This window comes from Stegodyphus dumicola, chromosome 12 (assembly GCF_044657685.1).
Source record: "Stegodyphus dumicola isolate Sdum_Otavi_A_Nest chromosome 12, ASM4465768v1".
Classification (NCBI taxonomy): domain Eukaryota; kingdom Metazoa; phylum Arthropoda; class Arachnida; order Araneae; family Eresidae; genus Stegodyphus; species Stegodyphus dumicola.
In genome coordinates, this window is record NC_140779.1 from 65,639,229 (window position 1) to 65,927,586 (window position 288,358).

Below are 288,358 nucleotides of genomic sequence, written 5' to 3' on the forward strand. Positions count from 1 at the left end.
CAATGCGCAAAATTCTTGACCAAATAGGTCTCTCTTTTTCGTTTACTGCTTTCTGCTTTTGTACTTACAAAAATATACATAGAGTATTAATCGATATTGCATTAAAAATTATTTTTAATCGAATATTTATGAGCTCTGTAAATACAATAGTTCTAGTGCTGAGGTATAAACAAGTTTGGCAGCTAGTTTATTATGACTCTTTGTACTTTTATGTAACTCAGTGTTATTTGTAGGACTAATGGTACGTAAATTTTGTTACAAGAATGGCATTTTCTTATGCGCGATAAAATTTTGGTAAACCGTAACTCATAATTTAAGTGACCGCTAAATCTTACAACTGATTCCCAACTGAACTCCGGATATCTATCTATCTACTCAAATATCCCCGCGACTATCGTGCATAGCTCGACGTGTCCGCCTCAGTAATATATATAATGGTAGCGGAGCACTCCATGTAAGTAACTCTGTAAATAAGTTCCTAGTATGGGAAATAAGTAACTTTTCGACCCGAATTTACATTCTGTAGCAATTGCTGTTGAAACTTCTGGAAGAAATAAACGCAGAGCTTCAGAAGTGACCATGTTGGGAAAAAATCACCAAATGTCGCCAATTTGGCCATAAAAAATACCTCCGAGGCCAGTCAGGAACGAAATTGCCTATATCTCGCGTTCTAAATGTTGCTGCATCCGGAATTAAACGATCTGTATTTCTATGCAACAAATAAATAAATATTAATAAAATAAATAATAATATAATAAAATAAATAAATATTAATAATTAAATACAAGCCATATGACCGCAAATTACATTAATCACAAAATAAACCCCAAAATTATTAACCTAAAAACAATAAATAAATAAAATAATACAAAACACCATAATAATATAGAAATTCAGAAAGGATTCAAATATATACAGATATTTACATATATGTAATATGATGAATTACAATATATATACATATAATATGATGACTTGGAGTAAGTTGCAACGGATTAACAATGGTTCCCTTGAGCTATAATCCTAGAGGGGCTTTACAATGGTATTTAGAAATATGAAACTCGAAGGAGAGACTTGTAGACAGGCGTGGCTGAATTTAATATAATTTTCTAAGTCCGCAAGTTATTACTTAGCCATAACAAGTGTTGCTTTCAAAACGGTAACAAATGGGCTTATGTTTGGACTAAATTTGTGTTTTTGCAGTTTTAAGGTCTTCAAAAAATATTCATTCTTTTATTTTAGTTGGAACATAAAAGGATTGCTTTGTATTGGTAGAAATATCATTCCTTAATTTCGTTGAGGAAAGTGTGTTTTACTTGTTATGATCCGGAAATAATGTTTTCTAATTTTTTGTCTTAGTTGAAATAGAATATGAAGCAAGAAAAAAATTAAATTACTCCCTTTATATGTGACAGTTCTAATGTTATAATGTTTATATGACAGAATTCAGTTAACCAAATCTTTCCAACCAAACCATAGACCGTGATCACATTTAGGGTAGATAGTTATAATTATACTATATTTCATATTTCACTCACTTTTATTATTATTTAGCTCATGAAAAAATTCTGATGGGGTGATATCTTATAAGTAATAAAATAATGCAAGCTTTATTCATATGATTGCTAGTTATATGGATTATGAGCTGTTGGGGATGTGTTGTACGATGTTCCAATTTTTTAAATATTAAATGCTAAAATTTATTCCCCGAATACTTGAATTTGTAGCTTTCTGCTTCTTATAAGTAAACAGTTTTCATCTGCTGATAAAAAGCAATCTACAAACAATTTGGTATGCTTACAATATTTCTTTTTAAGGGTAAAAGTCCAAATTTCGTCGTCGACAACGTGATCCGAGAGCCGTTTGCAAGACGTTTTCAACTAACTGTGCAGTACAATCAGGTGCGCCATTTGCAACACTACTACTTTACGTTGTATTATATTTTCCGTTACTTTTATCGCAGTTGCTCATAAATGATGTTATGGAGGTCAATCTGGCCATTATTTTGCTTTGGTAGTTTCTTCATGGATGAGGTAGCTGTGACCCTATATTATTTTCAGTTCTGCGACATAACAGCTATAAGGTTGGTGGGTTGGTCGACGAACAGTAGTCATATTTCACTTGCAGGTCGTAGTAAACTTCAAAACGAAGAAGTGGAAACTTTTTCATGCTTTACTGAAGCGAAAGGGCATAAAAATATATCTTTCAGAATGAATAACGTTTTCCGGTTGCGCCACCTTGGAACAGGTTGAACACTATAATATCTACTGCATGTTTGATTGAGATCATATTTAAATTCGTAAATATTCAAAATCTGTGATTGTATCTGCACGAGAAAACTATGGAGTTCGAGGATTGCAAATTTTTCAATATCCATCATAGATACTTTTTGGTAAAGTATAGATGGCTCTCGACTTATGATAGTTTAGTTTATGACTTTTTTGACTTTTCAGTGCAGCATATCCAACTTGAGTAATACTGTTCACAGTAAATTTTCATCTGTTTGCCTTCCACCGCACTTCAACGCAGTAGTCATTCTACTAAACAGAAGTTAGCTTCATTTTACTTCTTCGTTTTCAGTGCGCTTTTAAGTGTGCTATTCCAGATCGGCTTTTGAAGAAGAGCTAAATTATTTAAAAGCACTTGCTATTGACAGAGGCTTCCACCTAACATTATAGACCAAGCGATTAAATAATTATCATCTCAGCACATCAAGAAGCACCCTTTCGTTTTAGGAAATTATATGAATTATGTTTCCATTCCTTTCTTTCTATCGACTAGCTATTAAACTGCACTTATTTTACATAAATTCAACTTTCGAGTCGTTTTCTTTTTTGTCAAAAAATTCGAATTTCCCTATTTAAGAACTCCATTACGGATATGAACTCCTGGGATCCCTTGTCAATGAGGTTTAATTTACATTGGTCAAACAAAGACAGCCTTAAATTTTCACATTAAGGAACATGAGGCATACATAAAAACACACATAAATCCTCCGTTTCCCAATACTGTTAGTCAGGAAATCATATTTTCTACTTTTCTGCAAAAATTATACGAAAACATATCTTCCGTTGGCGGATTGGATTTTTCTAGAGGCGTTTCACATTCATGTAAATCTTTCAGTTCTAATTAACGATCTTAATTCCAGTCCAGCTTTACTATCAGCTTTTAAGGAAATCATTTCATAGTTGTTATCATTTTTCATGAATAGATGGCGCCAGATGAATTATTTACTTTGAGTAAGAAAATCTATGAGTATACAATTTGAACAAAAAATTTTCTTCCACGATTTAGCAACGCAGTATAGTTTCCCTTAGAAAGTCCTCCCCGAAGGTATTCCTCCCCTTAGGCAGATAGCCCTCGAGGCTTTGCCGTAATTAAATAAGCTAACCTAACCTTAGCAACGCAGTAGTCAAACTGGTTTACGTTACATCTATGGAAGCTTTGCCTTTTTACACACATGTTCTTTGGATTTATCTTATCTTATGTTTCGCTATTTGCATATCTGTAGCTGAAGAAGAAGGTTCTATATTTAAACCTTCGAAATTAGTCCTGCAAACTTATGAATATTACGCTGCTTCTTATTGCTTTAACTCCTCCAACAAACGCTTAAATATTCAGCTGATTAGTCAAACATTACAGTCCTGTATCTTTGTAAAGATCATAGAAAATATTATGAATTTTGTTCTCCTTTTTGGGTGTAAACCTGTTGTTTATTCCACGGAAAGATGAAAGTGGATATTACAATTTATTAGTCTTAAATTCTCAAAGCAATACCGCAGACAAACTAGTAGTTGTAGTGATATGCAGTTATTGCAGGTAATATGATCTTTCAACTTAATGCAGTATTACAAGTTATGCATGCTTAGGGGCAAGAATCAGGATTCTTTGTTATAATTAGAAATACACGGGAAGACTGCCTGTGTATTTCCGAATTTCACAAAAGTTTACTCAGACAAAATTAGCTAAACATATATAACAGTAGAGTTCTTGACGTTAAGGGGGAGTCTCTGGCAGCGACCGCTGATCTCTGTACTATTTACACCCAGCTGCTAAATTATCTGGATAGGTTTTAGCCTTTTGCTAGCCGTCTTTGGTGAATCAAAGCTTACAGTAGGAATTTGTCGCATGAATTGCGTACTTAAACTGTTTAAGTTTTACATTATCTTTTTGTGTACTGTGAAATCCCGCAAACTGGGGAGACGTATTTTATAATATACGAGGTGTGTAATTTGTTAAACTGAAGTTCTAATAAAATGGTTTATTTTAAATCTTTTCCTGAGTTCTTAGTTGCTTTCACTGAAAATTTAAAAATGGGGTATAAGTCGCTTGACTCTTTTCACATAGATAGAATTTAATTTTGAAGTACACCGGCTCCGTATAAGTAGAAATTACATTTCGGACTGTGTTTTTTTTTTTTTTTTTTTTTTTCAAGCTTTAGTATTGCGTGGTACAAAACCATATGAGAAATTACGGAAATTACATCACATTTTAGTTTCGGCGCAACTGCACAATTTTTTCCTAGACGGAACCCCTATAACGTCATTGCTTCTCAAAAATAGCCAACCATCTTCATAGAATCGTAAAAATTATTTGAAACTGTGGTTGGTCGTCTTAGATAGGTTTCATTGTGTAACGATATTGAAAGCAGTGAGTGTCCGCACTATGACAGGTATTATTGTACTCATTTTGCTACATTATTTCTAAGTTCATAACGAGGTGGACATTTCTTTCAATTTTTGCTGAAAATATCAAAATTACTGATGTCGTATTATTTCATTATATAGATTAAGTCAAGGTAGACGCCAGGTACTTCCGTCCTCCGTCACCTGTCACATGCATTATGTGTATGTCGTTGTATAATTTCCGAAATATCTTATACATTTTCCACTTCATCGAATAACCTGCTAAAATACTGGATTAAAAATAAATTATTGGCAAGAAATGTTAGAAAAATAAATATAAAATATGAAAGCAAAATACTCTTGAATTTTCCCAGATCTAACATCCTTATTCAAATTTTATCGCAACTGTCAAAACAAGAAATGTTTTACTGTTCGTAAACATGCAACTCATGCATACATTTTCGTGGAATGGCGGACATGCGCAGTAGCATTCCTTAGGTGTTAACGGGTTAAGCTATTAAGCGGAATAAGAAACCTGCAAACGAGGAAAACTTCTCTCATTCATCACAGGCCACCGCAACTGTCACCTGGGCGACCAGCTTCTGATGTTTTAGCGGGATCCACCCTTTTCGCACACCGTTGCTTCGCTTTTGCGCCCAACCAGGAACATATTTTTTTATTTCCATTTCCTTTTTGAGTAATATATTCCGCAATACTGCAAGACAATATTTGCTTATATAAATGTCACTGACAATCTATGATATTAAACATAATGCCTAGGAAATCAAAATTGCGGAGATTATGACCTCAAAATGTGATATACTAATTATATTTCATAATTTTCCTAGGCATTCTACAGAATATTAATTAAAATAACACACCGAAGAGCAAATGTTGGAGATACTAAAGCAAAAATAATCAGCGAACTTTGTATTAATTTGAAGGACTAGCTTCGAAGGTTTAAACAGAGTGCTTCTTCAGCTGCAGTGGAGAAAATGAAGACTCAAGAGCATGTGCTGATGTGAATATAATAGACCGAAAAAATTGAAAAATTTCTAGCTAAGGAAAGAAACAAAGATACTGTTGCCACTTAACAAGTAAACATAAATATGACATAATTTCTTTAAAAGCTGAAGATGGATTAGAATTGGAATCATTAACCGGAAATGAAAGATTTTTATGAGTGTGAAACGCCTCTAGGAAATCTAGTTCGGCAAAGGAAGCTAATTTTTTGAATAATTTTGACTGCATATTTATATATTTGTACGGATTATTGTTGCTTTAGCATCTAGAACATTTTACAGAATGCTAAAATGCTGGTTCGCAAAGTGTAAAATACTCCTGCCGGTAATTTTTCTAGGGTCATATGATGAGGCACGTGACTTTTGATATTCGCTTCAAAAACAGAATGAGAATTTGCACCATTTGAACAAGACTATGTTCGGCAATGATAAATATGCGAATTTAGATTTACGTAATAGATAGCAGGCCTAATTGTGCTGAATCAGAATGATGAGCTTAGCAGTAGTTTTGGGGCAGAAATCGACATGTAGTGACAGTTCTGCAAAGAACCTTTTACATTTTCATATGCGTCATTTCAATAAAGAACTTTTTGTGACTATCTTTTCATACTTTACATAGACAGCAATTGTCATTTTGTGCAAAGCCATCAAAGTATATATTCCATTTAACTCATACAAACTCATTCCATACATTGCCTAAATGTGCCGGGCATTCTGTACAACACTTGATTTTTCTCCCTTGGCCGATAACCGAGACAATGATGACACAGTACTAATTTCGTGCCAAAAATTAACGACTGTAAACAAGCAATGCGTCACGCTGCTTATTATAACATAGTGTTGTGTTCTACAGGTTTGTGCAGTTGAAGCAATTGATGATAACATTTGAAGAATAATAAACACAATTTATTCGTCAGTACTAGACAGGAGAATTCCAAAGACACGTTTACAGCCGTCGAAAAACTACGATAAACACACTAAAACAATCAGCAACACAGCCTTCAGGCTATCAGATTATAACGGTGAAGACAGCTTCACGGCAAAGTACTAAAGTACAGCTCCCGACTCGGTTCGGTCGATCTCAAGCTAATCTTTGAACTCTACTACTCTGCTGCTGAACTCAGGATACTCTCACAATACACTGCTACTCCGTGCATAAGCAAGGTATTTATAGTTTTTGACCTGCTTTCGAGAATATTCAGGAGAAAAATCGGTAAAAATGCTTTCTAAAATGTTCTCGCTTCATCTATGGCATATCGCCAATTTTGTCGCCATAAATCGCCAAATGGGCAATTTGAATCAAATCTGGCATCCCTGAATTTGCGTGCCATTTTCTGGCAAACCTAATCTCGCTTCGTGGGGAAGCTATCTTACCTCAGCTGGGCGTTTCGTAACAATATCTTACAGATTTCGTGATTGCAAAGAGCTAAACTATTTTGGTTAAATTAACAACACTTTTATCGCCGCCTAACCGGGATAATGGTTAGTGATTGACTGTCGTGCCGAAAGGCTCGGGTTCGAATTTCGGAGAAGGCCTGGCTATTTGTAAATGTATAGTGTCTGTGTGACATAGAAGCACCTAAAATACTGGCTAGCTAAAAGTCCTCTCGAGTAGATTGGTACTAGGAAAAAAGGGGGGGAGATCCTCGATCCCGTACTTACGGGGTCACTCCTTCAAAATTGGGGGGGGGAATTGAGCAAAGTTGTACTGTCACCTGTATCGTGCCCAAGGCAAAGGATATGTATTGTTAAGAAGGAAAGTTTCGCAGCAGGAGGAGTGGCTCCCTCCGAACAAAAAGGGACACAACTGCGCATATGTGAAATATCTGTCGCCAAAAAGCGCCAAAGCTCGAAGCTGATGTCGAAGTTCGAACAGGTTCGATGGTCACGTTTATCAAGACTTTAAAGCTGTGTGACTCCATTTTTTTTCCTACATATTGACAGATAAAAAATCAGACATCAAACTGCGATATGGATAATACAAGTTGAACTAGTAAAGCAAAAAAGCATGAAAATTAGAGTTTAAATTATCGCGAAAAGAAAGAACAATTCATCTTAACCCGTGTTTTTCAATTTCCTGTACACATGGGAGGTGGAAAGTCTCGGCCAAAGAATATGTATTGTTAAGAAGGAAAGCTTCGCAGAAGCAGAAGTGGCTCCCTCCGAACGAAAAGGGACACAACTGCGCATATGTGAAATATCTGTCGCCAAAAAAGCGCCAAAGCTCAAAGCTATGTCGAAGTTCGAACAGGTTCGACGGTCACGTTTATCAAGAGTTTAAAGCTGTGTAACTACATTTTTTTCCCTACATATTGACAGATATAAAATCAGACATCAAACTGCGATATGGATAATACAAATTCAACTATTAAAGCAAAAAAACACGAAAATTCCGAGTATAATTATCGCGAAACGTCAAAGAACGATTCATCTTAACCTGTATTCCTCAATTTCCTGTACACGTGGCGGAGGTGGAAAATCTCGGCCAAGTACATCACAAAGGGGGAAAATTCTCGCCAACCGGTTCCGTCGCCAAATCCCTTGGCGAATTGTCCCTCTTCTTTCTAGCGGCGTAGAAGACAAACTGGTTTACATTACGTCTATGGACCCTTTCCTTCTTTACATAGACTTTCTTTGTCTCGGCCAGGTACATCACAAAGGGGGAAATTCTCGCCAAGAGGTTCCGTCGCCAAATCCCTTGGCAAATTGTCCCTCTTCTTTCTAGCAGCGTAGAAGACAAACTGGTTTACATTACGTCTATGGAGTTTTCCCTTCTTTACATAGACTTTCTTTGCCCAAACATACCTTTTTACATAGACTTTTTTTTTTGGCCAATGACAAGCGCAAACATACCTCCTTGTACGATGGATTTCGTGGGCTTATTCTGATATCAGAGAAGTGAGATTAGTCACAACAACACTTTTATGGCATAAGAAATAACGAATTCCGTAAAAGACAAAAAGCACCCGGCTTTCTTTCTACAAAATTCATATGAAGTTGTAGAGACATTAGGTATTTTTTGGAAACAGGCAAGATGAAAAATTAGCAACCGCCTTCGCCGGGAATCGAACCACGGACCTCTGGATACCGTCCCAGCATGCAGAACCACTACACCACGAAGGCAAGCTAGGAAAGTGGGAGAAATGCTTTATATACTCCCTTTTTTAAAGGGCTACTGGGGTTTTTAGGAAACCCAATCGCCAAATCCTGGGTGTGGAGAATCCTCATCAAACACCCTTTTAGTTCGGGCACCTCTGTAGAGACATTAGGTTAATTGGAAAAGCTGGAGAGGTGAAAAATTCGCAACCACCTTCGCAGGGAATCGAACCACGGACCTCTGGATACCGGCCCAGAGTGCAGAACCATTACACCACGAAGGCACACTAGGAAAGTGGGAGAAATACCTTATAAAGTTCTTCGAAAGGGAGGAGGAAGGAAAAGTAAAAAAGAATAGCCGAAATAAACTCCCGTTTCTCGGGACAAAAAATGGGCAATTTGGGTTTTTACATTCCAAAAGTTAATTATCATTACCTAAACTGATATTGTAATTGTATGAAATGTGCAATGTGCACCAAAAGACTAAACCGAATTCCTATTATAGTGAAAATACTTACTCATGTTTATATTGCTATGTCAACCTAAGAATCATAAAGATTCCGATTTCTTTGAGTTGCACATTGCTGAAATACTCACTAGCTGTTTGTGATAGATTTATTTTAAAATTCATAAAAATTTTAAACATTTGATTATTAATTTACATAAATCTTGTTAAGATTCTATTAAATGCAGTATTTGTTGCTAGTTATTTATATTAGTAACCAAAAGGTTCCCGTCAGCTGCGGGTGAAATTGTAAGTAATGGGTACCGATATGCACGCTGTCCAGAAAAGTCCTTACTCAGCCTTTATTTTCGCAACCGTTGGTCGTAGAATTCAATCACAAAAATGTTTCAAATGAAGCGAGCAGTAATTTTTTATAACGAGTGCAAAACTTCCTTAAATATAAGTATAGGGACCGGGTAAGAATATCTAACGAATTATTTCGTAATTTTTACAAAATTAATATTTTGGTATTTTTTAATTTGAAACATCAGTTTTATAAAAGTTGAGAAATATAACATTATATGCCTTCGTAAGGTCCCTACCCTTATATTTAAGGAAATTTTGCACTCGTTACAAAAATAGGGGAAAAAAGTGCAGATATATGACAAAAATTGACCGGGATATTTGATTTTAAAATTTCAGGACCTAATTAGTGGTTGCGCACAAAACAAACTAAATGTTTGCATTTATACGTAATTCAAAATAAAATATCAGTTTGAAAAACGTTTCGCATATTAATAGATTAAATGAAAAACTTTTCTATGCAGATCTATTTTGAAAAGTATTTAAAAATGCATTTTTTTTTTTCCCAACAAAAGGATCTTTTTCTCAGAACCATAGACTTTGTGTTGTAGAAAAACGCCAGATTTTAGTATTTTCACACAGCCAACTCATACCATGGAGGTAGGAAAGGGAGGAGGGGCCATTCCGCGCTAGAAGTGAAGCACTGCTTTGAAGCTTGGGTCACCAAACGGGGTGTTATTTGTTTACATTCAGAAGCTCGCTTGACAAGATTCTGATAGTATTTTGACACACGACAATTCCATAGAAATCGAAAAAGGGACACTCTCGCATGAAAGAAACATTCATAGTGCGATGGATAATAGCAATTTGTATAGTTTACTGACATTTACGCAAAAATCACATCTTGGTTATTTTTCGATAACTAACAACAGCGATTTTGATTATGAATTTGTTTTATAAAATTCTAAGCTGTTGCACTACAAAAATATAGATTTTAAGAAAATTGCTAAAAGAGATCTGCCAAAATTTATTTTCTAGAAGATTTGAAAAGATTGAAACTTGATGGCTAAATGTAAATTTAAATTATGTATGTTAAAATATTTGTAATTAGGCACATAGGTCAGATTAAGTTTTTATTAAATAGAGTAATGCATGCAAGGGCTATCTGCCTAAAGAGAGAGATGCCATCGTGGAGGAATTTTGAAGAAAAGCTGACCTTTGAGTGGGTATTAAAAATAATACTTATAATTTTCATTCAAATTATATTCATATATATTTTTTATGTAAAACTTTCGGGTGTATGCTAAATTAGTGTAAATTACTTTACACGAAAAATATAGTGAATGCACAGAAATTAAAGATTTGCACATGCCGGAAATGATAAATAGGAAATATGTATGGGTATTTATGCATGTGCTTGCAAAAAGCATGTATCTGCCTTTGACAAAATACTTAAATATTCATTAAATTATTTATAAATGTATTTGAAATGAAGAATTTATTCACTTATAAAAAACTGTGAAAGTACTGTGAAGAAATCTAATGATTAAATGTATCTAATTTATAATGATTATAAATGTTATCTAAATATATAATAACCTTAATATTGAATTGTAAACATAAATTGAAATCCTGTTGACAAATACGTTATAAAACTATTTAAGCAAGAATTGTTCGTATTGGAAAGCAATCTGTTAAAAGGTATTGTAAAGCAAATGCTATGAGATGCGCACTTAAGAACGTAATAAAGAGTTTTGGAATATGTATTGTTGAAATGAAGGGTAAAAAAAAAAAATCTGATAAGTATAATTAAAAGAATTATTCCCTTTACATTTTATAATAACTCAGTTACAAGTTTTAAATAATACTTAAAAAAAAACTTATTTTATTCCCTTTCAGAAATGTTCAGAGAAAGTCAAATACTATTTAATACCTATTTAATTATTAGGAATTAGCCAAATACTTATTTAAAGTATTTCGCTAATTCCTAATAATTCTCTAATTTAAAATGAACCGAATAGAGCATTAATTATAAATTGACTTACATTTTTCGATTTAAAAGAAGCCAAAAAATCATGTCATATTTAAGAAAGTATTTTAGGAAGAAGCTCTATAAATAGAAAAGAAATAATGCATAATTTTAATATTAATAATACAATAAACTTTGATCTTAATTTTTGTACCTTAACCGAATAAAATCGAATTATCTTAATTTTTTTTCTAATGTAATTAACGAAAACTTGTGAAAATATTTCATTCAAATTAAACCATTCTGAGAAAACTGTCCTGTGAAAAGTATAGCATTTAATTCCGTTCAGAATGAAATGTTGTTTAAAAATATGTTGTTTTCACATACTTAGGACTCTGAAGTGTTGTAGAAAAAGAAAATATATACATTTATATGTATATTTGCGACGTAATTACAAAATATTTACACCCGAACGCGTCAAATCCCATAGAACTCAATGGTAAATGACCCAATGTTTTGGTCACCAAGAAGGGATCGCCGGTGCTTCAGAGCAGGGTACGGAGAAACTTGTTTAGGGCGACTCCTTCTTACTTCCTACCTCCATGACTCATACCATTAGTTGCATGAATTAAAAATTCAAACTAGTTCTAGTTTAATGAATTTTTGGTATGGTTATCAGATAATAATTTTAAAGAAATAAAAAAGTCTACATTCATGAACGGAGCTTATCATTAAACATATGTTTTAGTGTTTAGTTATTGCATTGGATTTTTTATTTATTTATTTATTTATTTATTTATTTTTTTTTTCATTTACAGACACATACACGTTTCAAGAGCACTTGGGCTAACGCCACTTTGGGTTAAAAATATTTTAAAATAGTATACAAAATTTCGTTAAAATTTTACAAAATATGGAATGGACAATAAAACAAAGTTGAAATTCCAAAGTCGGGCTTCCAGGTGTCCATATTCGGGTGGAAGACTACGTTATTCAAAATTTGATGACTCTAGGAACCGCTGTTTTTTCACAGCGCTAGAAACATACACATATTCATGCAAATTCTTCATTATGTAATTTCTTTAAATGTAATACAGGGCGATAATATTTTGTGACAACAATTTAAAACGTGTTGCATCGCATTTAAGTGATTCAATGCAAAATGCCGTTTTGAGACTAATAGCCGTTCTGAGCTAACTCCCATTTGGACTCAAAACTTCCTTAGAATATTAATAACACATTTTATTAATAACACATTAATAACACATTAGATAATAACACATTAATAACACATTAGAATATTAATAACACAATTTAGCGTTTGAAAACTTATATTTATTTTTGTGAAAATTCTTTCGACACGCCAAATGTAACAAAATTATAAATAAAAAGGCATTAGTTAAACACTAAAGAATATCGAACAATGCCATTTAACAGAAAAAAAATGAATCTCGAATTATTTCAATTTATTTATGAGTTGACTCCTTAAGAAAATAGAAAATGACGTTAAAAATTGCACGTTCTGAAATTCTTATATCTCGGTCAATTTTGGCCGTATGTGAGCCAAACTTTTTGTGTTTTATTTTTTTATACAGTATAATATTATTCGAAATCTACGGATAGGGAAGCGTATTAGTCAAATTTTTTTAATTTTATAATTCTTTCTTTAAAATTTGTGAATGCCAAAACATGGTTGTTCGTTTCATTTAAAATTGTTTTATAACTGCAAGTATATATCTATGTCTAACGGTTGCGAAATTAAAGGCCTGGTAGTTTTGGGGGCATAATGTATTGTTGCGTTTTTCTCTTCTGACACCAGTTGTTACGTTATTTTCTTCCTTCACGTTCGTACAGGGTTCGTGAGGATTTGGAGTGAATAATGACAGTACTACTTGATGAAGTATCGAAATGCACTTTATTGGCCAATATTGTCAGGACAGCTCCAAAACACGTTTTTACAGTCGTCGATGAACTACTATAAACACGCTGACACGATCCTCGACACAGCTTCCAGGTTATCAGGGTTATCAGGCTATCACGGTGGAGACAGCTTCACGGCAAAGCACTAGAGTACAGCTTTCAACTCTGCGTGGTCTTTCTCGGAACTCCACATACTCTGGAGACTCTCCACTCTACAACTCGCGATGCACTCGACGACACACAGAGCACGGCTCCCGATTCTTCGGTTCAGTCGTTCCCGGAGCTCAACACGCTCTTTCGACGATGCACTTAACTGTGATAGACTAAGAGACTCTTTCGGTGCACTCGACGACCCACTCGGCCCTCGTTGCCCGGCTGTCAACTCGATCCACTCTGCAAGGATTGACTCGCTAGACGAGCCACCAACTCGATACTCACTAACTCGCACTCTACGAGGCACTCTCTACTCGTGCTCTCGACAAGGCACACTCACTACTTGATACTGACTAACTCTCCGCATATCAGCAGGGTTTATATAGCTTTTGACTGGTGTTCGAGAACATTCTGTGCTAAACCGGTAAGAATTCGTTCCAGAAGGTTCTCGATCTGTCCATGGCATATCGCCAATTTTGTCGCCAAATGGGCAATTTCTCGCGGCAACCCGGCCTTCCCTTGGTATTTTATGGCAACCCTAAAACTGCTTTGCTGGGAAGCTATATCACCGCGGCTGTACATTTCGTAACAGTATATTAACTGCGTTGTCTTGATGCAGTTTTATTGTGTGTGAACACAGGTGAATATATTCGTATGATTGATTGTATGAAAAATAATTATGTTAATTCTGTTTGCAATTATGTTTGCTTATTAGTTCAAGTAAAATTAATTTTACTAAATTTTGCTGTGTTTAGCGCTAACAAAAACTTAAAATTAATTTTAATATTGATCAAGTTCTTGAGATGAGGTGAGAGGTTACAATTAGGATGTAGATGAGAATTCCGAAACAGATTAAACACCGAAACATAATAAAGTATTGCAACAGCAGAAAAAAAAATTGCGTAAGGTCCTATTTTTATTCACATACTTCACAGTTTGATTACTGTTGTAAAATGTTGAAGTATGTGTCATGTTTTTTTGACGAGAAAAATCCACTTCGGTTTTCAAAAATGTTAGAAATGTAACTGAAGCTCACGTACTCATACATTATCCTTTTAAAAATATTTTAAAATGAAGATTAGAGACATCACAAATTTCAACTTATCTTACTCTGACTAAGTGAGAAAGTAAATGACATTGAAATCTTGTGACGAACGTGTTTTATCAAAATTCAGATAAGTTTGATAAATCTGAGATTAGTAAGAAGAATAAATTTCATTCTACTGCTGAAAGAGATTCTTGACCTGTGAGACATAAATGAAATTTTTAGTTTAATCTCTCCATAAACAATTAAAATGCTCAGGATACTCATTTACTTTTTTAAAAATATGTTCAAGAGCACATTTAAATTTTAAAAATATGTACAGCACATTTAAAATGAACCTATCAGTGATAAAATATTTACTCAGAATTACTAAACTGTAATGGAAATTATTTGTGACAAACAAGAAAACACGCATTTTTTGAAAGATTTTAAATGCCTATTAGTATTAATAACATTCAGAGAAGCTTGAACCATTGTTGAGAGCTTAAAAATAATAATAAATGCACTTATTATGTATTAATAGTATTGTTTGTACACTTGAACCGACAGGCAGGCTCCAGAGCCAGAGCAACCGATGCGGCGGCACACAGACGCAGAATTTAGTGGTAGTAAAAATTTTAGAATTTATGGAGAAGTACCGAATTGAAATAACTTAGAGATTACAAAAATTCTTTGGAATTTAGATGAAGCAATGGGTAACAGAATTTAGGAGGAAAAAATCTGATGTGTACATTACATGACTTCCTTGCACGGAATTTTAAATTATGCGCATTTTTTCCTGCATTTTATTTAAACTTCATTTCTTCGAATTTCATTACATTATTCATCATATTTCTCATCCAATTAATACAGTTTTCACTTCCCGGCAAGGCAAAAAAAAATAGATAAAATTCAAAATATCTTCATTGAGAATTGGAAGATATAGAAAAACATAAAATACCAAATATGGTTATAATAATTAAAAAGACAATTTTTACAATTAAAATTACAGTTTCTATCCAAAAACAAGCAATTCGGCCAGCAGGCAAGAAGGCAAATTTTTCGGTGCACAAAACTAAAAGTTTCCTTTCGGTCACATTCCGCAAAAAAGACACTGAAGGGGTAGAAAGACTCTGCTAAGTTTCAGATGTAAACAAACATGGCTACTATGGTAAAAAAAAAAATTAGGCTTAGCCGCATTTAAACAACTTTTAAATTTTTCATAATTCTACAATTATTGCATGCAGATTAACTAAAGGAATAAAATTCTTAACAATGCATAATTTACCAACATATAAGAATTAAAAAAAAAACTGAGCTCAGTGAGCCGAGTAGCAGAGTGAGTATATCTATATGTATATATATTATATATCAAATGTTGTATGATCTTAAATTCATTTAGTGCGAAATTAAGTTATTCTACTACTTGCGCAATTGCTGCAAAGTAATTTAATAATAATTTATTTACTAAATAAAATTGATTATATTATCTCCTAAGATTAATTATATATATTTAATCAATGGCGGGCCCTCATCCGACTTCAGCTTGGTCACTACTAGGGCCAGAAATGATTATCACTTTATTATGGAGACTCCTAATAGGTGGGCCACCTTTGCCTCCTATGAGTAACTAAAATAGGAGATGCACAATTACATGCTATAGCAGTCCTATATTCAAAATTTCAATGTTATGAGGCTACTCGTTTTTGAGTTATGCGAGATACGCACATACGTGCGAACAGACGCCACGAAAAATTCTTTTCTGAATCCATTTTAAATCAGTTTTATAATTCGTTCGTGGAAAAAGCGTCCTTCTGTCCTTACGTACAGATGTTAAGCAAAATCATCGTTAAATTGCATTCGATGGTGGTCAAACCGTATATTTTCGTTGAAATATAACACCCGGAATTTTTCGTGATTACAATGCTTTCTTTCCTTCGTACAAGGAAGTAAAAATGTTTAGCATTTACAGAGATTGCACCGGACGGCAAAATGCCTAGCGCCGGCCCTGGGTCTCCCCCTCATTATTGTCTTCTCATTGCCTAAAATGTGTACCTAGCGCACTTTGTGACGAATCTTTCAACGGCTTTCAGCAAAAGACATGGAGCAAACTAATATTAATTTCAATCAGAATGAGCTTAGTGATAGATAAACATTGGTTTTTCAAAATAAATTTGTAGTTAAGGAAAACTAAACTCTTTTTAAATTCTTACTGTTACATTCTTAAAAAGAATTGCATGTAGCAATGATTTATAAAACGATTAGTAAGCCTTTCGAACTCTGACATTCATTCAAATCATTTATATTGGTAATTTCATGGTAACTTCATTTTTACATTCTTGAATAAAATTCGCTGTTTACATTTACTCTGCCCGTAAAATCAACTCTCTCTAAGAATTACAACTACAGCAGTTTCAGATGATTTGGGTGTCCAGTGTAAGTGGTCGTCTTAGAAAAATGATGTTCAGTGCTTTTTATTTGTGTTTTTAAAAATAACGAGTATTTTCAGAGGTGGTCATCAAAAGGTTTATATTGGAATGATTTTTATATGTAAACTGATTTTACATTGCAAATACTGATATTAAAACCATGAAAAAGATATAAAACTACTGTCGTCGTGTAGAGACATTAGGTATTTTTGAAGCAGGACTACATGAAAAATGAGAAATGCCCTCGCCGGGACTCGAACCTGGACCTCTCGACTACCCGCCGAGTGTGCTACCGTACACTACGAAGGCATGCAGAAAGGAGGAAGAAAATATCTTATACACTCCCCGTTTTTAAGGACGACTGGGGATTAAGGAACTCAGTCGCCAAATCCTGGTGGTGAAAAATCATCATCCACCACATTATAGATCGGTCGTCATTGTCTGGTCATTAGGATTTTTTTAAGTAGGAGTACATGAAAAATGAGCAATGCCTTCGTTGGAACTTGAACCTGGTCCTCTCGAGTACGCGACGAGTGTGCTACCGTTACACCACGAAGGCATGCCGAAAGGAGGAAGAAAATACCTTATAGTTGTTTCTTCATTATTGCACATCACACGTTTATGAAACCATTTGCCTCTAGCTTCCTGATTAAAATTACTCGAATCGTAAGAAGTGAAGAATCGAAGTGACTCGAATCGTACCGACGGTGCCAAATGCCTATAGGCAACTAGGCGCACCTCATAATCTATCTTGAATATTCAGGGGGCCATCAAGCCCTCCAGGATGAGACTAGTAAGCAGTGACCCTGCTTGAGCTCCTGGTGATTGAACAGTCCAGCTGAATAGCCTTTCGTTTCATGAAGGAGATGGATACAAATCAGTTTTTCTTTTCAACTCGTCTACGAAATCAACTCTCTTAAAAGTAGTAATTTGGAATGCTTGGTCGCAGTAAATAAATAATCCAGCCTATCATTTTGACGCAATGGTCTGGACATGTGATTAGCAACAAAAACAAGACAGATACCCAGTTCATATACATTCTATAAATTTATTAATAAATATGCTGCAAAATTTTATAAAACGAATAGCTTTTATTTAGTTTAATGGTTAATACTACTTAATAATCACAATTACGTCTTAATTATCTTGCGTATGTATAATACCCTCAGCAAGCACTCAAATTAGTGAATATTGGGTTTCCGCAATCCCCGGGCAAAGCTCAGCTATGAATAATCGTTGGATAAAGGTTACCTTCCCGACCAGCTTTTAAGTGGCTTCATTTTTCTTAAATACGTTATAGTAACAAAATCTCTTGCTAGACTTTGTTATTCTTCTCATGAGATAATAATCATCAAGTCTAATGATTACAAGGTGCCTTTTTCGATACACTATCTTATCCCTGAAACAGCAAAGAGGAAGCCATTTTAATTGACATACAATACTTGTTTTTCATTATTCCTGAAAAATCATTAAAGGTTTCAAAATAAACCATATTTCGATGACGCAGATCGGATTCAACACCTTATCGTGATGCCACAATAACCGTGCATTCGGATTCTGCAGTTGCTGGGTGGAAATGATAAAAAAGAACAATGATTTTAGTTTCCCTGAATCTAGAGCTTTGTAGGTCCCTTTTGCATGCAAAAGAAATATGCTTCTGTTAAAAGACTCTTGGGAAAAAGTGGCTGAAATGTTTTCTAAAGTCCAATGAAACTAAATTTGTTCATCGTAGAGTTGAAATTCACAAAACTCGTTGCAGCTAGGTTCCCTTAATAAGCTGCAAATATACTACAACAAAGAAACTGCAGGTATTAAATTTTATCAGAAGCCTCTTTTTCTGCAACATTCTTTTAAAAAATTATTATTTGAGGTGATTTATACTGCTTGTATACTATAAGCAACCTTCAAGATTTTCATAGTTGTGAACGAAAGTTTGTGTTTTTCCGTGAAAAAGTAATCTTTATATAATCTTCTCGCAAAAATTGCAGTGATCTAAATTTTGCCAGTTTGAGCAAAGTTTATCATATTCGTAAAAGAGATTGATAAAAAATGTTTGCTTCAGTCATAAAAAATCCTTATTATATTCATGAAAAATATTTACATAACTTACACTATATGACTGATAAAATTTACTTACTTGCATTGTTATGACTCCTATCGCAATTAAAGCTTTGAAAATCAAACATTCTTCTACAGAGCGTCTTAACACAGCTAAGGGTGTAAAGCATGACAAAATAAAAACTTTTGTCTCTTGCGGCTTGTTAGTCTTGTATATATGCGATCTAGTGAAAAAAATGCATAATTAGCTCTTGAATAATTAGGCCTTTTTACTTCCTTGTACTAAGTAAATGAAGTATTGCAATCACGAAAAATTCCGGGCATCAAATTTCAACTAAAATATCCAATATTTTTAATACCCAACATTTTTTACCTCTACGGAATGCAAATTAGCGATGCTTTGGCGTGACGTCTGTACGTAAGGATAAAAGGGATACATAATAAAGAACTCTTTTTCCCGAAATGGATTTAAAATGGATTCAGAACAGATTTTTTTTGTGACGTCTGTATGTACGTATTATCTCGCATAACTCAAAAACGAGTAGCCTCAGAACGTTGAAATTTTGTATATGAGACTGCTATAACATGTAGTTGTGCAGCTCTCTTTTTGGTTGCAATCGGCCTCACCAAAAGTATGTAAATATACCTACACACACATATACCCAGTCGGTTACTCGGCTTGGTGAGCAGTTTTTTATTATTATATGTTGGCAAATTATGCATTTTTTTACTTTAAAAGTGATTGAATTACGTTGTTTTTTATGTTCCGGTTAAGGTTTTTATGCCTTTAGTTAAGCTGCATGCAATAGTTGTACAATTTAAACGTTGTATAAGCGCGGATAAGCCTTAATTGTTTACCAAAGCAGTCATATTTGTTTACATTTGAAACTTAGCGGAATAGTGATTTACGTCTTTCTGCACCTTCAGTGTCGTTTTGCAGAGTGGGGTCTAAAGGAAACTTTTAGTTTTGTGCACCGAAAATTATGCGTTCTTGCCTACTGGCTGAATTGCTTATTTCTGCATAGAAACTCTAATTTTAATTATACAAATTGTTTTTTTAAACTGTTTTAACTGTATTTGGGGTTTTATGTTTATGTTTTTCAATTTTTAACGAAGATGTTTTGAGATTTTATGTATTTTTGTCTTGCTGCAAAGTAAGAACTGAATTAATTGAATGAGAAATATATGTCTAATGAAATTCAAGAATAGCATATTAAATGAAATACAGCAAAAATGTGTTTAATTTAATAGGAAGTCACGTGGTGTCCACATCAGATTTTTTAATAAAATAAATGCACTAATCTCTACGCTGCGTTAATTTACAATGAAATAATATTATATTAATATAATCAATAATATGCTATTTTCTTTCCTACCACCTAATTTTATAAGATTATATATTGTGTAATTTTAATTTTTAAGGGACTAACTCTTAAATCATCAGGGCATTTATAAATTCAGCAGGGCTTAAAATTGTTTCATGTGTAAACATGAAATCTGCATGTTTAATCTTATGATTTTTATATTTTTAAATGTTTTTTAAATTTCCGAAATTTTAGTGGCAAATTCTTCGAGATGTTAGGCTGTAATCTGAAGTTTTCAAATTGTAATTTATCATTGTTATTATTATTACTGAGCTTTGGTAACTTATGAAAAATCATATACGTTCACAAATATTCTTACCCGACCTTTAATTACGCAGCCGTTGGTTGTAGGTATAGCATTTTCAATTACAAAAGTGTTTTTTTAAATGACGCAAAGTTTCCCGTTTTCGCATTTTTAAATTTACAAAAATCAATTTTATAAAAATTACGAAATTTAACTTTTTATAAGGTCGTACAGTTCGTAAACTTATATTTAGAAAAATTTTATACTCTTTATAAAAAAGAAAACAAATTGTTTTACTCCTTTACACCTATGCTACGAAAACTGACCTATATACATCATTTCAAATTCCAGTTAGATTTTTTCCTCCTAAAATGCATTCTTTCTTGATTTACTAGTATGAATCGTTCTTTAATTCATAATTTTGTTAGGTTTGGTATTTCGAAATAATTGTCTCACGAGTAATTTATAATTTATCAAACACTATAAATATATTAATGCTATAAATTATAAAATATTGTTGCGTTTTTTTCTAACACCAGTTGTTACGTTATTTTCTTTTGCTTTATGTTCGTACTTTACGGGGTTCGTGCGGATTTGGATATTTTAACGACGACACATGATGAAGTATCGAAACATCAGGTCAGCTCCAAAATCACGTTTTACAGTCGTAGAACTACTATAAACACGCTGACACAATCAGCGACACAGCCTTCACACTATCAGGCTATAACGGTCGAGACAGCTTCACTGCAAATCACGAGAGTACAGCTCCCGACTCTGCTCGGTCGTTCTTGGAACTCCACGTAATCGCCACAACTCGCGATGCACTCAACGACACGCAGAGCACAGTTCCCGACTCTTCAGTTCAGTTGTTCCCGGAGCTCAACACACTCTCTCGACGATGCACTAACTGCGATACACTAAGAGACTCTTTCGCTGCACTCGACGACTCACCCGGCACTCGCTGTCCAGCCGTCAACTCGATCGACTCCGCACGGACTGACTAAGTCGAGACTAATTATCTCGCACTCTAGACGAGACACTAACTATTGCGGACCAGCAGGGTTTATATAGCTTTCGGCTTGTGTTCGAGAACATTCTGGGCTAAACCGATAAGAATTCGTTTCAGAAGGTTCTCCATCCGTCCATGGAATATCGCCAATTTTGTCGTCAAATGGGCGGTTTCTCGCCAAATATGGCAACCCTGCCTTCCCTTGCTATTTTATGGTAACCCTAAATTTGCTTTGCGGGGAAGCCATCTTACCGCGCCCTGAGATTTCGTAACAATATTATATTATACATTACACAATATTTTATAATTTATAGCTTTAATATGCTCAAACTCTATAAAATGTAAGCTAAAACTCTATAAATTATTAAAAGTTTTATAATTTTAGATTTATTATCTAAAAATCTTCCCTAAAATTCATTGATCTAGAAATAATTTAAATCTTTAATTTATGAAAGTAATATTAGATGTTGACTATGTGCCAATACTGAAATTTGCTGGTATTTTTTCTGGGAGACGAATTCTATGGTTAAGGGAGTAACGTATCTTTTTTTTTTTTTTAATTGTATTTCTGATTTGTTTTCAGAATAATCTCCTTGTAAATGCTCGTCATTTAATCTATTAACCACAGAAAACTCTTCTCTAAACTGATAACACATTTTGCTCTTCAGTTTCTGTACGACCCTTGAATATGATCTACAACTTTAAAAGGGAATCAATCTTTTTATGTTTTATTTTTATAATAAAATTTTTCTAAATATAAATATAGAGACTGAGGGAACATATAAAAGGTTAAATTTCGTAATTTTTAGATAAGTGACCTTTCCTAATTAAAAAATACCAAAATATGAATATTTGCATCATTTCGAACAGTTTTGTGATTGGAAGTAGGGATCTATGACCACAGTTACGAAAATAAAAATCGAATAAACACTTACGTTGATACGATGTATAAGTATCAGACTGTTTTTGCAAAAGGAACCACAGTGATTTTGTGTATTGTACGTGCGTACTGATTCGTAAAGCGTTATTAAAAATGATGACAGCTTGATAAAATGCATTTAAAAAAATAAAACACTTTACAGTTTTGGATCTTTTCATACAAAAAGTAAACGTAGCTCTTCTTAATATCAGAGAGCTTAATCAGTAGTTACCACTTCAAAATACTAAGAACGTTGAACACAATACAATGCAAAGAGCATCTAAAAGCGAAATTCCGCGAGCCATTTCTCAATACTCTGAACTTAACTTTAAACTGATACTCACTTCAGTCTCACAGTTTTCCTCCGTCCTCCGAGAAATTTCCAGTACCTTTAATTCCTCAAAGTTCTTGGAAGGCATATACAGTTACAGTTATATAAGGCAGGATAGAATTACAGTTAGATAGGGATCGGAACGCACAGTGTCGCCACATGGTCACTAAGTATGGCTACTTTTGACGATTTCTCGCAAAATTTGGCAACAAAAGTAAAATTTGGCAGCAAAGTCAAAACCAGTATCAGTTTGGAGCTATCTCTCCAAAAGGGCGTAATAGCCATATACATAAATATTAAATAGACTTACCTCTATAACCCTGGTTTCGTGTTGAGGCTACGCCTTCTTGAAGCCTTACATGTTAAATTATACAAGAGATAACACAATGTGCGTATAATTTCCCTAAAATCATTTAAATATATGCAAAATTCGTAATATTGTCCCCTTCCCAAAGACTGCATTTCCCGGACAGGAAGCCATCTTTACAACTACGGAAAATCAATGCAATACTAAAATAATAATTTCATTAAATAACATGTAACAAATCAGATACTAAATCAATAAATAAATGTATGAATTTACGAATTTATATACACATAGGACCACACTCTTATTATATTATTTATATTACATACACTATGTGTTCATTACGACAGGCTAGCCTCTTACTACGGCCGTAGTAAGAGGCTAGCCTGTCGTAATGAACGTCTTTAGGCTTCGAATTTTATGACTTAAAAATCCGAACTAGAAGGTCGTTAAACTGTTTGGGACTGTGTAAGGACCGTTCCAGTGTGAGTGTAGCTGAGGAGAAAGTTTTTTTTAGCAGAATTGAGTTTTATAACCACACCTTCTCATCTTCGTTCAATCTACATTTTGCAGCCCTTGTGTCGTAACGGGTGGCGGGTGGCGTTCTTACCCGAGGACAAATACCCAGAACCGACCGCTTGTGAGAGGAGACCTGATATTTGATCTTAGTAGCGGACGCCGGCACCTGACCCTGAGGATGAATATCCGGAAACGACCACTTGCGGGAGGAGACCCGGTGTTCGTCTGAGAGGCAGATGTTGAGAGAATGGAGATAAGGAAACTTGCTCTCGTCGCCCTCAGTTCAACATCAACCTCCTCATGGCGCCCGCTGTAAACTATGTTGCCTAAGGCTTCGGCTGCAGCTGACATAGACTAACAATGCTGGACAACCCATCCCTGGGGATCGGCTTGTAGGAATTTTCGGAAACGACCATTTAATGGGAGGAGACCCGGAGTTTTTCCAGACCGCTAGTTGGACTTGTCTCTAGACAGTTTCGGTTCTTTGGGTATATAATCAGTATTCACAGTGACTAGAACCATCGATTATTCGGTGGTAGGTTCAGCCTTGGCAGGGATTGTACAGATACTGTCGTGTCTGTGACCTTGGATGTGGGGACGTTGCAAATAGGTATTAAGGGCTGTCCGGGGGGCTTTGTCCCCCCCGGTCAAGGCTCAGCAATGAATGATGGCGACATGTAAAGTCCCTGTGAATTTATCAGAGCGAGTGGCGCCCCTCCGGACAGTCTCTGAAGGCTGTATATTATAACTATGTAAGGCAGCTCAATGAAGCAGCCAGGTAATGGATCCACTTTTGGTAAACTGTGTCGTAACGGATCTTCATCTTCTTCGTCACCAAGCTCACTTGCTCTTGGACACAATTGTGCATCATTTCAAACCGTGCCTGGACACCGTAATGTACTTACCAAGCGACGAAGGCTCATAAAGATGGCGATAAGTAACAGATCATAAGGCAGACTAAGTCACGACCGAAGAGCATCTGGGATGGGGAATAGCCAGTAGTCTAATGCGAAGCACTGCGATAGGCCAGTAAGAACATAATTTCTGGTCCCACACCTGCTTGATTCTGGAAACCATCAGCAAGAGTTTATTAGCGATGGTTTGATTAACCTCTCTACCATGCCATCTGGCTGCAGTCATTAGGCTGGTCATAAGTGTCATCAGGGTTTTATCTAGGCCGAGCAGTTTACAGAGCTCTTTAATTAAAGACGAAATAATATTCTTTTCTTGATAAGAATGTAACTGAAGAGGCACTGCAAGCTTTAAAGCCCAATTCCTGATCATTACCTCTGCTACCTTTACAGTCCCAGTACGTTGAAGGCAATGCGTTTAAAAGGAGCTCCTACGTTGTAACGTTGCAGCCTCTCTCAGCTGCGTTTTTCCCGGCTCAGAAAGGCGTCACAAGTATTGCGCCACTTTTGCAAGTCAGCCCTTACTTTACTCCAGAAGAAGAGCTCTCGAGTTCTACGAAAAGTCGGAAGTAGCCTTCTATCGGATTGCTATGTAATTCTTTGAGAAAATCAGAGATCTTGAAGATATGAGTTGTCATCGGAACGCCTTTCCATCACCTGATTTAAATTTCTGGTATAAGATGACGTTTCAATTATGAAGTGAATTCCAGAGAGCCAAGTATTGTTCTGTCGTCGAACTTCAGATCGAAATATCCTACCAGGTAGGTTTCTTATTTGAGGACTCCATTAAGTTAATTATAGGTTTCATGTCAACGTCTTCGAATTGGTCTTTCCCGACTTCTTTCTCCCTACATCTGTCTGGATGAGACGATGAAGTTGTAACTTAACGTACAACTGAATTAAGTAGCTTGCACTTCGCTGCGACCTAAAAAAATATAGGCACATTTCTGGGCAGAGACTCCTAGAGAGAAGTTCCCATATGATGATCCTTTCCGATGACGGATAATGATGTCCTATTCCTGGAGTCTCTCTGTGTCCATCTGGCTATTTCGCCTTCGGGATTCCTGAAGTGTAAGAGTCAGGTCGACGATGAATGATCTGAGAGTAGCAGAAATTTTCTTCAGTAGAGATAATGATGGAAATGTTCTACGGCTTTAACTATGGCTAGCAACTCTTTCCTGGTAACACAGTAATTCTTCTCCGGTTTAGATAGGCACTTGCTCCAGTAGGCCATGACACGTCTTGGCAGTTTATTTCTTGAAACAAGACAGCACCGACACTTCCATTGCTCTCATCCATGTCAAATGGTTTGTCGGTCTCAGGTTATGTCAGGATTGTCTCAGATGTTAAAGCTTCTTTCAGTTTGTTAACTGCATGCTCACGTTCGTTTGTCCACAAGAACTTTTGCTTTCTCTCTGTCAGATTGCGAAGAGGTCTTGAGATGGAAGAAAAGTCTTTCATAAATCTTCTGTTGTAGGTGAAAAGCACCAGGAAACTTCTCAGCTGATGGATATTTTCAGACTGTCTCCAACCTTTAACTGCAGACACGTTTTCTGGATCCCTACACACATCTTTGGCGGAGATTACATGTCTGACGCAAGTCACTTTCTGTCTGAACAGTTTACATTTGGCAGAACTTAACTTTCGATTGGCTTCCTTCAGTTTCTGAAGTATCTTCCTAATACTATTTCCTAAATGCTCTTTGAAACTTTTCCAGACGATGATGATGTCATCCAAGTATATCGGACAGACTTTGTAGGAAAGAGCTCCCAGTAGGGTCTCCATGAGGCGTTCAAATTTTGAAGGCACATTATAGAATCCAAACGGCATCATCTTGACCTGTCAAAGTGCTTGTCTAGTCATAAATACCCTATTTTCTCGGTCATCAGGATATATCTCTACCTGCCAATAGCTTAAAATCAAATGTCGAAAATCCGTTGCTTTAAGAAAGAAAGTCCAGAATGTCGTCACTTCTAAGAAGAAGGTAGCTGTCTTTCTTCGTGGCGTCGTTTAGCCGTCAAAAGTCAATGCAAAATATAGTTGAGCCACTTTTTTTCTGACCAAGAAAAGAGCGAAGCGGGCCAAAATAAGATGGAAGGGGCCTTAAAGTACGTTAAAGACCAGATGAAAGCGATCCAAAAAAAGGCAAAAGGGGCAGTCCAGCCTATTAAAAAATAGGTGAAAACGGACCGAGAAAAGACTGAAACTAATCAAGAGGAAATGCCATAACAAAAAAAAAAAAAAAAAAAAAAAAATCGAAGCTATGGAAGGCAGAATAGACATGGTGGAAAATAAAGTTGAAGAAATCAAAGAAAGAATTTCTGCTGCGAAAAACACATCAATGACGAAGTTTCTTCTGCCAAGGAAGTTGATGAATGGCAAGTTGATGATGAGGCCAAGGAAGTTTAGAATGAATTTCTTAAGAATTAATAGTGATAGGTGGAAACAATTCTGACGTCTTTGTATTCCTACATATGTCTTTCTGACACTGTCTGATGCTATCCAGGTGTAATGGAAAGACCTCTTGGCAAGTGTACAAAACTCAGTTCTCTATCGAGATGGGATTTGGGTCATTTCGCCGCTTCTTTGAGAGCAGACGCAGCAGATATCTGTTGTTGTTACTTGTCTGACAGCAACATCAGCGCAAGCCTACGAAATCTCTCGTGGCAATAAGCGTTCAAGATACGCCTGTCATTGGCCACCTTATAGATGACAGTGCAATTTTGCTCAGTTCCGCCCCCAATTTTCATGTAGAGCACCCCAGGGGGAACGGGTCCGAGGGTTTCCCACCACTTTCCCCTTAAACTTAACCACACGAGAAAACTTTCGGCCCGACGCATATTTAGAACGCCGCCATGTCGCACCGACACTACACATTTACAAACATCCATGCCTTCTCCGGAATTCGAACCTGGGCCCTTGGGCATGGCCGTCAGCGACGCTAACCACTATACCGGTTGGGCAGCAGCAGATATCTTTCAAACCCTACCCGTAAACTAGATGCTAGACTTTGAAGCTGCGCTTTGGCAACAAGTGGTTAAAAGACTTATAGCAGGTTTCAGTTAAAATCTCGCCACGATATCGAAAGTGTGTCTGATCTCACCTTTTCGGACTGAGTAACGGAAACAAGGGAAATCCTGTACTTGCAGTAGTTATCGATAGCGTCCGGAATCCTGAAATATAGAAAGCCCTGTGAATGGCGGATGTCATGGATCTAAACGTTTTAATGTACAGCATGATTTTCGAGATAGCCCAGCAAGTAACCCCTATATACGACCACCCAATAAGAGCTGCTCTTATCCAGGAGCCAGTGGATTAAGTAATTGCTTGTCTAGCTGTTTTAACCAGGCAAGTCAATGCCATGAGGTAGAATATGAGTGGGAAATAATATCCATCTTAAAGTGGTCTAACACGACCCTTCGATTACAGTAATGAAGGCCACGTATGAAAGACACGGTCATCCATGATAAGTCTGCATAAGAAATGCAGAACACCTCAAGGCATGAGAGCTAAGGCCAGCGAAAAGGAGAAAAAATAATTAGCGGCCATCTCGCGTATAGAAGGTTGCGAGATATTTGAGAAACCCCATTTTTAAAGCGCTTTAGAGTCTGCAGTGAATGACGGCAGTAATGGTCCTTTCATTATGGGGCATATAAATGGAATTCTGTACAATATGACTATTGATACAGGAGATATTATGGAGACATACATACAAAATTCTCAACAATATTTTGTAAAATTAAACTTAATGGACTCTTAAAACTGCTCCTTGTTTATTCTTTCTGTGTTCAGATGACTTTGCACTACTTAAGTCTACAACTCTAAAAACAACAGCGAGAAGTAAAAAACTGAAAAACTTATTTACAATAACAATCTTGCATAACTAAAATTTAACAAAAATCTATCTACCGTTTATGAGATCTTAGAAATTTAAAACTTACTTAAATGGGTACAAAAAAAAAAAAAAAAAAAAAAAAAAAAAAAAAAAAAAAAAACGAATAGACTTAATGCATACACAGCTGAGCTCCAATTACTTATGATAACGCTAGCAAATACTAGACACCATTCACCAAAATTAGCTCAATCAACAGGTGCAGGTGGCTTAGGAGCGAAAATGCTTCCTGGGAAATTGCCAAAATTCTCTGTTGAAATTACACATTCGCTCACTATTTAAACTCAGGCTAATTTACATTTTGGTGAGGCTGATGTTAGGTTAAATAGAGGAGTTAATGGGAAAAATATAAGGTAAACATAGCGTATTATTTAAAATAAAATTTAGAAGTTTTGTTAGAAAAGGAATATTATTTGATGTGAACCTCAACAATTTGACTACTTTACTGCAGTCATTTTTCCTACTAACAACGCTTCCATAAGGTTCGTTTATTTTTCATAAATAGAGAAAATCCAGCATTTAATATTAAGCAGAGAACTATTATGTTAATACACAAAGAATATTTAAGAATAAAATTTTGTTTTTCACTTGAACACTCCTTCAGTAAATTTAAAAGAATTCCATTGATAAATTTAAAAATATATCAAATTCTCAACAATTTAGCTTTTAAAATTTTTAAAAAATCTGTCTCTGTATTAAATTCAGTAATCATTTGAACATGTTAGTTGACACATGCATGCGCCTTCATTGTCTGAGATTGTAGAAAAGATGTAATTTTAAAGGTCTAAGAGAAGCTTTGTTTGCCATTTTCTGTGTATTAAAAATACGTCGTTTCACGATTAACTTGTAAATAGATATACTTCAAATGACATTGGTAATTTCTGTAATAGCAATAATATAATAATAATAAATCTGAAAGCTTTTAGATTTTACATTCGGTCCAAAGCGGCGTTTTTTTCATTTACATACTCACACGCATTTCGAGAGCATTTAGACTAATGTCCCTTTGGGCTAAAAATATTTAAAAATAGTATAGCTTTAGAATTTCCGAAAGACAGCCTCACGCGCTGGAGATAAAAATGTTTTATTCTCTACACTGTTGCCACCGCTAGCTTTGAATTCGTTGAGCTTTTCAATCAAAAATTCGTTTTAAAGTTTAACTAAATATGAAATAGACAATATAAGGAATTCCATATTCGGGCTATGTGAGCTACGTTATTCAAAATTTGATGGCTCTAGGTACCATTGTTTTTTCACAATGCGAGAAACATACATATGTTCATTTAGATTCTTTATTATTTAATTTCTTCAAATATAATACTGGCAATAATCTGACGTAATACGAAATTAGCTTCTAAGTAAGTAACCGAATTAATTTTTGTTATACATTTGCGAGGTGCCAGAGATTTTCTTAATAGTTACAGGAATTTCAAGTCATTATCGGTTCACCAAATAATAAAAAAGGGTTCTTATGTATTATTCATCAATAGGGCAAGTAGCGATAATTATGGATGACCGTGTCTTTTAGGATTCCGAAATAACTACTGGCGACCGTTTCCGAAATATCCACGAGCAGCCGACGGGATGACGTAAGTACCATAAAAAGTATAAGTAAGTAAAAAATTACTGCTTGGCAAAATAATGTTATGTTTCTGGGTATTAATGAGGTGTGTTAAGGGAGTTTGATTTAGAGACTTGCATTTAGTCTAAAGCATATAATTCCAATATTATTAAAAATAGCGCTCTAAATTCCCTAACCAGCACGACTACCGACTATTCCCCATCGTCTGAATTATGATCTGTTGTATAGTCGCCCTCCGGATGCGCCTTCTTCGCCTGAAGAGTCCATTCAAAATCTCTAGACGTGGTTTGAAGTGATGCACAATTTTGTACGAGAGCCACTTTGATGACAGAGAAAATGAAGACCTGTTACAAGACAAGAGCTGCAGGACATAAAGAAGATAACAATCAATTTGTTATTATCGGATCCGATTCGAAGGAACGGACTTTCTCCTGAACTATAACTACCCTGGGATGGTCCTTACGCAGTCATCACCAGGCTGAACAATGTCATAGTTTGGATCCGTTAAGTTGCAAATTATAAGCCTAAAACCTTTGGTTACGACAGACTAGCTCCTTACTAAGGCCATAATAGGTAGACCTCATAGTGCATAGTAGAATATAAATAGTATGCTTAGACCATTGTCCTGTGTGTATATATATTTGTAAGTCCACGCATTTATTTATTGATTCAGTCTTTGATTTGCTCTATGTTATTTATTCAAATTACTATTTTAATATTGCATTAATGTTCCTTAGTTTTAAGTATGGCTTCCTGTCTAGAGATCGTACTGCGCGGGACGTAGAGTCCTTAGAAAGGGGGCAATGTAACAAATTTTGTATATATGGGAATGATTTTAATGAAATTTTACGTAAATTGCAGTGAAATTTTATGTAAATTTTGTGTAATGAGACATGAAAGTTCTCAAGAAATTGTGGCTCCACCAGAAAACTTAGGTTACAGGGGCAGGTGCATTTAATACTGAGGTAAATAGCTCCAAGCTAGCGATGGTTTTAAGGACAAAATTTTATCACCAGATTTAGCAAAAATTTGCCAAAAGCAGCCAAACTTGACGACCACTTCACTAAATTTTGATCCGATCCCTGTATAATAGTTACTGATTCGATTCCTATATAACTGTCACTGCATCCGGCCCTGTACGTATGCCTATAACTGTGTATGCCTTGCAGAAGTTTTGAGAAATTGAAGATAGTGTAAATTTCTGGGCTGTTGGGGGAAAATTACATCCTTTCTCAGAAAATTACAGAGAGCATCTGTTCTCAGTTCAGTTCACAGTTGATTTAAAAGTTTAGCTCAAAGTATTGAGAGATCATTGTGGGATCTTACACATTAAGGCTTTTTGTATTGTTTTGTGTTTAACGTTCTTAGTCGCTTGAAATGGTAACTACTGATTGTGCTCTGTCATACTGAGAAAAACTAGAAGAGTATTTTTATGAAAAGATCCAATACTGTAAAGTGTTTCTTTTGGGAAAATAAATTTTATCAAGCTATCATCGGTTCCGTGTGCATTCAATCCAATACGAACTCATATGTAAGTAACAGTAATAATAATAATAAATAATGCTATTAATTTCTTTCGTTCAAACAGTTTTGAAAGTGCGTTGTTCTTCGAACAAGTAGATTTCTCCATCCAGAGTAATTTTTATATCATTATGTCATACCATAACGTTTTGATCATATCAACTGTGACAGATGTCATACTCTCCTCTTTTCTATGCTTCAAAATCACAACTTTCTTACTCTCACGCTACAAACCCCATCATGGCAGCCTCCATCCAGCTAGAAAATTTTATTTGTCTTCTATGTTTCTAATTGGCAGAAGCTACAATTCAAGCACGGCAGTAAAGATAATTGTTTGTTGAAACTGTATGATTGACAGAGATCTTATAGTTTGTGAAGGTTCTCAAGCGCAGCTCTCTTTGCTCTGTTTGTTTTTTGAAGTTCATTATGGGAAATATTCATCTGTAGAAAGAACGAAGAACACCGCATAAAATTGAGGAAGGGACAGTATGAAGAAGAAGAAAAATCAATTAACAAACTTAAAAGTCGATGAGCTGATGATAGGAATACAAGTTAAGTAGGTACTGGAAATGAATGAATTCGAATACAAAAATGTAAAATGGAAACGTTTTCTTTCAGAAGAAGAAGGAGCTAGTCACATGGTCGTATGTGATTTCCGGGAAAGGCATTGAAATGTCTACCCAACATTGGGCCACAATATCTCTTGAAAATAAGTCCTATCTTTAGGGTCCTCTAAAAAATCAACAGAGATTTTTATAAATCCTAAGACATTTCAAGGCTAATTTTTTCCTAATTTTGTTTTTGATACTGCACTTGTCTCTTAGGACGATGCATATCGCTCTCGTGTCAGAAACTGTTTCCGAACTTTGATGAAAGGAAACAATATGCTGCCTGTGAAGCCGCGATACATCTTAAGCTACCCATTTGTGTACGAAATTTGGTAACTTGAAGTCTAACAGAAAGGTATTCATCTAACTAAAGCTACAATTAGCTTACTAGTGGTCATTAATTACTGATAACTTCTAATTTCACTTATTTCCAAGAAAATTTTCAAGCAATATCTTACAGCCAATGGAGAGGCGCATTTATATTTTTAGAATATTATTTCTCTTTAGCCAAGTCAGCGATGACCCCCGCGATGCTCCTGAGCATGAGGGGGGACATCAATCCCTTTCAAAGCAGCTTAATCAGTTTTGCCGACATGTATCGGTTATTTTATGTTTTTGTAACACCTTGGAGAAATTTGTCGTTTCTTAAATATCACTTGGCACATAAGCAACCAGTAAAAATAATAAATAAATAAATAAAAATTTTTAAAAATCTGAAAAGTTTCATATTTTTACGGTAGCCCAAAAGGATTTGTTAAGTTTTTTTATGCTCTCGTTGAGATCGCAGTCCACCAGTCTGCTCTTACACTTACTCCTACTAACTCAATTTTTTTTTCTTTCCTCTCTCTTTTTATTTTCCTTTTTAGCTTTATTATTAAGCATCGTTTTACTATCGCATTTACGCCACAGTTCAACAATAAAAATCGCAAAATTTTTAAAAGCTAAATAGCTGTATATATTTAGAATTACCGATGCAGTGTTAAATGTTGGCGCATAAATTGAATTTTTTTCTTTTTCAGTCTTCCTTTGGTTCATCATATAAATATTCAATTTTCTTAGTAAGATGGATAACAAAAGAATTTTTTTGTCATTTTATTATAAACATTTTGTGTGTTAACTTTATTTATTATGTTCTTTGTATTTACGACACAGAAAATTCAATTCAATATCAAAAGCATAAAATATTTAAAAACAGGATATTTTCTAAATTCTTGGTAAAGTGTTAGAGGTTGACATACATACTTTTATATTCTGTATATTATTTCTTTAAAACCCAGTCGCACGCACGGCCATCCGCCTAACATAGCTATCATAAAAAAGAAAAAATACATAATGATTTTTAATGAGTACAATTAGCTAGTGTAATTTTATAAAAATATTGAATCTTTCAAATTAGACATCTCATAGTTTTACTGCGTAAATAAACACAGTTCTTCAGAATACTTTTTCTATTTTTCAATGTGATTGATTTAAATCAATGTTATATGTTTGTTTTTCACGACGGCGAATGAATACAATCTTGATGGCCAATCAGATTCTTCCTAATAATATCCTTTCTATAACCACGAATGAGCATATTTATTTCTTGGAACGGACTAGGATTTCTTTTGGCTTTCTAAATCACTCTGTTTTGATGTTTTAAATGTAAGATTTTCCCACAGTTTATTTTTTTTATTAGTAGGATATTTTTTATTGCTTTCTTTTTTCTTCTCATTCATACTTAAGTTTATTTATTAATTTTTCATTTAATATGTTTTCCTTTTCCAAACATAAATTTTATTTTTAATTTTCGCAAATTGACGTTTATTTCTACAAAAGGGAACTTACATTTTCTTTTTACTTTTTATTTTACAAAAGTTTTTTTCAGATTAACATTCTTTTTTGGTTTTACAAAATTAATATTTATTTTTACGAATTTAATTTTTCCTTTTCACTTTTTTATTTTGCAAAAGTTTTTTTCCAAATTTATTCCGTTTCGAATTTTTACTTTATTTTATTTTCTTTAAACTTTTTATTATTTTTTTTACAAAAGTAATATTTATTTTTACAAATTTAATTTTCATTTTCGCTTTTTATTTTAAAAAAGTTGTTACTACAATTTTAACTTTATTTTTTTTTTACAAAAGTAATATTTATTTTCATAATTTTTTTCAGTTTTTTGTTTACACAAATACAGTTTTTTGTTTTTATTTTTTCCCTTATGTATTTTACTTCCAAAAGTAAATTTTCTTTTCTTTCCTTTAATTTTTTTTTTACATTTTTATTTTACCCTTAACTTTTTCTTCCTTTGTTTTAAATACAACATGATGTTACATCTTCATTTCTCCAAAAGTAAACTTACCTACATTTCTTTATGTACGAAATTTTAAGCTGGAATTTACATGCATATAACTTCACTCTGGACTGATAATATTTTCTGAAACTTTAAACCAATACTCACAATGTTCATTCTATATAGTGTTACGAATTGTTCAGGCGCGGTGAGATAGCTTTCACCGCAAAGCAGTAAAAGGGCAAGATAAGGCAGGGTTGCTACGAGAAATCGCCCATTTGGAGACAAAATTGGCGATATGTCATGGACGGATGGAAAACCTTCTGAAACGAATTCTTACCGGTTTAGCCCAGAATGTTCTCGAACACCACCCGAAAGCTATATAAACCCTGCTGGTACGCGGAGAGTTAGTTAGTATCGAGTTGGTGTCTCGTCTAGCGAGTCAATCCCCGCGGAGTCGATCGAGTTGACAGCCGGGGAGCGAGTGCCGAGTGGGTCGTGGAGTGCACCGAAAGAGTATATAGTGGTTAGTGTATACTCATAGTATATCGTGGTTAGTGTATCCTCGAGAGAGCGTGTTGAGCTCCGGGAACGACTAAACCGATGAGTCGGAAGCTGTGCTCTGTGTGTCGTTGAGTGCATGGCGAGTTGTAGTGCGGAAAGTCTCGAGAGTACGTGGAGTTCCGAGAACGACCGTGCGTGAGTCGGGAGCTGTACTCTGGTACTCTGATGCTTTGCATCAAGCTATAACGGAAGCTGTCTCCACAGTTATAGCCTGATAGTGTGAAGGCTGTGTCGCTGATTGTGTCAACGTGTTTATAGTAGTTCTTCGACGACTGTAACGTGATTTTGGAGCTGTCCTGATTAATATTGGCTAAATAAAGGGTTTTTCGATATTTCATCAAGTAGTGTCGTCATTATTCACTCCAAATACATACGAACCCCGTACGAACGTGAAGGAAGAAAATAACGTAACAACTGGTGTCAGAAGAAATACTATAAACACGCTGACACAATCAGCGACACAGTCTTCACACTATCAGGCTATAACGGTGGAGACAGCTTCTCTGCAAAGCACCAGAAAACAGCTCCCGACTCTGCATGGTCGTTCTCGGAACCCACTTTAAACCATGGTGAACGACAAGAACAGTCTTTCTTCTTGGCCATAACGAATTCTCATGGTCATGATCAGGAGATCATGATCTAGTTCTCTCTTTCCCCTCCTTCGAGAAAGATTTTTTTTAAATGCCTAATAATATGTTGTTTGTAATAAAGCAGTTTCGTGAATTTTCAAGACAATAACGTTACTACATTATCCTATGAATGAGTGCCCGATGACTGTTGTCCCAAAGCGAAACCGGCTCTACTGTTCCAACCGAGATTGTTCTTCCAGTGCAGAGCAGTGAGAGAGAGCGCATTAGTTTCACCTGCCCGACACCTGTTGCGCGCACACCCTCCGTAGGGGACTGGTACCACCAGCCGCGTTGGAATCCAGTCGCTGGAGAGAAAAAGTTCACGGTCGCCGCTCGGTTAACCGGGCGAAACACTGACCCAGTTCTCTTCCGAAGGAATTGAAATTCTCTTTACTGCCACTGTGCGCACACACCATAAGTACAGAAAATTCACTATAATGCATTAATTATCTCCGCATCAAAGAGTGCTCAAAATGTAATGTAGTAATTGGCTTCTTTTCCAGAAACCGGAAGACATTTGAAATTCTAAGCCTTTTAAAGCACTTGATGACAACGTAGGTATGAAGCGGCACACGAAAAATTTACATATTTTTTGAAAATTAAACCAAAACTGCAGTTTTCAACCAAATTCAACGAAATCTGTTAAAGCAGCATATTCCCTCAATTACAAGTTAAACAACCTTTTAAAGAAAAGGGATTGCTGTGACTATGGCGTAAAAAAGTCATTGTTGATGTTTTAATGTTGACTTGAACTATCTCGTAATTGTTTCAAACTTGTTATGCTTAGGTGCATTTTTTTTTTTTTTTTTTTTGGTCATAACTAATTTGGTTTCAGTGTCATCCAATAAAATTTAAAGATGTATTCTACCATTTGTAGAATTACACAAACTAAAATTTTGCAAAACATATCTGCCGCTACTTGCGGAGAGCTAACTCAAACCAAATATAAATCTGAGCATAAACACAAAAATTAAATGTGCAAAAAATTTTTAGCTCCGAGCATCTGTTTCCCGTTTTCCTATTCATAGATTTTAACAAGGTACTATTATAAAATTATTACTTTAAACAATATTGTTGAAAGCTACGGGTTCGTTGATGTCTCTTTAAATAATCCCTCCAGAAAGAAATTGACAATTTATTGTACAACTTAATGACACCCAGCTCTATAAATAGCTGTAAACAGCTTAAGCAGAACGCGGATGTTAAGTAATTCCTTCTTCGCGCATAAAAAAATAACGTAAATTTCCAATTCTCTCGCAGCGTAAACTTTAAATCGCAGGTCAGACAAATTCTCTCAGAGCTGATTAACAACTAGTTCGTCCTAGTATTCGAATCGGTAATTATGCATTGTAGCATAAGTTTCGGAAAGCTTCGGGAAAAGTCGGTTGTAATGCTTCGAAAATGTGTTTTCCCGAATCTTCTAGAAAGTTATCAAACTGGCGTGAAATCGCCAAATGTTGCTACCTTCTCACTAAGATCCGTCAGCAGCGAATTTGCATATATTGCGTGTTCTAGTTAATTTATTTTTACGATTTAAAAGTTATTGGACTCAGAATTGAAAGATCTATAATTCTATATAAGAAATAAACATATACGTGTATAATCAAATGAATGAAAGGGGAACACTCCTATAAAAAATCCAATAAAGTAAAAATTAAGAATGCCAATAAAGAAAACTAAGAATTACAACTTGAAGACTACATAAATTCAAATCTACGAAGTCGTAATAGGAGAGTGAAGAAAGAAAAATAAAATCAAAGGGAAAAAAAATTGATTTTATAAAAACCAAAAGGGGAAAAATTATTTTGAAAAGAATTTGAAATATTGTAAAGTAAAAATTGACAGATGGAAAAAATTGCTTTGCAAGCACTAGCTAATAATTGTAGGAAAGCCTATAAATCGAGATACAAATAAAAATTATAACAATATCATGGAAAATTATCAAAAAATGAACAAATGAAAAGAGCGCGAAATAATATTGATTCTTCAGGAGGATTTAGCTTATTTCACACTCTTCCCAACTGCTCAAACGTCGTGTTTCGTCCTTACCATGCATATGTAAATTAAAAATTATTATACTTAAATATTTAGTTCCCCAAATTTAGCTAACTCATATGCATGCCAAGAATTACCTTGTACAATGTAAATCAATTTAAAAACTATTTGGAACATTCATAAAATGAAAAATACCGTTAGAACAATATACAAGTATGATATCAATAATGCGATCAAAATATGTAAAAATGTGTAAATAAAGCATGAAAATGCAATTGTAAACAAAAGAAGTATACCTTATATTACAAAAATACTACAAAAATATTCAATTAAATGAAACTGTCATATTTAAAATACTATGCCAGAAATTAGGCCAGAATAATTTTAAAAGCTATAATAAACTTACTCAGTATCGTACTTCGTTACTAACAACGAATGTTTTTTTTTTTTTTTCTTCTTAATTCCAAGGGCAGTCGTGTTTGTTTGCAGTTGCCAGATCTAAGAGAAGAATATATATTAGGTAAGTGAAAAATGGAAGTTATGGCATGACTAAACAGTACACCTAACTATTAAATAAGCAAGTAAATTCATTTCTAAAATTTTGCAATCGAATGAATTTATGAGCAACAGTAATATAGGAATGTGATTTCCTAATTTTTTAATATAATGTCGTATAGATAAGTTGGAACAAGATGGGAGGTCTTAACTTATATAATTTTATCCTTGTTTATGTTCACTTTTTTTTTTTTTAATCCTAGTAAAAATATTAAGAAAAATTATTGTCCTCGATTCCTGCTCTCAAAATTCGAGATATACACTGGTGTGCAAAAATTAAGGACGAAGTCGAAAAATTAGCATATCAGCTGAACGAAGAGGCAGAGCGGACAGAAAGACCAATCAGGAGATTAAGTAAGGTGATGTACGGTAGCACATGCGCAGATATGCAGGTAGACGTAATGGGGGAGTGTCTGAGTAGTATAAAGCATGTTGTCGGTGTAAGATCAGTATTTCTGGCAAAGAGATTGCACGCCGTATAGCAGTTAAAATCACACCGACTTGTTGCCTCAGCGAGAAATGGCGAATAATCAATCTGTTAGACGACATCTGGATGCTTTTACCCGAGGTCAAATCATTGGGAAGTTGGAGGAAGGCCGCAGTGTGACAAGTGTGGCTGCAGAGTTCGGAATTGCTCACAGCATCGTTTCACGTCTTTGGAGACAATTTCAAACTACAGGAACAGCTATCCGGGGGTTTAGTAGTGGTCGTCCACGAGGAACCACACCCGCAGATGACCGGTATATTGCCTTACAGGCCAGAAGAAACAGGCGGCAGACAGCGGGAGAAATCGCTAGACACACGACACAGGCGACTGGACTACCTATATCGCGTTTTACCGTGGCCAGAAGACTGCACGGTGGTGGTCTGTTTGCACGACGCCCTGTACGGTGTGTACCTCTAACGCCTGCCCATCGGAGAAGGCGTTCTCTGTGGTGCCGGGAACACCGGAATTGGAGAGACAATGAATGGGGACGAGTACTCTTTACAGATGAGAGCAGATTCAGTCTGAGTACCGATTCTCATCGTATACTCATCTGGAGAGAGCGGGGAAGCCGCAATCATCCCTCGAACATCATTGAAAGGGACAGGTATGGAGGTGGCGGTGTTCTCGTTTGGGGAGGCATCATGCTTGGTAGTCGTACAGACCGTCACATCTTCGACGCAGGTTCAGTCAACGGGACCCGTTATTGTAACGAGATTCTTCTTCCATATGTGCGTCTTTTTAGAGGCGCTATGTGTCCGCAGTTCCTTTTCATGGACGACAATGCACCATGTCATCGCACAGTAGCTGCCGAACAGCTCTTAGAGAGTGAGGATATTGAACGTATGGATTGGCCGGCCCGATCTCCGGATCTCAATCCCATCGAGCATGTATGGGATTTTTTCAAAAAAGCTACTTTTTCAATAAAGCTTCTTTTTATCCCTCTGATTTCTCTTTTAGTAAGTGTTGCTTGCATTACTCATGTCCTTACATATTGGGGATCTTACGGTATTAAATGTGTTGATTTGGAAAGCTTTTGTACAAAGTTATATTGAAAAAACCGTCTCGTCCTTAATTTTTGCACACCAGTGTATTTCTGACCTTACATCTTATATACTCACATATAAAATAAAACAAACCTTTCTACGGTATGAGATAGGCCTTTTTATGGTAATTTACCTTTTTCAAATATATTTTAAAAATTAAGTATAAAAATTATACCGAAAGCAGCTATTCAAAAAGAAATTGTGAAAAAAAATCAGTCCCTATATAATGTAGGAGAAAATATAGATTTTATGGCAGGCAGTGCTAATAATCAAAGTCAAATAAAAAAAAGTCATGATGCCTATCTGGCATGATGCCTATCTAGCTATGATGCCTATCTGGCACTATTCATGTGACGGGAAAGTTTGTTTTACTTTCCCGTCACGTGAACAGTGCCAGATAGGCATCATAGCTTCGTCTCATCGAAACAAGTGGAATTTGCAGCATAAATCTTGTCAAGTGTAGTCTTTTATTATTTTTATAGACACAATGCCTTGCAGCAGTTGTATGAGAGCAATAACTCTATTCTGTTTCTTACAATACCAACAAGAAGATTGATTCGCCTTGCCTTTCATTTCTTGATTTTTTTTTTCTTTTCTTTGAGCTCAGGATACAAGAAAGAATATTTATAAATCGGGTATTAAACAAGAATAGTATTCAAGATTAAAAGCATCGTTAAAACGTTGTTTGAAAAACTATGATTCATTTTAACTCTCTGAACTAAAAACAAACACAGAAAAAAATAAGTTTATTTAAAAAAAATTGCGATGTTTGCCGTGTTGCGTATGCAACACTACGCTCCTCAAGCACGCGATATTGAACAATTTGAAATTTAATAGTCATGTAGTTGCGTAGGATCTGGGATGGGATCATCAAATTATCGTCAGAAATGGAATGACATCTAAATTTTCTCACATCCGAATCCATATCCTAAAATGTTTCAAATCGCAGATTTCCCGAAACCTTATAATAATAATAATAATAATAATGGGTATGTTTTTTTGAATAAAGCAAAATTTAAAGTCAGCTTTCCATAAAACAAATTAAAAAGTAAATTTAAATTAGTTTAGACTGTACAAATGAAATTTAATAAATAAAGGGCATATTTAGTAAGTACTATGATTCATTTCTTCAAGGTAATTTGTGTGTATATGTATATAATATAAAAAATACGCAAACCAAAATACTAACTTTAATTCGCAGTTGTTCCTTGACTTTCTGATTTAATTTCGATAATTCATCTTTCTGATCTACAAATAGTAATTGCTTACAATAAACCTCTCTGAACTGCGTCATTTCTTAACAGCCGTCTTATAATTTTTACACAACGCTGGTAATATAGATGGCTTGGCGAACTGCAGCTCAAACAGCAAATAATAATTTTAGAGGGTTCTTACTCAGCCAATCAAATAATATCGAAATCCCTTCATTCTGGACTGAAATTTAGCATCGACTACATCACACTTGTTTTCGGCTTCATGGCCAAGCTAACACTCTGCTTTGTTGTGCTTCAAAATTATAATCGATACCGACGTCATTCTTTTAGAACAGGCAGGCATTTGACGTCTAATTATTTATGCTGGCTTAAAACTACAAATGTGTTTTAAAATAAAAAGGATATTTAAGTCTGCACTGTTTAAATTTTTTTTCCTAGGTATGATATATTTTCAACGTATCATCTATCTTCAACAGTATCCAAAATATTACAAATACACTCCTTAGCAAAATTAAGAGAATTTAAAAACTGTGTCTATTTTTACGAAAAGTATTGAACCAATCGTACTAATTATGCCGATGGAAAGTTATGCAAATATTCAGAGTTGAATTTGTAAGCGTTCCCGTGTCTGTGTGCGGAATTGTGAATTTGGAGGGGGCATAAACGCACGAAGGGTTTTCGGCCATTTGTTTGCAAAGAAATGACTTTGCCCCAGACAAAGTGGGGATAGGACTTTGTTGTATTTTACTTCAATCCATATTATTACTCTCAACGCATTTTTATTATTCTAGTGTTAGCGCATTAAACTTGGCAAATAACTTTCAACTCCTCATCAAAAGAATACAATTTCTTGATATACTATAATCTACTTCATCTATGTTTATTAAGTTTCAACTTTATTTTGCATTTCCCATATAGCAAACAATATTTTCATGTTTGTTTAACTTAGATATTAATCTAAAATGTTCAGAAGAGCTTATTCTTCTATTTCCAGCCAAAGGCCTCAAAGCCCAACGCCAGGTTAGAGGTCAAATCTCCTAGCGGTTGATGCCTCAAGAATCACCAGCGATGTTCGATGTCGGCAATTTGTGTCTTCATACTCCTTACTTACTTCCTACTCCATACTTCACACTGCATTTTATTCATATTTTAATTTTGTGATATAAGTGTTTTGGGTTTTGTACAAAATAGATCTGCGTGGGGGGAGGGAATGAAGCATTGTTCATTTTCTGGGACTCAACTTTTATGGTTTTCGTCTTACTCCTTTATTTTTGTTTTTTACCATACATATATACATTATATATATATAAAGGTAGCAAGACAACATGAATTAGAGAGATCTTAATGGTCAAGAATTTTGCGCATTAAACTGCAAAATTTTTTTAAAAATTTTTTGAAGTAAGAGAAACATTTAAAAGCTTATGCTAAAAAAATCATTTGACTCTATAAATCTTAGCAAAAACGTAAAATCATTCAACATCTAGAAACAATAATAAAGTAGTAAAAGCAAACTCGTGAAAACTAAATGTTAAAATTACAATCGAGTAGTTTTTATGAGTTTGCTTTCACTGTTTTATTATTGTTTCTTGATGTTGAATGATCTTACTTTTTTGCTAAGGAACTATACAGTCAATGAATTTTTTAGCATAAGCTTTTAAATGTTCCTCTTACTTCCAAAAAATTTATATATATATATATATAAAGAATATATGAACCAAAAACCTAACTGTAATTTGTAATACCCCTTTTAAATCTCCTATTTAATTTATTTATTTTCGCTTCCAATCCTAAAATTAGTAACGTCTTTATAATTTCTTTGGATTGCGTCATTTCAAAATTAACCCCTATTATAGGATTCTTAACGCTTATGACAGATATACTTAGATCACAGCAAAAAGTCTTTTAGCCGATAAAAATATACAATTTTAGAAACCAAATCTTATTTTACCAATAAAGACAAAGTGGAACTTTAACTTCACCAACGTCCATGCCATACTGTAACGCATTCATTCTCAGCTGTCTGTCCTGCTTGCATGCCGCCCTTGGCTTCTCTTTGTTTCTTCAAATGTATTGCAAAAATGTTAAACCCACAAATGTTATCACTTAAAACTGGCTCGCAAGACTGTGTTTGCCAAGAATGCTTTGCCAAAATAAGGAAGTGTTGAACCAGCTATGCAGGGCACTCAGGTATATGTTTATGCACTAGCTACATCACATTCAATATAATCAACATTCAAAATTTTCAAATTTTCGTTACACACTCGCACACAAACATACTCACATAATATATATCGATTAAAGACAGATGATGAAGAAATGATCTCTGACAGATCTGAAAGACAGATGACGAAGATGTCTTTAATAAAATATATCAGGGGTGGCCAAAGTGAGGCTCGCGAGCCTGATACGGCTCTCGCTTGTGCGGCTCATGCATATAAAATATATGTATAAAATATAGTAAACTAAAACTATTCAGTGTCCGAAAGGAAGTAATTAATTAGTTTATACTCTTTTTACCAAGTTATCAGGGATTTCTTTCTGTTTAAAACCTCCTGCACTACTTCTATAATGATGTAAATATGAACTTGTGGCTTTTAAGAAAATCCAGATGCGACTCTCGAACATTCCTGAGTTCAAACGTGCGGGTCTTACTGACATGAAGTTTGGCCAACCCTGAAATATATGTATCCATAAAAGACGTATCATATGTAATGATGAAGAAACTTACAGACAAGGCCAAAATTAAATATTTCTCTTTGTTGTTGACAATAACTTGGTACAATAAGCATGCTTCTTCCAGAACGTTTACTATTTACATTCAAGAACTTTCGTTGTAGTTGGGGTAAGAAGAGAAGTACCGCAGAGCGCACAGGCGTAGCTAGAGGGTTTTCAGCGCCTGGGGACAACTGAAGATTTTGCGCCCCTTTCTCTGTGCCAAAAACGGAAAGCATTTCATTCTAAAATTTCATAACATCAATTTGGCGCCCCCTGAATGCTGCGCCAGGGGACAGATGTTCCCCCTTGCCCCACCCTAGCTACGCATGGAGGTAGGAAGTAAGGCTTCCTACATGGAGGCTCCTCCATTTCCTCCATGGAGGCTTTCCTACCTCCATGTAGCTACGTCACTGGCAGAGCGTCTAACTATTTCAAGAAAAGCAGTAAGTGCAATGTGCTTTAACTAAAATTTAGTTCAGAGTGATGTAGTTTCGATTTCGATATCTTTTGATTGATTAATAACTTCCTAAAATTATTATTGGGTATCTGAATTCCGATGGCTATTAATTTTCAAGTGACGCAGTTAAAAGTGGTTTAGTTTCAGCAATTAATATTTTAGAAGCGAAAGGGGAAATACCCTATCTGTTATGAAATTAAATAAAGAATTAAATTCAAATTAAATTTGGAATTTTATTTTGCATATTATTAGTGTCACCTCGGTTTCCGTCATTACTCCGCTCCAGATTTTGGGCGTATACCAAACAAAGTTTTCCAGTAACAAATAACGAAAAATAAAAATTCATTCTTACGAAAGAAAAAAATATTATTATTATTATAACACTAGTTAATGCTAAAATTCAAATGTAGTGTACACATAAAAGAACCACTGCACAAAATACTGTACCCATAAACGAGTGAGTTTCTTTTTTTTGGGGGGGGGGAGGGCTATCCAGATTAAAAGCAGTTTTCTCAGTGTGCTGTAATATTTTCTGATCTTTATTTGGTAATCGAATTACCCCGTTTGCAATGTTAGCTGATTTAATAGCGTCTTTGTTTTTCACATTCGTAAACACCATCGACTAAGCATACGCATGCAACAGCCAAGTTACGGTCCCTCAGGCCATCTTCATATTTTTCAACAATTACTTAATTTCACTTCCATGGTAATCCTAGCAATTTTCTTCGTAGCTCTTCTCATTAACTTTCTTAAAACTCATTGTTAATGAATTCACAAAACATTTATCAGAAAAAATACAAAAATCACTTGAAAATTCAGTGTTATAGCGCAGGATTGTTTCCTGAATAGAAGCGAAAGGTGTACTGACGCTCATGAAATGTCGTAGCATTGTCTTGAAAGAAGTAAGCAAGTGTAGTGCCCGCAATCGTGAAATTTTAAAAATAATGTCCTGATAAGCAGTGATTTATTTTCTTAATTTATTTTATGTATATAAATATATCTGTAAAATATAAAATAAGAAAATAAATCTCTAATAAATTACTAAATTAGAAATAGTTCTCTAAATTTTTTCTTTACATTTTTATATGTGTTCCTCCTACCACCTGTTATGCATTAAAATTTCTGTCGACTGCTTTGTTTCTGGATCAATCCGTACATATGACTTAATAAACCTAATGATGTAACTAATTCGGAACCTAAACCAAAATTTTGACATGAGTATTTCGGAACTGCAACTCATTTTGAGAACTGAAACCTTTCTCTTGGTAAGCGGCCATGTTGGATAACTCCTCCATTTCCTCCATGGAGGAAATGGAGGAGGAGGAACACTTTGCTTCTACCTCTGTTCATCCGTTAAGACGTTGTCTTGCTGCTCTTTTCTAAATCAACAGCATCAAAAATGTAAATATTCTTGAATAGGCACGATTAGAGTGCCTAGTAAATTGTGGCTGCAAATGACAATTGAGATAAAGATGAATGTTTAATACGTCTCGACTGCCAAATTTGCTGTCCGTTGCGAATTCAGCATTCTTAAGTTCTACGCTATCAATACTGCAAAGTCGTTTTATTATACACACACAAATACACACGTACATATATATGCCATGATTTTAAAATGAGTAGATGAAGGCAATGGAGCTTTTGACAGCTTTCGGTATTGCGTCATGGCTGAGAAGATCGTAGTGGTGAGTGGAAAAGCATGATGGCGCATTTAGCAGAACTGGGCTTGAAGAATCACAATCTTTATTTTCTACTCATATCAAATCATTCTTTTGAAGTCATACTTCTTAATTGTAGTTAAATACAGTAAGTTCCATTTTAAAGTAGGATGTCATCTTAAGCAAATAAGCAGCAGTGTGAAAAACTAGCATATTGTCAGAAGGAAAGCGTAAGCGAAAGAGAACGCAGCAGTTCCAAGGAAGAAAGAAGGGAGTCGATAGTTTCAGTTCGAGTTAGAGAAAGTTTTGGTTTACAATTAATTTGATTGGACAAGAAGTATCTGCATTAACATTACGTAACATAGAAAAACCTAAAATTTGGGAGAACAGATGAATTTAAGAGGACAGCACCAAATCTAGGATCGTTAATTTTGAGGTCGTCAATTACTTTTAAAGCAGCTATCGTATTTTTTTACATCTTACATATATATATATTAAAATCGAAATGTAATATAAGCAAATTCTAAAATCATATTTAATTTGGAATAATAAATTGGCACAAAAGTATCGAAATTGGTAATACAAATAACCTTTGTAAAAAATAAACAATAAATGAGAGGTGTTCCAAATTACCAGATAAACCAATACAGTGAAAAAAAAATCGTATGCAAATGATCTTTCACGTAAATAAATAAAAGCAAATGGATTTTACATCTCTCAGCACAACTTTGTCGGGAGGCTGATGTCCCGGGAAATGTTAAAGAAAGCGCCTGTTTCTAAACTGACAAATACACAAAACCTTAATTTTAAAATCAGGAAAATATAGAGTAAAGTAATATAAATTAAATCTATATCTATATTTTATATCTATATCAGTCCACTCCCTCTGCAGGCTGGATCCTGTGATAAGGCTAGCAAGCGTCGCTAGAAAGATTAACCTTTAAGGCTGAATCTTTAAACTTTTTGTTTTAATTACCGAATAAATCGTGATATCTGGAATAAAATAAATACTGACCGAGTGAAACGTGAACAAAACACAAAATTGCGAACATGGACCTAAGTTCGTATTTTTCGCAACATTGCACTTAATATTTGTAGTTAGTTCACGATATTTCTTGTACAGTTTCGTCACAAAGCAACAACAAATATTATGCTAGGCACGCACACTTACAACACGTACATACATATACAGACAGTGACACACAACGCTCAGCCTGTATATATGCGTCATCGACGCAAGAACGTTGAAAACATGAGCATTCGGGAAGCGTAGAAGAAAGTTCAAGGGAACAGAGGAAAGCTTCTCATGCTATTACGACCTGTAAAAGGCTGTGTAGAAATTCTCGTTTATGTTTGGCTGAGTATTTGAAGAACTAGATTTTCAGTTTCGATTTCCTTTGCTGCAAATATACCATTCTTTATTACCTCATTTATGACATTATTTTGCGAATGATGACGTCATTATGTCAAATCATCAAATGATGCAGTAATTATATGAATGCTTTATAATTTTAAGGAGAATTTAAAACAGCTTCGTGACGATTATATATATATTAAGCTTATTAATTATTTCATTTATCATTAAAAAGTGAAACCTTAAAAAAACCTTTTTAAGTTGTCAGAGACATGAAAATGGCGAATGAAAGAATCAAGCACTGTGATATTCTGAATCATAATATTATTCTTTAACAGTCATGATTCATTAAAGTGTAATATCAGACAAGCGGGAGACTAATTTATTCAATTCTTCAATCGACGTAGTTAATATGTAAGATACGTTTTTAAATGTAAGCGAAAGGAGGAAAGTAACTGCGAGGACTGAAAAGTTAAAAAAAATCTCTAATATACAGGGTAGTCACAGAAAAACTTCCCTGACAGATGAACCCCTAGCGGCCTATCCACTCAACCAATCGAAATGAAAGATATTGTAATTTGAAGGTATGAGCTCAAAACAATAGCGCTCTCGCGGTGACCGTTACGGTTACTGAAAAAATTTAGAAATTTTCAAACCCACGTTTTTCTTGCGCAGATTGATCAGGACATTGAAGAACAATAAATGGCGTTGCAACGATACGCTCAGGATGATGACTGGCGGCGTAAAGTCAGTACTTTGCATTTGCCTCTTGGAATATATTTTTTTCACACTGGATAATTTTATTAGTAATAAGTTTGGTGGTTGAGTCAACTCCAACTTTCCAAGTCAATTTGAAGGGATCAAGCACAAGGTTCGATAGCTCTTTGAAACTGTTCTAGTTGGCTTTTTTGAAATTCCAAGACGCTTTTGAAGTTCTTATGCCTCTGATTGGGGCAGCAAATGTAACGACAACTCTAACCTGACGATGCCCAGAGTCATCTAAAACTTGTCTCTTAGTATTAGGAAATGTAGCTAATGATATAAGTAAAAGATCTGGATTAAATGATTTTCCTTTATAGTGCAAGAAAATCGTAAAGCTTTGGGGTCGTAAATTAACTCAAGCATAGAGGAATTCAAAAGTTCCTCGACTTCTCTCCCAGGATCATTTACATCCTGATTACCCTATAATGGAGAATCAGCATTAAAATCTCTTATCAGTATTGTTTTTGGAGAATTATTGAGGTAGGTAAAACTTTATTTGTTGTTCGGAAGATTGCATTGCAAGTTTCGGATTGCATTGCGAAATGTATTGCAAATTCCAAGATGTTGAGGTATCCAAGTGATGGAGGATTGTATTGCAAGTTCGGAGGATTGACTTGCAAGTATCAGGTTGCAAGTTTTTTAGCATTAATGAAAAAGTATTAAAGACAAATATCTAAAAAGCCAAAAGTATAAACCACACATCCAAAAGAATAACCTCACTTTTGGCCGAACCATGACTCATATCTTTGGTTATTTTAAAGTTGGCCAATAGTCCCTTTTTTACTCCAGTTAAAATGCCACTGACAACTTATTGATTTTGGCAAAATAGATAGATCGTAACCATTAAAAGAAAAATACTGTAGTTTTTCCGGAGTAAGGTTTGCTTCGATAAATGTAAAGACGTCAATATCGTGGTCCCATAAGGACTTCATTAATTCAGCTATGAGAGATCGCGCCTGAATTCCACTGAAGAACCCTGAGGGAAAATTTTTTTTGAGAGCAGCCCATAATGCCAAAAGTTGTAAATCATTTAGCGTTTACCCAGGATGCACCACGAGGAGGTAGATCTACGTGACACGGAAATAGTGTGCGTCATTTCTGTTTAAAAAAGATAAATAATTTATCTGATACCATGTTTCATGATTCCTGTTGTAGAGTCCACTTGATTAACTCCTGTGTGAGAACTATAAGAGTAGTAAGTGCACAGAAGAATGGTTAAAAGTATCCTTTAATTATACTTTTTAAAATTTACAATGCATCAACTCAACGCTAACATGCTACGCCTCCTCTTGGGCGGTAATTGAAATTACAGAACTAAACTAAAAATTAGTAGATATGCACAAGTCGTAGAACTAAACTACAGGGCTCAGCTAATTCCCTTTTCTTAAACCCGATCGGAACTAGATGCAGCAAGTAAATTGCAGTTATGGCACGAATATCCGCAATAATTCCGAGAGCAGAAGCTTACGTAACAGAGCAATAGCCTAACTCTCTCTCTCTCTTTCCTACTAAACCTCGGTTTTTATACTCTTTTTTCAAGGTAGAATAAAATTGGCTATTTAAAATAGATATAAATCCCTACAATGTTCAAATGATTTGTGCTTAGAAGTCTGTTATTTTACTTATATTCATATTCAAGCAGATATATGCACGTTCGAGTGGACAATTTTCATTAAAAATAAAATGAAGAAAGATAAATAAATCTTTTAAAAAATATTATAATATTCGTAGAATATAGATTTTTTGACTGGCACGTTTCACACTACGTAATCATTATATAACTTTAGTTCAGTTATTACGTTTTAAGGTAGAAGATCAGGTTGCAAGGTTTTTAGTGTTAACGTTAATGAAAATGTATTAAAAGCAAATATCTAGATGAAAGCTAAATTCTATTAATACCATGGACAGATCTTACAGTTTTCAGATTTTTCTTTTATACAAAACCTGAGCTGCTTATAACAGAACGAAAATTAATCAATTAAAAGTTTCATTTATTAACTTCGTTTCATCTGGACTTCTTAACAACATTTTGTGACAAATGTTATTGTCATACCTAAAATAGGGCTTCTAACATCTTACAGTGGATAAATCATAAAATTTCCTTTCTGTAATTTTGCTCAAAGATGAACATTCTTGTCAAATACTTTGATATTTTTCTGTTTATACAAACAATTTTACGTTAAAAAAAAGTTAGAAAGAAATACTACAGTTTTTTAAAACTGAAATTCGCTTCATGTTATGCAACAGCAAAAAATTTAGTTTATAAGTTGGCAGCAGTAGATATTATTTCAGAAGAAAAAGAAAATAACTGCACTTTTATTTTTATACATTTAAAAAAATTCTCAAGGGTCTTTAGCGAGAGGTTAGCTTTAATTTGAAGTTTTGAGATAGCAGGTTTTCCTTCTTTATTTCTGTTTCGCTCTCTCTCTCTCTCTCTCTTTTTTTTTTTTTTTTTTTCGTTTTACAATTATTTTACAAAATTTATTGATTCATGTTTTGTAAAGTATCATATAAACAAATGACAGCAATAGATAAGCGATATATTCAACATAATGCAGGGTTTTTATCTTTATTGCTCGAAAACTTCAAGGGCTCCCGAATGATAGCTGAGACGCCACGAAATTGACAAAAATTCAAAGGCAACTCATTTTTTTTAAATTCACGATAACCGTGCAACACGCGTTTGTCATGAAAATAAGCATCTGTATTGTTTGTGTCCGCTCTTAAAAAGGGCTGGTATTCAAGAGATGGACTCTTTTATGAAAATGGAATCACTCACGTGATGTCGCGTGTGTCGTTCCGAAACAGGTAGTCATGTGAGCAAAAATAGTCACGCGAGATGCACGATCGGCGAGAGCAAAGTTGGATGATTCTGTCCACATTCGAAGGACCGCAGAAAATGCTTTCGCAATAGCACTTTGCCATCGCGTTCATTCCCTGCGGCCGTTGCTCGCGCTTCTAATCATTTTTTCTTTCCGTTCCGTTTCCAAGTTCTAGCCATAAGGCATATGTGTGACGCCATCTGGTGTAGCATTTAGCAAGTAAAACTTTTTTGAGATCTTCAAAATCGCATCGACAATTTTATTTTAATGCTAAACACGATTTAAAAAAAGTTTCTGTTTTTGCACTTACCATTAAACTTTGCTAAGACGGTTTCAAAATAAAGGAAAAATAGGAGGAAAAGATGTCTTCGTTAGTTTAAAATTGGAAAAAATGCCTTCGTTTTGCTGGATTAGACCAAGTGTTCTCAACCCAGTCGGGGAATTTCATATTTTAGGGGGGGGGGTATGCGGTCAGCCTATTAGTTACTGGTAAGTATTTAGTTTTAGTATATGAGTATTAATAATACTTTAAGTTTCGGTATTTATGAACATTTTCTGCATTTCATTGTTCAAGTTATAAAACATGTTAAAAATAGTCTATATTTAAATAAATATATATCTGTTTCTTCGAGATTGGGATAGGAGGGGGGATGATCGTCTAGCAACGGTGAAAGTAGTGCATGGGACAAGAAAAGCTGAGAACCACTGGCTTATAATCTTAATTTTCCGGCTTTTTTTAATAAATTTTTGGCATGCAACAATTCGATTTCAGTTAAAAAAGGGAAAAATGTATTTTCAACAATGCTGTTTAGCTGGTGCCATTGCAATAAATGAGCGTACGGTAAACAAAACAAATAATGAAAAAGGAAACAGCATCAAAAAGCGTCATAAAAACAAGAAGAAATAGAATCTGAAGAATCAGATTCAAGCAGCAGAAAAAATAATATTGTTACAAATTTTGTATTTAGTTAGATATTTTTAGCAAAGTTAGAATTAAGATTGTTTTATTTTCCCTTGCAATGCAGCATGTAACAACTTTTAAGAGAAAGCTCTGCCAGAAAATTAAAAAATACAGGAGCACGTGCATTTAACATTGAATAAAACTTTATCTCAGTAATTTATATTTAATTTGAATAAATGTAATTGACTACTATGTGAGCTGTGACCGTAATTCCTCTTGTTGGTTTCCAGAAATCTCGAGAAGCAAAGAAATTACTAGAAATTTCCATCGACAGATTAAAATGCTATAAAAAGCCAAAGAGAAAACATCTCAGCTCAGTTGCTTAGTTACTGTTATTACGATTTGTTTTAGTTCCGCGCGAACTGAAATAGCTTTTTCTTTCTCTTTCAACTGCGTTATATTTTAACTTCTTTTTTAATGGTTTAAAGTATAGTTACTGATAGTATTGCGTTCTGTTTAACGTTTTTGCGTTCTATTGATTATTAATGCCTGATATTGTGAACACTTGTAAGAATATCTCTGAGCAAAATTCCACCGTTTTGTTATATTTCTTGTGATAAGAATAAATTTTATTAACTTTTTATCGGGATTTTGCATTCAGTCTATTACGAACCCGTACGCACACAACATTATTAAAGAAAGCAAGAATTAGAACAAATGAATGCAAGCTAATAAAATGAAACCGAAATAATAGTTTCTGCATAAAATATTAAACAAAACACACATTCATTTGTTAAATAAAGCCCACCAGCGGCCGAGCGGTAAAGTCGCTGAACACTGGTAGTTCGGTCCGAGGTTCGAATCCCGCGAACGGGCTGGCTGCATGGGCGTTTTCGTGGTTTTCCCCATGTGTAACGTGTATACGAGCCAGTTTCCCTTAGAAAGTCCTCCACGAAAGGCATCCCTCCCCTTAGGCAGATAGCCCTAGTGTGCTTTGCCATGATTAAATACACACACACACACACACACACACATTTATTAAATAACTAAACAAAATATGTACCGTAGACTTGATCATGCAGTTCCTGCATGCTACTTTAGATCTTTAATTTTGTATTAAGGCACGCGACTCTTAGTCAGAAAAAAAAAGGAATATTTATTGTTGGTCAGTTAAACATTCTTTCTAGTTTTCTTTCGGTAAAAACTACCCAAAATAATTCTTGAAATGAGAAACTAGATTTCCTCGAAGCTGTTCACATTCAACAAAATCTATCTTTTTTTTTGATTATTTATTTATTTTTTTTAAGAGCGGTGGGTTTTTTTTTTTTTTTTTTTTTCTTACATTTGGGGTAGGAGGGGCAACCAAGAAAGTGATCCTGATCTATCTCTCCTAAAATATATGCAGTTCTTTAAAGTTAACTTCGTTCTAAAGTCAAATTTTCACTTCATTTAAATACTGATTCAGCTCTTAATTACAATCAAGTAACAGAATTACTCACCTTACTTCCATACTTTTTTAAATTCTTTTCTTTGTTCGAGCTTTACCGCGTTAGGAGAGTTTTAATTTGTTATAACCCTTCAAAATTACTATTAGAAGTTCAACAAATAATTATCTACTGAAATTGCTCAAGTTTGGTTTGCAGTCTACGCCAGAATAACGTTGAATTTTCCCAATTTAAACCCTCTTAACATTATTATAAAGATGAGTAGGTGTAAATAATATTGCTTAGTGTACATTGTAGATAACGGTCTGTTGAAAAGAAAAACCCAATCACACTTTATACTAAATAATGCTTTTCATATAACATGAATAATTTATAGTCCTATTTTACTTTCCTTTATTCTAATAAACGTTGAACTAAATTTCGCATGCACTCACTAATTCTGGGATACGGAATTTGAAAAATATATTACAAATGCAATAAAAAGTCTGTTTGAAATAAAAATAATCAGAGTAGATTATTATGCTCTAGAAAGAATTATTATGTCTTTTTTGCGTGTGAAAATTTATATTTTCTCTTACACTCTAAGAATAGCTGCGATAGTGGTCTACGAAAGTCTTTGAATTCCAGACGAGTATTTCAGTTCAACAGCGGCCGAGTAAAGTCGCGGAACATTGGTATCTCCATCCGGGGATCGAATTCCGGCGAAGGGGCTGGCTGTATGGGCGTTTCGTGGCTTTCCCCATGTGTAACGTGTATGCGAACCAGTTTCTCATAGAAAATCCTCCACCAAGGTAGTATTTTCCTATAATTAAATAAACCATACCAAACTTTATTGCTTTTTCTGTGTTGTACTTCAACTTTTGTTCTTTTGGTGTTCTGTCCAAAGAATCTCTAAGGATCCTCCTTAAAGATTCTTTGGTTCTGTCTTGCCCCTCCCTTATTTCATTTTGGCTCCACCAGGGGCCGAGTGGATAAAACTGTTGAACACTGATAGTTTTGACCCGGTTTTGAATTCCGAGTAACAGATTGGCTGCATGGGTTTTTATTTATTTATTTATTTTGTTAACTGTAATTCCAACTCTTCATGTTCTACAAAGTTTACACTGATTGCGCAAGTAAGTTATAGCAGTAATAAAATAAATAAGCAAATGTACAATAGCGAAAGAGAAACTAAAATTTAAAAAAAAAATCAGCAGACGGGAAAAAATTCTTTTTAATGTTTTGCCCCATGTGAAACGTGAGTTCGAGCTAGTTTTCCTATGTTCTCCCCACCTGAAGCAGTTAGGTCTCAAGTGCTCTGCCGTAATCGATTAAAACATTTTTCAGTTTGGATTAGGTATTCACCTATATTCTTGCGGCTGAGCAGAGAAATCCACTGAATACTAATGGTTCGACTTCATATCCCGGTGAACAAGCTGGCTGCTTCAGTTTTCTCAGGATTTTCTTCATGTGTGATATGTACACAAGCCAGTCTACCATAGAAAAACCCTATATGAAAGTATACATCTCTTTAGGCAGATAACCCTATTGTGCTTTACCATAATATATTGACCCCAATCTGATAACTTAGCTATGCTTTGCCACAATCTTCAAATATTCTTTTCTACTTCTGGAGATCGTATGAGTAGTGAAATTCAAAAAACGTTAGTCTGGTTATTTGAATATGGCAAAGTACATGAGGGTTATCTGTCTGAAAGGAGGTCTTCGTAGAGGACTTCTTAAGGCAGATTGATCCCTTATTCATATTACACACAGAAAAAACCATGCAAGTTTCCATGACCCAGTCAGCTTTTTGGCCGCATCCGAGCCTGGATCGAAATGCCAATGATCTATTGATTAACCTGAAAAAAGAAGGTTCAAGCTTCATCTACCTGGTAATTTGTAAATAAAGTTTTACAATTTTTACAGTGGTAATGCGGTTGGTTGCATTGTTTCCTTAGATGACAGGCAACCAAAGTTTCTATGTTACTGCACTCATCATCTTCAAACAACATGTCTAAAATTTTTAAAAATACCTTTGCATATTATTTACAGCCATGCAGAGGTCTCTTGAAAGCCTTATTAGTTTTTTTTTATCAATTAAATTATAACACTATTGACTCTATTTTATTGAGACTGCAAAGTCATGCGTTCAAGTCGCAAGACTAAAACTAGAAAATAAACATCCACGGGAAAAAAAAATCAAATAACCTATCGTTCCTGGAATTGTTTGTTACAACTTATCGTGCAAAATTATTGAAACAAGGTAGATGGTTTGTTATTTAAGATGGTGTATATAGGTCTAGAATGCACAGTTCTGTGAATTTTAAGTACAAATGACTTTTTGCAGACGATAAAAATAAAGATTGCGAAATCATGAATAAAAGCAGTTATGCTTTACCAGAATGGCAACTTCACAATAATATTATAAAAAATTCTGTTTGAAAAAAATAACTATTTGAATGTTAAGATAGAACATCTTGTATTTTCTGCTTTTTAAACGGTCAAACTAGTAAATTGTCAACATTCTTAAAACGGTTTTATTTATTTTTGAAGAAGGTTTTCGAGGTTAAGAACTGTTATTAACTGAAATTTAATTAAAGTGTTGAAGATACACATCCTTCCTATAGAATACGGAATGGAAGAGGAAAATATTACTTAAATGAAAGGTAAGAAATCGCGTGACATGTAAGGCCAAAAACGTGTTAAGTCTTCCTATAAGTCATTAATTGAATTTTCTATATTCAAGTGTTTGTACATGACATAAGTACCATGAAGTGTAAGTTATGCACTTCTTAAAAGCTTAACTCGAACTTCGGAGGACTTTTTTTGGTTTATTCCTAAGTAGTAATGGTTTTCCTATTAAAATAGCAAGATACATGCATTTGATCGTTAAGCCATGTACCTCGTGAGTGGTTATTCTCAAGATGCCGTGCCTATGTCATTAAGCCGTGCCTGTTTGATTATTCTCTTTAGTAAGTCAAAGTACGATAAATGGGTATTCTGATAGAAGCTTGTGGGTTTTATAAGCTTGAGAAATGTTAATCTAATAAATAATAATTTGCATAAAATGTAGATTATTTGCAGCTAATATGCTGAAGTTGCGCTTAATAAATATTACTTAACTTATCATTCCCTCCTCATTTAGAGGATTATTAAAGTAAGAATATTGATGACAAATTTCTACTTGCATTTCATCTTCTAATGTATTCAGGTGTTGAATAATGTAACATTTGTTCGGGTGTTTTAGAGGTGTAGTTTCATTTGAGTCATTAAAAACCAGAATTTACCTGGTAGATAATATACGGAAGGGCTATGCCAGCCACTACACAAATATTTTTAAAATAATGAAATTACTGTGAACGTTTCGAAGTTGACCACCTGAAAACATTGCTGTGCCTGATTGGCAGAAACTATACATGTTTTTATTTTTCACTTGCATGTTTTTAACAGGTATTTCTGTTCAAGAGTGTTTTTCGCTGGTAGGCAAGGAAGTGTTTTTCAGCATTGCAGACTTTGTATTTTATTACTGAATGCTTCTTGGGACTACAGGATAATATGCAAAACCTTACCAAAAACAGTTGGTGTTGGTGTATTTAATTATGGCAAAGCACACTAGGGCTATCTGCCTAAGGGGAGGGATGCCTTCGTGGAGGAATTTCTAAGGCAAACTGGCTTGTATAACCTACCAAAAACAGAATACTACTTACGAAGACAGATCTTCGATTCAATTAAAAAGGTCAAAGATCTTTGCATTATACATTAAAATAGGCATTTCAAGATATGTACGACCTTCCCTCATTTATGATCGTAACGCGTGTTGTCATCAACGTACAGCAGGTATTTTTTCCACCTCATATGGGACTACAGCTGAAGTATCTTTTATTCGTGCACTTTTGACGAAGCAAAACACGGTTAATAGAAATGAAGTGTGTGTGGGGGGGAAGATTAGGAGATTGGATAATTTTTCGCAGCTGTCACTACCATGGTTACAAGGTGAGACGGGAGGAGAGGAATGACCTTGAAGTGTCTATTCTAAAATACCAGGCTATGGTTCTGGAAGATGTAGCACTATATGTCAAAAAATTTTCAAAAATTTTTTACATTAATCAGAAAACTGAAGTCGCCTATATACTTGTTACCTAATTTTATTTAAGATGTAAAGACCTGGTTTTATTAGATGGCAGCATAGGAAAACGCTCATGGATTATTCGAGACACGGCTGATTTTACTTAATTATTTCAGAACATAATAAAATTAAAATAAAATATTTGTTTCATTTCCTGTTGGAACAAATTATCGTAGTTGTCATCTGTAACAAGGAAAAGAATTTGAAATAAAATTTAATGAAGACAACGAAGTTTGGTTATTCAACAAAATTGAATTCTCAGAACTTGGAGTATTTCCCTTTCCTGATTAATTTACATATCGGTATTTGAGTGAATATTTATCAATATGAAAAATATTCAGTTTGGCGCTTTTGATGGAATAGGATGATTCTCATTGCAAAGTCTTCAATTTATAACACCTTTTAGCTACGTATTTAACCGTAAAATTTAACCTGTTCCTAATTCCCATAAACATAAAATGTTTATAAAAAATTTTAAAACAGAAAATTCAAAATTCCATTTTTGCTATGAGAAATAAACTGATGAATGAGCGATGTAAGCGATTTAGAAATAATGGACATATTAATAATGTTACATATTATGATATTTTAAAATTTTGTATTTGTTTATTAAACGATTTTATCTGATACTAGAAAATTATTTTCAGCAAACGTAAAGCCTGTATTGATAACGTTTAAAACAGATGAATCTTGCCATACACAATACCTGCTAAGCTACCGACTGCAAAGAAATTTGGGTGCCGTAGGCTATTGGCGAATATGAACCAAGTTTTGTTTCGGGCAAAAGTGGTTAAAGTAATTGCCCTTATGATGGATTCAAACATACCCTTATCATTTGAGGTTGTTTGTAAACACATAAACTCCGCAAGGTAAGATTAAAGATGAAGGCGAGATATTCCTCGAAATGTTTTGCCACTTTGCACTTTTCCATAAACGTTTCATAATTTGTATGTGCGTGCCAGTTTCAAGACCAATGAAATTGTATTTATGGTTCACTTGACAATGAGTATAACCAGATTTTCCCACTTTTTCCTTCCAAAAGCCAAAAACATGGTCGATCCGACTTTAATGCGAATTTAGACCATTCATTAACATGGTAGCGCTACGATGGAGGACCTTGACAAGAAATGTTTGTTTTGTTTCTTGATGAATGTCCCCAAAATTATTTGGTTTTACTAGATTACTATTATTATTTATTATTTGGTTTTATTATCCATTGCAAAAGCAATATTCTTTCAACATTATTGTTAAGTCATGTGAACATGCTTTCGTCGATCCATACAATGCAGAGAATGAAGAAATCGACACCGTCAATTTCTTCATTCTCTGCTTCCACCATTTCAAGAACGCATATCTCCCCGTGAATAATTATTTCAGTCAACAACGGTCTGCCATTTTTAGTTTTTTTAGGCAGAATTTAACTGATGTTAATTCTTCATATCAGCAATGAGAATCGTAAAGTTATTGTGGATGCTACGCGGCTTCCTTTCAACCATTTTTTTGCACACATTCTAACACTTTTTCGACACTGATGTAAAGACAGGGAATTATAACGCTCAACATGCATGTGGGAAGTTAAGTTTAGAGTTTCCTCATGGTTCCAGAAAAACGCACGGTGAACGTTCAGAAATGTTCTGTCGAGCCCAAGCGTTAATTATTACAGTCTATTAGACACAAGAACAGCGAACATAGAGGGACTCTTCTCAAAATAGGAAAAAATCTAATGCAACTATACACTGAACACTGAACTGTGGTTCTAGAAAAAGTTTTGAAAACCAATTAAAGGTCATTGTTCACTTCACAACGATTAACTGCTATATGCAGTTGATACGAGAGTTCCTAAATTTGTAGTCCACATCAAAACATTATTGACTTAAAATCAATTGTGCCATGGATATTTAACAGTGAGTACTAATTAAAGATAACTAGAATATAATACAGTTAAACATGTGTTTATGGTTTTTACATATACGTGAATGTACTAGTAAAGCATATGTCTTATGAAAAGCAACGTAATAAGCAGCGGCTCTCAAACAATCTTTTCTAGAATCAATTCCTTTAGAGGAGACTACTTAGGCCTATCTTGCGTTTCACAAGTTAATGATGTTTAAAAGAAACAATGCAGAGGCAGGAAAAAAGTATAGGTAAAATTGATGGAGCGTTCACACGAAGACTTTGGCACCAATAATGGACATAAGGCCGAACTTCGCAACTAGGCATCCAGTTCATGCTAGATCACAGAAATTGGTGCAAGGATTTTGTCTAAATCAGCGGTTCTCAACCTTTTGACTAACGCGAACCATCTAAGCAAAAATTGAAAAACTTAAGTACTACCACAACATCTTACAATGATTACTTTTTATTTTCTCAATAGAAATGTTTTTAAAAATATATATTGCCATTTGCACAATCTGTCGGCTATTTGTATTAAATATGCACACATAAAAAATATTAGATTAAAAATTGGTTGCCATTTTAATTATCAAAATTTAAGTTATAATACTTTAATTCTAAAATTTATTGTGAAATTTGGGCCTGTTTAAGAAAGATCAATTTCTTAATGTCTGCTCATATTTCACTTAGCTTTAACAGTAAATTAGGATTCATTTTTTAATTTTGTTTTCAAATATAGCAAAGTTCTTGTTCGCACAAATAGGTTGTGAGAAAAGGAAATAAAAATTTAACAGATTTATTTGAAATGCCTTTAATTATTTTTTTTTTCAATTCATCCACAAAGTCACATGTGTGTTATTTTGGAAATCTTCAGTTAAGAGTTCAGTCACAGAAAATTTCAATCAATTGTTCATTTTTTTCACGATATTTTTTTTATTTAATTGTTAAAAATACTTTTTTTCTCTTGCGTACCACCGGTTGAGGATTGCTGGTCTAAATGTTATAACTGTTCAACTTTTTGCCAACCTGGTGAAAGAAACGATTAATCGCAGCGAAGAAACACGATATGACATTCAGTCGATTTTTGCTGAATCACATTCATTGCATGCAGAAATTTATCTTCCCAGCTTAGCTACAGCTTCAAATTTGTTCTATAAGTGCGAACGGAATTAATGACTTTTACACCTTTGATAATATTAAGAACTAAGCCATCATGTAAAATCTCCTTAAGGGACTTGAAGTAAAGAGTTATCTAAACAGCTGTGCAATGTCCATGAAATTAAATTGCGCTTAAAATTTTTAATAGTATCTCCATTTATTCTCAACATTGATATGACCGAAAGTAAGGCATAGACGGTTTTTTCTAAGCTCAAACTTATTAAATCAAATAGTATTAAAACAGATTTTTTACATAACTGATGAAAGCATCATGTAGATAAATACATGTAGATGTAGTTACAATTAATTCGGCTCCTGCAAGTTAATTTTTATATAAAATTCAAACACATATTCGCTCATTAACTTTTATTTGAAATTCTTTTTGCTTTCTATAGACGACAATTACAATTTAATTTTACTGTTATTCAAATATAGTGTTCTGTTCTGTATGCCTGAATTAAGTCATATCATAAAAACATAAAAAGAAGTTTAATAAGACACCTGTGGTTGCATTTTTGTGCAAAAATTTCTAATTTTGATTTAGTGTTGATAACTGCAGACGATTGTCTTGTTCTGCATTGACGCGGATTCTATGTATTTTGATATTTGTATAGGAGGAGAATCCTGACTAATTTTTCTTTCTTAGACAAGACTTCGAATTCATTTTCTGTATAGCCAAAACTCCGGTATACTTTAGTTTTGAAATGAGATTTTTAGTTCACTGTGAGATGCCAAATATATAAGGATCTCGTATTCCGTTGAGTTTAAGGTGGATAATTGTTTGTTCACTATGAACACGTTTGAAATCATTCAGTCACCTTCTCTTAAGCAGTCAGAAAATAAAATTCAAATGAATCTTACAAAGGGAGATTCGGAACATTTATGTATATTTTTCTTTGCATCGTAATGTTATTTTCTTCCACTAAGATTTTTGTAAGAAGGGATGCAAACGTTATCTTTCTTTTCAAACACTTCAGTCAATGCAAAAATTTTCTCCTAAAAGAAGACACTTTAATGTTTTTATCGAAACTATGGTATTTTCTCCTAGGAATAATCGATCATTTTGCTACAAATTTCGAATAATTTACCAATTTGACGCTTCCAGGCTTCAACACTTTAAATCGCCGCCAATAGCAAAAAAAAATTATATTCCGTTAAAAGTGCTCTTACTTCTGCATGCAATTTTATCAAATATGCCACCGTTTTTCCTCAAGATTATTACTTTAATTTTAATGCAGCATGATGACATCTTGTGTTTGCTTTCAAGAAGTGGCAATTTTATACAGTTTGTAAGGATTATGTTAATTTTATTAACAGTTAAGTTTTAAGTTCCTTTCCTGTCAAATTCTTAACTTCAACTTACTACTTCCGGCCAGAACGTAGTTTTGGAATTTGCTGAATATTTGATGAGAAGGAGCGGTATTTAAACAACGAAGTTACTTACTGAGACAGAGAGAGAAACAGAGTTTCTGAACTACGCGCGTCTGCCTTTTTGGCCGCTCTCTCTCTCTCTCTCTCAAAGCTGTTATACGCTCGGCCGTACTCAGGCCCTTGCTAAGCTTCGTACAGTGACTCACAAAAGTGATGGGACACTTGTGCTTTACAAAAGGAAACTGTAGTAAAATAAATTTAAAAAACATGTAAAAATTTTTTAGGGTGTGTTTCATACTTAAATTTAGTAACAATTATTACATAACATACATTTTCTCAAAATATTAAAATATTAAGTTAATAAAAATACAATTGTTTAGAACGGAGCAAAAAATGGCTCACATAAGTGATGGGACACTTACTTGTCCATCAAATATTTATCCAAAAATTTTACTTTTTAAAAGGTTTTAATATTTTGTTGGATTTCCTTTTACTTTTAAAACATGATTTAATCTTCTTGGGATGGATTCGACTAATTTTTTTTTGTGATTTCTGGAGTGATTTTACCCCATTCTTCTTGAAGCACCGATTTTAATTGTTGTTTTGAAGAAATGGTGTGTTTGAAAATTCTTGATTCCAATTCTTTCCAAATATTCTCAATGGGATTTAAGTCTGGAGATTGAGGTAGTGTTTTTATTATTTCAGGACAGTTATACAGCAGCCAGAGCCTAACGTTCAAAGCAGTTTGCTTGGGGTCATTGTCTTGGTGGAATTCAAAATCGTTATGAAGGTTCAATTTTCGTGCTGAAGATTTCAAATTTTGATTTAAAATGTCAATATACTTGTACTGATCCATTATACTATCAATAAAAACAAGATTACCAACTCCAGCCGGCGACATACACCCCCATACCATAACTCCTCCTCCACCATGTTTTACTGTTGGCACCAAGTTCTGTTTGTGAAATTCTTCCCTAGGTTTTCTCCACACCAAGATTCTACCGTCAGAACCAAATATATTAAATTTACTCTCATCAGCAAATATAACTTCATTCCAGTAATCATAATTCTGATTTATGTTGGATTTTGCGAAAGGCAGTCTGAGTTTTCTATTCTTTTCACTTACGAAGAATTTTTTTCTGGCTGCTCTACCGTGATATCCAGCAGATCGAATTACTCTTCTAATAGTCTCAGGATTAACAATTACTCTATATAATGCTTGTAAATCAGCAGCAACTCATTCTTGAATTTTTTTTTAATATTTCGAACGATAATTCGCTTTATTCCATTGGATAGCTTTGATAGTCAGCCAGGTCTTCTTTTATCCTGAATCATATGATTCTTTATATATCGTTTAATGATATTGAAAACTATTGAATGACTCAAGTTAACTGTTTCAGCAGTTTCTCTAATACATTTTCCACGTTCAATATGCAAATTAATAACTAATTTTCGAATTTCAGGCAAATTTTCTTTTCTTTTAACATTCATGGCTGCACAGAGATAAAAAACACAAAAATTCCAAAACAAACTGGAGAGAAATACTGCAGATTTTATAAATTATTGCCAATTGCTCTTGAGTAAAAATAAAAAACCCCACAAATATTTTTATTGTAGTATGTAGTAGTATCTAATGGTGTCCCATCACTTATGTGAGCCATTTTTTGCTCCGTTCTACACAATTGTATTTTTTTAAAATTAATATTTTAATATTTTGAGAAAATGTATGTTATGTAATAATTGTTACTAAATTTAAGTATGAAACACACCCACAAAATTTTTTTTAATGTTTTTTAATTAATTATGTTCCTTTTGTAATTATGTTCCTTTAATTAATTTATGTTCCTTTTGTAAAGCACAAATGTCCCATCACTTTTGTGAGACACTGTAGTAAAATAAGTTAAGGGGCCAACTCTCATTGAACCTTGATAGCTTTGGCTATACTTAGTTAGTTAATCTTAGTTCTAGTTTAATTCTTAGTCTTTTAAGTTCAAGTCCAAAGTGCGGACTTTATTTGTTCACTCCCAGGCGGAGTTTTGTTAAATCTTATAGAAATAATAAAGGGTTATTTACCCTTCTCTCTTGTTGTTTCCTGTCTTCGAACTCTAGCGATTATTCGCTTATCAGTTCCTAGGTTCCTCACTTCCAACAGTAACTTAGAATTTCAAGTGAGGGAAGATAGAAGAGTAACTTAGATTCATTTGGCGCCCGAAAAGAATTCTAAACGGATCATGTCGTTAGAGTCCGGGAAGTTTACGTTGACCCCTCCGACCTTTCAGATCCCTACAGCATCCACGAATCCAGTAGAAGGGTTTGGATTCCTCGTGGAAACGCTGCAGGCAGCCACGAAACCAACAGCCACTTTCGATGTCAAGGGCTCAGTCCTGACATTTTTGGATCAACTAGACCTATTTTTCACCTTACACCCTGTGAATCAGCTACAAAAAGTGATCATCGCTACGACAGCCTTAAAAGGTCAAGCCCTTAGCTGGCAGAAGAGTATACGAAAGTTCTTGTTGGGGGACCCAGGATCTGAATCATATAACTGGGAAAATTTTAAATCTGCATTAATAAAAGCATTTCCAGTTGTCAAAGATCGTGCGAAGCTTGAATCAGAATTGTATAGTAAATACCAAGGCGGTTTCGAGGATTTGACAGAGTTCATTTTAAGAAAAGTTCATATTTTTAATCTATTATACGGGAAAAGGCCCGATAAAGAAATTATCGAACTAATTCTACCGCGTCTTCTACCGTCAGCACAAGATTTTCTCGAAGTGCGTAATCCGCAAACGTTGGAAATTCTGTTCCAGCTTGCAATGAAATTTCAAAGTAGAAGAAACGCAGAGAAAGCGCGTGCAAGTCCGTTTGGCCAGTACTCAAGATTTACTCCCCAAAAGAAACCACAAGTTCAGTACAAGGCATATCGGCAGACGGGAAAAAGTGAAAAGTTTAATAGCAAGAGGGCAGATAAATCTAAAGGCGGTGGATATAAAAATCAGCGAAAAGAGGCGGCAGGAAACCAGACTTTAAACGCAAACCGGTGATCGAGAAGGGGCAACGGACACCGAGTGGGACAGAAGACCCCTCAGAAATTTGTCTAAATATAGTCGTAGTACAAAATCTTGCTATGCCGGAGGTACAGATTTTGGTAAATAATGTACCAACCACTGCACTCCTGGACACAGGGGCACAATGTTCATTCCAATCGGAAAATTTTTTCAAAAAACATTTTCGTCGTTACAGACTGTTTAAAGCCACGGGACAAAAAGTAATTGCCGCCCAAGGCAAACAGTGCATATGTTTGGGGAAAACCGCACTGCATGTTCAGATTAAAAACGAGGTCCTAAAAATTAATTTTTTAGTCGTGAAAAATTTACTCACATCGGTGATATTGGGGATCGATTTTTTACGCGCATCCGGCGCAAATCTTAATTTTCAGAATTCTACGTTTCAGGTGCACATGGACCCGGTACAAGAAGGTGAAGCTTCCATGCCGGAATTGAATCTAGAACATTTGAAGTTAGAAGAGAAAAAGAAGATCGAAGAATTGGGAAGAAAATTTAATTCTTTGTTTAACGAAAAACCTGGGTTTTGTCAGGTAGTTAGTCATTCCATAGACACTGGGAATGTTCCTCCAGTCCGGTCAAAACCTTACCGGTACGATAAAGTAAAAGAAGAAATTTTGGAAACTCATATCAAAACGATGTTAAAGAATAAAATAATTGTACCGAGCACGAGCCCTTACGCAAGTCCGGTGGTCCTTTGTAGAAAAAAAAACGGGCTACCGCCTGAACACCCGGACGCGTATAGGTTTGCAGTTGATTATCGTAAGTTAAACAGTATAACAAAATATCCCACATATCCCCTACCAATAATTGATGAAATCATCAGAAACATTCGCTCGACTAAATTCATGACAACCCTAGACCTCACGTCCAGTTACTTTCAAATAGCCGTGAAGCCGGAGGATGTCCAGAAGACCGCGTTTATAACAAAGTCAAGGGTCTATGCCTTTTTAAGAATGCCCTTTGGTTTGAGCGGAGCGCCAGCTACGTTCCAAAAAGCTATGGACATAGTCTTAAAGCCAGTTTTAGGTAAAAGTACAATAATTTATCTCGACGATATCATAATTACCAGCGAAACATTAGAGGAACATTTGAAACATCTGGAAGAAGTTTTTTCGTTACTTAACGAGGCCGGTTTCAAAATAGATGCAAGAAAATGAAAGTTTGCGGCGAAGGAATTACGATACCTCGGGTACAAAATCTCGAATAAGGGAATAGAGACTGGTGATTCAAAAATTAAGTCAATTAAAAGTTATCCTCCCCCAAATACGGCTAAGAAATTGTCTTCATTTTTGGGCTTATGTTCCTATTATAGAATGTTTATAAAAGACTTTGCGAAAATAGTTGAGCCTCTTCTAGTGCTAAAAAGAAAGAAAAGTAGATTTTCTTGGACAGCCGAAGCGAACACCGCGTTTGAACACTTAAAGAATGCCCTAATCAATGCCCCAGTCCTTAAATTCCGAGAAGGCGAGCAAGGTCTAGAAATTTCAGCGGATGCATCCGATTATGCAGTTGGAGCGGTGCTCTCCCAAAAGGGGCAACCTATAGCTTTCTTTTCGAAAACCTTGAATGCTACGCAAAGGAACTATTCCGCTACTGAGCGAGAAACGCTCGCTGTGTTATTAGCAGTCCAGAAGTTTCGTGTCTACTTCGGAAGTTCATCGATAACGGTCTACTCAGATCATGCGGCAGTGGGTCGCTTGTATTCAGGAAAAAATTTATCGCCTCGCTTGATACGTTGGACTTTAAAATTACAAGAATTCAACTTAATTATAAAACACACTCCGGGAAAGGAAAACTTGGTCGCCGATGCCCTTTCGCGAATAAAAATTGATTAAGAGGGAAACACAATCAAGTGTGCAATGCTCACCTCAAGAGTTATTGAGTTCCGTGAAACGATAATCGAAGAATTAAAAAAGGACTCAGAGTTTAAAGACATTTACGCATACTTGGAAGACCCTGAAAAATTTGAACATATAGATTTAACGGCTATTCGCAATAGGGCACAGCATTATGAAATAATCGACAAATTGTTATTTTACACAAAAGTAACTAATGAAAATCAGGAATACCGACCAGTAATCCCAGCGAGTCTACGTTTAAGTATCTTAGAGGAGTTGCACGATCTACCTTCTGCAGCACATTTCGGAATACGAAAAACACTAAAGAGGCTACGCGAAGCGGTTTATTTTCCGCAGTTACAGAAAGTTGTTACGGCGTATGTTAAGTCGTGTCATATGTGCCAATTAATAAACGATGTTAATTGCAGCCCGGCCGAGTATTTAAAAAACATAAAGACCACTTTTCCAAACGAAATAGTTGGAATAGATTTGCTAGGACCCTACCCTAGGACAAAAATAAATAAAAACAGATATCTTTTAACAATCGTTGACCATTTTTCAAAATGGGCAGAAATAGTCTCTCTTAAACGAGCTTCAGCTAAAATAGTCGGAGATTCGTTCTTAAATAAATATATATTAAAATACGGGGCCCCACTAAAAGTAATATCAGATAACGGAAAACAGTTTGTTAGTAGTATATTTAAAGATTTGTGCACAGGACTTGGCATACGCCATCTAAAAATGGTACCATATAGACCGCAGTCGAATATAGTGGAACGCGTAAATAAGAATATTGTAAAAATTATCAGGGGATATGTGAAAAACTTTCATGACCGCTGGGACAGCTGTGTCAATGAGTTAGGTTTTGCCTTGAGAACTGCAAAGCACGATACTACGCAGAAAACCCCCGCGGAGTTATTTTTAGGAAGAAAAATCATAACGCCGTTGGATAAGCTATTCTTTGTACAACAGCGACAAGAAGAATTTAAGTTAAAAGACGTTCAAAAAATTATTGACGAAGCAATTAAAAATTCTGATATAGCAAGACAAAAACAAAAGATTTATTACGATAGAAATAGAAGGGAATTGGAATATAAAGTGGGACAAAAAGTGCTTAAGTTGAAATATTCGTTATCGTCGGCACCAGAAAACAGAGTAGCGAAGTTTGAGCCCAGGTTTGAAGGGCCGTACATAGTGGAAAGAATAAGAGAAGCCACGTTTTATTTAAAGGCCGAAAATGGCCAACAACTGGTGGCAAATGTCGATCAGTTAAAACCTTATTACAGCCGCACTGACTTTAAAATATTGCAGGATTTATTACAGGATCCTGGAAGTAAGGAGAGAAGCCCGCCAGCTCAGGAGTACAGCTCGAGTCCCCCAACGCAAAAAAGAAAGCAGAGCCAGCAAATGTCGACCAAGGAAACCCATACCAGTAAGGCTACAAGCGCACAGAAAAGGAGAAAGTTAGCGCCGACAGATCAACGAGTCACAATCGATGAGGCTGCAAAAACTCAAGTGCCATCGACCACACGAGGGAGGCCTGCTGACAAGTTTCCAGGAAAGGAGAAAATTCAACGACGAATTAAAACTAAAAGTACAGCACAGTCTCCAGCATCAACAACTACAAGGCAGACCCAAGGAGGACCAGCGTGGAGACCGAAAAGCCAGAAAAGACCTGTAGACACAACCGTGCCGGAGCAACATGTTAGAAGGGCCAAGAGAAGATTCAAACACCCTGAAGGACGGAGAGCCCCACCGGAGTCAAAAAGGAAATTCGCATTCCAGAATCCACAACCTGCCCGGAAGAGTCCCAGATTCCTACATAAAGGAAAGAAAAGGAAAGCACTGGAACTGAATGGAACGGAACATCGAACATCGAGAAGAAGAGTGGAGGTTATCAGGTTTTCTACATTTGATCAGTTCTGTAAAGACAGGATGCAGGAGTACAGAAAAAGATAAGTGAAAATTTCTTTACTAATTTTTCTTTGAAGTTCAAATTATATCATATTGTTATAAGTTGCTAAATCTGTTTAGAAAACTTAAATCGCAGATAGCGATATTTTGTAAATGTTCGTAAGCATAGATTTTTATGTTAGTAATTTGGCGAGAAGCTACTAGCGTTAAATACTTTTTGTTAAGAACTCGCAATTTGCGAGAAGTAAATTCTGAATAAGTTTAGTCGGAAGACTATTGGAATACTATAATATGTTAACGTAAAGTTAAGATTTCGTGTAAATTTTGGTAAAGTGTAATTAAGCAACTATGATTGTTGATGTAAAATGAATTCAAAAGTGATTTGTAAATATTTAAATGTTCATGTAGAAATGTTTGATCTTTGTGTTGAAATATCGTAAAGATTAAAAGGACATAGAAAATAAATGAAGAATGGAATATTGATATATGTGTTTAATGTTAGGCTCTCCAGTTAACACGTTTAAAAGTAAAATATAAGCTTTTGCTTACTACAGTAGGAAACAGTTTTCGTGTAGGGAGTCTTGGCAGGTCTAGTGTGTCAAATTTTAACAAAGTTAGGTGTTGTGTAGCGGTAGTTTGTTCGCGGTAACACAACATAGAAGACCCTAAGTACATTTCCAGTACATTTGCTGGAGAGCATGGGTGAAATAAATCTGTAGTATGAATGAAAGTGCATAAGGGCCAAATAATGAATTAAAAGCGTAAAGCTAGGATTTAAAGTAAAGTTTTGTAAAAATGCATTACTATTGACATTTCCTTCCAGATATGGAAGGATCAAGACCTGAAATAAGTATAGCTGAATAAAGAATCTATATAGGAAGAAGATGTATGTCAAGATATAATGTTCAGAAAGAACACATTGTAAGTTTTTATTTTTCCTAGCTTTAGTCTAGCTTTTAGAATTGTTGTAAAGTTGGCCCTAAAAACGAAACTTTAAAAGTCATTTAGTTAATGCAAAAGTTGGAAGAGTGTAGTTAATGTAAGTTTTCAGACTTTAAAGTCTTAAACAAGGTCGTTTTGAGACCTTATTTTTCGAGTATTTAAAGTCTGGTCGGAAGCTATGTAAAAATTATGTTAATTTTATTAACAGGTAAGTTTTAAGTAAAAGTTCCTTTCCTGTCAAATTCTTAACTTCAACTTACTACTTCCGGCCAGAACGTAGTTTTGGAATTTGCTGAATATTTAATGAGAAGGAGCGGTATTTAAACCACGAAGTTACTGAGACAGAGAGAGAAACAGAGTTTCTGAACTACGCGCGTCTGCCTTTTTGGCCGCTCCCTCTCTCAAAGCTGTTATACGCTCGGCCGTACTCAGGCCCTTGCTAAGCTTCGTAGTAAAATAAGTTAAGGGGCCAACTCTCATTGAACCTTGATAGCTTTGGCTATACTTAGTTAGTTAATCTTAGTTCTAGTTTAATTCTTAATCTTTTAAGTTCAAGTCCAAAGTGCGGACTTTATTTGTTCACTCCCAGGAGGAGTTTTGTTAAATCTTATAGAAATAATAAAGGGTTATTTACCCTTCTCTCTTGTTGTTTCCTGTCTTCGAACTCTAGCGATTATTCGCTTATCAGTTCCTAGGTTCCTCACTTCCAACATTAACTTAGAATTTCAAGTGAGGGACCTTACAAGTTTACTATTTTATTATTATTTTTTATTAATGAACACTTGCTGTACAACCGCACCTTAAAAAAGTATTCAAACGTACGGAAAATTCATGGAAAAATCGCTAAGAAATCACGATATTTTTCGCTATAAACAAACTGTTTCCAAATTCCACTAAACGAGCTGTTTCCAAATCGATTGGTCATTTGTATTTAATATAACGTTTCGGGGCTACGTTTCGAGAAGCTTTCAGCAAATTCCAGGAATTCTCGAGAGATCGAGAAAGAGAATCTTTTCGAATGTGCAGTTCTGAAGAATGGGTGAAGTATCATTATTTCTTAGAAGAGACGTGGAATTCAACTTGGCGAATTTTCGCGTTTAGAGTGTGATTTGTAAATTTCTAAAAATAGATTTTACTTTTTGTTTCTTATTCTTTAATTTCATTCAGTTTTCATTTATTCCATTTTCCTAAAGCGGCCGATGAACTGCACTCAGAGCCCTTCGGGGCTCAGCGGAACACAGTTTGGGAGTCGCTGGGGAAAGGAATGTAATTTTTTAATCAAGCTGTAGAGAACAATATTTCTTTTGACAAATCATCGCCTTACTCGTCGTCACATGCGCCATTTTCTTCTGGTCTTTTAGATAAGTTTCAGAATTTATTTGTTTCTGAAGAAGAGCGACTTGTGTCGATTTGTTTTCGAAATCAATAGTCTCGATCAAAATCTACACCAAAACAAGGTTATTGTTTTACCTAATTTTAAGTCACTGAATGCTTGTTAAGATGAAATTGGTCCATCACAACTTCTACCTAATGATAAAAATCACGGAACAAAAGCAGCCATACCATAAACAACAATGAAGACATCGAAATCATTTTAAATTAAATTGCACATTTACATAACTAAATGTGTAATTAATGAAAGAAGGAAGTTATTGTTTTCAGTATGTTATAATTTCAAAGTAATTTTGAAACAAAAGCTTTGTTGGAAAAGAGAACACTAATTGTCATTTTGAAATTTTACTCAGTCAAATCTTTTTGTTCAGTTAACCTTGAAAAGCATAAGAGTTATACATGTAATAGTTTTAAACATTAGTATTTACGAAATTCTATTTACCATAATGGTAAAAATGTATTCTGCGAATACTAATTCCGCACAGGTTCATCTTAAAACATAGATATAGAATTATGTTTTTGCATTTCTGTTTTCGAATATTAGGCAAAAGTTCTCTTGATTTTTGCCACAGCAAACCGCAGTTTTTTGGTAGTTTTAAAAAATACGTTATAAAGAATTACGCTTCACATTTTTCTGTATTTCAAATTTGTTATTTAAAAATTATTGTGAATTTAGAAACCACCTTAAAATTAGAACATGTTTAAATACGTTAATTATTTTGTTTTAATTCATATCGAACCAAAAAATATGCATGATTTCACAATTTATTTAAGTAATTAAGAGCTTTAGCAGCCTAAAAACAATATAACAGGTACTGAAAAAATTATTAACTCTACATTTCTTTGTAGTAAGTTTCTTTTTTGCATTACAACGCTTTTATAATAATTTTTCCCCTCCTCAGCACATATGTTAGAAAATGATGACTATTACCGAAAAAATATGCTCATTGTAGTTATGTGAAATAAAATTACCTATCACTTTCCAGAGTTATTTTAGATTCGAGTTTAACAAAGATATTTCAGCTGTTCGAGTAATTAAAAACAATTCCAATTCTAAGAAATAGCAAACATCCGGTATCAGAAAGAAGCAAGAGTAACGCTCTGAACAAAAACCTGATGCAATACAAGAAACATTCCAGCTATTTCTCAAGCTCATCGGCAGGCATATTTGGGATGTGTTGATCCCTCGCTATAAATTTATCAAATAATTAGAAAAACTTTAAATTTTATTGCGCATTCGCTGAGAAAAATGCCGGAACTTAAACGCGACGATGAATAAATTCCGTAGTCAAGCATGCGTCATATGCTCTATATCTTGAATAAACTGGGTGAAAATAATATTGGATAATCATTTCTTGGATCTTTATAACAGTGAGACCATGTTCCATAGAGAAGGGTTCGCAAGCATAACTACTGCATTTGAAGTAGAGAAAATATTGTTTTATCCCAGAATATGAAAAATGCAATCCTAAGATCAGTTTGTGGTGCTCATTAATCTCTCTGTGTGCGTTACTAAGCCCGTTTTCTTCGTTGAATCAATGACCGAATCATGTACCTAATTAGCTACACTTCAAATAGTTTGTGTTTTAAAATAACAAGACACGCAGTCGAACATTTATGTTAAAACAAGCGAAGATTCCTTCCATAGGTGCTAATTTCTTTGAAGATTTATGAATTATTTGATTTATCAAAGTGAATCAATTGCATTAGTTGGTTCTCAACGTCTCCTGGTGCAGCTCCCTTTGATTTTTTTCTGTTCCATTAGAAAGAAACTGAGCAAAAGACAATCAAAGAGTGAATGAAATGTAACTTGGACAAATTGCGGATAAAATTGTTCTGGTTCTCAACATAATATTAGAAGAGATATTAAATGCAGTCTTTAAAAGTGCAGATTGATATTCTGAGAGCAAGAAGAGGAGAAGTTGTCTAATAAATCGCTGTAATACAAAAGGTTTGTAAAAACTTCTTGAATTAAAAAAATTATGCAAATAAATATTTTCCAATATATTTATGATGTGTTTATAAAACTTGTCTTAAGTGTTTTTCGATACATTTTTGTAATTCAATGAAAATTAATGAGTCACAAAATCCTCTTTCCAGGAATTAAAAAAAAGGTATCTTTTGTAGTTTCCCCCATGCTGAAAATCTTAATCAGGTGAGAAAGTTATGTATTTTGTATTCAAACTTTCATCAGCACATACTTTCTGTTGCAGAATGATGCAGTATTTAAAAGTTAAAAAAAAGGAAAGGTTTCAAGATTTTAAATTACGTCCAAAGGGGCGTTTTTTTAAATATCTTGTGTGTTACCATATTTATTAAATATCATGTTCTTCACACTTAAACCATAAAATTCAGTTCAACAGCAATATTGCAAAATAATTTTAAAATAAGCATATCCTTAAAATTTCCGATACGCTTGCTGGAGATAAAAAAGTTTTTTTTTTTTTTTTTTTTTTTTTCTCGTACAGTGTTGCCATTGCTCGCTTTGAAATCGTTTAGTTTTTCAATCAAAAATTCGTTGAAGTATTACAAAATATGAAATCGATAATAAAACAAATTTCCAAATTCAAATCAGGCCTTCCACATGCCCATATTCAATGGAAGATTACGTTATTCAAATTTTGATGGCTCTAGGTACCGTCGTTTTATCACAATGCGAGAAACATACATACATTCATGCAGATTCTTCATTATTTAATATCTTTAAATATAATACAGAGAGATAATATTTGGTGGCAACAAACTGAAAAGTGAAACAACGCTTATCGTGAATCGACTCAAAAGGCCAAAATGAAATCAATAGTCCTTCTGAGCAAATTGCCCCTTTGGATTAAAAATTCAGCGGCTTTTCTTTTTTTAGGAGTTTGATGCTAGCTTATACTACCAAAAAAAGTCAAACTTTATACGATTTGTTATTGTAATATAAAAGAATCATGTGATGTTCGCTTTTACTCATCTAGCAATTCCAGTTAATAATGTTTTTTCCTAACAGCATATTATCTGTTTAGTTTTCAGTTCAAACAAAAGCAACGGAATGAATCTGAAACATCTTGATGTTCTAATGAACTATATATAAAGATTATATAATGTAAAGATTTTTATATCTAATACGATCTAAAATCATATAGAGATTTCTTCGTGTCTTCAGCTATTTATTAAAAAATTCTTATATCTAATAGGATTTATCACCCTACGAAATGGCAATAACTATCCATACCTGCAGCCTTTCAATGAGATGGCAGGATGCAAAATTTATATAGCACAGCATCTTTCTGCACGATTGTCTGACTTTAAACCAAAATTTTAACCGAGCAATATTAAACATATGCTTAAGATTTAAATCTCATGAAGATTCACACAAATATTACGACCTTAACATGAGTTTTTTTTTTTTTTTTTAATTTTTATTTAATATGTCCCAATCTGGCTGCAGCTTTCTAGGTTTTTAAACTCAGTCCATTCTTTCAACCGATTAGAAATTTATTCCGGTTTTAATAATGCATCGCCATTTCAGTTATCCGCTTTCTTTTAAATTTTCTCCTGTTTGGATTAAAGCTCTTCGCTGACATTTGAAATGCGTCTCCAATCTTTACGAATTCTCATAGTCAAGTTTAATAGCGTAGCTTTATGATTACGCCCAAAATTAAAGATCAGACGCTTTCTGGTTTCTTTAGCATCAATTGCGATAGTATATGACTCTCTGAATAAAATTGTTTTTAGCTACATCTAAAGGTAAATCTAAATGAAATGTTAAAAAAGTACGTTTTTCTAAATGAAGCAACTAATGATTTTCTTGCATGTCTACAGCGTAAAACAGAGCTCTCAGTTTGGCAGCTTAGATGTTGTGATGCAAATAATTAATTAGCAATAGAAAAACAAAAATCAATATAGAAAGTAGTTACCAGTCATTTTGCAGTTATGTTTTAATGATTAGGATGTGAGTGTCACAGACGTTTGTGTTGATGTCATGTAAACAATGTTTAAATGTTTTTTGAAAGATTTTGATGTGAAACAGGCTAAATCGACACAAAAGAATTATCTGTCTGAATTTAAATTATCGTCTAATGTATTTAAATTATAATCTATTGCCTGCTTTGAAGTAGATTTTAATAAATTTTATATCAACGGTTACCATTTTTCTCATTTCAAAGACATATATTCTTATTATGAGCATCATGAACAAATAGCAAATGGAAGACACATATTTTCCTTATGAACTTTTCTAAAAGCAAATTAATTAATATTTTTCAGAAAATATATCAGAAATAATATTTTTACAACTGAAAGAGTAACACCATAATGTACTGTTTAAAACTGGGCAAATCAACAACCTTAGTTTGGCATAGACTTGAATGATACTTTATCAATTTCGGAGGCGATCTGACACAGTCCTCTTCTTCTTCGGGGGGGGGGGGTAAAAATTGCAAACATACATTTACGTTTCTATTAAATGCTGTGCAAACCTTTAGCCCAACTAGCTGGCACTTTACAGTAGGACTTAGGCCATAAAATAGCGTTTACGTTTGTCAAACATTTTAAGTGGATGCCACTTTTACGAATTAGTAGAATATTCTGCGGGCCACCTTAATTTTGTCTCCTTCGAAAGAAATTTTTTTAGCGTATGTTACTACTAGTATACTTCTATTTTTTACATATAATTATATTATATTATATATTACATACAATTTAATTCAATTAATAAAAAATAATTTATTTTGCACTGATATTAAATAATTAAGATAATAGGAAAAATTGCATTTATTTTTAATAATTCATGGCTATTAGAGAGTTTGTAAAATCGTTATTTTATTAAATAAAATTAATAAATCTTGGTATGAGACGAATGAGTGTACTAATTCTTTCATAGCTGTTCTACGTTTGGGTGGATGCTGGTAAGAAGCACTACAGTTAAAGAGCTGTAAATACCTCTTTTGGTGATAAGACTAAAGGTAGGTAACCGATAAAAAATTTCATAAAATGTCAGTCTTGGGAGAAAAAAAATTATAAACGACTGCAAGTTGTAATTTCTAATGTCTGAGATTTTCAACTATAGTTAGATATAAGCAGTTAATTTGAATTTTATTTGAATTATGCATATGGATTTATTTTTTTGTTCGTTTTTTAAAAATCTAAGAGGACCACAAGGGTAGGCTTCGAATACCGCTTGTGGTCCGCCAAACACAAATTCCACTCCGCAATAAAGGTTATATGACAATAATGTACTTCTAGATAAGCATCCACCATCAAGAAGAAATAGTAAAGCCTGAGGCATTCGCTTTCAACTGGGGGTAAAATTTTTAATATTAGGAATTCGAAGTTCACGTATCGCACTTTGCTTCTGCTACTAGGCTTAACTGGATTGCTGCTGCGCTGCTCTCCTCTTATCGCAACGATATGAAAAATGTGAATATTTTAGAACGGGCGCGATTAAGATGTCAAATTTGTGCCATGTGATGTCTGCGACATTCCCAAATCATCATCATCACACACACACCTACATATATATATATATATAATACAAATTTAGAAGTATTAGTGTAAGAACACTGAGACGTAGAAACGCAGGATACTGATGGCGAAGCACATAGATAGCACACTGAAGAGGAAGAATTCTGATTTTGTCGTATGCTAAAATGTTGAATCCTTAATGAGCAGGACACTTGGCAGCCGAGTAATACTAAATATTCATTTTTATTTGAATTGACATTTGCGGCTACAATTTACTTGGCACTCTAATCTTACCCATTGAAGAACATTTACATTTTTGATACTGCGATAGGAAGAGAGCACAGCGAAATAGCTTCCAAATGGCAACAAATGCAAAAGCTAAAGGGCGCAGTAATCCAATATGGCAGTCTATTAAGAGAAAGGTTTTGATTTAGGTTAGAAAGGTTTCAGTTCTCAGAGTTTAGGTTCCGAATTAGTTACGTTATCAGCGTTACGCAAGCCATGAAAGATATATTGATCTAGTAATGACGCAGTCCAGAAAGGTTATTGCATTTTTAGAACATAGAGGGGGAATTACAGGGTTACCACTAGCTTAAATTATAATTTTGATTTACCTATTTTTTATCTTGCGTATTTATAGAAATTTAGCTCTACAGGAATAGTTTTGCTTGGTGCTTGATTCAAAAATATTTTCTTTCTTCAATTTTAGCAAAGTAAAACAAAATGTTAACATATTTTATTCACATTTTTCTATTTCTGCGGAACAGAAGACATTTTTTTTAGATTTAGTTTAAATAAATATTAATTGTTATTTTTTATTGAATTTTTTATTTTTAATAATAATTTAATTATTTTTTATTTTACGCCCTTAAAAATTGTCACAAAATTCTGTTTCAACTGAAATTAAACATTAACATAATCTTTTATACATGTACTGGTTTTAAAGTTAAATATAGGGATATTTTGTTGCATTTCACTCTGTTAAAATTAAAAAAAAAAAAAAAAAAAAAAAAAAAAAAAAAAAAAAAATTACGTTCACGTGAAATTACAAACAAACCACATAGAAATGTTTGCAATTAAAATCAAACTGCAACAGTTTTTTCATACATACATTTATTTACATTAGTTTAATAGATTTTCAAACAAGATATCCATAATATTTAGTGTATTATTTTTTATATTGCTTATGTCAACCAAAAAATTCAACAAGATTAATTTTGTTTAGCTTAGAAAGAAGAGCAAGCTATCCCGGTTGCTGGAATTCTGGGCGTAACGTAATGTAATATTCGAGTGTGCTGCAATCCTCCTGGCCGATAATAATCGACTCCATGATTAACGCAACACGCCCAACTCAGATAAACAAAAATACAGTTAAAAGATTAAAACACAGAGATTAAAACAGAAATACAGTTAAAAAATATCAAACCAAAATTCTCAGTATTCTTCGATTGCCATTTAAAAAAGTTCATAATTCCTTTGCAAATCCTTTGGAATTCTGGATACCCAGAATTCGAATAATCATAATTCTGTTGCAAAGTTACAAATAAAATAAAAATTCTCAGAACAGCCACCCTGACAATAAATTTTCCGGAAAAAAAATGCCTCTTTTAATCTAATTTATCGGAAGCTAAATTATTTCTTTGATGGTAAAGGGAAATTAATTTAGACACCTTCATTGAAGAAGCTGCTTTTCTTACGGGAGATATGTGTCTGAAGATAGTCTGAAAAGAAAAGTAAAACTTGAAACTCAAGAAAATGGAAAGAATATGAAAGAAAACATCAAGAAGATGTAGTACACGAAACGCAATTTTTTGTTGACTGCAATAAAATAAAAGCTAGAATTATTTTCTAGCTTTTAGACAATATAGGAAAGCGAATTCTTTTAACTTTTTAAGAAATTTCTGTTAAAAGAATATATAAAGTTTTTTAAATATCTCATCCAGCATTCCAAAAAATACTGAAATCATTCTTGGTATATGTTCCGGTGCACCGGAACAGAACAACTCAACTTGACTCTGTTTCGCTTTTGGCACTATACCAAAAAACATTAATTTGGGGGGAAAAAAAAATTGAAAACGATGACATATGTAGTGCAGCTAGAATGCTGTCTATTTTTCATTACTTTTGTTTTGGTCTCGCCTCTACAAGTTTTATATGTCATTTTCTTGTTTATACTGTTACATTTTTTTTCCTGACACCAGTTGTTTCGTTATTTTCTTCCTTCACTTTCGTACGGGGTTCGTGTGGATTTAGAGTGAATAATGACGACACTACTTGATGAAGTATCGAAACACACTTTATTAGTCATTATTGTCAGGACAGCTCCAAAACACGTTTTACAGTCGTCGATGAACTACTATAAACACGCTGACACGATCAGCGACACAGCCTCCAGGTTGTCAGGTTATCACGGTGGAGACAGCTTCACGGCAAAGCACTAGAGTACAGCTCTCGACTCTGCTTGGTCGTTCTCGGAACTCCACGTACTCTCGAGACTCTCCACGCTACAGCTCGCGATGCACTCGACGACGTACAGAGCACAGCTCCCGACTCTTCGGTTCAGTCGTTCCCGGACCTCACAACGCTCTCTCGACAATGCACTAACCGCGATACTCTAGGAGACTCCTTCGGTGCACTCGACGATCCACTCGGCACTCGCTCATTGACTGACTATCAGCTCGCTAGACGAGGCAATCACTTGTCCTCTGGACGAGGGACACTCACTAACTGACTGCAGACCAGCAGGGTTTATACAGCTTTCGGCTTGTGTTCGAGAACATTCTGGGCTAAACCGGTAAGAATTTGTTCCAGAAGGTTCTCCATCCGACCATGGCATATCGCCAATTTTGTTGCCAAATGTCGCTAAATGGGCGATTTCTCGCCAAATGTGGCAACCCTAAAACTGCTTTGCGATGAAATCCATCTTACCGCGCCTTTCAAAAAAGAGGATGTGTATCCAATTCCTTCACATTACATCGCAACATTATATATAAACATCAGTTTCTACAGAGGAAGTCTCCTCAAAAGTCCAGTCAAAGAATATTGCCCTATATTTATGAAGTATATTTTGATTATTTTTTGCAAAGTTCATACTGAAAAATAATTCTGGATTCTGAAAAATAAATTGGAAAGAATACTAGGGCTGTTCCCACGTTTTTTAGACGAGAAAATTTTCATTGTATTTATAAAAATATTTTACCTAAACATTTTGTGTTTTAAATGGTACATTTGATAACTCTTAGTCTTCACTATCTTTCTACACCGTAATTTCCAAGACAATAAAGTCTATTTTATTAACGAAAGAGGTATTTTATGCCATTCTTCTTGAACAGCTTTGCAAGGTCTAAGGAGGGTTATAGACCGACGTCTGAACAATCCGCTTTTAAAAAGTCCAAAAGCGCAAAAAATCCATGGATTGTACATTAGGAGATTTAGTAAGGCTATGAGTGAAAGGAATGTACATTGATACACGTTTTTTGTTCCATTTTTCCAGGAAATTAACAGCGGATTTTGACGTGCTGCTACTTGCTTTGTCTTGAAGCAGTTCTACTGTGTTTGCTACAAATTATTAGCACTACATTTTATCTACTATTATGAAGTTGACTTTTTTAAATCCTGTTGTGTTATCTGCATATTTTCCAGAAGTGCCCTAATACCTAGCGACTTGAGAAATTTATCAATATGTAGACTTAAGAGGATATGTTCAAGGACATTAAATGTAATTAGTCGACTTTCCTTTGTCCGTACTCTTATTCGCGTAATATTTTGAAATTTATATGGCATTTATATTTTTTTGTACATGATTTATATTTTAAAGTTGGCAGCAATTCACAATCTACGTATGTGTGGGGAGAAAAAAGATAAACACGGATGAATCATGGCCGGTAGGACCGTATGGCAAATGGCATTTACGCTTATTTTAATATTTATGGTAATGTATTTTTTATCTATCAAAAATGAATATAAATATATATTAATTATAAATTTACACACTACTAAAAGAAGAGTGATCCACTGTTATTCTGAAAGAAACATTTTTTTGAGAACCGGTTTGACAACCGGCTTGCTAACAATACCGGCTTTTTGTATTATTTTAAAGGGCTATCAACCAATTGAGACATTCTGTTGTATAAATTTCTAAAAGGAAAAAAAAAAAAATAAATTCTATGATTACGCCTAAATATAGAAATTCACTGTTTAGAAATTTAGAATTCAGATATTCAGCTGTGTTTTTACCTTTGATGCCGATCTTAAGCTGTGTTTTTGCCTTTAATTCAGCTATGTTTTTACCTTAAATTCAGCTGTATTTTTACGTGCCTAAAAGTCTTATGTTTTAAGTATTGAATTCATTCTATTCATCTGTTAGGAATTGATATTTTTTGTTCGCTGTTGTTATTGATAACCTTCCTCATATTGTATATTATCTTACTTTAATCGATTTGCAGATTTTGAAAGAATATTCAGTTTTATGCCAGGTTCACTGAATCATGTCTGAAGTTTGCATTGGTGGGATTGGGATGGACATTCTTAATTGCCTGGCCTATTAAAAATCCTAATGTTAATACAACAAAATTCCTTTTCTTAAGATATATCTTGAAATATGTTAAAAAGACTGGGTAAAAGTATAGTTTAGGGTACCCCTTGGCGATTTTTGGCGGTACATAGATACCGATTTTGTGCAATTCTTTGACTTGTTATTTTGGCTACACAAAGCCAAAATAACAAGACAAACAATTGCACAAACTCAGTATCCATGTACACATCGACTTATTTTCACTTAAAAAAAATCTCCGAATTGCACAAAAATGGCATTGCGCACTTTTAAATTTATCCATGTACACGTCAACCTATTTTCACTTAAAAAAAAAATCCCAGAATTGCACAAACTTGCATTGCGCACTCCCTTTACTTTGTCCATGTACAGATCGATATATTTTCACTTACAAAGTCAAAGCAGCACCAAATTCTACAATATAGGCAAACAAAAATACATAATCTCAATAAAATACATTTTAAACCAAACAATAAAATAACATAAAAAAGGAAAAACATGTTATACATTTAAGCACTACCAAAAGCAAATATTCACTTACCATGATTTTCGAATTCCCTTCGTACACCCAGATCCACGTAAAAATCAAAATATCAATCATACTCAAATGACTTTTTTCAAACCAGGTACTCTTTCTGATCGAATGCTTCACATAGTTACCATCTGAACCTTTCTTCCTACAAACCCATTCAAATCCATCTAAACAGTTTTTATGTTCAACTAGACGCATATCCTTCCTATATACAGGACACTTATAATGGCTATTAGTAAACCTTCATTTACACACCAGTCAATCAAAGCTATTTTCCCCCAAATCGTACAGAAACTTCAAATTAATCTTGCTACACCCGGCCATTCTACAGTCTAAAGAATCAAACCAACACACACCACAAAAACGCTTACAACACATCCCATGATTCAAAATTTCCCAGAATCATACATCCGATTACATCACAATAGGGTTTCCATAACATTGAACTACTCAGGCTACCGTAAATGAAACAACAACTTGGCGATAAATCAAACAACTTTGCCAGAATACAAGGGGTACCTTAAAGTTTACTCTGCCCAAAGACTGGATTGCAAGAGCCGTTGCTAAAGTAATTTTTGACTTGATCTGGTGGATAAGATGGAAGGTTAATTATTATATTAGGGTAAGTTATATGAAAAATGGAGTTTATTGATATGGAACACTGATATTACTAAACATATTAATAATTTCAATATATTTAACAATGGTTTCGTTATCTTTACACTGTTCATTGATGGCTTTATAATTTATTAATTCATTTTCAAGGTATCTGTTTACATTAGCTTGCAAGTGAAATGAATTACTTTTTATATTGTCTAAACATGCACGTTTAATTTCTACCTGGGTTGCAGTTTTGTAACATAAGAAACACATTTGTTCTTTGGTTAATTATAATTTGATCATGTATATTCCTCTTATATCATTTGTTAATCTTTGGATTATGGTAACTTGGTGATTTTTTGGTGACCAACCCTGCTACGGCAACCTGCTAGTTTTTGTTTGGATGCCATTTTATTTTCACGAAGTAAAGGCATGATTTTTGTTTACTCAACATTTTTTTCTAACAATCTGCTAGCCGAATTACGCTTATGCTAGAACTTTTATGGAACAAAAGTACTTAATCATGACGAAGATTAGGTGCGAAATTGGGAGAAAGTGCAGAATCGCAAACTGCTTGCCGTGTTTTTAAGAATTGCACATACACGGTATCCATGTACACGTTGACCTATTTTCACTTAAAAAATCATCCCAGAATTGCACAAAAATGGCATTGCGCACACTCTTGACTTTATCTATGTACACTGCTAAAGTCCTAGCTGGTAACCTTTATCGCCTTACAAAAATGTCTCCAAACTACCTGTTACTATATTCCAAAGATTAGCCATATCATTTTATAATTTATCATTGTTATATATAGTTAAATAAATACAGAATTACCTTTTTTTTTAATAATAAGTGTCAAACTAAAATTTTTCATTGAACATTCTGTGTATAGATTCCTGTTAAGTTGCACAGTATGAAGTTTATCATATTTAAATTTTTATCAAAGCATTTATATAAGTAAATAAGTTTTTCAGTTTTCTGCAATACTGGGCAAGCATAAATTATGATGATTATTTGACATAAATATACATTCTGTAAATTTTTAACTATTGAACTGTTATTATTATTTTTTATTGTTTTGTCTTTAGTTTAATGTTTCGTGTCAGCAATTGATTTTTTTTATTTTGAAGTTCTTATGTTAATTATAGTATATTAATCAGTTTTCATACCTTTTTTTATTCAATTTTTTCCCTTTTTATAGCTAATTACTGCTAAATATCTTAGATTTTGTGATTTTATGTTTAGTAACCCATGCTTTTTATTTTTTCATTCTGACATAATTTTTATTTCAGCTTCAGCTTTTTATACAGCTTAGGACAGTAGAATGTAAAAAAACTTCATCTCGGAGCTTAATAGAAGATATCATTGATGCCAAAGAACTTAAAAAATTGTGCCGCACAAAAAACAATGTTTTGGTACTCTTTACTAGAAGTAGTGAGTGAAATATTTATTCCTTTCTCATGTTTGATTTTGTTACTTACATAATGCTTCAGATTATTTTGATAAATATTTTTTGGAACTTGTTTAGAATAATCCTTTCCATTATTATGCTAGTATCTTTCTTCACCCATTTCCTCCAACATCACAAATACTAGTTAGAATTTATTTGTTATATTTGAATAAGTACCTGTAATGTGCTGACTGCAACTTCCAGCATATACTAATTCAGAAGTCAAACAACAAAAATCAGCGTTATACCTACAAAATTTTCACAGGACTAGTTTCGATGGTTTTACCGAACCATCATCTTCAGCTGCAAAACCGCAAATGAACAAGATAGGAAATAATGATTAGATAAGATAAGAAAGCCTGGACAAGAATAAGCAAGTGGCGCCATCTGTTGGCGAAACCAGAACTAAAACATAATTTCTCTAAAAGCCGAAGGCAAATTTGGATTGGAATTAGGATCGTTAACTAGAACAGAAAGATTTTTATGAATGTGAAATGCCTCTAGAAAATCCAGTTCTCCAATGGAAGATGTTTTTTGAATAATTTTGGCAGCAGAAAAATTGAAAGTGTGATTTTCGGACCAACAATGTTGAGCAACAGAAGACTTCTGTGTTTCCTTTTTTCTAACATATGCCTCATGTTCTTTGACGCGAAATTTTAAGGCTCTCTTAGTTTGGCCAATGTAAATTAAACCACACTGGCAAGGAATCCTATAAATACCCCAGGAATTCATATCCGGAATGGGGTCCTTGAGTATAGAAGTTGGAATTTTATTGATGGGAGAATAAACAACCCGAAAGTTAAATTTCTGCAAAATATGTGCAACTTTATAGCTAATTGATGGAAAGAAGGGAATGACAACAGAATTTTTATAATCTCCTAAAATAAGAGTGTGGCTTTTAGTGTGTTGAGATGAGAATTTTTTAACTGCTTGATTAATAATGTTGGGTGAAAAGCCCCTGTCAATAGCTATTGCTTTTAAATAATTTAGTTCTTCATCAAGGGCGAATTTGGAGGAGCAAACTTGAAGAGCACGGAAAACATAGGAATAAAATGAAGCTAACTTTTGTTTAGTCGGATGACATGATTTAAAGTGTTTATTCTATTTAAAGTGTTTATTTATCGGGTTGTTTATTCTCCCATCAATAAAATTCCAACTTCTATACTCAAGGACCCCATTCCGGATATGAATTCCTGGGGTATTTATAGGATTCCTTGCCAGTGTGGTTTAATTTACATTGGCCAAACTAAGAGAGCCTTAAAATTTCGCGTCAAAGAACATGAGGCATATGTTAGAAAAAAGGAAACACAGAAGTCTTCTGTTGCTCAACATTGTTGGTCCGAAAATCACACTTTCAATTTTTCTGCTGCCAAAATTATTCAAAAAACATCTTCCATTGGAGAACTGGATTTTCTAGAGGCATTTCACATTCATAAAAATCTTTCTGTTCTAGTTAACGATCCTAATTCCAATCCAAATTTGCCTTCGGCTTTTAGAGAAATTATGTTTTAGTTCTGGTTTCGCCAACAGATGGCGCCACTTGCTTATTCTTGTCCAGGCTTTCTTATCTTATCTAATCATTATTTCCTATCTTGTTCATTTGCGGTTTTGCAGCTGAAGATGATGGTTCGGTAAAACCATCGAAACTAGTCCTGTGAAAATTTTGTAGGTATAACGCTGATTTTTGTTGTTTGACTTCTGAATTAGTATTTATTCGGCGTGTTATTGTGTCTTAATTCCAGCATATGTAATGGTAATCGTAACCAACAGAAATATTAAATAAGGAAATTAAACGTTGTAATATATTGTAGCTACATGAACTAATCATCAATCTGAATTTAATATGCATTAAAGAAAACTTATATGAAGTTGTATACAGAGTCCGAAAAGTCAAGCATATATTGAATTTAAAAATAAGAATACATAGCTATAAAGCTTCTGAAACTGCTGTCATATACGGACTGGGTTGGTGAAAAATTTCTTGCCAACTCCACGACTTTACTTATCTAAATTTTTTTCTTTTACATTTTAAACTTAAAACCCCAAATATCTGAAAAAAACACAGTTTTCGCATGAGCAAAAACCACCTTTTTGCACACGATTTACACTAAAAGTCCAAAATAAAAACCAAAATTTAGGTAAGTTTCTCGTCAAAAATGTTTGACGACAAATTTAAACTAAAATAACAACGATAAATTCCAAATAATTTCAGCACAAATAAATTAAAAAATTAAAAAAAATAACGTCAACAGTTTACAATTGGGTGCCTTTTGTGTTTTTTGAGATTCTTTTTTGATGCCCTGATCGGCCCCAGGAAGGCACAATTTCAAGATGGCCGCTACACAAAATCAAAATAAGAAGTCAAAGAATTGCACAAACTTGGTGTCCATGTAAATATTGATCTATTTTCACTTAAAAAAACATCAGAGAATTGCATAAACTCAGCATTGTGCACTGCCTTGGATTTCTCCATGTACACATTGATCTATTTTCACTTAAAAATAATCAGGAGAATGATGACTTCACATACAGTTTAAATAAAGTTGCTTATCACCAATTGATCAAAAGTTATCGCCAATCGAAGGAGCACTGAATTCTATACTAGAACCAAAATTACAGCACAAATTTAAAGCAGTGCAAGAATTAAAATAACTCTCTACAAAATTAAAACTGTACAAAAGTAAATTCACTTACCATTCAAAATAGTTCCCAAAAAAGCAAAGTATTAATTTCAAACAAACAACTGCTGGAAAACCAGAATCCAAACCACAAACTTCATTCAAAATCACATTCTTTACCTTCAACAATTTTTCTGCAAATCCACACAAATCCATCAGAAACACAATTTTTCTTCAAATCATCATAACAGAGCCGCACTTCTCACATCAAGTTCGCCTTCAAAATCCTGTATTCCATAAAAACTGCAAAAATACACTTCTGTCAACATGAAGACAACTATGAATAAATGCTTCATTAATAACTCCAACAACACATTTTCTCGAACTAAATCTAGCTTAAATACATTCTAAAACACATGGCTTATATCTCTCCACAATGGCCTTCATGGAACTATATGCCATTACTCAACACATAACCAAAAAACCACCAGAATGAAATAAAACCACATTCCCCACAAAAGTTTCCTTGTAAAAAGCGTTGCCATGCAGACACAATCTCAACTAAACCATCACATATTTGATGACACAATGTGGCAAGATATCACTACATTTGGTGACCACATGTATCCCGGGCTGTATATGATATCTTGGTGTGTCTTGCAAAAGTTATACCTCTCACTTTTTATCCTGTATTTTTAACCCGGGAAGACGCTAAAAAAAATCGCCGGTTATCTCCGTCCATAATTCGAAATGGTTAGGTCCATCAGTAACTGCCTCCAACATCATAGTCTAGATGTCTCGAGTAGAAACGGTAAATTCCGAGCATTTATTGTGGTTTAAAGAGCAGTCTGGGGTGTGCCGACACCCCATGTGTGTTTTCGTGTTGCTATTTTTCAGCATGAGGCATGGCGTATTGTTCGGTCTCTTCCTCATTTGACATATGATCAAGGAGGAGGTTTTGTCCGATGAAGATTCTGTAGAAGAATAATTAGGAGATTCAGATAATGAAGATATATTTAGTGATCATCAGTCTGTATCAGAAGAAGAGTGCAACTCTTCAGAAGACATTCCTTATGATAAAACTGACTATTTAATAGGAAGAGATAAAACAATATAGTGGCAGAAAGAACCCTTTCGAGGTCAAAGGTGCGTGGCGTTCCATAATATCATAAAAAAGTTTCCTAATAATACACATACATCTATAGATCTGTCTTCACCCATCGGTGCATGGAATGTAATATTTGATGACACAATGATTGTGAAATGCTGTAATATTCATGTAAAAAATATTTCGGGAAATTTTAAAAGAGAAAGAGATGCAAAACTTTGCTTTTTTTAGGACTCTTATACATAGCTGAATTGCACAAATCTTCCCATGCATATGTTAGAGATTTATGGACGAGTGATGGCACAGGATATTTTTCACAAAACTATGAACTGTAAGCATTTTCTTTTCATTCTTCGTGCCTTATAATTTGATGATGTCGGACTATGGGATAACAGAAGATAGAGTGAAAAATTAGCTCCAATAAGAGATTTATTTGAAAATTTTGTCAAAACTGGACAGAAGTTATATCATGTAGGGGAATTCGTGACTCAGAACAAAAAGCTAGAACTTTTTCGAGAACGATGCTCCTTTCTGCCTAAGAAACCTGCAAGATATGTTATAAAGATGTTTGCTGTGGTTGATTCTATAATCTTCTATACTTTCAAAATGGAAATTTACGTGGATCAGCAGCCAGGCGAGTCATACAAAAAAGTCAACAGTTCTAGTGAAATAGCAAAGTGCATCTTAGCTCCATTATACAAATCGGGAAGAAACTTTACCACAGACAATTGGTATACCAGTTATGAATTGGCCAGTTTCTTACGGAAAATGATTTGATGAACCACAAACAAAGCTAAAAAAGTATAATACTGGAGATGTTACATATGCTCAAAGCAAAAAGACAAAATCAAAAACTATATGTGTGAAGTGTAAAAAACATTTCAAGAGCACTGTGAAATAGATGCTTCATGTATAAACTACAAACTATCTAATGCTTCTTAAGCCTAATTGATTTGAAAATTAATTATATAACTCCTCGTTCATGTAATAATTCTGCATAATTTGAATTATAATTGCATTCACAAATAAAAAACAAAAAGTTCTCATAGATATCAATGATTCCTAGTCATTTGAAAAAAAAAAAAAAAAAAAAAAAAAAAAAAAAAAAAAAAAGATTGATTTGTTTTCAATTTTAAAGTTAACATTATTTTAAGCTATTTTATGTAATAAATGTTGCTATTAATATAGAATGCATTCTTTTACTGAACACTGGTAGTTCGGTCTGAGTTTCGAATCCCGCGAACGGGCTGGCTACATGGGCGTTTTCGTGGTTTTCCCCATGTGTAACGTGTATACGAGCCAGTTTCCCTTAGAAAGTCCTCCACGAAGGCATCCCTCCCCTTAGGCAGATAGCCCTCGAAGCTTTGCCATAATCACACACACACACACACATATTTTTAATTGTATAATTTCTGCATGCCATCTTACCAGATTTAAATTGATGATCTATAATCAGAAAAACTTATTCTGGAATCGCCGAAGTCCTGACGAGTCCGGATTACAGACTTTGTACTGTATTAACTTGTTTGTTTTATACTATAAGATGGTACTACACTTTCATCTTTGGCAGAAGTCAGCTTGGCAGTGTCATGCATTTTATATAGTATAAGGGCGAGTCAAATGAAAGTGAGCCAACCCCTCCTCAGCAAGAATGGTTTCGGTCCATCATCTGCGGCACATGCGCGTAGCACAGAGACAGCCTTCATTTACGAAAGTGGCGCGAAAGTGTGAGGTTAAAGTTCTTTAAGGCGCTCTTACACTGGGTTGAAGACGGTAGCGTGACATAATGGACGCTCCAAAAGAGGAACAGAGTGGTGTGGTCAGGTTTTTGACAGCTGAAGGTGTTTCCCAACATGAAATTAGTCGCCGTATGACTGCTGTGTACGGTGAACATTGCATCGCATTGGCCACTGTGAAGCATTGGAGCAAGCGGTTCAGAGAAGGGCGTGAAAGTTGCAAAGACGATCCAAGACCGGGCCAAAGCCACCTTGCAATCACCCCCGACACAATTGCACAGGTTGATGAGCTGATTAGACAAGAACGGAGGATAAGCATTGATGAACTGGCAGAACGTGTGAACATCAGTCACGGTTCGGTTCACACCATAATTCATGATCATCTCAGTTATCGGCTTTTGTGTGCTCAATGGATGCCCAAGATTTTGAACGACCGCCAGAAGACGGAGAGTTTCGGCGCTGCTTTGACTCATCTCATCCGGTATCACAATGAGGGTGACGACTTCTTGTCTGCAGTTGTGACTGGGGACAAATCAGGTGCCACCACTACGAACCTGAAACACGCCGGCAAAGCTTACAGTGGAAACATTTGAATTCCCCCCCCCCGAAGAAAGCAAAGGCTGTCATTTCCTCGGGAAAGGTGCTATTGACTTTTTTTTCGATTGTCAGGGGCCATTACTGATTGAATTTGATAAACGTGGAGAGACTATCAATAGTTCGCGATATTGTGCAACGCTGGATCGTCTGCGTGTCGCAATCAAGAACAAACGACCTGGAAGATTGACGAATGGTGTGATCTTGCTACACGACAATGCTCGTCCCCACGTCGCTGATGTGGTTAAGACACAACTGGCAAAGTTCAAGTGGGACACACTGCAACATCCTCCATACAGCCCAGATTTGTTGCCATGCGACTTTCACATTTTCGGGAAACTAAAAAAACATCTCAAGGGTACGAGATTCGTGTTGGACGCCGCCATGAAGGAGTCGGTTACAGACTTTTTGAATCGACAGCCCAAGGAGTTTTATGAGACGGGGATCACGCGGCTCATTTGTCAATGGGATAAATGTCTCAATGTTCATGGAGACTACCTTTAAATAAAGTACTCTGTTTGTCATAAATTCGCATTGGCTCACTTTCATTTGACTCGCCCTTATATATTGGTGAAAGTTATTTATTTGGTACTAGTTGCCAACTTTAGTGACTTTTTGAAAACATTGTCAAATTATTGATATTTGTTATAAGTTGGCAAACTTTACAAACATCAAAAGAAAACACACTAGCAATGTAAAATATAAATTTGAATTATTAAGCAAAGATTATAATATACATTAAAAAAATAAAACACTTTTTTCATGAAATCCCTCTAATTTTTTTTTGCTCTGTTCTTCTCTTTATGCACACAGCTATCTGTTTTTGCTTAAAAAAAAGAAAACTGAGAATTGCATGAACTCAGCATCAACATTGCATGTTAGTTATCGGTTAGAGTAGATTGAAGATTGCCCCTTGCGTTATCGCAAAGTTGTTTAATTTATTGCCAAGTTGTTTCATTTATGGTAACCTGAATAGTTGAATGCTATGGAAACTCTATTATGATGTAATTGGCTGCGGGATTGCCGTAAATTTTGAATGACAGGAAAACGAATTTGTAAGGATTTGTGGTCTCTGTGTTGCTTAGGAAGTTCATTGGTTGTTTTGTGGATCAGACAGTAGAATGGCTGAATGTGGTAAGATTAATTTGAAGTTTCTCTATGATTTGGAACGAAAGGGAAAAAGTGCAGATTAAATTAAAACGTTTCCATGCCCACTACCAAACGCTTGCGCGCGATCGAGAGGTTTTCCCTGCTGCTAAGGTCTTTTGTTTTAGTAGCTTAGTTGTGTAATAAGTTAATATGTAAACACTACGATAGAGCGTGTATGCCTGTGCTTGTATTTAATCACGCTCAACCCCAAGTCAATCTTTAGTTTAAAAACTGGAAGTTAAATTTATTATAAGTAAGGTAAGTAAAGGAAAGACTGAGCAGCCATTATAAATGTCTTGTTTGTAGGAAGGAAATGCATATGGTTGAATATCGAAGGATATTTTTGACTCTTATTTTTGTGAATTTATGTGGTGATGTTGATATATGGATTCTAGTTCAGATAATTTTAGGAAGTTTTTGTATGCTGTTAAGGAATTTTGTGTGCCACAGACTGAAGGACTAAGAAATTTCTAAATAAGGTAAGTGGATATTTGCTTTACGTAATGCTTAGATGCATAATAATTTCCTCTTTTATGTTATTTTATTTTTTGATTTAAAATGTAGTTTATTGAGATTAGGCATTTTTTGATTGGCTGTACTGTAGAACTTGGTGCTGCTTTGACTTTTTAAGTGAAAATAGGTTGATGTGTACATGGATATTGAGTTTGTGCAATTGTTTGTCTTGTTATTTTGACTTTGCAAAAATTGCTGCTTCGCAAGCCAAAATAATGAGTCAAAGAATTGCACAAACTCGGTATCCATGTACGGCCAATTTTTGCCAAGGAGCACCCATAAGTATATTTTTACCCAGTTATCTTCTAAACACATCTCATCACCTATTTCACGGAGCATTCAACCTTATTTGCAATCAGACCCATTCCTATGCACCACTGTAACACAGACATTTCTCCCTTTCAGTCTAAATTGTAAAAGGTGAGGAAAATAGCAGCCCTAAATTCTATCTCTTTACCATGATCATAATCGCTCAAGGTTAGTTGAAACAACTGAACACACCAGTGTGAAATAGGTATTTTGTTTTGATCATTACAAATATTGTTTTAAAAATAATGACTATCATTCATAAACGAACAACACCTGACCAAGAGAGAAATGTCGTAGAATCCCATTGATTCGAGTAATCAAAAAATAAGGTTGCCAAAATAAACTCCTTACCTAACAGTGAAGAAAGTAAGGATACCATCATTATTTCATGAAGAAATTGCCAAATTTGGTGTGCACCCGATATTTTACTTTTTCCAGTAAGTTTTATTGTATTTGTATAATTTTACGACATTGTAAAAATACCTATGTGATATGTGTGGGATATAATAATTATAATTAATTTTTTAATGTGTGTTTCAGTGAAAGAGAGTCATGAACTTATGAATGTATTTTCAAAAGTAGCTGAAGAAATCAAAGGCCAAGCTACTCTTGCTGTTGTAGATTGTTCAGGGTAGGTGTTCATTACTTTTTGTATGCAATTTTAAACTGAACGTGATTGCATTAACAATTTACTACAGTAGAAAAGTCACCTTTCTGCTGCTGTTGTAAAATAACTGGTTCTAAATCATTATAAACATAAGAGCAATAAGACATAATAAAAGCCTGACTATCTACCATTCAGTTAACCAGAAGCCTTGAGCAAGAATATGTTAGAATTTTAGGATTTTTCCCTACCTAAAACATATATCTAATAAAAGACTTGTAAAGCTGTTATAATGCACATATTGGTCACTGTTGCTAAACAGCATTATTTAGTGCAGTACAGAATAAACATGATTTTGCAACACAATCTTCACCCTAATTTTTAGGTAAGTCTGATTAATTCTCGATAAGCCAGTTTAGTTTTTATATGAAAGGATGTAAGTTAACTGCTGTTTATAAGTTTTTCATACATATTTTGAAAAAATGATTAAAATTTGGGCCCTGTATTTCAAGGAACAGCACGTAGTAGAGTATTTTCAATGTTATAGGATTCTGGCATCAAGAAAAGTGTACATTAATGGGCATAATTTGCAACTTTGAAAATGTATAAACAATGGCAATACAACAAAAAATTATAGATAAGGATTTGAGTTTTTTTATATGTAATATCCATAAATTATATCTGTTGATCATCTAGCTAAAGAAAGAAAGATCTGTTTCTGTAAAATTTACTGAAATGATTGGCCAGTTTTGGCAACATCTTTGTCAACTATCAGGGTCGACAAGATTTCGTAATCAGATATGACAGTTAACTGTCATATGCTTAACGTCTATAAAAAAAAAAATTCACTTTTATGTCTGAAATGCATTTATTTTAAGTATTGTATCATCTTAAATGTAGGCTTTAGATATTCAACTTGATAACAAATAAAATGATTGTTTTCATAATTTTAGACTGGGAATTTCTTCTATTCATTTGGCTTTTCTACTCTTAATTGTGCTTTTCATATGTTCTATTAACTGGGATTTTCACATATCCCAGATTCATCATTTCATAAGCTTTCCAGATAGTCAAGCTTTTACTGTCTATCCAGATACAAAAGAGGGCAATTAGATTAAATTTTATATAGAACGTATTTCAATATTTAAATATGGCTAAGCACAGAAGGGTTACCTGCTTAAAAGAATGTATGATATCATGGAAGATTTGATAAGGTCTGTTTTTATTTTACATGTGAAGAAAATAACAAAAACCTTAAGCAGTTAGTCCTTTTAACAACCAGGAATAGAACTAGGAGGAGTACTAGCATTTTGTGGATATCCTGTATGTACATATTGTATTCCAAAGAAAATCATTTTGGAATATTTTGAAGAAAATTATCATGTCTGTTAATGTTACCATGTTATTTGAAGTTGGAAAAATATTACCAATGAAAAATTCACTTATTTTTGGTACATTGGTTGTTAAGTATTTTATGAATATATCAATAGCACATATGCTAATTTTATTTTGTGGAGTATTTGTGGTGAAATTCAAGATTTAAACCTGTTCCACACTTCTGAGTTTTTATTTGACATATTTAGCAAACATAAAACATATTTATTTTGAATTGTCAGAGGTTGTTAGCTTCAAATTCAGCCTTACAGAGAAATCAAAATTTAATTGCATTTCCTTAATTCACTGAATCATGTTTTTAGTTAACCATGTAATAAATAAATTGGTTGCTCTTTCATGCTTTATAGTATACTAAATAACATCAGTTAATCCTTCATACTTACTGGTGCGAGTTGTATGTAGATTTTTTTAATTTTTTTTATTCCAAAGATTTAAAGTATTCTGGATTAAATCTTTAGTTAAGAGTTGGAAGAAAATTTTTATGACATAATCTTAAATAATATGAAAAAATAGTACAATTTTCATGATATGTGCTCTCAAATTACTTTTTTTGACACCTTTTTTTTTTTTTTAAAAAAAATTGTTTTCTTTTGACAGTGAAGCAAGGAAATTATGCCGGAAGTTAAAAGTTAATCCAGAGCCTCACATACTTAAGCATTATAGGTGAGTTATCCTAGTGTTTCTGAGTTGCTTTTCTTATATTTTTCAAAATATCAAACGAATAATCTATTTTAAAATGTGTTTAATTTCAGAGACGGCGATTTCCATAAGGATTATGATAGGAAACATGCTGTACAGGTTAGAACACATTTTTAGCTATTTTAAAATTTAAAGAGTTTGTAATATCTGCAAATAGTGATATTTTTCAATAGATGAAAGGATTTAAAATATATTTATTGTATTTCCTTGCATGTTTCCCCTCCTGGCTCTTTACCACTAGGTTGTGAAAATTTATAAAATATTTGCATAACTTTGCCCTTTCTTAATGCATTCAGAGAATGAGCTCCCTAAATTTTAAAATAATTTCATCCACCTAACAATAGGTTTCATCATACTAACAAAGATTAACTCTTGCAAACTACTTGTGAAGGTTGAGCCAAACCTTTCCCTTCTAAATGAACTTGTCAGTGTAATCCAGGAACTGACCGATCACAGTGAAGCAGAAACCAACTGACACTCAGTCTACAATTTCATTGAATCAGCTGGTTATTCACCTTATCTAATTAATTATGGAGGATTTGAGATTTAAGCAGTGACAGGGACAATTATAAGAGTGAATGCAATTGAAATTACATTTGAGTAGAAATGAAGATATATCATTAGATATGTAATGTTAATATTATTATGTATTCTTATTGGAATGTACGCTTCCTTTCAAGAAATAATATTGTGATAATTACTTGTAATTTATCTATGACTGTGTTTCATTTGTTATGTTAATACCATGAGTGCGTTCTTCAAAAATTAAATTATTCGCAGAATTTTCCCTTCTCAATTTTTTTGATGATAAAATTAGCAAGAGAAGGTGAAAGTATAGAAAGAAATATGGTATTGCAAGATAAAAATATCTGGAAAGAGATTTATGCATTTTATATTTTTTAACTTTTAATTTATATGCTTTTTATTTTAAATGTGATTTACAACCATGTAAAGTATATTAAAAAAACAACCATATATTTATACTGGATAACAAGATTTTATTTAAAAAGTTTTTTTTTTTGCTTTATTTTCAGTCCATGGTTAATTTTTTGAAGGACCCTTCTGGAGACTTGCCATGGGAAGAAGATGATCGAGGAAAAGATATATTTCATATTTCAGATGCAAATGTAATTAAATTGCTTTTTAATTATATATACATTTGTACTCCTAGTAGCTTCATTACACAACAGATTTGTGACTTTGCATCTATTTATAAGTCTAACTAATAAACTTATTTTAATTTGAAGAATAAATTAGCAGCAGTATATTTATAACACTTTCTGACTTTGTAAGTATATGTAAATATAATAGCACTATATTAATGACAGTTTTTGTGAATTAAATCAGATTTATAGGCATTCAAATTCTCATTTTGGAAATTTATTAAGAAAGCAATCTTTCCGAGTAAAGATTCTGGTTGTTTTGCTCTGTAAAATTTTCACTATCCCAAGATGTTGCTATTTTAAAGAAGTCTGTTAATTTTGTATATCTGTCCCCCCTTCTTTACTTTGAGTAGTCAGAAATAAATACACATGAAATAATGTTTTATAATTTAATGTTTAAATCTGAAAACATTCCTTATATTGATCTAAAGTTTACAAATACACTTTTTAATTTATTACTTTTTTGGCAGATTTTGGGAAAAGTATTGAATAGAGAGAAGCTGCCAATCATGGTTATGTTTTATGCTCCATGTAAGTTCTTTATTTTTTTTTGTAGTGATTATTTTATGTTTTTAGAATTGATAATATCAAAGAATGAACTTCATCTATGGAATTCCAGTAAACATATGTGCCATATATATATTCTTGTAAAATAGACAAAATTTCATAACATGTTCAGCAATTGAACTGTATCACTGTAAAGGAATTTTAAGAATCTCATGAGCACTGATATCTAAGTATGGAGAAAATACATATGAGCAATGCATATCTTTTCTGGAGATGTCATACTTCATTTAAAATAGATTTAAGAATGAGATAGGATATATGGTATTCAATTTCTTTAATAGATTGTTTTCAAGATATTATTAGGTAAATACATAAGTATCTATCAAATTTGTATAAAAGCAAAATTCTATTTAAAATTTTCTGATTATTTAGACTAATCAGTTGGAGAAAATGTTTGTTCAAATGTCAATCAGTTTTTAACATTTCACATATGTGTTGCCAGTTTGAAATTGATTAAAGAGCATATATTTTTACTATGAAGAAATTTTTCTTATCACATAAGTTCAAATATATTAGAAAAATTATTTTGTATCAGATAAATTTAACTTTAAATGCCCTTCTGGGAACCAGCCATTTGGTTCATTTGCGGTTTTGCAGCTGAAGATGGTGGTTCGGTAAAACCATCGAAACTAGTCCTGTGAAAATTTTGTAAATAAAACGCTGATTTTTGTTGTTTGACTTCTGAATTCCTATTGAAAATGTTTAGAATGCTCTGGTGAGGCGATTTATTTATTGAAACTATCCTCCAGTGAACAAGAACACCATCAACCTTGCACTGACAGATGAGCTGGATCAGTTACCTCAACAGCTGCTATATAATATTGTGCAAAACATGATATGATATATGGAAAGTTGCATCGCACTTCACGGTGGACATATCCCATACTGATGCTGACTTCTTTCTCAAAGTCTGCAGTTATTCATATGCATTTTCCTGTTTCTCCATACAGAACGTCAGGAAAAAAACTGTTTTACTTTTGAATGTTTCAAAACCTTCTGTATTTTCCTAAACAATTAATGCCTGTAATTCTAATATCTGAATGGTGTGGAAATAATATACCTTACTTAGCCTCCATCTCCCTTAATGTTATGTTACACTGCATTTTGAGATCCACCGTTGGCAGTTATCCAGCAATGCATATTAAAGGAAATATTACTGTAGAGGATTCTGAAATTGTGCTTTCTGGAGTTTGGATAGTACTGTCTAACCACACTAGTGAGAGCAGTTTGGCTAAGAGCCAAGATGGGTCAGTTTAATTGAAGAGGTGTGGGTATTTTCCCCTCTCGGAGGTCGTAGTGGTTGTGACAGCTTTAATATCATTATTAATCTTTCGTGCATTTGAAATAGATGAATAATCAATAATGTACAGGTTACTGGCAATATTGAAACGCAGGCTCGAGAGCCGCATGTATTTTCTCGCATGAAGCATGTAATTATTTTTTTAAAATACATTTTTATACCTTTTCTTCTCTTGTTTGTATGTCGCCATTTTTTTTAGTGTAAAATAAAAGTTATTGCTGTGTTCCATCATTGGAGTTCACTTCAAATTGTTTAAGAATTATTACAGGATGTGGGTGAAAAGCGCGGGTATTTTTTCCTCTCAGAGGTCGGGGGTCATTTAGTGCTTTTTCTTACAATCGCTGAGCATCGCTGTTACTGACCTTCTTTTAGTTTCAAATCTTCATTTTTACGATGAGTTCTAGTGTTCCAGAAAGCTCTAGAAATAAACCTTTCTGCAGCAATTTTAAGAAATTAGTGTATAACGTCATTAAAGTTTGTGATGAAGAATCACAATTATGAAGACTGACCATCCCAGTTACGCAGCCAACACGCAGAGCGAGTAAGATGATGGGTGTTTCTATTGCCAGCATAAACAGAATTCATAGAGAATCTGAAAATAAAGAAAATGTTGAATTCTCTTTCCCTAAAAAAAGAAAAAAGAGGGAAACTATTGTAAGTACAGGCTTAGATAATTTTGATTATGATATTTTAAGACAAGCAGCTCAAGACTTTTATGTCAAGGAAAAGAAAGTGCTAACTATAACCAAACTGCTTCCTGTATTAAAAGACATCATCAATTTTCCTTAGCAAAGAGAAACACTAAGAAAGATTCTCTGAGAAGTTGGTTTCATCTGGAAAAACTCCCGGAATAAAAGAAGCATTTTACTAGAAAGACCTGACATTGTTTTATCAAAAACAATGTATTTGAGGAATATTAAAAGGTACAGAGAAGAATCTCGTTCCCTAATTTACATAGATGAAACATGGGTGGACAGCAATTTAATGTTTGGAAAATGCTGGCAATCAAATGAAGTCAATAGGATTTTAGAAACAGGGAATGCCTCTCGACGCATAATAATTTTAGTGCTGTGTTGAGATGGGTTTCATTTCCAATACTAGTTTAATTTATAAAGCGAATTCTACAACTGGCGATTATCATGGGCAAATGAACTCTTCAATATTTGAAAAATGGGCAAATGAGAAGTTAATTTCAAACCTAACACCAAATTCCATTATAATTATTGATAATGCGCCTTATCATTCAGTGTAGCTAAATAAAACTCCCAATGCCTCCCCCCAAAAAAGGAAGATATAATGCAGTGGCTCACAAAAAAACATTTCTTTTTGTCCGAATTTGCGAAAAGTGGAGCTGCTGGATTTAGTGAAACAAAATGCTCCCAAAGTCAAAACTTTCAAATTTGATTGTATAATGCAAGAACAAGGCCATACAGTTCTGCGACTCCCACCATATCACTGTGATATAAACATCATAGAATACAAAGAATCTCTAAGGAGAAGAATGAAAGCTTTCATAGATGCAATGTAAACCTTTTTCGCCTCTGCGCCGCTGTACCGAAGAGCCACGGCTATGCAGTGAAACACCAGCGCAGGGTGAAATTTAAACAGTGCAGTTCGAGGAGATAGTAAATTTTTTCCTTTGAAATAACTCAAGTTTTATTTTCATACATTTCTGGTGTTTTATGAGCAAAAGGATGTTAGTTGGAATTTTGGGCGAATTATAGAAATCCTGTCCAATTTTTACTTTCAATTTAAACAGCGAGCCGTACGAAGACAAAATTTAAATGAAATAAATTTCTTAATTCTTTTCTTCTGTAAACCTAAAAAGGGGGCAAAACACATGCCATACAAAATGTAATAAATTTTTATGAATCCATAGTTAAAATTTTACAGTGAAATTTTAAAAGCAAAATTTGCAATAACTAACTGAAACAGAAAAAATAATTAAAGACAATTAAAGGCACCCCTAAATAAATTGAAAACACTGAAATACATTATAATTATATGACAACAACTTTAAAAACAAATTACCACGAAAGCTTTTAGACAATTATTTGGAATGACCATTGTGAAAACCAAGAGCAAAGTTTTCACCCAACAGCCAAAACCATTTCACTTACAGCATTACATTTAAAAAGTCTTTAAAAGAATTTCACATAACTAAAACCAAGTATCTCTGACTACAACAACAAAGAACCTTCTCGAACAACGTGGTAAAAGATTGCTTATATGGCCGACGGCATGCTGCTTTGTTGCCTCCTGATGTTATTTCGCGCATGCGCAGTGAGGTACGGAGGGTGGATAGCTTTGGGATGGTTTGCCCCTTTAAAGTAAGCTTCAGGAATATACATAATGTGTCTCTTCGGTTTGACGGAGCCACATTTGCCTCAGGGAACCTTTACTTCTTCTCCTTAGAGATTCTATGTAGAATATGTATTAGCTGAAGTAAAAAATTATGTTCGAAGTCAGAACACGACTGCAGATATAAGCATGTTGAATTTATTACATTTCGTAAATGAGGCTATTGAAGATGATTCGGTGAACAATTGGAAGAAGAACTGTGATCATGTACAAAATTTAGAAACTGAATATTGGAGAAAAGATGGTATTATAGAGGAATTGTGTGAACCATTGAATTTTACTGTCAGTGACAATTCGGATTCTGAATTCTCTACAAGTTTTGAGGATCCTTAATGCTGTGTCACCAAAATAAATGTAAAGGGGGAAAAAAGGTATGGCATGTCTTTAAAACTAAAATAATTTTTATGCAACCTCTTCTCATTAAATTGCTTTATTTTATTTATAGATCATTTGATTATATTAATAAATGTAATTTATTAAAGAATATTTAACAGATAAATGTTTTTCATTCAATGTCTGAAAATATTAAAAATTAACTAAGATCCATTATCTAAATTATTATTGATTTAATTGTTATCTATTAAATTATTATTAAATTAATATTATCTATTAAAATATGTATAAACTGATGATGAATTGTATTAAGACAAATAGTTAGTATTACAGTTCTTTTAATAGTTTTTCTTTGAAATGTCACGATCTGATGTTTCTATGCATTTTAATTTAATTCTGTAATTTTAAAATTTCACGGTACATCAGCTTAAAATGTATAAAGCGCAGACAAAGATTTTCTGTTGCGCAGCACTCGAAAGATAGAGCATGAAATGGAAGAACCATTTAAATCTAACCGGGCTACTGCACTCACCCCTACATCACTGATGGATATGCCCACTTCCGTCCCAAATCGGGTGTTTACATAAATCTGGAATACATGGTTGGACAGTAAGTGATTTAAAACAGTGTAATTCCAAAATCTGAATAATGTCTGTATTTGATTGTTTACTGATATTGGCAACACTGCATATGAAATTTCAAAGTTTTTCCATTCAAAATATATCATTTCCAGAGATATGCTATTTTGCCAAAACGTTACGAATATTCTAGTTCTCGTGCCATGATATTGTACATGATAGAAGATATATGATGGAAATACAATGTTAAAGTAGCTGCTGACAAAGCATTAGAATAATTATTGAGAATTAATTAAAGAGAAGTTACTTGCTTTCTTTATCACATGTTGTTGGTTCATTTATGTCTCTTTAAAATAATCATTCCAGATGAGCAGGAAGAAATTGACAATAATGTGTTGTAATCAGTAATAATACACAGCAAAATAAATGCTGTAAATAACTCAAGGAGAATGCAGAAATTAGGCAAATCCTCATTAATACCTCAGAAAGAGCATAAATTTGCAATATCATTCACAAAGTAAACTCTAAAATGCAAATCGGATAAATCTTTTTGAATCAAAGGCTGTCTGAAGTCACTGAGAACTGACCAGTAGCTGATTGTTGGAACTGCATTTATATTATGTTGCTCAGCCTTCAGAAAGATTAGATAAAATCACTCCTTGGGCTTGGATTTAAAAATGTGCTTTCTTGAAACTTCCAGAAATTTGCCAAGTTGTGAGAAATCACCAGATGTTGTGAAGGCCCTCCAGGAAAGTTTCTGCCCTTATCTAAGGTTCTGCTTAAGCTATTTTAAAAATTTAAACATTGTTTGAATTAGAATCATGAAAACTTTTTTTTACACCAAAAATAAGTGCCCATATACAAAATACTGGTCCATAGACTTAGTTATGCAAAAATACACCCTAAAATTACTCCTAAAATGCAAACAGTTAAATATATAAAACATTACATATTACAAGGATACATAAAAACAATAATATGATCAAATAAACTGAAATATTTAGGAAAATCTGCAATACTATTCAGCAGAATTTATATGAAAATGGAGACAAGCTGAGGAGAATGAATAACAATTTGATGTATTTTGAATCGAACAGCCAAATAGTGAATGACAAAAATTCAAAAATGTGTGTTTAATTGATCTGCTGTTGCTGAAAATATATTCTTTCCCAAAAGGGGCATTAGGTTGTTAGTAGTGTATTGCTTACCAAGTACCTATGAATTTATTTGCTGTACCCAAGTGCCCATTAATAATATAACCTAGCACTCATAAATTTATGTGCTGTGGTTTTGTGTTTTGTAACTGTAAAATATAGAAAAATGCTTATCGTTTTTTATATCTTACAGGGTGTGGATTTTGTAAAAGACTGAAACCAGAATATGAAGCTGCCGCCACAGAGTTAAAAGGGCATTCTGTGAGTAATTAATTATATAATACTGTGAATTAAATTAAAAAATTAATGCTTGTATTAGATAGTAAATGCTTCTGAATTTATTTATTTTGCTATTTAATTTCTTAAATTTTGAACTGATACTTATTCAGTAATTTATTTTCTGTGCAGATTTTGGCAGCAATGGATGTAAATAAGCCTGAAAATGCTGTAGTACGTCAGCATTTCAATATTACAGGATTTCCAACACTTTTATATTTTGAGTAAGTTTAATACCTGTTTGAATAAGGTTTAGAACTCCTCTTAACGACTTAATATAATGTACGTCTGACAACTCACAGTTATCTAATTAATTAACCTTTGGTTAAGACTTGACTTAATATAGTATTACCAACAGATAATTCTGTATTTTTATTTAATTTGAGTTTCTTTCTTTATATATATATTCTTTTTCCTAAGAAACATTGGAACTGCATAACACCTGAATTTATAATTATTTTTGTCAGAATTTATGTGAGTAATAGCATTTATTCTAATAAGCAATTATTCACTACTATTTACTTATTTATTTATTTTTGTTAACTTCATGTACTAGTAATTTTCTGCTCTGCTTATGAATAATTTCTGATTTTTGTCATTTTTGTTTTATGTGAGCTATGAAATTGTAAACTATTATCGATGGCTTCTAAAGATAGGTCCTCCTCACCATCATTATTAAACATCTCCCATTCTTTAACTAGCAATTCTGAAAATGCTGACTCCTCCAGATTGAATGATATTCTACGAATTACTGATAAAATTAAAGATATTCTAAACATCGGAAAAAATAGAAAACTTAATACCCAAGAACATAAAGATATTTCTGTCCATTTAACAGCTCTTCGTCAAATAGTGGCAGACCAAGAACTTACTCTAGCGAAGCACGAAGGTACAATTTCGGAACTGAGAGAGCAACTGTCTCTTCAGCGTTCAAATACTACAGTTATCTCTGAAGTGAAGGAACATTTGCAGCAACAACAACACGAAGTTAAAAAATTATTCGAAACAAAGTTTCTAGAACAAACCCCAAATTCCTACGCCGTTGCTGCCGCCAAAAACATTTCTTTGAAACAGACTCCAAAAAATCAATCCAGAGATCATATTCTACTCCTGAAACCTAAAGATTCAGAGAGAACACCTGAAGATATCAGACACCAACTAAGTTCGACACTTAATCCACAAAAACTGGGTATTCATATCAATAATATTCGTACTACTAAGTCTAATGAGCTTTTAATCGGTGTCAAAAAGAAAGCAGACTTAGAACACTTACACCGCTCAATCGTTGAAAATTCACAACTACAAGCCTCCGTAACTGTTCGTACTTCAAAACCCAAAAGTACCAAACTGATAGTGTTTAATGTACCATCTTCAGTGGCTGCTGAAGATATTAAATCGGCTTTTCTGAAAATTGCATCAAATAAGAATCTTGATATTTCGTGTTCTCCAGTTCACCGATCTGAAAATACAAATAATTGGATTGTAGAAATTTCTTCAGATTCTAGTGACTGTTTTACTTCGTCAAGAGTCTTCATTGGATTCAACTCGTGTTCCTTCCGTCCCTACATTTCACTTCCCCGTTGCGTTCATTGCCAGGGTCTTGGACATAATAGTCGAAGCTGTCAAAATCCTCCCTGCTGTTCCATCTGCGCAAAACAACATTCCCATAGAGAGTGTACCTCAAACGTAAAACTCTGTGTAAATTGTGTGCGAAGTAACCAAGAAACTGGTTCTTCGTTACCAACTGATCACGGTGCTCATGAAAGAACATGCCAGACGTACAGGAGTCAGCTCAACAAATTATTGTACCCAGACAAAGCCACAACCTCACATGTTGCCATCATCCATAACTAATAATTCTTCAGTTGATATTAACATGCAAGAGCGCAATTTAAAGAATAACGCTTCAACTCAAAATTATAACGTGGACAGTGATGTACAAAATAATCTACCCCCAACCTTGCTAAAAAACTCGATTCCATTTTCTTCAATTCATTTTCTCCAAATCAACTTACAAAGAGCAAAAACGGCTTCTGATCATCTAGCAGAATTCTTAACTCATAACCATAAAGACTTCCAAGAACCCTATTGTATCGAAATCCAAGAACCCTATTGTATCGAAGGGAAAGTAAGTAGCATTCCAACGTCTTGGAATGTCTTTCAATATTCTCCTCAGTTGCCCAATCAACATCCCAGAGCAGCTATCATCAGTTTTAATCATAGCTGGCACCCAATTCTAATTACAGCCAAAAGAGACCTAGTTACAATCAGTCTTAATAGTTCCAACTCTCAACTTCTTATTTCAAGTATTTGTGCATCTCCCTCCGAGGATATTTCTCCTTTGCTTCATGATTTAGAATCCATCTTGTTTTCCTTCCGAAGTCCACACATAATTTGTGGAGATTTCAACTCACACAATCAGCTTTGGGGCTACAATTCCACAAGTCCAAGAGGAAGGTCCCTTGAGGAATTCTTCAATTCGCATAATCTTGTCATTCATAACCAAGCCTCGGATTTACCTTCTTTCGAAACAATGTATGGGAGAGGGTGGCCAGATCTCGTAGTTACTTCCCATCACCTAATTAATTCGATTTCAAATCGCAAAATTGAAGAAGACAACTCTCACTCAGATCATAAATATATTACTTTTGAAATCAAAGAGAACTCAGAATCAGTTTTAATGAAACATTTTAAAATTACTAAAAAGAAAGAAAAGAACTTTATTAAAATTCAACAATCCGCATTTCCAATGACTTCTTCCTTCCAACTAAGTGCAACAAAAGAAGATCTAAATAAAGCTACAGAAGATTTTATAAAAAAAATCCAAGAAATATGTGAAAATACCTTTCCAATACGATCTGCAAAACCTTACTTGCATATAAATTGGTGGACTAAAGAGTTACGCACTCAAAAGCATAAGGCGAGAGCACTGAAACGGAAAATGAAATCGATTACTGACGATGAATTAAGACACCAAGCCTGGCTCAAATTCAAAAAAGAAAATGCAAACTACAAAAAGATGATTCTCGAATCTAAATTAAAATGCTGGCACAAATATTGTTCAAACAATAAAGAAATTTATGGCACCTTATACAAGATCGCCAGTAGTAAAATATTTAAACCGTCACAAATCCAACTTCCCTCAAATTTGCTTTCAAGTTCTGCTGAAATTCAGGATGCCACTCTCTCAACCCTAAATGAGATTCTTGACTCTGTCTTTCTAAAAGATGATCCAGCTGAAGATTCGCCTACTCAAACCAGAATCCATAACTGCGATGACATTCCACAAACAGACAACGATATTCCGTTCTCAAAACAAGAAATAAAGCAAATAATTAAAAACCTAACTTTAAAAAAGGCACCAGGCTCAGATGGCATCGATAATCACATTATAAAATTAATCCATCAAGCCCATCCTGACATAATCTGTAGTTTTTGCAATCGATGTATAGAACTCTCTACCTTTCCTGATTGCCTGAAAATTGGTAATATAATACTCTTCAATAAGAAGAATAAAAGCTCCGATGAACCTAAATCTTATCGTCCGATAAGTCTTCTCCCAGCCCTGGGAAAAGTTTTGGAAAGATGTCTTATTGGTCGTCTAAAATTTCATGTTTACAGCAAAAACTTAATAAGCAATAACCAGTTTGGATTTCGAAGCCTACTTTCAACAAGTCATGCAATTAATGCAGCTCTTGAACAAGTCAAACAATAAAATCAACCAACTTCATTCTGCAGTAATATGTCTCGACTTAAAATCAGCTTTTGATTCTTTATGGTGGCCAGCAGTTTTACAAGCGCTGCGTTCCTTTAAGTGCCCTCAAAATTTATTTCTAATTATTCAAGATTACTTCAGAAACAGAAAAAGTATGATTCTTTACAACAACACTGAAATTGTGCGTAATCAAGTCCGAGGATGTCCTCAGGGGTCTTGCATGAGTGCAGATCTCTGGAATATCAGCTTCAACAACATCATTGCCTATCCATGGCCAGATCACTCAAAAATTGTAGCTTTTGCAGATGATGTAGCTTTTATTACAAGTGGCCGCACCAGACATTTTACAGAATAATTGCAACGAAACACTCCAGTTATTTAACCAACTTTGCAAAATTCAAAAACTACAAATTTCACATAGTAAGTCCCAAGTCTTAGTGATCCATAAACCAGGACAAAATATAACTAAAGCTTTAGCTCTAAAAATTGACAATCAAAAGATCAAATCTGTGAACACAATCAAGTACCTCGGTTTAACAATCGACAAGAAATTCTCCTGGATTCCTCATCTACAAAATATTAAACTTCGTACAACATCAATAGCTAACTGCCTACGACGTATGCATGGATATAACTGGGGCTTAAATCCGCATATAACACGTATTCTTCTAAAAACAGTCATCTCAAAAATGGTAAATTACGGAGCCGGAATTTGGGCACAACCAATGACAGTAAGAAAGATTAAATATTTAAATTCAATTCAAAGGCCTTTTACTCTTTGCATTACTCGGGCGTATCACACAACTTCAAATATAGCACTTGATACTCTAGCTGGTACTCTTCCGTTATCAATCATTGCAGAAATGGAATGCACCTATACGAAAGTTCTCCAACTTAACCAAGCCGCAGAATTCAACAACCAAACCTTTTGGCCATCCAACTATGAAAAGAAAATTAACCCCAATCTTATCCATCCAGCGCTTCGCTTCAGCAAAATAATATTCACCACGTCTGAAGAAAATTCAAGTTCATCTCCAATTGCTTATACTGATGGATCAAAAATTGAAGGAAAAGTTGGTTCCGCAGTCTTTTTTCAAATTACCCCCTCAAACATCATCAAATGGAAAGGCCATCTCCATAATAATAATAGTGTTTTCCAAGCGGAATTGTCAGCTATAAAAGCAGCGATTGAAATAGCCATTCTCAAAAATCTCAATGAATTTAGCATAAAATCTGACTCCCAAGCAGCTATTCTAGCTATTAAAAATCCCTTATCTTCCTCTCCATTGATATCCGACATAAATTCTCTTCTTGGAAAAATCCCAAACTACAAAATTCAAATCTCATGGATCAAAGGACATAGTGGCCATTTTGGTAATGATCAGGCAGATGAATTAGCCAAAGAAGCAGCTATTAATCAAGATGGTACTGAAATCATCATTCCGTGGCCTCGCTCGAATTTCAAGTACCAACTAAAACAACTTGCTTCAAAATCTTGGCAAGATTTGTGGAACAATGCTCCACAGGGAAGACGCACATATAACTTGATGCCCAATGTAAGCTTAGCATCTCTGAACTCGAATCCTTCCCTAAATTACTTTATAACAGGACATGGACCCTTCCCCACATATTTCTACGCAAGAAATTTGGCAAACTCTGACATCTGCATATGTGGGGAACAGGGAACTCCTGATCACTACGTTTTCTCATGCCCCTTAACTGAGGATATTCACATAAAATTCCCAAGAACTAACCTCCTGGCATTCCAAAGATTTTTAATTAAAGATAAACATCAATATCCAAAGTTTCAGAAAATTATGCAACGACTCTCTTCCTACGGCGTAGATCTCTGTCAAGTGTAAATCCACATACAGTTTAAACTTAGTGAACTTTTACTTGCTGTAATTATGGACAAAATGGATCCGCTCGTGAACTGAACTTTATAAACTGCAATAAACCAATATATCTGAAATAACCCATGGACACCTACCTCTTTAGCATTATTATAACAATTCATTTAACATTGTGTTGCCAGTACTAATTATAATTATCTCATTATGTTTATTTGTTTATTAATTATGTTTATCTCCTATTTTTGTTGCACCAAATCAGATGTTCAATTTATCTTGTGAATCTCAAATTGTATTCCTACTATTTTGTAATCTACTTATGCCCTACACCATTATTTTTAATAAATACTGGATGCGGGGCGTACTGTGGAATTGCACGATGTACCATAATAGGCAAACTTAGACCTTTTGAAAAGCTTCAGTTTAAGCAAATTCTTATAAAACTTGCAATTACCCCCCCTTTTTTTTTTCTCAAAGAGTTAGTATGGGAAGGCATTACCAGTTGACCTATGGTACATCGCTGGTGTCCCCCATACTTTTACCTTTACCTTTACCTTTACCTTATGTACTTATATATGTTATGCATATTTAAGTACTATTAAGTAAGTATATTTATTACTAAGTAAGTATATTTATTACTAGGTAAGTATATTTATTACTAAGTAAGTTATTTAAGTAAGTATATTTAAGTAAGTATATTAAGCTATTTGGGATATGGGGCCCCGTATAAGTTTGTTATAGTATATTTTAACATTATTTATACCGTGTTTTAATGGTTTGGGGGGGGCTCTAAGCTATAGCTTGTGTAGCTTATACATAAATTTGACCCTATTCACAACAAGTAAAATTTAACTTTTGTTCTGTTATTGAAAGAGGAGGAGGATGTACATTGGTGTGCAAAATTAAAATTGCAAACATAAAACATGATATCTTGAAAAGTGTTTGGTAATGAAATATTTGCAGAGATGCCCAATGCTATGAGACTATCAATAGTAATCTAACAAAATAAACAGAGGTAAATATTTATTATGATTAACTCGTGATACTTCATATTTCTAGAATGGTCCAGCTGATAAGGAGTGTGGCCACCAACTTAGATGCTTCACAAGAGGCCCATATATTGCAAATGAAGTTGCTGATCATAGCTAATGGCTACATATCACATTCTTATAAATACAATAATTTTAGCAATTGGAAAGTTCTGGATTTCTTGCCAGCATTGGACATTGGCTCTTCCTAGAGTATCCTATTTATGTTTTAAAGAATTGAGGTTCAGTGACTTTGTTGACCATGCTATATGGCATGCGACGGAGGATGTGGGCTCCGCCCCTCTACCAATACGGTTAATCGCCACGTCCACCTTTATCTAGATAATCATACATGGTAATTGTGCTAATACACTAATACATAAACATACATACAAATTTGGTACTTAATACAGTGACGTTAAAGCTAATTAATGGTAGACACTAGATAATACATTGCCATGTTACAAGGTGTATGCAAAAGCATGGATACGGTAGCATATATACATAACATGTGTACTCATATGTTGAGTACACTATGATTCTTTGAAGCATTATCATTAGATACACAAGAAATGTACATACTGAAATTTTAGGTGTGCAATGTCATGCTGGAATAAGTAATTAGTACAGTGAATTAAAAGTTAGACCCTAGATTAGTACTGTGTGGTACAGTGTCTTGCTACTGGATTATTTGTGCTGTTTCCTAAGTATATTAACCAATGTACAAAGATATTAAAACATGTGTATTAGGTACACAGTAATCAGTGGGTACCCAAGCATTAGGTAAGTGCTACTTTAACATGCATTAACAATAGGTACTTAATACAATGCTGAACAGATAATTGGTGCAATTAATTTTAGAGTGGGACCCTAGTTTGATTTTTCGATACAGTGCCGTGTTAGAGAATAAAACGTGCAGATGCATAGTTACATTATCATATATACAGAATATAAATTCATATACATATATACAGAATATAAATTCATATACATATATACAGACATTTTAGTACAGACACATTAAGTACATGATTATTCAGTGCGTTATAGTAATAATATATTAACTATACAGTGCCAAGATATGTGATAATACTAGTAGATACATGGGTACAATTACGTATAAACAAGGACATACAGACACAATTACATATGGACAAAAGCGTATATACGCTTATATTTGGTACATGATATTCATTGGTGATATAAACATTTGGTACTTACTTCATATACTTACGTAAACTCTAGATCCATAAAATAATGTTATAACTAGTAATAGGTGCTTATTAATTTCATAATAGGACACTAGGTTGATATTTTGCCTTATTGTGTCACATTACATAGAAATATATGCGGGTGCATGGGTACAGCTTCCTATTTACAATGCTATACTGTACCTACCTATTTGCAATACTTATATCATTCGATTTCATAATCAATAGGTACATGACACGTTTATGTACATGAGCAAATGGTACATTGTAGAGTGCCATTGAGGATACAAAATTGATGCAATTATAGTATTTTAAAAATAATGCATTTATACGCAATTATAAGGTGATAATTGTCATTGGGTACATATACATTAAGCGCATAATACATATACATATTCATATATTAGTTTCTTAATACAGTGCTAGGGCAAGTAATTGGTGCTGTAATTTTTACGTGTTACATGATGCTGTATGCGATTGGATGGATAAACTAATATATATGCTACTATACATATACACAATTATTAGGCACATAATAATCACTAGATTCTCAGACATTAGGTACATTGTATACATATATATATATAAACAGATGGTTCATAATGCAGTGCTATAGAAAGTAATAAATGCAGTTAATTTTATAGCAAGATTCTAGTTTAACACGATGCGAAACAGCTTCATGTTACACAATGTGAAATACTGGTGCATGAATAGTAATGTTTGTACTTGTTAATATATATATATATATATATATATATATAACTATACAAATATTAGGTGTATAATTAACATAAGATACATAATTATTAGGCGCATTATGCATATACGTACATAATACATAAGATACGTAGTACAATGCTAGAACAATTCATTGGTGCTGTTAGTTTTAGTGCAAGATCCTAGTTTAACGCTGTGCGGTACAGTGCCATGCTACAGGATATGCGCGGAGCCATGGATTAAGTTATATACATACTAAAACTTGTATACACAATTATTAGGTATGGAGTAATCATTGGATTTATAAGCATTATATGCCTGGTACATATACAGATGATACATAATACGATGCTATAGAAGTTAGCTGATGCAATGGATTTTTTAGAATTAAGACTCTAGATTAACACTATGCGATAAAGTGTCATGTTTGCGTGATGTTATATTCGGATGCATGGTTACATTATCATATATATGAGGATATATATACATAATATAAGGCACATAGTAATCATTGGGCTCACAATCTTAATGCACATAGTACCTTAGTCTCGTAAGCATTATACATAAATATACTTAGACTTGAAAGTACGTAATGAGGTGCAATTGGTGCTATTAATTTGATGATGCTAAATAATATTAATACAATAATACAGATAATGATCAATACAGTAACATTTATATTAGAACATATATATACAAATACAAGGTGCATAATTAACATTGAGTATAAAATCATTGGGTACATTATACATTTACATACATAAAACATAACTACATGGTAATGGTACTTAAGAAGATATATTTATAAACAGGTACAGATGGTCCTTATTTACATATTGCGGTACAGGTAATAGACATAATTTGGTTGGTTGGCATAATGCAAATTGATTAAATAGTAGATTCTTACTATATTACTAGGAGTGTTGGATACACCTTACGATAATTCACAGCTATTCTGTGGTGTTGGTAGTTGGTGCTAAACACTGAATTACTATTCGTCTATATGGCTGACTAAGTATGGCACAGGTCTGTGTCAAGGTCGGCCAGTTTATCCATTAAAAGCCTTATTTTTCTAACCAAGTGCCTCTGTTTTATCAAAAACTTACAGAAGGCTTGTCGATTGGTCGACGGAAGGTTGATGTGTAGCCCTTCTGTAAGGGGACAGGAGGTCACATACTGCTCCGGAGAGCCACTCTGTCCACAGGCGCACTGGCTAGTGTGACTTATTCTGCGTTTGTTAAAGTACTTATTTGCAAAATTTTTGGTTGTGTCCACATAGCTGACATGGTAAGAAGTCCGTCGGCCGGTATCGCTGTTATCCCATGTCTGCTGCCATTTCTCGATTGCCTTTAAGCACAGTGTTCTTTTTAGGTAAGATACTGGCCATGGGATGTTGATTTGTTGAGTTGTTGGTACTGTGGCAGCTTCTTTGGCCAGATGGTCAGCCAACTCATTGCCATAGTGGCCAGCATGCACTTTGATCCATTCAAGTCTTGTATGGAGTTAGGAATTTTTTCGCAGATCTTCCTGTATTCCCTGAATAATACTGGATGGGTGGTCAGGGTTTCCTATTGCATATAGTGAAGAAAGACTGTCTGTCTTTATTGTAGCGTTACGGGAGTGGTGAGATTGCAGGTAGCGGATTGCTTGTGCAATTGCCACTGCTTCTTCCTGAAAAATGCTATTAAATTGCCTTAGTTGACCCTTCCATTGATCTATGACTGTTTCTTGCAGCATGACCACATAGGCACTTTTTTCATCTATGTTCGACCCGTTCATGAAGATGGTAATCTGTGCTGGACAGTGGGCCATAGTGGGATTGGTAATTAGGCTTATTCCGGTGCCTTTGGCTGCTGGATGGATTTTCAGAGGGCAGCATTTAACTTCATAGTCCTCTGGATTAAAATATTCTTTGTCAAAGGTGACAGGTCTTTTAAGCTGCAGGACGATTTGTCTTGCTGCCACCTCTTCGACACGGATGTGTAGGGAAAGGAGGCTAGCCAGTACGTTGATCCCGTCTGAAGAGGTTGTGCGATAGGATCTGGTGATACCCAATGCAAATTGTCTTTGAATGGTAGAAAGGTGTTTAATTTTCCTGCTTTGCATTGGGTGAGCCCATACTGCTGCTGCATAGGTGACTATCTTTTCCACCACTGTGGTGAAGAGGACCTTCTGAATATGGGGATTGAGGTCCCATTTGTGGCCATGAAATAATCACATTTGCTTTGCTATTGTCACTGTTCTAATTTTGGTATCCTGGATGTGTGGTATCCAGGTCATCTTGTGGTCGAATGTAAGGCCCAGATATTTTAGTTGATTGATTATTTGTATCCTCTGATTGTTGTTCTTAATGGTTGGTCTTCTTGCGAGAGAACCTCCCTTTTTAGGTATTAATAACACTTTGGATTTGTGCTCTGCAATTTTCAGTTTAAGGTTGTCACATAGGGCGTAGAATTGTTGGCACACTTCGTTACAGTGAGTCTAATTCTCTTCATGTTCGACCTTTCACTATTAGTGCTGCGTCGTCTGCGTACACATCTTTGTGTGCGCTGGCCATGTAGCTGTTAGAACTTCATTGAAAGTTAGATTCCACAGGTGTGGACCAGCACACGACCCTTGCGGATAGCCTGTTGTCTGTTCCTGTTCTGTTATGCCTGCATTGTGAACTGCTGGTAGTCTTCTATCCTGTAGATAGTTGCTTAGCATCTTGTACAGGTTGCTCGGACATTTTGCCTTCCGCAGAGCCTGTTTGATAGCCGGCCACCATAACCTTGAGATCGATGCTTATTATGGCAGTGTGGTGGCCGCTATATCGGTTCTCTAAAATTGCTTCTCTAATGTCGAAGAGTGCGTGGACTGTAGAAGTGCCCGTCCTAAACCCGTATTGTCTCGAGCTTAAGAATCCGTGCGTGTGCAAATGGTTCCATAGCCTGTTCATGATAATCCTTTCTAGTACCTTGTACATTGCCGATAAGAGACAGATAGGATGAAAAGATGTGGCCTCGGCTAACAGTTTCTTTTTCAGAAATAAAATAGCCTGCCCTATCTTCTAGCGTTTTCGGAATATACCTGCTGCCAGGAGCTTGTTGAAATAGTCAACGAAGAATTTAGGATGCGTTTTGATCGTTGCTTTGGTGAATGCATAGTCCATCCCATCGGGCCCAGGGGCTTTCTTGCGCGGCAGAGTTGCAAAAACTTTTTGAAGTTCATTAATTGTAATAGCTGGGTTTGTTGGGGTGTCCAGTGTGGTTGTTATTGTTCTGAGAAGAGCTTGTTCTGCTATGTCCTGCAGTGCATCGTCTTTGCAGAAAACTGCGTTTAGGACCATCTGTAGGGTGTCTGCTGTGTACTCCTGACTGTTGGTGATTGAAAGAGGGGATCTGTAGCTGCGAAGGTTTAAAAATTTTACCGGTAGCTATTTTGGGGTGAATACCATACGTTTTTTTTGCTTGGGTGCAGAATTCCCTCCAGAAGGTAATCTTAGCCTGAATAATCATCTTTTTGTATCGCGCCCGCTCCCGTTGAAATATGGTAAGGGTGTTGGACTCTATCTCCAACCGTCTTTCGCTTTTGTGTTTTCTTCGCAGGGCTCTGCACTTTTGTTGCTGTGTTCTGAGCGCACTCGACCACCAGTTAATGCCTTGGAGTCTCTTAGGTTTTCTAAGAGGGAGATTTTTGTTACATATGGGGATGCAAAACCAGAGTTTAAAGTTATAAAAACATATAGCAGAAATAGCAAGCAATAGAAGCTCCTTAAGATTATGTACTGTGCAAACATAGAAGACAAAAGTTTTAAACTTAACCAATTTATTAACAATATATATCAAAAAATAAAAATACAATAAATAAATTTGATCAATATCAGAAACTTAAAGAGTGTAACATAATCATTGTTAAAAATTATGCTTAGTTTATTCATTAACCCCAAGGGTTTTTCCTTTAAAGAATATTACACTATTAATGATACAGTAAATATATTACCTGATCTATGACTACTGACATTCAATACGTGAAAAACATATCACAGAACAAAACTACGTGATTAATTTGAATTTCACTTCACTATAAAGGTCTATGCTTTTGGCCAAGAAGGCACCTGAAAAATTATAACTTGAATGCAGTTGAACTAGTAAAAGCCGCTCACTGTAATTGCTCACCGGAAATCACAACTTAAGATTTGACGCTGCTTAATCATGAAACAGGATGCCGCCCATGGCAGTTGCTCACCGGAAATCACAGCTTGGAAAAACACTTGTATTAAAGATGCCGCCTTCAGCAGTTGCTCACTGGAAACCACAACCTGAAATTTGACGTCGCTTAACTTTGGAAACTGGACGCCGCCCACGGCAGTTGATCACAGGGAACCACAACTTGAAATTTATTGCTGCCGAACCATGGAAACAGGATACCGCCCATGGCAGTTGCTCACATCGTTGTCGCTTTGCAGAATCAGGAAAAACCATCATGGCTCGGAACCACGGTACTTATCGCTGGACGACACGCATAGTCTATAACTATAATTCCAATGAGCACATCAGGAGCAATGGAAACAGGAACAAGAAGGACTAAGCCAGAGCGATGTGAGATACTTATACATGAAGTAGACATGTCGTCATCTCACGGCAGTCAATCAGCTTTCGGCACGACTCAGCTTTCCAGATGACGTAACATCGAGTTTCGTTTTTGCATCTTAATTAGGCTATAACAGTCCGTTCTTAATACAAATAGTGGCAGTGGAAAAGAAGTAGAAGTAATTGCTATATCCTTTTAAAATAAGAAATAAACCTTATGTAAAAATTAGAATTATTTCAAGGAGATGATGCAGGAAAAGGGTTACAATAGGTCATATTTTCAACATATGGCTTGCATTGTTTCTTGTAATGTTACGGAAAAGTCTTCTAATTCTGCTGCCGTGTTAGCTAGTTGGAGTGAAGGTTCGAGGCGCATTAGCTGCACTTTAATTTTCTTCGTAAAAGTTATTAATTTCCGGCCAGGAAGGTTATAGTGTTTGATCTTGGACATGGAGGTGGTTTGCGATATAGAGAAGGTAATGAACTTGTGATCACTGAGGCTCTCTTCTTCTTCGACTTTCCAGGCCTGCAAAAGAGGTGCTATGTGCAGAGTGGTCAGAGTGATGTCTGGCCATCCCTGTGCAAAGACCCTGTCAAAGGATGGCAGTGCATCTGCTGTATTCTGGACTATTACATTCTGCTGTATTACATGAGGATATGAAGTCCTCTCTTTCCCTTTCGGGTCTGTAGTTCGATATCCCCAGGCCGTATTATGTGAATTGAAATCGCCTGCAATGATCATATTTGGGATTTAAAATCGATGCACGATACTTTGGATGAATCTTATTGTCGGGCCAAAATCCGCTGTTGGAGGAGAATAGATTGACGCTAAGGTAACAGAGAAGGAATGTACTTCTAAGAGCACTGCTACATGATCTTGATTGAGTGAGATAGATGTTGGAGACTAGTGCAGATTACAGCTTATTATTATAGCTCTTGGTGGATGGTCGTGATTGGAACTTACAATGGAAAGCCTGCTGCTGTGGATATATGGTGCTTGACCTATGATAAAGTCTATTTTATTATCAATTGCAAATTGAACTATCTGAGCGACCACAGCCCTGGCTCACTGCATATTGATGTGTAGAAATCTGATGGGTTCTTCGTTTGAGTTAAACACTGTGTTTATCTGAATGTTTTGTGCCTGTTGACTTTCGCAATTACATGGTGTGTTGTTGCTATTAATATTGGGTGATGCTGCGGATGTAGGCAGCTGCTCGCTGGTATTCTGCGCATTCAGTTTTGTAGTTTGGGTGCCTACAGTCGTGCATGGTTCCATGTCTATTGTTTACATCACGGCAGTTAATACATTCTGACTTTTTTGCAGTTTTTGTCATTGTGTGGTCCGGCAAAGTAGGCACAGAAGTTCTTCTTGCATGTGCATTTATTCTGCGTATATCTGAGCTGCTGGCACTTGTAACAGCGACGGATGCCCAAAGACTCTGTGATTGCATGTGCGTGCCAGCCTGTGAAAATTCGTCTTGCCCTAAGGACTGCCGGGAGGATGGACGGTTCGCACTCCAGGACCCATTTGACTCGCTTTGGGTTCCATTCTCGGAGTCTGAAGAGCACTTTGATGCCTTTGGATGGGATATCTGCTGTTGCAGCGATTTCCCCGTTGAGTTCCTTGGGCATGAATTTGTCTGGGATGTTATGAACTGTGAAGCGTGGTTTTCTTCTTTGCCATCTTTGCAGCTCAATCTCTAGGCTGGCATTTTGTAATTTCTCTTCTAATTGATTTATGTCTTTAGTTGATTTGCAAAAGACATCTAATTCTCCTTTCGATGTTGAGGAGATATGCTCCACCGCAATTTGTAGGCTGCTAATCAGGGCTTTTTCTTGGAGCTCTTTCCTGAGTTGTACTTCTGTCTTCTTACCAGTAGGCTTTATTATTAAAATAGGCCTCTGTGTTAGTTTTACTACTTCTGCAAAAGAGCGGGGGGGGGGGGTGGCTCCTGTATAATTGCTGATGTTGCTGTGTCAGAAACTGATGCACTCAGTGTAGGAAGATCACTTGAGGCTGTAGAGTACTGTGCGCATGCTGCTTCGCAACAGACGAAGGTGGATGTGTTGACACCAATTTCAATTGTCTCAGGCTTCAGTGTGTATTCCGGGCCTTCTAGAGCTAGCCTCTGTAGAACTTCTAACAACTTTTGTATGCGTACCCTTACGTCGTTTGGCAAGATGTACTTGTTTGTTCCTTCTGGATGTTCCCGAGGCCTGTCTGATGTCTTCTGCTAGTGCTACGATTTTCTCTGCGTGTGTCCGATCTGAAGAAAGTAAGGCAAAAGGGTCTAGTATGCCATTGACAGGGGTATGGTCTTCTTCAGTTGGTACAGTAGATTTTTGTTGCATGGCAAGGGGCACTATTCAATATTGCAACACTATTCAAAATTGATGTCACACAACACTTTTTCTTAACACACTAATTCACGAATATGATAAAGAGGTATGCAATTGTGTTTGAAAATGCAGTTACTTGCACAGTTCAGTAATACAGGGAATATTATCAAGATAACAGTACTGAAAACAATAGGTCAATAGTTCAAAGTTCATTACAGGGTATTACTGTATTAAAGTTCAGTCAGTGTCACAGATAGGAGTAACTCAGTTCAGTGAGAAATATTTTACACTATGGACTATTAAAAACTTAGTGTAAAAGCTGTCACAGTAAATAACGAACTTGTTGCTTTGATGCAGATTCTAATGTGTGTGACATACACTATATTAAAATAGCAGTACAGATAACAGTGCAGAAACTGGATACTGGTGTATTTCTGTACTGTGAGTAAGTAATTAAATTATATATATGCATATAAGTAATGATGCCCGTAAGAGTTAACACAGAGCAGGCAAATGTGTGTTTGACGCAAAAATGAATTGATACTAATTAACGAGGTCTAATGCTAATTAAATGAACCTTATCCTAGTAGAGACATATTTAAACAGTAAAATAACCTATAAAATCATAAGCAAATAGTAACATAAGCAAGTAGTATCATATGCAAGTAGTATTGTTGTAATTATGTACGAGTCCAAAGTTCCTTGGAAAACCTTCTGTTGATTATTAATTAGCGTTATTAGGTAATTAAAAGTGAGAATAATGAACTATTGAAGAAGTTATACGAACTATAACTTCATCTGTGCAAAACATCATGGTAATCCAATAGGCACAATAGCTGAAGAATAACACACTAATCACAGAGCTGCACTAATTACACTGTACGGAGAAACACTTGGAGAACTGAATAATATAAACACTGGTAGTTGAGGCACGATTCTCTTAGGCACTTAATGTAGCTTACACCATTGAAGTAATCGGACAAACGTAAATTGATGTATGGAAATATGCAAATTTATTCACTATGCTATACATAGCTGTCACTTATCACGGAATTTACTAAGTCTGAAAAATTGCAGATAAAAAATAATATCTTCTGAACTAATTGTCCAAATTTCACCAAATTTTGAAATGTCACTCTCTTAGTGACTGGAACAATGATGCTGGAACTGAAGTAGTTGCTTAATTATTTCCCGTGCATTCCCTGAAGAAACAATGCTCCACTTGCCAATATTCACCCTTTGTTAGTAGAATGGGAATCGGAAGCTACATACGCTATATGGCAGAAAATCCTCAACCATTTGGAGATCTGTGTGGCCTCAAATTATCATCCATAAAAATAGTCATTTTCAAGAGCTCCTCAGAAAAGCCTTACGCAAGGATCAAGAACCTCATCGCTATAATGCTTTGCCCGCATCAAAGTCATGCTGTGGTATATGGCCATTCACTATGATCCTACCCCACTCATTCTCACCAAAGTGGTCAATTTCAATATATTGTAGTGACAATAGTGGGTCTCATGTTACCATTAGAAGATGCATTTATCGAAAATCATTCTGAGCTTTGAATTGACTCTTCATTGAGGAGAACATGGTTTCAATTTTGTTGTACCTAAGAATGGTGAACTTAGCCCCACAAAAGAAAGTGCCGTTCTGTAGTCTATTAAGGAAGGCCCATAATCGCTGGTTGCCAGGGGTTCTGCAAGGTATCTGCATATAGTTTATCTGGAAAACTAATCCAGCAGTAAGGTCCTGGAAGAGCTACCCGTTGTCTAAGATGTTAATAAGTCTGGTTTCATTGACTTCAAGAAATCACAGTTTAGATATGGGGTGTACCATTTTCCAGTTTGGTGCAAATTCCTCTTTTCAATGTCAGTGCTCTTTTTGAAAGAAGAAAATAATATGAATGTATCCAACTGTATGAATATTTTCTTTGAGAAATTCCACTTTTACTAAAGACATAAATTAGTACCTTTTTAGGGTTAGTGAATGAAATCTAAAGATCATTTTCATTATTATGAAAAGAGAAGAAAAGGAAAATATGTATTAATGTTTTTTTCTGCTATGGTTGCTGTAAATAATACAGGTTACATATGGCATGCTGGTAAATTATGACTAATACTGGCATACGATTTTAAGGCAGTTTTTATAACAGGATGTTTTGTTTAAGGAGGTTTTGATTGACCACAAAGAAATAGATGTATGGAAAAAAAAGTGTTTCACTCTCATTAGCCAAGAATGCTGTAGTGAACTCAATCTTAAGGTGACCACCTGTTTCATGATTTTGCATGGGTTTCATCTTTTGAGGGAATGATTGTTTTAAAGAAGTGATATTCAGTACTAGTATTTATTTATATTCTCAGAAATGCTGATCACTCAGAGAGATGGCTTCTATGAAAGGTATTGTATCTTACAACAGAAGGAATACAATAAATTCCAGCCTTAAAAATTTATTCACATAGACATCAAAACTGCAAACATAAGGGTTTTATGGATAGGAATGACAATATAATATTAATATTCTGTCATTGCCCATACTTTTTACTTTCTTGTATGAAGTAAAAAGGAAGTATTGTAATCGTGAAAAGTTTCAGGCAGCATATTTCAACGAAAATATCCATTTTGACTGCTATCAAATGCAATTTAATGATGTTTTTGTGTGACATCTGTATGTAAGAACAGAATAAAAGACTCTTTTCCTCCAAAAATATTATAAAACTGCTTTAAAATGAATTCTGAAGAGAATTTTTTGTGGTGTCGCATGTATTTCGCATAACTGAAATACGAGTAGCCTCAGAACGTTGAAATTTTGTATATAAAACTGCTATGACATGTAGATGTGCACCTGATATTTTGGTTGCAAACGACCACACCAAACGTATATAGTCAAAAGTCGTTAAATCGGACACCCATAATCTGGAATGATCTGTAATCTGGACCTCAAAGCCACAAACTTTCTGCGCATGTGTCGCGTTGACACATGTGCATAGGCGTTTATGCATGCACGTAAGATTTTTATGGCTGCGAATATGCGTGTGCACATGCGCATAATACATTTACGTACACGTTTAATGTATAACAGACAGTATAAGCTAAGCTAAAATTATCTAATTCAGTTAATGTTGCAGATTGCGTTGTTCCTTAATCTTCGAATTGGATCCGGCTTATTATTTCTTGCAAACTGTTAGAGCAATTTTATAAAAGTAAGCTTGAACTTTTGATTATGTCAAATAGAACTTCCGATATATATTTACTAATATGTAAAGGATCTACAAAGCAAAAGTATGTTTCAAAGTCCATTAAACAAAAAGTGGAATTGCTGCAAAAAATGGATAAAGGCATATCCTTTGTTTCTCTAACCATTCCGAAATCTGTTTATCAATTTCACGCTGCTCTGCGGCCGGGGGGGGGGACTTTTCAGTTGTGGTGATTAAAACTGCATTGAATATATATTATTTCTGTTTATATGGACTTGTGCATTTACTGTATAATTTATTTCAAGGTCATTTAATATTTTAAAAATGTTTGGTATATTATATAATATTTTCTCAACTTTTGTTATTTAAATTAATGGTAATTGATATTCTACTATATGCCAGAAGGTTTCACAGAAATGTTATATTTTCAATATATATATATACATAAATTCTAAACAGATTTTTCTATACAGATTTTATAGTTTTTACTTCTATAGAAGTCTAAAAAGTACTAATTTAAAATATAATTAAAATACTGCCTAAAATTTTTTCTTATAATAATTTGTAGTTTTAATTGAATTTCTGTTCCTTGGAGATGGTATATGAATAAGTTTTTAAAATTTTATATATACACAGGTGTGCAAAAATTAAGGACGAGATGGTTTTTTCAATATAACTTTGTACAAAAGCTTTCCAAATCAACACATTTAATACCGTAAGATCCCCAATACGTAAGGACATGAGTAATGTAAGCAACACTTACTAAAAGAGAAATCAAAGGCATAAAAAGAAGCTTTATTGAAAAAGTAGCATGGAGTGCAATGCGACTGAAGGCCGAAACATCCCTGTGATGGGTGTCCAGCAAGAAACATCCGGTCTTTAATAGGGGATATGATCTCCCCTGACTGCCTAGGCAGGTTTCACAGCGTCTGCCCATGCTGAGAATGAGGGTGTCAATGAGTTGTTGAGGCATTGCTGCCCATTCGTCTTGCAGCGCCAATCGAAGCTTCGGAATCGTTACTGGTGGTAAGGTATGAGCTGCCAAGCGTCTGCCTAGAAAATCCCATACATGCTCGATGGGATTGAGATATGGAGATCGTGCCAGCCAATCCATACATTCAATATCCTCACATTCTAAGAGCTGTTCGGCAGCTACTGTGCGATGACATGGTGCATTGTCGTCCATGAAAAGGAACTGCGGACCCATAGCGCCTCTAAAAAGACGCACATATGGAAGAAGAATCTTGTTACAATAACGGGTCCCGTTGACTGAACCTGCATCGAAGATGTGAAGGTCTGTACGACTACCAAGCATGATGCCTCCCCAAACGAGAACACCGCCACCTCCATACCTGTCCCTTTCAATGATGTTCGAGGGATGATTGTGGCTTCCCCGCTCTCTCCAGATGAGTATGCGATGAGAATCGCTACTCAGACTGAATCTGCTCTCATCTGTAATGAGTACTCGTCCCCATTCATTGTCTCTCCAATTCTGGTGTTCCCGGCACTACAGAGAACGCCTTCTCCAATGGGCAGGCGTTAGAGGTACACACCGTACAGAGCATTGTGCAAACAGACCACCACCGTGCAGTCTTCTGGCCATGTTAAAACGCGATATCGGTCGTCCAGTCGCCTGTGTTGTGTGTCTAGCGATTTCTCCCGCTGTCTGCCGCCTGTTTCTTCTGGCCTGTAAGGCAATATACCGGTCATCTGCGGGTGTGGTTCCTTGTGGACGACCACCACTAAACCCCCGGATAGCTGTTCCTGTAGTTTGAAATTGTCTCCAAAGTCGTGAAACGATGCTGTGAGCAATTCCGAACTCTGCAGCCACACTTGTCACACTGCGGCCTTCCTCCAACTTCCCAATGATTCGACCTCGAGTAAAAGCATCCAGATGTCGTCTAACAGATTGATTATTCGCCATTTCTCGCTGAGGCAACAACTCAGTGTGATTTTAACTGCTATACGATGTGCAATCTCTTTGCCAGAAATATTGATCTTACACCGACAACATGCTTTATACTACTCATACACTCCCCCATTACGTCTACCTGCATATCTGCGCATGTGCTACCATACATCACCTTACTTAATCTCCTGATTGCTCTTTCTGTCCGCTCTGCCTCTTCGTTCAGCTGATATGCTAATTTTTCGACTTCGTCCATAATTTTTGCACACCAGTGTATACAGACACCTGCATTTTTATTTTAACTGACTTATATGTGATTCTGCATTGCCTGTCTTCAATATTGTTTCAAAATGTAATAGTGAGCTTTGCCACTCTGAACAGAATATAGATACACTTTATAATTACTTACATATTGTATATTGAGAAAAATTTTAAATTGTTCAGAACATATATTTTTTAAGCTTAATAAAATCATGACTGCTTCTATTAATTTAAATCAGGCTATCTTATAAGAACCACTAACTAAACTTATAAACTCACTAGCTGTACATTCAGAAAATATTTATGCGCTTTTCACGCTTCATTTTTCAGTTCATGAAATATTGCAAAATAGGTGTAGAAGTATGATGCAGCTTTTATTTGCTCTGCTTTGATTAGTAATATCTAATCTCATGATAATCATTACAAAGGTATTCTTTATGGAAACTGTTTCTTATTTTTTTTCCCAGAGGGGGTCATTTGAAACATAAATATGATGGAGAAAACAACAAAGAAAGCATTATTAATTTCATGAAAAAGTAAGTATTTATGTGTCATTTTGAACCTTTACTTAATCATAGTTATGTATTTAACATAACATTTTGAAGTATACTATTTAAATAATTAATGTTTTGGTATATCAAGAAGTTAACGAGTTGCTTGTTTTGCAACAGTTTATTAAACTTTACAGTTTAAATAAATTTAAGTTTGCTTTTTTTTTTTAATCTTTTATTGATATTATTACGTGTTTTTAAAATTTGAAGTCCAGAAAATCAGCCTGAAAAACCAAAAGATGCTGAATGGTCAGATACACCGAGTGATGTAGTCCATTTAACAGATGAAACATTTAATTCATTTCTTGAATCTGAACCATCTCTTTTAGTCATGTTTTATGCTCCATGTAAGTATGAGTTATTTATATTAAAATATTTTAAAAGATAAGTGTATGGATAAACTGATAAAGTGTAATAACTGTATGGATGTTTTCAAGTTTTTTTTTTTCCTCCATAGATATGAGTTGAATTCCTTTAGAAAGTTCTCCATGAAAGTATCTGTTCCTATTAATAAATAGCGCTCATGGGTCAGGTTAAATGTCAAGTTTTTAGCTTTTGAGAGTTGGTTAGTTAAATAAACTTTTTCTGCTATTAGATTTTTTGCCATTTTAACTGTACCCTCACCGAAAAACTACAAAAAAGTATTGATGAAGCAGCACATCATTTCAGCAAAAAATATTTATATGACAACCTATTATGTCACCAAAAATATTTATGTGGCAACCTAGATATGTGTGTAGCACAAACATGTACAAGTATGTGTGTAACATGTACAATGTGGATGATTGGAACATGTACAAGTATTTTACATTTTTCAAATTCAGCAGTCATTTTTTCTGTTTAATGTTTATTTTTGTACTGAGCATTGGTTTTTGTCATAATAAATCATAACAGGACTGTGGAGTTTGCCAGCTGATGTAAAACAAAGCATTGCGTTTCTTAAATATGTAATTTTGCTTAAAAATAGAAAATGCAAAAATTTGCATTCTATGAAGTAATACTTCTTAAATGACTGAATTTTATGGAAATGCAATGTGAAAAATTGCAAGCAAACAGACACAGCTATCAACTGGTGTAGTTATTTCCAAGAAGTAATCATGTCTTCTACAAGAAAGAAAAAAATGAAAAGAGCACTGGAAGCATCATTGAAATAGCTGAAAAGATACCCAAACAAATGTTTCTCTCCAAAACTGTCCGTGAGTTCGTGAATTTTTTCCAACTTTGACAATAAGTTCTTGACTTTTCAGCTAGGGTGCAGATAACCAGAAAGTACCAAACTGAGTAATATTTAAAAATGCCAATTTGAGCTGTCATAGATTTCTTATTTTTATAAATTTCTGCTTTTCATCAGTAAAATATCCAGGAATCAAGCAACCAGGAAGCAGCAAATTCAAAATTCTGTATTATTCTATATGATGCCCATAAATGTAATGTACCTATGGAATATTATTCCAAGAAATATGTTGTTTATACTAATAATTCCTTCCTCTTCCTCAATACATGTGATTGCATTTAAAGCTATAAAAGTTTAGCCCATTTTTAAAGGGTAAGATGAAGGATGCTTTCTAGGGGGACTTTCAAAGGGAAACTACTTTGCATTCAAGAACAAAAATTCTTCTCAGCCAGCTTGTTTAATCACTGGGAATTGAATCCAAGATGTTTCATATTTTTTGTTCTCTCTATCACAACTTTTTTCTGCAGTTATTCATGAAATGAAAAAGTGTAATTTTATGAAATTTCATTAAACTTGATTCTATAATATTATTTACATTCTCATTTTTTTTTTTTTTTTTTTTTCCCCAGGGTGTGGACATTGTAAGAAAATGAAACCAGAATATGTTTCAGCTGCTGCAACTATGAAAGAAGAAAATGTAACTATTTTTCATTTTAATATGTAGAACATTTCTAGAAATATCTCTGTTTAGTGACACAAGCCCTGTTCATAAGAGCAGATTTGACCGATAGCGAAAACTGGTTCTTCCAATGTGTCCCATTCACACGGCAAACAAGCATTAACTGCTTCTCCGAATTGGAGGTAGAATTTGATAGAATGTTCCTACCTCTCTGGAGCAGGGCAAATGGGAAGATTTCCCATATTACGTTGTGTGATTGCACGGTTCACTTAATTTTAACAAACAACAATGCTGACGTGCAACTGACTGCTCGCTGGACTGTCAGCAAAACAAATGCGTTGGTAAATATCTGGGGATGTGATATCATCCAAAAAAATTACATAGAACCGTACGAAATGCAGAAATTTGTAAACAAGTACAGACAAGGTTATTTGATGCTGAGTATTCCAGAAATACCATTCAAATTAAAACTAAAGACATGTATATCGGCTTCAGCGCGACTAGGTAACTTTTGAATTATTTTTTTATTTAAGAACTTTTATTTTACGTGCATTGTAACATCTCACATTTTCCTAAGTTGAAAGTACATGTAGTATGGAAATTTTGATTATTTCTATACAAATATTTTTTAGACAATTTCTGATTAGTAGCATATAAAAGAGGGGCAAATATTCTTTTTATGTTATCTATTTTGATTTAACACAATTCTAATAGAATCTTTTTTTTTAAATCTTATGAAAAGAAATACTTATGAGATATCCAAAATTGTCGCATTACCTAAACGATTGCTTTTAATTCCGAATACAACAATTAAAAATATCTGACTAATAAAAAATCTTTTTTTTTTTTTCATCACTTTTGTATTTTTATTAAATGGTTTTGTAAGGCAAAATGATTTTAAGCTGAAAAAAATTTTTTTTGCCAGTAACGTTTTTTAATTAAAAATTTTGTAAGAAAAGTTTAACAATTAAAATAGCTTTCTTCTCCTACAGTTTTCAATGTTTTACCCCAAATTTTCTGACTGTATTTATTAACGTGTTCTTAATAACTTTAAGGATCAAGTTTACAATTAATGAATTACTAGTTTCTGAGAAAAAATAAAAACACATTCTTATGTAAAAACTTGGAAACAAATATGATCTCAATCACATTTTCACTTCAAATAATTTTTCTTTTCAATATTTTGAAAAACCCATCGTTGTTCGTATAAATTATATAATTTAAAATAATTGGCAAAAATATCAAATAATTTAGTCCATATCAGTATAAGTTTTATGAGTTTAAGTAAAAGGATTTATCAAAAAAATGTAAACTGAGAAAACACAGTTTAAAGAATGTAAACTACCTAAACCGTCATCAAATCATTTCAAATTTCTTAAAAATTTTATTGCTGAATTTCAATATCTGTATGTATAATAAAAACCTAGTGCTATTCAATTGGTTAATGTAAACATAAATGACAAGCTTTTATTTAAAGTCTTAGTAAAACACGTTCAAAACAATTTTAATACATGAATTAATTATAATATATTTTCTAAAATATTTATAATAAATTTTCAAACATTTCTAATTAATATTAATAATATTAATTTTCCATTTTATTCATTTTTTTCAAAAAGCAAAGTTTGAAATTTTAATAGCCTTAAAATATTTTATTAAAGTCATTCAGTAGCATACATGATTTCTTTTCTTCTTTTAACCATCTGGTCTTGTATATAAATTGCATTTAAAATTAATTTAGGTGTATTTTAATTAATTAAAGAGTTAAACTTCGATAGCGTTCTATTATAGCAAAAGTAAACAATGCCAAAAAAGATTAACGTAACTGAAGATTAACCCCATACTGTGTTAATCAGGAAAGATAACACTATTTGCAATTTTTTAACTTCTATTATGATGTGGTGGATATGAGAAATGAGGGACTCAAATTACCTGAACTTTTTTGGGGTGAAAAGCTGTTCATCTTAAAATGCAAGATATGCCAATTATTTTTTAAAAATTAGCTGGACCTGTGGTAGTAATTTGTGTGGAAATTCTTCAGTATCCCTAATGTTTAGCCTATCCAGTATATCCTATATCTTATGATAGTATCGTTAAGCTCCTTTCTGAAACTGTTTCACCAGTAATTGAGAAAGGTTTCCAGCTGAGTTATAAGGAGAAAAAAGGGATTTTACTACAGAACTAATATTGGGTGGCCCAGAATAAACCGGACCAGACATGGGAGACTTCACTTGCTTTGGTTTTGGTTTATCTTGCACTACCTGATATATATGATGATTTCTATGAAACAACTATTGTGTCCTCTATCATTTGATTCTTCAATAAAATAATGATAATATTAATAAATAAATAAATAAAAACCTGAAAGGATTTAGGTTAGTGAAACATTTTATAGAATACTAGATGAATATACATTTAGACTAACATGCAAATGTTATATATCTTCTGTATATTTAAAAGGTGAAAAAATATATAATGTGATTCTATAAAAATATTTGATGTTTTTAATTAGGTATACCATGAATTAAATGCATTGTATTTAAATCAATCAGATTAAAAAGCAAAAAAAATAATATTCTTAAGAGCTGCATTTATTGCTTTAAAATAGTTCTGTCTGTTAATAACTGAATTTGAAAGATAATTATCTTATATTTGCCAAATGGAAACAGATTTGAATGAAAAGTGAAACAACACAATAAAGTGGATGATGCAAAATCATGTTTTGAGACTAGTAGCCTTTTTGGCTAATAAATAAATACATAAAAAATTTAAAAAATGATATTTAAGCTAACATCAGTTCTGTTAATAAATACTGAAAAGTAGAATATTATATCAGAAATAATATAAATACAATTGACAAGAGCTGAAGGAAAGAATAAACCAATCCATATTTCATTTTCTGTTCTTAATTATTGAGTATAAGATGCTTTTATGAACTAAAAATAAAATATCTAAAATAGTGTTACTAAGTTGTTGCAAATACATAAAAAGTATTTATACAGAAAGCTTAGCTTCTTTTTAGCTTAGTAAAAACCTAATAACAAACTTCTTAAATTTTTTAAAAATACATTAGACTTTTTTTATGAAATTCAAATCTTAATCTCTTGTATTTGAAGTCATAAAAGATGTCTTCATCATTATTAAAATGTGCATGTGGAAATAATATATGCACTGATTTTATGAATCATTTTAAACATAAAATAATTATATAAAATTCAAAATTAAAGCTTCAAGGTGCACATGTTCGGACTACGTCTTCAAATTTTGGAGGCTTTAAATGTTACTGTCCTTTCACAGTGTGATACGCTCACTCTCAGATTCTTTGTTTTTTGAGTAATAGAGATTAATTAATGATTTGGAGGTCCCTTGGAATATGGGATCCTTTGTGATTGTGACTTACATGATCCAATAAATCCATCTCTGATTAAAACAAGAATAAAAAATGCATTCTCTCTTTTTTTTTTGTGTAAAAGAATGTTAAATTCTAAATAGGGTTTGTACGGTCCTTAAGAGTCCCTAAATTTTTTAAAATTGATTTTTGGTCCTTAAAAGTCCTTAATTTTGGCCAAAATGGATAGAAGGTCCTTAATTTTAATCATCATTCTGTCTGTTTTTATGACTTTCATTTTTAGTGTGAATTAGCATTTTGGAGGAATATTTTTGGCGATTGACTGACAAATATGGCTATCTTTTAAATGGGTTCAGGGGTTATAATATATTTTTATTTCTAATATACACGACAGGACACTTGAGTTTCTGAGCAAGACATGAAACATAATCATTTTGAAATTATTTAATTTTTTCTAATGAAGAGCTCTTAAGCAACTTTTCGCTTTTGGGGATGTGAATTCTTTTATTAAACAATTCTGCATTTGTCGATTTATCAACATTTTGGCGATTTTGAGATCAGTTTCTATAGAAAATTTTTAATTCTGAGATTTGGGAATTTTTCGACGATTTTGTTTAAAACATTGTAACATTGATAAATTTTATTAAAATAATGGTAACATATTGTAATTATGTTTAAAAAGTAACATTAAAATAAAGCATTTTTATTTTTTGCTGTCATATTATATAGTTCCATTTTTGCCGCTTATACAATATTTTAAATTTCAAAAATGAACAAGATGTAATGGCACAATTTATGAGACAGTTATTAGCAAAAGCAAAATAGCTATGTAGTTAATAAAAATATTTTCTTTTTAATTTTTTTTTTTATGGTAAGAGTGTTTTCCATGTTATTGTCTCAGAATATTCAGAATTCTTAAAATATGCATCAGTTTTCTCTATAAAATTAATTTTACACCTTTCCCCTCTGATTTTTTCCCCCAAGATATTTCTGGCTGTTTGCTGTTATAGAATTCGTAGGAGTAATTTTTCTTTAGGATTTTATACACTGCAGCTTGGAAAGTTAGGAGCATTTGAAGGCAAGATTTATAGACCCACGATTCTAGAAGATCCCAGAAAATGTGACAAAATGAAAAATGCCACCATGGTATTCACATGTAATGGATGTATTTTACAGAAAGTTTGCGATGAATTTCTTACTTTTTGGAGAACATCTGGAAGAACATTGAAAACATAATATTTGAATGTTTTACTGCTAATGCTATAATCTTTTTTTTTTTTTATTTTTTTTTTAACATGTTTATCTTCCCCTTATTTTACCTATTTTCTACTAGACACAAGCATGGAAAGTATCAAAAATGCTTGTAGTCTTATGACATGGACAGGCATTATGGAAAGGAATTTTTTCATTAATAAGGAAATTGAAAACTGACAATTTAGCAGATTCATCTAATATGTCTTAATGCATCATACACAGGGCTGGCACTAGACATTTTTCCACCTGATTCAATCTCTGTGGATCCTAAATTCTGCTGCCCAGTGCCTTTTTAAATTATGCTTCCAGTGTCTGCTCTAAATTCTTAAAAGTTTTGCCATTTCAATATTTTGTTGCTTGATGTGTCACTAAATTCTAAAAATTCTGCCACACCAGCTCTGTAACTGGTCCTTACCATATATATTTCATATTTTTTCTGAATGTTCATATGACTAATGAAATAAAATTACCAACTTTTTCTATACATTCTAAATGCATTTAGTTTTTTTAGAATATTAGAAATCTTTAAATCCAAAAATTCTGAAATGAAAAGGAAATGTATTGAAGAAAGGAACTGAATGCATAAAGAGAAAGAAAAATTTTCTTCAAAGATATGTACAGTTACTATTATGTAAATTACCCAAATGTTTATAATTTCAGCCTTTACTATAATTTCTCATTTGCTTTCCTGACCGGAATGCAATCACTTAGACAGTTTTTAAACTGAGGTTTTTGGAGTGTAAGACAAAATGTGTTTCTGACCTCCACTTATTTGCTGCATTAGTTCCTGGCAGCTCTGATCATTTGTAACAGCTTTGGAATATCACTGTTGATATTTCAATTTGTTATGATGATAAAGTTACTGAGCTAGCACAAATTAAAATTATATTGTATAGTGTTTGACCAGGAGTCCACATTAGTTTGAATTTGACTCTTCTTGTTTAGTTACATCACCACAAGCTGTAATTGACTTTGTTAGCATAAGAACATGCGTTTAAGGTCTAAGTTCTTTTTTAAATAAGAGGCTTATTTAAACCTTTGTCTGACTTAATAGTTACTTTCAGACATAGCAATAATTTGCTTCATGTCTGGGTGGAGATTTTGGACTATTTAACTTTTACCAGATCAAATAAACCCTCATAGATACATTGTGAAGAGGTTTACAAGTTAGGAGATAGAGCACACAGAAACTATTGAGAACATTGGTTTGTGTATTGAGGCTCTGATTGTTAGAAAAGATGCTTAAAGAGAAGGAAATCAATATAAATTAGCCAGAATGTCTGGGAAGGCTTCAAATTAAAAGGAAGCATAAATATTTTGTTGAGTGTTGTTGCTGCAAAACATAAATGTTTTGTAGGTTTTAATGTGTAATTATCCTAATGTTTTTTAAGAATCAATGTCATAAATTACGTATATTTTAAACTGTGAAATTTGATTAGATTGTGATTTTAAAAGGGCTTTTTTAACAAAGAATATCTAATAGTGGTCATGTAAATCCATAAGGACTAAGGTTATCTTATTAGCTAATTTAATTAAATTATTTATAACTAACTGCTTACCCTTAAAAATTATCTCTGCATATTAAAGGGAGTTATTACGTTTCATTTATCCTTACTATGGTCACAAGATAAGATTAAAAAATGTAAAATTCATGTAAAACTTATTCTTCGCATTTAGTGAGACTTGAAATAATACAAAACAAATTATCATTCTGGTGCTTTGGCTTATTGTAACCTTAACGTACATTACCTAGGTTACAATTCCTGGAACTCTACAGAAGCTACAACACTAATTGCATCAGACAGAGCCCAACTAATTTTTAAAACTTGCCAACCGAGCCTAGATCAGACCCTTCAGGTTTGCCAACTGTTAGTAAAATGCAAATAAAATGTCACTTATCTTCTTTTGAATATGTCCAACTATTATAAGTGTAAAATATTTAATGCTACTTGATAAATTTCATAATGTTTATTTTATTCTTAAGTTTATTAATAATTATGTTTAAAAGTAATGCATCCTACTTACGGATCTATTTTATTTTTAGGATTATATTACAAAAGTGAAGTTCAGGCATAGATAATATCGTTAATTGAATTTATTCAGCTCCCATTTGCTGATATATCCTTAATTGTTTTCATTAATGGACCTTAAAAATCCTTAATTTCTGTGTGTAGAAACGTGTATGAACCCTGCTAAATTAACTCATGTATTATTTTCTGCGTAATAATGAAGAAATGAATTTTGAACAATAAAATTGTGTGTTTGATTAAGAAGTAGTAGTTGTATACAGTTATAAGGGAAGGGAATTCAAATATCCTAAAATTATAAAACAAACTTCTCTAAACAAATATATGAAAATTGTAAAAAAAATATTTTTTTTACAGTTTTTATCCTTTTTTTATTTTTAGTCCAAAGTGGCTTTGTTCCTGAAGGACTATTGTTTTCGTTTTGCGGTTTTGCGTTGAAAACTTTAAAAGGCAGTATCACTTTTCAAACCGTTGCTACCAAATAATGCCCTGTATTATGTTTGAAGAAATTAAATAATGAAGAAATGCATAAATGTATGTATGTTTCTCGCATTGGGATAAAAACAATGGTATCTAGAGCCATCCAATTTTGAATGACGTAATCATACTGCGAATATGAACATCTGAAAGCCCAAATTTGAAATTTGGAATTTGTTTTATTATTGATTTCATATTTTGTAAAACTTTAACGAATTTTTGTTTAACAGACACAACGATTTAAAAGTGAGGAATGGCAACACTATTGGTGGGGGGAACCTTTTTATCTCCAACATGCGGAACTTTGTATTGGAAATTCTAAAGATATGCTCATTTTAAAATTATTTTGTGACATTGCTGTTGAACTCAATTTTATGGTTAAGTGCAAAGAACATGATATTTAATAAATAAAAGGTAACACACAAAATGTTAAAAAAACACCCCTTTGGACGTAATTTAAAATCTGAAATCTTTCAGATTTTTACTTTTTATAACACGCCTATATTTATATAAAATAATGTAAAGTAATTTTCTCTTATTTGGTGTGTATTTCTTTAAAAAAATTTTAAGAAAAATTATTGCCTTTCATCGTTGTCTTTTCTGTGCTTGATAGTTTTTATATAATTTTTTAATGATTTTTCAGTGATAACATGAAATCTGCAGAATTCTAAGATTCCTCCAACCTTATATATCAAATTGCGCAGATTTTTAATCTTCTAGTGTGTAATCCCTTTCATTTATGAATAGCATGTCACTGTCAATTGGGGATAAAATAGGTCTTTAAATTCTATGCATAAATTCAAAATGAACTTAAAATTATTTGCTTATGTTTTCCATAGATTCCTGGAGTCCTTGCTGCAGTTGATGCCACAAAAGAAAAGGCACTAGCTGAGCGATTTAAAATAAATGGCTATCCTACTGTTAAATATTTTAAGTAAGTGTCCTTCAGTTTTATGGAAGTCTTTGTAAATCATAGTTTAGTCTTTAATCTGCACATGGTTTTGTTTCTGGGTTTGTGTAAAGTGTTTTCGTGGTTTTCCCCATGTGTAACATGTATACGAGCCAGTTTCCCTTAGAAAGTCCTCCACGAAGGCATCTCTCCCCTTAGGCAGATAGCCCTAGTGTGCTTTACCGTAACTAAATACACCACCACCACCACCTGTGTCTTTGTTTAAATCAAGAAATCTTTAACATTCCAGATTTCATAAATGTCGTAATCCTCCTTTTTTTTTTTTTTTGCTTATCTACAAATATACTTGTATTTGTAATATTGTATGCAAATGTACTATAAAATAATAACTTATTAATGGAAAAATGTAAAAAAAAATCTGATGTGTACACCACATGATTTCCTTGTGTAGAGTATTAAGTTATATGCATTTTTTCCAGCATTTCATTTAAACTTATTTCCTCGAATTTCATTAAACATATATTTCTCATTCAAATAATTCATTTCTCACTTTGAGACAAGGCAAAAATACATAAAAACTCAAAATACCTATATTAAAAATTGAAAGATATAGAAAAACATAAAACATCAATTACAGTTAAAACAATATTTTTTTTTTTTTTTTTTTACTGTGCAAAAACAAACATTTTGGCCAGCGGGGCAAGAAGGTGGATTTTTTGGTGCAGAAAATTGGAAGTTTACTTTTGGTCTCTCAGGAAAAATACATTGAAGGCTGACTTAATTTGTTGTGGACGCTATGTTGAGTCAGTATATGGGATAATTTAATAACTTAAATGATAATTCCAGAATGCATTAAGCATAAGTTAGTTAGCAATAATAAAAGAAGATGTTACTTTTTGATTGCAAAGCTTAGTTTATCTAGATCGGCAATAAAGTCACTATTCTGCTATGTTTCTTATACAAACAAATATGGCTGCTATGGTAAAAAAAATAGGTTTAGCCACACTTAAACAACTTTTAAATTGTTGATAATTCTACAACTACAACTACAACATGCAAGTTAACAAAAAACATAAAAACCTTAACAGGAAGATAAGAATATAATTCAATCATTTTTAAAGCAAAAAAATGCACAATTTACAATCACATAGGAATAAAGAAACTGAGCTCGGTGAGCCGAGTAACAGAGTAGATATATATATATACATATATTGTTTCACATGAAAATAGTAAAGTTAAATTAAATTAAAATAATTCTCTTGCGCCATTGCTGCAAGGAATGAAATTTGAATTTAACAAATATTCTCTATTCATATAAAGCAAATGCAATTTTTAGGAATAATAAATTTTTTGGAATCATATATTTTTTCATGGTTTTAGATAAGTTCAATTAATTCACATATGCTCTTAGAATTTAAATGATATTGTAAAATAGTTCGCAGCAAAAATAATTATTTTCATTTTTATTTCTTTGCAATTAAAATTTTTTAATTATATTTTAAATTAAAATTTTATATTTACTTTATACGAACAGAGAATTTTTTATTTGCTTTATATGAATAGAGAATTTTATATTTGCTTTATACGAATAGAGACTATTTGTTATATACATATATTTATATACTTTTGGTGCGGCCGATTGCAACCAAAGAGAGAGGTGCACATCTACATGTTATAGCAGTCCCACATACAAAATTTTAACGTTCTGAGGCTATTCATTTTCAAGTTATGTGAGATATGTACATACATACATACATACAGATGCCACTGAAATAATCTCTTCTGAATCCATTTTAAATCAATTTTATAATTTGTTTTGGGAAAAAGAGTATTTTATTCTGTTGTTGTGTAGCGAATTTAATTTAATTAAGTGATTCATAAAAATCAAAATTTTAAGTTGTAATTATTCAAAATTTGAGCTACACAAGTTTGGTTATATTCTTTTTGGGCCTATTAATTCTAATGTAATATATTTTGGCTTTCCGAGTTTACGCGAACTGCGTCTTCAATCTTGTACACGCAAACAATGGATAAGTATTTTTGTTTCTGCGTAATAAACTCAGTTTTTCATGTCAAAAATTAATTTGATTTCTTAGTATTTAATATCATTAGTTGCAGAAAAATTAGCTCTTTAATTTGGCATAACTTTCATTTTTCAAACTTTAATTGCATTTCAGTTATGAGCTTTAATTAGTAGATTTTCTTCATTTCGCTTGTGATTTAGTTAAAGGGGGATGAAATGCCTTCTTTCCGGTTGAAAAAGTCACTTTTTGAGAGTTTTCAGCGTTCTTTCATTGGGACCCTCGCAGGGTTGTTGAAATTCCTAATCTCCCCCGGTCGCAGGTGGCAGTTATTTGGCGAGGGTTTGGCGACTTGGATTTTCCGTTGAGGTTTCAAAATAGTGGTTTTGGCGAGTTTGATAACATGAGGGTATGCTGTGGTTGCAACTATTTCAACTTTCGGCGAAAAATGGGTTGCACCATCTTGGCAGTCCGGCGCTCTCCCTTTTAACGGGTTGTTTTAGGGGACGAGCTCACTTTTTGACACTTTTTGCACTTTACTTCTGTTGCCCTTTGAATTGGCCGGAGGCGACAGCTGACTCCGACGAAGAAAATGGAGCTTCTGCCCGATAGGCCTACGGGCCTCTTGGCTAAGCGCTGTGAGCGCGGGCCGTAAGTATGGGCATCTATGTCTTCAAAAAAAAAAAAAAAAAAAAAAAAATCGAAATTCTTTTATCAGTTTTTGTCGTGTGTGTTTGTGTATCTCCAGGAAAATATACAGAAGTAAATTTCTAGAAAAATGATGCGCACCATTGATTCGTCGCTTCACTCGAGACCAGAGCGTTAATTTAAAACCGTTGTTTTTGGAACCTCATTTGCTCATCCTAAATTCTACTAGAACTTCAAGGCTACCATAATGAATAATTTAAAACCGTTGCTTTTGGAACCTCATTCGCTCATCCTAAAATCTACTAGAACTTCAAGGCTACCGTAATGAATCCATACTGTTCTACGATCATTTTTTTTTCCTTAGATTAATTAAATATGGTTTTAACCGGATAAAGATAAGTAATGACACATTTACTATTCTACAAACAAGTTCGTCCTGAGAAACAAGAATGCTCTAATACAAGCACTATTTCAAATCATCCTCACCAATGAGTAATTCAAAAAAAAAAAAAACATTTAAGTAAATAATTTCCTGAAGAACTTAATTTTCTTAACCATTAAGTTAAGTTACAATAATTTTAATAAGGTTATAAATCTTTATTCCATTTAATGCTTTTACTTGATTGATACACCAAAGAAAAATGATTTCTATAGAGTTAGGATAAAGTTATCAACTACAAAAAAAATTTAGGGTTCAACAAATTAACAAATTAAGTTAATTCAATCATTTTAACTGCAGAAATCTATAATATTTAACTAACCAAGATTTAACCAAAAAGAAACAGGAACTTATCTGTTAAGGAGCATCAAACAAAAGAAATCCATCGAAGCTCATGAGGAATGCTGGCAGCCTGTTGAATGAAAAAAAAAAATGTTCGTCGAACAGTTTGGATTCAATTACTGTAGCCTAGAAGTTCTAGTAGATTTTAGGATGAACAATAGGTTCCAATACGGCAAGATAAGTGAAATACAGTGCTGGCGGCCTGTTGAATGGAAAAAAAAAATGTTCCTAGAACAGTATGGATTCATTACGGTAGCCTTGAAGTTCTAGTAGATTTTAGGATGAGCGAATGAGGTTCCAAAAGCAACGATTTTAAATTATTCATTATGGTAGCCTTGAAGTTCTAGTAGAATTTAGGATGAGCAAATGAGGTTCCAAAAACAACGGTTTTAAATAACGCTCTGGTCTCGAGTGAAGCGACGAATCAATGGTGCGCATCATTTTTCTAGAAATTTACTTCTGTATATTTTCCTGGAGATACACAAACACACACAACAAAAACTGATGAAAGAATTTCGATTTGTTTTTTTTTTTTTTTTTTTTTTTTGAAGACATAGATGCCCATACTTACGGCCCGCGCTCACAGCGCTTAGCCAAGAGGCCCGTAGGCCTATCGGGGAGAAGCTCCATTTTCTTCGTCGGAGTCAGCTGTCGCCTCCGGCCAATTCAAAGGGCAACAGAAGTAAAGTGCAAAAAGTGTCAAAAAGTGAGCTCGTCCCCTAAAACAACCCGTTAAAAGGGAGAGCGCCGGACTGCCAAGATGGCGCAACCCATTTTTCGCCGAAAGTTGAAATAGTTGCAACCACAGCATTGTTGTGTAGCGAATTTAATTTAATTAAGTGATTCATAAAAATCAAAATTTTAAGTTGTAATTATTCAAAATTTGAGCTACACAAGTTTGGTTATATTCTTTTTGGGCCTATTAATTCGAGTGTAATATATTTTGGCTTTCCGAGTTTACGCGAACTGCGTCTTCAATCTTGTACACGCAAACAATGGATAAGTATTTTTGTTTCTGCGTAATAAACTCAGTTTTTCATGTCAAAAATTAATTGATTTCTTAGTATTTAATATCATTAGTTGCAGAAAAATTAGCTCTTTAATTTGGCATAACTTTCATTTTTCTAACTTTAATTGCATTTCAGTTATGAGCTTTAATTAGTAGATTTTCTTCGTTTCGCTTGTGATTTAGTTAAAGGGGGATGAAATGCCTTCTTTCCGGTTGAAAAAGTCACTTTTTGAGAGTTTTCAGCGTTCTTTCGTTGGGACCCTCGCAGGGTTGTTGAAATTCCTAATCTCCCCCGGTCGCAGGTGGCAGTTATTTGGCGAGGGTTTGGCGACTTGGATTTTCCGTTGAGGTTTCAAAATAGTGGTTTTGGCGAGTTTGATAACATGAGGGTATGCTGTGGTTGCAACTATTTCAACTTTCGGCGAAAAATGGGTTGCGCCATCTTGGCAGTCCGGCGCTCTCCCTTTTAACGGGTTGTTTTAGGGGACGAGCTCACTTTTTGCACTTTACTTCTGTTGCCCTTTGAATTGGCCGGAGGCGACAGCTGACTCCGACGAAGAAAATGGAGCTTCTCCCCGATAGGCCTACGGGCCTCTTGGCTAAGCGCTGTGAGCGCGGGCCGTAAGTATGGGCATCTATGTCTTCAAAAAAAAAAAAAAAAAAAAAAAAAAAAAACAAAACAAAAAAAAAAGAAATCGAAATTCTTTCATCAGTTTTTGTTGTGTGTGTTTGTGTATCTCCAGGAAAATATACAGAAGTAAATTTCTAGAAAAATGATGCGCACCATTGATTCGTCGCTTCACTCGAGACCAGAGTGTTAATTTAAAACAGTTATTTTTGGAACCTCATTTGCTCATCCTAAATTCTACTAGAACTTCAAGGCTACCATAATGAATAATTTAAAACCGTTGCTTTTGGAACCTCATTCGCTCATCCTAAAATCTACTAGAACTTCAAGGCTACCGTAATGAATCCATACTGTTCTACGAACATTTTTTTTTCCATTCAACAGGCCGCCAGCACTGTATTTCACTTATCTTGCCGTATTGGAACCTATTGTTCATCCTAAAATCTACTAGAACTTCTAGGCTACAGTAATTGAATCCAAACTGTTCGACGAACATTTTTTTTTTTTCATTCAACAGGCTGCCAGCATTCCTCATGAGCTTCGATGGATTTCTTTTGTTTGATGCTCCTTAACAGATAAGTTCCTGTTTCTTTTTGGTTAAATCTTGGTTAGTTAAATATTATAGATTTCTGCAGTTAAAATGATTGAATTAACTTAATTTGTTAATTTGTTGAACCTTAATTTTTTTTTTTGTAATTGATAACTTTATCCTAACTCTATAGAAATCATTTTTCTTTGGTGTATCAATCAAGTAAAAGCATTAAATGGAATAAAGATTTATAACCTTATTAAAATTATTGTAACTTAACTTAATGGTTAAGAAAATTAAGTTCTTCAGGAAATTATTTACTTGAATGTTTTTTTTTTTGAATTACTCATTGGTGAGGATGATTTGAAATAGTGCTTGTATTAGAGCATTCTTGTTTCTCAGGACGAACTTGTTTGTAGAATAGTAAATGTGTCATTACTTATCTTTATCCGGTTAAAACCATATTTAATTAATCTAAGGAAAAAAAAATTGAATAATAAAAATTATTATGTGCAATAATAGTATTTAAATGATTATATTGAGTGCAATATTAAGCAATAATTTTTGTTGTATAGATGAATTCTGTGTGAAGTAGAAAGTGTAGCTTGTTAATTTTTTTTTTATTATTTTCTCCCCGGGGAGGGTAGTGTTCTTAAATTTATAGTTTATTTTACTATGTTTTACCAGATTTGCAATATTAAATTTAATAGTAATTACAAGGATGTTTAAAAAAATAATTACTTGGAAATGTTTGATGTGTAAAACAATAGTTCAAATTTTGTTGAATATATTTTAATATTTTTTTTCAACTAATGGATATATATATATTTATAATTGACATTAATAGTTAAATAAATAAGTTTTTCTAGATCATTCAAAGGTTAAATTTTTGTGTGTGTGCTCATGATTTTCACCCGTCTCATTCTCAAATTGATTTCAGGGTTAATCCGAAAACACAACGCAAATGTACAGGGCTTATTGATATTAGTTTATTACTGTTGTTAAAAAAATTTTAAGTGTTATGTCAACAGAGTAGGAAACCATATGATTTTTCTATAACAATTAATCCTACCATGATTTTTTAACATAACACTGTCCTTACATACAGATGTCACACAAAAACATTGTTAAATTGCATTTGAAAGCAGTCAAAATGGATATTTCGTTAAAATATGGTACCTGGAATTTTTCGTGATTACAATACTTCCTTTATTCTGTACAAGAAAGTAAAGATCTGCGATATGGAAGTTTCAGATTGCAGCCTAGCATGTTAAAGGAGAGTTTGCCATTAAAATTAAATATTTAACAAATTTTTAAAATAAGAAAAAAAAAAAAAAAGGAAACGCATTGTTATGAATTTTGTATATATATAAAAAAATTAGTGAAATTATATGTAAAATTGTAGTATCTCTTGTATAATGCAACATGAAATTCCTCTATAGCCAGAAAAATAAGACTACAGGGTAGGTCCGTTTTTAACATTGGTGTAAATGGACGAGCACCAAGTTGGCAATGGTTTTTGCAACATTTTGGTCTGGTCCCTGTATAACTGTAATTGGTACTGTAAAGGAATAACTGTAATTGATCCCTATACATAACTGTAACCATATCTGGCTTATATATGTTACTTTAACCAATTTCGAGAAATAGAAGATATTAGAAATTTCACATTGGCCGGTGGAAAACTGTATAAGACTGGAGAGAGCATTAGTTCTCAATTTTAGTTCAGAATTGGCTCAATGTGAGCTTCAATCTTTAGATGCACTTTGCGTTGTGTTTAATTTTCTTAGAAGTTTGAAGTTTTAATTTTCTTAGTAGTTTCTTAGTAGTTTTGTGCTCTATCATACTGACAAGAGCTGTGTGAGGACTTTTGTGGAAAGTTACAGAACTGTTAAGTGTTTTTTTTTTTTTTTTTTTTTGTTTTTTGAAAATAAATTTTACCAAGCTGTCATTGATTCTGCGTGCATTTAGTCCATTATGAACCCATACATATGTATACAACGATATAAATGTTTGGCTTTTCTTCTTACATAAACATCTATTGCTGTCTACTCATTAAACTAACTACACGTCTGTTAAAAAAATAAGCAACAAAGGCAAAACATAGAATAAAACAAAAACTATTTGATGCATAAGCATGAAATTGATTCGAAAGGTTGGTGTGGCATTACTAGACTACATAGCAAACAATAAAGCAAAGGCATACAAAAACGTTTGTATTATGACCATTACACCATGAAAGAATGTGCAGTGGGAAAACATCACACTAATAATGGGTATGATATCCTATAGCTGAAATGCATGCTTGACAGCCGGGAGGCAAGCTGGCAATAGTTTCGTTGATCGCTTGTTGTGGCACTAGCATCCATTTTTTAGCATTCCATGTAGTAATGCATGTTAGAGCTTGTGGAGGGTGCCTAGTGGCACACTGCAACCTGCTATCCATCGTCGCATGTCTCAGTCATGCTGTGTGAGATTCAGGTCTGGTGATCTAGCAGGCCACAGTAGATGTGGAATGATTGCACTCTTGAGATAGCTCCACACCACTTGAGATGCATGTGTGTGAGTGTTATTGTCCATATATGTCATGTTGGTACTCATTACAGCGATAAAAGGACGGACATGACAATGTAAAATTATTGTCCATATATGTCATGTTGGTACCCATTACAGCGATAAAAGGACGGACATGACAATGTAAAATTTCATCGTGATATTGGACAGCTGTGACGGAACCACCAGGAATCATGTAGAAGTCGGTGAGGCCATTCGTTGCTATTCTAACTGTGTAAGTAAGTCTACTCCTCTGTAATGGTCTTTTTCAATGATGTTTGTTGCTTGATAATGTGTCTATGGCTGTCACTATATCATTGCTCTTTGGGAATCATTCTGGATATTAAATCGAGACTCGTCCATAAAGAGTATTTGGCCACATTGCTCTGGTGTCCAACTGCAATGCTCATGAGCCCAACTCAACTGCGTTGTGAAATGCAATAGGGATAAATGAACAGAAAACCATAGGCTGTCAGGCATACTGTCCACTTTCATGAAGTTGACGGGGCAGAGTTTTTCAGGATATGGGCCATCATGCAGCAGCAGATAGATATGACCCCAGCTGTTGTGCTGTTAGTGATCTATGGCGTCTTGTACATAGCAACAGGATGTGATTGTATGCTGTTGTGGTAATTCTCCGCCATCCAGACTCACATTTTTTACAGAAGTATTGAACCCTTTGGTAATGATTCCACAGCCTATTGACGACACTGTGATGCACATTCTCTCGCAACAGCAGATTGTCTAACACCAGCTTGCAACATCTCGATAACCCTCTGAGTTTCATCATGCAGGCTCATCGGGTCATGCTTTCTGCTTTGGCTATTTCAAATTACATGGAACTGTTGCTGCTTGCAAATTGACACATAGGTTCAGCATGCCCATTTTTAAGCTGTCGTGGTGGAGCTTCGGGATTGCATTTTCTGCTAGTTTCACTTGCCTGTTTGCATTTGGCAATGTAACCTCTGTGTCATATGTAAACTGTAAGTTTTAATTCCCCATTTTTACATTCGTACCTTTTCTTTTAGTATTTGTTTCTTATTTTTTTTAGTATGAGTGTACTAACTGTTGAAAGAAATTAAGAGTTAAAACAAATTGCACTTTTAAAAGCCCCATTCATTTCTTCATTTAGATTTCAACAAAAATGGTGTAGAGAAATATCAAAATATTGTAAAAGCATATTAGTGTTTGAATAGAATTCTATAAAGAAATCTATATAGAGGTTTGAAATTTATATACCATTAAAAAAATCCATCATAACAATTAAATTTCGTTTTGTGTACAGACAACAAAGAACTCAAGAATATTGTCTGAAATTTTGGAGTTCTCAGTTATAAGATTATTTATGGTATTCATGATGTGAAATAGCTATTTTTAGAAATTATTAAAAAACCCAAGCAAAAAGTTTTAAAAATTATTAATATTGTGCTGAATGATGTATTTATGTAATACTGACGACATATATAAGGGCTACTTAATTAAGAATAGACAATATAATGCAAATATCATGAGATGGCTGCTTCCTTTCCACAAGTACAAAAATGCTGCAGTATGATTCATGTAGTGTTCAAAGTGATATACCAAGGGGGAGAACTGGTAAAGACAATTGGGACCTCCAAAGAATCTTATGTTTTTAGTTATATGTAGGAATATAAAAAGGAATTTTGTATTCTAGGAGTATAATTTTTTATAAATGTGCCTTATTTATGTTTAAAAGTTTATGTTGGAAGCGCTCATGCTGTAATTTTTAAGATATAAGTAGTTTTCCACCCCTTTAGCAATGCTCTTGCTTTCATGCAGCTGCTTGGGTGGTAGATGCAGCTCTACTATATGCACTAGGTGAGTAATAGAAACACTTTAATAGAAGCACAGGAAAAATATTTTCTTTTAAAATTTTTGCTGTCGCTATGACCTGGAAAATGTTACCTTTCATGTAGCTATGCAAAATGAAAAAAGTTTTCATATAAAAATTTATATTCTGTTTGTGCATCTTACTGAAAATTAAAAAAAAATAGTCAAATTCTGCTGTTTTTTAATCAAATTTTTATAATTACTAAACTTACTACTATTGAAAGGCAATTGTTCTTAATGTGAATTTTTGGCCGTGAGAGACATGAAAAAGTGTAAAACCCATAATTTCAAATTATTTATTGTTTGTGTAAAAAAGCTCTAAAAACACAATTTTTATTGTAAAAATAGCAACATTTTGCTAAATCTTCTAAAACTGTACCTGACTTTATGGTAGCAGAAATATCAAGTTGCTCAGTACTTTTCTATCGACTTGGGATGAGGCTTTCAACACATTCAAAGCAAATTGGTGGAAGTTTTTCAGAAGTCAGGGAGATTCTTCCCATTTGGTGCAGTAAATTATTTGGGCTTTGTGGTAACATCATGCAAGTGACAAACTAGGTGAGAGAATTGCAGTTCATTGAAGTGGAAGATACATATACAGTCAAAAGTCGTTAATCCGGACACGTCGGGACTTCGGCGATTCCGGATTATCGATTTTTCCGGATTATAGAGCATCAGTTTAAATCTCGTAAGATGGCATGCAGAAATTATAAAATTAAAAATATGAAATTGCAATTTATGAAATAAAGAACAATTATGATCTAAAGGGTATCAAAATTTACAAAAGAAAAACTTAATATTTATTTGTTTACTTTATTAAACATTTCTTTCAATGTAAGTTGCTACATTTTATGTGATAATACTTTCTCTTTAATTCTATAAACAGACATAATTTCTTGTTCAGTTACAAAGTTCAGCTGTTCAAGTCCCGTTTTTTGTTGTGCCGAGAATACCGACTAACTTGTCCATCGAAATTTTTTCATTTTCACTAACCTCTCTGTCCCATTCTTCATGTCTTTATCCATTTTTTGCAGCAATTCCACTTTTTGTTTGATGGACATCGAAACACATTTTCGTTTTGTACGATCCTTTGGGAGCTCCAGAATCGGAAATTCTATTTGACATAATCGAAAGTTCAAGTTTACTTTTATAAAATTGTTCTTACAGTCTGCAAAAAGTAATAAGCCGGATCCAATTCGAAGATTGAGGAACAACGCAATCATCAACATTAACTGAAACAGTTAATTAGATAATTTTAGCTTATACCGTCTGTTATACATAAAACATGCACGCGAAAATGTATTCTGCGCTTGCGCACACTCATATGCGCAGTCGTAAAAGGTCTTATGCGCACGCGTAAACGCCTATGCACATGTGTCAACGCGGCGCATGCGCAGAAAGTTTTTAGCTTTGAGGTCCGGATTATAGATCATTCCGAATTATGGGTGTCTGAATTAACGACTTTTGACTGTACTTCACTGCTGTGGTCACCAATCATGCAAACTGATATAATGGGTAACACCATTTTTCAAACTGGTATTAATTACAGAACCATTGCTGCCTATCACATTAAGTTCTTGACATGTTGACTGCCAGTCATCTGTTAGAGACTTATTTATTTTAATTATTTTTTTTAACTTATTATGTGCTGTGCCCTTAGTTCTAGAGTTAGCCCTTCTTCTTAGGCACTACACGGAAAGGGAGGGATGCCCCGTGGACGTCTTTTTAAGGGAAATTGGCTGATATCAATGTTACACATGGGGAAAACCATGAAAACACCCATGCAGCCAGTCTGTTCGCCGGGCCTCAAACTATGGACTGAACTACCAGTATTCAGTAGCTTTTACTGCTTGGGTGCTGGTGAACCATTAGAGGCTTATTAGATTGCATTTCTCGTCTTTTTAACAACTAATAAAGCTATAAATTCGAAACTACATGGCTTTACAATTAGCTTCCAACTTTTATGTCACACCAATACCAGCAGATAGTTTTTGGATGAAGTAAACAAGTAGGCTAAAATACTTTCTACATTGATGGGAGCACCCCATGAAAAGTTATTCATTAAAAGATAGGTTTAAACATTAATTTTCCTAATAAAATTTTTATTATTTAGTTTGTTAATTACAAATGTTACTCAAGAGTTTTTTATTGTAACACAACAAACCAAAGTCTGTTAGTTTTACATTTTGGTGACTCTAATACTCTGGTGATAACTCTGATGAATATAAAAAGGACTGCAGCTTATATAGGCTGTCTCAACTTTGAGCTTGCATTTTTATTGACTTCAAATTATGGTAGAATGAAAACTTGAAAAATAAGGTTGTGAGTTTTTTTGGGAAATCCAAAGTTGAGTATAGCTAGGAAACAATGTCTTATAACATACTATTTTATTCATCCTAAGTAATTAGTCTTCCATGTACAGGCTGTGAAAGCTGTAATATTGCGATTTTTAAAACTTGAATATCTGGGAAACTGTTTACTTTTGATGTGGAGGCTTATTGCAGAAATGGACTTCTAAGAATCACTTTCTAACTTAAATTTGGCACTAAAAACTTTTTTGACATTGTGTGTTTCAATTACTTACAATTAAAGTAAGCTGATTAAAAGCTAACTTTGATCAATGATGAACCAGTAATAAGCTTTTTAAAATGTAATAAGCTTTTTAAAACATCAGAAGTGGCAGATTAATCAGCTTTATAATGTTTTTAATATAAGTTTATCTACTAGATGTAAATTGTTTTTTCTTTAGTCTTAAGATTTTTTTTTTGTTTTCCAAACCATCTTAGTTATTTAATTTTAATTAAAGAAATGTTAATTATATATTTGTGTTGTATGGTGATCGTTCCAATAAGGGGGACCTCGGGAAATATTTGCTCCAGGCCTCAACAGCTATGGGTCCGCCATTGCATGTAGCCAGAAGTGTAGCCTTTTTTAAACAACTGTTAGAAGTAACATAATATAGCATGATTTTGACATCTTCAATTGAATAGAAATATAAACATTCAGCACATGGGTCATACAATTTCAGAACTATTTCAAGAACTGAGGTTTACTTGTTTAACAGTGTCAAGAGTATGGTGAGAGTACTCAGATAGCTGGAAAAGTAACATAAAGAGTAATCAGACAAACTGTAAGGAACAAGCAGCCTTAAATGACTGCAATGTTTTGAATATCACTCTGTTGTACTTAGCCAAAAATACCAAACCTTAGCTCAGGTTACCATCCAGCTGAAGAAGGAGTCCAATGAGGCATTCAGTAGTTAAACCTTAGCAGTTGCTCCACCATATGGACTTCTGAAGCCAAAGACCCATGAAAGTGTCACTCTCAGTGTCACTGCACTTAATGTCTTGCATGAGTTACAGATTACCATGACTGGATCTTTGGGTGACTGGAAGTGAATAACACGGAGTTGATGAGTCTTGAATCCAACAACATCATACTGATGGTTAGCTAAGAATATGTTGCCAATTCCATGAAGCCGTAAATCCAACTTGCCAGGTTAGAAATGTACAAGATCAGTGAGACTCAGTAGTTGATCTGGAATGTTTTTCCTTGGCAGGTTTTGGCTCTTTTGACACTTGAGCCAAGTGTCTTCCTTTTTGAGTATATAGAACTGTTGGATATTAATTTAATTCACTTCATGCTTTTTTACCATCTGGAGAAAAATGCTGTACACCATCAGGACATCTGCTTCTGATACAGATCTCAGATGTCTACGATCTGGTTTGAGGAGCATTCCACTGAATTTTCCCTGCTGAGTTTGACCACCAAGAAGTCTGAACTTGAATCCTGTTGAACACCTTTGGAGTACTCTGGAAAAAGATGTGCATGCATATCATTCAACACTGGCATCCTTAGCTTATTTATGAAAAATTCTAGATGTCTGGTAGGCCGTACTTCTAGAACCCTGCTGTAAGATCCAGCTTGCTGTATGATGAGATAGAATCCTTATCTCATCATACAGCAAGTTATCAAGACCAAAGGAACAGTGAATCATTTAGGTATCTTTAATTCAGTGGTACTTCAGTGTATCATCTTATGCATTATTATTTAGCTACAATTTTAACTTATTCCTTACATGATTTATTTACAAACTGAAAACAATTACTGGTTTTTGTGCATTAGCTGGTAGCGAAAATACCACCATTGGCTCTTGATACCAGCAACTCTAGAGCCTTATTGGAAACCTAGCTTATAGAAACCCCAGATTTTTCTAGAAAGTTGAAATGCCCCTACCTTTTAATGTTTTTTCCCCATTTTTTTCTTTTTCTATTTTTAGGGATAGCATTTTGTATATATAAAATTTCAGTATCAACATGAGATCCAAGTACATATCTATCTGCAATAAGTCTTTTTTTTTTTTTTTTTTTTTTTTTTTTTGTAACCCGTTTCCCATGGAAAGTTTTTGAAGTAATATTTATTAATTTTGTATTGATTTTTACTGCATTTTGCATTGTGCATTTACTAGATTTACCAAGAAATGAAGCATAAGTAATCCATTATTTCCAGACTTATATGGAATTTTTCCAAAAAAATTCTTATGCAAGAAAACTGTAGCGATGGAAGATGTATGCTGGGTATATAATGTCAGCAACAGTCAATATCAACAGCACAAAAGAGCATTAGGAAAATAATCAGGAATCGATTCAGGATAAGTCACTTGCCTTCTTAGTTAGCAGAGTTCATTTGGAAATAGTGACTAATTTCAGATAAAAACAGTCTAATGTGATTTTTAATCCAATTGTCATGTAATACCTGCGTGAAATAAAATAAAACCACCTATATTATTGATCTGCTGATATCAAAAATATGTCTCATTCCTTAAAGACAGCAACATATTGTTGATGATGATGTATCAGTAGATACTGGCTATTTTAAAAGTACTGCTATAAAGACCATTAAGAGGTTTGATTTCACAGATCAAGAGGGAGAAGGAATCTTTTCTAAAGCAAGTAGTGATGAATGAAGTTGAATATTCACTTAAGTGTACATTTGCCACATTTTTCTTACATATTTTGCTTTATATTAATATCTTGTAAATTTACAAATTTATTTTTGATTGAAATGATCTGTTTGGATTGTAACATATGCTGCAATTATTAGTAAGGTGAAACTGAGTATAAGTTATGTGAAAATTATATTATGGTAATAACTGTTGTTGCCATGACAATCTGTAGCAATAATATTTTTTTTAGTGGTCAAAAACTTATTTTTGTGTACTATGTCATTTCTGTATACTTACCTTGTCAGGACTTGTATGTCTTTTAATTTGTTTCAGGAATATTTTGTGTCCTGAATAGGAACTGGGAGCTTACTCAAGCTATGTTCAAATATGTGTGGAATGGACGACACAGACAGGAAGGGTTAACTTTACCCTTTATAGTCCGCGATATTACAGGTGCTCCCGCACTTCGAGATACAAAGACCACTTGTGGTCTGAACGTAAAAATATACAAACTACTAACTAACTAAAAATAAGAGTTAACTTCAAGTGCTTTACACAATTGACTAACACTAAGACTGGCCTTTTAAATTATTACGTATGTAGCATGCACACTGCCGAATCTACAATACGTTTTAAATATCATGAGGACTAAACCTCTGGCCTTAAAGGCAGACAGCAACTGATGGCAAGCTCATGTGAAATACAGTTGGCAAGGCGGCTCACTTTCTCTCCATCTAACTCTACTCTTGGCAAAAAGCCACAACTTAAATACTTGGGCATTAGCAAGTACAATTTGCATAAACAAGTTAACGAATTTAATTCTGGCCAGAAGTGGAAAATAAGAGAATATAGTAAAGTTTTAAAATAAAATAAATGTTAGTAAAACTTAAGATCCTTACAACCTTTTGTAGAATGAGGATGCAAATATAAAATGAAAATACAAATATAAAAATCACTGAGATTAGGATAAAATTAAAATTTTCATCAAATTAAGGACACAAAGTAAAATAATAATGATAATAATACTAAGAGTAGTAATACAGTCAAAAGTCTTTAATCCGGACTCGTCGCGATTCCGGATTATCTGTTTTTCCAGATTTAGAGATTAGATTGGTTAGAGAAACAAATCATCTCTCTGTCACTTTCTTCATGCTTTTATCCATTTTTTGCAGCAGTTCCACTTTTTGTTTAATGGACACCGAAACATGCTTTCGCTTTGCAGATCCTTTGGCAGCTCCAGCATCGGGAATTCTGTTTGACATAATCAAAAGTTCAAGCTTACTTTTATAAAATTGCTCTAACAGTCTGCAAAAAATAATAAGCTGGATCCAATTCGAAGATTAAGAAACAATGCAATCTGCAACATTAACTGAAATAGATAATTAGATAATTTTAGCTCTGCTTCTACCGTCTGTTATACATTAAACGCGCATGCATAAACGTATTATGCGCATGCGTGAGCTTGCCATCAGTTGCTGTCTGCCTTTAAGGCCAGAGGTTTAGTCCTCTTGATATTTAAAACGTATTGTAGATTCGGCAGTGTGCATACTACATACGTAATAATTTAAAAGGCCAGTCTTAGTGTTAGTCAATTGTGTAAAGCACTTGAAGTTAACTCTTATTTTTAGCATTATGCGTTGACGCATGCGCAGAAAGTTTGTAGCTTTGAGGTCCGTATTATAGATCATTCCGGATTATGGGTATCCGGATTAAAGACTTTTGACTGTAGTAGTAGTAATAATAATAATGTATGTTTTTAGTAATATTTTTTAGAAGGATAAACAGTAATGAAAATTAGATTCATTTTGTTCAAGCATGTGTGAATTAATGTGTTCTCTTTCTGAAATAAATATAATTTCAATCTCACTGTTGCTTTTTGTTGGTGTAATTGATTTATGGTTAATTTATTTTGTATCATATACTGCAGATTTTCTTAATTAATCCAAAATTTGTTTGGAATTCGTCATTTTGTATAGGAATGGAGATCCATTGTTTGAAGTAAGCCTAAGAACAGCTGACAAAATCGTAGAATTTATGAAAGAGTAAGTGGTAACTATATTATATGCATTTTTGTTGCATATTCCAGTGACTTTTAAGTAGTTTGTAATTAGAACCTGTTTCCTTTTTCCTTTTAATGCAATTAAAGTCCTAAAGAACCTCCACCACCTCCGCCTCCTGAAATCCCTTGGAGTGAAGAACCAAGTAGTGTAGTGCATCTCAATGAAGAAGATTTTAAACCGTTTTTGAGACGCAAAAAACATGTTTTGGTTATGTTTTATGCTCCATGTAAGTGCTTATTTTCATACTTTTCTTAATCTTAGAGTTCTTAAAGTAACTGTAGAAGAGTTTTAAATAAGACCATGTTTATACCATCCTTTAGATATTTTTGTCAGAGTTGAAATTCTAATCATTATGCTAATTGTTCACTTTAATGGGAATTCTGTAAAATTTGATATAAACCATAGCCAGTCATTGAAGAATAGCCATATAATCCCCACTCGAATCTATTATTTATTTTCTTTGTTAATTATAAATTTCATTTTTTTTATTGGGCATTTGCAATGAACAAAAGGCTTTGTTAGCTTGTTAGCATGGTAAAACATTTGGCAGTTTTGTATTTGATGTAACAACAAAAAGTTGTGTTTCTTCCATTAGAAGGCGGCTTGGCAGCCTGAAGCTTGGCATTGCAGCTTGGCAATTAGATAATTCTAAGAACCTACAAGAAGACTGTCCTGACAAAAATTCCATTATGCCATTCATTATTTTGGCTCTTCTTGAGTACTGTTTGTGCCTGTCCTTGATGCAAAGAATAATAAAATTGAATATTTTTGACTCCTTTATAACAGACCATGATGCTTAAAATGATATTAACTCTTGTCAGTGCTTAGCAATAAAGTTACTATTATGCAACTTCTGTTCTGTCTTCTTAGCTGTTATGTTTCCTGTGATACTTATGTCTCAGAGGGGAATATATTACAAATATCATTCCTGTAACTGTTATTTGAAATAAGGCATATTAAATAAAAACAATTATTAATTGTAGTATGATTTTACTAGGCAGGTACTTTTTCATTAAAGCTATACCATTTGGGCCTTTTCCTTTGTTTTGGCGTGCTTTCTTGACACCAGGTCTTGCCAGTTTGGTTTGGCTCCTTTCCTGGTGATAACTGTTTTGATAACCATTGCTTGCATAACCACATTTTTCATCTAATCATTTTTTTTTAACTGCATTGAATTTTGTGACTTGAGATTTGTTTGTAACAAAAGAGATGTTCTTCATAACAACAACGGTAAAAAAAGGAGTTGTTGAAAACAACATCATCAGATTAAAATGTAATAAGCTGAAATAGCTGTGCAGCATTTGCTTATGGTGGGAAGAAAATGTTAAAAACATAGTGCAGATGTGTTTTGTTGGCTTAAGTACAAACAGTTTTTTTTTTTTTTTTATTCATACAATTCTTTCATTAGTACTTTTTGATTAATTTACTTTTGGTGTAAGGAGCTGATATCTATGGAGTTTTGCTAACCAAAGTTTGCTTCAAAGGAATTATAATGCAATGATTGATTGGAGTAATTACAAAAGAAAAGTATATGCCATTTCCTTCTTATCTCATCCTCACATAAAATCATTGGATACAATGAAATTTTGGAAACTGAAGAAAACTTATTCACAAAAGAAAAAAGTAGCACAGGGCATGTTCTTCACAATGGGGTTTAGGAAGATATTGTGAAATTAAAGAATATTGCTTACTGTTATTCCTCATCTTTCCATTTCATCTAGTATTGAGCCAAAAGTATGAGGTAAAAAATATGAGGGCTGTTTTTAAGTAAGGTCCATTAGCACGTATAGTTCCCTAGTTCACGCATGTGGTGCAACGAGCCACTGTGCCACTGACTAGTGTCCTTTGTGAACAAACTCACGGCAGTTTCAGCTCTGTAACAGTTGTGTAAGCTTCGCTTTGTGTCTTTAAAATGTTTAAGGTGATGAATCACCCGCCATATGTGGGATACGGTCTGTTATCTGTTTTTTGACTGCGAGAAACATGTTGGCTGCAGACATTCATTGCTGGATAACAGAAGTTTATGGCACTGAAGCAATGAGTGATAGTAAAGTCCGAAAATGGGTCAGGGAGTTTAAAGATGGGCATACAAATGTCCATGAAGAACACTTAAGACGGCCTTCTGTAATCACTGATGATTTGATGCATGCATTTGAAATAACAATTTGTGAGAACAGGAGATTCACGTTAACCACTCTTTCATTGAAATTTCCCATGTTTCTCAGTCGGTGGTGTACAAAATTGTGACTGAAAACCTAAACTTAAAAAATTGTGTTCTTGGTGGGTACCCAGACTCCTCACAGCTGAACATAAAGAGAAGACGTTTGCCAGTTCATTGGACTTTTTGATTCATTATGAGGAAGAAGGGGATGACATGTTAAGTCAAATCATTACTGGAGATGAAACATGGGTATCCCATATCACCCCTGAATCCAAGCAATAGTCGATAGACACACATCCTCTCCCATCAAGGTCAAAGCCAAACAAACGCTGTCAAAGTGCAAGATTATGGCAATAGGGATCGGCGCAATGTTTTGCTGGTGGACTTTATGCCACAAGAAACAACGATCAACTCGGGTGCCTACTGCACAACTCTATAGAAGCTCCGAAGAGCATTGCAAAACAAACGGCACGGCATGCTGTCAAAAGGAATTTTGCTGTTTCACGACAATGCAAGGCTTCACACTTCTTGAACGACTTGGGACTTAATAGAATCTTTTGGCTGGGAAGTTTTGGACCATGCACCATACAGCCCCGACCTTGCTTCCAGTGATTTCCACCTTTTCTGGTACCTCAAACAACATCTGGGTGGGATGTGTTTCAGTGACAATGAAGAAGTGAAAGTGGCCATGAACTGTTGGCTGTCCATTTTTTACATCTTCTACTTCAAAAGAACCCAATGACTCTATAAGTGGCGCCCGAACTAAAAAAGATGGTGGACCACCAGGATTTGTCATCGCCAGGATTTAGTGATTGGATACCCTAATCCACTGTCACCCTTTAAAAGGGGAAGTACATAATGTATTTCCTTCCTCCTTTTTGCATGCCTTCTTGGTGTAATTCTAAGCATACTTGAAGCATATTTGAGATGTCCTGGGTTTGAGTCTCAGTGAGGGCAGTGTGCATTTTTCATGTCTCCAGCATCAAAGAAACATAATGACTCTACAGATTCATCATCATTCTCAACTAAAAATTTCTTTAATAATAATTTATGTTGTTTTATTTATAAAATGCTTCATGCTGGAATTTCATTATTTATGTATAATTTTATAGAACACTTGCCGGAAACGTAGTTCGGTAAACTGCACTGTAACTGAGGATTTACAGTGTTTGAAACAGAAGTAAACTTAATTTGAATTTTAGTCTTCATGTAAAATTTTTAAATTTGATATGTTACCTAATGCAAATTAATAAGTTTTGAATGGTGTGTTTGATTTTGGCTGATCATTTGATATACATTTTTGACTAGTTTTGTTCCCTACTGTATTGAAAATATTAAAAATATTGGAGTATATAAAATATAATAAATAAGAAATTTTCTTTTACAGGGTGTGGTCATTGTAAAAAAGCAAAACCAGAGTTTCAAGCTGCTGCTGACTATTTTAAAGATGATCCTAAGGTAATTATGATAGCAATGGCATATTAATTCTGTATGAAGAACAATTAAATCGGTCATTATTATTACTTGATCATTTTTAGTAATTAAATGAAATACTTAAAAACTTATTAATGTTGAAATTTAAATTAAGAATAAAACTCAGTTTTCAGTTCTTTTGCTTTGTTAAAAACATTTATTGCACAAGTGTTTTGTTTTCCATCTGTGATCATGTGGATAAAGCCATTAAATATTATAGCTAACTTTCCAGTGGTTTGATTCTTGGTAGAAGAGTTTAGATACATATGTAGTTTTCTTTTTTTAGTTTTCTTCATGTAAGTATAAATGTGAATTCTTTGTGTGATTCTTGTTACTATTCTTCATGTTCATTTAGTATTCATGTTCACAAGTATTTTTCTCGTAGAAGTCTACAGCGTTTGTTTTTCTCTAGCTTTCTTCATATGTAATATAAGTGTGAGATCTTCCTCATAAAGAACATTTTGTAGATTACAAGCTAAAATAGAAAGTGCTGTTGTAGGCTTTGTTCAAGTTAAATATTTCAACCAACTTGAATCTATCAGAATAATATTTATCTACATTCCTTTCAATTCAGAAAGATTTTTGTATAATGGTATATTTTTTGTATAAAAGTTTTATATAAAGTATATATAATTTTCAAAGTCCTCTAAAAAACCTTGAATGATCTTCTAAAAAATGGTAACAACCTATTTTAAATTACCATTAATTGTATGTGTGATATGAATTAATAATAATCAGCGTGTTCTTTTCCCAGCATTGAACTATTTAAGGTGCTAATTAAAGAGCTAGGCTCTGAAGCATGAAGCTGTAATTAAAAATAATAATTTGAAATATATTAAAAACCTGAAAATGAACATTTTAATCTTGTAAGACTTTCACTGTGTAAATCTCAGTTACTGTAGAAAGTGAAGAATCTTAAGAACTAGATAGCGAATAATCGCTTAAGTTCGCGTGACAAGAACAAGATAGAAGAGTAACTAACCCTTTATTATTCCAATAAGATTTAACAAAACTCTGCCTTGGAGTGTACAGTCAAAGTCGACACTTGGGTTCGAACTTAAGAGACTAAGAATTAAACTAAAACTAAGATTAACTAAAGAAATATAGCCGAAGTTATCAAGTTTCTAATGCAGTTAGCCCCTTAAATACCAGATGACTGTGAAAGTATCAAGGGCCTGAGTATGGCCGAGCGTAATAACAGCTTTGAGAGAGAGAGTAGCCAAAAGGCAGATGTGCATAAATCAGAAACTCTGATTTTCTCTTGCTAAGACCAAAGAACTTCGCGGTTAAATACCGCTTCTCCTCATTATGTATTCAGACATGATTCTAAAACTACGTTCTTCCCGGAAGTAGTAAGTTGAAGTTAAGAATTTGACAGGAAAGGAACTTTAACTTAAAATTTAACTGTTAATAAAATTAATATAATCCTTACAATCTCATTTTTAAGTTAATCATTAAAACAAAGAATTGATATGAGAATTTTGTATTTTGTTAATTTGTTATGAAACTCATGTACTTCATTTTCTATAGGCTGAAATTTTTAATGTTACATATGTAACATGTACAGTGTGTTCATAAAAATATTTATGTATCTTTTATTTTCTACCAAAGGCTTTAAATAAGAAAAATATTCATGTTATAACATTTTTTAAAATTTTATTATAAAAATTATGAAATCTCCTTTTTTAGATGCACTACTGGTCCTAGTAATATTTTAAACTAAATATTAGCATAGTAAAAGTTAATATTTTTTTAAAAAAAAACACAAAATATTTGACTCCCATATGACAAAAATTAACTGAGATTAAATTTCGAGATCATATTCTTACACAGAAAGTGAAATATTTAAATCTGTATGCTACTGACAATGAAATATCATTTTAGAAAAATGTTATGATTAAGTGGAAAACATTGTTATACAGACTGTTACTTATTTGGATCAGTAAAAATTTTTCCTAAAACCAGATCTTATTCATATAATTTTGAGGATTTTGAGGATTCATATAATTTTGAGGATTTTGGTTCCAGAAAATGCTGGGAAGATTCAGTACTAGCACATAGCTAATTCATAACATTGTTTGCATAAATCAAAAGTGAAGAATATTTCTAGTCGAAATAATTTTATTTTTTGTGTTACTGACTATTAGTTCATGTTTCTCAAGTGATAAAACTACATGTGAATTTTATTCATGTATTTTTTAGCATTAAAAAAAATTAAACTAATTTTGTGAAAATAATTTTCACATACCAAATGTAAGTAATAAATTAAAGAATGCTACTTTGTAGTAACTCACAAAGAAATGTCACTGAATGGTATTAAAGGGGGAAAAATCAATCTTGAATTATCATAATTATTTTTTACTTTTACCTCCTTAAGAAAAACCCAAAAAGAGAGCAAAATATCATGAATTTTGCAATTAAATATCTTGAACAGTTAATTTCAGTCATTTAAATATTGCAGTTAGTAATACAAAATTTTGTGTTTTAATTTTTTAAGATGAATATAAATTTTTGACTAAATTTTATGCTTGTTGGAGTTCGCATTCCTTCCGTTTGCAGCTGCGCTGAGCAGAAAATGTGGACTATATAATCAGTAATAGAATCCTCCCAGCAGAGAGAAAGGGTGTGTGGTGACGACAGTGTGTCCTCTTAGTTCTGCTGAAGACTGTGTCCTTCCTGATATGCCTATCCGGGGTGTTTGTTGACATGGCCTGTAACTGTGATTTTCTCGAGCATCGTTCGGCAGTGTTATGCATGGAGTCCTGACGTGGAACATCACAGTGGAAGACACATTGTAATGGGAATCTAGCCCCAAGTATTCCGGATAATTTTACTACATCGCTAAGTACCTGCTTGTCTAGATGAACTGTAACGCAGACTCAACTCATATTGTGCCAGTCAAGTACATTCGTATGTTATCCATCGTATGATTTTACTAATGTGTCATATAATTTTGAAGATTTTGGTATTATTTGATTTGATTTTGGTATTATTTGATAATTTTGAGGATTTTGGTATAATTTGAGGTATTTGGTAAAATAGATGATATGTTCATCTATTTTGTTAAACTCAAGGCAAGCACTGATTAAATGTTATGTTTTCAACTTGGAGCTTTGTACTTCTTTGGTACTCCTTTGGTAGAGAACCTCAGTTTTACACATACTACTGCATATAACTCACAAGGCCCTTAAAAGAACAAAAAATTTTAAAAACGACAATGCTGTGGACCAAGAAATCATATAAAAGTAGATTTCATAATTTTTACAAAACTGACTTTTAAAACTTAAAATTGCTTATGAAGTGTATATATAGTGTGAATATTTTGTATCATCTGAAACATTTTTGGGTACTTTTCTGTTATGCACCTGCCACACATTTTAATGGTACAATTATAATAACATGTGTGTGTTTAATTATTCTTGTTTACACATACATAGTCCTCAGATGATTCTAATGTTGGCTCTTGGCATGCATCTGATTTCTCTTTCATAGGAGCCAAAAAGGATGGCAGGTGCATAACAGAAAAGTACTCATTTTTGCAATTGGAAATGTTAGTCTTCGATCAGTGGGTGTGTAAAGAAAGACTTTTATGGACACAGTGTATATATCATTGAAATCATTATTATTTTCAATTATTTTATTTCTGTGTTCCGTTTTATTTGTTATAAAAATATTTTTTTGGTATGTCATTTTCTGTTTTAAATTTTGGAAACCATCTATTTAAATTAGGTTGAATTTGCAGCAATTGATTGTACATCTTACAGTAGTGTGTGCTCAGCCCATGATGTGAAAGGTTACCCAACTCTGAAATATTTTAGTTATTATAAAGTGGAAAAACCATACGAAGGGCTTAGAACTGTAAGTAATATAAATTTTTTATGGTATCAAATTTCTGAGTTTTTAGAAGCCATATTTTTTAGCAATAAGCTTACCTTAAGGCACTTTGTTGTTTTTAATTAGCAGATTCATAAAAGTGAAAGTTTAAAAAAAATTTTATTTAAATTAACAGAACGAAAATAATGTGCTATTTTTAGATGAAAAATACCATATTGTTAATACAAATCTACTTCCTAGTTAGTGTGACATATATAAAAAAGCAAATTGTAAAGTAATCTGCATTAGCTTCATGACCAAAACAAATAATAGCGTATAAAGTGTTGTACTGGCATTTATGTATGAAAACAACTATGCAAGTATTATTTTTAATAATCTTACACTAAAGCAGGTATCCAATATTAAGTAAAAAAGTATTAGCTATAATGCTCATTGAATAGAATGTTAACAAATTAGCTACAAAGTGCTAACTGCTGCAAGGTTTTTTAAACTCAACACTTGAAATGTTTTCAACAAATAAATTCGTTACATATTCATAGACTCCAACTACTACGGATTCTCCGTAGTTTCTACGGAAATTCATGAAAAACTACGAGCTACGAAAAGTATGGAAAAAACTACGGATTTTACAGAAACAAGAGCAGGAGAACCAGTACGCAAAACGGAACCAACTAATTCATCCGATGATTGGCTGAATACTCGTGTTATCATATATCACGTGTTGAGTGCGTTCCTAGTTTTGAAGAATTAGCCAATCGTAGATCAGTAACTCCAACCGTTAACGACTTATCAATAGTTCCACCCAATTGTCTGTCTCTCAGGTTCCTCGCTGATGCGTGTTTAGGCTGCATTGTGTAGTTTACGGCGAGAGCTTAGCGTGTGTCTTGTGAACTGTGAATCAGGTGAAAGATTTTTAATCATAATGCTGCCTCGAACGAAGAAGCCAAAATTATCAAAGCAGAAGTTTAAAGATTCATATTCTTCAGAATTTCCATGCATTAAAGCGTCCGAAATTTCTGTGAATCACGCACACTGCAGTGTATGCAACAAAGACTTCTCAGTTGCTCATGGCGGAAAAGATGACTGTAAACGGCATGTGTTTTCTCAAAAGCATATAGAACTTGGCACCGTAAAATCTAAAGAAATAACAAATTTCTTAATAAAAGATGATGAAACAGATCCTATAAAAGCCGAATGCTATTTTGTTCGTTTTTTAATTGAACATAATCTACCGCTTTCTGTTTCGGATCATTCCAAAGAGCTTTTCAAAGCAATGTTTCCGGATTCTGCCATAGCAAAAAAATTTAGCTGCGGTCATACCAAAACTGCTGCTATTGTGAAAACGCTTGCAGAAAATACTGTTGCTGATATTATAAAATCAGTGTGCAGTAGATCATTTTCTCTAAGTACTGATGGAAGTAATGATAACAATGATAACAAACTGTACCCATTGGTTATAACATACTACAGTAAAGAAAAGGGAGTGATAATTACTTCATTGATTTCTATTTTAGAATGCACGAATAATACAGGAGAAGGTATTTTTAATTGTATAAATGAAAACTTTAAAAACAAAGGTTTAGAATGGAAAAATTGCTTATCATTTTCTTCAGATAATGCTAGTAATATGATTGGAAAGTTTAAAGGTGTAGCATCATTTATCAAAATGCATCAACCAAGTATAATCACCCGAGGTTGTCCGTGCCACCTCTTGCATATAGCTGCAAAAAAAGCTACTGAAAAATTAATTGGCTCAGAAATTGAAATGTTGATAATAGATATATATTTTTACTTGGAGAAAAGTTCGAAACGGAAGCATAGCTTCAAAGTTGCTCAACAAATTTTGGGACAGAATGCAAAATCTCATAAAATTTTGAAATATTGCAGTACGAGATGGTTGTCTCTTTTAGAATCTATAAGAAGGATTTTGGAACAGTGGGATGCTGTGATAAATTTTTTTGGAGATAAACCAGATAATAGTGAGAATGAAGGAAAGAGATTGCAAAACATTAAAAAAATTTTACAGTCACCGACCACCAAATTGTACTTGTTATTTTTGAAAAATACTTTGTTTATAACAGTAAATATTAATTTGCAACAACAAGCTCCTTATATACATAAATTGAGAAGAGAACTTTTTGAACTTTTAATGAATTTATTTGTTAGATTCGTAAAACGATCAGTAATTTCTAAAGAAAATGAAGATGTTACTCTAACGTCTATTCCATTTCAGAAGTATAGTAAACAAAAAGAAAATGAAAATTTAGTGATTGGTGCGGAAACAAGACTATATTTAAAAAATGCCAAGTTGAATGAAAGTGAAGTGAAATCATTTTTCAATTCTGTGCGAGCTTTTTTTGTAACTGCATGTTCATATATAATTGATAAATTTCCACTGAGTGATCCATTTCTAAAACATTCTGAAGTTGCTGACATCAACTTGAGAACTGAAGTCTCATTTTCATCTGTTCTTTACTTGATGAATACTTTTCCATCCATTATTGATGAAAAATGTCTTAATCAAGTAGAAATTGAATTTTCCATGTATCAAGTAGATGATTTGAAAGAAATTGTAGATTTGCGTATTGATATAGCATGGGGAGAAATTGCCAAATTAAAAAATATGAATGGGTGTATTAAATACAAAGTATTGCCTTCTGTAATGCTTGCTGTCTTAATAATACCTCATTCAAATGCAGCTTGCGAAAGAATTTTTTCTATTGTTAAAAAAAATCAGACGGAATTTCGACCAAATTTAGGTCTTAAAACTCTTGAAGCAGTTTTGATTGAAAAAATAAATATGCAGGCAAATGAAGAACTGTGTTATAAAAAAACATTCTCAAAATCAGAACTTAAGCTTGCTAAGCATGCTACATATAAATCTTTGCATTCATAAATTATGCGTATTTTGTTTAATACTTATATGTATCATTCTTGGTTATTTAAATTTTATTTCCCTGTAGAAATCATATCCAGAATAAAGATATGATTTATAGTTTCTGATTTTTTCTATGATTAGTAGTGATTTGAAGTACTTTTTATTAGTGAATGCTTGAGGAGTTAAAAGAAAATTTCTAATTAAATGTGCATATAATTTACAAGGTATATTTTTAATTATTCAGTTTTATATGTATATGGATTTTAAATGTAATAAAATTGATTACAATTAATTATTAATTTAAAATTAATGAATGGTTAATTACAACATACGCTACGCGCACATTTTCAAAGTTGTAAAAATGTCGTTCGCGCGTTGACTACTGACAAGGTTTGCTGAAGGTTGGAATTAATATTGAGTTTAAGTGGTTAAGCATATTAACCACTTAAACTCAATATTAATTTTAAAAGGCAGTGAAATTTATATCCAAAAGGAGCGTTTATCTGTCTAAAACAAAACAAATGTGAAGCGGTCATTGTCTGTTTCACACATAAACAGTCATTGTTTGCTGTAAAACAATACAAAGAATATTGAATAATTTCAGTTGTACATTAACTCATTTCTTCAATCATAATATGTTATAAATATAGTTTGTTTTTAATGAAAAGTTAATTTGCCATATCATGTAAGAAAAAGATGGATGTTAAAGTTGTTATGTTGAATTTTCAAAAATCAAAATTTTGTTGTTTATGTTAAAAAATGAGAGAGAATTGTAAGCATTCAGACCAGTCATGAATTATTGACACTCTGTTGTTCTCATCTGTAATTGTTTTCTAAAATCAGGAATTCTTTAACAGAATACATTTCAAAGGCATTTACCATGTAAACACACAATTTATGTGTGTTTTCTGACATTGAAATTGCATAATTAGTGTTTTCAGTTTTGATGAGGTTTTTAACAGTAACTTACATCTGTTACTTAAAATCTCAACAATTGTAAGATATTGTGAAGATTAGAGTGAGTGCCTGCAATACATATTGAAACGATCAGTGAGAAGTAGAATGAATGAGTGCGCAATACATAAAATGAGGGAACTGCAATGTAAATAACATGCGCTAATGTAACCTGTACATGCATATTTACATTATTTAGAGGATTTGGCAATAAAAAAAATTCAATTTTTCTTTCTAAGGAAAGTGATTTTGTGGAATACATGAAATCAGCTGTAGATGGAACACCACCACCAGCTAAGACACTTGGATCTCCACCTGAAAAATGGTGGTCAGATATACCTGAGGGACAGCATGTACATTTATTGAAATCTGATGACTTTGATGAGAAGATTAGATCTCAAGAATCTGCTCTTGTAATGTTTTACGCTCCTTGTAAGAAAAAATTATATTTTTAGTTTACAAAATTTTTTATGTTTTAGGAAGTAAAATACTGCTTCTATATCTAAATTGCATATATTAAAACTATGCTTGATTATATTTGTAAGTAACTTTTGAGTTCTTATTTATATGCAATTTGATGAGTTATTTTTTTAATTAAAATTTATGTACCTTAAATTTTATAATTTTGGAAGTCAGTTTTGTGTAAATTCAGTCATCTTGATTTAATTGCTTTACATTTTTCCTTATGAAGGGAAATAAAAAAAAAATATATAAAAAAAAAAAATAATATGTGTTTTAAAAGTTGGTAAAAATTTATGGTTTTACTTTAGATCATCATTATTTTTAGTCTCTTTTTTTTAAATCTTTTTTTCCGTTTAGTTTTTTTTAAATACAACATATTAAAAATGAATCAATTCATATGTGCTTTTGCACCCACCAGTAGCTAAGTACTAAATTAAATGCTACTAATAAATCATGAAAAAAGAACCTGCTATTATTTTGCTGTAACAGGTATTTGAGGGTAGTTTAACTTTTTTTCAATGAAAAATATAATTTTTTTTCAATAATTTTTTGTCATATAATTAGTAAATTTCAGTATGAGCTTCTGTTGATTACCATGTACTAGCTATTGAAGCAACACTCTATTTCCATCCATGTGCATTGGATCATGTTGGTGTGATTGCAGCAGTGGCAATATGTATGATCACCAAATAGCTGTGTCCCATAAAAATTCCTCATTAATTGAGTTAAACAGTATAAAAGATTGAAATTCTGTATACCATAATGTATATTGAGCTTTTTGTTGTACAGTCAACTGGCTTATTAACCCTCAGCTGGAGGGGCTGGCATATGGTACAGTTTTAGAGGGCTGGCGTATGAAGTACGCCAGGTCGTTTTTCAAGCCTCTGCTTCTTGTTTAAAACTACTTAATCTTATACGTGGCATTAATAAGGTGGTTCGTCATAGTAAAAATGATATAAAAAAAGAATAACAGAAAAAAAGCAGTAAAGATGGAAATTATGAATTTTTAATTAATTCAAAAAATGGAATGCACTGGAAATGTAATTTAAAGTTGTATGGTATTCCGTGTTATTTTCTGTATGAAAATTATAAGGCCATAAATCAAATTTACAAATTATAAATATTCCATAAAGAAAAGTTCGGTCAGTAATAAATTTCACAAATGAAAAAATTAAAAACCTTTTGCTACTTTAATCCTCTTCAGATTGTCTCTGTTCACTGCAGCAGGGTTTGCAAAGCTGTACTGTCTTGCCCAGATGATTTTTGCAGGTACACTTAGAACACTCAGAATGTTTTATGGTAGTGTAATTATTCTTCATTCTACTGCACTGAGCGCAGCGTCCTTTGATCTTTTCTGCAGGTAGTTCCTCGTCCCTTTCGGCCGTCTTGCCAGCTTCTGTTGTTACCAGCTTTCTAATAACAGCTTTGGAATGCGACAGGAGAAATGCCATTTTTAGATGATTCTGAAGATGGGGTTTCATCAAAGAAGTAGCTAGAATTTTCAAAAAAAATTTTCTAAACTTGATGTTTACATCAGGTTTGGCGAAGTTCAAGAGCACTTGCGAATTTATGCCCGCTGCGTTTAGCAGTGCAAAAAATATTGCCATTGCCCACCTCTCGGTTTTTCAAGCGACAGTGAAATTACTACAAAGTTGGTCTATGGTGTCAACTTCGCCTTTACATTTGTTATAATCCAGGATTATGTGAGGTACCTTTGGTAAGAAGATATTGAGCTAGCGGGTAGCTTGTATACCAATTATTGGTCGTCAGGTTATGGTTAGAACCTTTGTATGCCTTTGTAACCTTTTAACAATGTCAAAACGTGAATTAGAAGCCTCATAAAGTCCTGGGAGTTGATTGCCACAATAAATTTCAAGCTTCAATGTATAAAACGTTCGTGAGTTTCAACAACTGCAAAAATTTTCAAACCATAATTTGCGGGCTTGTTGGGGATGAATTGAATAAAAGAGCATCTCCCTCGAAAGGGTTCCAACTTCTCTTTGATTGTGAGTTTGTCAGCTGGTGTATAAAAGTTTTGACAGTTCTGATTAAAAGATTCAAAAAATTCTCTTAGTGCAGCAAGCTTATCAGTTTTTCTTCGCACATACCTTGTGCCTTTATTGTCGAATCTAATAGTAGCACACAGGTTTCTGAATTGCTCGAGACCATGACCCTTGCAAAATTTCAATTCCAGTACTGTCTTTTGTCCATGCGTCCTCCAAATTGAGTTTTGACATAAGAATAAAATTCTTAAAAAGGCTAATATTTCTGCTCTATTAGCATCATACATGCTTTTCTTTGAGTTGTTTTGGAGATCATCTGCAGTCCTGTTTCATTTGAGATAACTATTTGTACAATACAAAGTCTTTAATCCGGACTCGTCGAGACTTCGGCGATTCCGGATAAAGGGTTTTTCCTGATTATAGATCATCAATTTAAATCTGGTAAGAAGGCATGCAGAAATTATAAAATTAAAAATGTGAAAACGTAATTTATGAAATAAAGAGCAATTATGATCTAAAGGGTATCAAAATTTACAAAAAAAAATTTAATATTTATTTGTTTACTTTATTAAACATTTCTTTCAATGTAAGTTGTTTAAGTTGCTTCTTTTTTTGGGCTAATACTTTCTCTTTAATTCTATAAACAGACATAATTTCTTGTTCAGTTCCACTGTTCAAGTCCTGTAATTGCTGTGTCAAGAATACCGACTAACTTGTGAATCAAAATTATTTTTGTTTTCAATAACCTCTTCTTCACTTTCTTCACTATCGGAAGCGGTACATCGAAACATGCTTTCTCTTTGTAGATCCTTTTGCAGCTCCAGAATCGAAAACTCTTTTTGACATAATCAAAAGTTCAAGCTTACTTTTTATAAAATTGCTCTAGCAGTCTGCAAAAAATATAAGCCGGATCCTAATTAGAAGGTAATAGATCCTAATTAGAATTAAGGAACAACGCAGTCTGCAACATTAACCGAAATAGATAATTAGATAATTTTAGCCTAGCTTATACTGTCTGTTATACATTAAACCTGCATGCGTAAATGCATATGCGCAGAACGTTTGTAGCTTTGAGGTCCGGATTATAGATCATTCTGGATTATGGATGTCTGGATTAAAGACTTTGTACTGTATATTGTGTGATAGCATCGATCATATTTGTATTTATGATTTTCTGGAAAGCAGAAAGCTCATCATTTATATCGTCACAAGTTTTGGCACTTGGGAATACTTTTTTTCATCAAATTTTTGAGGCGTTCTGGCGAATTTGCTCTTGAGGGAACTTTATTCCACTTATAAGTTTCCCTTTCTTCTTTCAGAAACTTTCCTCCAACTTTCTTCTTTTTGTAAATTGTTTTTACAAAAAAGTTCTCACATTTTAAATCACTTATGTCATTTTCAGCATTGCTAAAATCATCATTTGAGGAAGGAAAATGAGGATGTTTAGAAACATTTCCCTCAATCCTGAGTCACTGTCATGATCAAAATGCTCGATGGCTTCCAGTTCATCGACATCAGATGCGTTATCCAAATTGTTGGAGTCTTCATCAACCGAGACTACTTCTAAAACGCTCAAATAATCTTCAGGAGGTACAATATTCTTTCTGTGCATACTTGGAGGAGTGGCGTACTGCATTGGCCTACGCAACATGTTCACAATAACTGCTTTTGGAAAAAATGCGAAAACCAGACTGACCAGAAATACCAGATGCGTTGCATTCAAGGAATGTTTCTAGGAGGGTAGAGGAAGCTCGGAAGCTCGGGAACGGGTTGTCTAAAAATTACAGCCCAAAAGATGGCATTGGCATATTCTGTATGCCGGCTTCTCCACTGCAGGGTTAAAGGCAGTAACATTTTCATTATTGAATGAAACTTCTCTGCATCTCAATGTTACCTCACTTGTCCTTACTGTCAAGCATTTTCTAAGTTTTAGTCCAAAAGGTACATAAGTCTCACAATAACATTTTGCGATAAAACACTTGAATGCATTGTATCACTTTTCAAATTGTGGCTGCTAAATATTATTGCCTTGTAATATATTCAAAGAAATAAAAACTTGTAAAAATCGTAAAACTTTAATGAATTTTTGATTAACAAACTCAACAATTTCAAAGCAAGCTGTGAGAGCATTGTATGGAATAAAACTTTTTTATTTCCAGCCTGCAAAACAATCTGTCTGAAATTCTAAAGATATGATGTTTTTAAATATTTAATGATTTTGCTGTTGAATAAAATTTTATCTGACGTAAGCACCAAGAACATGATATTTAATAAATAATGTAAACACACAAAACAGTAATAATAAAAAGAAAAAAAAAAGTTTTGTTAAGTCATAATAGTAAGAAGACTGAACATTGATATGATGAATTTAGAAAAGACTGAAAAAACAGAAAAATGCATGCCAACTTTTAATGCTGCATTGGGAATTCTAAATGTATACTGCTAGCTTTTAAAATTTTCATAATTTTTCTGTCATATTATATATGGCGTAAGTGCGAAAAAATTTATGGTTAATATTGTTAAAGCAAAAAAAAAAAAAAAAAAAAAAAAAAGACGGGGGGGGGGCATAACAGCAAACTGGTAGGCCGCGAGTTCAGTGGGAGCATTGAATACATTAATAAACCCTTTTGGGTAGTCATTAAAATCTGAAATTTTTCAGATTTTCTTTTTCTCATTCTTTTGTATAAAAACTGAATAGCTTGGTGTATGATGGAGCACAATATAAAGATTTAAAATCTGGTCCATCTTTTATTTGATGGTCCTGTTTTCTATAAAAATCCAGCTATATGTAGATGATGATTCTCTATAATTGAACAAAATTAAGTGGTTAACTGTATGATAATATACTGAAGGGTTACAAAACCAGGCATACCAGATTAGTAATGAATTGCTGCTCATTTGGCTCTGATAATGGCTGCTACACAGTGAGGCTGAATTCAATAAGTTTATGGAAGTGTTCCAAAGGTATAACTTGCTAAACATCTTCCAGAATTTCTTATAAATGAGCTAAGGATTTTAAGAACAGAGGACATGCTTTGTACTTTTTTACCCTTAGAGGTGTTTTATTTCTAACCAACTGGGAGAATTTAATGGAATACAAATACTTGTCAAACCAGATAGTAAACTGGGATCTGGAATTGGAGTAGTTGTACATCTCATTTCCATCTGCATGTCAGAAAAGAGATGTAAGTCATCGCTTAGCAGATGCTGTGAAGATGTGTGATATAAGTATCAAAGTTTCTAAACATTGCTCAGAGAAACTACCCCAGACCAATAATGAGGCATGACCTTGTGCAGCTCTAACCTAGCATGTTGGATGTATTTTTTTATGGGGCTGATGCTTAGCCTATCACCAGTATGATGCAGTTAGAATTGAGTCTCTTCATTCCATGCTACTTGTTTCCATCTGTTGGTCCTTTTTAATTCTTTGTTACATTTATGAAGAGTTAACATATAATGTTAACATATAAGACTCAGAAATAGTATCAGTGTGCTAGAAATCTATGGGAAAAGTCCTTATGTACAGGATTTTCAAATAGAAGATTTGGTAATTAAAAATAACATGTAATTTTTAATATAAGAGGATTCATAAATAAGCAGAGAAATAAGATTTTGCTAAAAACATTCAGCCAAAACTGAAAACCTGTGTATAAGCCAAATTTAAAATCATGCTGTAATTCCAGTTACTATAATTCCATATTGCTGGAAATTCAAATACATGGTCATTTGACTTAGCTATACCTATCAGACAAGCTGAAAGTTAGTACTAAGTCCTAATGTATTAAAAGTATAGGCCAGAAATGATCACTCCAATCATTCAGAAAATATTGTATTAGCAATTATATGGATGGAAATGGAGGTATGTGTAAGGTGGATGATATAATGATAGTAATGGTGAAGTGGAAAGTAATGCTGTTCACATGGACTTTATAAGGGAGAGAGAGTTCAGAAAACTGCTTGATAATTATGGGTTTGATACAGATGTTAAATTAAATTAATATGTATTGAGATTAAATTAAATAAAAAAAATTTAGTTAAATATTAATTATTTCAGTCAATAATATTTTGTTTTGATTGTTTTATTATTGAGTTATTTCTTATTTTGAACATTATCATTGAAAAAGTCATTTTGACCGAATGCTTCAGCTCCAACCCCGAAATTTTAGTTATAAAGAAAAAAAATCCTGGCTTATACATGCAAATATATGGTAGTTGCTATTCTTGTGATTCTACAGGCAAAATACTATGGTTTTCTTTGCAAATGGGATTCAAAGACAAGGAAAAAATATATCTAAACAAATAGATTAAAATGATCATCACTAATTCCACAGAAATATGAATAATAATAATAAAAAAAAAAAACCCTCCTTTAGCAGTTGGATATTAAACTAAGATTTATGAAGAACTTTTTAAAGTGTTGATTACATATATGCTGGGATCTGTATAAAGAAAAATAATTAATTTTTTAACTGGGAGTGTCACGCAATTTTATAATTCGCTGTGTTATATTCTTTTTACCAAGCCAAATATTTGTGATTATAAATTCACCCAACATTTGAATCTGATTACAAAAAGTTAATCATAATTTCTCAGGAATAGTTGCAAAAATATTCTAGAATAAATCTTTTTGGGTTTTATTTTTTAGAATCGATGTAAATTTTTTGTAACTGTATGATTCAGAGGGCAATATCAAAAGATAGATTTTTGTGATTTTTATGAAATTTATTTTTTTAAGTTTAAAAATGACTTGAAGTGAATATTTTCCTCATTTAAAGCTCTTTTGTAAAGGAAAGTGTACATGGTGTATATTGCGTGTGTATAAAGTGTAAATATTCATACCAAACAATGTATTTTGTAGGGTGTGGACACTGCAAAACTTTGAAACCAGAATTTGCCAAAGCAGCTGCAAAAATAAAAGATAATAAAGTATGCTTAAATTTTTATTATTGATCAGCATTTTTATTAGCTTTGTATTATTTCTTCCTAAGAATTAATGTTAATTGCATATTTTAAGTAATTCATAATGTTTTAAAAATAATTTTAAATTATTTTGCACTTTTCTGAAATATGTGAATTTTTAAATTTGTTGCCAAGTTGCCTTTATAAAATTATGAGAATTTCAGTTTACTGCACTAATAGATTGTACCCAATGACACTGTTTTCAAATTGAAAAGTCTACTTACCTAAGAATGCAAAATACCATAGATTTTTTCTATATATTAATAGCATTAGAAATCAAAAGTGAAAAGGTAATATGAAGAAAATTGTATCTATATAAGGATTCATTCATTGATAACAAAATACTTTCAATATTACTGCTTTCATGTGTGTCATAATGCATTGAATGCACACAGAACAGATGATAGCTTGATGAAAATTATTTTCAAAAATGGAAAACTTCATGGTTCTAGAACTTTTCACAAAAGTACTTATATGGCTATTTGATCACAATCAGTTTTTACCATTTTAAACTACTTAACATTTAAACAGAACACAGTGCAAAGTGCAGTTAACTTTTAAACTACTAAACAGAACACAGTACAAAGTGCATTAAAAGAGCAAAATTCCCTCAGAGATCTAACTCTGATCTAAGAACTGATAATTGATTCTCTCTCTGGGCTTATATAGTCTCCCTTGGCCTCCAAGAAATCTCCAGTACCTTCCATTTCTCAAAATTACTGGAAGGCATGTATGGTTAAAATTACACATAGGGGTCGGATACAGTTACTGTTGCAGACAGGGATCAATTACAGTTGTACAGGGACCAGACCAAAATATCGCCAAGTCTGGTGACCCACCTCACTAAATTGGTGACTTACAATGGGGATTTCTCACTAAATTTGGAACAAAAATTAGTAGCCAAAATAATGCCAGTTTGGCCATATCTCACCAATTTAGCGAGATAGCTATTTACCTTGATGTTAAATAGACTTGCTCCTGTAATCTTATTTTTTCAGCAGAGCTTTACTGTCTCAAACATTTCATGCTACACTGTACAAAAGATACTACAATTTCACATATAATTTCACTAAATTTATTTACATATGCACAAAATTTATAACATTGGCCCCCTTCCCAAGGACTACACGTCGTGGGCAATATATTCACTAGGCTGGAAGCTATAATTATAACCAAGGTAAATCACTGCAGTACTAAAACAATAAATTCAGGAAATAGCTTGTAAAAAATTAAATACTAAATCATTAATTAAATGCATTATTTTTCAAATTTATATACAAATAGAACCTGTTGTCTTTGTGTATTATTTACATTATATACGCTATGGGAACTGGGTACTATGGCCATAGTAAGGGGCTAAGCTATTGTAGTGAATGGTTTTAGGCTTAGAATTTAATGAATTCGGGATCTGAACTGTTGTATTGTTTAGCCTTTTTAGGACTGGGAGAGGTCCATTCCAGGATGACTGTAGTTTAGGAGAAATTCCTTTCCACCCAATCGGATTCCATAACCACACCTTGTCACTTTTATTGAATCTACCTTCCTGTAGTAGTTCTGTCATATTGTGTCTTCATCTTCTCCATTATCAGATTCACTTGCTTTCGAGCAAAATTTTGCATCCCTTCAAACTGTGCCTGGAGATCTTGAATGTATTTCTCAGGTGATGAAGGTGCATTCAGTGGGAAACAGACAAGAGTCAAGGCAGACATAGGTCCTAAACGAAGAACATCTGGGATGGGAAATAGCCTGTAGTTTCATGGACAGCACTGTAATAGTAAGAACAGAGGTAACTCCTGGTCCCAGTCCTTTGGTTTCTGAAAACCATCAGTGAGAGGCTGTTATGGATGGTCTGATTAAATCTCTTTACCATGCTGTCTGACTGTGGATGCAAAGGTGTCATTTTGGTTTTATCTGTGCTGAGTAGTTTGCAGAGTTCTTGAATGACAGCTGACATAAAATTCCTTCCTTGATCAGAATGAAACTGAAGAGGCATTCCAAACCTGGAAATTCAATGATGTATCATTATTTCTGCTACTGTGACAGCCTCTTGATCAGGGATAAGATATGTTTCTTAAAATTTAAGAGCCAGGGGAAAGATGCATGATCTGTGTGCAGGATCTGCTATAGAAGTTAATGGTGGAAATGTTCTACAGCTTTAAATATGATGAACAACTCTTTTCCTGGTGACACAATAATTCCCCAGTGGTTTAGATAGACACTTGCTCCAGTATGCTGTGGCGTGTTTTTGACAGTTTATTTCTTGGGAAAACAGAACTGACACTTTCATGTTGCATCTGTGTTATGAACTGTTGCATGTGTGTTATGAATAAATGGTTTGTGAAGCTAATGATATGTCAGAATTGTCACATATGTCAAGTCTCCTTAAATTTTCAAAATGCATCCTCACATTTTTTTGTCCACAGTTTTGCTTGCTTTCTATCAGTTTGTGAAGGGAACCTTGTGATGGAAGAATAGTCCTTCACACATCTCCTATTGTAGGTACACTGCGCTAAAAAAGAGGAGGGGAGTTCGATATCTCCCGTTCTACTGATTGACAAAATTCAAATTGTGTTTTTCATGTCTTGAAAGCGCGACTTAATATATATATATTAAATTTATATATAGCATTGTTCTAACATAGGTTATTTTGACACAAAATCAGACTTTTTCTGAAATAACATACCAATTTTTTTTTCATATTTCGATTCTACGACTCAAATTATGCCTAGATATTAAATTTTGAAAAATTTGGTGCAAAATTTATGGAGAAATTCAAAAATTTATCTTGTCACAATTTTTTTTCAGTTTGCACCAAGAATAATTCACTTGATGAACCTCTTAATCTATGGCAACCACTTTTCCTTTCCCTTCCTTTATGCTGGGGCGGGAAAAAAGGAGGCACCTCGTTCCTACCTTTTTACATTGCACATGAGCGGGAAAAAAGTAACACCGTTTCTACTTCCAAATAATTTTAGCAAACTGTCTAAACCACATTTGATGTTTTATCGCTTTCAAGAAATATGCCAAATTTCAAAACACGCCAATATATAAATTCGTGTATATCTTCGGAAATTTTGAATAAAAAGTTCTAAATTTTTGCAGGTATACTTAGAAATACATCTACATTAAGTTGATGGTAAAAATTTTATAATTATAATAAAAAAAAATTTTTGAAAAATTTATAAAAATTATTTTAAAATACAAATTAAAAAAATAAATTGTAAAAAATGGGTGAATTTTATTTGGAATAAACCTAAATTTCGTAGTGTGAAAGGAAGAATCAAATAAGTTTAATAAAAAAAGAGATTGATAAATATACACCAAACTCATTTAATATTGAGGAGCTAAAATTTTGAGAGCTAATTATTTAAAAACTACTTATGCGATTTTTACATAGGTAGTTTGGCATAATTTGAGTATGGTAATGTTATCCAGATATATCAGACAGGCTTTGTTGAAGACCTCTGAGCATGGTCTCCATAAGGGTTGAAATGTTGATGGCACCTTATACAATCCAAATGGCATCACACTGAACTGTCAAAGTCCTTGTCCAGTAGTAGATGCTGTTTTTTCTTGGTAATCAGGGTATATCTCTACCTGCTAGTATCCACTCTTTAAATTAGTCATTGAAAACCAGTTGCTTCCAGAAAAAGTATCCAGTATGTTGCCAGTTATTTGAAGAGGGTAGCTGTCTTTCTTCATGATCTCATTCAACGGCAATTGTCAGTGCAAAATCTATTTGAAGCATCTTTGTTTCTGACCAGGGAGAGGACCATGGACTTTCTGAAAGTTTGAAAACATTGCTTTTTTGAATGCCCTTTTGAAGTTTTCGTACCATTTCCTGCTTAGCAATTTGTAGACATCTTAAATATTGCTTGATTGGCGGATTATCCATTGTATCAATTTGAAGCTGTGTCATACTTGTTCAACCTGCATCTGAAGATGAGCAGAAGAAAAAATCTTGAAATTCTTGAGTAATATGTTTCATTCACTTAAATGTGCATTTTACAATAACTCAAATGTGAAGCTTTTCTAAAGGCACAGATTTTGAACTACTGGTTGTTTGATGCAGGTGATTGAAATATATGCTGCAAATACTTCGTCTTTACAAATGACTTTCACATTATTACTTACATTGGCAAATCTTATCTGGGATGATGGTCCTCAGTAGGTCGATGAATGCCGAGGTTACTAGTACACCATTTGAGCTGTGACAGTTCTTAGGATATTCAGTTATGCCATACTGGAAATTTTTATTTTCAGGAATACTGGAAATTTTACTGGAAATTTTTATTTTCAGGTATAGATCCAGGGAGTAAAATTTCCGTTCTGTTCTTGCTGATACTGTGATATCATCATGACCTTTATTTGGTGGACAGATTTAATTCTTTTATCTTTAATTCCAAACAGGAATGTCTCTTCAGAGGCAGAGTGCATTCATTATTTTTAAAGTCCAAGAAAAAATGGTATTTCCGTAGAAAGTCTAATCGGAGTATTGGAAGGGTCTGTAATATTTGCTACATATGTTTTCTAATGGTAGGTGGCACTTCCAAATTTAATGTTAATCTATTATTTTCCATCCCTGTAGATGTTATCCTCTGGCATAATCTAGAGAGTAATGCAGGGTTGCGTCCAGATGAATTTTCCTTCCAATTGTTGAAACAAGTCTATTCAAATGATAGTAACGTTGGCTTTACTGATGTCATATTGCAGGGAACTCTATTTATATATTTCATAATGAAGAGTCCATTACTGCCAGTAATCATTGCAGAAATCTAAAGTGCTTTAAAATGTAGCCTCACAATATCTGTCAACCTCTGGCCCGCAATATTTCTCCAAATTAGTTTCCCTCTTCTTTGTTGAAGTGGTTTCAGCTCTCATGCCTTGGGGTGTTCCACAGTTCCTTTGTTTGTAATCTTCACCCCACAGTTTCAGCACAGTTTTTGGGTCAGTTTGTTGTCACTCTTATTAGAACTCAAGACATTGACTTGCCTGGTTAAATTGACTACATGAACAGTCAGTTGATGTACTGGCTCCCAGACATGAGCAGCTCTGATTGAATGGACGTCTCTATGAGTTGCTTGCTGGGCTGCCTTGAATTTCATGATGTAGACTAAAGTTCTTTTTAAATCCTTGATATCCACAATTCGCTGAGCTTTGTGTATCTCAGGATCCTGGATACCATCGATGAAGTGCTGCAGTGACAGGATTTGCCTTATTTCTGAAGAGCACTGTGGAAAAATGAGATGAAACAGCTTTTCAACCTCAGTGGCAAGCTCCTGCAGAATTTCCATGGTTTTCTGTTTGCAGCATTTTAACTGAGTTTAAAATTACAGTATTTTAAACTGCTGAATATTACTGGTTTAACCCTGAAATTTCAAAGTTCCTCAGAATGTCATCAATAAATGGTATTTTTTAGATTATGATTAAAAAATGATTCTCTTACATTGTACCTTACATGCTCCTCCATTGCTCTAATCATCGACATTCAAATCCCACTTCTGACACCAAAAATTGTTGTGTGCACATGTGTGCATGATGGGTTGAATGGACAGAACCGATGATAGCTTGATAAAATTTATTTTCACAAAAGGAACACTTTATAGTTCTAGAACATTCCACAAAAGTACGTGTACACTATTCACAGTATGATAGAGCACAATCAGCAGCTACCATTTTAAAGGAATAAGAACATTAGATAGAATGCAATGCAAAGTGCATATCCACAGTATGACAGAGCACAATCAGTAGCTACCATTTTAAAGTAATAAGAACATTAGACAGAATACAATGCAAAGAACATGTAAAGAGCAAAGTTCGCACATAGATCTTATTCTGAACTAAAGACTGAGAACTGATTCTCTTTCTGGGCTTATGTAATTTTCCCGGGCCACCAAGAAATCTCTAGTTTCTTCTGTTTCTCAAAATTGCTTAAAGGCATATGCAGTTAAAGTTTATAAGGGTTAGATATGGTTATAGTTACACTAACTGCTATGTGGCCAGCCTTCATCTGGCTTTTAAGTGTACCGGAAAAATGCCTAAAAGACACACCTGGGACCGATGGCTGCGTAAGTTCTTCCAACTTTTTTCTCTTTGTTAAGATTCCAACCTCCCTTGCATACGGCCCTGATGTATCTTCAGAAAAACATATACATCTTGAATTTGTAGCAAACTGATTGCATAAGATGGGCATTAAACATTTGTTAAAGCATAATTTATGTCCCCTTCTTAACCACCACCATAACTACATTAAAAATTATATAAAAATTCTACAATAAAATAAAAAATTTTTAAACAGTTTCTTACTTGATAGTTTGAATGATTCTTTTTCTGAAATGTATTACATATATATAAAAAAAAAAAAATTACAATGAACTAAGCAGTATCCCTTAATACAAATATTAATTATCCTAATAAATAAATTAACCAACTTCTCTTTTCAGAACCTTAAAAAACTCAAATGGTATAAAGAGGTTTGGTTTTCCCCAAATTTAATGTGTATACGAGCCAGTTTACCTTAGAAAGTCCTCCACGAAGGCATCCCTCCCCTTAGGCAGATAGCCCTAGTGTGCTTTGCCATAAGTAAATACACTACAGTGTAAAGTGTATATATATACAAAAAATGACAATGAAATATGCCAATCTCTTAAAAACAGTGACATAAGAAATACAATGAAAAATTGTTGCCAAACCCATATTTCTAAAAGAATGAAACTATTCAAAATTATGCGATTTCATCAAAAATCGATCAACAACAATAAGAAAGGAAAATTGTTGCCAAAATCACATTTTTAAAGATGTGATAAGTGTACTTGGAAGCTTCATTTAAAAATTTTTTTAAAAATACAAAATATTATCATTTTTCGAAAATTCTTTTTGTAAAAGCAGTCACAAGGATGAAAGTTCAAAATCGTGTCCAAAAATCAAAGAAAAATAAACTGCACATTTTAAAAAATAAACTTTTTTAGAAAAAATCCCGTTGAAAAGGTGTTAAGCTCACTTTGTTAAATAAATTCATATTAAATCGATTTATTGAAACACGAAATTTATTTTAAGTTCGTAAAATAGCTAAATGCCTACGTTTCATGACGATTTGAAAATAGAGTGCGTAGAGTAAAATCTCGCTTTCCTATAGCTCATTATGTCTCAAAATGATGTGATTTCATTTATTATATGTAGAGATATAGGGACCAGTTACAGTTTTACACAGACCAGACTGAAATGTCACTAAGCTCAGCAACTTTTGATGGTTTCCTACCAGATTTTGTGACAAGAGTTTGCCCCTATAATCTCATTTATCCATCAGAGCTTCGCTGTCTCAAGCATTTCATGTTACATTATACAAAGGATACTACAATTTCACTAAAATTATTTACGTATATACAAAATTCATAGCAATATGATTGCTTTATAACAACAAGAGAAATTAATTTGTTACATTAAGTCTTCAGTAAGTGTCAGGCAGTTTTAATGTTTTATTAAAATGTCATTCACTTTTATCTATGATTTTGAAAAGAATACCAGTGTGACCAGGGGCTTTTATTATGGAAACGTTTTGTGCTATTAAAGTTTGCATTGTTGTGCTTAACTCATTGAAAAATGATTAAGAATTGTGCCAGATTAGAAAACTCAGTTTATTGGATTCTTGAACGATTCAGTCAGGTATAACTGATGCCAGATTGGAACATTTAAAATAGAAGCTCATAACATATGTACCCAGTGTAATACTATCTGCAAAAGATGGTTCCAGTAGCTCAAAGTAAATGTCATGCAGTTATAGTTTAGCTTTATGTTTGTTAAACATTTCTCTCAGTGGCATCATACGAAATCTGCTAGTGTTTATTCTATTTGTGGTACATTATGGTAAAGATTTACATTAGTAAATGATGAAATTGTAGCATTGTGTTCATAAATTTGATAGTCACATTGCATGCAATTTTTTTTAAAGTTTGATTTTGATGTTTATAATCTATTTAGTTTTTTGCTTGCTTTTTTTAGTTATGTAAATGTCTAAAATATTTCCACATGTTTATTTAAAAAATTCATGCATAAATGGATCTACACATTTCAAACCTGCATACTTCAAGATATAAAATTCTCTGTGAATATCTTTATGTTAATTAAATGCCTTCTGTTTTCTTTAAGATATATGAATTGCATACCAGTGCAAATTGAAAATAAAATATTCAAATTAAAAATGAAACTATTTGCTTAACAATGTTTTATCTAGATTCCTGGACTTCTTGCTGCAGTTGATGCTACAGAAGAAAGGGGTTTGAGTGAGCGTTTTAAAATAACAGGATTTCCTACTCTTAATTATTTTAAGTAAGTGCTAATCAACCTTACAAAGGATATTCTAATTATAATAATTTTTTAAAGTAATGTTTAATCTCTATTGTATTATCACAGTTTTCATTTTTATGTTTTACTGAAGTTAAATTTACATTATTCATAATTTTTATGGTAAATCAGTAAATATTTGTCTTTGATTGCCAACTGTACAATGTTACAGACTTAGTGAATTTTGCAGTATGATTTATGTGTTTGGGTTTATTTATGTAATAGTAATAATATTTTTAAATATAGTAATATTTCTTCCGAGTTTGCTAATTTGACAATAGACTGTACTGTAATTGAGACATATTTCATAACAGAATAACTGATTTGAATCTGTCTGTAGTTTTAAAGTGAAATAATAATTTATTGATGAAATAATACTGTATTTGATTGAGGAAATGTTTTGAGTCCCATTTTCTTATGTGCCAAGAAACTTCTTAGTAATGATTAAAAAATTTTATCTATTCCAATATATTTCAAATCATAGTCATAGCCACATATGAACAAATGTAATTTTTTAAAAATAATGTGAGAAAACAAGAATATCCATGTCTACAAAAGAACAGAAAGAAAATGCTAAAATTAAGAAGCTCCTTATCATAATAATTCCTTAACCATGCTTGATATTATCTGCCATTTTGTATATATTATCACAAAATGATGTATTAGAAGCATAGATTAGTTTTATGTTCTTCTATAATTGTAAATAAATTCTAATTGTAGATAAAATTTGATTTGAAGAAATGTGAGTTTTTCCCATATTTATGTTATCCTACATAATGAGACTTGTTTAAAATAGCTCTCCTTTAAAGGTTAAATTTCTTTTTGTTAATAATGAATGATCCAGGGGGATAAGATAAAACACTGAAATGCTGCTATTTCACCTTGAGTTCTGGCATTTTGACTGGATTTTGTTGTAAGAAGTGTTCATGATTTTGCTTCGTGTGTTAATGATTGGGTGTGTAAATATGAATCTACTCTTTTTCCATTAGTAGAATATCATGCATGCGTATGTATCTGGGATTTATCTGAGCATATGTATCTGAGCACTTATACCTTGGGTTATTAAATTGTAATCTGTTTAAAGTGTAAACAATTATTTTGCCTCATTTAAAATGCTAAGTTTTGTGTGGGACGCAGAGCAGTGTGTGCCTTAAATTTCACTTCATTATTATATTTTAAAGAAAACTGCAGCAAAAATATACTGTTTGCTGAGGAAATGAATGGTAAATATGCTTAGTTAAACACAGCTTACTGAGAGTGGTTTTGATTCTAAAAGTAAGATTCCAATACACATGAGAAGAGCATGGAAAATTCTCAGATTTGGATGGAAATGGGCAAATGCATGGGGAATCAATTTACTTTAAGAAATTCTTCTATAAAAGTATGCAATGAGTCTGTGTTTAATAAATAATGTGTTATGTGATAATAAATTATACAGATTTCTGATCAAATAATCTAACGTGTTAAGGCTATATTGATTTTGCAGTAAACATATTGCATTCACTTTTTCATTTTAGCTTTCTTTATATTGTGTATAATTATTTATGCTTCTCGTTATTTAGTTAAGCATCTTAATCTTTTTTGAGGTATTTGAGTTTTTTTAATTTGATAATTTTTTGTTCTGAAAATTTTATATAGGGAAGGAAATTTGATGTTTAAAGTAAACTTCAGAACAGCTGATAAAATCTTTGAATTTATGAAAGAGTGAGTAGTAACTTCATACTTATATTTTTTTGTGAATTTTTATTCAATATTTAAAATTTTTTAATAGTTAATAATTTTTCTTTAAATGGAATTAAAGCCCTAAAGAACCTCCACCACCTCCACCTCCTGAAACACCTTGGAGTGAAGAACCAAGCAATGTTGTGCATCTCAATGAAGAAAATTTTAAATCATTCTTAGAACGCAAGAAACATGTTCTGCTTATGTTTTATGCTCCATGTAAGTGTACTTTTCCCCAATTTTTTGTAATCTTAAGAATTTTTAAATAGCTGTCGAGTCATGGTGTGCTTTAAAATATAACAAATGAGGGCATATTCAAACCATTGAAGTATCATTATTATCATAAGTTTTAATAACCAAAAGAATTACTCGCATTTGCAAATGTTCAATGCAATAAGGTCTAAAATATGAGCTTAGGTATTCATGAAAATGTACATTTGATGCTCAATAGAATCTACTGGGTACCTCTTTGTAAGTCTTATATATTCATTCAGTGTAAATCATATGTTATTTGTTCTCTAATCTCTTATGTAAATCTGTGTAAGTCTTATATTTCTATGCAAATCTTATGTTTATTGTCTGTGAACAGAATGCATTATTACTATAACAAAAAATCTGCAGTTTTAAATTTTATAAAATAAAATAAGCTATTGAAACTTTTCAGATTTCTTCATTAGAAATTTATTCAATTAAATTAGCTTAATATTACCATCTATAGAAGTACTTTTGTCGTATCTAAAATTGATATCACCTACTTTGTTGTGACAGCTGCTTGCCTAAGATTATTTTCTGCCTCTCAGAGTGGAGTGCGACTCTGTGTTCCATGATAATTAAAATTATTGCTCATCTGGATGGGTACTTTCACTCCTCTTATTTTGTAAAAGCAATTTAGACTCACCCTGTATTTAACTTCACAAGGCAGTTGCTCAGGTACCTATTTTATTGTTTGGAGAATGTTGAAGAATCATCATCCACCACCTTTTTAGTTTGGGTGCCACTGTAGATTCATTAGGTTATTTTGAAGCAGGAGGCATGAAAAACGAGCATAGCAATGATGGATTTCATTATATAGAAAATTTTAAATATATTAATTAATAATTATATTTTAAAATCGAAGCTAATTTTAATATTCATCAAAGACAGGTATAGACAATAAAAAAGGAAAACACCTTGGTAGGAAAAAAAGTAAGTTTAGCATTACTTACTTCTTCAAGGAAATTTATTTCTTACTGGTTACAAAAACACACTTTAAACTAACTTTAATGTTTTTATTTAATTCTAAAAAATAGAAATAAAAGAAAATAAGGAATGCAAATCGCTATTGTTCTCCCATCCAAAGGTTTCCTTGTCTTCCTTTTCTTCATCAGATAATTCTTGAAGAATCCGAGCAAAATCAGCTGGTTGCACATAAAAACAATATAAAATTTACAGAGCCAAATGTATTCAAATTAAAATAATACATGCCAATTAATAACACAGAATTACAAAATATTTGAGAAAAAATATTTTTTGAATTTTCAAACACGACCACGTGCGCATCGTAACTTTCATGCAAAAGCTGCCACGTAGCACAAAAGGCCAGTTAAAAAAAAATCAAATGACTTCCTGTTGCCACATTCCATGATGTGGGGAAGGGTAGAAAGAAGGAATAGAAATGACTTTCATACGTCGCAGCTTTGATATGTGAAAAATGTGCATTAAAACTGAATTTGTCATAAATTTTGCACATATGTGCATGCTTGAAAATTAAGCAAATAGCCCTCTCTTTACTTTTGTTGCTAAAACAAAAATGATGCAATTCCATTCCATTTCATATGATGGTTAGTGCAGCTGGCTACCCTATCACTGGATCTGGATTCAAATCCTGGAAAAGGCATGGTTACTTATAATTGTCTATTCTCCACTGTAAGTGTATTATTGATCACCTCCTATGGTGCATCCTAGTAAACATTCATGGTGATGGTATGTCTAAATGACCAATGAATTTGACTTTTCATGGTCAGTGAAATTGCTGTTTCCTGGCGAAATGTTAAAAAAAAAAAAAAAAAAAAAAAAAAAAAGTTTACATTTGTGGGAGGGGACCCACCAATACAGCTTCCAGTCACTGTTAACTTAAAAGTATTGTCTCCCCCTTGTTGTCTTATACTTTTACTATCATCATTCTTAATTTTATCAGACTATAAAATTCTTTGCCAGATTTTATTTCTTCTTGTAATTTTGGATATTAAATTATTTACTATCTAAAAATGCAGTACGTCAAATGGCATTATAAGCAGCAGCTGCTGCATTTGAAATGAAAATAAACTTAATGACTATTAATTTAGTTTGAAAATCAAATTTTAAATTGAGTTTGATATCATTTTGCTTGATGTAAACTAATAAGTTTCAAATGAAGTGTGATACGTTTTTGATGATTGTGATACACTGCTTTAGTTAAATCTCTCCTCTTTTGAACTGGAAATGTTAAAAATGTGGAATATATTAAAGCAATAGATAAAAAATTTTTTTTTTTCTTTTGCAGGGTGTGGTTATTGTAAGAAAGCAAAACCTGAGTTTCAAGCTGCTGCTGATAATTTTATAGATGATCCTGAGGTAATTATGAAGATAATAATGTATAAAAGCTGTAAAGAACATAAGCATATGAGTGTTTAATTTTTCAACATAGTTTAACTAACTGTTGAAAGAATTATTTCTGGGCTAAGAAAAGCAGTCTGTAAATATGTTGTTAAGGACAGGTTTGAGTTTGGAAGTTCCAGTTTTCAGTTCCTTATCTTAGAAACTTATTGAGCTTGTGCATAAATGATTATTCTGATTGAGATGCATAATATATATAACTATCTTTTATTAATTTCTGTATTTGTGCAAATGTTCATGAAAATTTTCAGTTGCATATGTTTTGAACTATGTTAAATTTATTATTATTAATATATTATTCCATCGGCTGAAACAATCTGGCCAAGCAATGTAATTTAATGCCAGTTGTAGGTATGCCTGACATCACAACATGCTTTTAACATTTGTGCTTTCATTTGATGTAACCGGAATTGATTTCTGATGAGCCACTTCTTGTTTTTATGAACCAGGGTATAAATTAACTGTCATTGCTGTATTTTTCCTTGAATTTTGGGAAAAAAAAAAAAAAAAAAAAAAAAAAAAAGTTTGAGGGCTGTAGAATCACATTGTGAGTGCACTTTGGTTTATTTACAATTAGCTCAGAGAATTAGCACCTGTTAAATGGGGAGAAAAGCAGCTGAATATTGCTGACAAACAGTAATAGACTGGAACAATCACATGTGGAGGGTTTGTATACAAAGCATTCTAAATAGAGCTTAGGGTAAAATTGGAAAACATAACAAAATAATAGAAATTGATGAAAACTCTTTTGTAAAGTGCAAAAACAGTAAAAAAAGGTCAGTGGAATACTTTCCCAACAGTGGCTTCCTTATATTGGGCAAAGAGACTGACAAATGTTTTATTTTAAGAGCTGCAGATAGAAATGTGGATCAGAATTCCACAAAAACAGCTGCTGTAACTTTGGCAGGATTTCTGCCAATTTCTTTGATTTGATGGTAGCCAACAATCACTGTTGATGGGATAATATGTGAGTGCCTATGCATTATTGCAAAATAAAAAAGATAATTATTATTATGCATTATCATTAAAACAGATATCTCAGTGTGAAACCCTCAGAATGTCTGTCTGCAGGAGCAATCTTGCCATAATTTCCTTGAGTCTGAATTCATTGTACTGTAAATCACTTACTGCCAGGCTTTGTTAGTGAGAGTTAAACAATCTAAACTATTAAAATAATATTTTTGAAAGTCCCTGAGTATTAATTTTATGTCAGAGGCTACCTCAAAGGCGCATCTGAAAATCATTTATTGTTGGCTTGATTATTTGTAACCTGAGACACTTTTCATTCCCCAAAGCATTTCTTTTTTTTTTTTTTCCTGATCCAGTTTGCTCATAATGAGATTCATTTGTGATCCAAGGTTTCACTGTCCGATGGGAACTGGCTATTTGACCAGACATATTAAAGTTTTTATGCGTTGTGGGATAGTAGTATTTGCCTGTCGAATGAATGATAAATATCCTGGTAATGCAAAGTATCTTACGACTGCAATAATTGAATGGACTAAGTTGTTATTGTATCAGACATCAAAACACTTTTTGTTAAGTATCTGGGCATGGCTTAGTAATATAAAATAGTAAAGCATTCATTTCTTAATAAAACAGTTTAAAACAGTCTAATTAAAAATATTGAATATGCGTATAGAATTACATTACATATTTTTTCACTTTTCAAATATGCAGAAGATACATTATATTCTCATGTTAGCCTAAATGTATGTTCATCTAGTATCCTATAAAATGTTTTGCTCTTTCATCCGGACCATACTATGGATAATCTTTAATGATAAACAGTATTCAATTAAAAAAAAAGCCCTTTTGAGAAATCATCAAACTTTGGGGGGAGGGGGAAACTTTTTCAGATTTATTTATTTTTATTCTATTTTTACTCTTCAAATACTGGTGGGGTATTTGAGATTTGAGTAATATAAAAAGCTTGACCAAGACCATATGATTAAAATGTTACATATGATTAAATGCACGTATGATTTAATTTTAAGAAAGAACTTTATTGATCTAGATTTTTGAAATCTTGGAAATAACTGTGTTAAAATGATAAATACAAACAGTTTTAATTCACAGGATAAACTACTTTGAAATTACAGTTAAGTGGAGCTTTCACAAATGAAGCATGTGTTTCATCAGCTAGAATCCAAATAAATGCTAGCAATCATTCAGGTTCTTGCTGACAGAGCAAAGCATCTGTGAAAGCTCCATTTCATTATTATTTCAATGTAGTTTGGAGTCATAATCAGTATTATTTTTACAAGGACTATTTTTGAAGTAAAATGCACCCGTGGATACTGTTTGAAATTTTCCATATGTCTAAGAATGAGTGCATGTGCAGGTTTGTGGCATTCTCTGTGAACAACCTGATGTCCCTTGCATTCATAATTTCGATATGTGTGCTTCATCCTGTGAGATTTAAATGTTTAAGAAAATCAGGCATACCAGCGGTTGTAGAATATAGCCATTCATTCGGTTTGTAACAGCAAAAAACATTAAAGCTGTATATATTTATTGTCAGATTTGTGAGGTGTACAGTGGCAATGCAATAAGTGACAGCGGAGTGTGAAAATGGATCAGAATGTTCAAGCAAGCTGAGAAAGATGTTCATCATGAATCGCTTTTCGGTCAGTCATCTGTAAGCAGTGATGTTTTGGTGCGAGCAGTTGAGATCTAAATTAATACAAAGATTTGTCCAAGTGAAGAACTGAAAGCCACCAATAAAAGTGAAAACAACCGTGACTAAGTGGCTATCATCATTGGCAGCAATTCTTTTAAGAGAGTACCCCAAAATTTGTTTATTATGACAAATGTTTAAACCCAGAAAAAAATTATGTAGAAGAACAGAAAGTTATATATAAATTCATAAAAGAAAAAATTCCTATTTGCTTCATTTTTATTGCAAAGCAGATCTTTCTTAAAATTTAGTCTTCATATTTATCATTAGATTCTTGACATTTCTCAAAAACTGAAAACTGATTATGTGCAGCTTTTATTTTTGTTTAGCTTTTTTGAGTTAAACAGAATAACCCAGCAAAAACTAAAACAAAACTAATTAAGAACTATTAAATGCAATTTTTTTTAAATTCAAGTATTTTTTGCCATAGGAATGATTTTTAGATACATACGTAATGTAAGTGCCCTTAAAGTTATTATCTTTTTCTCTTATTTCATTACCATATTTTTATTTTTTTTTAAATTTATTTTAAAGGAATACATCAGCTGTTTTTTTATATTTTAAAATAAAATCTATGTACTTTATTTAGGTTGAATTTGCAGCAATTGATTGCACATCTTACAGTAGTGTGTGTTCTGCACATGATGTGAAAGGCTATCCGACACTCAGATACTTTAGTTATTATAAAGTAGAGAAGCCCTATGAAGGAGGTAGAACTGTGAGTAATAAATTTACTTTTATATTTGAAACTTATCAGTTTATAGATGCCATATTTTTGAGTGATAAACTTAAGAATTTTTATAACTTTTAGTTAAAAAATCAATAAAAAGCATAAGAGATACTTTTATAACTTTAGTAAAATGAAAGTTAATAAATGGTATTTTTGGATCAGAAGAAGGATAACAATGCATAATTTCAGTATTTTGTTATCACAAGTCCGATTTCTATTGAATGTGAAATAAACAAACAAAACAATTCGTAAGGTTTGTAATTTTTTTTTTTTTTAAATCTCAATGAGAAAATTGAGTAGGACATGAAATAATAGGGGGACCGGAAAGTAATGTCGCTTTCTTACATTAAATTGAAACGAATACATTTTTAACAAGTTTTTATTTTTAATCAATAATATAATCACCATCGTTATCAAAAACCTTTTGCCATCTAATGTGCAGATTTTCAATCCCAGACTGATAAAAATCAATTGGTTTTTGAGTAAAATATCTCGAGAGAACATTTTGGACCTCATCCAAATTTTCAAATTTTTTGCCACTAAGAAAATGTTGTAGGGATCCGAATAAATGGAAATCCAATGCTGCGATATCAGCTGAGTATGATGGGTGAGTATGGCAATACCTCCCACCCCAATTCATTAATTTTTTCCAGTGTTCATCTTGCACAGTGCGGTCTTGCATTGTCATGTTGCAGAATGATGCTTTTTCTGTTGACAATTGATATTTTTCAATTAAAGATTGGTTCACTCCATCCAATTGTTCACAATAAAAGACTGCATTAACAGTTTGTCCGGGTTTCTGCAATTAAAAATGAACAATTCTGCGAATACTCCACCAAACACTCAGAAGCGCCTTTTTGGGATGTAAACCCTTTGTAACCCCTATTAAAACTGCCTTTTGAGTTTTGGATTATCATATAAGACTTACTTTTTTGTCTCCAGTAATCAAACAATCAGAAAACGGTTCTGTATGGTGAAGCAATACGTTGCATGTGATGGATAGGCTGGCTTTGTTCTTTTCGGACAGATTATGGGGGACTCAAACCCTGCTTTGCTTATTTTTCCATTCTGCTTTAAATGTTCTTGGTTGGTCGACCAAGGTTGATAAGAGTGTTTGACATGGATTTGCTTCCACTTCTGCCCTTAGCATGTTGTTGTCGACATGCGCAGAAACGGCATTACTTTCCGGTCCCCCCATATTATGTTTACCACTCCCATTTCTCTGAAAATTATTTTAAATTTGCAATGTTATATTATGTTTATTAAAGGTGCATCATCAGAAACAAAGTTTGTTAAGCGTAATCAGAAGTAATCCTTGTTCTATTTATATTTTTGAGAAACAAATTTTTTTATATTTCCTTGAAATATTATTTGAAATAAGTATTGGAAATGATGAATACAAAGGAAGCAATGCAAAAACGTATGAAACTTTCATGTTTACTTAGTGTAATTTTATTCTGTGACTTTTTGCCATTTCTCAGCTACTGAAAAATTCTTTTTTTAAAAAAAGTTATCAGGTTTATTTACAAGTTTCTTTCTTTTTTTCTTTTTTTTTTTAAACAAAAAATCACACATGAAAACTCGAACATGTGCATTCTACTCTGCTAGTATATTTTGGAGAATATTTGTTCTGTTTGATAGTTTCTGAACTGTATAACTTGGATTTTCACCGATAGGTTTTTTTTTTAATAGGGTCTTGTTTCCAGAGGATGGCCGTTAAGGGAGGGGGCATCATCTTGGAGGCTGAAATTGCAAAATTTAAACTTCTTCAAACCACTTTCAAACAGTGTCATCAAAAATAGCACTTTTTCCATATATAGCACGAACTTTATGAACAGACTGACTAGCATTTTGTTCTTTTTTTTTTAAATAAAAGAGCTTAATATGATGAAAATAAACTTTTGAATTCTCATTTCTTAGCCCTAGACTGAAAATTATGCCACAACACATGCTAGAATTATTCACAGTGAGCATAAAAAACCTTTAAACATCTGCTTTGATCAAGGTCACTGGGCTTTCAATTTGAAAAAACTGTAGATAATTTCAAATGGCCCAATATTAAAACAAATAAATATCAAATAATAAAAGCAATTACTTAATTGAGTTTGTAATCTCTGACATTTTTAGGTTATACTGATATTTCCTTTGCTTTATGGCTCACTCTTATTTAAACAGCACCAAGTTTGTAGATTAATCTCCTAATCATGGTCACATACCATCAGCCCATTATGAGAAGAGCTTTGAATAGGTCATAGGCTTTCATTGGATTTCTGTTTTATATTTTATTTTCCAAAAAAATTTAACAGTTTTTGAGATACCAAGAAATGAAGAACATGCTATATCATTCTGTGATGAAATAGGCATTTTACCTCACATTTGAATGTATGAAAACCTCCATGAAATGAAATTATACACCTACAAAAGCATTGGAGGTGCTATGGGAAAAATTGCAATCAAAATAGAAACATAAATCCTATGAAAATGTTTTTGAGGCTATATTAAAAACAGTTGCTGAAATATGGCATCCACAAACTGTATGCAAGAAATAACGCATTTATTATTAAGATCGTAAACTTGTCTTAAAAAACTTAATTAAAACTTGGTGATAATGTGGGCACAGTTTAAACAGTGGTGCTGTAATATGCTGGAAGTATAATTATGCGTTCAAGTATAAGAAAGTTGATAAATTATTCGAAACCAATATAAATTCTTTAATGATAAGCTTGTTTGTAATTTTAGAATTGTGAGCTGAATTTCTGAACTAAAATAGCATTTAAAGTAAAGAAATATATGTGTTTAGAACTTTGTCATCTATAGTAGTGGTACTAGGTCATTAGAGAATTTTAATTAAGGAGAGAATTTAAGTTTCAGAGGTGATTTAACATTTAAACTCTAAGCTGAGATCTTATAATTATGTATTTATTAATACATAGAGGGAGCATAAAAGTCTTTCCTTGATTACAAAAAAATTACATAAAATAATTGCAGAACATAGACATGTTAAATTTTCATTATGTGTAGTTCTATATTTATGTTTTTTTAATATATATATTCCATGCAGTTGGTAAAACTAAAGAGTATTAATAACGCGATGACACCAATGAAAGAAGAAAGCTAAACATATTTTGTGGTGTTATGAAACTATGTATTCATCAGTGGTGTCTTAAAATTTCATACACATCCTCCAAATGTTAAGAGTGCAAGGAATATATGAAAAATTTTAAAGAAAATTGTAATATTGGTGATATTTCAAGAAGTTTTAGGCCTACAGTGAGTGATGAGATTTGTCATAAATCAGACAGAGGACATATCAAGAACAGAGTCTTCGTCATACTAACTCATAATAATGATACTTTATAAGCCAAAGTAACATATGCTATATGAAGTGTTACGGCGCAAATGCTGAATAACTCATAGTGAGAACTGGTACTGACTTGGCAGCCTCCAAAGTACGAAAGGACCCAAGTTAAAGTTTCCTGACTTAGTACTGTTCTAAGAAAACTGAATTATTAAAGTTACCATTTCCAAGAAACCATATTTGTCTAATTATAATAGTTTTCATGCAATCAGTTTTTGGAATAAGGAAAAGATCTTTTACTGACACTGTATATTCTGATTTGGTTTTAAACTGTAAGCTCGGAGCTGACACTGACAGTGCAGATATTAAAATAAGAACTGAATGTTAAAACTAAGCACAACTCTAGGATAACAAAATTAATGAAATGCTTTTTTATTAAATGTTGTACAAAACACGTATGTTTATACGTTGTATAGTTAACTGGGGCTGTGTGGATTGACCAGGCTCTGTCTAAGAAAAGCATTGTTAACTTACTTAGACAGAGCCTAAGAAAAGTTAATTTAGTTTTGAATGATGGAACAGATTACTTTCTGTAACCAGTTGCCAAAAACAAAACTGTTGATGGGAAATAATAATGAGAGAGAAAAATAAAAGAGCATGAGATAATAGCTTAAAGTGAGGAAACTGTAATATAAGTTAACTTACTTAGACAGAGCCTAAGAAAAGTTAATTTAGTTTTTTAGTTTTGAATGATGGAACAGATTACTTTCTCTAACCAGTTGCCAAAAACAAAACTGTTGATGGGAAATAATAATGAGAGAGAAAAATGAAAGAGCATGAGATAATAGCTTAAAGTGAGGAAACTGTAATATAAGTAATGCTTATACAATCCATATTGCATACAAGCATTATTTAAAAGGTTTAACAATATATATATATATATCTCAATTTTTTTTTTTCTTTAAGGAAAATGATTTCGTGAAGTACATGAAATCTGCTGCAGATGGAATGCCGCCTCCTACTACAACACCTCCACCTGAAAAGTGGTGGTCAGATTTACCTAATGCACAGCATGTGCATTTGTTAAAAGAAAAACAGTTTGAAGAAAAGATTAGATCTCAACAGTGTGCTCTTGTTATGTTTTATGCTCCTTGTAAGAAATTATGTTTTTAATTCATTATTTTTTTATGCTTTAGGAAGTATGATATTTTTATATTAAAATGATATTTGATATTTTATTGTAGTTTATGGAAGTACATTTTAAGTCATATGATATTAAAGTATTATTCCCGCTATAAGAACATGAAATAAACTTATTTATATTTTAATTTTTATCATATTGAGTAAATCTGTAGCATTCAACATTTTATTTATGATATATTATATTGATATGAATGTTATTCAGTTGTGCTTTAAAATCCTTATGAATCTTATTTGTTTCTTTACAAAAAAATGCAATTTTTTTTTCTAAAAGAAATTGTACATTGTAGAGCATTTGCACCATTTTACTGTAAAGCAAATTAATTATAAGAAATATTTCTATTATTTTATTATTATTTTTTTCTTTTTTTTCTCTCTATTCTTAAGTATATCATGTTAAATATATAAATTCTATCTGTTTTAGGGGATTTTTTAATATTATGTAATATTAAATAAAAAGGAACTCATATTGTGTTTCAAGTAGAAATATTTCATTTCAAATAAAAATTTTGTCAATATTTGTTATTTTTTAAAATTAATTTAAAGGAAAGTTAATAAAAAATAATGTATATGTTATACGCATCAAATTAAATGTTACACAAAAATTCACAAAGACATTTAAATTCATATACTGCAGTGTAATTAAATAAAATTCAACACTACAATTGTTTGTTGACTTATTATTCATCACATCCTCTTATAATTAATGAGAAGGTAAGTTGTAAATGTAAAGCCCTCTAAACAAAAAGTTTCAATAAGTAATTTGTTAAATAATGATAAGTTTAAGAACTTGGCCTTTAATCTTTTGATGGTATCTATTTTGGTAAACAAAACATGTTTGATATGATTTATATGTAATACAAGGTATTTGCTAGAAAATGAAATATTATTATACATCTGATAACATGCTAGTCTTTTTCTGTACTAACAGCGATTTCTGATTATTGTTGGAGCAATGTGCACTAAACAGGGTGAATGTAAGGAAATTTCTCATACTGAGAAAATATTAGAATCTCAGTACAGACAGATAGTCCTTAAGTTAAATACAGCTTAAAGTCATACATCTACATATTTTTAAATAATTTCTCTCTCTCTTTTTTGGGGGGAAGGGGTGGCGCATATAAATTTAATCAAGCTCCAGAAAGTGTCTTTGCTTAATTGGAAAATTCTAATTACAGATTTGAATTCAGCAAGAAATATTATTATTCACTTATTTTGATTTGTATAATTAATGAAAATTAGTTACATTTCAGTGCCATTTGTTGAGGTTCACCAATGACCATGTGGTTCAAGTTGTGAAATGCTGGTAATTTTACCTAAGGTTTGATTCACAACAGACAGTGTTAAATACATTTGAAGTTTTTTCCATATGTGCTTCAAATCTGAACAGGTTCTTTCAAAATGTTTTCTATGATGACCTACCTTTTTTAGGCTAGTTACCCTTGAATATTTTACTCTGATTAAGACAAGCGGGTGTAATTATTTCTTCAGGTATTTTAGTAGTACTCCAAATGCATATAGTGATAGCACAATCAAGATTGTATGTGTCTAAGGCATTGTATTGCTGATGATCCATTTATGGATACCTATCATCTTTGATAACTAATGTAAGCTTTATGAATTTTCACATTTTTGTGACTTATTTCACTTATCTGACATTATTATAAGATCAAGTTCACAAATTTTATCATGGTTTAAGAGGCAACGATTGCACATTGCATTAGCTTAATTCTTGGCTACCTTATAAGTAGAAGTATAAATTTACCAACTCCATTCCAATTGTGAAGGAGAATTCCTCCAAGCGTCTCTCACCCCTTTTTCCCAGCCTCTTGAGAGAACTTTCTTCTCGACAGTATTTTAAGTATCCCTATGCTGCGAAGACAGAAACATTCATGCCATCTCTGGGATTCAAACCCAGTCTAAGGCTACAGTAGCCAGCTGCTCTACCACCATACCAACAGGTACGTGTAGAAGTGAGCAAAACAGAAGAATTTCACCAGTGGCTGTATAGCCCCACTGCGCTAACTGTGCAATTCTCTCCAATTTTGATAGAGGACATCCTAGGGAATGAATCCAAAGTTCTTCCACCCCTCTTCCTGTACCACTAAACCATTTAAGGGGATTTGGGGGTCACGAGCATTTTGAGTGGCCCTGTGCCACAGATACACATCAGAGGGTAGCTTATATATGTGTTCACAATTATGGATAAATAAGTTAAATTGATTTCTAAAAATTAAGGCAAAATCACAAAAATAGCTATAACTTGTTCAAAAATAAGCCTGTCTGTATAAAATTTGAATATGTTGTGAGGTAAGAATTGCTGAATAAAACTGCAGTATGCAAATTAGGGAATCTGCAATCAAAATATGTCATTTGCGAGGAGCATAAAATAGCATGTTTCAGAGCAAGCCCACAAATATCGCTGTGATACCCAGGTAAGAAATATGGAATAGCCTATTTGTAACAATGACCTCTAGACATCCTTTGCCCCAAAAATCTGCGATGGAGATCTATTGGCAGACTAGAGGCAGGATAGAGACAGACAGAAGTAGCCAGATGGCTAAATGTGAGTCTCTTTGTGGTTCACAGACTTTGGCAGCAATTTCTAATTACAGATTCGGCATCCAGGAGGTTCAGCCAAGAACGGCCAACCACTACGACGAGTACTGATGACCAATATTTGTTGTCATGTGCACAAACTAAACCTCAACTCTGAACCCTTGCTGCAGCAGCCACTGGAAAGTTCATGTCAATGTCAACCATGCGTAGATATGGCTTCACGAAGGAGGTCTGTACGTGAGGTGACCAGGCATATGCATGTTGCTCGCTCGTGGCACATCATAGAAGGGAACGTTTGAGGTGGGCACATCAACATGTGCACTAGACAGCTGATCAATGGAGGGCTGTTCTCTTTATGGATGAGTCCAGGTTTAGCCTCCAAAGTGATAGTAAGCATTATGTGATTTGAAGAGGACCTGGAACTTGCTATCATCCATCAGATTCATATGGAGAAAGCAGTGTTTTTGTTTAGGGTGATATCTTTTTGGATGGATACACAGACCTCCATGTCTTTCCACATGGAACCATGAATGCTCAGGCCTACAGAGAGGACATCCTTGATGCTTATGTGTGCCTTTATGCTGAGGCAATAGGTGATAATTTCGTGCTATAGGACGACAATGGATGATTATTAGCAACAAATTATTTAGCCCATGGAGTGGTCAGCTTGATCACCAGAGCTGAATCTTATTGAACATGTTTGGGATGCTTTAAGAAGATGTGTAGCTGTACTCAGTCCTGCTCTTCAGACCCTTGCCATGCTTGCAACTGCTTTCCAAGAGTAGTGGCTCTCACTTCATACAGAACTGACAGACTGCATAATTGACAGTATCGTTCATTTGTATATGTGTTGTATTGCTTCTAGGGGAGATTATTCTCCATATTGCTGGTAGTTTTCCTATACCAAACTCGTACATCTGACTTGTTCATTATGTATGCTAATTTCTATAACACCATAATTGCTGGTAATTTCTTTTCATGTTATTTTATACCTTGCTTGTTGTATATTGAGAGTCAGTTAAGTTCTACACATAACTTTTAGAGTAATTGTAACTTTTATGATTTTTCCTTAATTAATTATAACCAGTGTATTAAGGAAAATAGCACTAAAAGATTAGTACTTGGACATTTTTATCAATGATCTACATTCACATTATATGTATTAACACATGGTTATAAGAACTGTGTTTTAAAGTAAATTTTTCTGTAGAGACAATTGCAGGAGGCAATACATATTACTTTTATAGGATTCAGAGAATAAGCATCAGTCATTCGAATGGAAATCAACATCATCCTCTTTAGGAAAGGATAAGAATGAAAGAAAAGACAAAGTTGGGATTATTATTATTATTATTATATGCTTTACAATGAAATTGGTTCTAGAAGCCACATAATTAATGAAACAGCATTTGTTAACACACATTTGTGTTTTAAGGCGATAAAAAATTGGAATAAAAATGAAGAAAAAGTGAATCTTCTTCAGACTAATGCAGCAGCATATTGTTCCATTTTGATTTTGACAATGTTTAGTTAAAAGTGATGCAACAATGCTGAAACTTCTCTTGAATTTTGTAATATGGCTTACACTTATTTCTCTTCTTGAAAAATGTATGCAAAAAGGGTATCTATTCAGAGATTCTGAGGATGTTATTATCTTAAAACATAGTGGAGGAGTCGTTTGAAAACCTGTATAACAACATAAGGTAGTCACCTTATGTTGTTATACAGGTTGGAGGCAATGTAGTGCAAATCTCATTTTACTAAGAATTGCTTTTCTAAAATACTCTTATAAATATTAAAAAATAGACCTTTGGAAACTATTTTGTACAAATGTAATGTTGTGTAAGTATATGCTATGTGTGTATATGTCAAGCTAGAATAGTCACATCAAACATTATATTTTGTAGGGTGTGGACATTGCAAAGCTTTGAAACCAGAATTTGCCAGAGCAGCTGCTAAATTAAAAGAAAGAAAGGTATGTTTAAATTGTTATTACTGCAATTTTGTTTTGTAGTTTTGTAATCTGGGAATAATCTCATAATACTACTAATAATAAAGAAATATGTTATGCATAGTAGTCTTTAAATAATTTCCTATTTTTTTAAAACTAATTGAAAATTTTTTCAGAGAATGATTTAAAGTATTCTGAAATACACGAATTTTAAAATTTATACCACATTTATATGCACTAATCAAGTAAATGCTGTAATAAATTGTTAGACCATTTTCATGAATAATGTACATTTGATAAGGATTTGCAAACTTATATATATATTTCAGTGAATATGATGTTTGAATAGGGATTGATAAAATTTATTAGAGATAAGATTCATATGAATTATGAATATCCATAGTTTGCTATAGATTAAACTGATTTTAAATGCTTGCACATTATGTGCTGTACCATATAATAAAAAGATGTGAATATGTTAGTGAAAAAATCTGATGTGGACTCCACATGACTTCTTTGTATAGCCTATTAAATTATACACATTTTGTGTTGCATTTCACTTAAACTTATTTTCTTGAATTTCATTTGAGGTATATTTCTCATTCAATTAATTTAGTTCTTACTTCCCGACAAAACAAAAGTTCATAAATACTGAAAACATCTTCATTAGAAACTGTAAAATACAGGAAAACATAAAGCACCAAATACAGTTTAAACAGTAAACAAACAATTTTTACAATTAAAAGTAAGAGATTCTATGTAAAAACAAGCAGTTCGGCTTGAGAACAAGAAGGTAGATTTTTCGGCGCACAAAACTGAAAGTTTACTTTTGTTCCCACTCAGCAAAATGACACTGAAAATGCAGAAACTGATTTAATTCACTATCCTACTGACTTTTAAATGTAAATAAATAGTGGTTCGTTAGGCTTAACTCACCAGTTAAATTTTTAAATTGTTGATAATTACTGCAACTATTGCATGCAGATTAACTAAAGGCATAAAAACCTTAACTGAAACATAAAAACCATATAATTCAACCACTTTTAAAGCAAAAAAATTCACAATTTACCAACATATAAGAATAAAAAAACTAAGCTGAGCCAGGAATCGTACGATTAGTGCAGTTGATTGCAACAAAAAAGGGAGGCAGGCAACTACATATTATAGCAGTCTCATATAAAAAATTTCAGCATTCTATGGCAAATTGTTCTTGAGCTATGCAATATACATGCATAAGTATGTACAGACGTCAAGAAAAAAAAAAAAAAAAAAAAAAAATCTCTTCTGAATCCATTTTGCAATCCTTTTTGGGAAAAACAGTCCAGTATTCTGTCTGTGTATGTACAGACGTCATGCAAAAACATAATTCAAATGATTTCGAGAGTGGTTGAAATGAATATTTTTGTAGAAATATGATACTAGAAATTTTTCCTGATTACAATACTTCCTTTACTTCATACAAGGAAGTAAAAATATTTGTAAATAGTACTATAATGTACTTCTTGATGTGACAACTTTACCTCATTTGTTTACAGAATGACGTATATGCCTGTTAGCACCTATGTCAGTTTTATACATTTTTATTAAACATACTGTAAATGTAGACATGTATCTAACTGATGTAAAAAATTAAGAAATAAAAAAGCTTCACATATAAAAGATTCAGACTTTGACAAAAAAAGCAGTGTTAAAATGACAATTTATAATAGCAAAGTAAGCACAAGTGACATAATTGCTTTATGATAGTCAAGTCTGTACTATAAAAATCATCATAACTATCCTAAAATTTGTATGGCATATAGTATTATGATCATATTTATAACAGTGCCCTGGAAACATATTGTTACGGACTTTGTATTTAGTTTTCTATTTTTAGTAGAATTATAATTAATTTTTTTTTATATCCCTGTGCAATGCAGCACAAGACTTATTTTAAGAGAAAGCTACACCAAAACAGTAAAAATACAGGAGCATGACCATTTAATAAATAATCTCGTAATTTACATTTAAATCGGATAAATGTAATCAACTGCTGTGTTAGCTGTGACCAAAATTCTACGCTTTTCGCTTTCCAGAAATTGCTAGCATTGTCTCGCTTGGCCGATTTTAAAAGCTATAAAAGCTGGAGAGAAATTCTCGGTTCAGTTGCTTAAGGCTCATATCACATGGTGTTTGTTTCACACGAACAACTGTTTCGGATAATTTTTCTGCCTGGTTTACTATTGAAAGAAAGACGTGCGACTTTTCTTTTCCTTTCCAAAAAAATTGCAAGTGTTTCGTTTTCAGCCAATCAGGTATCAGCTTCGAATTCTATCAGCTTGTTTGTAATAGGGAACCAGTTTTCCCTGTGTTAACCCCAAAGCGATCTATGGTGATTGGCTGTTGTGACAAAGCAGAAAGATTGTTCCAAACAGTTGTTCTTCCAAAATAAACCAACATGTGATAGCAGTGAGCTCTTGTTCTAGCTAGTAGTGAGCTCTTCTTGTTTACTTAGCTGCTGTAATTTTAATCAGATTAGCCTTCTCTGGACTTTGGATTGCGTTCTATTTAACGTTTTAGTAGTTTAAAATAGAACTGTTGATTATATTGTGGGATTTTGTACGAATATCTTTGAGGAAAAACCCAGCATTTTGTTATATTTCTTGTGATAAGAATAAATTTTATTAACTTCTTTTATCGGAATTGTGCTGTTACGAACCCGTAGGCATGCAACAATATTAAAATAATCTGTAGTACATACTAAGCAATCTGTGTTTCCTTGAAATATTGTGAGCTTTATCTGTTTCTTGGAAGTAATTCCAACACATTTACAGACACTTTATATGGGTTTTATTGCACTGTTTAAGGTTTGCAGTATTATATACTTAATAAGAAGAAAAATAGTCAAAAACCATGACAGATTATATATTATAGTAGTGCTTACGCTACAATGATATCTTGTCTTGATGAAGATTATTTAATGAAAGATGCGGGAGATTAGAGTAATGAATATAGGAGACAGGGGATCATGTTTGCATCTGTCATGTTTATAGTTTCTGTGCCCACCTGTTCTAGTGTTAAAATCAAATCTTTTTAAAATGTGTTAAAATCAAATCTGCTCTGCCTGAAATGAAAGGCTTGAAAAATGAGTGTACTTGACAGTTTAGATTGAACTGTCTTTTTTTATTACTCCGTTTGTTGCAGACAATCAAAACATCCTGCAAAAACTGGTTTTCATAATGAATCATATTTTGCTTACTTTTTTTTCATGTTTTTACGTTCCTCTGTAAAAGTGAGAATCATATGGTTTGGTTTGGTTTATGTAATTAGTAGCTACTACGCAGCCAGCCTTCGTCTGGCTTTAAAATGTGCCAGAAAAGTAAATAAAGGAAACATCAAACATCAAATTTAAAAACTGCACAGAATTTTACTCTGCAGAACAGCTTTATATATATATATATGTGTGTGTGTGTATATATATATATATATATATACACACACACACATATACCGGGTGGCCATAATTAAACTGACAGTGCTCACAGTGTTCTGTAGTGCGATCTATTTGCGAGAATGATGCCACATTTTGTAGGAAGATTAAACAAGACGGGGGACGAAGGATTCCGCAAAAAAACAAATTAGTTCCAAAAGTCACCACTAGGGGAATATTTTGCGCTGTGTAATAGAAAATAGAGTGTTAACAAATGCAAATTAATACAGAATAAAATTACCTTTTATTATGCACATTTTTTTTACTTAGTTCAAGTGCAATATGGCAACACTTTTAAAAAAGCGTAAAATCTACATAAACACCGATAAAGTCTTGTGATCTGCAATATCACATACGCTTAGCAGAAGAAGAAGTTCTTTATTCAAATTTCACATTACATCCATTTACACATTGCCAGCTGCTTGGGTTTTAAAAGGCAATGTGTTATGTTTCGAATCAATCGGATTGAACGTTTATGTGCAATGTCTCCTTCTTTAGTTGAGCGTGTGTTGCTGGTCAAATTCTTTTACCTCAACCAGTGCAACGCATCAGCCGCTCTTCGTGCTTTTAAAACACACACAAAAATGCGTAAAGGTAACGGTCCTGTGTCAGTTAATGAGCTAAAAGCAATGGTTGCGACGTTTGAGAAAACAGGTTCTCTGAAGGTTCAGTCAAGCAGACGACGAAAACTTGTACCACAGGATACAATCGAAGCAGTTGCCACGGCGATTGTCGACAGAGGACCAGACAATATTGCTGCCACCTCTAGCGCTCGTGGAGTAGCTCGGAATATGGATATGCCTTACAGTACGGTATGAAAAATCTTACGAAAGATTATCAACTTCTATCCGTACAAGATCAGCTGTGTACAGGAGTTTCTGTACGCCGACCATGATAAGCGATTGACTTTTTCTCTCACATTTCTTACCAGAATGGAGGTGGATGTTGCGTGACTGTGGAAAATCTTATGGGAAGATGAGGCCCACTTTTACCTGAATGGAACTGTTTATACACAGAACTGCTAAATTTGGGATGACAAATCACCACATGCAGTCATAGCAATTCCCTTACATTCACCAAAGGTAACTGTTTGGTGTGAGTTCACAGCGGAATTTATCGTAGGTCCATTCTTCTATGAGAACATTACCCCGACAGGATCGGAAACCTGTTCTGTTACCGGAGAGAAATATTGCCACATTTTGAACAGCTTTGTCATTCCGGCACTTCAGCAAGGACAATGCCCGGAGGAAATCATTTTCATGCAAGATGGAGCCCCTCCACACGTTGCTGTACGGGTGCAACAGATGCTACAAAAGAAATTCACAACAGAAAGAGTCATTAGCCGCTACTTTCCAACTGCATGGCCACCTCGGTTGCCTGATCTTACCCCATGCGACTTCTGGCTATGGGGTTACCTTAAGTCCTAGGTCTATCAAGGAGTGGTCCAGGACCTGGCTACGTTGAAGGATAACATATCAGGACTGTACGGGAGATTCCTGCAGACATGTTACTTTCTGCTGTTGTGCATACTGGGCACAGAATGCAATATGTGGTCCACAACAACGGCAGCCACATTGAACCTCATTTGAATGCAAAATAAAAGGTAATTTCCATATTGATTTGCATTTGTTAACACTCTATTTTCTATTACACAGTACCAAATATTCCCCTAGCGGTGACTTTTGGAACTAATTTGTTTTTTTGCGGAATCCTTCCTCCCCGTCTTGTTTAATCTTCCTACAAAATGTGGCGTCATTCTCGCAAATAGATCGCGCTACAGAACACTGTGAGCACTGTCAGTTTAATTATGGCCCCCCGGTATATGAAACACAAATTTCGATAAAAATATATTACATATAAAAAAAATTACAACGAAATAAGCAATATCCCTTAATACAAATAATAATTATCCTAATAAATAAATTAACCAATTTCCCATTGCAAAATCTTAAGAATTCAAATGGTTTAAAGGAAGTTAACAACTTTGTTTCCTAAAAAAATCATGTAAAACCTTTTATATGATTAAAATTATATACAGTCAAAAGTCTAATCCGGACTCGTCGGGACTTCGGCGATTCCGGATTATCGGTTTTTCCGGATTATAGATCATCAGTTTAAATCTGGTAAGATCGCATGCAGAAATTATAAAATTAAAAATATGAAACCGTAATTTATGAAATAAAGAGCAATTATGATCTAAAAGGTATCAAAATTTACAAAAAAAAAAAAAAAGCTTAATATTTATTTGCTTACTTTATTAAACATTTCTTTCAACGCACGCATGTGTAAAGCATACATTACGCTTAGTCGAAATTAGAAAATTTCAACCAGAAAACTATTTGATGTGTATTCCTGATATTTATAATGACGAGGAATTTGATTTAAATCATATCAAAGACGGAGTACATCGAGATGAAATACTACATTTAGTAAGGAATTATAAGTGGAATAAAATAAAAACATCTGCCCTGAAGATAAGGATAGTGCTGACAGATCAACTTCCAGTTCATTGCGTGCCGCGACGTGCCCCCCCCCCCGGCAGAGCAGCGTGAAATTTATAAACAGATTTCGGAATAGTTAGAGAAACAAAGGATATGCCTTTATCCATTTTTTGCAGCAATTCCACTTTTTGTTTGATGGACATCGAAACATGCTTTCGCTTTGTAGATCCTTTCACAGCTCCAAAATCAGAAATTCTTTTTGACATAATCAAAAGTTCAAGCTTACTTTTATAAAATTGCTCTAACAGTCTGCAAAAAATAATAAGCCGGATTCAATTCGAAGGTTAAGGAACAACGCAATCTGCAACATTAACTGAAATAGATAATTAGATAATTTTAGCTTAGCTTATACCATCCTTTATACATTAAATGTGCATGCATAAATGTATTATGCGCATGCATAAATGCATTATGCGTTTATGCATGCACAGAAAGTTTGTAGCTTTGAGGTCCGGATTATAGATCATTTCGGATTATGGACATCCGGTTGAAAGACTTTTGACTGCATAATTAAAACCACAATGAAATAAGCAATAAATCTCATATTTTCAAGAGAAAACAGTCAGCAGTCCATTATCCAAAGCAATGAATTAAAAACTGTTGCACTGTTGCACAATGAATTAAAAACTGTTCCACATTTCTAAAGGAATGAAACTATCATCAGAAAGGAATAACCTATCAAAATTGTGCCTTGTGGATGACGTAATTCAAAATATGCAAACCTCTTTTCCATTAACTAATAAAGAGAGAGAATAAAAAGGAAATTCTTTTTGGTGTTCGTCGTGAGACACATGCACATCAGAATAAAAAGATGGCGATGTGCATGTTGTATGTCCAAAAATCAAAAGAAAATAAGCAACATTTTATCTCATATTTTCAATAGTCAGCAGTCCAGTATACAAAGCATTGAATGAAAAGCTGTTGCCAAAACCACTGTATGTATGGTGTCTTTCATGAGTCATAATTTCTAAAGTTGATTTCGTTTTCAGGAAACAGGTTGGGAGAGCATTAGAATTTCAAATCAAAACTTCAAGATTTCACAGAACATAGAAATAACATTTATTAACGATAAACTTAATGATATAGTATATTACTTCCGCCTATAGCGGCCATGAAAACATAATCAAGCATCAAAAAGGTATGACATGCGTCATTCTTCAAGTTCAAGTGTCAAGTGAGAATATTTTTCATCGGCATGCATCAAGAGCGCCACCTATCTACCGAAAAGACGGAACATACTCCGCCCCGATGAACATTGGTTCATTACAACATTATTATAGATCTTCAATTTTAGATTCAAACAATTTTCCCAAACATTCAACAGTATCATATAAAATAAAAATGCATAATGACAAATTTAAATTGAATAACAACATTAAATTTAGCACAAAATTTTACAAATAAAACATACTTACAATCTCTAGAAGGAAAACAAAATAATGAAACTGCTAAATTACCATAATTCCACAATTGTGGTCCATTCACTGAATCTAAAAAAAAAAAAAAAAAAAAAAAAAAAAAAAAAAAAAAAAATTGAATTAATAACAGTAAAGACACAAATTATGAATATGCAATTAATGTTTTTTTTTAGAGTCTTATTCACTCAATGGTAAGTGGGAAAGTTTATGTATAGGACGCTTCATTTTGCCCAATAAAGTTTTTAGTTTCACAACACGAACTTTTCCATCAACACCAGGTTGTAGTTCAATTACTCGCCAAGTCGCCACTTTAATGGAGGCAAATTTTCGTCCTTTATCAAGACTAAGTCATTGAGGGCTAAATTTGGTTTATCCCTCAACCATTTGGTACGCCCTTGTAATTGTGAAAGATAATCTCTAGACCAACGTTTCCAAAAGCTCTGGAAAATTTGCTGTGTCAATTTCCATCTTTCAGCAGGGGTTAGCTTATTATTTGTAAGATCAGGTTCAGGAATTGCTGTTAATGTAGTCCCAATTAGGAAATGTCCAGGTGTTAAAGGATTAAAATCTTCAGGGTCAGATGAGATGGAAACTATTGGCCTTGAATTCAAACATGCCTCGATCTGTGTAATTAAGGTGTGAAATTCTTCGTATATCAGAACTTGGGTCCCAATAGTCTGCTTTAAGTGAATCTTCATTTGTTTCACTCCAGCCTCCCAAAGGCCTCCGAAGTGAGGGGCAGCAGGAGGATTGAAGATCCATTGAATATTTTGACCGCTCAGGTAGTTTTGAAATGCTTCCTCAGAGGAAAGTGTAGCTATGTATCTTCTTAATTCTCGATCAGCCCCAACAAAGTTGGTTCCTCTATCTGAAAAGATTTTTTTTGGGGGTTTTCCTCTGTGCGACACAAATCTTTCCAGAGATGCTAGGAATGCTTCAGTTGTTAGATCACTGACTACTTCTAGGTGAATGGCCTTTGTGGTGAAGTATATGTAAAGGCAAACATAACATTTATATCTTGTTCCCCCTCTTCCTTTCCTAGCTTTAATTAAAAAGGGGCTTGCAAAATCTAGTCCTGTATTCGAGAATGTTCTATCCGGCAATACGCGAGAAGCGGGTAGGTCACCCATTATCTGACTGGATGTGCTTGTTCGATTTTTAAAACATTTTATACATTTCCAAATTATTTTTCTTACAATTTCTCGGCCATTAACGATCCAATATTTCTGTCGCAGAGCAGATAATGTTAATGTGGCTCCTCCATGAAGGTTCACTTCGTGAAAGTGGTTGACTATCAATTCATGGTGACTTTTGGGAAGAATGATTGAATACTTTGTATTTTCTGAAAGATTCGAGTTACAGAGTCTACCACCGACTCTAAGGATTTCTTCTCTCAAGAAAATCTCAAGAAAAGGATTTAATTTCAGGATTTTACTGCTGAGATTCAATTCCTTCCCTGCTTTCAAAAGTCTAATTTCTTCTCTAAATTCGGAATTTTGCATGATTTTAAAAATCAAATTGCTTGCCTTATCCAATTCTTGAACTGTTAAAAAACCCATGAGTTTTAAAGATGTAGGTTTAATATTGTGGCAGAATCTTAAACACCATGCAGTTACGCGTTTCAATTTTTTCCAGGATGAAAACCTGGATGTCCATTCAAATTCAGCCTCTTGGCTAATAACAGAACATATAGTAGTTTGACGCTGTTCTACCTGTACCTCTTCGACTATAGGCTCGATCAAAGGATCAAAAGATGATGAAGGTAAATTTTTCTCTTTTCCACACTATGTGAAACTATGTCAGCCGGATTGTAATTTGCCTTACAGTATTTCCATTGCGAAGGTGATACAACATCCCTGATCCAGTGAAGAACAATTTTAGAGTCACTAAAACAAAATACATTATCTTCTTGGATATTAAATAATTTCCTTAAATATTTAACTATTCTTGCGGCAATAATGGCTCCCATAAGTTCTAAACGAGGCAAGGTTAATTTTTTAAGTGGGGATACACGGCTCTTTGAAAGAACAAAAGACGTACAGCAAGAATCAGGATCACGAAAATATGCAATAGTTCCATATCCCTTGAGGCTTGCGTCACAAAAGACAAAAAGCTCTATTTTATCGAAATTTACACATTCATCATTTAATATGTATTTTCTAGGAATATACAAGTTGAGAATAACTTCAATTTCAAAGTACCAAGTTTTAAATTTTTCACTCAAATAGCTGGGCAAAATTGTGTCCCAATCAATACCCAATTCCCATAACTCTTGTAATAAGAATTTTATTCTGATAACAAAAGGTGCAATGAAGCCAACGGGGTCATAAATTTTTGCCACAATCTGTAATACCTTTCGCTTCGTAACGTGCTTCCAGTCAACTGGTTGTAAAAGTTCTTGTACATCTAATTTCAATGTGTCCTCATCCAAATCCCAAATTATTCCCAGCACCTTTAACGTTTTCTTATCCAACTTATCTTCCTTATTAATTAAACCAATATCTTGCCAATAATTTTTTAAAGATACGGAATTTGATTCAAATTTTCTTAAGTTCATACCAGTGTCTTGAAGAATTTTAACTGCATCAGTTGATAATGAGAAAACTTCTTCAACGGAGTCTGCTCCATGGATAAGGTCATCAACATATAAGGACTTATTTAACATGTCAACAGCTTTGCTATATTTCTTTTCATAACCCTTAATATGATGTTTGATAGTGGCGGACAAAATAAACGGATTTGTTGTCATTCCAAACGGCACTCGGCCCATTCGGAAAACCTTAAAGCCTAAACTATTGTCACTATCGTCATAAGAATGATCAAACCACAAGAACCTTAAAAAATTTCTATCTTCACCATCAATTTGAATTTGGTGAAAAGCCCTCTCTGCACAAAATGCAACTTTATGTACACGAAATTTTAAAATTATATCCAACAGGTTAGGATTTAAATTAGGGCCTGATATCAAACATTCATTTAACGATTTAGCTCCGTCAGACTTAGAGGAGACATCATAAACTATTCTTATTCTTGTTGTTACTTTTCCTTCACGTATAACGGGCCTATGAAGCATATAATAACAGTTAGGTTCATTTTCAACAAACTTACATTGTTCAAAAATCCCCCTTTCAACTTGTTCTCTAATTATATTATCATATTCATTATATAGGAAATCATTTCCCTTTAATTTATGCTTTAGTCCTAGAAATCGTTGTTTAGCAACGAAAAAATTATCAGCGAGTTGTGATTTATTGTCCTTCCAAAAGAGTTTTGTTTCGTACCTGCCGTTATTAAATTTTAAACTGTCGTTAAAATGCTTAATAGTATCCAAATCAGTTTCCGAAAATGTTTTGTTTTCATTTTCAATTCCTATCGAATCCAATTTCCAAAATGACTGCAAATCAAATGTGTTTCCTTCAACGGTAGATAAAAACAACGCTTTATTTCCTTTATTATTATTTTTTACCTTACCCATCACTGTGTATCCAAATGTCGTCGGTACTATAAACAAGCCATCATTTATCATTGAATTACTTCCTGTTTATATATACCAGAAATGCTCCGTGCCAAGCAGAATATTTATGTTCTCATTAACGGGACTTGTATCCGAAGTTCCAAACCCTTTTTAGTCATAAATTCTTTAATGCTTTGACTTGTTGATGGTGCCTGGAATTCTACTGATGATATTAATTCTATCCCAATAGCTTCTACAACAAGGCAGCGATCGTCGTTTTTATTTTTTATTTTTAGACTATATACATCAAATTCTTGCGAGTTACCGCGCTGATTTCCAAACGAATAAATTGTTAGAGATTCCTTTCTAATGACTTGCAATTCTAAATCGTGTGCTAACTTTTGGGTGATGAAGTTTCATTCACTACCTGAATCAATTAATAATCTTACAATTCTCGATTTATTTTTGCTTTGAGCAATAACAGAACATGTTTGTAAAAGCACACTATTTTCAGGTTTTAGAGTGTTACAGTTGGAAGTAGATACTAAAGTTTTATTTTGTGTATCTACGGATTTAACATCTTCCATTTCTTTCGATTTCAAATGGCAGAAAAGTTTATTATGATTTTTCTCGTTACAATTTTCGCATGGTTGTATTTTTGACCGACAATTCGATGACAAATGTTTTAGAAAGCATCTGTAACAGCGACCTTCCCGTTTTAATTTGTTTTGTTTTTGTTCGTCGGAAAATTTCAAACATCCGGCAGATGTATGTTCGTTTGATTTGCAGAATATGCAAAACATTTTTACGGATGTGTTAAAAGCAGAAGCTTGTGATTTGACTTTATAATTTTTGAACCCTTGTTTAGGATTAACCCCTGTGTATTTATTACCTTTTGAGCTATTAATCAAAATACTTGCTTCTCAGCATTCAGTTTCGATTTTAATGAAATCTTAATTCACTTACTTCTATATTTTGGTTAGATGTTCTTTTTCTATGGAATTCAAGAGCTAAATCTTCAGGTAACAATTTAAGAATTATTGGGTTCAATAACTGTCTGTATGAACCGTTAGTAACATCTAAACTACTTAAATTTCTAACGCAGATTTGTAACTGATCATAGAGCTTTCTTAACTCAAAAACATTTGAAGAACTTTTAACTGGTTCTAAATGTAACAACATCTGCATGAATTTTGATATAATAACATCTTTACGACCAAACCTCTCTTCTAAACTTTTAATGCATAGATCATAATTTTCTTCAGATAAAGCATAACCAGAAACACAATTATATGCTGAACCAGATAATAAACTTTTCAAATATGTAAACTTATCTATTTTAGATAAACTTGTATTAGAATGAATAGCATTATCATACGAATTAAAAAATTCGAGCTATTTACTGGGATCACCAGCAAATTTTTCAATATTTAATTTAGATAACTTTACTGAAGCACTACTTGTAACAACATTATTACCATTCAGAGTACTACTAATACCATTACTAGTTGTAATTATACTTCTTTCAACAACTTTATTACTGTTAATTTTCTTTACTTTACTAACAATCTTAGCTTTAAACATTATAATTTTTTCATCATACTCTTCACATACAAGTAGTTCGTTATCATATTCTTTTTCATCAATTATGAGAGCATCGATCTTTGAGTCAACACTTTTAAGTTTCTCATGGTATTCAATTAACAATTCATATGATGAATTTAGATCTTCTAGATGTTCTTTACTTAATTCTTCCGATAATAATTTCTTAAGTTTATTTAGAAGTGTAGTAACTTTAATAAGTACAAAATCACGTTTGTTTTTCTCTTTTGCTAAATCATCCATTATGTTTCGTTTTCAAAGATCGATACCAAGAACAAATAAATCAAAATTCTTACCTTTCAAAAGGTAATTCCCCTTTTCGCGGGTTTCAGACACCAAAAAAAAAAAAAATGTATGTGGTATGTCTTCATGAGTCATAATTTCTCAAGTTGATTTCGTTTTCAGGAAACAGGTTGGGAGAGCATTAGAATTTCAAATCAAAACTTCAAGATTTCACAGAACATAGAAATAACATTTATTAACGATAAACTTAATGATATAGTATATTACTTCCGCCTATAGCGGCCATGAAAACATAATCAAGCATCAAAAAGGTATGACATGCGTCATTCTTCAAGTTCAAGCGTCAAGTGAGAATATTTTTCATCGGCGCGCATCAAGAGCGCCACCTATCTACCGAAAAGATGGAACAAACACATTTCTAAAAGAATGAAACTATTCAAAGTGATGTGATTTCATAAAAAAAAAAAAAAAAAAAAAAAAAAAAAAAAAAAAAAAAACTGATTAGAATTTTTAAAAAATCGCTTCGAGGTGCACTGGCTCTTGTCTATGTACCAAATTTCTTAGCCTTAGCCCTGGGTATATTAGCTTACGCGCAGCACGAACGAAAGACACACACAGACAGAGACAGTCTCTATTATATGTAGAGATCGCAAAGCCTCTAACGCTATCTGCCTCAGGGAAGAGATGCCTTTGTGGAGGACTTTCTAAGGGAAACTGTCTCATATACATGTTATATATAGGGAAGACTATGACAACGGCCATACAGCCAGCCTGTTCACTGGATTTTTGAACTTCAGACCGAACTACCAGTGTTCAGTGACATTAGCGCTCAGCCGCTGGCATTCTGTCAGAATTGCATGATTTTCTTTTATAAATTTGAAAACGTATGAATGAAGGTAAATGCAAAGATGTAATGCAAATTTTCATAAATCGGGAGAAACTTGTACATGATTGTCATTAAGATTATTCAGAAATAGTTTGAGAATGCCAACATGATTCTTTTTTAAAATTTCTTTTAAAATTTAAAAACACGGAATTTTAAGCCCTCTGAGGGAAAAAATATTACTACATGAGAGTTGGCAGACTTCTGATTTCTGGTATCATCCAACAGGTACTTGATTTCTCTTCTATGAAGCATGTAAAATATATGCAATAATTTAAGAATAATTATTTTAGTGAATCACCTTATGTATACACGCATAAGCAGAGTATATGAGAAACTGGGCTGCATTCTTTATTGACTTAAACATTCATCTTAGATTACTTGATACTTTACAAAGATTTTAAAATTAAGAAGCATAATTTTATGCAAATAATGAACTAATGCTAGTGTAGGAAGAATTCTCTGGAAAAGTATATGGTACTTATAGAGGAAAATATACATTATTTATAATTATATCTTTATATGCTAAATTTGTAAAGGTACACTTGTTAGACATTTTTTTAAAAAATAAGGAGGCCAATTCCAGTTATAATGAGGAATTTTGGTTTATTCAGTGTTAAATACATCCTTTGTCAGAAAGTTCCAGGAAGTTTTTTTTTTTTTTTTTTTTAAATTTCTGAGTTTGCAGTACTAAAAAGGAACAAATGTTGTTTTTATGTTTACTGTATTCTTACTTGACATAACCTTGGCCATGTGTTTGGAAAAACTTACTAGGGAGCAGGACTGTGTTTAGCAACACACTGTTTGGATGGTTGTCACATTCGTTAAGCTGACATAATGGATGCTGATTGTGAGCAAAGAGTGAACGTTAAGCTCTGTGATAAACCCCTAGTAAAATGTCGAGCATGATAAAGCATGAAACATAGAACATGATTGAACAAGTATATGCAGGTGAAGTACTTTAAAAAAATCGTGGCATGAAAGGCTTTGGGAAGGCAGAGATTCAGTGCAAGGCAATCCCGGAGCTGGTCGCCTGTTTGTAGCAACGTGGAGCATGTAAGGCTGTTATTGCACACCTGTCGTGTAACTGTGCATATGATATCAGAAGAACTCAATTTGAATCATGATGTGTGTCATAAGATTTTACATGAATATTTAGGGAAACCAAAACTTAAGAATTGTCCCCCACTCACTAACAGATGAACAGAAAGAGGAAAGACGAAGAATTTCCGCTGCACTATTGGATAGAGAATGGCAATGAGCTTGTGACAAATTATGACAAATGAGCTTGCAACCATCGCAGTTGAAGATTTCCCTGCTTGCTTCCAAGACCTCTAGAAACATTGGCAATTGTGTATAGGGCATACTTTGAAAGGGGGACTACTTTGAAAGCAGTTATAATCATTTTTTGGTAAATGCAATGTTCTGTTTTTTACGACCTTTGTCCTGGAACTTTTTTGACAAAGGATGTAATTAATTATCATCTTCCAAAGTTTATCATATAGTTTTGCATTTTATACAATAAATGTAAGTTTTTTTGTTTATGTTTAATTTTTAAACTAATCAAAACATATTAAATGTTTTTCTAATTCGAAATTTTACTTTAAAGAACATATGAAAAGTTAAATTTAAATTTTATAGAATTCTCGTGACCGTTAAGCTTTTCATAAAGTTCTCTCTCTCATTTTAACAAATTTTGTGATCAGATGTTTATATGTAGGATCTGTATTTGACAAAGTGAAGCATGTAGACTATTTCCCAAGCATTTTGCATGCATTAAAAATACTTTAATATTAAATAAATACAAAATAAATATCTAAATTTTTCTTTTATGGATAAAGGTGGATTGCATTTTGGCAGCTGTTGACAGTACTGTAGAACACTCTTTATCTAATAAATATTCAGTCAGAGCTTTTCCCACTGGTAAGTTGTGAGCTATATGTCACTATAAAGTGTAATATGTTGATTTTTACATTGTGAACTGTTTAAATTATTTACGTGTTTAGTAAGTATTTCAATTTCTTCAAGACTTTTTAAATGTATGCATAAGTGTTATGTTTAATATGTTTGCAAGGTTTCTTATGTTTTATTTTAAAATTGTGTAACTTTTTAGCCTAAAAATAAGTTCTGTGTTGTTTAAAATGATAAAATGATTTTCTTTATACATTTTGAGTGAATTATTGTTTCATAATTAAGTCTTTCGAGTAAAAAACCTTTAGTTTTCCCCCTATTCATTCTTTCTTTCTCTCTCTCTCTTTTTTTTTTTTTTTTTTTTTGTGAGTGTCTGCGTTGTAGTATTTATTTCTGATATTATATTTCAAATTAATTTGAATTCATAGTAATTTAAAATTTAACTCAATAAATTTAAATTTCAAATTAATTTGAATTTGTAATAAGATTTTACTTTAATATTTTGTAATATTTTTTATATTAATTATTATTTTTTTTCTTTTCAGTGATTTATTTTAAGTGAGTATATTTTAAATTTTACTTTTATAATGAAATTAAAAAACTTTTAATACACCTGCTTTTAAAATTATACCGAATTTGCTTTTTATGTTTATTCAATTTAGAAATGGCAATTTGGTCAAGGAATATGAACAAGGACGAAGTGCTGAAGATATTGTAAGATTTGTTCTAAGCCAAACAGTGGGTAGAGAAGAGTTATGAAATTATACATGTAAGTAAAGAGTAAATTCTGTATATCATTTAAATATTAAGAGATGTATGCAGTAGTTACAAAATGCATAATAGATGTCTAACATATGTAAAAATTATTCAGTAGTTTAGTTCCATGTGACTTTTATTGCATATTGTAACTCTATTTAGCTGAAAAAGTTTTATTAAATTTACAAGGTATAGAAACATTTGTTGCACATTTAGTTACAGTTATTTTTCTTGTTTATGTGACTTTGTAGTACATATGCAACTATGCATCATATTTATCCTAGTATTATAGTATTTTATATGTGAGGATATATATGCATATGCATAGCTGTAAGTAGGGTTAAATTATCTTGGATACAATATGAATAATTAAGATTTTGAATTTTAATTTTTTAAACAACTCAAATTACCAAAAGATTAATTAATTGTAGTTTTCTCTTTTTAGTGATATGTTGCAATAATGAATTTAAGATGCTTTTGATATGTAGCCTTATGAATGTGAATAAGTATCTTTAAAATTTTACTTTTTCAGCTCCTTTTCTTTAAATATAGCAATAAATATGTAATTTAGAAGTGTGTGTGTATATACATGTGTGTGCATATACATAATTTCATTTAAAAATATTTCATTATATAGAGTTCATAGGAAAATTGATACTTATCCCATTTATTTGACTCTGAGCAGTAGTAAACCATACACATGAGGTTTAATCTGTGCTAAAGCAGGTGTGCCTGATCAGATAAGATTGGCTAGATACCTGATAGAAATTAGGGAATCTTTGACTTATAGCTCTGCAATGAAGAGAGGGAAAAGAAAATGTCCAATTGCAAAATTTTGTATCATCATCTGATTGCTGTGAATTCACATTTAAAAATCATGAAACATTTTCAGTGTAAATTGATTATGGAATGGAAAAATGCATTGTTTTATATGAAAGCAGTTGTTTCTATCTGCTTTGATGTAAATATAGTTATAGTTTAATTTCAGCCATGTTCAGTGATACATCTGTTTTTTCAATGTTATACTTGTTTTTTTCAAAGGCCATAAACTAATACTGCTACATTTTTTCCTCAGAGTAGCTAAAGGCATATCCTAAAACATCTTAATTAATCATTCCAATATCTAGATGTCTAGATTCAGCCACACTGGAGGTAATATTAACAATAGAGTCAAAAGTCATTAATCCGGACTCGTCGTGACTTTGGTGATTCCGGATTATCAGTTTTAAGATGGGATGTAGAAATTATAAAATTAAAAATATGAAACCATAATTTATGAAATAAAGAACAATTATGATATAAAAAGTATCAAAATTTACAAAAAAGAAAAAAAAAAGCTTAATATTTATTTGTTTTCTTTATTAAACATTTCTTTCAACACGTGCATGCGTAAAGCATACATTACACATAATCGAAATTAGAAAATTGCAACCAAAAAACTATTTGATGTGTATTTGTGATATTTATAATGACGAGGAATTTGATTTAAATCATATCAAAGACGGAGTACATCGAGATCAAATACTACATTTAGTACGGAATTATAAGCCGAACTGTTAATTGTAAAGCTCCTTCTCTTTGCACGTTTTTATATTCATTAATGCCTCTGTGTTCAGTTTCCCTTGGAATGTCAGTAAATATTTTGAAATTTTGATTGTTTTCTACACCCTTTCTTATTTTGAATAGCAGGAAAAATTTAAATCATAAAATGCATCAAGTTAATGATTTGCATTTAAAAAAGCACCTAAGACTTTAATCTGATATTTGGCTCTATAAAGAAAAACATGAGCTATTATGGGTTAAAGATTATACACCTTAAAAAGAAGTCTTATATTCGTATGGGTTGTGGTATCAAATGTTGAAACAACTTGAAAACCTCTTGGATGACTGAGCTTAAAACTCATACCAAGTGTTAAGAACATTGCTTCACTATTGCATTATTTTAGTTCATATTTTAAAATAAAAAAAAGTATAATTTTTACTATTTATCAGTTTTGATATTTATTGACTTCAGTTAGATTTTTAAGTCTAATTAAAAAATAAGACCCTGTAAATTACTCAAGTTTTCAAATGCTTTTCAGACAATTTTTCAGACGACAACCATTTCAAATGATATTTAACTTTTATTGTGATATTTTTATTTTTTTCTGTATTATTTATTGCGGTCACAGCATAATTATCTGGCATTGTCATACAATATAAATCTAATTAATAAACAGTATTTGTAATTAACTGATAAACATTTCTTTTCTAATTACTGTAAAACATTGCTATCTTATATTAATAATAATATTATTAATATAATGTTTGATAATTATTACATATTTTATATAAACATCCATCTATCTATCTAAATTTTAACAAACATGTATATACATAAAAAGCAAATTTAAAGTTAAAATAATGTGGAAACATATAAAAGATTTAATTTTCGAACTAATCTAAATGTGCAAACAGTACAATACAATTTAAATTCAGATATCATAAGTAAATCAAACTTAACCATGCAAAACTAAACCATGAAAATAAATTCACCAATTTAGCAAATTAAAATTAATCTAAAATTTTTTTAAATAAATGCATAAGTGAATGACTGTTGAGCAGGCAGGAAACAGACTTATCAAGGGGAAGTTGCCTCCAAACCTAACTCTACAATCATTCAATTCATGTTTCGTCATTCATGCAGGCAAAAATAAAAGTCAGAACCAAAAGTAAATACATAGTGAAGAATGTCCAAAAAGAAATACCAATAAAGTGTTACCTTGAGAAAAATGAAGTTTTAATTTTTTAAAAAATTAATTTAATACTAGACTTTGCATCGCTTAATTCTCAAAATACTTCATTATTGGTATTTTCCTTTTAGACCTTTATTTTTCTCAAGGTAACACTTTATTGGTATTTCTTTTTGGACATTCTTCACTATGTATTTACTTTTGGTTTTGACTTTTACCCTTGCCTGCATGAATGACGAAACACGAATTGAATGATTGTAGAGTTAGGTTTGGAGGCAACTTCCCCTTGATAAGTCTGTCTCCTGCCTGCTCAACAGTCATTCACTTATGCATTTTTTAACCTTTTGCGGCACGCTATATGTTAACGTCGGAATTTCAACAAAAAAAGTTGTATGCAGTCTACGAGGGCTATCCAGAAAGTAGATTACGTTTTGGAATAAAAAAATAAACAAAGTATAGGAAACAAATTTTATTATATACAGATGAAAGCCACACTCAAATACTACTTTTCTACATAGTCACCATACAAATTAAGGCATTTATCGTAGCGATGTACGAGCTTGGAAATTCCTTCGTCGAAAAATTCGGCCGCCTGCGCCTTCAACCACTTCGTTACTTCTTCTTGCCTTCCATCTTGCACAAAACTTGTGGTAACCAAGCTTTTCGCTGATGATTTCGTGCAACAAACTTCGCGAAATTTGTGGAAAACTCAAAGAAAGTTCCGTTATTGTGAAATTTCGATTTTCACGGACTTTAGCATCGACTTTTTCGAGAAGTTCGGCAGTCACTATGCTGGGTCTCCCACTTCGATCTTCGTCGTGAACATTGGTTCGGCCATTTTGAAATCTGATGACCCACTGACGCACTCCACCTTCAGTGATAATGTTGTCCCCATACACTTCACGAAGCTGCCGATAGATTTCTATCGGTTTACAGTTTTTTGCAGTCAGAAACCTTATTACTGAGCGCACCTCGCAGCTCGCGGGATTTTCAATTAACGCAGACATTTCAAACCGTCACAGTATCTGAACGGAGCACAGCACGAACCTCTCACTAGCACGGCTAGATGCAGACTGAGCTGCGCAACGCTCTGACCCCAAGATGGCCGCGCTAGCCCCGCCCCTAGCGGACACAGACGGAAACGTAATCTACTTCCTGGATGGCCCTCGTATTTAGTCCTAAAGGAGTATACAGGTAAAATTTTGTAATAGTTGCACTTAAATAAAGAAAAACAAGCCTATAATATATACATACATGAAAAATATCTACACAATTATTGAAAATAAATGGGAATGAGACTACAATGTGACAGCAAAAAATTCGCACACGTCTAAGTAAAGACGTGTCAAGCTACTAATAAAATTCCTGCCTAAAAACTACTCCCAAAAAATTCGAGATGCCAATATTAGGGCTTTCATAACATAAAACATACCTCACCCCTCAATACTGCTTTGTTTGATTTCATTCCCCCCCCCCCCAAAGCAACAGAAACAGAAAACGTAAAGAACAGATGTTCTCTCCTAAGTACAGATGTTCTGATTCGTAACAGCATGAGATCGCTAATGGCGCAGTGTTCCTGCTAATGGAACACCCAGGTTTATTCAATGATTCTGCATATGGTTTTTGTCTGAAAGATTAAAAAAAAATATAGAACAGATAATTTGGAGTACAGCCAGCAAAATTATGCCTAAATTTTATTCCAAATAAAATTTTTTATATCATTAAAAAAATAGAGAAAATTACTTGAAAAAAAGTGGATTTTAATAACACATAATAAATGAAAATTCTGTGTCTCTTTGTGATATGCTGCTATCTACTGTTTAAAAAGAAAAGTTCAAAGTATATTATAAAGGCATTTTTATCTATTTACGGTTGAATTTAAAGGTTTCAGAAGCGATTCAATTTGTGTGTTCCATGTAGTGGAACACTGAGCCGCAAAGGGTTAAAAAATTTCTTAGATTAATTTTAATTTGCTAAATTGGTGAATTTATTTTCATGGTTTGATTTTGCACTTGATTTACTTATGCTATCTGAATTTAAATGATATCGTAGATTAATTCGAAAATTAAATCTTTTATATGTTTGCACATTTTTAAATTATTTTAACTTTAAATTTGCTTTTTACATATATACATGTTTGTTAAAATTTAAATTTCATTCCTTGCAGCAATGGTACAAAGAGTTAATTAAATTTGTATTTAAATTCAATTTATTCTTTTGAAACATCTATCTATCTATCTATATTAACTTAAATGCACTATTGAAATATTCTGTTAAAATTGAATTGAGTGTATTTTGGAATTTTCCATGGATTTCTTTTTGCTCTGTTCTGTTTTACAAGTTCTATAAAAAATAAATTAATTTTTTTATTTATATTTAGGTAAGTGTTCTGGGAAATGGAACCAAGCTTATTTGTAACTCATTCTGAGTATTCCATTTACATTATATTCTTCAAATTCTCATAGTATTTACCAAATTATCTCAAATGTATGTAAATAATGAAATGAAAAGTAATATTTTATTTAATATTCCAATCTTGTTGATGTATTTCTAACATTTAAAAAAAATAATCTTATATTACTTAATTATCTGAATTTATACAGATTTTAATTTTTATAATTACATCCTTGGAAAATAATTTATAATGCATAAATTTAAGATTGAAAATTTGTATATTTATATATGTGCATATGATTTAATTTGTAAAGAGCACTTTAAAAATATTATTTGCTGGAGTACCTGAAACAATTGTTTAAATATAAAAAAAGGATATATATTTTTGTACAATAATTTGTCATTCAGAAATTTGTGTATGAATCTTTACTATTTGTAAATAAAATGCATTTTAAAATTCAGCTACTAGTTTTTAGAATATTTAATGTACAGTACAATATCATTTAAATTCATGATAATGATATTGTACTGTAATATTGATATTGTAATATATTGTAATTTTGGGTGACTCAATGACAGATTACAGCTTTCAAGGCTTAGGGCAAAATATTCCTGGGCCCCCCCCCCTTAATGAAACGATCATCACATAAAATGTCAACCCAAATATGCAATTAATATTTATTTAATTAAAATTAAGTAGTTAACATGATTTGGGAAACAAAAAATGTTAAGAATAGGGATAAAACAACTTGCATCTAGCAAACAAACATATATTAAAAAAGAGCTTATTAATGTACTATTTTTGATGTTTTAAAAAAAGTTTTTTTAACTAAAGTATTAAGTGCTTTTAACTCTTCTGCCAGTAAAAAAAGCTAAATTTATTTTTTGCAAGCTTTGGCTTCTTAAAATTTTTTTAAAGCTTTATCAAAATTAATGTCTTTAGCTACTGCATTTTCAGTATTTTGATTCATGCTTACCCTCTCACTTTCTGAACATGGAGCCATATCTATCACCTGTGCAGCTGCTCAGAAGGGTGAGGGAATGACTAGAAGAGTAGAAAACTGCTCATATCTTTAAAAGCAGAGCATCGTCACTTCTAACATAAACTTTTAAACATAAACACGGCACATTTATACGTCATCATCCTCCTCGAGTACAAAGTCCCATTTTTATGTTCCTGTATATGGGTACATATACTAAAAATTTTATGGTTCTTTGGAGTTTGCCCCTGATAAGAAGACTGGGCTGCCTCTCCCCACTTTGGTACATCACTGGAAGACTTACACTCAACTATATTAAAGTTTTATTTAAAAAAAATTGGGTTTTATTCCATAAATATAAATTAGTTTTTAAATTCATGCATAGGTAAGAGTACTCTTTTTCTGAATAGTTATTGTATTACTACTAAATAGTATTGCATGAGTTTTATACTTGACCATGTTTATTCTTATGTTCTCCATTTTGATAAATGTTGTATTCTAAGCATTAGCTTAGGACAGAAAGTAGAAAAACCCTAGATAAGTAATATTTTAAAAATGATTTGTTAGTTATAAACATGTTTTAATTAAAATAATAGTATGTGCTTAGCATTTAATATTTCAAGTTTTATTTGGATCGATACAAGTATTAGTGTTATGACTCTTGTTGTCCTGGACCAAAATCACTTAAACTCCCCCCCCCCCATTACAGTACCATTTCTTTTAGCAACAAAAACATTATTATTATTTTTATAATTTTATTTTTTGAATTTCATATTTTTCTTAAATACATTTTTTTCACAGATTTGACGATTTTTGTAAGGAATGCTAAGGAATACTAGAAAAAGATTATGAATCAATGGTATACAAATTAATATGGCAGAAATTTTTCAACTGTGCTTTCAAGTGCTTAGGAGTGGTAATTGTGTCAACAAATGGCTAAGCTTACATGTGGTATACCTTACAATAGTTTAAAAAATAAATTAAAAGCTGAATTTAGCAGGTGTAAGGAAAGTAATCTGATTGTAAACTTACCTGTGAGAAAGAATTTTTTGTTAACCATGTTATTAAGTTAATAGAATTCTGTTTCTTGCCAGTGAATACAAATTTAAATTTATTATTATAACCTACTTCAGTATCAAAGGGGAAGGAAAAAGCTAAAAAATTTAAGAACAATTTCTGTGGTTAATTTAAGCTAAATTCACTAGCTATATTGATTAAAACATTGATACTGAATCTCTAGAATGTATGCAGTTCTAAATAGTATTTTATAATTTGGAATTTCCTGCTATTGTTCCAAAACTTTTGAAAAATGAGTAAGCTGTAAGCTGCATATAAGTAAATTCTGAAAACATCCAAGATTCTGTATTGCATGAATGATAAAGTATAGGAAGAAAGTTTCAATATCCAAAACAGATTTTAAGTAGAATAATTTCTGAAATTTCAGAATTAAAATATTTCTAATGTTATTTATGAACTTAATGTTTTAAAATTTCTAAAAATGATTTTTTTTTTACCTATTAAATATTTTTTTTTTCTTCTGTTGACAGTATTGTACAAAATTTAAGCAACTTCTTCCTAGAATATGAAATATTCAGTTTGAAAAAAAAAAAAAAAAAAAAAAAAAAAAAAAAAAATGAAAGTAAGTAGTAGGTTTTGTAATTTCTATTTTCAGTTAAGTCTTGGTTTACTCATATTAAGGTGAATTCATTTTGACTGAAAGCATCTGGACTCACTTTGATCAATATTTTGTGTATTTCAACTTATTGGGATGGGTAAGTCTGTGAGAAAGATATATAATTCAGAATCAGTGTCTGAACTGAAAGAGGCTCAAGTTTTTTCAATTAAACTTACACATATCTTAAAATTTTTATTTTTTGTAAAAGTATTATGGCCATTTAAATTCTGTGATTTGAAAAGTTGGATCAGTATCATCCTAACTTGGTGTACAAAACATTTTATTCACAATTGAGGTATTTATTTTTATGCATTAGCAAAATATAGTACTTCTTTGTCATTCATGTTTTATTACATGCATATTAATATTTTAATAAATTAACCTCCTCATCATACATATTTAAAAATTGTGGATCTGATTTGGTAACTAAGTATTAAGAAATGAAAATCATGACATTTAAATATATCTGAACTTTGTTTCTACTTAGACTATTGAATTAAATAGCTATCCATCAGTCACAATGAAAGCTATATAATATATATATGACTTATCTGAAGAAGAACACATACATCTGAAGAAGACACATACATTTTCATAATTATAATTTAATACCGGTTATACACTTTTTTATACACTTATTAATCAAGGGACATATTGAATTTAGATAAAAAGCTTATTCCTGCTTTCCTGCCAAATATGTCATTTATGACATTCCCTATAGCGGATAATACTGTTTCTTCTTGACCCATCAAAATTGCCAACTTAAACTCCTCTGATGATTTTAATGCATCTGCAAGTTGTTCTGCTGCTTCAGCTTTTACATCTGCCTTAAACTTTGCATCCACATTTAGAAGTTTAGAGTCCACGTTTATACCAACTCCAGTATCAGCACTAATATCTGCAGCTGCTTGAACACCCACATTTGCATTTGCATCAAAGCCTGCACCTGCACCAAGACCAACTCCAATATCTGTGCTAAGACCAACATTTGTGTTGAGATCAACTCCAACATCTGTACCAAGATCAAGTCCAACATTTGTATCCGCACCTACTTCAACATCTGTATCCACAGCTACTCCAACATCAACTTTCACTTGAGCAGATAAATCTAGGGCTTTTTTGATATCTATATTGATATTAAGAGCTTTTCCAAGACCTAACAATATGCATTCTGTAGCTTGTATTAATAAAGAGTTCAGATTGTTTCTCAAAAGTCCTTGTGACTGTAAAATATTTATTATTACTGCTGAGAGCACGTTTGCAAAATCATCAGGTTTAGGTCTGCCATTAAGTTTAATGAGTGAGCCATAAACTAGTTTTACCATAGATGCATTCAGTTGAATCTGGAACGTTTTTGCCAGAAGACTGCAGATTAACTTTGAAATGTTCACAGTATCAGATTTGGACAATCTCCTTGTTGCCAGAACATTAAGTACTCCTGTTGCCTTTAGTTTCAGTGCAAGCAGATTTCTAAGTTTTAAACTGAGATTAGGAGCATTCAATCCAGCTCCTAGACCTACATTAGCAGAGGGTAAGAGACCGAGACTTAGATTTGCATTGATGTCAGCACCTGCATCAACATTTGCTCCAGCCTGAACACCAAGATTTCCATTTATATCTGCATCGAGACCAACTCCGATGTCTGTTGTAAGACCAAGATCTGCGCCGAGACCGATACTAGCATCTGCATCCAAACCTACTCCGACATCTGTTCTCAATTGAGCAGCTAAATCTAGGGCCTTTTTGATATCTATATTGATCCTAAGTGCTTGTCCTAGACCTTGCAATATGCATTCTAGAGTTGGGGTTAGTAATGAGTCAAGATTGATGTTCGAAAGTCCCTGTGACTCAAGAATACTCACTGTCCCTGCAGCAAGTATATTTCCAAAATCATCAGGCTTAGTTCTAGCATTCAGTTTAATCAGCGAACTGTAAAGTAGTTTTATCATAGATGTATTAAGTTGAATCTGAAATTTATTTGCTAGAAGTTTACTAATTTGTTTTGATATGTTAATAATATCAGTTTTGGATGGTCTCTTTGTTGCTAGAATGTTAAGAACTCCGGTTGCTTTTAATTTCAGTGCAAGCAGTTTTCTAAGTTTTAAACTTAGCTTGGGAACATTCAGTCCAACTTCTAGACCTTCTTCAGTGGATGGTGACAGACCTAAATTTGCATTAACATCGGCATCTGCACCTGCCTGAACACCAAGATTCGCACTTGCATCAACTCCTACACCTGCATCCAGACCAGTTCCTAAATCTGCCCCAATCCCAATTCCAGCATCTGTTGTAAGACCAACTCCAATATCTGCACCAAGACCAACTCCAAGATCTGCATCAATATCTGCTCCAACATCTAGTTTAACTTGAGCAGCTAAATCTGCAGCTGTTTTGATATCTACATTGATATTAAGTGCTTGTTTGAGGCCTAGTAATATACATTCTGTAGCTTGGCTTAGTAATAAGTCAAGATTTTTGTTTAGAAGTCCCTGTGATTGCAGAATGTTTATTGTCACTGTTGCAAACACAGCAGCGAAATCATCAGGCTTAGCTCTGGCATTTAGTGCAATGAGTGATCCATAAAATAGTTTTATCATGGATGTATTAAGTTGAATCTGGAATTTGCTTGCCAGAAGCCTGCAGATTAATTTTGAAATGTTTACAATATCAGATTTTGATGGTGTCTTTGTTAGAGTATTAAGCACTCCCGTTGCTTTTAGTTTCTGGGTTAGAATATTTCTGAGTTTTAATCCCAGATTAGGAATATTCAATCCAGCTTCCACTTCTACATCAGCAGATGATGAGACGCCCAAACCCAGATTTGCACTAACATCAGTATTTGCGCCTGCATCAACATTTGCTCCAGCGTTAACATCAATACCTGCACTTACACCTACTCCTATTCCTGCATCGAGATCAACACCAACATCTGCCTCCACTCCTACATCAATATCTGCTTTTACTTGAGCAGCTAAATCTAGGGCTTTTTTTATATCTACATTTATGTTAAGTGCTTGTTTAAGGCCTAGTATTATGCATTCTGTAGCTTGTGTTAGTAATGTGTCAAGACTGATGTTCAGGAGTCCCTGTGACTGCAGAATGTTCATTGTCACTGCTGACAGCATATTAGCCAAATCATCAGGCTTGACTCTGGAGTTGAGTTTAATAAGGGATCCATAAAGTTGTTTTATGATAGATGTAGTTAGATGGATCTGGAATCTGTTTGCTAGAAGCCTGCTGATTAATTTTGAAATATTTACGATATCAGATTTAGATGGTGGGTTTTGAACTAGAATATTAAGCACTCCTGTTGCTTTTAGTTTCAGTGCAAGCAGATTTTTAAGTTTTAAACTGAGATCTGGAACTTTCAGTCCAGCTCCTAATACATCAGCAGATGGTGAGACACCAAGACCTAGATTTGTATTAACATCAGCATCTACATCGACTTTTGCTCCTGCCTGAACATCAAGATTTGTATTTGCATCAACTCCTACTCCTACATCGAGCCCAGCTCCGAGATCAGCACCAACTCCAACATCTGCTGCAATACTAGCTCCAATGTCTGCTTCTACACCTGCTGCAACATCTACTTTCACTTGTGCAGCTAAATCTAGAGCATTTTTTATATCTACACTGATATTAAGTGCTTGTCCGAACCCTAGTAATATGCATTCTGTAGCCTGAGCTAATAATGAATCAATATTGATATTTAGGAGTCCCTGTGACTGCAAAATATTCATCGTAACTTCTGCGAGCACATTCGCGAAATCATCGGGTGCAGCTCTACCATTGAGTTTAATCAGCGAGCCATAGAATAATTTTATCGTTGACACATTGAGTTGGATCTGGAATTTGTTTGCTAGGAGTCTGCAGATTGCTTTCGAAATGTTCACGAAGTCAGATTTAGATAGCATCTTTGTAGCTAGAATATTAAGTACACCGGTTGCTTTTAATTTCAGTGAAAGAATATTTCTGAGTTTTAAAATAAAATTAGGGACATCTAGTCCGATTCCTAGTCCTATATCAGCAGACGGGGACAACCCTAAACCTAGATTTGCATCGAGATTTGCTCCAGTTTGAACACCAAGATTTGCATTTGCATCAACTCCTACACCTGCATCTAAGCCAATTCCAGCGTTTGCACCAAGACCAACCCCAGCCTCAATATCTACGCCAAGACCAACTCCAACATTTATGTCCACACCTGCTCCAGCATCTACTTTCACTTTTGCAGCTAAATTGAGTGCATTTTTTATATCAATATTAATATTAAGTGCTTGTCCTAATCCTAGTAATATGCATTCTATAGCTTGTGATAATAATGAATCAAGATTGATGTTCAGGAGTCCCTGTGACTGCAAAATATTTATCGTGACTGCTGCGAGCACATTTGCGAAGTCATCAGACTTAGCTGTTGTATCAAGTTTAGCGAGTGAGCCATAAAGTAGTTTTATCATAGATACATCAAGTTTAATCTGAAATTTATTCGCTAGAAGCTTACAGATTGATTTTGAGATATTCACGATATCTGATCTTGATGGAGGCTTTGTTGCTAATATGTTAAGCACTCCTGCAGCTTTTAGTTTCAATACGAGTAGATTTTTAAGTTTTAAACCGAGGTCAGGAACATTCAGTCCAACTCCTAGTCTTGCTCCAGTTGATGGTGAAAGACCTGAACCGAGGTCTGCATTGATATCAGTATTTACATCTGCATCTACCTTTGCTCCTGCCTGAGCACCAAGATTTGCATTAGAGTCAGCTCCTGCATTTGCATCAAGACTAACTCCAGTGTCAGCACCAACGCCAAGCCCAATATCAGCTCCAATATCCAACCCGACATCTGTACCAACTCCAGCATCTGCATTAACATCAGCATCAATATCTACTTTCACTTGAGCAGCTAAATCTAAAGCTTTTTTTATGTCTAAATTTATGTTAAGTGCTTGTCCAACCCCTAGTAGTATACATTCTGTTGACTGAGTTAGTAATGTATCGAAATTTATATCCAAGAGTCCCTGTGATTGCAAAATATTTATTGTTACTGTTGCAAGTACATTTGCGAAATCCTCTGGTGTAGCTCTGACATTAAGTTTGATGAGAGATCCGTACAGTAGTTTTATCATAGGTACATTAATTTGAATCCTGAATTTGTTTGCAAGAAGCCTGCATATTAGTTTTGAAATGTTCACGATATCAGACTTTGATGGCCTTTTTGTTCCTAAGATATTGAGCACTCCTGTTGCTTTCAATTTTAGTGCAAGGAGATTTTTAAGTTTTAAACCAAGATCTGGGACTTTCGTTCCAATTCTCAACCCTACGTCAGCAGATGGTGATAAACCAACACCTAGATTTGCGTTGATATCAGCATTTGTACCTGTATCGATATCTGATCCAGCAAGAATACCAAGATTCGTATTTGCATCAACTGCTACACTTGTATCTAGACCAAATCCAGCATCTGCGCCAACTCCAACATCTGCACTAAGATCAACCGCAACCCCACCATCTGCACCAAGACCAACTCCAAGATCTGTGTCCACACCTATTGCAGCATCTACTTTTACTTTTGCAGCTAAATCTAGAGCATTTTGGATATCAAAATTAATACCAAGCGCTTGTCCTAATCCTATTAATATGCATTCTGTAGCTTGCGTTAATAGTGAATTAAGATTGATGTTTAGACGTCCCTGTGACTGCAAAATATTCATCGTGACTGCTGCGAGGACATTTGCGAAATCATCGGGCTTAGCTCTTGCATCAAGTTTAGCGAGTGAATCGTAGACTAATTTAATCATAGGTACATTAAGTTTAATTTGAAATTTGTTCGCCAGAAGCCTGCAGATCGATTTTGAAATGTTTATGATATCAGATCTGGATGATCTCTTTGTTGCCAGAATGTTAAGTACTCCTGTTGCTTTTAGTTTCAATGCGAGAAGATTTTGAAGTTTTAAACTGACTTTAGGAGCATTCACTCCGACTCCCAGTCCTACACCAGTAGATGGTGAAAGACCTAAACCAAGGTCCGAATTGACATCAGCATTTACATCTGCATCAACTTTTGCTCCTACCTGAACACCAAGATCTACGTTAGCTTCAACTCCTGCATTTGCATCAAGACCAAGTTCAGTATCAGCGGCAACACCAAGCCCAATATCAGTTCCAAGACCCAACCCGATGTCTGCACCAACTCCGGCGTCTGCATTTACATCTGCACCAATATCTACTTTCACTTGAGCAGCTAAATCTAAAGCTTTTTTTATATCTATATTTATATTAAGTGCTTTTCCAAACCCTAGTAGTATACATTCTATTGCCTGAGTTAGTACTGTGTCGAGATTTATGTCCAGCAGTCCCTGTGATTGCAGAATATTAATTGTTACTGTCCCAAGTACATTTGCAAAATCATCAGGCGTAGCTTTGGCATTAAGTTTGATCAGAGATACATAGAGTATTTTTATCGTAGATACATTAAGTTGAACCTGGAATTTGCTAGCAAGAAGCCGGCATATTAATTTCGAAATGTTCACGATATCAGATTTTGATAGCTTTTTTGTTTCTAAGACATTAAGTGCTCCTGTGGCTTTCAATTTCAATGAGAGCAGATTTTTAAGTTTTAAACTAAGATCCGGAACATTAATTCCAGCTCCCAGCCTTACACCAGGAGATGGTTTGAGACCGACACCTAAATTTGCGTTGACATCAAAGTCTGCACTTGTACCGACATCAGCTCCAGCCTGAATACCAAGATTCGCATTTGCATCAACTCCTACATCTGCATCTATACCAATTCCAGCGTCTGCACCAAGATCAAGCCCAGCCTCAATATCTGCGCCAAAACCAACTCCAGCATTAACGTCCACACCTGCTCCAGCATCTACTTTTACTTTTGCAGCTAAATCGAGTGCATTTTTTATATCAATATTAATATTAAGTGCTTGTCCTAATCCTAGTAATATGCATTCTATAGCTTGTGATAATAATGTATCAAGATTGATGTTCAGGAGTCCCTGTGACTGCAAAATATTTATCGTGACTGCTGTGAGCACATTTGCGAAATCATCAGACTTAGCTGTTGTATCAAGTTTAGCGAGTGAGCCATAAAGTAGTTTTATCATAGATACATCAAGTTTAATCTGAAATTTATTCGCTAGAAGCCTGCAGATTGATTTTGAGATATTCACGATATCAGATCTTGATGGAGGCTTTGTTGCTAATATGTTAAGCACTCCTGTAGCTTTTAGTTTCAATACGAGTAGATTTTTAAGTTTTAAACTGAGGTCAGGAACATTCAGTCCAACTCCTAGTCTTGCCCCAGTTGATGGTGAAAGACCTAAGCCTAGATTTGCATTGACATCAACATTTGCACCTGCATCAATGTTTGCCGCTGCCTGAATGCCAAGATTTGTATTTGCGTCAACTCCTACTCCTACATCGAGCCCAGTTCCAAGATCAGCACCAACTCCAGCATCTGCTGCAAGACTAGCTCCGATGTCTGCTTCTACACCTGCTCCAACATCTACTTTCACTTGTGCAGCTAAATCTAGAGCATTTTTTATATCTACACTGATATTAAGTGCTTGTCCGAACCCTAGTAATATGCATTCTGTAGCCTGAGCTAGTAATGAATCAATATTGATATTTAGGAGTCCCTGTGACTGCAAAATATTCATCGTAACTTCTGCGAGCACATTCGCGAAATCATCGGGCGCAGCTCTACCATTGAGTTTAATCAGCGAGCCATAGAATAATTTTATCGATGACACATTGAGTTGGATCTGGAATTTGTTTGCTAGGAGTCTGCAGATTGATTTCGAAATGTTCACGAAGTCAGATTTAGATAACGTCTTTGTTGCTAGAATATTAAGTACACCTGTTGCTTTTATTTTCAGAGAAAGAATATTTCTAAATTTTAAAATGAGATTAGGGACATCTAGTCCGATTCCTAGTCCTATATCGGCAGACGGGGACAACCCTAAACCTAGATTTGTGTCGAGATTTGCTCCAGCTTGAACACCAAGATTTGCATTTGCATCAACTCCTACACCTGCATCTAGGCCAATTCCAGCGTCTGCACCAAGACCAACCCCAGCCTCAATATCTGCGCCAAGACCAACTTCAGCATTAACGTCCACACCTGCTCCAGCATCTACTTTTACTTTTGCAGCTAAATCGAGTGCATTTTTTATATCAATATTAATATTAAGTGCTTGTCCTAATCCTAGTAATATGCATTCTATAGCTTGTGATAATAATGTATCAAGATTGATGTTCAGGAGTCCCTGTGACTGCAAAATATTTATCGTGACTGCTGTGAGCACATTTGCGAAATCATCAGACTTAGCTGTTGTATCAAGTTTAGCGAGTGAGCCATAAAGTAGTTTTATCATAGATACATCAAGTTTAATATGAAATTTATTCGCTAGAAGCCTGCTGATTGATTTTGAGATATTCACGATATCAGATCTTGATGGAGGCTTTGTTGCTAATATGTTAAGCACTCCTGTAGCTTTTAGTTTCAATACGAGTAGATTTTTAAGTTTTAAACTGAGGTCAGGAACATTCAGTCCAACTCCTAGTCTTGCCCCAGTTGATGGTGAAAGACCTAAGCCTAGATTTGCATTGACATCAACATTTGCACCTGCATCAATGTTTGCCGCTGCCTGAATGCCAAGATTTGTATTTGCGTCAACTCCTACTCCTACATCGAGCCCAGTTCCAAGATCAGCACCAACTCCAGCATCTGCTGCAAGACTAGCTCCGATGTCTGCTTCTACACCTGCTCCAACATCTACTTTCACTTGTGCAGCTAAATCTAGAGCATTTTTTATATCTACACTGATATTAAGTGCTTGTCCGAACCCTAGTAATATGCATTCTGTAGCCTGAGCTAGTAATGAATCAATATTGATATTTAGGAGTCCCTGTGACTGCAAAATATTCATCGTAACTTCTGCGAGCACATTCGCGAAATCATTGGGCGCAGCTCTACCATTGAGTTTAATCAGCGAGCCATAGAATAATTTTATCGTTGACACATTGAGTTGGATCTGGAATTTGTTTGCTAGGAGTCTGCAGATTGATTTCGAAATGTTCACGAAGTCAGATTTAGATAGCGTCTTTGTTGCTAGAATATTAAGTACACCTGTTGCTTTTATTTTCAGAGAAAGAATATTTCTAAGTTTTAAAATGAGATTAGGGACATCTAGTCCGATTCCTAGTCCTATATCGGCAGACGGGGACAACCCTAAACCTAGATTTGTGTCGAGATTTGCTCCAGCTTGAATACCAAGATTTGCATTTGCATCAACTCCTACACCTGCATCTAGGCCAATTCCAGCGTCTGCACCAAGACCAACCCCAGCCTCAATATCTGCGCCAAGACCAACTCCAACATTTATGTCCACACCTGCTCCAGCATCTACTTTCACTTTTGCAGCTAAATCGAGTGCATTTTTTATATCAATATTAATATTAAGTGCTTGTCCTAATCCTAGTAATATGCATTCTATAGCTTGTGATAATAATGTATCAAGATTGAATTTCAGGAGTCCCTGTGACTGCAAAATATTTATCGTGACTGCTGCGAGCACATTTGCGAAATCATCAGACTTAGCTGTTGTATCAAGTTTAGCGAGTGAGCCATAAAGCAGTTTTATCATTGATACATGAAGTTTAATCCGAAATGTATTCGCTAGAAGCCTACAGATTGATTTTGATATATTTATGATATCAGATCTTGATGGAGGCTTTGTTGCTAATATGTTAAGCACTCCTGTAGCTTTTAGTTTCAATATGAGTAGATTTTTAAGTTTTAAACCGAGGTCAGGAGCATTCAGTCCAACTCCTAGTCTTGCCACAGTTGATGGCGAAAGACCTAAGCCTAGATTTGCATTGACATCAGCATTTGCACCTGCATCAATGTTTGCCCCTGCCTGAATGCCAACATTTGTATTTGCGTCAACTCCTACTCCTACATCGAGCCCAGTTCCAAGATCAGCACCAACTCCAACATCTGCTGCAAGACTAGCTCCAATGTCTGCTTCTACACCTGCGCCAACATCCACCTTCACCTGAGCAGCTAAATCTAGTGCCTTTTTGATATCTACACTGATATTAAGTGCTTCTCCTAATCCTAGTAGTATGCATTCTGTAGCTTGGGTTAGCAATGGGTCAAGATTGATATTCAGGAACCCCTGTGACTGCAAAATATTAATTGTTACTGCTGCAAGCACATTTGCAAAGCCATCGGGCTTACGCATAGCGTCAAGTTTAATGAGAGAGTTGTAGAATAATTTTATGAGAGATCCATTAAACTGAATCTGGAATTTGTTTGCAAGAAGTTTGGAAACAGATTTTGAAATATTCACGATATCAGACCTGGATGGTGTCTTTGTTGCTAGAATGTTAAGCACCCCTGTTGCTTTTAATTTCAGCCCGAGAAGATTTGTAAGTTTTAAACCGAGGTCAGGAACATTCAGTCCAGCCTGCAGTCCTATCCCAGTAGATGGGGAAAAGCCCAAACCAAGATTTGTATCAACTCCTACACTTGCGTTTAGTCCAACTCCAATGCCTTTGCCCATACCAAAGCCGACGTCACTACCAAGACCATTTCCGACACCTGCGCCAAGACCAACTCCAATATCTGTACCAAGTCCTACTCCTGCATCAGCATCCACACCTACTCCAATATCTACTTGAACCTGAGCAGCTAAATCTAGGGCATTTTTGATATTTATGTTTATGTTAAGTGCTTTAGCAAAACCTTGTAATATGCATTCTGTAGCCTGCGTTAGTAATGAGTCAAGATTGATTTTCAAAAGTCCCTGCGACTGAAGAATATTCATCGTGGTTGCTGCAAGCACATTTGCGAAATCTTCAGGTTTAATCCTACCATTAAGTTTAATCAGCGAGCCGTAGAATAATTTTATCATTGATACATTGAGTTGGATCTGGAATTTATTTCCGAGAAGCCTGCTGATTAGTTTTGAAATGTTAAGAATATCAGATTGCGATGGCGTCTTTTTTGCTAGAACATTAAATACTCCTGTTGCTTTTAGTTTCAGCGCAAGCAGATTCGTAAGTTTTAAACCGAGGTTAGGAACGTTCAATCCAACTTCGATTCCTTTACCAGCAGATTTTAACAGACCAAGATCTAGTTTCGCATTGAGATCAGCATTTTCACCAGCGTCGAGATTTGCTCCAACCTGTACGCCAAGTTTTGCATTTGCGTCAGTACCTAGACTCGCATCGAGACTTGTACCAACATCAGCCCCAAAACCAAGATCAACATCTGTGCCAAGACCAACAGCAACATCTGCGCCCACACCAACTCCAGCATCTGCTCCAAGGTTCCGACTAATATCTGTATTTGCACCTATTCCGATATCTACTTTAACTTGGCTAGCTAAGTCTAAGGCTTTTTTGATATCTATATTTATATTAAGTGCTTGCGATAGACCTAATAATATGCACTCTGTTGCCTGAGTTAATAAAGTGTTGAGATTAACGTTCAGGAGTCCTTGTGACTGTAGAATATTCATTATCACTGCTGCTAGCACTTTCCCAAAATCATCTGGCCTAGCTCTAGCATTAAGTTTAATCAGCGAGCCATAGAGTAATTTTATCATAGATACATTCAGTTGAATCTGGAATTTGTTTGCTAGAAACCTACAGATTAATTTTGAAATAATAGCAATATCAGATTTGGAGGGTTTCTTTGAGGCTAGAATGTCAAGTACTCCTGTTGCCTTTAGTTTCAGTCCAAGTAGATTTTTAAATTTCAAACCGATGTTAGGAGCATTGAATCCTACTCCGAGTCCCACATCTGCAGAGGGTGAAAATCCAAGACCTAGATTTGTACTGATATCAGCATTTGCGCCTGTATCGATGTTTGTGTTTGCATCGAGCCCTACACTTGCATCCAAACCAAGTCCGACATCTGAGCCAAGACCAACTCCAACGTCTGCGCCTAGAGCAGCTCTAATATCTGCGCCAACAGCAGCTTCAGCATTTGCGTTAAGACCAACTCCAGCATCTACTTTCACTTGAGCAGCTAAATCTAAAGCTTTTTTTATATCTATATTAATATTAAGTGCTTGTCCTAATCCTCGCAATATACCTTCTATAGTTTGCGTGATCAATGAATCGAGATTGATGTTCAAGAGTCCTTGTGTCTGCAGAATATTTTCCCCTAGAATGCTAGATATTGCCGCTGAGAAAAGTGATGGCAACTCGTTTGATTGTGCTCCTTTCATGAGTCTTTGATATAGCTGATTCATTATCGAGTTATTTATTGGGATTCTGAATTTGTTGCCAAGATTTCTGCAAATTGATTCTGACATAAACCACCAATCTTTCTGTGACAGTTGTGTTTTAGCTATGGTTTCGAATACTCTCGTAGCTTGTAGTTTTCTTGTTAACACATCTGTAAAATATTGCGGAGTATTTATTGATGAAAGTCCGTATATGTTTAATGCATTTTGAGTTCCTGAAATTCCTTGTTGAGCTTGCTGATTGAGGTTCATGTTCCAGTTCTGAGCAATATTTCCAGATACGTCGATTCCATAACCTTGTTGGTTTTGACCTGTGAAGAAAAACATAATTTCTATTGTGCATGTTTCAGTTTATATGGTAATTACACATTTCACAATTCATATGTAAAATGTCGGTAATACTCATCGTTAATTATTTTCACATTTGTGAAATATTATGTGATTTCTTAAATCTAATTTGTCAAATAACGCATCTAACGTTATACCAATAGAATGTTCGAGATGTAAAATTCTACTCTGTATTTTGCCATTCCAGTAGTCAGTACTGTATTAAAATTTTGTTAAATTCCTCATATCAGATTTTGATATGCTGTATTTTAAATGCTTGACGATGGCCGAGCGGTAAAAGTCTTGAACGTTGGTAATTCGATCCAAAGTTCGAATCTCGGCGAACGGACTGTCTACATGAGCGTTTTCATAGTTTTCCCTCATGTGTAACGTGGATACTGAGCAGTTTCCTTAAAAAGTAATCCACGGGGCATGCCCCGTGGATTACTTTACGCGGAACACGAAACAAACAAATAAAAAAATCTGATGTGTACACCACGACTTCTTTGTACGGAATATTAAATTATCTGCGTTTTTCCTGCATTTCATTTAAACTTATTGAATTCTACTTCATCGATAGCGCATAAACCATAATAGAATAAATGCACTCTTTAAAATTCACTATATTTATTTACTATAGCGACACTATGGCGTTAGGTTTACTTAGCAACTTTGCATTTCATTCATATTATAACTCAGAATGCATAAAAATTATATCACCTCAAGAATTATGTAGTCGTTGCCACATGTTCTATTCAAATACTATAATAAATCTAACACGATGTATAAAAGAAATTAAATAAAAAAGAAACAGATTTTCACAGACGATTCAGCACCGCCTACCTAATGCGCATGCACTACTCGTAAACATTCTCCTCTGTCCGAGTCAAACTGGTGACACTATTTGCTGCCAATAGGAAACACTTATTTTTTCAAATTTCTTTAAAGATAAATTTCTCTTTCAATTAATCGAGTTCTCACTTTGCGGTAGGACAAAAATACTTAAAATCTGAATATCTTCATTAAAAATTGAAAGATATAGAAAAACATAAAGCACCAAATACATTTAAAACAATTTTAAAAATTTACAATTAAAATTAGTGTTTCTGCGCAAAAACAAGCAATTTGGCCAGTGGGCAAGAAGACAGATTTTTCGGTGTACAAAACTGAAAGTTTACTTTTGGTCTCACTCGGCAAAAAAGCACTGAAGGCGTACAAACTAAATTTGTTGTGGACGCTATGCTGTGTCAATATATGGGATAATTTAATAATTTAAATCATAATTCCAGACTGTATTAAGCACGATTTAATTTGCAATAATAAAAGAACACGTTATCTTTGTTGTTGCGAAGCTTAGTTTGTCCAGAAAAGCAACAAATCCACTATTCTTCTAAGTTTCAAATGTAAACAAATATGGCTGCTATGGTAAAAAAAAGTTAGGAAAAGCAAAAAATGCAAAATTTACCAACATATAAGAATAAAAAAACTGAGTTTACAGGAGCCGAGTATCAAAATGGATATATGTATTTATTTATATACTTTTGGTGGGACCGATTGCCATCAAAACGGGAGGTGCACATATACGGGTTATAGCAATCTCGCATACAAAATTTCAACGCTCTGAAGCTTTCCTTTTTGTTCCGTTCCTATTTCTGTTGCGATACATACGTATGTATGTACAGACGCCACGAAAAAAAATCTCTTCTGAATCCATTTTAAATCGGTTTTATAATTCGTTTGGATAAAAAGAGTCCTTTATTCTGTCCTTACGTACAGATATCACGCAAAAACATCGTTACATTGTATTCGATAGCACTCAAAATGGATATTTTCGTGGAAATATGGTACCCGGAATTTTTCGTAATTACAGTACTTCCTTTACTTCGTACATACAAGGAAGTAAAAAATGCTCAAAAATATCTGCGAGGTTATTCGTTAGATCTTGAAACGCTTTAAAAATGCATGGTAAATAGATTAGGAAACCGATATTAAATTTTACTGCAGTGAAAATAATTGGAAAGCTGAATAATTCACACAGTTAATTAAAAATAATTAAAAACTAAAACAGTTGAGATAACCTTTCTGAGCGAGACATCTGACCCGCTTATTATCATATTAGAAAGCCCGGCGGTCATACGAAATGACCGCTGTTCTAGATATTATAAATTGTAATTAAAATGATTTGTGCAAAGGTGTCTGCTAATTCAAACTTAAATATCCAGGGCAGGGGGCGAGGACGACCCTTTGCTTACTGCCCCACGGGGTTTTCCCCTCGTACTTGCTTAACTTCTTAAAGTAGAGTGTAATGAAGGAAACCACTGGCGGTACATTTCTTAAGAGCCACCGCTAGCTCAATAAACAAAGGTGATTTAAATAATAAAATGTTAATTCACATGCCAAAGATCTCTTCGTGCACAACATTTCTTGCGTAGATCTTTCCATCGTTTTTAAGCTCGCCTTGCAGAGAACCATCCATTATTTTTAATTTTACTTCCATTCTTTCACGAACTCTTGAACAGGCAACATAAAGTTGACTGTGTCCAAATGCAGGTTCAGGTAAAAAAATGCCAACACGCTTAAGCCTTTGTCCCTGAGACTTATTGATGGTCATAGCAAAGACAAGTTTTACAGGAAATTGTCTACGTCTCAATTGAAACGGCAACGCTGTGCCGTGGCAGCTTCACCCTATTGGCTAGTACAGTTACATAAGCAACCAATAAACTATCGGCGACAAACAGACACTTAAGCCGCATATATATATATATGGGGGGAAGTAACATCATCTCCTCCGAAACAGCTGGCTCCCGGGCTTAGCGAAGCACACCATTGCATTTCGCAGGTCCATGGCACGCCATTTTGACCATTCGCGTCTTCCTGGGACTTTAATTAGCCAAGTTATTAATTAAAAACTAATTTTTCCCTACGTTTTCCCTAGATTTTGCACTTTCTTTCTTGGGATTTCCCTGTTAGAGGAATTTGGATACGTGCCAAATTCTTTTTTTTCGAATAAATACCGAACGGCGCCGAGTTGAAATCCGAGACGCGTATCCTCGGATTCCAAAAAATTTTCCGAATCCATCGATACCGTTGTCATCTTCGTACGACTTTAGTCGGTCGAGATATTAATTTAAAACTGCGGAAACGTTAATTTGCGCACTCATTTTTTCGAGTGGCAACGATAAACTATCGGCGACACACACTTTAGCCGCTTATATATATAAAGAAACGCTATTATCGAAAAACGTTTGCTAGAATATCTCAATGAAAATGTATCGTATGAGTGGTATATACAAATCGTAGAGGATGAAGAGGTTAATCCCATGCCACGTGATTTTTCCTTCTATGTATGGGGTTTGTCATGGAAACTGTCCCAACTTCCCGATCATCTCCAAGATTTTGGCAACCATAACACTGATGTTGTGATTCTGGTCAGCTGCGATGTATAGGGTCTGGACCAAACGCAAAAATGCTAAAGACGTCTGTTGTATTAAGTTATTAGAATGTAATAGTAAAGCGCACAAGGACTATCTGCCTTCATGAAGAACTTTCTTAGAGAAATTGGCTTGCATTCACCTTACACATGAGGAAAACCACAAAAACCAACTAAGCAGCCAGTCCGTTCGCCTGGGTTTGAACCCGGGATGAACTACCATGATTACGAATCTATAGACTTTTTAAGGTATTTAGCAATAAAAAAAATTTTTTTTTTCTCTTTTGTCGTTGGGAAGAGCAGTGCTATCACTATAAGTATCGGAAAGAATAAGGATGAGACTAACCCATTTGGAAAATAGAAAATTTTTAAAAATTTCACATTTGTCCTTTTTTGTATTATGATCAATGAATTTGTAGAAAACCGAAGACAAATTTATAGGCCTTTATTCTTCTTCATAAGGGATAATATTAAAATGTTAGCAACTGAATAGCTGTTTATTGTGCAAAATTGTTTTTGAATAAAGTGATTTGACTCTGATAACAGGAATTACGTTAACCATTGAATTTACCAAGAATTAAGTTGATTTTTCTGACCAAGATTTTTAATTATCAGATCAGGGGGTAAGAAATTAAATGTGAATTTTAGAAACTCTTAAACGAGCCGATGCAAATCATATTTAATTTTGCATCCAACCAAACGAATTTTTCTTAAAATAATGAAATATCACAAACGTTTAATTTTTATGCTTCAGTTTTATTTATAAATTTATTTGTATATAGTAATATTTTGGATAACATTCGTTTCGTTTAATATATCTATTAAAATTTCTTGCAGTTAAAGTCTTTTTTCATCTTCTATGATACCTGGCGATCAGAATGAATTGCTACTGTTATCAAATCTGCAGTTTTCGTACGTGAATATTTTCGTAAGCTTTTCAAAGACTGATAAAACCTTAACAGAAATGGAAATTCTTTCGGAAAAGTTTAAGGGTTAGATCCTTTTGGTACTAATGGTTTTAACTATATTCTCCTGTTTCAGTTGGCAAGCTGCGAACGTAAATGGAACTTCTACTGTATTTATTCTCTCATTTTAAGGCTTATTAAAGCCATGGTGTATTTTAATAATCTGAAAAATTGAACCATTGTCTGATATTTACTTAAAATGTCATATGGATAAGAAATAGACTTTGGTTATTTATTACTCAATCACGGTGACGCGAGCAAGTGGATAATTTAACTAACAGGCATATAGTTATATAGTGGATATGTCATGGAAGCATGCCGTCATGTATCCTGCCTGAGCTTCAGTTGATAGGTATTATTGACACTGGCTGAGTCATTTGGCGACGATTTAACTTTTGACATGTGAGTTAATTATTTTTAGGAATTAATTCTAGAAACGAATATCGTGGGCAAACAGCAAAAAACTTATTTTCAAAATTATGCTTAATTTTATGAAAGACCGGCGCTTGCTGTCATGGTGCAAATGTAAGGTGTCAGTCGCTACACTGTTAATTACTTTGAAATCATAAATTATCTTGGCTGAACATTTACTCAATGTTGAAATGGTTTAAGGAGAATAAATTGTTTAAGGCTACGAAGAGTGGACTTAGGTTAATTTAATGTAAAAGTTCTATGCATTTCAAGAGATAAATTTTACAATCCACCAACTCCAGGAGGAAACCTTTGGAAGGGAAAAAAAAAAAAAAATCAAATCTCAGGAGACTTTTTTATATTATTGAGAAATTAATTTTGTTTTAAAACGAATTTGCTTATCGATATACATAGATATCTCTAAAAATTGAAGACAGTTAATGTTGTATTTAATACGTTATTTATTTAAATATTATTTATGTACGAAAGTATTACGTCTTTTAAAATTTTCATAGCCATTTCATTTAAAAGCCAGTTTTAAAGCAGCACGTTTCTGAATCAAGTGAAAGAATGCTTAAGGCAACACTGTAACAACGATTAATCATTCTTGAATTTATAGTCCTTAATTAATATATTATTTTTTATCAAAAGAGTACTTACTGGGCACTGAAGTTAAAAATGCTGGCTGCACATCTAGGTTCAAGTTACTGTCGAATAGATTTTGTGCTCCCAGATTGAATTTGCCATATACACCCGCATCAATCTGTGGTGCTCCAAGGTCGCTGACTGGCTGTAGAAAACCATAGCTTTTGTCATCGTTTGATTGGTCTTCTGCGTTATCATCGTAACTTTGAGCATTTTCTTCTTCGAAAACTTTTATCAAATTCTCTATTTCATGGATGAAGGAGTGGTCGATGCTTCCCTGTGTCTCCATAAATGCTTTTTCAAGAGCTTGTTTGATAACAGATTTTTTTTGTTCAATAGACACTCCTTGTCCATTTTCATCATCTATGACGACAAGATCTGCTATCACCGACGCAAATGCAAGGGTCATGGCTTGCGACTTAGCTGCGGACCCTCGCTTAGAACTCTGCGTCGATGACATTGCCTGTTGAAGGGTATCGATGACATCTGCGATGTCTTGCTCTTGCTTTGCAGCAAAAGCACCGGATTGAATTAGATACCTTAGGAAAGAGTTGATGAAGCCATTGGCCTTTGATGGGTCAAGCAAGGGATTTTTCACGCGATTGCTTCTACCATGAGCTGAACCAAGCAGTTCAAAAGATGCAACAAGGATAATCAGAATGACACCGAAATTCCACCGAATCATCGTAGCTGAGCCGATTGGATTCGGAAATCTACACTGGTCGTGCTATAGTAACCGCCTTTTATATACCAAAAGTGCATACTTCAGTGATTATTTCCGTAACACTTTTCCACCACATCAACGTCATTTTGTTTTATTTGAGATGACGTAGTAAGGGACTCATATTTTCTGGCAGTTATTGCATTTTCATGAACATCCATAAAAGTCTGGATGCGATTAATGAATGATTAACTCAGAATTTCTGTTGCTTTATTTGAATTAATACTGATATTATCAGTTAATGATTCTCCGCTTCTGCCAATCTTTTCAGTAACTCGAGAAATTTGTTTGCGAAGCTGCTTTTAATGGATAATATTTACGCTTATGTGGCGCATTAATGGTGATCTTAAAAAATGCATCAAGGCGCATCGGTATTAATGTCTGTCACGATTTCTTAGGTAGACGTGCCTTAATATACTTTTAATTGCAGGTAATTTTTACATTTCAAATACCAGAGGAATATGTGATTGTTTAGCTGTTCTGCATATTTTTTAATGCTGCTTTCGACATGGAACTTATTCCATATTGCTAACATTTTAATGCATTCTTTGATTCATGCGTTAAAATCGAAATGAATGGTAACTTTGTGTTTTACAGCTTGGTTGCATTGGCAAGTTCCTTTATGCATTCTCTTAATTTTCCTTGTTCTTGTATCAATAAAAATTATCAGGCCCCCCCTTTTTTGTATATGATGAAATTTAAAGTCTTTTAGACTTTTAATTGAATTGTTAAAAATAAATTCGAATATATATGAACGTCTATCAAAATGATATTGTTATGCAAAGAAACAACTTCTTATAGCTCATTCATTATGCTGACCCATAAGGATTTTGGCAGACTGGCCAATGTCCTCCAACTCATACTTTCATAAGGATGTTCTGTCATAAAGATGCTAACTCCATTATGAAGATAAGTTTTTAAACTGAAGCAAATAGCTTTAATAAAGGAGCCAGATGCCTTATATTTCTTTGCTTAATAAGAATAAGGAAAATTTCACTTGTATACAAGAACACCGGCACTTTCATCTAAGCTAAAAACCAATCTTCATAAAGCTGCCGCCACCTTTGCGCCAGACACATTTGTGAAGACATCCGTCTCTTCAAACATCGACTGACTTGTACAAGGGTGCCGCCACCTTTACAACAGGGCACAGATTCCATTCTACTGAAGTAATGAGAGCAATTTTGGATCTATTTATACATTAAATAATAATATAAAAAATGTGTTTTTCAACATCATATTCTGTAGATGTTTAACCACATAAATTTTAAACTTCAGTACACGTTGTGATTATTAAATTTAACTTTATGGATACCTACGAGATACAGTATATACATTCAAGTATGTATATACTGTATCTCGTAGGTGCTTAGAATGAACATTTTATTACTCTACATATTAATGATGTCTATGCAGTTACTCCATATTTCCATCGAGTAATAATATCCATGATCATGAACATGAAATACTGGATGTTTTATATAGATGTCCTGCAATTCCTGCAGTGCTTGTGCGGGGATCTGAATTATCTCTATTTGCCGGAAGAAAAGAAGCGTCAGTGTGTAGAGACATTAGGTATTTTTTGGAAGCAGGCAAGATGAAAAATGAGCAATCGCCTTCGCCGGGAATCGAACCATGAACCTCTGGAATACCGGCCCAGCGTACAGAACCACTACACCACGAAGGCAAGCTAGGAAGGCGGGGGAAATACCTTATAAGTGTTTAGTAATTTCTCATCCACTGATCTTTATCAGCCAGCTTTAATGATGCACGGGATAAGGAATTAAAATATTTCGAAAAAATAAAAATACATTTTGAAATATCTTTAAACATTACGAAGGAAAAAAAAAAAAAAAAAAAAAAAAAAAAAAAAAAAAAAAAAAAGAGTCAAGGGAAGTTTCCCAGAGTCAAAAGTTTCACATTCGGGCGCAGGGCTTGGACAGCAAATAGCTTATTAAGGATATAACGAAGAAGAAGGTATTTTGATATAGTCCGAAATACTAAGTAAATTCTTTAACTAATTAAATTGATTCAAAGTAAATTGTGAATGCTGTTTTATTTTTACGAGTACAGTCATAATTTTGTTTGACGCCGTACAATTAAGTGACTTTTAATTTTCTTTTAGAATGACTAGCAACAACTAATCAAATGCAAGATTTAATAAGACGCAATTCAATAACATTAAGAAGTTTCTTCAGTAGTTCTGTTAAATAATTTTAATAGCAATATAATAATGATTCGATCACGGATTTCATTTTGATTGAGTTAGTATACTTTGCAGGATTGACTTCCAAAGAGTATGATTTTGGTAAACTGGGAAAGAGAGCTATAACATTTCTTGTCTTTTTATTTTTAAGTATTTCGGAGAGATGTTGATTATATTCTACGATTAAACTTCGTGTTCTTGCAAAATGAGACATCTTTCTACTTAAGGGAAATATTTGCCGCAAACCTTGGCGCAAGCGATCCAGGAAAATAAATTAATATCTTGAATAATTAACTTATTTTTTTAATAAACAAGTGAACGAGTTTTGCCATTTACCATTGCCCATTGCCATTTACCTATTGCCATTTACGATGAAATAATGTCACAGCAAATTTATGGCAAGTTACGTTTCTTATCTTCCATTAAAAAAATAATGCCACAGCAATTTTTTGGCACTTTACTTTTCTTATCTTTCATTAAAAAAATATGTCATTGCAGAACGATGCAGAACTGCATACAATAAAATATGTCATTGCAGAACGGTGCAAAAAAATGTGTCATTGCAGAACGATACAGAACTGCAAATACTGCAAAACGATGGAAGAAATAGTATCAGAAATCATCAACATAAAACAAAATTATTAAATTAAAAAGAAAAATTTATGAAATAACAGTCGTTACAGAGTATGATGTAATCATTTTTAATTTCTCCCCTTTCCTGATAATGTTTATTCTTCCGTTATTTATATTGTTGCGAAATGCCCAGCTGCGGTAAAATTGTTTCGGATTGAAACCAAAGCGAGTTTAGGGTTGCCAGATTTAGTTCAAAATCGTCCATTTGGTGACAAAATAGGCGACATACCATAGACGGTAACATTCTATAACGAATTCTTACCGGTTTTTCCTCAGAATGTTCTCGAAGGCAGGTTCAGAGTTATATAAACACTGCCTGTACGCGTAGTAGCAGTTTATCGTCAAGAGTATCCTGAAAATCTTGAGCTCAGTAATAATGTCTCGAGTTTCAGAGATTAGCGTGAGAGCGATCGACCGAGTCGGTATCTTTAGTGCTTTGCCGTGAAGCTGTCTTTACCATTATAGCCTGAAGGCTGTGTTGCTGATTGATTCAGCGTGTTTGTCGTAGTTTTTCGACGACTCTAAACATGTCTTCGGAACTGTCCTGTGTAATACTGGCGAATAAATTGTGTTTTGATTATTCATTAAGTGTTGTCATCAATCTTTGTCATCAATCACTTCAAATCTAAGAATCCTTAGAACACAACAATATTATGTTTTTATTTTGTTTTGAATATTTATTTAATTTATGTAACAAAGTGAACTTATTCTTCAGATCAAATTATTTGAAAATATAAGCAAACTGTTAGTAGTATTTGTTATTAATTATCAGTAGTTAATCATTTCACATGTGTTTCTTTTAAGTACTGTGGTTTTAAGTTTGGTTAATTGTAGCAGACTTTCATTAACCGTGATTTTGAATAAACCGTAGACATCGTCCATGTTAAATAGGAATTGACTGTATCTGTAATCGCAATAATAGGTAACTGGACCATTTCTGGAATAGATAAAAAAAGTTGCATCAGAAACTCTTTTAATTGAATCCACTAGAATGGAAAGTACTTGTACCCATACTGTGCTAGAATTCAGAGATTTTTAATGGAGGCACCAGTGCCGTCATCTGTTGAGAGATAAGTAAACTTAGAAGATACGAAGGTGCTCATGTGACTCCATCTATTTTTGAAAATGAAAAGCTTCTTAGTATGCTGGTGCTCCGGTGGAGTCATCTCTTGTAGGTGAGGCATTTTTGAAAAAAAAAAATTCATACTATTCTTTAGATAAGTAATTATTGGCAAATGATTATTGATGAAATAGCATAGTTTGTCACAGTAGAAAACGGTTTACAAGAATAAAACTATATGCACATCAAAGTCTATACCTGCTTTGGCAGGGACAAAGTCCATATCGCTTTGTTAAAGTAATGCGGTAAGATGAAAAGTAATAATAATAATAAAATAAAACTTGGATAAATAAGTAAAGAACGAAAATATATCTACAATTAAACCACCGACTATTGTGGTGAATAGTACGGGGTCTTTTCTGGCGTTGTTCTACTGTGTAATCATAATTTCCAAGTTTTTTAATAATATTTTCAGGATGATTGTCGCACTTCATAAAGAAGTTATGAGATAATTTTAAAATTTTTGCATCTGTTGGTTTGATTTTCAAGTCGTTGTGTAAGGTGCTATTCCGCACAAACCAGGGTGCATTTGTAATTATTCGAATTGCCTTGTTTTGAATCTTTCGAATTTTTGCAGTAGCAGCCCATGCTGGAGATGCATAAAGAAGAATGGGACGTATTGCCTTGTAGGGTTTATATTTATTTTAAGCTATCTTTCCTGTCAAGCCTTTACTTTCCCCTGGAATTGCCAATGCCAGAGTATGTAAATTTTAGTAGAACGCGCAGAGTTTTTAGCAGAAGTAATTTGAGTTAAATAGAAGGGAAACGAGTTTATAAGTGTGCTTCTTGATTCACGAGCGTGAAGGTTGCTTGGTAGAAGTTTAAGAACCGCGCGTTTCCGCCTGTGTGCCTACTTCGGCAGTTAGTTGAATTCTTTCAACGTCTTAATCAGAAAGTTTGCTGAATCTCAGCTGTATCTTAGAACGCGGTTAAGATAGTTACAATTATAGAGCTTCGTAGATAGTGACTTCGTTAGTTATGCATCCTGTTATTTATTTTTAGTTGTACTTTTCTATTTTTGTTACACCGCCGAGTCGGCGTAGTTTGTGAGCGTCAAGTGAACGCAACTGTAAGTTCTAAAGTGAAATAAAAAGGGATTAAACCCTTCTTACGAGTTTGTGTAACTTCCAGTTCATAGCAGTTACTACTACTGTTGCGGACAAGTTGGGGCCACGCAACATCACAGACTGAAGATAAATTACTCTTTTTGTTGATAGACTAAGTTTAGAATTTTTTCCTATGAGCGCATAAATACTTCATATTGCTTGATTAGCTTTTTTGCATGTATTTTCAACGTGATCGTTGGATGCGAGTTTTTAGTCGAGATAAACTCCTAAATACTTGATGCATTTTTCATTGGGAATAAGGATGTTATTGATGATAATACAATTGAGATGTTTTCTAGGGTTCTTTTGAAAATAAATTGTAGTTGATTTGCTTTCGTTAATTTTCCATTCACTGAACCATGGAAAAATATAATCTATTGTATTTTGTAAGTTTTGAATAGCTCTTTGAGAGTTGATGGATTTGCTGAAAAACGTAGGTAGAATCCTTTCTCGCCAATATATCGTTTGGCGTTCAGTTGTTTTTGAACGTTGCCGAGTTTTATTATGTAAAAGTGACACTAATTTATTCTAACAGGATAATACAGAGGAAGCAAGCTTAACTGATTTCAAATGATTTTACATTTAAACTTTTGAAACAAGAAATACATGAAACTGAAGCAGAAGTATTCAAATTTTACTTACAAGAATTTTATATGATTTTATTTTGTTAAATGAACAACATCGTGATATTCTATAGGAAATCAAGTAAAACGACGTTAATATTTGATCATGTAGAATATTAAAATTGTTTGTTCTATTGAGATTAATACATTGTACGCTGAGTGAATATGTCTTTGAAAAACGCACCCTTATTTTTGCTTTGAGATTTCTGTAACATTCTAAAACTCAGAAGTTTTTTAATGGCTTTCAAATTGACTATTAATGAAATTTTTTGACAATCATGTGAAACGATAATAATTTTATATTTCTACTGTTTAAATTCATGTGTTTTAATGATTAAATATTTAAAAGTTCTATTTTGATTTTTTTTAAATGGTTTATTTCCCGCATTCCATTTATTTGTGCTTGTATTATTTCTTGAGAAACTTACGCATACTTTTTTTTCATTGCCGTTACTTCTTGATGTTACATTTCAGCTACTGTAAAAGTCCGAAATTAGCCCAAACCTCGATTTCTTCAGTAAATCGTGCAATTAACTGTAATGAATGTAGGTGGATTTCGTTTCAGGGTTCTATCAAATTGTTTCATTAAATCCTGCAGTTTGCCAACATTACATAGGAAAAATCCATTTTGTTTGACTGTGATTTTCTTCTTTTTAGTGTACGGTAGGTGAGTTAAACGTAATTTCAACTCAAGCTTGTAAGTTTTAAAGTATTCTAACAATTATTTACTTCAGACTATGTATGAAATTCAGTTTTTGTACGATACCTTTTATATTGACTCTTTAGAAAATCCTCCAAGAAGGCATCTCTTCCCACAGGCAGATTAGCCCTTGTAAGCTTTGCCATAATCAAACAAACCAAACTGAAATTAAAATATTAGTCCATATTTTGAATTATCATCGTTAACTGAAAGCAGTGTAAATGGAATAGGAAACTAACATAATACGCTTTTGTGAGATAAAACGTGTATTTTTGAAACTGTGCATTAATTAATTATAATAATTTGACTTTGTGTTTTGAAATTTTAGGGATTGGTATTCGTAAACACCGGCATTTAGAGAAATAATTTAGTAAAAGTGTAAAATGGGTTAGATTGGATTTTTTAGATTAGAGCATAAAGCACGCAAGGGTTATCCACCTTAAGGAAAGGGTATTTTCGCAGAGATTATTTTGAGGGAAATTGGCTTGTATTCATTTACATTACACATGGCAGAAATCCCGAAAATTCCAGCGGTTTCGTTGGGATTTGAGCCTGAATCGAAATATCAGTGTTCAGTGGTTTTGCTGCTCTGCCGCAGGTGCTCAAAATGGATGCATTTACATATATGTTTCTGACTTTAATCATCTCAGTATAGAATATGCAACAGATGAATCAGCAAAACCTTTCGAGCATTTACGATAATATTAACAACACTATATTTTAATTTACTTTTGCAACTTTCTTCAAAAGGGTCTTTAGCATCCTTGTTGATTTCGATTAGGTATCGCCCACCAGCGATGAGCGGTAAAATCGCTGAACGCTTCTACTTCGCCCCGCGTTTAAATCTTTGCGAATAGGTTGGCCAAATAGGAGGTCTTGCGGGTTTCCGCAAAGAGTCAGTTTCCTTAAAAAGTTCTCCCCGAATCCATCCCTCTTCTTAGATGAGGTAGCCCTTGCGTGGTTTGCCACGCATTAAAGTTTGTTAAGTACTGGTATGGGGAAACATTAATTGCAAAAATAGGCGATAAACACCCAACTGGAAAACCCTAAAAAAAATTACAACATTTAGTACTTTTCTTTAGATTATTAAGGGCTATATGATAATGTTAGAATGCAGTGATCATCCTGGTACTCCTTTAACTTATTTCTTTTAATAAGTATAAATATATGTCCACAAATGTATTCATGTTTTCTTCTGGTCAACTGTATTATGTTTACTTTCTTAAAGCACAACACGACTAAATTAAGAAAGCTCTACACACCAGGTGGGTGCATTCATTTTCATTTGTTTCATTTGTAACTCAGAAAATAAAACTATGGAAGCTAATACTGACAATATTAGTCGCAAGGCTGAACAAGCTTTTTCTTTGTTTAAGGCCATAATTCTTATAACTTTTACGTTCGCAAATAAAATGAGAATGTGCGAAAAATACAATTCACTGTATGAATTCTGAAACATTTCTTTATTTTAAAAACTTCTCATGTATGATGTGATAGATATTGTAATAAAAATTATAATGAATGTAATACAAATTTCCTCTTCTGTATCCTTGAAATTATATTAATGCAGTAAGCTAAATTAAATTAATAGCTGTGAAGTTGTTCCGAAGCGTTTTGAACTGAATTTTTTATTTTTTTTATTTAGAAACTATTAGTCCATTTGCGCTTTTGCAGCTGACGATGGTGGTTCGGTAAAACCATCGAAACTAGTTCTGTGAAAATTTGAAAATATACCTCTGATTTTTGTGGTTTGACTTCTGAATAACTATTAGTTTATTTGATGACTTTAATAAGCCCTAAAACTTAATAGAACTAATAAGCCATTTAAACAAAAAACTTTAAAAAATCATTTAAAGCAAGCATTCGGTATACTTTGGTAAGCTTGCAGTACTTTATAGTATAAGTAACACTTATAGTAAAAAAAAAAAAATCAGCGTATGCTGCTTGACTTCAGTTGCAGTCTTGTTCGGAAGCGGTATTATTTTGTACATATTTCAAGTGCCATTAACTGCTAAATCAAAGCTATGTATAGAGACTACATACTAGGAATATGACAAATTTCTTATAAGTGACTAGATGCCATAAATAATCTTTTTTTGGAAAACTTAAACATTTCATGTATGTTATAAATGACCGATAAAATACAACCATCTGAATTTATTCCGCTGTAGAGAGGTATTTAAAGAAAATTTATTGCACACTTGCATAGCAATAGAACCAGTAATTCGCAAAGCAAAAAAGATCTAGAATAATTTTCGTATTTTCAAAAAACGTATTTCGCTCAAATAAGAATATCATATGTGCCAAATGCTTCCACTGATACCTCATAAGTAGTGTGATAGATAAAGAATTTGGTTGTTACTTTTTTGATAAAAATTGAAATGTATGAAAATGATAATTCTAAAAAGTGTTTCAGTATTTTTATATTAAATGATTTAATGCTTAAATGATTTTCCCACGTAATACAGACAATTTAAGTTTAAAAATAAGTCAAAATAAATTATTCATTACTTACACATACACGATTCTGAAACAGTCGAATAGTAATTAAGGTTTATAATTTTGTGCACACTAGTGAGTTCATTATTTTAATTGCTGTTTCTGACGAATATCCTTTATTAAAATATTCACTTAATTCTGTAATTTTTATGTCATTATTTTTAAATAATAGTTTAAAATTTTTTTAAGAAGTAATTTATTAAAAATTTGGGATGATACGTAAGTAAGAGATATTTCGTAATTTCCTCCCTATATATATATTCGATATGCTTTGTAGTTTATTCGAAATGGTATGATTTGCCGAGCAACATTCTAAAAATATTTAAATTCTGATATTATTTTTTTGTGTGAAACGTTTCGTCAGAACCATCTTAAATGATTTGAAGCAAAGAAAATTATATCTTGAATTAATTTACAACCCCTTTTTTTCATTTTTAAATTCCTCAACTTTATTAGATATTAAAAATGCATTTTTCATGATCTTGAAATCATATGTTATAACAACGCGTCGCTTGATTTATTAAACGTGCCCTTTTTTAACAGCTTAATATTCTAAAAACTTTTAAGTTTTCTTAGTGTAATTGTCTATCTTTATTTTCAGAAATAATCCCAACAAAGAAATACTGTTTTCTGAAAACTTGTTTTTCTTTAGAAATATTAAAAAACTGCATAAGTAAGCTATATAAATTTACCTTATTGTTTTCTAATTTTATATTTAAAAGTGGCTATTATTACTATTTAAAAGTGGCTGCATATTTTACCTGGAAAATTTCATATTAAAATTTATTTCAATTATGAATTTAATTAATTGAATAATTTATTTCAATTGGGAATGTTTTTAATATTCCTTAAAATTTTAACATGCTTAAAAATATAAACCCACAACAAAGTGGTGGATGCAAGTATTATTCTTCTTAGAAAATCTTTAATATTAAATTGTACCGTAAATCATTTTTATTGATTATTATTGTTATTATGATTTTGCTTTGACATTAAACGCTACTAGGACACCAGCTGTAACCTAAAATCACATTGCGATTTCATATCATAGCTCAATATTTCTGTGTATACATACACTCTATGTATGTTAATAGCATTTTTGGCAGATTATTTTGACTCTAAATTAATATCATAAATATGACTTATATTTAAAATAGTTTGATCTTTACAGCTGTAAATGCTATTAGATACAAAATACACTTGCATTTACTTTGTGTAAGCCGAAATTATAATTATTAAAGAATTCAAGGCAATTTTTAGAGACTCATTGTATGTTATATTGATACTAATAATAACGTAAAAAAAGATTAGATAATCTATATATCTAGATATTTAAATTCATCTAACTATTTAGTTACTTGTCTTTTTGTATATATAAAGAACAATAAAATAGACATAGCATGCATATAATATATTATCTCATATGCTGATTTTATTTAAAGATCAAGATTTTCATAATTAACTTTCAGACTACATAATTAACTTTAAAATACAAATTAAATGTTTGAGAAAATTTGATTATTTGATAGTTCTGTCGTATTTTACAACAACAACAGCAGCAGTGATAATAATATACTTCATATTTTAATAACAATAATTATAGCCTTACTTGATAGATTTCTATTGTAAATGTTGTTCTTCATTTCATTTCGAAGAATGATTGCACGAAGAAAAGAAATAAAATGCAACATTTTTATTTCTAGCAACTTTTAAAGAATTTTGAATTTAATTAATTTTCACAGAAGAACTCTACTTGTTAAGAAATTACTTCTTGAGGCTGGCAAACTCAAGGCACTAATAGCACTGTAATCATATGCAAATGGATCAGTAAGTCCTTTTACCATGGTCTGAAATCCATAAGGTCTGAAGTAAGCATAACCTGGAGATAGTGGTGGCTGTATAAAATCATTATCGTAGAGGTATGACCATCTTGCTCCAAAACTCCAATCTTTGGCTTCTAGAGAGGTGGCAATCAGTGAAGAGTATTTCGCTACAATAGCAGTAGCTAACTGGTCAGCAGTCAAAACAGAAAAGTTGTCAGTTAAGACTCCAGCTACTGCAATGGCATCTGTTGTTGCCTTGGCTAGTGACAATATGTTTGGACCAAAGGTAGTATCGGGAGTGTTGGTGGCAAAGTTGCTGTAAGTGTCGATGAATACAGATGCAGCCTCAAAACCAAACTGTGCGGCAATGCCTTGTGCTATTAAATCTACAACCTTCTGCATTCCAACCATTGTGGTGGCCGTATACATCGCAGTAGAAAGACGCAGCTTTTCAGCTAAGATTATCGGCAGTACATCGATTACTGAAAGCACATCGTTATCTGCATCTGTTGAAATTCCAACGCCTACTCCTAAATCGGCTCCCAACCCCACATCTGCATTTACTCCTACGTCTACATCTGCATCTAACCCAACACCAACATCTACATTAGTATCCAGTCCGATATCAGCTCCAATATCAACATTAGCACCCAAATCAATATCAGTTCCAACATCAATATCAGCACCCAAATCAATGTTAGCTCCAACATCAGTGTTTAAATCGACATCAGCATCAATTCCAAGACCTGTTCCAGTATCTTTTTTCCTATCGTTATTATTGCGCGTTGCTCTTCTCTGTCTTCGACGGCCACGATCGCCCTTTGAACCTCCAAGTAGTTCAACATCTAAGTCAGTATCTAAATCTAAATCTGCATTTATGTCCAAAGCAGCATTTGCTCCAATATCTAATCCTGCGTTGAGACCTAAATCTGCATTAGCGCCGATATCTAATCCTAAATCTACATCTGCGTTCACGTCTACGCCTGCATTAACACCCACATCGGCATCAATGCCTAAGTCTGCGTCAACTCCAACTCCAACATCCGCTCCTACTCCAACATCTACCCCAACTCCTGCGTCAGCTGATATTCCTACTACTGCAGGCGGGATGACTCCTGCTAATGGAGTCATCAGTGACATTCCCATTAGTGATGGTATCTGCATTATGTCCCGATATGAGTAACGAGATCTTCTCGACACTGCTCTGATTACAGCATTGGCAGCTATAGCAGCTTGAACATTCGGATTTCCTGATACAAAGTAACCTAAGGCGTAAAGAGCTTTCGCTGTTGCTTGGGCTAAAATTTGAGCAGATGTTTTATAATCCAGTGTTTCTTTTGAAGACAATAAAGCTTTTGAATACATATCAATAAAGACAGATGGGTTAGAAGATCCAAAAGCTTCTGCAACGTAATTACCTAGCGTTATAGCTAACGTTTTATATGATGATACTGGTACACCTAATTGAAACGATTCGCAAAATCTACTTGCAGAAATCAAGTTCAAGTACAAAGCTTTTGAGAATCTAGAGCTGAATGCTGAAGCTTTCACAGCTTTTAATACTGGTGGAAATTTACGTGATATCGTATCTGGTCCAACGTATGGTAACATCTCTAAACCGCTCAGTGCGGAAAAGTAAGAATTATATGGATTACCATTTACACTTAAGCCAACTCCAGGTACTGTGGATGTTAATAGAAAGTTTTCAATCGCTGACACTACAGCTTTGGATGCTATAGATGCTTGAAGGTCTATTATGCTAGGTGTAAGTATGTCTACCGCGATCAAAATATTTCCTAAGTTAGCTGCAATGCTTTGTGCATATGACTCTACGGTTAACTGGTCTGTTTGTCCTGATACTGACAAATTTTTCTCTAATGATAAAAGATAGGAACGAGGAATTCTAAATGCTTTAGCAAGGAACTGAGTTATAACTGAAGAAACAGAATTAAGTACTGAAGGAGGTATAGCATCAGAAAAAATACTTCTAAAATACCTGTTTCGAAGAAGTCGCACAGCTAATCTTTCTTGGAAAATTTGGATAATATCAGATAAATCTAATGATATTAAATCATTATCTGAATTTCCAAGACCAAGTCCTACATCGACTCCTATGCCTATTCCTCCATTTCCATTATCATTTTGTGAATTTCCTATTCCAGCACCAAGATTTAATCCTACTCCTAGTCCCGAACTTCCTTTCCTTCCTTGTCCTCCTCCAGCGCCAAGATTCAATCCTACGCCTAGTCCCTTTCTATTATTCCTTCCTCCAGCGTCAAGATTCAATCCTACGCCTAGTCCCTTTCTACTATTCCTTCCTCCAGCGTCAAGATTCAATCCTACGCCTAGTCCCTTTCTACTATTCCTTCCTCCAGCGTCAAGATTCAATCCTACGCCTAGTCCCTTTCTACTATTCCTTCCTCCAGCGTCAAGATTCAATCCTACGCCTAGTCCCTTTCTACTATTCCTTCCTCCAGCGTCAAGATTCAATCCTACGCCTAGTCCCTTTCTACTATTCCTTCCTTGTCCTCCTCCAGCACCAAGATTCAATCCTACGCCTAGTCCCTTTCTACTATTCCTTCCTTGTCCTCCTCCAGCACCAAGATTCAATCCGAGTCCTAGCCCGTTTTCATTTTTCCTACCCTGCCCTCCCCCAGCATTAAGATTTAGTCCTATTCCTTTTCCCTTTCCACCATTCCTTCCCTGTTCTCCTCCGGCACCAAGATTCAATCCAAGTCCTATTCCAGCTTCATTGGTTTTCCATTGTCCTCCTCCGCCACCAACATTCAATCCTAATCCCACATTTGCTCCTGTTCCAGCATTAACGCCTAATCCTATTCCCTTTCCAGCGTCCAGTCCTAATCCTATCCCCAATCCAGGTTTTGTCTTCTGTCTTCCACCAGCATTCAGTCCAAGTCCTGTTCCAACATTCAATCCTAATCCTACTCCTGCTGCATCATTCAGCCCGAATCCCCGTGGTATTCCAACTCCAACTCCGGTGTCGAGGCCAGCTCCTAATGTGGTTCCGAGGTTTATACCTAATCCACCATCGACATTAACATCAGAATCGAGTCCCAGATCAAAGTTAAATCCGCCAACACTACCGAAGTTATCAAACGAAGGTCCTGCACTCAGATTTAAAGATAATGCGTTATCGATAATATTTGCAAGCCTACCTGCAAACGCCATAGGATTGTTTCCGCTTAATATATTATTAGTCAGCATAATCTGGAGAATCGAATCCGCTATTGCCGAAGCGTACTCTTCTGGTCCTGCTCCAGGATAAACAGAACTTAAGGTATTGGCAATAAAATTGATTACCGAACTAACATCTTGCAGTCTTAGCTCTAAAGCAATACCTTGGGCAATATTGCGTCCTACGTTGATAATGAAATCAGGCGTCGCCCTGCCATCAAATATGCTGCGGAATGCCATACTGTTCATGAGTTGGAAGTATAAGCTGTCCGAAAAGGCTGCAGCTGTATCTTGGGCATTGATACCTGCATCGATATTGAAACCATTCGTTCCGATGCTGATATCGACATAGTCCTGATCCTGAGAATCCCAGCTGTTGCCATACTGGTCAGGCGTCAAGATCGCCGGGATAATGGTTCTTGCCGATATACTCTGGATGCATATCAACCCGAAGAGCAAACTTAGCATTGCTAAGGAATTCGTCATTCCTGTTCAAGTTACTGAGAGATCTGATGTTTTCGACCAGTATACTCTGCTATATAAAGTCGTTCCTAGAGTAATTAATTCTATACTCTGCTTTAATGACATTTACACACACGCACAAATGACGGAAAATATTCCTTTTCTTCCCATCACGAAAGCTGATATTGTTGACATTATAGGCTTCCAGTCTCATGCCACGACGGTTCTTGTTTAAGCAGCTGTTTTATCCATAGTCGCGAAAAAATCTCAGTAATCATTTATGCCTTGCAGCTGGGGATAGTAAAGAAATAGAAATGAAAGCGCTTGAAAGTTTTATTGGGTAATTAATGATAATGAGATACTGTATAAAATGACTCATACATTTAATTTTTTTACTTAAATATTTGAATTTTTTTCTTTTAACTTATTAAGGTATAACACTGTTCTTGGAATTCCTTCACGCTATTTTTTTTGTGTAACTTCTGTAAATGTATTAATTTTACTTCGTTGGATGAATATTTTTCTACATCCACACTAAGGAAAAAACCACGCGGAGTGTTTGAAACAAAGCGCAAAATTAAATATATTTTAAATGCCTGGAAGTAAACTCATGGTTTCAGTCAAAGTAATGATGCAAATAAGCTAGACATTCAGAATACGATTTTTTTTTGGTTACATGAAATACTTTAGAATATATGAAATTTAATCTTTATATCGTTTGACTTTATATTGGTACTATATTGATCCTTATTATATAAGGTATTTCTCCCACTTCCATAACGTGCCTTCGTGGTGTAACGGTAGCACGCTGAGTCGGTATTCCAGAGGTCCGTGGTTCGATTCTCGGCGAAGGCGGTTGTGTATTTTTCACCTTTTCTGCTTCCAATTAACCTAATGCCTCTACAAGTGGCGCCCGAACTAAAAGGGTTGTGGATGATGATTCTCCGCACCCAGGATTTTTATTATATGCAGAGATTTCATATTTCGTAAAACTTAAAAAATTTTGATTAACAAACTCAATGATTTTAAGGCGAGCAATGGCAACACTGTACGAAAAAAAAAAAAAAAAAAAAAAAAAAAAACACTTTTATCTCCAGCGCGCGAGACTGTGTATCGGAAATTCTAAAGATATTCTCATTTTAATATTATTTTACAATATTGCTGTTGAATAGAATTTTATGGTTTAAGTCCGAAAAACATGATATTTAATAAATAAAGGTAACGCAGAAAACGCCCCTTTGGGTGTATTGTAAAAGCTTTCAGATTTTTTTTAAAAAAATTTAAATTGTCTATGATTTCAATCTTTTTTGCCTCCTGATATCAGCTGTTTGCATTTAACAGATATGTTTCTTTCTTTAATATTTTTGTCAGTGGATCAGTTATTCTTGGTGGGAAGACTTAAACATTATTCTGATGACGAAAAGTTGGAGGAAATATTGAGTATCATCTTATCAGTAAGGAGCAGAATTTTTTGTGTCTTCCTACCCAAGACGTCATATTCGGCATAAAATTAAATAATTAATTATTTTCTTGCTTATCGGTGCAAGATTTCACATTTACAATCGATTAAAAATTAATTAAAAATTAATTAAAAATTAAATTTTGAGTCTTAACTTGTTTAGATAAAAATACTGTGTTTGGAAGAATAGAATGAGACAGATAAGTTGTGGAATAAAATAAATTAATAACCAATATAAACTGATTTTGGAAGTTTTGCTCGTCAGTTTATGTTCATAGTTTAGCGGAAGTTGCGGAAGTTACTTTATACTAGAAAAATAATTAATAAACATGATTTGAAAACTTTAGTTTTGCCTTGCTGTGAAATATACTGATATATATATATACATATAAATTTGTGCGGATATAATACAAAATCCTATCGATTTGGAAACGCTAGACTTTTTTCTTTTCTAAGGTTTCTTTTTTTTTTCTGGCGTTTTATAACTGATCGGAATTATGGAAAGACCTTAAAGTCATTTGATGCTTTAAAAACATGCTGAGTTTCATTTCTAGACGATTGATGCGTTCGCCACAAAACTTAGTTTCATAAGCGCATGATGGTTCACATTTCTAATATCCATTGAACTATGGTATAAATTGTGCATCCCCCAATACAGGACATATACAGACACAAAACAAAATACCTCGAGTCAGAACTTTTTATATCTTTGCTACTGAATCATGATAAAATACCTATACGCTTGAACGTTCGATTTACTTTAATGCTATTCAGGTTATTGGTCAGTTATGCTCTTAAAAGCCCATTAAGGCATTTCAGGATATTTTTAATGACTTTTTCGTGCTTCATAATGGGAAGACTTTTTCGTCTGTTACTTTGAGCTTTATATCTTATGCCAGCTTCTGTGACTAGTGAATGGCTCATTAAAACGTTTTCAGTTGATGATTAAATATGTTATCTTACGTCCATGGAAAAATATTAATTGTTTGACCCAGAAGCAAAGAATAAAATTCTCGTTATAAAAATGATCATAATTCTGAGTTGTCAAGGCAAGGCTTTGTGACGCGAGAGATGCAGAATATCGCCTTTATGATTTTAGGATTCTAAGAAATGTGATTTTTGTTGACAGGTGTCTGGGAAAAAGCCAGAAATGCAAGCATCTTTGAATTTAAGAGCGTATTCGGCTGACAAATTAAAGATGATGGCGTAATAATTATTCATTTATAATCTTAGAATTCAGGAGACTTTTCGCTGACGCATTTTCAAACGATTTATTCACGAAGAATTCTATATAAATTCTCCCTATTTCTGAATTCTTTCTATTCAGAAAATCTCCCCGAAAGGTTTTCGTATTGGAAGAAACATCGAATTTCATGAACCACTGCATAATTATGCCCTTTCATAGAAGTGCCGGCACCTTTATTCAGCTCACTCATTATTCACCTAGGCAAAAAATTTCATGACGATGCTCTAAACGTAGCAATATCATGCAAGGAAAATTATCATTTTATTTAGTAAGGAAAAAAAAAAAAAAAAAAAAAAAAACTAAAATCCTGATTATATAGTAACGTATAGGAATAACGGCGGCGGCACTTCTATCAGGATTAGTGAACACTGTTCGGTCTGCATAAAAGTACCAGCATTTTTATGAACTGCTCTGAAGATATTTTAGTATTACAGATAATATATATCGTGAAATAATGCTCTAAAAGTGTAAATCTCATCAGAACTGTCTCTTCGTTCTTCGTTTTTGAAAATGAATTTTGATTTTACTGTTTTGGATTGAACAATTATAACTAAATTTTTTCCTATTGAATACAAAGAGTTAAGATTCAGCATTTAATAATAGGAACCATTCTGACTCTGGCACAATTTACTAATGACATATCTTCTTTCAGATAAAAAAAAATCTCAGAAAATACTTTTTAGAAATTAGATGCAAGCCATTTGAGCCAGTAGAGGTTTTACCTCAACACATTAATCGTAGCGCATCTGTAATATATCGTTGTTGATATATACAATACAAATTTTGGGGAGTAAGTCTGTAAGATAACGCACTGGTATCCCGTACATTTGGTGTTCGCAGGGAAACCTCAGGCTGAAATAGTTCTTGTGATCTAGATTGGCTGGTCGACTGATTATGAGAAAATAGCCAAAGACTGTCTGTCTCATGAAAGCCAAATTAATTGACTAACATTTATACTACACAAGAAGAAAACAAAGCATCCTAACCAGAATATTCAGTGGTCTTATTCCTTCTGTAATTTATAAGCCTATCATGTTATGGGACGTATCAAGAATTAACGTTTTCCATACACCATCCTACTGAGAAAGTGATCACCAAGAAAGAGATACAGTTGCCATAATCTAAATGAGGGAGAACCCCATCTTATTGAAAAAATATTCCTTCGGAAAGTTGAAAAATAGCATATTCGGACAACATGTCCTTGTAATTTAGTCTTACACCGAGATTTTGATCAAATAAAAAGAAATTGGTATGAAAATTCTTAATTATTGTAACTTATTAATTACAAAATACTATGACGCACATCTTCCCTTTAAATAGCTTGTACATTTATAAAGTTTTAAGGCTATACTGGGCAGGAATTCTTGAATCAACAGTTTATCACCTGCAACTGAAATCTTTCTGTTCCTAGCTAGATATTTTCACCGCTACACCACAAGAGCAATTGGAAGAATGCTTTTAATTCTTTTCACTCCTGATTTCTGAAGATCAGAGAGATAGGAGGAATATTATTACGAATTTTGTACACACGTATATAATTTTAGAGAACTTGTCAACATTACTGTTCCTTTTAATTGCCTTTGGAAACATAACTGGAGTCCTGAGTAGGAACAGGGAGTTTACTCAAAATTTTGTTCGTGCGTGTGTGTAAGATACGACAAAAAGGAGAAGGGTTAAAACTAACCTTTATTTCTCACAATGTACAGCCATTTCAGCACTTCGGCATACAAAGACCAGCACTTATGGTCTAAAACGTAAAAAATAAGAACTAAACTAAGCTAAATAAGAACTAAACTTAGATGCTTTACAGAGAGAAGTAACACGAAGATTGGCCTTTTTAACACTATGCATGTAGTGAGCGGAATGTAAAAGATTACAATACGTCTTCAAATATCAGGGAGGACTAAGTTCTGTCTTTACAAGGCAGACATGAACTGACTGAAAAGCACGCGCGTGGTATGGCAGCGAGAAGTCTGTCTCTCTCGGCTAAAAGCCACATATGTACTTACACAGTTTGCAACCTCATTAGCATAAACAATTCTTTCGCGCTTATTCTGGTTGGAAATGGAAAATAAGAGAGAATAGCAAAGTTTTAAAATAAAATGTAAAATTTAAAATCCTTACAAACTTATATGTGAAACTGTAGTATCTTTCGTATAATTTAACGAAAAATGTCTGAAGTGAGGGACGTTCTGCAGGGAAAATAAGATGACAGGTACAAGTTTATTTAACAATGAGGTAAATAGCTTTCTCGCTATGTTGGCTAGCGATGGGCGACTAATTTTTGTCGCAAAATTAGGCCAGAAATCGCTCAAAGACGCCAAACTTTACGACCATTTCGTGACATTTGCACTCGGTCTCTGTATAACTAATTGGTACTGTAATTGAACCACTGTAATAGATCGCTATAACTGCATCCATATAACTGTAACCATATCAGGCCTTTATATGTAACTTTAACCATATATGCCGTATAGTAATTTCGAGAAATGTGAGGTACTAGAGAAATTTTTTTTTTTTGGGGGGGAAGTAGGCGGGAGAAAACTACGTAAGCCCGAAGAGAGAATCAGTTCTCAGTTAGTTCAGAGTTGATTTCAAAGTATTGATATATCGGTGAGAGCTTCGCCTTTTAGAGTCACTTTGCACCACGTTGTGTTTAACGTTCTTAGTAGTTTTGTAGAGACTGGATATTTTTGGAAGCAGGGGATGTGAAAAATGAGCAACGCCTTCGCCGGGAATCGAACCACGGACCTCTGGAATACGCCCCCAGCGGGCAGACCACCAAACCACGAAGGCATGCTAAGAAGGTGAGAGAAATACCTTATAGTTTGAAGTATAACTACAAACTGTGGTGCATGATACTGAGAAGTTTTCTCGGAAAGTCCCGGAGCTGTATAAAGTGTTCATTTTGAGAAAATAAATTTTATCAAGCTATCATCGGTTCTGTGTGCATTCAATCCAATACGAACCCGTAAGCACTGAACAATATGTTTCTGCATTGTAATATATCGTAAATATGTGCTGTGCCGTAAATATGTTATAAAAGTAAAGACGAATGCATTTCATTTTTCAGCCAACAACTGTTAATTCCCTCCTGGTTGAGTTATGAAAGAGTGCAACAAGTCACATGACAGTGAAAACTGATATCAAGTAAAAAAAATCACTCTGATCTCTCTTCATAAAGTAGATATGATCCAGAATTTTCTGTTTTCACTAAGTAACTCAGAGAAATACTTATTTGTCGGGTCTGGGACGTTTCACCGAAGATGTTTCGCCGTCACTCTTTTACCGAAAGGACAATCCACCGACAGCTGATTCGCCTTGGGCCACTTCGCTAGACGAGTAGAAATGAAATAGGTGATAAAGGTTTATAAACATATGTAATTGTTTGCAAATATAGAATATAAAGAAATTACACATAGTTAGTTAGAAAATTATACCTGTATCAAATAGAGAAAATTTATCACTTTTCAAAATTATGAGCTAAACTGTTATAATAGAAGTTATATTATCGTTTCTAAAATTACGTAGATACAATGTTTACATGATTCATCAAAATTTCTTGAAATTTTAATGTGGTTCAGAGGAATCACTCATGCAAGCAAGAAATTCGCATTTTAATTAAGCTTAATTAAAAGCCGAATTACTTTGGAATCTTATTAGCACATTACTCTCTTAAAATTAGTAAATATATAGACATATATAACTTTTACGTTTACACGTAACCAATAATATATTTGTATAAAATTGTATACAGAAACATTTTGTATATTATTCAAAAGCTTTTAATACGAGGAGTTTACTGAAATGCAAATGTTAGTAAACAGTCTGGTTCTTTAACTGGCAAAAGTTTAGAAAAATGTTTTACCATAACTTTGGTTGTAGAGCAAACTTTTGCATGCGATTTATTTTAACGTATTTGCAAGAAATCGATTTTTAATATAAAATAAAAATAATTAATTAATGACGACATTACTCCTCAAACATTATCTTAAAAATGGCCGATTTACTTTGAAATTTGAAAATTTCTTTTTACCATGAATGTTTACACTATATTATGTTTAATTGCAACAATGCTTTATTTCAATATTAGATATCGTTTTATAATTATATAACTAAATAAACTTAATAGTATAATATGACAAGATATAATACAAGCATGTGAAGAAAAATGTGTCTTAGCTATACAATAGGTAAACAAAGTTATTAAACTAAATTATTTTAATATAACAGGTAAGATATAATGCAGTCATGCAAAGAAGAATATGTCTTGACGGCTAATCGATCCGACTGCTAAACGGCCACGGCAGATAGTCCTATGGTTTGGGTTAGTTTATTATGGCAAAGCACACTTGGGCTATCTGCCTAAGGGAAGGGATGCCTTCGTGGAGGACTTTCTAAGGGAAAGTTCAGAGAAAGACTCATTTATCTGACTAGGTAAGCTCTAGACTTCCATTCCTTCATCAGTTCAATCTTGTGAACTCAGTTCGGCTCAAATGGCTGTATATATGGATTATTGTACAACCAATCTGATTTATTGTAAGCTTTAAATAAGCCTTCTAGAAAATAGTAACCGTTTGCGAACTTGTTTAAATCAATTTACATTAAATCTCAAGAGAAACATGAAGAAAAACTATGGCATATCTCTTGCTTCTGCAAGGCACTTGTACCAACCAAAGAAACATGCCATAGTTCCCTGAGCAGAAAGTTTCGGATTCAAGCTACTTTTGATACCAGTCTGTACTAACTGGAATGGTACTATGAACTTTTGAAGCCTGAGAAACGGAATGATTGATTTTTCGGTTTTCGAACAGATTCATGGGCGTTGAAGTGCCAATCAAAAACACACTGATCATTCGACTGAAATGTAACACTTCGCCGGTACGCAATTATAAAAGTTCTGAATTGAATACACCTATATGAAGTGTTAGGTCTGCATGAAGTGTTAGATCTGCATCCATCTTATTCTCTGCATGAATTTAAGTCCGTATGAGCACATACGTGTATTTGCGTCAGCTGAAGAATGTTGATGATCAGATGAAAAAACTAAAATGTTGGTATACAAGTATAATTTAATGGCCACTACTTTCCATTTAGTTTAAAGATGAGATCTTAGAGGAAAATCTTGCCATACTACTGGGATTAAAATGTCGCCAGAGGAATACAAATTCTGCGCTGAAACAAAATAATGCTATCGAAATGTAACTGAAAATGCGTTAAAATAACAGAGACTTTTGATTCAGATAATAGAATACATTACACATAGAGAAAACTGGGAAGTTTGCCATACTTTTATAACGTTAAGAATCAAATCCTGTGCGTTCCGATATCTTAATTATCCGCAGTTATGCTTGCTTAATCGATTATAGTAAAGCACAAAAGAGAATTATGAATAAGGGATGTCTTCGTGGAAGACTTTTAAAAGAAGATGGCTCATTTTCACTATTATAGCCATCTGGCTTCAGTATTTTTATATCCATTGCATGGATTAGACCCTCTCGATGAAAAAATGAGCATTACATTGTATTGCATACCTGATTAAACAACTAAACATTACTTTATCAATATGCGTGACAGGCGCCCAACCGGGTTAGTGGTAATGCCTCTGACTAACGTACCGAAGGGCCCGGGTGCGAATCCAGGAGGCATGAATGTTTGTAAATGTATAGTGTCTGTACGGCATAAGGGCACTCAAACTATCCGGCGAGCCGAAGTCCTCTCGAAAGACTAGTGGTAAGGAAAGACGGCTGGCGACCCTCGCACCCGTCCCCTGGGGTACTTTCCATCAAAATTGGGCCGGAACTGAGCAAAGTCGTACTGTCACTTATATGATGCTCAAGGTTCTTGCCAAAGACAGCTGCAATCTTTGCCACGAAGAATTTCATGGGCTTGTTCTGAAGTTGCTATCAGACAAGTGAGATAAGTCATAACAACAACAGATATGTAAGCTATAAAATTTTCCCTGCCTACTCGGAGAGAAGATTTACAAAATGATGGTATTCATAATGTATAATAAGAGCTTAAACTGTAGTCAGATCTAAGATTTGTATATAAGATAGTAAATGAGCCAGAGCTTGAAGATCTTACAATTTACGGGTCTCAATAAGTGTATTTTATAAAAATATTAATGCGAATATGAAAAATTTTTAACGGTAAGAATTTTACCAACTAATATACTTTATGTTTTTTCTTATATTAATTGCATTATGCCTGTCTCATACATGCGCGCCTGGTTAAAAAAGGAACTTGAAAAATCTTTAGCATTGCCTTCGTGAATCTTAAATCCTGTCGTGGCTGTGGGAAACTTTAGAGGATGGGGTACGTTTTGCAAAAGTAGATAAAACTGTAATTATAATGTATTAATGGTAATAAAAATTAAACATGTATTGTCATGAATAAAAGCAAAATTAAAAATGAAAGTCACAACAGAAAGCAAAAATACATAACACATAACTGACTTATACAATACAATAAATCAGCATGCATAATACGTAATTGACTTTAGAGCGCGCATAAAACAGCAGTAATGTAAAGAAGGTAATAAAGATTTAAATTTGCTTATTATGCAAAAATGAAAAATTAAATAATATGAGTTTCCTTTACCCAGAATCCATTCGATAAATATAAAAAATGTGCTCAATATATGTGTTCGATAAATATTAAACTGAAAAAAATAACAATTGTAAAAATATATAAACATACGAATAAAATTAAAATACTTTAAAAAAAAGGTTAAAAATTATTAAACTACAAACTAAAATGCAATATTTTCAATCAAATTGCAAAACTGTGAATTTTGAAATACACACTACGCTATAGCAATAAACCAAAAGGTTCACTAATTTCCTTTACTTAAAAAAGTAAAAAGTTAGAAGAAATTAGCTAATAATAATAATAATAATAATAATAATAATAATAATAACTGTTTCTGTGCATAAATCTGTACTAAATTATCTCTAATTTTCTATTTTTTTACTTCTATGATTAATATTGTAAACTGTGATTTTTTTTTTTTTTTTTTTTTTTTTTTTTTTTTTTAAGTTTCATGCAATTTGTTTCTTTAGGATTAGACAGAAAACGTAGTTCAGAATAAGTTGATTTAGTTATCTTTTGAAAAAAATCACATATAACTTTCACCTTGCATTTTTATATTTTATTGTTTAACTTCATATATATATAGACATGTAAGATAAAAAATACGTAAAGCAAAATTCTAATCTAATTTGTACTAGTCCCTTAAATCTCTATTTTAGTTTGTGTATTTCCCCTTTCTCTTCTAACAATGGTTATGCACCGTCACTTCCTCTGTAAACACCGTCACTTCAAAATTGACAGCCATCATGTATCGTTTACGTAACATTTGTGAAGCAGATGGTTTTACGAACTTAACCAGCCAATAATAATTTTAGAGCGCTATTGATTAGCCAATGAAATGATATCGAAATTGAAGTTAACTTACTTTTAACTAAGTTTTCGTCTCGAACACATCGCATTTGCTTTCTACTTTTCTTCTTACCGTTATCAGAAATGTCTAGAACATGCCCGTTTATTGTGGCCTGTTTATTTTGTGTTGGCTTATAGAAATGTTTATCAGTGAGAAATAGGAAGCGATATGTTTAAACCGGCCTCGCCTGCAAGTTTTTCTTCATTATGCGTCTTCAACACGTCATCTGTCTTCAAAAATTTGCTAAGTTATCGCAGATATATATGTGCACTTAAGGCTTGCATTAAGTTTCGTATTCATAAATTATATATATCGAAATGAAAAAAAAAAATAGCAAAGCAATTTAACAAGTTTTATGTCATTACATTTTAGTGAGTAAGTTCAGGTTAGAAAGAATTCGATTTCTGACTACGAAAAAGGCCGTAAAATTGATAAACATATTCAGGCATAAACTACTGAACTGCGTTTTGTCACACAGCTCCCAGGAGTTAATAAGTAACAGCATTGTTAGCTTAGAGAGTCAGATACTAGACCTAGTAAACATTGAGCTTTCATAGCGTATCCCTAAGCACACATCAAGAACCACTGAATTAGAGGATCGTTTTTTCATCCTTAAATGAAAGTATCGAAAAAGCATAAGATGCTGATTTCGTAAAAGAGAATTACGCCTTTTTACTCATTAGGTAAATTATCAGACATCTTAAAGCGAGAAGGGATGCTAAAAAATGTTGAGCAACAAATATGATAAAATGTACAAGTAAGATACTGACGTGAAGATGTAGTGCTACAGAAAGTGGTTTGCACTTTACGAAAACGATTTTCTATTTGAATTTTCGCCTTAGCATTTTGAGATAAGTTTGACATTTTCAGTATAATCGTCTGCTACTGTTTTATTTTGATTGGAATAAGGTTTTTTTTGTTTTGTCAATGGCATCTAAAACTGATAGATAGCTCGAAGGTTACATAAATGTATTTTTCGAGAAAATATATTCGTAATTGTGAAGTGGTGAAAAAATCGAGATTATTCTATTTAAAGGAAAAACATTTTTTATATATTAAATTTGAAAGAAAAAAGAAGTCAAAATGAAAAACATCCTAAGACTTCGAACGCGGGTACTATCAAGAAACTGAGGTCTCTGATGCTGAAAGAAAATCCGTCGACTCAAAAATCCATTGCTTCGGAACTGGGAACGTCTTCTGGGACTGTAAGTAAAATCATTGATAGAGATCTGAAGTTAAAAATATATATTTAAGTTTATCTGTGAAGAGTTCAGAATAGAACACTGTTTTTGAAGGTTAGAGTAACCAATTTTAAACAGTATTGAATAGATTGGATTACATGATGGATGAGCTAGGGTTGCTTAAATGTTCAATCCCAACTCGTATGTTTCATGCTCAGGTCATTACATAGGATGGCAGGGAGACTGTTTTCCAAAAGACTGAGGATTTGTGCTTCCTGCAGCTTCAAATCGGGAAGACCATGTTTCTTCAGTTTGGAATTTGCACTATCACTCAAAACTTCCTAGAAAGGTAGCAGCGTTTAACGAAAATTACCTTTCCAACTGCACAGTATCTTAACTTGTCACACTGGTAACTCCTGTAATTCGGGATGATTCAGATAGAATGGGTTAGAATTACTCTAATTTTGGTAATATGGGTAACGTTTATGTTATTTGTGTAAAGAAAGCCACGCAACTCTCCAACTTTGATGATGAAGTTCTGCGCATTCCAGTTAAGCAAATTGAAATGGTTTTTCTGTAACACGTCCAAGCTTTAAAGTCATATTTTATAGACTCTACCGTACAAATTCAGCAGAGATCTATTAAGAGTGTATATCACGTTTCACGTAAGCTATTTTCACATTATGAATATTGCCATTCTCGGATCAACTAAATCAACAGTTCCATATTAGAAACAAATATACATATAAAAAATAAATGTGTTCACAAATACAAAACTAATAAATATAGGATACGCCAATATAGTAAAAAGAATTAAAATATTTATAGCTATATCTATGAAATATGTAGATGCAACAATATTTATTTAATAATATTCAAGAAGAGAAGCGAAATTCGTGTCTAGTGTTTCCTTTTCTTTAATTTTTCGTATTTAAAAAATATTTTAAACTTTAATAATCGTTAATAATTAAATTTATCCTAATGTGTCAGATGTAATCAGTCTGACTGTAAGCATTTCTTGAATTTTTATTTTATTTTAAAGTAATTTTATTGCTTGAAGATTTGTGACTCGTGTTGTATTCTCTAGAAATATATAGCTCATTTTTTTGTAAAATTAACAAAAGCATAACGTTGAACTGCTAATAATTAAAACAATCCACCTAATTGGAATTTATATATTAGGGAATGAGTTTAAAAATTACTTTATAGTTATAATTTGTTTACAAATCGGAAAGAAAGTTTCAGATAAATTCATACTTTCCACTACAGTGATTAACAGACTCTGAAGATTTGTTCAATCTCCTTTGTATCCCATCAGCAATGGAAATTCACTGCTGATGGGATACAAAGGGCTTAACGGAATTTTCTGAACTGTTATTACTAAAAGGACAATTTTATAGCTTTTTTTAAGGAAGTAAACCATTCACAGATCTTGGCGTTTTAAGCCTTAATAGTGGCAGATGGAGTTTATTTCATTTACGGGTAATCGCTCACTAAGACTTCAATCAGTAGGAATTGATTAAAACTTTTTGCTCGTGATTTCGTGCAGCTGTGCCCTTAGAGATAAGCACTGGTAATCTTTTGAAGTTGTGTCTAAATTACTTCCGTCTGGCAAAAAGCGACTTGCTAACGCAATAAGTCTTGCATATAGATAGCTCATTATGCTAATTGTCTTGGCGAAATTCTGAAATCCGATGTGGTTAAGTTACCTTACGATATAAGAAGAGTTCTTTTTTACATTGTCATTCTGAGAATGTTGAAAAAGAAGAGTTTGGAAAATGTGTTTAAATTTATTAAAAAGTGATCGAGGGGATGATATTCAAATGTATATTGCGTAGATAGTATGCTGTGTAATTATTGCTATAGAAATTTATTTGATAAAAATAACATTTGAAATGTTATCAAGGACTTTTAATTTTTTACAAACTCTTTTTTAATAAATGTAGGTGGTTGTATTGCAAGATCTTTTTTGCTAATCATTAAGTTAACGTGATCTTACGAGGAAATCTGGCGACTTCTCACACAGGCGGGAATAATACCAGTACAAAAGAAGGATAAAATAAATCCTTTATTATTCCTCAAACTTTAGCACAAATGCACGTACTTCGTGCTTATAATAACAACGAAGACCTGCGGTGAAACTAAGAATAGTTAAACAATAAATTCAAAGATAAATAATAGTGCTAGACTAACAATTTAGTTTAAGGCTAACTAGGCTGACCCAACAACCTACCCTGGGATATACTTATTAAATAGACAAAAGGCGTATCGGCAACTCAGCGTAACAGCAGCAAGGACAAAATAGCAACATGCGCTGGCTAGCGGAATTACGCTCTGGATAAACTACTAATTTCGTCTTTTTTTATACCCTCTTCTCCTAACTTTAAATGTGCGTTCTGGCGAGGAAATGCGAGGGAAAGTGAGAGGTTCAAAAAATATACCAAACTTAAAATAATTTATTAAGCAAACTAAGGTAAACCCTATAATATTGCCATAAGAACATAGTTTTTCTAAACAAACTATAGAGTTTTCTATACACTATATTCTAAACAAACTATAGAGTTTTCTATACACTATATTCTAAACAAACTATAGAGTCTTCTATATACTATATTCTAAACAAACTATAGAGTGTAGAATACACTCTTAAACCCTATCTCGAAGACTAAGTAGCGAATTCTCGCTATGTCTTTAAGAATAAATACTGCAGATGAAAGGTTTAAATATTTTTTTTTTAAATCTAATTTAACACGCATTTATTATCGTGTTAAATCTAATTTAACACGATACACTCACTTCGTGCTCACAAATCACCACCACTTGTGGCTACGTAACAGAAAATAAGAATGCAACAATTCAATAGTAAATTAAGATAATCTAATGATTGGCTCCTTAGCTTGCTTAATGCTAAACCGACTGCACATAGCAAAGCCGAGCCGAGAAATATCAGTATAAACTGAAAGGTGTCGAACACCGAACTAGAGAGCTAATTTTAAACGCACAGAATAAACATCGGAACTAAGTCCGCTACTGCTTAACTGAACTCTTGAAACGCAGCTAAATACTGCTCCTGAAACAGATTTGAAATTTACATCTATGTCATACAAAATTTACATTCTGGCAGGAAACTGAAATCAGGAGGAACGGGAAAGTCGAACTAAAAATAACTAAAATGGTTAAAACTGGAAAGTCAAACTAAACTGGTTGAAATAAAGGTAAAACCTTACAAAACAAAACGTTCGTTTAAATTTATTTTTGCATTTTTTTATGAATACTGAAGCGGAATTACTAGAGGCTCCAAGGTAACAGAATAAGAGTAATACACTCTGAAACACAGGCTTTGAATGTGAAACAATATACGAAATTTTGTATAACTTATTTTTGAACCGACGGCAGTGGACTTTTATAAAAAATAGCTTTATATTGTATTCTAATAAACAACGCTGCTCTCGAGCTTCCGGCCAGCTTTTATTCCACGAATGGTTTCTGTGAATGCCTTCTGGGGTTTGTAGTATTTGTAATTAGAGATCGCGCTTGTTTTAGGAAGCCAGGATAATAGATATTCAATGTGCTATTTGCACAATACATTTATTTTTAAATTGTAATTACAAACCTCGCAAGGAGCCATGTTTTAGGTTTGTTAAGTTTTAAATATAAACTTCAAATTCATTGTGCTATTAATCTTTCGGTTTGGCTTTAATTTGGTTGATTTCTTAGAGCGCTAAAATTTAAGAAAACTTCTACCATTTTAATAAGAAATGAGTATAAGCAAATGCTAACCTAAAAATTCCAAAAGGTGTTTGATTTAAATTAGATATAACCTTATAATGTGTACCTTTAGAGCATACTAAAATAAAACAATTTCAAGTTCTTCGTTTCGGAATGCATCAATTAAAAAAATTCGCAAGAGAAGGGAAATGACATTCTGTCAGGAGGTGAGGAAATGGAGCAGCAAAACTTAAGGATTATTGTAGTAAATGAGGAAGATATGCAACTTTCCTTTGTACTTGATCTGAGGAACATTCATTTTTAATATGAAGTATTGTGGCTTTCCACTCTGCTTGGCCTGAGAAATATATATCTAGTATCTATCTAGGTCTGAGAAACTATGTCTTAAGTATAGCATTTTTCACTCTACTGGATCTGAAGAAACATCTATCTGAAGTATCAAATACAGTGGTTTTACTTGAGCTAAAGAGCATCAATCTCAAGTGTCAAGTACAGCGATTTTCCGCTGCTCATGAGTTTAGAAACATCCGTTTTAAGCAGAGCTTACGCTAAAAAAAAAAAAAAAAAAAAAAAAACACTGAATACTGCAACTTAAATAAACCTTCTCAAAAACTAGTTTTGATCATATAACATAGCAACACAAATTAGATAAAAATTTATCATGCATAAATATATTTTATTGAATTGCAATCAGAATTTTACGGACCTAGCAGCCCCCGAGGGGTTAAATCGTCGAAAAGTGGTAGTTCCGACCTGGGTTCAATGTCATGCGAACGGGCCGACTGCATGGGAACTTTCGTGGGTTTCCTTATGTTTAGCTTGAATAAGAGACAGTTTCTCTTAAAAAGTCCTCCATGAAAGCATTCCGTCCCTTAGGCAGATACCCCTAGTGTGCTTTGCCATAATAAACTAAACCAATTAAACTAAAATCAGAAATTTCGTCCCATTTAGCACTCTTTCAAATATTCTTTTCATCTTTTATAACGATATAAAAGTTCAATGTTTCCTTAATGACTTTTACCAGTTTTGATTTAGTTTTCTCTATATAGTAATTTTGATTAGATTTATTTATCGTCTGTTTTGCCATAATTCGATCTTTCATAATTTGGTGTTTACGTGAGTTTGTAGCTTTTGTTTTTATATGGTTTACTTGGGGGAAGCTTCTTTCTGCATTAGTTTAAAAGTGAGGTAAAATAATTAGACTGCTCATAAAATTAGATAAAATCTCAAATTAGAATTATTAAAACCATCTTTTACATTACATAACAGATACCATGTTTTTTTCAGAGAAGAATATTATAATGATCAATATAAGTATTTCAGTTCTTGAAAACACTGATCGTTTGTAGAGTTGATTGTCTTAACGTGGTCCCACGTGCTTTATATATGTATCAGGTCGCTACGCGTCCAGTCTTCATCTGGCTCTTAAATGTACCGAGAAATTTTCTAAAAGGAACAACATACATTAAATTTAAAAACCGCGCAGAATTTTACTCTGCAGAACAAATTTATATATATATTTATATATAATATATATAAATCAATAAAAATGTATTACGTATAAAAATTACAATGAAATAAGCGATATCCCTTAATACAAATATTAATTATCTTATTCTCTCGACAAACGTCCAGTATCCAAGAGAAACATTAAATTTAAAAACTGCACAGAATTATCGCCCTCATTTTTCCGAGTGGCAACAGTGCTGATATCAGCAACAGTGGATATATCAGCAACAATGGTTGCGAGCCATTGTTGTTGATATAATTAGAGAGAATTATTGATTTGATAGGACTTCATCAAAAAACAAAAAATTAAAAAAAAATCTCATTCGAATTTTGAAAAAATCTCTTCATGGTGCACTGGTCTTAGGTGCACTTGTGTACCAAAATTCGTAGTCCCTGGGCCTATTAGCTTACGCGCAGCACGAACGAAAGAGACAAACACAGAGACATAAAGACTTTTCCTTTTATACGTACATATATAGATATGTATTGCATTGCAGTTTTTTTATTATTTTACATCAATAAAAATTATCTTAATTTCATTTTACTTGAAAAGAAAGGGGTTGTATGTTCACAGAAATAATAATAATAATAATAATAATAATAATAATAATAATAATAATAATAATAATAATAATAAAATTATTTCAATTTTTGCGTGTTCTCTCCCTCCCCGAAAAAAAAATGCGTTTTATTTAACGGGAATAAATTATTTTATTACTTTTAACTGCTATCTTTAGTGAAACGCTGCAGGAGGTAAGTGAAAAAATGTTCCGTTATTTTTGTTAAAATATTAGTATGTGGGTTATAGGAAAGAGACAGCTCAATGTCAAATTTTTCGAATAAGTTGTGATTTTAGTTGTTGAAAACTTGGATTTCTAGTGTAGTTAAAAAACACTAGATGGCAACACTTCAGTAAATTTTTGAATTATTTAATCATCACAGGTCCTTTAACCTTTCATTTCTTAACCGTTGACTAGATGGCAGCACTGCACAAATTCCTCTTGTATCACGGAATGCGTTTATATTGCGGCATTTTTAATTTCATTTTTCCTTCACTGGTTTTATGTAGCATGTTTGGCTCGTAGTTTTATGATAAGAGGTGGCAGTTTGCTTTTACACCTTCCCGTGCAAAAATATAAATTACGCTGAATGAAAAATTTTCTGACTATGATATTTTGAAATAACGGTGAATGTTGTCTATCTCCAGTGAAGTTTAATTGTTTTGATTAACAGCAAAATTCGATAAAACTCTTGCTCACCAGCGGCTGAATGATAAAGTTGCTGGACCCTGGTAATTTGACCCGAGTTCAAAACCGCACAAGTGCACTCGCTGCATGATGGAAACGTGAATATGAGCTGGCTTCCATTAAAAGCGTTTTCGTAGATTTTCTGATCTCTAATCTGGGTACAGATGTAATGTAATGTAACGGATTTTCAGTAGAATGTCCTCCCGGAAGACATCCCTTCCCTTCGGCAGATAACGCTGAAGTGAGGGGCCATAATTAAACAAATAAAACCAACTAGAATAATTATAACGCTTTATCCTTATGTTAGATATCGTTGGCACGAATCTTAGTTTTCGCATCCTACACGCTCTTTATTTACGCAATTTACGCACTTACACGAGTTTTTAAGTTGTCTTCTTCCACTACTTATATTATACTAAAACAGAGATTATATACAAATGAGAGTACAGATGTAATGTACGTATAAATGAAACACATGTAATCGAAATTTCAGTTTAACGTACCAATCATATTATGGCTACAGGGGAGTTGACATCGAAAGGGACAATTTTTAGAACTTGCACGTTTCCAGGAAACCCATGTAGCTAGGTTACCATTTTCACTTACTACAAGGACTTGAACGCCAAACAGTAATCAATTATCGCTCAGATTGGGATCACGTGATCCTTCAGAATCAGAAATTTCGTTTGATTGGTTGATCTCTACCGGGGACAGAGCTCCAGCCGAGACATTTTCAGTGAGGTTTGGAAAAATCCTGCGTAGCCGCTGCATCGTTTCTGTAGCTATGGGGGACTTCGCTTCCAGCGGGGATTTTTTTTCTAGGAATCTTCTCGTTTAAACCAATGCTACCAGAATCTCGTTTCTCAGAAAAGTCCCATCTAGTAGGGACAACCAGCTGTGACAGCATCTTAAGAAAGTGATTTGTATATTATATATATAAATTTTTTATGCGGTACAAATCAAAATTCCACTGTACAAACACGAAGCTCGCTGAGATGCATTTTATCTGTGGGTTTGCGTCTGAGACGGAATTGTACTCAATGGAAGTATAAAGAACGATCCCCGAATATCTCCTTTGGGAAGCTGCACCGTTTCTGCTTATTGCCTTGTGGGTAAAATGCATATCGGCGATATTTGCATTCGTGTAGCTAGCGATGTGTGTCGGTCGAAATTTGCATGGGAGATGAGGATTTGCGCTAGACCTCTTTAATCTACCGCCCAGCAGCACCCTGGAACACTTGTAGGCACCATTTCTGCACTCATATTCCATTACAAAAATCTGCTTATTTTGATTTCCTCTACAAGAATTTACATTTTTGATAGACAGTTTTTCAATTATCCTGTCTTGTCTAATGTAATTTTAAAGGAAAATTAATGGTTGTCAAAAAAGCTTATAGTAGCATAATTTCTATTCCAGGTTGGAATGCTATTTCAAAAACAAAACTAATACTTATTGCTCAAGTGACTTACGATTGGGTTTCATGATTTTTCTCATGTGTAACGTAAATACGAGCCAGTTTTTCTCAGAATGTTCTCCGAGAAGTCATCCCACCCTTTGTGTTCTTTGCCATATACATAGGGTCGCAAAACCATATACATAGGTGCCATACACATAGGTACAATAATTACCATAGAACATAGGGTCGCATTCCACTCCGAGAGGCAGAAAAGAGAAATATTAGGATTTCAACCTGAACTTACAACAGTGTTGGGAGAGCGAATGAACGAGACCAAAAGTTGCGCAATCAATTTAATGAAAAACTCACAGAGAGTGCACAAAACGGATAAAACCGAAAACTTGGCGTTGGAGTGTTAATTCGAGCTTAGACTTTTATGGCAGACACTCTTTGGTTGGCAATGTCTCAACCTCGCAAACGATTTCAACAAGTTAATTATATAACCAAGGGCTGAATATTATCAACTAACTCCAACTTCCGCTGTATGCCGAGATTAGAATGAAATGTTCATGCTGTGTTCTGGCTGTCAGAACTTCGTGTCCCATAGACCGTCGCTTCAAGTAGGATGAGCGCAACATAGTAAATCCAGGAAAACAGGATAGAAGATGACGAAGGGGAAAAAACTGCTACCTTGATAGTATCAAACCTGCCTTGAGTTGGAGTTAGTTGATAATATTCAGCCCTTGATTAGATAATTAACTTCTTGCAATCGGTTGCGAGGTTGAGACCTTGCGAACCAAAGATGTGCATTTGAGTGTTTGCCATCAACGTCTGAGCTCGAATTAGCACTCGAACGCCAAGCTTTCGGTTTTACCCGTTTTGTGCACTCTCTGACGGTTTTTCACTCAACTGATTCCGCATCTTTTGGTCTTTCTCATTCGCTCTCCCAACGCTGTTGTATGTTCAGGTTGGAATTCTAATATTCCTCTTTTCTGCCTCTCAGAGGGAAACGCGACCCTATGTTCTATGGTAATTATTGCTCATCTAGATGAGTACTATCACCCCTCTTAATTTGTAAAAACAATTTAGAATCACCCTGTATATATATATAAGCGAAATGCTACTGACTCATCACGAGATCTCCGAGACTTAAAATTGACTACTGACTTGATTGACTTGAAATTTTGCATAGTTACTCACTCCACGATGTAGACGCGCACTAAAAACGGATTTTACGTAAATCCTGTCCAAAATGGATTTTTGTTATACAATAGAAGTTTCTCATACATTTGGTTTTCAGATCCAAGTTCAGAATGTTCTTTTATTGTTGCCAAAATTTGATATGAAATACAATGTTGCCAATGAATGCATTTTCCTTTAAAATTATTAAATTGGTAAATAACTTGCATCTATACAATGAATACAAACAACACTTAAATGATAAGCTTAATAATAACATTCATATTTAACTGTTATCATAAGTTTCATGGAAATAAATGTTATTATTAAAAGAAATAAATTATTGTGATGAAAAATAAAAATGTTGTTGTTATTTATAAAAATTGCCATACATAAAAAATCAAGGACAAATAATTATAATTGATTAAAAAGTTTGATAACAAAGATTAACATTTATTTTCATGAATAACATTTATTTTCATGAAACTTATGATAACAGTTAAATATGTACAAACCTCAGTTTTATGTTGGCAATTTTTCTTGGTGTAAGCCTAGTGAGGATTTCACCACGTTAAATAATGGGGACGCATCCCAATACACACAGTATCTAATGGGTGATGTAGAAATCTGCGTATGACAGATTCACTGACTTGTACTATATTTCCCGACTTTAAATTAAAAAAAAAATGCATTAATTATCAGTTCGAAATTAGACATTTCGTCCATATAAGAAGTTTAGGTTCACATTTAAATAGATAAAGTGCCCAGCAAAGTGGACGGGTATCAATTAGTATATATATAAATGTGATTGTCGTAATTGTTGCATAAAATCATTCAAAAGATTACTTGCTGTTTTAGGTAATACACCAACATAGCACACATCCTTGCTGCGACGTTGCAACAATGTTTAAATGTCATGTAATGTCACAATGTTGTCACATGGATCTCCGCGTCATATTGTCAGACTATTGTATACAATGTAGTATACGCTTTTTTTGCTGAATTATTGTGATATATATGTATTTATTTTTATATTTACCTAAAATATTTTCTGTAAATTCACCAAATTTATTTATGCCAACTTAGTTCGGGTAAATATGAATAAATGTTTCCCAATGGCACAGTAAAAAGTGCATTTTAGTGTGAAGAAATATTCAATTCTTGTTCAGAGGAATAAAGGATAAGGATAAGGAACGGGGGACGTGGGCTCTATGCCTCTACCATACGGTTAATTAGTATAGCACCACGTCCACCATGATCTAGAGAACACTTAAGACAACACTAATTCAAATACGTGAGTACATAATTGAAAATACCTTGGCAGTAAAAATTGTTGCATTTGTGTAAATAACAGGTTGAGATACATTTAACATAATACGATGTAATTAAGAAGTGATATGTGTTATTGCATAAGACATCTAACAAGTGATATATAATTATACTTAATACATGACAAAGCGTGAGAATAAACTCCTGAAGACAAGTCAAACGTATAATTATAGACAGATTATAATATGATAAAAATACAGTACAGTATGATAAAAATGCTATAGGATGATAAAAATACAGTAGTTTATAGCAGATTACAGTAATGATGAATACATAGGTATGGATTAATATGTTTTCAGTAAATTACATTGAAAATATTATGCCAGTTAAAAGTAAATGTACATATGACATGATACAGTTTAGAATAGTTTAAATACATAGATGTTTAAATTCATAGACAAAATAGATGTACATATGGACATGATACAGTTTAGAATAGCTTAAAATACACATTATAAATCCATTAATTAACGAATAAATGATGGATAATATGTATTGATGATAATTTGTTTCAAAACATTTTAGACATTTCTGTGAAATGGCTAATAGTAATATTAATACAAAAGATGTAGTAAGAATGTATGATACAATAAATAAATACATATGGATATACTATAGAATGTTATAACAGATTGTAAGGAATGCAAAGTGTTACGCATTAACTATTTTTCGTGCATTAACATGTGCATTGTTTTCATCGGATTTGGCGATATCTTGTTCTTGGCGCTGGTCTTAGCGCATGTTGGCTATAAAGCTACTCACTTAAACTACGTTCTGCCAGTTTTGGTTTCGCAAATAGCGGCACGCTAAACATTAAATCAATTCAATAAATAGTTAAAATTCATATATGTTTATGTTTAATTGATCATAGCAAAATGCAACGCATCCGCACACACACAAAGTTTGCTTTTGTAATGAACGAATTACTCTTACGATTAAATGGAGTTTGTCTGAGAGGAAATGAACAGCTTTCGTTGGGAAAGTTGGCTTACATTATAAGGTATTTCTCACACTTCCCGAGCGGGCCTTCGTGATGTAGTGGTTTTGCACACGGAGCCGGTATTTCAGAGGTCCGTGGTTCGATTCCCGGCGAAAGCGGTTGCATTTTTTTTTTATCTTTACTGCTTCCAATTAACCTAATGACTCATAGATCGATAAACTATGTAAACAGAATTTTATAAGATGCTGTTTTACACATTTTTACAGTTTGAATTAAGCTTTGATTTCAGTCTCGAACTTTACAATAATGACCAGTTATGAACTATTATTTGCTCACCATGCCTCTATTACAATGGTATACAATTCTATTACAATGATGTACTTTAAAATAATAATTTAATTTGATTATAAAATTTAGGATATTTTTAGTGTTACGAAAGAAAGAGTGGAAGTAAAAAAAAAATATTGGAAGTTCTGACTGTGAAATAATAAGCGTTAACTCTACATATGGGAGGAAAATAGAAATGAACTACATATATTAAATTTTTTCTTGAATAATATTGTTCGGTATTTATTTATATACGAATTATTTATTTATATGCTGTTAATATATGAGTATCTCTTTTAAGGTTTTAAAAGACGCTTATCATATCTTCAGCAAGGTTAATAATTCCGTTACTCTTCAGTAAGATAAAATATTCTGCAATGTGCCAAAACTCGGACAATTTTTGTTTGTGCCATTTTTATTCAATAAAATGGTATTAAATGAAGCTCAGGGAAAGCACATATTCAATAAGTGAATCAGCGCCATCTGGACAAAAGATAAGAAAACTAGAATGAATATTCTTGGTGCGAAAGTTGACACGAATTTTATTCTCTGCATCTTTGGCCAGTAAAAAAATCGGAAATGAAACGTACGGCATGAAGAATTTCAGCAGTTGGCACATCAGAGCCATCTGTTGAGAGAAATAGAAGAAGCGATAAAAATAATAAAAAAGAAAGGGAGGATGAGCTGTGGTATGCGAAAGGTGGATATTTTTATCCTATGTTGTTTTCAGATGATAAGAAAAAATCGAATAAGGGATCGAAGCAAAGTTTCGCTTTCATTTATCTGTTTTTCAGATCTGAAAAGAAAATTCTACTCTTCTTTCTGTATTCTTGTTCAAATGAACTGTAAACATTTAAATTATATTAAAGCCTTCAGACTGCTGTTATTATCGTACATAATCTTCTACCTATGTGTAGAAAATTCATAGTATCAGGAAATTAATGTTTTAGTCATGTATAACCGCCTAAGCTTCAGCCAATGATTAAATTTTAATAATTTCTCAACACAGTGATTGGTAGTTGCTTCCCGTTTTTGACGAACTCATTTCCAGTTTCAAATTAATGTTTCTCCCCTGCTAACAGATATAAAATAGCGTCTTAAAAGGGTGCTTGAATCAAATTTTACATTCAAGCCTTATGAGATAAAGTTTATTTACGAATAAATTGTACTTCCCGTGGTTAAGTATTTGCATTTTGAATTTTTTTTGGAGAACGACTGTGCTATGAGTGGAAGATATTTTCTTTTATGTCGTTTTCCATTTTGAAGACTCTCGTTCGCTTACACTCTCGTTTCATCAGAAAATTGTAAAAATTTCTCTTATATTCGATTATATGAAGGCAATTCAATCACTGATATTGCTGAAATCAAAACAGTTTTGATGCAGAAATCAACAGGTTTTTGAGACTTACAATACTAATTCTAAATAAGTAATAAGAAAAAGAAGGAAAGAAAGAAAGGATTTGTTAAGATTTTTACGCTCTCGCTGCTGAGCTCGCAGTCTACCAGGCTGCTGTTACCCTTATTCCTGTTAACCCATTTCTTTTTGTCTTTTTAACTTCATTGTTCAACATAATTGTAAAATGGTTATAATTTGAATGAAAAACCTTAAGATTTTATTCCATCTTGAATGGTAGTGTTCTAGTAATCGTTTATTTACCATGCCGCAAAGAATGCAAATGAGAGATTTTATGTGTCATGTCATGGCAACGCTCTCTAAACTGCGCAGAAAATAAATGATATGGTAATAGCGTAATGTAACGTAACGTAGCTTCGCAAAATTTAGTAAAATTTCGAGGAAGACGTTTCTAACGTTAAAAATATTGCTTAGTTCATAAAGGTTTTAATATGCATTAAATCTTTATTGAAACCACCATACGTAGTCCCAGGCAATTTTTATTCTGTTCATCTTTCATGGCATTGTAAGTTTAAATTCAATTTGACTTGCTAGATGCTACTCTAATAAGCTTGTCTTGACCTCTCAGTTTAAATGCTCTAATTATTTGCAACAAAGTAAAAACAGCAACAAGATTTCAGATGGAAGAAATGCACGTCAGTATAAAATAGCTTATTTTGATTATTGGGAAATTACTGTATATCGTATCAGTGTGGTTTGTCATACAACGGTTAAACAAAAGGAAAGCTAAAATTTCGTTTCAAGGAGCACGAAATTTATGTTGGGAAACCTGAAATAAACAAATCTTCGAAGCTAATCATAACTTAATACTTAATCGCAGTTTTGATTTGGGTTCTGCAAAAACTATCCATGGAATTTTTTCAGTTAGTGAACTGGAATACCTTAAAGCTTTTCACATTGGCAAACATCTGTCTTCTTTAGTTAATGCGTTAAATCTAATTCAGTCCCTCCTAACACTTTTCGAATTCTAAAATCTTAGTTTTTCACGTTTCATTACTATTTTGTTCAGTGAATGAGGTTCCTTTCATGTTTGCTATGCTCCGTCCATTGCTTTCACTATAAATGCGGTAATCGCTTTCTGGAATTTTTTTTTTTTTTTTTTTTGGCCAATGGCGAGCATTAGCCTGTAATGACATTGGCCGCTACTAAGGCCAAAAGTGGTGGCCATTTTATTATGAAGGTTTGTCATATCCTATGAAGATATGAAGTCTCCTATGAAGGGACAGACAATTCTGGCAAAACTGTTTGGTCCTGAAGACCTATGTCCGATCGCCCTCAAAATCGATAGAGTGTCATTTAAAATCTACGCGAAACTAAGGCTGTCTTTTTGTTCATTTTAAAATTAAAATATTTATTCGCACTTCAGTTAAAAACTGCAAAAACAGATACAATTAATAAAATTAACATCCGATTTTTGCGACCTGGACAAACAACAATAATTCAAATTATTTATAAGTTTAAGTTTAAAGAGCTAACAAATTATCTCTACTGCCTTACGATTTCTAACTTAATTGTCAAGGCAAAAAATGGCAAACTCACTTAATACATAGTGCAGGGCTAAAGACGGTTATCGATAGAAACCTTTCATAATATCAGAGTGAGGCTGCCAAATCTCTCTGTCTCTAAACTTTTATTCTTGATCGTTACTTAAAGTCATATTTTTGCCTTTTTTGGCCAAGAACGAAAGAGTAGGATGTCCAGAAAAGATTCAACATGCTAAATAACATGTTCATTTAAATAAACTTTTACAACATGATTTCTATGACCTTCAATATCGTTATTTATTTATGTCCTTAGGGAGAAAAGATATTTATTTAACTGTACACTCAGATGCTGAATCGAAAGAAAATCCTAAACAAAATCTAAAGAGAAATTTAATAAGAAGCTCTATTGTAATGTCTTGGGAAAAGTTTTCACACTCAAAGTAGATACAAAAGAAAGTAATATTAAAACTAAAACTGACTAAGATCCCACATTATGATTATCAGTCAGTCGAATATCCATCTTTAGTTAGTTTAATATTAATTTTAATGTGTTTGAAGTTAGTTTAAATATGTTTGAGTAGAAATGTTGAGAAATAAATGTGATAATTAAAGATAAAATAAGGTGACTTTAACGTGTCATTGTTTCCAGTATACAATTCCAGCTCCTACAATGTGCAGATAATAATTTTGAAAAATTGCTTTTATTAGCTGTGGAATATAGATAATAATTTAGAAAATAATGCTTTGGAAATAATAGATGTTGATATATCTGTTAATGTATTTTCTGCATCGTGACTTCCAGTTATATTCTTAATAAAAATATAGATAATAATTTAGAAAAGAATGCTTTTGGTACCTATGAATATAGATAATAATTTAGAAAAGAATGCTTTTGGTACCTATGAACATATATAATAATTTAGAAAAAAATATTTTTGGTACCTATGAACATAGATAATAATTTAGAAAAGAATGCTTTTGGAACACGAAATATAGATAATAATTGAAAGAATGTTTTTGGTACCTATGAACACAGATAATAATTTACAAAAGAATACTTTTGGAATATGAAATTTAGATAATAATTAAAAGAATGCTTTTGAAATATATATTAATAGATATTAATTCTCGTTCCTGCATCAAATATTTTTACAATGAATTTCGCTTCTCTAACCAGGTATGTTAACCTGTAGAGGTTGTTCCCTTGTCAAAGGACCTAAATCTTTTGTCGGAGGCGAGGCATTTAAAATCTTTCGTTGTGAAAATACTCTTGGGAACTAGTAGGTAACAGAAGATGGTTTACGTGGCGCTTGGATTCTATCATGAGATGTGTGCTTAATGAAAACTAGAATGGCTCTTGACAGAGTCTTACTGTCACCATTGGTGACCCGGGGATCTCCGACCGAAAACAAATGCATTCTTACTCAATTCGGGACTATTTGTAGTCTATGTGCCCGAGGACTCTGAATAAATAAATAAAAAGTACTTTAGTAAATTTTAAAGCATTTCCTTAGAATTCCATGCTTAAAAATTTTATTTTTTGATATTGATAAGTTTGATATAAGTTTTTGATATACTTTTAAATATTAGATGAAATATTTAAAATAAATGATTATGTTTCTATTATGAATAACATATTAGAACCATTACTTTACCTCACTTTAACTAGTTAAAGGCTATTTTACTACTTTCGGTCGTTTAACTATAATAATTTGCGCTTGTTAAACGCGAATGCAAAAAATATTCTGCGACGATGATTAAAAAAATTCTTGATCTCATTTCGCAGACGAACGGAAGAAAAGGAAGAAGATATTTACTAAAATTAATTGAAGAAATTTTAAATCATCGAAGAACGTATTTACATTCCCCTTCAATGGGCATTCAAAAGAAAGAAATAAAAAATACTTTACCAGAAAGAGAAAGAAAGTTAAATTTTTTTTTCTGCCAAAAATGTTTCTCTTTGAGTTATATTTCAGCTACTACAAGTTAGGTGAACGTTTTGAATAATTCATCGGAATCGCTCTTGCGTATAAAATTGCTTTCGAGACATGAGTGGAATCCCGCGGAACAAATATGATTCCTCCAGTTATTTACTTAAAACTCTTTCTGAGATAATTTATTGTGTCGTGTCCATATTTACGTAGTAGTTTATGTGTCTACATGGTGAACAAGACAAGAGTAATTTTTTATATATATCAGAATTAATATAAAAAGAGGAGAAACAAGTATATATTAAAATTTTTTTTGCTTATTTTTTAAGGTACTACAAAATTTCGTTCAATGCAAGGTATTAATCAGATAGTTGGCGGGTGGTGGGAAATGGTCCTTAACGGCTGTTTATCAGTTTTCTTTGTAAACAGTCGACTTATAAATTTTAAACTGTTAAAACAAATTAGCTGTTTTATCTAACAAATAAACAGATATTGTTTAAATTAAAACTAAACACCCAGCCTAGTTATATGTTTACTATTCTGTCATCACGCTCAATCCACATGTTTATGTTCGTATCACAACATGTGCCATGAGACATCTTCCCATATGCTGGTGGCACTCTTTCAGCGAATATGAGCTAGTTTTTCCAAAGAAAGCCCTCCACGAAGGCATTCTTTCCTTAATAAATAAGCGCTTATCAACGACCGAGTGACAAAACTGCTCGAATACTGATAGTTCGAACCATTTCAAACGGGTAGGTTGCATGAGAGTTTTCGTGGTTTTCCCGGGTGTCATGTGAATATAAGCTACGTTTCTTTAAAATATCCCATAAGGAGACATGCTTACCGTTAGTTTCCTAGCCCTCATACACTTTTCCATAATCTAAATAATCGCATCTAATTGAATCCTTAGCAAATAAACTTCATTTTCTTTGCCAAAACTGGTTAAATAACCATGTTAAACACATTCTGTTAGAATGTTTTCAGGAGCTGACCGGAAGCTTATAAAACGTATGAACTGGTTGTTTTGCCTCTCTTCATCTTAATTATCTTTCAGCTTGACAAGTCGATGCCAAGGCGGATTCAACCCTAATAAGAACAAACAATAGGCTTACCGAATATTAGGTGGTGGTCACTGATCTATCAAGGTTATTGATGATCTAAGATCTTGAACAATTTGTAATTGTAATCTAAGTTATTTGGTTGGTAGATTAGTTGATTAAGGTAAAGAAAGCAAAAGCTATCTACTTCATCAATAGAATGAGGGACAGAACTGCGCAGAAAATGTAATAAATGAAAGGAAGTTCCAAAAAACATTAATGGAAAAAATAAATAAATGGAACGAATATGAACAACGAAAAGCCATCAAGTAAGAAAGTAAAGCCGATTTCAAAATAAATGTTTTGAAGATCAATGTAAAAAAAGTTTGAATTAAAAATATGGACAGTCTGAAGAGAATTTATTTTACCAACTGAAAAAAAATCTTTTTGAAGGAAAAAATCTCAGAAGATTGTTAATGATTTAATAGTGTACAGGGTTGCAGTTGGTATAGTTCTGCTACTTTAGTCCTATAATTCTAATAGAGGTGAAGTGAGTTATCTCTATTTCTGAGATAAATGTCGGCAATGTCTTATTAAGGTTATAAGCAACCTTTTTATTTAAATAGAGCTTGGAATATAAAAGTACGACATTTTGCTATCATAACCACAGCTCTTAGATATGATCAATAAAATCAGAACAATCAACGAATTTAACCATTAAGAAGTATACCTATGGCTACACAATTAAATACTAAGCTGGCTTAGTAATTTACCGGTGTGTCATATCTAAAGAATCAGCGGCGAGAGACATAAAGGCCGAATAATTACAACTGCTAAAGCTGGCAGAAACTAACCACGTAGCGCGCAATGCCAGAAACACTCTCTCTGAAGATTCAAAAACCTCTGCATTCTGGTGAGGAATGCACAAAGAAGAAGTTATAGTAAAGACAGAAATCATAACAATTCGTTAATTAACATAAGATACTCTACAAGTGATAAGCAAAAAGTGATTTATGACGCCTTCCCTCACAGATTTTTGTTTCTTAAAGTGAAATATGTTTCTTAAGATTTATGTTTCTTAAGACTTATGTTTCTTAAGGTGAGATAAAGTTAAAGCAATGACTTATCTCAGTTGTATAGTTCTCGGTGTGTATAACCGATTGAAAGATTTTTTCTATCTAACTACGCACAGTTACTGGTTAAGCGTTCATTTGGAATGGCCAGATCCATCCCCTATTTAGCCATTTTATCACCGACATTATTATCCAAGGTTTGCTATAGTGTTGATCGATATTACACCTGAAAGAAAGGGAGGGCAGACCCGGATTTACTAGGCTATAATAAAGCACACTAATATTACTTTTTTTTAATTAAGGAATTACTTTATGCAAGACTTTCTGAAGGAAACTAGCTCATATCACATTATACGAGGGAGAGACGACGAAAATAATTATGCAAGCAACCCTTTCGCTGGGATTTAAATAAAATGAGAAATATGAAGTGGTCATATCCATTCAGCCACTGGTCGGTAGAAGGGTAAATTAAAAATTCCGTCCTTAAAATAAATCACAAATCTGTGATTTATTTAAAAACTGATTTTTTTCAAAGTCCCTGGCAGCAAATGATTGACTATTTTTAATCGTATCAGTAATACTGATAATAAAAGTGTTAATATTTGGCAGAGACATTTAATTCTGTTCTGTCACAATTTTCTGCATTTGAAAGAAACTTAGCACGAAAAATACTTCGAATGGTGTGGGTACAGATTCTCGTTGAGGCCATTGCAGCGAAAAATATTTGCATCGAGAGTACCTCGTGGATTGTTCGACTTCCCGGGAAATATTTGCACCAGAATGGTTTCTCATCTTGTCCAGACCATGATCCATGAACTACATGAAAAGAATTTTTTTTTCTTTTCCTACACGAAAGAGGAAAACAAACTTTTTATGAAGTTGGATGTGATTCATGGTACTATCTGGAAACCAAATGGCCAACAAGGCTTCTGCTGGAATGAAATTCAAAGAAAATTCACGGACAATCTTGTTTTTGAATGCAATAAGACAGCTTCTAGAATTCAAACTTTTCATTGACGAAGCCCCGAAAACACTCCTGAAATGACTAGAATTCTCAACATGAAGGAAGGTTTATTCAAAAGCTGAGAAATAAAATCTTATTTTTGCTCCTTCATCCAATCCAAACACATCCACATCCATTCCGAGACATCTCAAACAACTAATCAAAGGGTCTGAGACTGACGTATGGGAAAAGTCAACAAATAACCATGAAATGCGAACCCGTTTTTGACATCCACGGCTGTTAAAAAACCAGAAGAGAGCCTCTCATTTAAAAGTCAAATTGGAAGTCGTAAACGCCGTCAGAGATTAGTTTTATGGGATGTCTACCCGTCAACAACCCTTTTTTCCGGTATTGTGCGATAAAGAAAAGAGGCCGGGAGTTGCTATTCAGGGCGCTCTTCTAAACGGAATTGATTTGAGAAAGAATAAATGAAATTTTCCTTAGAAGTCTGGGGAAAGTTTCGAATCTTTTTTCTTTCGTTTTCATTTTTGACTGATCGCTTGAGCGCTTACGCTGGTTGAGATTCTTCACCCCATCTAACGTGCCGTTGGTAATTTTTCTTTACTTAAATATTAAAAAAAATTTTTTTTAGCTCCTCAGAATGAATAATTGCTTTTTATCACGCGATTGTGCTATTTCTTACGCTTCATCATGGCTGTATTTGTAATAAATGGGTAAATATAATTAAAGCAGCAATCTTTGTCATTTAAGAACATTAATTTTATTCTGCTGACGTATTCTTAACTTAAAATAGCTTTCTTATTGGTACTTTATGTCATACTGTCTTAGTTTCCCTATTTAATTAAATGTGCCTATATAAACCGGAAATTAAATTCCATTAAGTTTTACCAACTTGCTATATTTTAGTGTCTATTTATTCTGATATGAAACTACTAATATTATATACAGTATTATTTTCTCCATAGTAGTCATCCATCATTTCAACTATCTAAATAATATTAATTACTAGCTACAGTTACAAGGAGCAGCAGCAATGTTTATCTTTCGCTATCCATCAAGCTCAGGCAAAGCCAGAATGACATAAAGTGAACAATCCTTCTCTTTTCACCAAGTTACTGTCTTCTCATGCATTTGTAGAGTATCTGTGCCTTTTCCTTTAATTTTGCTGATAAAGTTAGAACAAGAATTTTTTCTGTGATTTAAGAAATTCCCCAAAGGTATCCAGAATTTTAATTCCAAAGAGAGATTGAATTCGGAAAATGATTCTTTTCAGCTGATTATAAAAAAATTCAATTCTATTTATATAAATCGTGCAGAAATATGTTAGAATGTTCGATGAAGTTTATTTGAATAGAAAACTAAAAATAAAATATAAAAAGCGAAACCCAATTTTAGAAAAAGGATTCTAAATTGGATTGTAAATTGAATCCTACTTTAAGTTACATTATATTTTACTTTACTAGAATGTCAGCTATCCAGAATTATGCTTTCAGTTTATTTGTCAGATCAATAGCATTTTGAATAGTTATTTACATAGATTAGTTTCAACTGCTTTACGTCAGTAGTCTCAAACTCATGGGGGCTGACTGCACGATCTGAAAGCACCTGACAGGACGGATTTCTTTTTAACCATTTATTTGTCCCCCTCGCTTATTCCCCGCTCAGTGTTTTCAGCATATAATTTAGAAACATCTGATTTATGCTAACAGTGTAAAATGTATGTATAAATAGGAAAATGTTTTATGCAACTAAAATATTACTGAAATTGATAAATTATTTGAAATACATAATATAATAATATTAGTGTGTCTTTATGTGTACTTCTTAATGTGCAATGTGTATCATTTAAGCTGTCTCTTTAGAAACAGCATACTCAGCGTATTTTACGCTCCCGATTTTCAAATGGTAAAACTGTTTTTGTGTTGTGTGTTGCATGGCAGATTTTCAAATGGAAAAGGAGGGAAATACGAGAGTAAAATGCGATATATATAATATATTACTGTATATACCTCTAATATATGGATATCATTCCTTTATAACTTGATGTATATGATGCATGAGTGTAGTGTGTTGCGTGGCAGCTCATACTATATTTGAAAATTATATTTTTAATATTAAATTTGCCTCGAATTTAAAAATTGAAAATTATTTCAATAATATTCAGTTGCATTTTCTACAAAACGTGTTTCTATAATTACTTTATTATTTCTCATACTTACAATTTTTTACTTCTTCTCTTGGCTAAAAAATTATAAGATTCTTGAGGATAAATTCTTTTTCTGTCTCTTTTAGATGCTTAATCCTTTAATCAAAACATAGTAAACAATAATAATAATAATAAAATCTGAAAGGTTTCAGATTTTAAATTATGTCCAAAGGGCCGTTTTTTTAACGTTTTGTGTGTTACTTTATTTATCAAATATCACGTTCTTTGCACTTAAACTATAAAATTCAGTTCAATAGCAATGTCGCAAAATAATTTCTAAAATGAACATATCTTTCGAATTTTCGATACACAGCTCTGTGCGCTGTAGATAAAAAGGTGTTTTTCCCCTGTAGAGTGTTGCTATTGCTCGCTTTGAAATCCTTGAGTTTGTTAATCAAAAATTCGTTCAAGTTTTACAAAATATGGAATCGATAATAAAACAAATTCCAAATTTCAAATTTGGCCTTCCCATATTCCTCATATTCGGGATCGCATATTCGTAGGAGGATTACGTCATTCAAAATTCGATGGCTCTATGTACCGTTGTTTTATCACAATGAGAGAAATATACATACATTTATGCAGATTTTTCATTGTTTAATTTCTTCAAACATAATGCAGGACTCTAATATTTGGTGGCAACAGTTTGAAAAGTGAAATGGACATTTATAGTGATTCAACATAAAATCGCAAAACGAAAAACAGTAGTCTTTCAGGGACAAAGCCCCTTTGGACTAATAATGCAGAGGGAAAATTTAAAATTTATATTTATCTTCTATTTGAAATCACAGTTTTGGTACATGCCAGAAATTTTTGTTGGTTATATTTCGGAAGTCATATGTATTGATAGCTAGATGTTAAATTTTCAAACTGGCATTTATAACGAATAATGCTGAACTAACCAATAAATAACTTAATATAAGCAAGTTTTTTGAAAACTTTCCAAATTTCCAGAGAAAGATTTCGAAGTGGGACATACTATGAGAATAAATAATAGCAGCTCCTTTATGAGAGAGAAGACAATTCGCCAAAGACTTTCCAAGATGTTGGGCATAAGAGTAGAAAGTCTGAAGTTATGTAAGAGAAAAATAAGAATTTGCACTATAAAATCTTCTCAAATATGGCGACACGTCTTCAAGAGGTTAATATCACAAAGCATGTTCAATTGAGCACAGTCAATTGAACACATGTTTATAATAAACAATGTGCTTTAGCATAAATTGCATTTAATTTGGTTTAAAATTATAGTTACAGCGAAATCCAACTATGCATACAGCCCCTTCGCCTCGGACCGAACCCGGGTCAAATACCAAATATTCAGCTGTTTTAACTGACCGGCCATAATGGTGAAACTCCCAAACACACAATAATTTGCTCTTTACACTCTGAAGAGCCATCATATTATGACCATTTTTCTTCTAGAGCAGGGATGGGCAAACGTTTTCGGTCTTGGGCCAAAAATCGGAAAAAAAAGAAAGAAAAAATAAAGAAGTTTGGCGGGCCAAGATAAATTTTTCTAAAATTAAAAAATATATACAAGTATTACAATTTAAATATATTAATGAGATGAACGAAATTGGGATTTCATTTTTAAAATTTCCTTATATTGTGGTTCGAGGTGAGATGTACTGATTCTAAGGAACGAGACTAAATGCTCATCTGTCCTGCAGTAATTCTTTCTAAGGATCACAGTTAAATACACTTGTTCACACATATAAGATGAAGCAAACATAGCACTGATTTCTGGACATGATTATATTAAATTTGGGAAACTTACTTTCGATAATGATTTGTAAAACTCTAACTTTGCCATATTTAGAAACAGCTGCATGAGATGATTGTTAGATTGCAACTCAATTAATTCAAGCTGCAAATCTGACCTCGCTGCTTCGCAATTTACGTTGAAAGGCATGGTAAAAATATCCAGTTTTGTTTAAATGGCACAGAAATCTTGAAATCTGCGTTCGAATTCAAAATGCAGCTTTTTCAAGCCATCTTCATAATTTTTAAGCTTCAATTCATTTACTGAGAGCATTGAATTTAATCTCTGCTAATGAGACAAGTCGTTCTTAACTAGGTGCCAGGCAAACAGATTAAAGTTTAGTTTAAAAGCTTTGAGATGGGCCCAGATATCTCGATAAATTGATTTTTCCCCTGCATCTTGACATTCAAGTTGCTCATATGACAAAGAAGATCTGTGAAAATGCAAAGTCCGAAAGCCATTCTCTATCTTATAAAATATCGAACTCCGCAGAACACTGTTTCTCTTGGAGGAACGACATAATGTCGTCTTTCAGCTGCCAAACTCGCTCGAAAACACATCCTGCACTAAGCCACCTTACTTTCTTGTAATACAGTACATCAGAGCATTCAGGTTGCACGGACTGAAGAAAATTTCGAAATTGCCTGTGAGAAAGCCTACGAGATCGAATAGTATTTACAAGCTTCATGACTGCATTAAGCACGGGTTTCATATTCAGTGCATATTTACATAGAGCTTCTTGACGTATAACACAAAGTAGAAAAACAACATTGTTCCAGGGATAGTTTATAAGGTATTTCTCCCACCTTCTTATCAAGCCTTCGTGGTGTGGTGGTCTGCACGCTAGGCGCGTATTAAAGAGGTCCGTGGTTTGATTCCCGGCGAGGGCGTTGCTCATTTTTCCTCACTCCTTTTTAAAAATAACCTAATGTCTCTATAGTGGCACCCGGACTAAAAGGGTGGTGGATGATGATTCTCCACACCCATAATTTGGCGATTGAGTCCCCTAATAACCCCAGTCGCCCTTTAAAAGGGAGAGTATATAAGGTATTTCTCCCACCTTCTTAGCATGCCGTCGTAGTGTAGTGGTCAGCACGCTGGACGCGTATTCCAGAGGTCCGTGTTTCGATTTCCGGCGAGGACGTTGCTCATTTTTCTTCACTCATGCTTTAAAAATAACCCAATGTCTGTACAAGTTTTGATTAGAAGATTCCAAGAAATCCAGATTCTTTTCCTGTCATATTTGATGCTCCAACGGCCGTAATATTACATATATTTGTTATAGGCACTTTCAAAGTTAAAAGCTCTTCTTGAAATTTACGAAAAATATCACATCCCATTGTAGTTCCCATTAAAGAATGCATGAACGCCAGTTCCTCAGTAATTTCAAAGTTTTCATCAACACCTCTTATAAATAATACTAATTGAGCAGTATCATTTATATCAGTGCTTTCATCCATAGCTATGAAGCAAAATTTAAACTGGCCAATCTTTGACTCTAATTGTGATGTCAAACTTTTATCGATGTCTTCGATTCTAGAAGTCACCGTTTTTCGAGATAAGCTTACAGTCTCAAAATTATTTTTCTTGTTTCTGGCCATAAAACATGATCTAATTTCTGGCCATAAAACATGATAAAATTGGAGCATGCATTTTTAACGAACTCCCCATCACTGAGAGCTTTATTATTTTTAAAAATATTGTATGCTGCAATCTAACTTGCATGTGTAGCTGCTTCTTGGATACTGTTTACCTTCTTGAAAAAATTTGTCGGCCTGATAATTTTTTACGAAGACTTCCTGCATTTTGTTTTCTTTCATATTCGGACATTGCTTCGTATTTGGAATTTTTCTGCTTATGTGAAATGACGAGAAATGTTATATTCTTTGAAGACTGCGACAGCTTCATTGCAGATGTGACACAGTGGTTTATCTTTTACAACTGTAAAAAATATTTCCAGGTCCATTCATCACTAAAAGCACGGCACTCTGAATCAACTTTACGTTTTTTAGTAGCTATTTTGGGTTGAAATATTTTACAAATAACCCAAACAAACATTAGCTACGCTATACTTTTAATAATTTCACCACTATTCACAATGCTGCTATATGTCTGCAATCTTTCCATACGCAATCAATGATATTAGAACTAGAGTCAAAAGAAAAAGTCTCTGATTGGAGCTTAAAATGTGCAATCTGCCACATGTGAGGTCTAATTCACCTGTATTAGATTACCATATGTCTGCTCTCCGAGAAAGAGATAACGCTTGTTGGCGCTAATCTACAGTTATAACTGACAAAGAACTTCCGCTTTTAACACTTTACCGATGAAAGAAAAATGATCATCAGTCCTTTGAAAATAAAATATTTAAACAAAGTAAAAAAGGAGATGGATATCTAATATAT

General features: G+C 33.4%; 3 protein-coding genes across 5 annotated transcripts; 1 reads left to right on the forward strand and 2 right to left on the reverse strand.

Moving 5' to 3' along the window:
* The first annotated feature begins 80,080 nt into the window (after nt 1–80,080).
* Nucleotides 80,081–215,760, forward strand: LOC118189812 (protein disulfide-isomerase A5). 3 transcript variants are annotated; one of them, XM_085806506.1, is made up of 30 exons: nt 80,081–80,190; nt 83,239–83,380; nt 91,964–92,054; nt 94,020–94,085; nt 94,175–94,220; nt 95,156–95,248; nt 95,755–95,815; nt 101,771–101,838; nt 101,986–102,077; nt 123,120–123,188; nt 123,414–123,550; nt 125,007–125,074; nt 133,003–133,097; nt 150,015–150,080; nt 150,185–150,324; nt 153,647–153,717; nt 157,462–157,590; nt 161,638–161,830; nt 168,722–168,789; nt 177,053–177,147; nt 178,801–178,866; nt 178,964–179,103; nt 181,406–181,476; nt 184,788–184,916; nt 189,193–189,379; nt 193,893–193,960; nt 209,348–209,429; nt 209,963–209,975; nt 210,080–210,186; nt 215,286–215,760. In XM_085806506.1, exons 1-29 carry the CDS (start codon nt 80,137–80,139, stop codon nt 210,174–210,176), a joined length of 2,697 nt encoding a protein of 898 aa, XP_085662632.1. In that variant the 5' UTR covers nt 80,081–80,136; the 3' UTR covers nt 210,177–210,186; nt 215,286–215,760. The 3 variants fall into 3 exon arrangements, 2 of the variants coding, with proteins under 2 accessions (XP_085662632.1, XP_085662633.1); XM_085806507.1 differs by having other exon boundaries at nt 80,118–80,190; nt 83,245–83,380; XR_015038229.1 differs by lacking the exon at nt 209,963–209,975.
* Nucleotides 215,761–218,543: 2,783 nt separating this feature from the next.
* LOC118189811 (uncharacterized) lies at nt 218,544–236,725 on the reverse strand. Its single transcript, XM_035360483.2, has 2 exons — nt 236,020–236,725; nt 218,544–230,537 (listed from the first exon to the last, which is right to left on the reverse strand). The coding sequence occupies exons 1-2, from the start codon at nt 236,687–236,689 to the stop codon at nt 218,593–218,595; spliced, it is 12,615 nt and encodes a 4,204-aa protein (XP_035216374.2). The 5' UTR covers nt 236,690–236,725; the 3' UTR covers nt 218,544–218,592.
* Nucleotides 236,726–247,290: 10,565 nt separating this feature from the next.
* Nucleotides 247,291–251,141, reverse strand: LOC118189813 (uncharacterized). Its single transcript, XM_085806508.1, has one exon. It carries the CDS (start codon nt 251,114–251,116, stop codon nt 247,349–247,351), a length of 3,768 nt encoding a protein of 1,255 aa, XP_085662634.1. The 5' UTR covers nt 251,117–251,141; the 3' UTR covers nt 247,291–247,348.
* Nucleotides 251,142–288,358: the final 37,217 nt, after the last annotated feature.

Excerpts from the sequence above, each read along its gene's own strand:
- LOC118189812 (XM_085806506.1), top strand. The coding sequence starts at position 80,137 with ATGGCCGGTAGGACCGTATGGCAAATGGCATTTACGCTTATTTTAATA. Across the intron at positions 95,816-101,770 it reads GGTTATGTTTTATGCTCCAT|GGTGTGGATTTTGTAAAAGA; the intron begins GTAAGTTCTTTA and ends TATATCTTACAG. Across the intron at positions 123,189-123,413 it reads ATTATTAATTTCATGAAAAA|TCCAGAAAATCAGCCTGAAA; the intron begins GTAAGTATTTAT and ends TAAAATTTGAAG.
- LOC118189811 (XM_035360483.2), bottom strand. The coding sequence starts at position 236,689 with ATGATTCGGTGGAATTTCGGTGTCATTCTGATTATCCTTGTTGCATCT. Across the intron at positions 230,538-236,019 it reads ATTTTTAACTTCAGTGCCCA|GTCAAAACCAACAAGGTTAT; the intron begins GTAAGTACTCTT and ends TTTTCTTCACAG.
- LOC118189813 (XM_085806508.1), bottom strand. The coding sequence starts at position 251,116 with ATGACGAATTCCTTAGCAATGCTAAGTTTGCTCTTCGGGTTGATATGC.